Source organism: Trichogramma pretiosum, unplaced genomic scaffold (assembly GCF_000599845.2).
Source record: "Trichogramma pretiosum strain Unisexual culture from Peru unplaced genomic scaffold, Tpre_2.0 scaffold21, whole genome shotgun sequence".
Classification (NCBI taxonomy): Eukaryota; Metazoa; Arthropoda; class Insecta; order Hymenoptera; family Trichogrammatidae; genus Trichogramma; species Trichogramma pretiosum.
Window position 1 is genome coordinate 345,149 of NW_019640940.1, and position 250,946 is coordinate 596,094.

The following is a 250,946-nucleotide window of genomic DNA, read 5'->3' on the forward strand; positions in this document are numbered from 1 at the left end:
GTGTCCATCCTAGAGTATAAGAAGATAAAATATGAATTTGTTTGAGTGATTCCTCGCATCAGTGATCGCGATTATCGCATATTTTACAAGATGCGCCAGAAACGATCCACGACTGCAGAACAACTCAGTCTGATATGCTGTTTCAAGACCTCCCCGTTCAATTCAAAACTATTTCATTCTATACAATTATCGCAAGCGCGGCTTTTGTACAAACCAATTAAGAAAGTATTTTCATATTTCAATAATCTTTATGTATGAAATAATGTCACATTGATCGAACTCCATGGAAATAATAGTGAACTGCAGTACCGACTCGTTACCCTGTGCGTTTCTCGCACACTTAGCCGATTAATTGATGAATACGCAAAACTTGTACGTTGGGAAAATTATCTGATTTGTCCCAGCGACTTGCTTGAGAGCATAAAATGGCAAAAACGTTCAGTTTTTGACTAACCAAAAATGTATCAAAAGTATTCCGGAAAAATAAACTGATTCTTGGTTGTAGTAAATGTGAAATACTCGTAAAAAGGAACAGAGTAAATGTTTTTTACATTTCTCCGATAGAGAAAGCAGCTATTTGTGAGTAGTAGACAAAAGAAATCCTGGTTAACCCTTATACTAATATTTTGAAATTCGCTCATAGTTCATGAGTTATCGCTAGGTGGCGTATGGACGAATCCTCGAATCCAAAAGAGAAAAGGCAAAGGTCAAGCATTATGAATTATTTTTACCGCGTAGAGCCTGTGAGTAATTCATCTACTCCCTCTATTCTAGCCAAAAGTTCTTATTTGCGTTGCTGCTGTTGCCTAAGCAATAATAGTTGTTGCCCAATCGCTACTTTTGCCGGTAACGTATTGCCCGTGCAATTGAAAATTAGGCGTGCATCGCTTTGACGATTCAAATAATTCGAAAACGAGTGCTATAATTAATTACACATCCAGTAGTAGCGCCCACAAAACGCGTCGATGCCATGCATAATTTTATAAAAGCTCGGACGCGCGTTATGTTACGCATAAAGTACATCTCATCAATATAACTTTCGCTAATGCTCAGCGCTTGGTCATTCGTGCGATTATTCGCTGCGATTCGTTGCAATTACACATTTGCATTCGAAGGGCATGTGCAAGCAATAAAAAAATAAGAATTAAATGTAATCGCGAGTAGCTCGGATACATTTTTGTTTATACAAAATGTCGAATTGGCAGCATCGAACACGCGACCTTTTAAAATACGCATCGAACGGCAAACATTGGCAAGACAAACAGAGGCAGTCGTCCATCCTTCTCTCTCTCTCTCGCGATCTCCATCTCTTTTCTCTTTTAACGAAGAAAAAGGCCCGACTTGTTATATACGTATACAGATAAAAGGGAAAGAAACGCGAAGCAACGAGGACGATTAATAGAGTCAGCAACGGACGACGAAGAGTAATCCGGGCTTTGGTCGATAGAGCTTTTGGCTCGAGACTCGCTTCGCTGGATAGCACATAATATATCTATGTAGAAAAAGAGAGATAGATAGAGAGAGAGAGAGAGAGAAAAGCTATATACCACAGCTCAGAGAAAACGCCTGTCTGTCTGTGTGACGGGCGAATTGCGAGTGTTATCTTAGGTTTCTCTGGGGTAAAATTGAAAAGCACCGCAGAGCGCAGAAGAGAGAGAGAGAGAGAGAGAGAGAGAAAGAGAGAAATCCAGAGCTGCGGCAGAGCTGCATAGTAGTACATCAGCAGCAGCAGCAGAATTTCTCTCTCGCTCTCCTGCAGTGACAAGCGAAAGAGCGAGTCAGATGGTAATCCTATTGGTGGAAGGCTCGGGGTCGCGACATCTCGGCTCTATTGGTTGACTCTCGGAGGCCGGGGGCGTGGCCTAGCCCAACATCCCCCCGCTCGGCTCGACTTTTATCATATACGCGCGCTCGTGTGTTTGTGTAGGTGTACTGCACGAACCCCTATCCCTACCACACCACGGTTGCCTCTGCTGCTGCTGCTGTTGCGCTTACCCTCTACGCGAGCTTCAACCCCTTGGCGTGGAACTCGCTCGAGTGTGTATGTGTGTACGAGTATGCTGCTGCTGCACACTCTACACGTTCGATCTCGCTGTGCAGTGCAGCAACATGACTGCAAGAGGTATATCGGCCTTCGTTGTCATTGAAAACCGAGCTTTGGTCTCTGTGCAATATGGCGGAAATTTCGCTTCGACTTGAGAGGACATCGTGCATTCGGTGCATTTTTGTAAATAACAAAAGGCACGAAATTCAAAATTGAAAAAAGCTCCGTGAAAGCTCCAACAAGGCAAAAATCACGAAACAATTATTAGCTGATAAAAAAATCGTATTCTCCAATCGCTAAATAAAAACAAAAGTTTGATTTCGAACTTTTCGTAAGGAACGTTCAAGCGTAATCTCTCTCTATATATATTTTTCACTCCCTAAGTTAAAGAGAGGGTTAAATACGTTTAAGCTCCCCCCAGAGCTCGTCTGCTTTCTCCCCTTCAATCTTCGTTTATTTCCGCTCAACGTACCTACCTACAAATACACATTCCTGGGAATGAGAAAATAACTCTTTGACGCGCGCCCGCGCGCTCGCTCGACGTGCAGAATTTTACGCCTCCGAATCTCTCGACACCGAAAGCTAGAGAGAGAGAGAGGTGGCATATCGGGAGATCGTCGTCGCGCGGGCTCAGCCAAACGGGAGCAGCTTAACCGTTGCGGATTTTCGAGGGAGAGAAAGAGAAAGAGAGAGAGACAGCGAGACGCGCGTATATATATGAGTAGATTTTCGATTAATCTCTCGCTGGGATTGAAACGTGCTTAACCGCAAATTACCTAATGCGCGTGCCAACGAGTATTTTCGCTTTTCTCTCCTTCCCCGCGGCCCTTCGCCCTCGTCGCGCGATTGCATGCGAATATGCAATACAGCGCATATGTATAATATTTCACACGGAGGTATAAACCCGGGTTGTGACAGGTTTTACTCATTGCAGTGAGTATAGCGTCATTGAAACCGAAAAATTCAACCATTGACGAGGAAAAATTGTCCGTGATAAAAGCACATTTTTAATCCGAGCTTGCGGCGAAAGCTCGATCGAGCTTTTTAACTCGAGCGCGCTATCCATACATAGTGGTCCGTAAATTCTCATTCGCCGCGTCGAGAGGCAACGAACTTCAGAGCTCGAAGCTCCGCACGGCAATCTTAATTGGCCTCTTTATCTCGCTCTCTCTGCGGCTCTCTCTTCGGAGATAAGTGCGTGTATATAAACTGTTATATATACAGGCCTCCGCGCGCAGCCTACTTTACGAGCGTTGCATCCCTTATATATCTTATATTCGCAGCACACGATATACGGTGTACACTATAGTCGAGCCACGAAGGTGCTTGACTCGAGCTGGTGTTGCTGCTCGTCGAAAAGCTCTACGCGCGCATGCGTCCCCGGCCGTTATATACAGTATACTGCACTTCTCCTGCTGTGCTTTTGCTGCAAAAGCTGCATACACACACATACACAGCCAGCCAACCCCGGCTATATAGACACCGGGGTAGAAGCAGAGCGCGCAGCGTCAAACGTAGCGTAGCGCGCGTACATAAGCTATAGGTTAAATTCTCCGGCTATATACGCTGGTACTGCTGCTGGCTCGTTTTTTGCGGCCCCGTGCCTCCTGATCCCGCCTTCCAAAAGCTCCGAGCGACCAATCGGGTGCGCGAGCCCGCCAACCCCGCCGTGTCCCACCCTACTGCGCGACGAGAGCGAGCTTCTCTCCCTTTCCCCGATCTCTCGCTCTCTATCCGTCTCTCTCTCGCTCGAGCTCCTACCCATCTATCCGTCTCTGTCGCGAGCTTTACACACGCGAACTCGGCGGTACTCGACGTTGCCATCGTCGTCGTCGTCGTCGTCGTCGTCGTCGTTTCAGCCCGGGCCGATGTTCTTTGATTCGTCGAATATCATATATGCACACGCATACACACACAACCACGACGACGACGACGACGGAGAAGCGTGAATGGCACATCCGCGATTCGGGATGCTTCTGCCTTTGGCCTGCAATTTTACCGAGATACTTGCTGTCTGCCCTTCGTAGCGTTCGCGTTCGCGTTACCGAGCTAGAATATCGAGTGAGCGAGAGAGAGCGACGGAAGGCAAACACGGGGTGCGTGTTTCGTTTTTCCCGTTTTATCATTACCGAAACGAGTGATTTGTGCAAGACATATTCGAGTTGTATACAAGAGACATCAGTTTTGAAAAGTGACAGTTTGAGAAGAAGAAAATTAGTGCGATCGACGAAGCGAACATTATGGCCATCTACAGCACTTACGTGAAGAACATACTCCATAAGAGAGTTGGTTTGTTTGCATTATCATTAAATCGTCATTGAATTTTCTCATACTCGCGTGCATGAGTACGAATTTTTGTTTTTTTTTTTTTTCAATACGTGCGAGTGCTTTACAGATAATTCAGTGAAAGCAGCGTTTATCTAGCGTGTGACTGTTTGTTGTAAAATTTGCAGAACACCGTTAGCGAGAGCATGAATGGCGTCGCGACGATGGGCTCGTCGGAGGATCATCACGTGCAGCATCATCATCAGCCGCAAAACGAATCGAGCTCGGATCATCCGCGAAGTCCCTCGAGTCCTTTGAGCGTCAGACACGGTGAGCTTTCATCAATCATCGACGTATTATATTACAATTTGACGCGTACACACGAGCAATTTGATTGATTGCAATTATGCGCTACACCGATATCAAAATTTAACGATCTCGATCGTAAACGCAAACGAAAAAGCTGCCTGCACCCGCGTAACTACGACGCGCGTCGGCTTGCATAAACGCGGGAGAGAGAGAGCGTCGGCCGCGCGATAATGCACGAAATCTCTGCGAAATCTAAGTATACGTACACACGCACGCACCCATCACAGCTGCTATATACCAGTGTACCAGAGTGTGAGAGAGAGAGAAGGTGTTAACTCGGCAGTCAATTTTAAAATTACCTCGACTGGATATATTCTCGGCCCGAAGTTCCGTAGAGAGAGAGAGGCGGAGCGCGAGCGACAAACTACTACGTGATCGTAATGCCAAGTGCCGTCTTACGCGCGACTGCTGGTGCTATGCTGTAGTTGCCTCGGCACGCGCCCTCGAGAGCCTCGTGCGCGTATAGAGAGATGTAATAAAATCGAAGCGTTCCCTTTTAACGCTTAATCCAACTAGATACGCAAGTGTATGAGGTACGCACTCGTAAGCTCCCGTCGCTATTTTTTTTTCGTGCGTTTGTCGGTCTTTGTGTGTGAAGTGCGTGCGATGTGTGTGCACGTACAGACTCGATGCAAATTCGTAATAATTGAAAACGAGGTAGACTAGAACATTTTTTTCGTCTGTGAGGATGGCCGAGCTTGCGAACAAAATTGTAACTTCGCTACTGTAGTTGCTGAGAAGAGATCTTTATATTGCATTATTTAAAGTTATAAATTTGTATTTAAACATTGACCATAATTGCGTTATGATTTAGTAAGGGATAACTTTGTGACGTGACCAACCCCTCAAAACTTGCTCCGGTTCATTAGCACTTGCCTCTTTGACCGAATCGTATTCTAAGCTATTGGCGATCGAGAAAAAACTGTCATTTAATAATCAGTTCAACGTCTCTCTCTCCCTCGCTACATTCGTAAACTCATAAAATATTCATCGAATATCGTCCGATACAAGTCACTCCATGTGCACACACGTACACCACCGTAGAGCTATTAGCTTATTCGATGGCAACTAATCATAGGCGAGTACTCCTTAAATGTTTCCAGACCATTAAGTAAATGAAACCGCCGCTCTCTCTCTCTCTACACTCGCTGCTGGTCCCTCGGAATGCGCCTACTACTAACTGCTTACCGTATACGCTCGCACTATTATTACGTGTACGCAGCATCGAGGGCTGCTGCGAAGTTGTGTAAACAGTTTTTGCCGAATCGATCAGTCAGTCGTGTGTGCGTGTGTGCAAGTGGCAAGTGGCTGCGAATCCGGGGGGCGCGACGCGCTCCGAGTAAGTGCCAAAAACGGGACGCCGAGCAAACAAATTTCGGGAGATTCCGTCTCGTTGACTTTCGGATTTATGTATACAAATGTACACGCACTTACGTGGGCACGATCGCGTATGTAAAATTGTAGAACGAACATACGAGCGAACATCATTATTATATTATTTTTTTTTTTTTCAATCGATCGAAGCGCGTTCTAATATATCGTATATAAAATGCAAATGCATGTACGCATTCGCTCGCCTAAAAGTGCATTATCCGATAAAAAAAAATTTTCCCGATTCGTCGTCGTTCGGCGTCGATAACGCGCAAAGTTTAAAGCGTATACGTCACACTCGGGGTTGTAAATAACTACCTTAACACCGCTCTCTTTCTCTCGGGCTGCGCGGCAAGGGCGTCAAATTTCATTAGCATATCAATGCCGCGTGGCGTATGACGCAAACGCGCTCCAGAGCTATACGGTAAAGATATATATACAAGGCGAGATTTTCGGCCGAGTGCCACCTGCGCCCTTGGGCTGGCTGGCTGCATTACGCGGGATCATTTGCCGCGCGAGAGAACGTCTGGCTAAACACATGTACGCGGAGGCGGGCTTTAACGCGATATACCTTCGTGTATATATGTGTATAATATACTCAGCCTCTCTCGCTCGGTACATAACATTCTCATATTGCCTGGTCATGACGATTAATCGCCATCGTATTAGTGGCCATTTATAATACACCGTACATACGTAGTATATTTAGCCCGGGCTCGGTGCAATTGAAACGATCGAGACTCTAGGGGACGTAATGCATACATATATGTCGCGTTTATATACACCAGCAGCACCAGCGGCAGCATATAACGCGAAGGTGGTGTATCATGAAAGGGGTCGTGTGTACTACCACTACACGCTGCACATATAGTTATTTGTCATACGAGCGCGAGGCGCGCGGGGAGAGAGATATGATATACAAAGTCACTTTGAACTCTATAAATCTGATTTGCTCGATTAATTATCATCGTTCGACGATATAACTGCAGCTCGTTATAATATACGACGGCGTGCGGGGAGAGCTTTGCATATCCAGCGGCAGTAGCATAAGCTCCTTTGCTCGTTTGCGTTTTTATTATTTTTTTTTATTTTTTCTCGTTGCAAATAAGTGTTAAAAATGATCAATTAATTGGTTTTTCTAACAGACGGTTGATGATTCTTAACCAGTGTCGCGCGTTAATCGATATACGATCGACTATACTCGCTTTAGTCCTGATATACAGTGTCACAGAAAAGATAAAGTGGAGAAGAATACTTCATAGAAGCTCGATTTGCAACATCTGCCTGTACACACAATGCGGATCCTGACACATTGTGTCGCATTAGAGAGCGAGACGAAAATGAAATCTCGTGCGCGCCCCGAAACGAAGTAGCGCGTGCGGATGGATCTGTGCCGGTGTATTTGCGGGGGTTGCTGCCGCTGCTGCCGCGTGAGCCGTCACTTATTTCATTAGTCGATCCTCGCAGCTCGAGGCATTTCATTAACGACATTCGGCATTCATTGCCTGTATTTATATGTACACCCCCGAAACACGACGTAACGATAAATTAGTTTATGGTCCGATCTTCACACATCTCGTCTTTCGCTTCGTATATGTACAGATTCGGCGGAGAGCAGCGTGATCTCGCCGGGCCTGCCGGAGCGCTACAGTCCCGTGGGCGCGACGGGCGCCGGCTCGACTACCTCCAACACGCAGGGCAGCCATGACCCGTACGGCTCGCGCTCCACCGCCATGCAGGAGTGCCCGGTGCCGCTCTGCCGCGGCGTCGGCGCCGACTTTCCCGCCCTCTCGGCCTCGTCGCGCTCGCCCTACCTCACCGCCCTGGAGAACGGCCATCCGCACATGCTGGCGGCTGCGGCGGCCGCCGCGGCAGCCGCCGCGTCGCAGCACCACGCTGCTCATCACGGCCATCCGGGCGCGCTGTCGATGCCGGTGAGTCAGCCGCCGCCGCCACCGATGCCCAGCCATCAGCCCTCGCCGGCTCATCAGCAGCAACAGACCCAGCATCAACGGCAACAGCAGCAACAGCAGCAGCAACAACAGCAACAGCAACATCAGCAGCAGCAGCAACAGCAGCAGAGTCACTCGGGTAAAGCACCGAGGAGTCTCGGACTGATTTGCGTCGTCTGCGGGGACACGAGCAGCGGCAAGCACTACGGCATTCTGGCCTGCAACGGCTGCAGCGGATTCTTCAAGCGCAGCGTCAGGAGAAAACTCATTTACAGGCGAGTCACTATTACTATTAATTTGTTTTAAATGTACGTATTTTTACGCGTGTTTAGTGTTTGCACTCCTGTAGAGCTTTTATCCGCCACCATGCATCAATGTCACGGCTATATCCTTATTAAATAGAGCCCGAAAAAAAAGGATCGATCGATCATCGAAAAGCAGACAGCACGGATTCAACTGTCATTGATAGTCAAAAAGGAAAAAAAAACTTACAAGTAAAATATTGTTGTCAAGTAAATACACTTTTTCTCTCTTTCTCTCTCTCTCTCTCTTGATCCCCCCTTTCGCGCACCGTATGTGTTATAACACGCAGGTTGCTCGACAGGCTCTAGGTTAATCCTAGCTCATCCCGGGGCCGAATACAGAAACCATCTGCGTCGTCGTCGTCGAAGCCGGTTATACACCACCATAGCGCATATATGAGAGCTGCTCCCGCGCCACCACCGTGTCATCCCTTTACGCGCGCGGCTAAATGATCTCGCTCGTCGAGTTGAAAGATATATATATATGCGCGTGTGGAGCAGCAGCATGTGTGGCGTGGGCTCGAGTGGGCTTAACCCGGGGGCTATATAGGTGATATACGTAGACGCGAGCGATCGAATTTTTCGTAAGCGAGAGAATTCAGAGGATCCCGATCGAGACAGAGAGAGAGACGAAAAACTATTACACCCCTAGTGCGGAGGTCTCCAGAGACGCGCATCTATCTCCATCGAATCCCTTTTAACCGAAATCAACTGCTTCGCGTCGCTTTCTCCATCTCGTTCTGATTTTTCTACCCGGTTCTTTACTCGATTCTTTTTTTTCCCCGATCTTATATCCGCGACGAGGTGCATCGGGATATAATCGAGTTACTCTCGACCGACGGCGCACCGGACGAAACGTCATTTAATAATAACGAATGAATTGCCTGCGGTGCTTCACCTCTAAACAGCTACTTGTCGGCCTATTCAGCCGGTACACCTTGCTGCCGCCTATCGAGATTCCAAGTGTACATAAATAATAAGTATGTAAATTTGTGCTCTGGCCGGTCGGTTTATTGTGGTTACCAAAGAGAGCGTGAAACGACGACCGCACCGAAGGGCAATCACGACGATGATGGCTTATTCTCTCTTCGCCGAGTCAGATGGTGCGCCTAAACAAGACTGACAAAAAAAAAACTACTCGAGAATCTTCGCACAGATAATCAATTATCGAACTATGTACCGCAGATGCGCTCGATCGCGCGCCTCTTTGCTTCTTAATACATCGTGACAGATGCGATCTCGATCGTACCTTATACGATGCACTCGACGCGCGTATTGTTTTGATTTGTGGCAGCTCCTTGTGTGTATATGCGTGCGTGTGTTATAAAGCTCACGGAACAACCACCCCTTAGGTCCGAATGATGCGCTTATCTCTATGCACTTGTGGTCGATTTCGTTTGCATTATATCGCCTTATGGCCACAGCCTCGAGCAAAGGTCTTCAGAATTCGAACTTTGAAACTCTGTCGCGTGTCTCTCTGTCTCCGGTCGTTCGGACGAGAAAAACAACTGTCTTTTTTTTCGCTGCGTATGTATCAAGAGGTGCGGTAGCACCTAGCCGGCAAAGTATAAAAAAAAAAATTATAAAATCTATCTATACTTACGTAAATTTCGCATTCAAATTGCGTCGACCGTGTGCGCGCGGTGCGGACAACCAACCGTACACCTCCTTAACGCTTCGACGCTTAACTCTTCTCTGTGATGTTCGCAAGCAGCCGTTGTTGGGTCGTCGTCGTCCCTTTCGCACAAAGCGCGTCCATTAAAAATCCACAGCTCAATGAACGCGCGACACGAGCGTTCCAAAATAATGATAAGAGTCGGAGGATCTTCGAAATGTATGTATATTTGTGTGTAACCGCTCATTACTTTTGACTAATCGCCCGTTTTATTTCGTAAAAGTATATTCATTATGAAATGTATAGAGTGTAAATCAATATTGGAGCGTAGTGAAAGAACTATGAGACGAAGAACGATACAGCTCTCACAAAGAATAAAAATATTATATTTGAAACTCAAAAATCAGTTGTACAAATCAATAGTCACATACTCAAGTAACAAACTAAAGTAACAAACTCAAGTAACATACTAAAGAGTACAAGAGCTGGATAAGTGAAGCTTCGACAAGAACTAAATTCGTTTTCAATTGGCTCTTTGTACTCTTTAAATTTTATCATTAATTTGGGTGTTGATAATTTCAATTTTTTCAAGTCTATTGCTGATCGTTGAAGTAAAGAAAACTCACTTCTGATCGTTGTCCCATACGTGCTTGCTTCCTTAATTTATGACGAAATGAAAGGAGTAACGCATTCTAGGTCTTTAAACATATAAGAACCATCGTGGACGTAGCCTCCCGGGCACTGCGGCACCCGGTAAAGTCTCAACCATATCCTGATTTTGTCGAACGCAGTTACGAATTCCCAATTGCCTAAACTAGCCAATATGTCGCTCAAAGTTTCCCGGTAATTAGCTGCAACAATAATGAGAATCGCATTTATTTATTAATAACGAGCAAAATGATTCGTGGCTCGAATGGGTCGGTGGAAGCGCTCGCGATACTCACTATAAAGCCATAAATACGAGTAGTACACCCCAACGAAATAGAGAACTTTGCATATTATACGAAACATTGGCCATCCTCGCCGAGTCTCTTGAGTCTGGCTTCGATCATCTTGGGGACATTTGGGGACGTTTGGGAGGTAGATTTTGTTCCTTGTTTCCATCGTAAATGTATATTAATGTTAAATTTCGGGCGAGAGATTGGTAGAGATATGAAACACAAGAACTTGTTTCTCTGCAATAACAATAAAATTGTGTGAATTTTAAATCATATAATTTTTTCTAAATTATAACCAACATTGAAAGGATGAAACTTACCGCTTGACAATATATCTCTCGAGTTCGCTGTCTATTTTGATACTGCCTCGATCTCATTCGTGCCTTTCACTTAAATATCATTATTTACATATTTCGTTTAGCGCGCGAAGACTACTACACAAGTAACGGTACGTATATAACAGTACGTCTTTTCTTACGTGTAGATATATTACGTGTTACGATCTAAGTATTCACAAAAATTTTGACCGAAAAATCCAACTACGGCACGAAGTGTATCGGGCCATGCTTCGCACACGCTAACACGGCAAATATGTAATATCGGCTCATAAAGCTATCAATGTATGTAATACGGTAACTACGAGCAAACGTTATAATGCCATAACGCATATGCACAGCTTCGTAATACGCGCATATGCAGCGCGGGCTAAATAGGGAACGAGAGAGAGAGAGAAAAGAAAGATAGGTCGGGGTAAAAAAAAAACAGAGAGAACCACGGGCGTGAACGCAAATCAATTTGTCCGAGGGGTCTGCGTTGGTAAGTTGCAGCGCGAGCGGATCCCGACGGCTTCCAACACCCCCCGCATGCGATGCTGCTTTGGCTCTCTGTCGCTTCGTGCATGTGTGCGTATGCGTGTGCGTATAAATGCTCGCGCGAAGGGGATATCTCTGTAGCAGTTTCGAGTCGTTGTGTACATACTATGCATAATATACATACGCCAGGGTATATTTGTGTATCGGGGCTTACATTAGAGTCATCGTATGTATGTAGGAAAGTGAATGAAGCGAGTATTTTAATATTTGAACGGAGGCACGTGTGGTTATACGCGCGTAATCGCTCGATCGCCACTGATTTTATGTACCCGATGTATACGTATATCGTTACATAATATCTTTCGTTCGTGCGATCGATAAACAAAATCGGATTCGAGTACTTGACGTTTTACCCATTGCCATTTAGATCCCATCGTCAAAGTTTTCGTTTCAATTACTGCACTCGCGCGATTAACTTATCGGAGCAATCGTCGCGATGCACTGTAAACTCATTACTTCAATGAAAAAAAAAATGTAAAGTTCAAACTTTGGTTTACTTATACGCGCACGTAGTCGTGGCTTTTTTCCTCGTCGTTTGGCGTTAACGCGAATTTTTGCAGGCAAGCGTGTGTGCCTACCCTTAGCTCGAAACGTATTATATGTACGCACGCATGTTACGCAATCGCAGCGACGCGTGAAATATAATTTGCGCATTACGACTCTTTACCATACACATAGCGGGGGAAAGCAAAGATAGAAAAAAAAAGGAACGTAGAAAATATTCGCGCGTTTTCTTCGGGATATAATTCAATGTTGCGTTGAAAGCAACGAAGGAACCACCGAGCCTCGTCGAGATCTTCGCGCGTGTATGCACTTCGACACTTTGTGTCTCGACTTGTCGTCGACGCGCGTACACAAGCAAAAGCTTAACGCACAGACGCTTACCCATCACGGGGCCGACGAAAGGCGCGCGTCACATGGCAATGTGGACTAGTATGCCTCTCACACGAGTTAGATAAAGTGTATTCCGTCAATTAATTCTCGTATATATACGCACGATAGACTCTGTACTCGAGTCAGGCGCATGACGTTAATGCACGTACAACACCCAACCGTCGACCAACGCCGATACAAAGTTATGTCTCTGTATGTGTGTGTGTGTGTGTGTTTCAGTGTGTGTGTATCGGGGTGACGATGATATTGAAAGGAAATTTCGACGACTGCACTTGTCGATTCGCGTGGCCAAGAGCAGCATCAGCAACGAGTAGTAGTAGCGGTGGTGTATATGCGCCCAGCCGGAGGCCGTGAAATTCGATTACTTTCATTGTTGCGAGACTAACCCCGTTAGATATGTCCTCAACGCCGAAGCAGAGACAGACAGAAAGAGACACGACGATGAGCACTGCTGGAGTGACGACGACTCGACGTTATATGTGTGTACAATAATAAATACACAAGCAGCTCTACGCGCATACACAATCAAGCTGAGAAGTGTATTACCCTCGTCCGTTTCTCGTTGCTCCTAACTAATACGTAATCCCGGAGCAGCAGCAGCAACAGAAGAAGAAGAAGAAGAAAAAGCAAGGAGGAGAAGAAGCACAGAAGCGCTCGGCTGCGCTTTCCTCACTTTTCTTCGTTGCCTTTGTGACACAAAAGGGCAAACTCTCGGACTTCCATTGGATTATCGTATACTCTGCGCGCAAGCCGCCTTTTGAAGGAGGGAAAGTGTATATGGCTTTCTTTTTTCTGCCGGTCGATGGAAAATTTACTCTTCGTTCTTTGAGATCTCTTTCTTTTCGGTGATGTCTAATGAGTTTGTACGTTTTCTTCGACGTAATGGGAAAAATTAATCGAAATGTACAATACACTACAATTTAGTTGAAACATTTTTAATAATACAATGCAATTTTTTGAGTAGAAATACCTGCGTGACGCTCATCCCAGTAAATTAAAATAGCACCCGTAATTATGATATTTGTTATTCATGCCGTAGTATTACTACTACGTAAAAATGTCGAAAAAATATACGCAAAAGCTGCGCCAGCGAGTCTGCTTTTGTTCATATATAAACTTTACTGACAACGTCCGAATTTTTGCATTGTCACACAGATGCCAAGCGGGCAACGGACTCTGCGTCGTCGACAAGGCGCATCGCAATCAGTGCCAGGCCTGCCGACTGAGAAAATGCATAGAGATGGGCATGAACAAAGATGGTGAGTACAGCTCATAGCGCACGTACCGCGCATACACATCATCCGTACATACATAAACAAATTGCTTTACAAACCCGTGACGCACAATAGCGGTGCGTTACACTCGTCCACGCACGCATGCATGTGTACCTGCGAAATTCGTGTGTCGCGCGCCGCGAAAGCTTTCACGTATTCTGACGCGCGTCCGAGCTAATTCGATAACGCGCAATGCGTGGCTGCTATAGCGCTTGTATACGCATGGCATGTAAACGCAATCCGACGCGCGACCGACAGCGGTGATATAATTGTTATCGAGTGCACACCTCCGCCCGCTGATTGCATCGCGCGTTCGGCCTACGGATTACGAACGTGCGTATATGGTGTACTCGAATACACGTTTTGTACCCGTATCATTTCCCCCCTGAAAAATTGACATTTAATTTTTTTTTAAGATAGACTGTCATTCATTTGGCTTGTTTTTGGCGATTTTTACGTTATAATTATGTTGTAAATATTGACCATGATTTTAAAAGGCCTAAAAATGACAATTGAATTATTCAAAAAAAATGTTGACCAGTTTTTAATCGCTCATTATTACTTTAAGTCTTCGCCGCTAGATGGCGAGTACCTTCCAATTTATAAATTTGCAAGTGGCAAAGTCAATATAATTGTATAAGTCAAACCATGAAAATTAATATTTTCATACTTAATACTTTTTTCTTGATCAAAAACTAGCCATGAAATAATGGGCATTCCAAGGAAATCAGACGATGGCTAAAATTAAAATCGTGAAATCCGATTACAACGTCGTCGCGAAAAGATACACGAAAAAATTAACGCGCACGACGGCAGAAATTAATCGAATTTCAGCGCGAAAAATAAGTTCTCGTATCCTCCCGCAGCGAGAGATTCCCGTCGCAATACAATAACAATAAAAAAAAAGGAGAAAAATAGAAAGATGGAGAGAAAAAAAGTCTGCACGAAGAGAGCGAGGTATACAGAGTCGTGCTATATACGCGCGTGCAGTGCGCTTCTGCTGCCTCGATTCAACGCGCTATACTCCGTCTTAATGCCATCGCACACCTGCCATTACATTTCTGCCCGAGAGACTTGCCTCCCGTAGCGATAGCGCGCAGCAACTCGACTCGTATATCCACCCACCCATCCACCCTCGCACCCACACACACACACGCGCGCGCGTACATTTAAGCCTCTCCCGCGCGCCAGCGCCTCCCTCACTCTTTATATGTAAGACGCGGCAGCACATCACGAAGAAAAGAGGCTGCCGCGCGCTGCTTTTGCTGCTACTACTACAAAAAAAGGCGAACACAGCGAGCGACGATCTCCCCCAGCAGCTCCGCCGCCCGAGAGAAGAGAAAGAAACTTTCTTATTGCCGAACTTGATGTCGTAAAAAGGAATTGGATCGGATTTCGTTTTCTCTTTCTTTCTATTTCTCTCTCTCCAAGATTGAGCTTTTTTCTGCCGTCGGAGCTTTGACGCCACCGCCGCTGCGCGAGATAGTGGCAGCAGAAGCGGCATATTGGCGCGTGATTTCGCGACGGATCCTCCCGCCACTCGTGTCGGGGATATTGTGCTTTCTATCGCCTCGCGACTGCTAAAAGAGAACGAGAACGAGAGAGAGAGAGGAAGTTATTTAAGCAAATGGAATTTAGAATACACTTTCTTCTCGACCCTGGGCGTGATGGGCTTTACTTTTGTTAGGGTACTTTTATATTCTTATACTCTTATTCGTCTGAATCATTCCGACGCTTGTGTATGCCGAGAAGTGTGCCTCGAATGCTTTTGTATTATATTCCAACTTCTCCTTGCTGGTATGTATAATTGTGTGTATTATGCGAGACCGCACGCGATCGACCTTTATCCATCACCATTCCCCAAGGCATCTCGAAATTATAATGATAACTTTATGTACAAATCAAAACTCGGGTATTTAAATAATTTGTTTTGAACTTTTTTTACCTTTTCAATTTCATATTTTATTTATGTGCTGATGATTTAAATTTAATCAAGACTATTGCTGATCGTCGAAGTAAAGAAGATACACTTTTCATATAACTGTCACTGTACAATTGCTTTTAGTTTTTAAAATTTTATAATTTTTTTTTTTTTTCATTCTTTTGCCGTTAGCATCCACTTCCCGTCTATAAACTCATAAGAATAACCGTTGAGACCTCCTTCGCATTCCGGCCTCTGTACAAAGCCCATCCATGGTTCAAAAACTTTCTCGGCAAAATTACCGAGGTCAAACCAACTTGTGAAGTCGGTCTTGAGTATATTCAAAAACGTGTCTTCGATAATATCCGGGTAAGACACTGTAAGAACGATAAGAATAATTTTAATTCATTGATTATAAAAATTAAACGATTTGACGCTTGAATACGTCTGCGCTGCTTGTTACACTCACTATAAACCATGATACCCATCACCATCATAAAATAACCACTAAAAAAGTCAATTATGTGATCGAGGGGGATGGGCTTGAAATGGACCATCTTCCTCGTAGTCATCGTAAATGTATATTAATGTTAAATTTCCGGCGAGAGATTGGTAGAAATATGAAACACAAGAACTTGTTTCTCTGAAATAACAATAAAATTGTGTAAATTTTATATCATATAATTTTTTCTAAATTATAACCAACATTGAGAGGATGAAACTTACCGTTTGACAATATATCTCTCGAGTTCGCCGTCTATTTTGATACTGCCTCGATCTCATTCGTGCCTTTCACTTAAACACTAATATTTACATATTTCGTTCGGCGCTCGAAGACTACTATACAAATAAGTACCGTTACTTACATGAATACATTCAAGTTTTATTGATGCGCCCAAAAACACGTTGAAAAAAAAATCTAACTTTATCCACTCGTATGATCCACTGTAATCGAGTAATGAGACTTTTAGATTAGATTAGATTAATAGTTTATTGAAGCGAAATCCAAACGGGACAGTTTGTCTGGCAATATTATTTATACAATGTAAGACAAAAAATAATCTTAGCTGTCTCAAATAGCTTCGCGAAATTGCAAATGACGACAATAAAAAAAATGTCTATTAAAAAGTTCGGTAAGATTATGATGTCCTTTATCAGCCAACAGCGTCCCCCCGGACCATCGCGAAATGAAACGCGCTCGCAGAAATTATAACGCAGGATATATTTATGCGCGCGGCAGCGAGTCGGAGCACGCGTGGATGGCACAAGACGCGTGGAGCACGGCCGCGCGTTATTATTATACGCGCGTCGGATTAATCAAGCGAATGATGCAGAAGTGGCAAACACAGAAACGAGCTCCGGTCATCACGAACGCGAGGAAACACATTCACAACCAACGTGTGTACGATTTAACGAAACGCAATTAGGCCTCTGTGCTTCCTGCGGTGGCGACTATGTACACTACATACATTTCCATATTGCGTTCAAAGCCGCATTCGGCATTCGGTAAATGCAACAACGACGAGTTCGCCGCCGATGCTGCCGCTGGGTTGAGGTCGTTAGCGCAAACAGACGCGGCGAGTGGTAGTAGTCGCGCGACACGTGGCTGCGGCATCCACCACCGCCGCCGCCGCCGCCGCCCACGAGACGAACGCAAACACGCTGATAGACACACAGAACTCGAAGGGTTAATTGGAGGAAATAAACGTATGCATACACACATTGTTACACGCGAGAGAGCACGTATTTATGTAAGCTGAACAATAGTTGCGGCGGTCACTTTTCCTGACGTTGAACTTACGATATTGGCGTAGCGAGGAGATAACGAAAAAAAAATAATATTTTTACTAAATTTATTTCTGAATAGCAACGTGAATTTTTCAATTGAATTAACCTGAATATTTTTTACGTATACGTGCATCTTAATTAACGCGCCTTGACACTCGTTTCTCTCTCTCTGTGTCTCTCGATTTTCGCTATGCACAATCTCCTTCGCTGAATTTGCTCTCCGCACGTAAAACACAACCCAACCGCATTGTCCATGCGGCATCAGCATGGTTGGTACTGCTGTGTGCGCGCGCGGGCTCTTTAGCGCGGCGCGTGCGTCGCGCCCAGCAAGACAATGAGTAACACGCGCGTACCACCCGTTGCGACATGCAAATTAGAGAGAGAAAGACGGAGCAGCGACGCGTTTTTGCATTTAGAGGGCGACGTGCGCCGCGAAAAAGGCGAGGCGGGGAAAAAAGCACACGCCAAACGAGACGGACACACGCGAGCACACGTCGCGACGAGAAAGGGCTGAGAAAAGCTACACGCGGGGAAAAGATAGCGGCATAATATTGTGGCGAAACGATGCGGGAAGGTGTGCGCCCAAAGAGGCTCTCTCTCTCTATCCGTGCTCTGTAACATTTTTACGGTACGCGCGTTAATTGCTCGAAATAACTCGCTCGAGTTATACGAGCTGTGTTATGCGGACGTTTATCTCGTTGGTATTGTTTTACGAATTTACATCTTCAAAAGCAACAGCAAACGTTGCATGATCGATGTTCATCCCCGATTCTCAACATGAATAGTAGTGGCCTAATGACCAAAAAAATACTATTACACTATTTTGAAGTACATAAATATCAATTAACTTGTTGTTGGCTTGTTACAATTATATTACAAATGTTAAGCGTATTTTTAATGACCACAAAATAGCTATCGATTTATTAAAAAAAATTTAATCTAGTTTTTAAATATTTTACATATGATATTATAACTTCCATGCCTCTACCACTAGATGGCGAGTACCTTCAAATCTGTAAATCTGCAAGTGTAAAAGTCAATTTAACTGTATAAGTCATTGTATGAATCTAAATGGTTATCTGTTAATAAATTCAATTCGATGCTCATGAATTCTCTCAAGGCAATGATGGAATAATTTTTCAACTTTAACCGTGCTAATTGAAAGGGAATAATTTCTTATAAATCAAGTGGCATCGGTCGTAACAAGTCATTTTTCAGACAACGTTGAAATTTTAGCGACGTTGGTATTTTTTGAGGAATAAACTTCAGTCCCGACGAAAGTATCTAGTCACCCTCCTCCTTTCAACTTGTCAACGCAACCGAACACTCGCGTCGTCCTCGTCGTCGTCGTTTCATCCCAGAATGCGACGATAACACCGATATTGTATACTGAATATATGACCATACCGTGCAAGGGCTATATTCGATGTACAGCGCAATATTCAGCTCTGTATTTCTCTCTTTATTTGCTTACGTTATATACATTATATTATTTTCCAACTATGCCGCATAAATGTATATTATAAAAAGCACAGAGAGAGGCGGCGGTGGCGGCGTTCAACTGGCTTGCACGTGCCCCGCCACGTCTGCTACACGGCCCGAGCCGCAGATATACACAAGGCCGGAGTCGTCGTCCTGTCATTTTTCGTCGAGGCAAAAAGACTATGTACATCTATCTATGTGCGTGTATACTCGTCCGACAGTTGCGCGTTACCTAACTCTATCTCTCGGGGCGCCTGGCACACGGCGGTGCATCTGATTTCTTCCTCTGTATAATACACGCGCCGCTGCTGTCAGACGCAGACTCTTCGCCGCCGTAGCCGACGACGTCGACGTCGCCTCTCTGCGTGACGTAACGTGTATTACGTGCGGTCGAAACACTTGCAGGCGTATGTATATACAGCAGCCTAGGCGCACGTTTAGCATCATCGGGGGAAGAGATAGAGATAGATAAAGAGAGAGGTGGGCATGACCGTTTACCGAGGTTCGAGTCATAAATGATGTACTCGGCGCGCAAACATTGTGTTTTTGATTGATTACGCATTACGGCCGATGGATTGAGATTCACCAAACCGGAAATGTAAACCAGTTGCAGAGTGTTCCGAGCAGAACTCGAACGATTGTACGATAGAACGATAGTACATTTTCAACCCCTTCGCGCTCCGAATCGGAATTTATTCGTCAAACTTTTTTTTCGTTTAAAATTTTCACCCTCGATCACATATATATACCCAACCGATGTATATGTAAAGTCTGCGTAAGTTACGTAAAATTCATCACTGCAAGCGGTGCGCTTTTACGCAACAAGCATCATCGTTCCCGCGCTGTGTATTACTTAGTGACGCGCACCCGCGTGAAAATGTCCGGAGGCCATATAAAATCGTGGGCGTCGTGGACGACTGTGGAGAGCTGTACACAACGTCGATGCACGTACACATCTATATACAGGCAACTGCAACAACCCCTCGCCCGTGTCCGTGCACCGACATTATATTTAGAAGCACAGAAGCGCCCAGATTTCTCTCTCTTTCTCGCTGTCCCGATGCGAATCAGTTCGTCGAAGTTACGAAGCGCCCGGAGGCAAATTTGCGCCGTGCGCGAGGGTTATAGCACGAGTTTTATGTCGTAAATTGGATTGACTCGCTTTCTCTCTCTCTTATATTGTATTGAATTTTCGCCCTTTCGTTGTCTCGTCTCACGCCTCACGCTTTTTCATTATCCACCAGCGCGTCACACATCTCGATGCGGTATCAATGATGATCGTTTAATTTTTTTTTTTCGATACTCGAAATAATGTATAATTGAAATTGAAATTAACAAAAGCTGTGTCGATGCTTTGTTCTGTTCAAAGCTGTGCAAAACGAGCGCCAGCCGCGCAACACAGCGACGATCCGGCCGGAGGCTCTCGCCGAGATGGATCAAGAGAGGGCACTGCGCGAGGCCGCCGTAGCTGTCGGCGTCTTCGGGTAAGTAATTTTATATTTATACTGAATTTAATAATGTCCCGTAGCTTCCTCGTGCCTTGAATATTATACTTCCATCGCAAAATCTCGCGTGACCTGGAATCGAACTTTATTTTCCGTATACACGGGGTTTATATAAAATTAGAACTGCAGAACGAACGAAAAGACGTACAAGAATTGAAACAAAAATGATCTGGAGCAGCACCGGCGGACTCCCGAGCTTTTGTGGTGCAAGCTCGTTCGTGCGACGTACGGTAAGCTCGTTCGTCTCGCGCTCGGCTGCGCTCTCTGCCGCAAAAGTAGAACGCTTCAACCCAAAAATTAAAAAACCAAAGCGTCAGCGAGTCAACGAAGAGAGAAAAGCTCTCTCCTCGCTCCTCGGTTTAAAATGGGAAAAAAAATTACGGCTTCTATGTTAACCCTTAAAATAGCCCCAGCAGCAGCTGCAGGTGACACGATCATAAATGTGTGTGTATACGTGTGCGTGTTCCACAAAGGCAAAAGCGCAAGGTTCTATCGACAATTCTTGAGCCCTCTTCTCTCGCGCGCGAGTCTCGTACGAGCCAGAAATCGATCATCGGCTATTTATAATATTCTCTTTTGCTGTATTACTCGGCGTATGTACAGCGGCGTCGTACACGTTTGATCTTACGCGGTCGTCGGCTGAGAGCTTAGCTGCCACATTGAGCGTGATCTCTATGATGAAAAATTACCTTTGTGTTAGTACTATGTGTGTGTGTGCTGACGATATGTGTGTGGGTATTGTCATGCTCTCGACTTTATAACGCTCTGCTATCTACTGCCTCTCTATACTGCTGCTGATGAATCGAGCTGGAAGTAATGAAAAATCTATGTACCGTTTCGGATGGCTACTGCTCTTGAGTGGCCGTCTTACCAAGTGTCAAAGTGGCTTTTTTTCTCTATTCATTCTCTCTGCTCCCCCTCTTGCTCGATGAATTCGCTCGAAAAGGTTGAGCTTTTTTTCACATTATCTCTTATGTAAAAAAAAGAAAAAACTCGTAAATTAATGCATATATCGAAAACACAAATTGCTACAATGTCGTTCGAGCAGTAGTCGTTATAGTTTTATTCAATCGATGTAGCACGAGTCGAGTATAAGACATCATCGTAACCGCAGAGGTAATTAAACGAGAGAGCAGGACAAAGATTATATAAAATAAAATCGACGAAACACTATATAGAGGGGACTTAATAAGAAAGACTGGACACACAGACGACTTTAGGACAGTGGCGGCGGCGGCGGCGATCGATATAGACAAGCGGGTGGGGCAGATAAACGAACTCTACCGGACGGATTCGTTGAAACGTAACAGCGCGTCACCGTTGATTATACTGGCGAACAGAGTCCTTGCTCGGTCGCTCGGTACTTTGCGTTCACCGGTATTGTAATTCAGGCCGTCGCCGACGGCACCGACGTCACCGGCAGCGGCATCGGCGGCGGTCTGGTCGCAGTTCTGCATGTGAAAGTTGTGCGCCAGTCGCGGCAGCGAGCTGGACACCACGTCGGCGTTGTCACCGGTCGGCCGCTCGATTCGGAGCAGCGGCGCGTTCAGCGGCTCGATGGCGGCGCCGATATTGATGTTGCCCTCGGAACGGCCGTATCTCGCGGTCAGGTCCACGTTGTTGTTGTCGTCGTCCAGGTCGTCGTCGAAGTCGTCGAAGTTGTCGTCGCGTATGAAGCAGCCGCGCTTGAGATTCTCCGACTTGGTCTTGCGTATGATGAAGGCGAAGTGTCGCTTGATGTCCTCGCGCACGTCCTGCAGACTGGCGACGTCCTCGTCCTCGGCCTCGACGCCCGGCAACGCGATCTGATCCAGACGCGCGATACTGTTCTCGCTCGACTTGGCCGAGGCCGCCGTCGCGGTAGCATCGCCCAGCATATCGAGCAGTTTGGTGAACGACGCGCAGATCTCCTCCATGGACTTCTGACTGATGAGCAGGTAGCCGCGCGACTGCAGCTCGCGCTGGCGCAGCTCCTCCTCGAGCTCGGCCACGTTGCACTTGGCGGCGCGCAGCTTGCTCTCGGCGAACTCGCGGCGGGCGCGCTCCTCCGCCAGGGCCAGGCGATCGCGGCGCGAGTCCTCCTGCAGCTGGTCGCGCTGCTCCTCGGTCTCGAGCAGTCGGCGTATCACCTCCTGTATCCTCTGCGAGTCTTGGCTCGGCGATTTGGTCGATGAAGCGATTCGCGGCGACGATGACGACGTCGTCGACTCGTCCTCCTCCGACGACGAGCACGTTTGAACGGCGATCGAGCACGATTTCAGTGGCACCAGTTGCATGTTGTTGTTGTTTGGATCGTTGTCCCGCGCGGATTGCGACGATACCGTTTGTATTTGCGACTGGAGATCCAAGTGTAGAGACATTTTCGTCGGCTCTGCGGACTATACAGAACAAAATAAAGTACTCGATCCAACGATCCAACGGTACACTCACCTTAACCGGCACGAGCTGTCGATCCAGCGGCCTGACGGGCTGCCTCGGCCTCCTCTCCAGCATCGGCACTGCCGGCCTCGTCCTCAGTCTGCTCAGCATCTGTGGCACCGGCGCCAGCAGCGGCTTTCTGTAGACGATCGGCGGTGGCGGCCGCTTGGCCTGCCTCAGCATGGCGCTGCGCGGCCTCGTCAGATTGGGCTTGCTCGCCGAGCCCGCGGCAGCAGCGGGCCCTCCCGCGTCCCTCGTCATTCGCAGATTGCCCGCCGACAGGACCCGCTTGCTCGGATTGATCTGCGGCCCGGCGTTCTTCTGCTGGGGCAGCGGCAGCCATCTGAACTCGTTGGCCCCCTTGGCGCCGGCCTGGGCCTCGTTGCGTCCGACTCGTCGGGCGATCTCGTTCAGCGTCTCCTCGTGCCAGCCGGGATTCAGTCGGCAGTCGACGACGACGAGGCAGCGATTGTGCTCGAGCAGGTCGAAGATGTCGTGGCTCAGCGACTCGCTCAGGCCGCACTGCTGCAGATCCAGCGCTTTGAACCACAGACTGTCGCGGATGGCCTCGATCATGGCTGTGAGATTCACGACGACGGTTCTCGATCATTCGACGTGAAACAAAAATAATAATAACGCAACAGCTGGGGGCCCCTTACCGGTCACCGCCTCGTTGCCGAGCTTCGTGTTGCCGTTGAGAGTCAGCCGCCTCAGTCCGGGCATGCTGTCGAGCTTGGGCTCGCGATACCTGAGCGACTGCATCCAGGCGTCGTGATACAGGGCCAGCTTCTGCTTGCACAGCGCCGAGGCCAGATGGGGCCCCGAGGCCGAGGTCAGCTCGCAGTGCGCCAGGTTGAGGGTGCGCAGACTGTGCACGTCGGCGAGGCAGCGACAGAGCAGCTCGCAGCCCGCGTCGCCGATGTGGCAGCGCTCGAGCGACAGCGTCCTCAGGGACTTGGTGCTCGCGAGGCCGACGCACAGCACCGCGAGACAGTCCGCGGGTATGCTGATGCCCTCGAGCTCGAGACTGGTGAGGACCTGGGAGTTGCGCACGCACTGGGCCGTGCTGTGCATGAGCCACTCGACGACGTAGCGCGTCACGATCAAGGGCGCCTTGCCCACCGCGCGGGCCTTGGACTCGGTCGAGGCCGAGTCCAGGATCTTGCGATGCTGATACTTGCTGTGCACGCTTATCGTTCTGCAATTTTAACGATGAAAAAAACTTATGACGTTGTTGTCCTTCGTCGTGAGACGCACCGCGGCAAATCCATCACCTGAGAGTGCAGTCGAGCGACAGTGAATTTAGTATGGGCGTCCAGTCGTCCATTTTCACGCGGTCCGTGCTGAAGTCGAGCGCGTGAGGCAGCGTCACGCAGATCATCGGCAGAGGCCTGACCCGCTGCTGCCTGCACAGCTCCATGTAGCACGAGGCGAAGCTGTTTTTGACGCCTCCTCCGCCACCGCCGCCGCCGCCGCCGTGGTTGCCATTCGCTTTGCCGTTCGTCATCGTCGTCTTTCTGGGCACGCGGAATATTTAATAAAAAAAAAATAATTCAGACGACGTTGCGAGGTTAACGAGAGCTCTTTGTATACGACACAGTGATGATGATGATATACACAATAGCACGAGCACACGGCTTTTATAGGTTAAACATTTGTACGATGGAAAATCAACAATCAAACACTTACGAATTTTATCACACAAACGGGGGATGGAGAATGAAAATTTCGCGCGTCGCTTAACGATAACGGGGTGGCGTCGACGAGAGGATCTTGCACTCCTGTGCGCTACGAGGGGAAGCTTGGCAGACGACGAAACAAGCCTCGCCGTTGCTCTTCATCTGCGGGCAATTTTGCGCTTGTATACTATACTCTCTTGCGGACGAGGTCCCAGATCTCAATGCAGGCAGGAGGACCGATCGAACGAACTTAATCGAGTCATTTGCGTGGTCGCGCGTGTGTCGTCGTGTGCTTCTTAAAATTATTAACGGGGGCGGGAAAGGTCTTGATTACGTAAGACATTAAATAAAAAATAATAGACGTCGTTGGGAAAAAATTAGAAAAATAAAGTAGGTACAGAGCACGAGAAATGTCGTGAAGTTTGTTGCGCAAGTTTTCCACTTTCTGCAACGCGAGGAGGATATACATTCGCGCTCGCGAGAGATATATATATTATATCGACTTTTCTTTATCGTCGGTGATCAGTTCGGATCGTTTGCGATAAAACATTGCATACGCACGCGATGAATATAATTGACGAGGACGATTAAATTTGATATAGCTTTGTATTAAATCGTTACGAAACTCGCGCGTATTATATTATCCTTTACAACAATTATTTCGTTATTATTAACGAGTATAATGATATGCTCGTGTATGTAGCAGTAGTACCATCTTCGTTAACGCAAAACGACACGACGCATTTATGAATTATTTCTACTCGTTTTCTATATCGTGCAACGCGACAAAATCGAGCCTTGCCTTTGAAATTATATATTTCTGTAATAATGAGCGCAGAGCTTCATTACGAAATGTTTGTCTGTGCTCACACTCACTAAATTCCCATATATTACATAATTTTTAATTAGTCATTAGTGTATGAAAGAAATGAATTTAATATAAGTTCTCCCTTTCACGTTTTGTTTCTCGTATACCTTCAGTCCACCCGTGTCATTGGCCATGGCTAGATACGGAGCACCGATGCCCGTGCCGACCGTCGCGCCCTCGGTCAACTCCACCAATTCGGCGGCGACGGCCGCCTCGCCTCGACGAGACAACGACGATGGTGATTTTACACAATTGATTGATTTTTTTTTATTATATTAGCGACGAACCACGAAAATTACTAAATCAAACATTTTCTTTGCCTTCTCGATGACGATATAACAGATAACGCATCCGAGGACAGCATAGACGTGACGAACGAGGAGCCGCTCACGCCGCAGCCACAGCCACCACGCAGCAATCACCACCAGCTGCAGGTGGTACCTGCCATCTACTCGCCGCCCAGCGTCGAGACTGTCTACGAGACGTCTGCGCGGCTGCTCTTCATGGCCGTCAAGTGGGCCAAAAATTTGCCCTCTTTCGCGAGCCTACCATTTCGCGATCAGGTAAGTCGTTGTACATTTTCACGTCTATAATCTCGAATCTTTCTCACGGGGCCGATACGTGTGTCCATTCGACCGTGCGCGCAGGTCATACTGCTCGAGGAGGCCTGGTCGGAGCTGTTCCTTCTCAACGCCGTGCAGTGGTGCCTGCCCCTCGAGTCGTCGCCCCTGTTCAGCGCCGCCGAGCTCTCGGCCCTCACGATGCAGCAGCAACAGCAGCAACAGAATATGTCGCTCCATCATCCGCACTCGGGGCTGCAGCTCCACGGCGCGCCACACCCGCCACCACCTCCATCGAACAAATCGAATCATCAGGTGGCCTGCGACGTGCGCTACCTGCACGACATCCTCCATCGCTACAAGTCCGTGATGGTCGATCCGGCCGAGTTCGCCTGCATGAAGGCCATCATACTGTTCCGGCCGGAGACCCGAGGCCTGAAGGACTCCAGCCAGATCGAGAATCTGCAGGACCAGGCGCAGGTGATGCTCGGCCAGCACACGCGCAGCCAGCAGCCGAGCAATCCGGCCCGCTTCGGCCGACTGCTGCTGCTGCTGCCGCTGCTGAGGAACGTACCTGCGGCCCGTGTGGAGCACATCTACTTTCAGCGCACCATCGGCAACACACCCATGGAGAAGGTGCTCTGCGACATGTACAAAAATTAGCTGTAATTTGCCCCCTCGACGCAGCGCAGATTGTTTCTCGTATAGCTCGTAAGTTCTCACAATTCGAAGATAAAATTACGTAGTAAATAATCGTCATTGATATCGTCTTTGTAATTCGAATCTATCGTAAAATATCCATGGTGTCCGGTGTGAGTGAGAATTTTTACTTGAAAATAATAATGATGATAATTATTATATCTAAATTAATGGGATGAATGGGATGAATTTGTTTGACCGATACCTCGAGTATGCTATTTAAAAAAATTAGAATAATAATAAAGTACGTAGGTACGTGTAAATTTAGTTCTCGAGTATTATTTTTACGAATTTAATTATTTATAAATACATTGCGTATAATAGACGATATGCAGGCTGTGACCAAAGCGGAATTATAATAGAAGTAAAACATTGTAAAGACGAAGGGCAACGAAAAATATGACAAAAAATAAATGATCAATCATCATCCAGGCCTACACGAAAGAAAAAATCAATTACAATGAAGCTTGATTCCGTTATTTACCCGTGACTCGAGTTCAATAACTATATGGGGTATGTACGTGCCCGAATTTAACGATATAACTCGACTATATAAAAAAAAATTGTGTCTCAATTCTTCGTTTCGTCCATTTTTTTGTTCTGTCTAGTCGCGTGGACGAACGGGGATGGTATCGATAATTTTTCACGACCTTATACAGGCCGATTGAAAAAAAGCTCGTTCGATCGAATTGACATTCTTAACTGCGGTCATGATTGCCAAACGAAAAAGAAGAGGGTTCGAAATTTAAAAAGGAAAAAATTTGAAATGCACATTTATGCAATTTCGTGTGTACATGCGTGTACGTATCAAAGAACTTCAAAGGGTCACGATATTCTAGTCGTTAGAGAAAAAAAAAAGTCATTGTATAAGTAGTCAATTCTATCGAGTTCATTGTAAAGCTCCTAAAAGTATTCTCTCCACATGTGGCGCGTGTGTATGCAAATTTTCTCTCGTGCGCCTACTACGAATATTCACGCGTATAAATTATATTATGTATAATGAAATAAAGTATATGAAATAGATCGTATATTCCGTGTTGTTGTAAGGAAAAAAACAAGATTCATGTATAAAAAAAAAAAAAAATATTGTCAAACACTATTTGCGATCTCATGCATTTATGGAATATAAAACAATTAAAATAAAAAAAAACCAAACCAATTAAACTTAAACCATGGTCTCGTCTTTTGTCCTTTGAAAAATGCCTTATAATCTCTATTTTAATGTGTCCCGAAACCTGCACGACGAGCATAGCATTATGCGCAAATTTCAATTAGTATACACGTCGTGTACAAACAGAGCTTAAATACGCGCACACCACCTATATAGTGATACAGCACAGCGGCGGGCGTAAAAGGCAAAAAGTCGTCGTCGTATACGTTTTCTATATAGGTATTATGCAGGCGCCGCCGCGCCACCGTATACACTTATTTATCACCCGTTTAATCCCTGACTCTCGCGGGATTTTTCTCTTGCCACATGGCAGTTTGACGGTCTCGCGTGGCTGCTTATATAAATTACACATGCTGCTCGCTGCTGCTGCTGCTCCCTTCCATGGAAAAGCGAGATTTAAGGGTCTGCTTAAGTTGTCAAAGCCGGCCCACTCCTCTATACTAGCTGTGTAGCTCTCGCTCTCTCTCTCTTTCCATCATCTTCGTAAACTGTTTACTGCCGCGTCGAATCGAAAAAGGGAAGCAGCAGCTATACGCGTTACATGCTATATAGCGTAAATTACTCCGGACGATCTCGATGCGATATCCATTTTGCCGCTGGACTGGTGGTGCGCCAACCAACCACTGCGTTAACCAAAGTCCGACGATCGAATGGCTTGTGATTTACCGAATCGAGCGAGTGAGGGATATATTATACGACAGATTTTGATCGAATATTTATCCGAGTCGAGGGTAAAACATTCAACTCTGCCATTCCAGTGTAAATGTTTATATTGTTTTATATTATATGCTCCTATTAAAAATAAAAACAATAAAAGCTTGATTCCGCCCAGAAGGGCCGGGTGCACGATCATCAAGTGGATTAAGCGAATAAACAATCTCTCGCGCAGAGAGATACATCCCCCTTCCTGGAGCTTCGCCTATTTATACAATATAATCCGTGCGTCAAGAACAATCGAGACGATATCTCGTCCAACGCACACACACGATCACACAGCTCGACGTTGTAATTTCGAGAACGCGGCACAGAAGAGCCGTGGCAGATCGTCGTCGTCGTTGGAGGCGCATAATCCCGCAATGACCGAATAATCGCAGGCGCGCTTCGCTGTATAATTCGGTATATATAATGCCAAGGGATCGCTCTAAAGCACCAGTCGAAGCGATCATTCAAAACGATACACGCACACATACGTATAACATACATATACAAGGAGCATGAGGCCGCGCGCTCGTTGAGCCCGGCATCTGCCACTTTGGGATTTCGTTGCCGAAATACACTCGAAGCTCGGCTGCGCGCCCTTTCCACCCTGTACACTACACACGTACACAGGAGAGGCGCACACTTGTGCACCGGAGCCGCGTCTGGGCTAATGCCTTTTCAATTACGATCCCTGGCTATACTTGCCGCTGCTGCTTTATATACGTATTATATTGAATATACACGCCAGACCGCATCCGTCTCACTTGCTCCTCTCTCTCTCTCTGACATCGTTTGTCGAGAATTTGACTCATCTTCGTGCATAATACGGCTAGGCGTCGCGCGCGCTGATTTATTTTGGATTATGTTATGTACGTGTACGCGTGTATAAGCAACGCCGCTGCATATTTATGAGATGTATTTTTACGTCGAGCGGTGGGTGAGTTTTCCGTTTTGAGCTCGTGCGTTGTACGCGTTTACGGGTGTGACGCGTTACGTAAGACCGATCGCCGCTGGGATTTACGTTTTTATAATTCAAAACTGCAACGCGAGGCCTGCATTTATGTAATGCAGCTGATCCTCTCTTGAAAAAAGTGACGGCCCGATCGCGACATCGAAATGAACGCTTGGCGATGTTTATACGCACGAATTTTTTATATGGCTCAGGGATATTCTTGATTGTGCAAAATAATATCTTTCTACCATATTAAAGATACGCGATAAACTGGAGATAGGATGAGCTGAATTTTTCCTACTTGAAGAGCTTTTATATCGACCTGTAATGCTGTTGAATCTTCCACGTGTACAGGATCATCAGATGTGGGGATTGCCGGACGATGAAAATCCTGATTCCAAATTTTGATTTCTTACTCGTATATAACAATAGCGAGCAGATACATGGAAAAAGGTTAAACTGATAAATGGAGTACTGAAAGATCGATTCAATAGAAATACTTGAAAGAACAATTTAAACAAATTAGTAGAAGTTTGAAATATTTTTTTTCTTTTATTTTGTATTTATCTTTCTTTTATTATAAATTAAAGGATACTTAGGATGATTAGCTACGATTATGGTTTGTATTTATGTTGAGTTTAATGGAACTTTTGTATCCAAATGATTTGTGACAAATCTCGCACACGAAGGGTTTGCTTCAAACATGTACAATCTTTATGTGTTTAATGAGGTTACTTTTTTCACCAAATGATCTTTGACAAATCTCACATTCGAAGGGTTTGATACGATAATGTACTAAACGTATGTGCTTATTCAGATCACTTTTATATCCAAATGATTTGTGACAATTGTCACATTCAAAGGGTTTGCTCCGAATATGTACTGCGTTGACGTGACGTTTGAAATTACTTTTTTCTCCAAATGATTTGTGACAAATCTCACATTCGAAGGGTTTGCTACGATTATGTACTGCACTTATGTGACGCTTGAGGTCACTTTTTTGTCCAAATAATTTCTGACAATTGTCACATTCGAACATTTTGCATCGATCATGTACTCCAATTATGTGAGTATTCAGGTGCTGTTTTAGTCCAAATAATTTGTGACAAATAACACACATAAAGGGTTTATTCCGATTATGTACTCTACTTGTGTGAGTTTTAAGATGACCCTTTTGTCCAAATGATTTGTTACAAATCTCACACTCAAAAGGTTTGCTTCGATTATGTACTGCGTTTATGTGACGCATGAGGTCATTTTTTAATCCAAATAATTTTTGACAACTGACACATTCGAAGGGTTTACTACGATCATGTACTGCATTGACGTGACGTTTAAGGGCCCCTGATTGTCCGAATGATCTGTGACAAAAGTTGCACTCGAAGGGTTTGCTATGATAATGTACTACATTTATGTGGGTTTTGAGATCACATTTTCTTCCAAATGATTTTTGACAATTGTCACATTCAAAGGGTTTGCTCCGAATATGTACCGCGTTGACGTGACGTTTGAAATTACTTTTTTCTCCAAATGATTTGTGACAATTCTCACATTCGAAGGGTTTGCTACGATCATGTACTGTCTCTATATGTTTAGTTAGGTTACTTTTCTTTACAAATGATTTGTGGCAAATCTCACATTCAAAGGGTTTACTACAATCATGTACAATATTTATGTGTTTATTGAGGTGACCTTTATATCCAAATGATCTGTGACAAATCTCACATTCGTGTGGTCTATTGCTCTTATGTGTTAAATTGACATGTCTTTTTAGACTCATTTGTTCTCTATACGTTTTTCGACTCATTCTACACTGATACAATAATTCGATGTTAGATGTTTTACTCAACTTTCTGCTTGGCTCGTATTCTTTAAATTCAAATCGAGGATTTACTTGAAATTGGCGACAATTATCATAATCGAATTCTTTTTTTATCAAAACTATCAAACTTTTTTCATTGCAGTGATTTGTCTGAATTTGATTTTCTATTTTCATAATTGGTAGAAAAGTTTGATACTCGGATTTGCAGATGGTCGTCGATAGAGACGTCGGTTCAGGTTTAACATATTTGCACTCGACTTCTATGGATATTTTCTCATCCAACTTTTCTCGTAACGTCGTAACCTCATTCGCGCGATTTGCCTGAAATTAAAATCATATAATAGTTTTGTATCGTGATAAATAGAGTATGATTTATGTCATTCAACTCACTGATAATTTACTACAAGACGCGAATATTCCAAAGTTTTTGATTTCGCTAGAGTCGACTGCATCGAAATTATAATCGTCGCCTGCATCTGGCCAAGTATTGTACGACTCTTGCTTCACCCTGAACAATAACCAAGTTTGATGAAGCGATCGTTTGAATAAATATTATGTAATTAACAAAAAAAGTAATACCTAACTGTGTCTTCTCTGCTTTCCATCACTCGCTTAAAGGTATGCACTGTGAATTTTCATAAAACGTGCCAAAAAATAATCGAGGTTATGTATCCCGAGTGGCCATAACTGTACCTTGATATCGTCAATTTGTAAACACTTGCATACTGAGGAATTCCTCGACAACGACCAAACTCACTACTCGTAATAAGCGAGTTGACCTCGCGATTGTTATGATTCCATGACGATACTTTCCCCCTCTACTGTTAACATAGAGGCACTCGTATGCAGTGCCGAATGATGGAGCACGCTAATCATCACGCCATGTCGCGGGGCGGCAAATTTTGGAACGAATATCAAAATTGTTTCATTATAAATGCGTATAAGGATCTCCTTAATCGATGTTTTTTAAGTGAATTCGATAATGTGTCTGTCGACAGTTGATTTGGAAGAACTAAGTTTTAGAAGATCCAAAAATTCCTCGAAGGAATCGTCGCGACGTTAGAATTCTAAATTGTTTCAAATATTGTTAGATTGTTGTTAATATTGTTATTAATATTGTTAGGATTGGTAAATGTATAAACAGATCAGTCGATAGCTTAATTGTAAACAATATGATTATAAACGATTTCGACATTGTTCCTAGAGCACTCAACGTATTTCATAGTAAAAACGAATTAGTTTGAATGTTCTCTTTGCCGAGGAAATAAGCCATAACACCAAACAGATACGTTATTTTATTCAATTTCTGATAGAAATAGAAAGATTAGATAGAATAGAAAGATTATTGTTTAATTTAGGCACCAAAATGGATGAAAGCGAAAAGAAACCCGAGGAAGATATTTCGAAAAATAATTCAAGGGAACATGACGTTGTGATTTCGGACGAAAAACAACATGTCTGTGATATCTATCAGGAGGCCTTTACGGTAGAATCACACCGAGATAAAATTCAAAATGATCCGAAAGATTATGCTTGCGACAAGTGCGAAAAGAAATTTGAGTTCCGCAGTCATTTGAGTAGACACCAAATATCAGAACACAAAAACCGCAATGATTTTGCATGCGAAAGGTGTGGGAAAAAATTTTTGAAAAACTCGAGCTTGTTTACGCATCAAAAATTAGTACACAAACACGAAGATCACGAAAATTTTACATGCAACAAGTGCGAGAAAAAATTTGAAAATAAATCAACTTTACTCAAGCACAGAAAAATATTTCACGAAGTTTTCAAAGACTACTTGTGTGAAAAGTGCGCCAAGAGATTCAAAAATAAACGGAGTTTGCTCATGCACATAAAAACGGTTCACGATAGTCACAAAGATTTTGCAGTTAGAGTCCTGAAAGATTACTTATGTGGCGAGTGTGGAAAGAAATTTGTAAAAAAATCACATTTACTTTTACACCAAAAGATAGTCCACGAAGGCCGCAAAGATTACCCGTGCAACAATTGCGAAAAGAAATTCGGGGAACGACGTACTTTGATCAGGCACCAAAAAACGATACATGAACGTTGTAAAGATTTTGTACACGACAAATGCGAGAAAAAATGTAGACAAAAAATTCGAAAAAATTACGCATGTGACAAGTGCGAGAAACAATTCGGAAATAAATCAAATTTGTTAAGCCACCAAAAGACAATTCACGAAGGTAGGAAAGATTACGTTTGCGACGAGTGCGAGGAAAAATTCGTAGACAAGAGCATTTTGCGTTTTCACCAGCGAACTGTCCATAAAGGTCGGAAAGATTTTGCATGTCATAAGTGCGAGAAGAAATTTGGACAAAAATCAGATTTGTTGAAGCATCAAAAGACAGTCCATGAAGGTCGCAAAGATTACGCATGCGACAAGTGCGAGAAGAAATTTGGGCAATCAAGCAATTTGATCACACATCAAAACATAGTCCATGAAGGTCGGAGAGATTTTGCATGTGATAAGTGCGAAAAGAAATTTGGACGAAAATCAGATTTGTTGAAGCATCAAAGGACAGTCCATGAATGTCGCAAAAATTACGCATGCGACAAGTGCGAGAAGAAATTTGGGCAATCAAGCAATTTGATCAAACATCAAAACATAGTCCATGAAGGTCGGAAAGATTACGCATGTGACAAGTGCGAGAAACAATTCGGAAGTAAATCAAATTTGTTAAGCCACCAAAAGACAATCCATAAAGGTCGGAACGATTTCGCATGTGATAAGTGCGAGAAGAAATTTGGACAAATATCAGATTTGTTGAAGCATCAAAAGACAGTCCATGAAGGTTGCAAAGATCACCCATGTGACAAATGCGCTAAAAAATTTGGGGATCAAAGTACTTTAAACAGACACATAAAAACAGTCCATGAAGGTCGCAAAGATTACGCATGCGACAAATGTGAGAAGAAATTTACGCGAAAACCGGGTTTGATCACCCACTTAAAGACGGTTCATGAAGGTCACAAAGATTACACATGTGAAAAATGTGAGAAGAAATTTGGGGGACAAGGCAATTTGATACTGCATCAAAAAACAGTCCATGAAGGTCGCAAAGATTATGCATGTGACAAGTGCGAGAAGAAATTCGCACATAAACATAATTTTCTTTTGCACCAAAAAACAGTTTACGAAGGTCGCAAAAATTGAGTATGCCAGAATTGCGAGAAGAAATAATGATCGACAATTGTAAATAAGCATAGATATCTGTACATGCACTGATAGAAATAAAAATGTAATATAAATAATCATATTGATCTTGCTCCGAGAATCGAGCCGAAAATTTTTTATACGCCTTGTTTGGAGCTGAGAATGAATAAAACATTGAGTTGGCTACTCTACTGCATTTTGAATAAACCTCACGTAATAATATCGCGACTCTGAATCGATGAACCATGCGTTAGTGAAAGATTTTGATTAAATTACTGTCGAATTGATTATTCTGCTACGAGAGACGTGTTTTAGAGCTGTTGATGGTGGTAAAATGACAACGGCAGTCGCATCGATAATTTTAAAAAATATGCAGCGAACTGACAGGTACCTACATAGAAAAAAAACAATTGATATTCGAGGGCGGAACGGGTATTATATCGGATACGCGCTCGAGCCTGCGTTTGACTTTTGAAAAGTCCACAATTTGTCAGGTATTTATTTGCCTCTCTCTCTCTCTCCCCCCGATCCAATCCGATGGGATGATAGGGAGCAACGCACCGGCGCGCTCACGGATTTCTCGAAGGATTAAAGCTAAAGGGTAAACGGGATTGATTTCGAGATTAATCCCATTCAACTTTTCGTTTTCAAGCTATTCGCAATTCGACGAAGCGAGCGACGATCATTACCGCGCGCGCGCGATGCTTAAATATCGATCGTTGCTATTATATACATCCTGTACATAATTGTGGATAGGTAAATGACAGCTACCCCGGCGCTCGCAATTTTGCGAAAAAGTATATTCGATATTTATTACGATGCAGCACGCGCAGCATTGGTTCATAGACGATACAAAATTACAGAGTCGAATCGAGACCGAAATCCCTTTGACGTTGCGGCTCAGAAGCCCTCGATTCCACTTTTCCCGAGGACTAAATTTAATTTAGTTTTCCATTTCCATCTTTCGATGCTGTACGTGTACACCGCAGCACCAGCAGCGGCACACGAACGCGTATAATGGCAAAAGATGAAGGCTATCGGCGTCGAGTCAAAGGCAAAATACGTGAGTCTATATAGCTATATGTGTGTGTGTGTAGCCAACGAGCCGGGGCTCAGCTGGCTGGCTCCGAGTTTGCGAGGAAAAGTCGCTCGCTCGCTCCCCCCGCCACAACCGACGAATTTCGATAGCTTCGCTCGATTCCGTGCTGTGCCGCGCTGCGAGGGTATAACTTGTTAGCCTCTCGGCGGCGGTTATATAGGCAGCGGGATCCGAGCTCTCCCGATAGTAGAGAGACAGAGAAAATCAAAGGGAGTGGTAATAACGGAGAGAGCTTGCGGCAACGAGCCGCAAAGGCGGGGGTGTGAGGGGGTGTGGTACGTACGTATATACGTACGCGGCTTTCGCGCAACGCCGAACAAAGTCGGGCTCAACTCTCTCTCTCTCTCTCTCTCTCTCTAGCCTGGCAGCAGCAGCCAGAGTATCGAGCTGAAAGTGGCGAGCAGCAGCAGCGGCAGTGGCGCGGCGGAGTTGGGGCGGAGTTTATGCAAGCGCGCGCAAAAGCGACAAGGGGGCAACAAAACTCGCCCCGGCATGAGGCAGAAGGCCGTGCCAGCAATGGCGTCGGGACTTGTTGTATTTCGCTCTTTCCGTGTGCGCAGCAGCCCGCAATACGAGAGACGGAGTATACGGCAAAACTTCCCCTCTTGCGCGCGCGAGCGCTTCTGACGCTCTCCGTCTCTCTCTCTCTCTCTCTCTACTTCTGCTTGTGTACAGGTATGAGAGTGTGTGTAGAAGTATACGAGTACACGAGTAAAGTAAAAGTTATACGAAATAGTTGGCGACGAGAATTGGAAAAAAACGCGAGAGAACAATCGGAGTTTCTTCTCGAAACGAGAATGAAAAACAAGGAAGAAAAAGACAAATCCTAAGCCATCGATTTGAGCTCTGCACCCGGTAAAGAACGTACGTATACGTAACGGTAAGAAAAAAGACGAAGCAATGAAGTATGTATGCCGAGGGAGAGCCAAGTCGTATATAATAACGCTGCTCGCTTAAAGGGGGTGGTGGTGGCTGGTACAGCTCTCTCGAGCTAACTCTCTTTGGGCACGAGCGCGGCAAACAAGTTACATTCGCGACGGAGAGCAGAGCGCGTAGGAAAAAACATGTCCAGACGCACGCGGAGCGCAAGAGAAAGAGAGAGAGAAGCTCCACTTATTTTATTACATTATCATACCAACGAGGAACTTTGCGTGCGCGTGGGTGTGCGCGCGCGCGATTTACATGTACACAGACGAGACTCAAAGAGAGAAGAAGCAGCAGCTACGAGAGAGGGAAGAAGAAAAGACGCGGTGGAGCTTTTCCCCGGTCGCGCAGCGTCGCGTCGCGTGATAAGTGGGGCTTTAAAGCCCTATGGCAGCGACTTGGGAGAGTGAGCGGCAAAAGCGAGACGCACTTCGGCTGCTGCTCCTGTATACGAAATCTTTTACGTGTTCTTGCCTTTGATTACCGATTCTCGTTGTTTCGCTTCGCCTCTCGTAAAATTTAAAGCCTCAAGATTGCCTCGCTTTATGCGCCAGGCAAGAGAGCGAGCGATCTTCTTGCTATATAAGGTATATATATATAGTACAACGAAGCAGCTTCGTTTCCCTCGCACTTGCCGCGATCGTTTCCGCGTCACACCTCGAGAATCGAGTATACTTATTCCATCTATCGCGTTCGACGTACATAAAATTTATTGCCTCGTTCTCGTTTTTATTTTTATTTTTTTTTTTTTAACGCATTTAATATCGATTTTGCTCGCTCTCGGCGCAAATGAAAAACGACGTTGCGTTAAAGTTTAAATTGCGACGGATGTGTTATAGTCGATCGTCCGTGCCGTATATATGAGACAAAGAACGCAAGCATAAACAAAAATTGCGCTTACCGCGACAGTCTTTTCTTTTTAGCATCGACGCTGCGTGAAAATAAATGTATAAAAAGCAAAAATTCCGTATACAGCGCGTGACAATTCGCGAACGATATCACGAGCTGGTACAGGGAAGGGGGTACGCCTCGATATTACGCACACGCATTTCGCTTTTGCACCCGCGCCGAGCACCGTATCAAAGCCGCCACAACAGCAGCAGCAGCTTTGATCATAGCGCCGGGCGTTAATACGAGCTCGCAAAGCGCGCGTACGTATCCTACAACTGCGGGATACATTTCGAATTCAGTGCAAAACATTCCGCGGTATGATATCGTGGTACACGCACATATACTATACTGTACGCGCGTACACGTCGTTGCGTACCGCTGCTTCATTATCCAATAGGCTGCGGAATTATGTATGCCGCATATCGTTGCAAGCGCAGCAGTCGTCGTCGCGAACGCGAAGCACACTTCGTTATACGCCGCACACACGCGTTACGTTGGGATTCGTGTAATATTACGGCAATCTCTGTGTATGATAAGCGCGTGTTACATCGTCAAACGAGTTTATGATAATTAACGCTCGTGCGGCGACACTAAGTCGCAAACTATATGCGAATGTATAAATCCATCGGATCCAGATCGTTGGAATATCGATGCGCCTGGTTGCTTTAATTACACTCCTGTTTTATTGTATAGATAATTATCGGGAATTAAAATTTTACGCGGGCTTGCAGGCGATTACAAGATGAGCAGTAGTAGCGGTATTAAAAATAAAGAGCTCGGAAAATATAACTACATAATATGAAGCGCGCGCGCAAGCTAGTCGAGATTTTTCAAGCTCGTGCCGCGCGCGCTGACGTTTGAGAAATCACGTTCTCGACTCACGTATACGCAGACCAACCAACGAGCACAGAAGGAGATTTAGCCCTTGTGTATGTGTGTGTGTGTGTGTGTAGGACCGGCGAGGTGAATAATACATTTTCTCTCCCGCAAGCTCGCCCATTGCCGCGCCGCACACTTCATTCCTGTTAGCGCGCGCCACGTAGAGCTTTTTGTTTTTTCGCGTGCCAGCAGCAGTAGCAGCAGCTAGCTTAGCTTAGCAGCTCCGAGCTTCTTTGGTATTCACCCCGTACGTGTGGCGCGCACGCAAAGGCTCAAGTGGACAACAGTCCTCGCAATTCCTCTTGCTCTACGTGTCTGTGTATAAGTATGTTTATGTATGTATATGCCTAACTCGATAAATGCTAAGTAAGTCCAGAGATTTATGGACGCTACTTTTTTACATTAGTCTCTCTCTCTCTCTCTCGCACTCTTTCAACGTGCGTTTTTTTGCGTCGCTGCCGCTGATGCTACCACTGCTCTCTTGCTTTCTCGTTTTGCCTTTTTCGCCCGTAACGTATCTTTTTATCCGCCTGACTCCCAAGAGAGAGAGAGAAGAGAGAGGAGAGAATAGAGAGATACGTTTTCGGCATTTCGGGCTTTTACCTTGATTTGATTTTAAAAGAGCAGAATAGAGTTACGTGCGCGTAGTTTCCCTCCCTATTTTTCCTTGTTGCGTGATAAAGGAATGAAGAAAAAAACAACTGCGGGGAGTGCTTTTTTACGAGCTGACATTTTTTTACGTCATCGAGAGGGACGGGTTCGTAACGCATTTTTTTCCAAACGAATAGCCAATGATCTTCGCAAACGTAAATGTGTGTGTGTGTGTGTGACCATTAAGTACGAGAGAACAGATCTACGAATTTTTTACTTCGTTATCCTCTGTACGATCAGGATTCGAGACTCGACTATATTATACACACAGCGGCGATCCGGTTATCCGCTGGAAAGTATTATCCCGTTTGCGCTCGTATAGGTGGTTGTGGACGTGTTCGTCGGTGGCTCATCCCCTCATCTCTGTGTGCAGCAGCAGCAGCAGCAGCAGCAGTGTATTCTCCCCTTTCCAAAAATCAATAGGTTCAGCGTCACGTCGCGCGCGCAGAGCGCCAACGACACAGCGGCGGCACTCGAACTCGTTCACCTCTGCGCGCGCGAAGCAACGCGGCGGCAAGCAAACCACCGTCATCAGCTTTTCCACTTTGTGAGCGCGCGCGCCTGAACGTGGACTTTTGCTTGGATTAAGACGATATTTCATCGATTTATTTTCAGCTTTTGACGTTGAATCCTTTTCTTTTTCTTTTTTTTTTTTATTTCTATCGTACGGTTACGAAGAAAAACAATTTTTTTTAATCCTCGTTGAGTCAAATTTTTTGTGCAATATTCCTTTGTTGTTACTTTGTTCTACAGGCTTCTTATGTATCATTGGTAAGATATGGTCTTTGAATTGACCATTGTAGTGTGCATAAAAAGCGATGGCGTCAAAGGGGCTGTAACCTATTTTTCAGGAGCTGCAAGTCCAACGGTTTTTCTTCGGGGAGCTACATCGTTTTTCTCGAGCTGGTGTCAAAGTCTTGTGTAAGGGACGGGCGAGAAAACTTTTTATGCTCGAGTAAACAAGTACGAGAAAATAATGACTTGTAAATTATTTTTTTAACCCCTCAATATTTAACGCCGAGAATATTTTTCATAGTGTCGCCAAGAGACATCGAAATGAAAAGGATGAGCTGTTAACATCGAGGACCAAAAATTTTGCGTAAAAATATATTGAATAAAAGTTATGTTTATTATAATATATCGTGATATATAGACTAATGTCGCTTTAGCTAATATTCCACATGAACTTACGTTGACTTATACAATTATTTTTACTTTGTGATTTGCGGATTTACAGATAAAGGTGCTCGCCATCTAGCGGTGAATGCTTGAAATAGTATTACCGTATTCAAAGTAAAAGACGAGTGTAATTTTTTGAAACAACTCAATTGACATTTCCAGTTTATTTAAAATGCACTAAGTATTTTTAACATAATTGTAACGAAAAAATCGCAAAAAACAAGCTAATTAATAATAATATATCTTGGAAAATAGTAACGTGAACAGCACCTCTTCCCCAACATATACAAATACAAGAACTTGAAACATGTTTATAATTAAAATGAAAACCTTTACATTTTTTAATAGTACCGACGATAAGGGAAAATACTATTTTAAAATTATAATGTGTGATGATTGTTTTAAAAAAGTCTTGAAAACAAAAAGTAAATCGTTTATTTCATTTTTTTACCCCACCGCCTCAAGTGAGACGATAGGAGGGCGTAGTAAATTAAATAAACATTGGAAAAAAAGTGTCCATACCAATGTCTACAGCGGTTGACGAAGCTTGCAAAGCCGGGTTTTATTTTATATTTTAAAGTCATTGGATTATCACATCGTTTCCAACTAAAATGAATACTAGAACAGATCCTGATTATAAAAAAAACTTCCAAACGGCCATAAAGGTATGGGAACAGAATTATCCTTGGAGTCTGAGATTTATGAAGATGACTTTTCTATACCCTTTTCAAAACAAGATCGTGCAAATACTTGGTAACATAACGCTGTTTTCATGTTTGCTTCTTTCACTAATCTCCACGGTACGTATTTATGAGACCTAATAAACTACATAATCTGTAATAATCAGTTATAATCACTATTTATTTAGATACTGAAACTGATCAAAGAAATGGAAAAGGAAATTAAATTAAGCACTTTGGTCGAAATAATATTTCAGCTAGTAACTGCCACAATGATGATCTTCTCTTATATGTTCATGATAGGAACTACAAAAAAATGTAATTCTTTTTTTCAATATATATTTTTTAATCCGAGTAATAATGCATATTTTTATTTACTCATAAAAATAAGTTCTACTTGACGACAGTATTGATGGCTCGAATGTATTCAGCGTGCGCGGATGATGTTCAAAAAATGAAGGTAGCATATAGCAAAAAAGGATGTTTTTTATCTAATTTGCAAGCAGGTCAGCAATTAAAGTTTACCAATAAGTTGAATTAAATTTATTTATTAAAACATTTTTTTAGGATCTTTAGTTCTATTACTTATTAGTTTTAGAACGGCTTCAGTTGCTATTCCGTCCTTCTTAACTTGGGCACTTCCAGGCAATCGAACTTTCGAGAAGACGCTTCCTTTTCACACAGAATTTTTCATCGATGAAGATGAATACTTTTATCAGATATTTGCAGCTCAACTTGTTTTTCTATTTGTTTATGGTTTATCGATAGTTTGTCTGAATTATTGCCAATTCTCGGCTGTAATATTTATTATGGGTGAAATTAGGTGTTTTCAGTATGCAATATTATACGGAAAAACAGTTTTATGTACGAAACACATTTAATAAATATTGAACATTTAAATTTCAGATACAATTTTAAAAGAATGAAAGAAGCATACAACCGAAAAATGGCGATTAACGAAGAAAATGCCAACACGTGGTTGTGCGAACAACTAAAAGATTTAGTTCGTTGGCATCAACTGTGCATCGAGTAAGTGATACTAAAAATATATAAATGTATTAGTAATACTAATAATAATATGTAAATTAATAATATGTAAATAATGCAAATATAAAAATGTCTAACTAATAATATGTAAATTATAAAATTATGATTGGTTCGATGTTTAAAGACTTTATAAATTTTAGTTACTATAGTCTTGTACAAAAAAAGAGTGACCCGTTGATGTTTTGTCTATTAACTGGTTGTAGTTGTGTGGTAGTCTTGACTGGTACTTCGGTATGTTCTGAATCATTTGATTGGTTAAAATTGCTTAACCATACAAATATTTTTCTTTATATAGATGGTAATACTAAGTGAAACAGATTTTGCAGCAGCGGCAAAAATGTTGTTAGGATTTTGTGTAACTTTAAGTGCTATTATTTTTATTTGCATTCCTAGTCAATGTTTAAAAATCGCCAGTGAAGATTTTTACATTACATGGTACTTTTAAACGTAAGTCAATTAATTTGTAAAACACATTTTATGTTATTTTCTATTTCATTCAAGTTGCAGAATGAATGGTGAAATTTATTCACCAAAAATACGGAAAATATTATTTATAATGATGGAATCAATACAGCCTTTCGCATTTACTGCTGGACCAATCATAGAATTAAATTTGGAAACTTGTAGCACTGTAAGACTTTTTTTCTGTACACTATGAAATCGTCTTAAATGATGTAACTATTTTAATTTAAACTTTTGCTTTCAGATAATAAAAACTTCAGTATCGTATGTAGCAACATTCAGATCGATTTATACTTCTCTATAACTTTTTTCTCTATGATCTATACTTTTGCATGGCAATAGTATATTATGCAACAAGTGCACTAAGCAGATGAAAAAACCCAGGAGTCGTTTGCACCCAAACTGTTATGTGATAATTCTTCTTTAGTCTCTTATAAATAAGAGAAATAGTTGTTTATAAACACGAATGCACATGAAATTAACATGCTTTTTTTTATTATGCTTATTTTGCAATTACAATGCTGTTGTCCAGGCAACAACGTGATACATAACACCGTGAGTGTTGAAAAATATTAAATATACACTGGCAAAAAAGTGCCCATACAAATGTCTACCGCGGTAAACAAAGCTTGCAAAGCCATTGTTAATGCTTTATATCGATTAAAGAACTTTTACGTAAGCCTAAATTAGGTAAGGAAGGTTTTATTCGTTATTTTAATGTCATTGCGTTACCACATCGTTTCAAACTAAAATGGATACTAGAACAGATCCTGATTATGAAGAAAAATTTCAAACGGCCATAAAGGTATGGGAACAGAATTATCCTTGGAGTCTGAGATTTATGAAGATGACTTTTCTATACCCTTTCCAAAACAAGATCGTGCAAATACTTGGTAACATAACGCTGTTTTCATGTTTGCTTCTTTCACTAATCACCACGGTACCTATTTTTGAGACTTAATAAACTACATAATCTGTAATTATCAGTTATAATGACTATTTATTTAGATACTGAAACTGATCAAAGAAATAGAAAAGGAAATTAAATTAAGCACTTTGGTCGAAATAATATTTCAGCTAGTAACTTCCACAATGATGATCTTCTCTTATATGTTCATGATAGGAATTAAAAAAAATGTAAGTCTTTTTTTCAATATATATTTTTTAATCCGAGTAATAATGCATATTTTTATTTACTCATAAAAATAAGTTCTACTTGGCGACAGTATTGATGGCTCGAATGTATTCAGCGTGCGCGGATGATGTTCAAAAAATGAAGGTAGCATATTGTAAAAAAGGATGTTTTTTATCTAATTTGCAAGCAGGTCAGCAATTAAAGTTTACCAATAAGTTGAATTAAATTTATTTATTAAAACATTTTTTTAGGATCTTTAGTTCTATTACTTATTAGTTTTGGAACAGCTTCAGTTGCTATTCCGTCCTTCTTAACTTGGGCACTTCCAGGCAATCGGACTTTCGAGAAGACCCTTCCTTTGCACACAGAATTTTTCATCGATGAAGATGAATACTTTTATCAGATATTTGCAACACAACTTGTTATTCTATTTGTTTATGGTTTATTGATAGTTTCTCTGAATTATTGCCAATGCTCGGCTGTAATATTTATTATGGGTGAAATTAGGTGTTTTCAGTATGCAATATTATACGGAAAAACAGTTTCATGTACGAAACACATTTAATAAATATTGAACATTTAAATTTCAGATACAATTTTAAAAGAATGAAAGAAGCATACAACCGAAAAATGGCGATTAACGAAAAAAATGCCAACACGTGGTTGTGCGAACAACTAAAAGATTTAGTTCGTTGGCATCAAATGTATATCGAGTAAGTGATACTAAAAATATATAAATGTATTAGTAATACTAATAATATGTAAATTATAAAATTATGATTTGTTCGATGTTTAAAGACTTTATAAATTTTAGTTACTATAATCTTTTACAAGAAAATAGTGACCCACTGATGTTCGGTTTATTAACTGGTTGTAGTTGTGTGGTAGTCTTGACCGGTACTTCGGTATGTTCTGAATCATTTAATTAGTTAAAATTGCTTAACCATACGAATATTTTTCTTTATATAGATGGTAATACTAAGTGAAACAGATTTCACAGGAGCGGCAAAAATGTTGTTTGGATTTTGTACAACTTTGAGTGGTATTATTTTTATTTGCATTCCTAGTCAATGTTTAAAAATAGCTAGTGAAGATTTTTACATTACATGGTACTTTTAAACGTAAGTCAATTAATTTTTTAAAACACATTTTATGGTATATTCTATTTTATTCAAGTTGCGGAATGAATGGTGAAATTTATTCACCAAAAATACAGAAAATGCTATTATTTATATTGATGAAATCAATACAGCCTTTTGCATTGACTGCTGGATCACTCATAGAATTAAATTTGGAAACTTGTAGCACTGTAAGACTTTTTTTCTGTACACTATGAAATCGTCTTAAATGATGTAACTATTTTAATTTAAACTTTTGCTTTCAGATAATAAAAACTTCAGTATCGTATGTAGCAACATTCAGATCGATTTATACTTCTCTATAACTTTTTTCTCTATGATCTATACTTTTGCATGGCAATAGTATATTATGCAACAAGTGCACTAAGCAGATGAAAAAACCCTGGAGTCGTTTGCACCCAAACTGTTATGTGATAATTCTTCTTTAGTCTCTTATAAATAAGAGAAATAGTTGTTTATAAACACGAATGCACATGAAATTAACATGCTTTTTTTTATTATGCTTATTTTGCAATTACAATGCTGTTGTCCAGGCAACAACGTGATACATAACACCGTGAGTGTTGAAAAACTATTTTTAGCTCTACTTGTATTTGTTAAGTAATTTTAAACGATAAAATGAAAAAATTAAATAGAAAAATTAGTTTAGAGACTATTTAGTTAATTAATAAATTATGGTGATCATGAGTATTTTACTGCAGTTTAATTTTTAATAAAAAGGTCCGAGAGTTTTATTAACATTTTTTTTTATAGATAATGATATTAATATTTGCTTGTTTGATTATTTTTTTGGATACTACATCAATTGCAGTCACTTTCATTTTTGAAAATTAAAGAGTGTTTCGACGATTTATCATCTTTTAACGAAATGTACACATATTGCAAATACAAGAAGTTTTTTTACTCTAAGTGGGTGATTTTTCATCAAATCAAATTCAAAAATATCTATTTGAATCTGTGAACTATCAAATTTTCCAATGTTATAGGACTTAGAAATTGGGAAAATGTGATTAGGTAGTCAGAAAGAATAATCGATTGTATTTTAATAATATTATATGAAATGTTCCTTTTGTGTATTCGATCATAATCATATACATTATTTACAAAATGTATGATAAATAAGCACACCAAAGCGAGACGCAGGAAGCGCGCATCAGTTTCATCAGTACATACATCGTCGGGTGAAGCAATTCGTTCGAGTGATCATATTTGCCATTGTTTTATCTGTCTATTACATTATTTAAAGTTTCATGTACAAAATACGAGAAAAATAATAAAATAAAAAATTTGGAGCTCACACTTGGATCCTCGTGTTCATTTATTCTTCATATAATCATGCTGCCAAACATTTTTTACAATTCTTTCTTTCTCTCTTTTTCTCTCTCAATCTCGCGGAAATCAACGATGTGTAATATGCATTTTACCAAGCTGTATTGCTTGATCATTCTATACAATGGTATCTTATTTTGTAAATTAAGATTTCCATGTTATACAGTATATTATGTACAATTAACGGACAAATTCCACTGTAAATATATGCGTTTAGTACAAACTTTTTATTTATTTTTTATGATTTATTGCAAATAAGATTAATGATTTGCAGTCGAACGATTCTTTAAAAAAAAATGCAAGATTCAAATGCATTTACTTTAGAAAATAGAATGATTTTCAACGAAATCGAAGGAACTGTTTCTGCAATTTCTCTCCATGAAATTTACAAGTGTTTACCACGCTAACTCTTTTTAATCGGTAAGTAAAAAATGTTTTTAGTAAAATACATCGCTTGCGTACGCTCGAAAATGTGTTTATGGAAATATATTTGGAATCGAACGGGTCTGTTATTATCAAACGTTACTTCGTTGATTTATTCTTTTTTTTCTCTCATCAATTCAGGAATTTCATTTCATCGTTTCAAGTTAAAAAATTCTCATACATTGTGCTATGAACAGAGGAAATATTTATTTCCAGTACAGTCGAAGTACGTCGATATTTTAGAATTTTCTTCGTTTTTTCACTTTTTTTTTGTTTTCAACACTTCGATACATTACAGCTGCATGCTCTCTTAAAACAATTACCTTATCCTTTTTTTTTATTATGTCATATGTCAAGGAACTTATAGATTAGGATTTTTAAACGTAAATCGAACACATTTGTAGAAAACCATCTATTCGTAGTTTATAATCGAAGAGTTTTTTTCGATCGAAATACAATTTTTTTTTCATTCAAAAAGTAACAAAAAAATAACACGAATCATGGAGCTGCTAGTATATTGTATTATATTGTCCATCGAACACGCTCGTCGACTTGTCTCAAAAATCGCTTGGTTTCGCAAAAAGAGTTTTATTTAAACCCGAAATGGGGGAAGGAACAAAAAAAGGAACTAACTTTCTTTTATGTCGTCTTATTTGCACCAAAAGAAGCGAGAAGAAAATTATACGATTATAGGAATTAGGCCTTTTCTCGAACCACTGTGACTTAGTTAATTAAACGATTTTTTTACAATCTTGTTCAGTTTTATTGCTTAACTCGGGTTTTTCATTCTTTGTCAGCTTTATTACGAACACAGCTCGCGGTTTCTCACGTGTGTTTATTTTATGTATAAAAAAAGTGCTATCAAATACACGTAAACGTTAGATCGATTCTTTCAAATCATATTGTATAAATAAATAAATACGGCTTAAAATTTACATCAACATGGCCTTAATCTTTACGTTAGATATTGTTAATGATTTTTTGTGACTTAATCGTACGTATTATAATTATAATTATCATACAAGAATATTGAAGATATTTTTTTGTTGTAAACCATAGAGAGTAAATATATATATCATATGTATAGCTAAAATGACGTGTGTATTTATAAATGTCCGTGTAGGTCGTCCTATGTACATACTTTAATCTAAGTTATATATTAACACTGATATAGTTTTTAAAGCTCGACTCACGCTGACACCGACACAAGAGCTCTTTCGTCAGTGTACTTTTACGTATATGTAGTTGTAATTTTTTTTGTCTTATTCTTTAACTCCACATTCATATTCTTACCAGCTACATGCACTTACAACGTATGATAAGTCCTTATCGATACTTGAGAATACGAGCGAGGCTTGACACTATTTTATTTTATGTGTATAGTATGCGTCTAAATTCATGAAAACGCACTTGTTTATTTGTTTATAATACATTGGGTATACGCTTTGTTTGCTTATTATTTTGTTAACAGCTAAAAATCTACAATATTACAATCTAAGGTCGATAATTTTTGTATTATAGTTCATTTAATTTATACTCTTCTTTCATATGTATACGTGTCTTTTTCATGCATATATAAATTCGCTGAAACGGAAATGCTCGTGAAGCATTCTCTACTATCATCTCACGTACTTTTTTTTACAAACAAACATTTTTCCAAAATTATACATCAGGTTTAATCACGTGTTTTTGGAAATAGATGTGCAACGATTAAAAAAAAATACCAACCTATTATAGTTAACAAAACAATAATTTTCGGATCAGCTTATGTTGCTCATGTGTTTTAGACACACATTTATGTATTTTCTGTCAGTATTTGTGCTACTATAGTTGAAATACAATCAAAAATGTCGTTCACAATAAGTACATCTTGTGTTGAGATAATTTAATGGAAACATAATTCCAAATTCTGGCTATTTTTAGAAAAATTACGGCGAAGAAACAAACTGTTTGAAAAAATTGTAAGTACCATAGCTTGTTTTAATAAAAAATCTGTTCTTCATCAAATTTATTTTTGATTCTGAATATTATACCATATATAAAAAATAGAATTTGTGCCCAAATTCAGTTTTCATCGCAATGACTTTCTTTAGAGTGAAAAATAAGTGACAACAACTCATAAGGATAGTAAAAAACAATATTTACGTATTAGGTGTATTTATAAAGTGTCATATATTTCTATAGACAATTAGGTAATAGAAGCATAGTACAAAAAAATAATCTTTGAAAGCTTAATATCTAAAGTTTGTGTATTCAGGCATTTCAATAAATATGTAATCATTTGGTAACAACACGAACAATACATGAAAAAGATTGACTAATTCTCACACAAAAATTGTTAATATTTTTTCTTTTAAGAATAGACAACTAAAAATCAGACATAGAGAGTACATTTAAGCAATGCAATTTCAACTTCTAGGTTGAAATTACATTTCTTCAAAGTTCTATAATTTTCGATTTGCTTATCAAATACCCTGTGTGTTTTTTCGATTTCACGATTATTTTGCATCTTCAAAATTCAGATTAAAATATCAATCAGACAAATATTAATAAATACTGATTTGAGATGCAAAAAATCATTGAATAACACTATTCCATTTATAAAAACAATAAACAATCATTAAAATTCATTGTCAGTTTTTAGTTGTCTTTTCATGGAAACCCTGTCTGTTATACCGCATTTTTTCTATGAAACTGTAGCTGAGAATTGGTCATTTCTTTTTTCGAGAAACTCTATCAAAAATCTGATACATTATATATATAATCAAATTCATAATGATAATGACATGATAGTTTTAATAATTTATTCATATTTGATAAATATTAGCAATCATTCGTTATCATTATTCATTCAACGCTCATTCAGAATCACATTTATTCGCACACCTCTTTGTAATCTTAGCTAATTTAAAAACGTACATTTGTGTATATATAGCAATGTAAGTGACATGTAATACGAAAAATCTATGTATACCCATTATTTTTTTCCACTAATGTAAAGTTTACATACGTACAATTAAAATATTTCTATTAGGTCACTGGTACTTCGATTAATGTTATACAACTATTCAAATTAATCGTATTTGCTACAATATCGCTTACATTTTATATATTACATACTACAGTCGTATTCATTTTTTATATTTACATTTACAAGCGAGTATGAGCGAAGTGAATGTAAAAAAGGAATCTACGTTATTTCCCTTTATCTTCGGATGAGTAAAACGACTTGGAACTTTTTTGCTTTGTATCAGTTCTGGTTTTTTGCGCGCAGATGCAGATATCGCCTCTGTCCGCAAAAAGTGTGTATTCTCTATTTTTTTTAAATTAAAAATTATCTTTCATCCTTTTAAACTTTAACTTCGGACTATAGTAAGCTTAAAACTTATAGTTTGGAGATTACACGTTTATACAAGGAGTTTAGCTAATCAGTCTTGTATTTGAGGCTCAATGTGTCTAGTATTTATTTTCTCTCTATACTCTATATTGCATTGCTTGCGCAGCGTAACTGTTTAGTTTTTCTAATGCTTTGTATTTCTGTTCTTCCATTCTGTAACGATTCTTTCATAACTCACACACAACATTAAGTTCTCATGAACATTAAGTAATACTTTTTTTATGCATAATGGTTTTATCAACTGCGCGAAAGTGCGATATACTATTTTTTTCGATCTTTCATTGGAAAAAAGATTCGTTATACCGATCTCTAGAAGACGACGCGCGTTGAGTACTGCATAATTTTATGCCTATTTTGTCAACTCACTGGGCTAAAATAGATTCATTCACATAAAAATTCATTCTATCCTCGTACAGAAACAATTTTACTGCATTAACCGAGTGTAACGGATACATACATAGTTTTTAGGTTTTTTAGTCGTTTTTTATGCACATGACAGTTTTAGCACCAAGAAGCCTTTAAAAAACAGTCTTAAAATTAATTCGTTCGAAAAGATTTTTATACGATACATTTGAGATAGTTTGACAATAGAAATCATTTGAGCTAACTCGTTATGAGACTAATATCAGACTAACAAAATTATACCATTCTCGCACAATTCATCAGTAATTTTAAATCTTAGCCATAATCAAAGGTTGGCTTCAAATTTGATCGATTGTTGACAAACGAAAACTAAGCAAATATGTACATACGTTATCTGAAAATTTTATAGTAAAAATGTTACCAAAAATGAGAATGTATCTAAGTTATCATTGTTAACCGATCAGTTCAAATTTATCGTAAACGTTCGGTTCACATCGCAACGTAAAGGAATGCAGTATCTGCGTATAACAATTACAATAAAACATTCGATAGAGTTCAACATTATTTGCATGCACAATTATATCCTACGATATAAAGCCTACCAAAATATTAACTTTACAACGAAAAGATAGCTGAACTAAACTGACTAAGTAAAGAACACAGCGGGCAAGTTGACAAAACCATATTTTCATATTGCAGAGTTAGTGAATTTTTCTATTCAATTTCGAATACGTGTTGTACCTTAATATACCTTTTTAATACGAGTCTTTTTTCTAATGATGAGTGCATCTTAAGAGCAGGTACTTGCAAATATATTTCAGCTTACTTAAAAACCCAAAAACGCTGAAAACCGTTGATCCCATTTCATTCACATTATAGCCACACATCTAATAAAAAAAATACTGATATTTCAAGTTTAAACTGCAAAAAACTTTTCGTAGCACGAAAGAAAAAGTTACTGCACATATAAAAAATTCTGTGTAACTTTATGCACAATAAAATGTAGAAAAAAAATTGATTTGCACATTTAAAATCCGAAGTAAATTGTTGATAAAACGGCCGAAAAAAGTTCGTTTATTGATTATTTAAAAATAAATACAAATGAATCTGTGTATCAATAAAATTTTGAGTGATATTCCGTCATTGATACCAAAAGTTTCTAAAATTTATCGAATCTAAAACTAACATACGAAACTGCCCAATTTTTTGTTATAGATAAAAAAGGCTTTCAAGTAATTTACCTAAAATACTATAAGTTGATTATTTTAACGTAGCTACATAAAATATTTGGACTATTTTCCAAAAAATAAAGCAATCATAAACGTTTTCAACCCGAATTATATCGTAACTTATATTATTTGTCAATTTGTTCAAGCGCAAAACGTTCATTAAAACGGACAAAACAAGAGTTTATCTTACTTCTCTATCTATCTTTACTTCTTAACTGTCAATTACTCGATCGAAGTCTTAAATTCATTACGTTTAGTTAAAATTCATTGATACCGTAGCGAATTGATTCGTATAAGATATTTAAATGTTGTCTACTAAACACGCGCACACACTATCTCGCGAGATCACACTATTTTCAATTTTAAGCATTCATTAAATTTTCTTTAACAATATGTTACAGTATATTTAAAAGGATTTCACGTGAACACTTGGTGGAATTATTTACACAATTTTTACTATGATTTGCAAGCTATGAGATATTACTATAAAAAGTTTTACCCCTGTATGATAGAGTCGATTTTAATTATTATTACAGAAAGTATGAAAAATTTTATGTACAAGCCTTTGAGACGAGAAACTCGCGAGTTACACCCCCATACGTCTATTTATTTTCTATTTTGGAAACTTCAGTGATAATAAGGTAATTCATAAAATTTCATTATTAAGAAAAACCTTAAAAAGTAATAGTATCATTATACCGCGGTTTAGGTTCATTTTTCCTGTTTTTAACAGAAAATCATTGTCAATTCATTTATATCTTTAACTTAAAGATAAAAAAATAAAAGGAAATAAAGAGCATCGTATTTTATGTGCAATTTTGTAACTTATTTTGCTCGTTTTCTTTTTAAATTCTTTCCACTCATACCTCATTCTATTTATAAATGTATATTTAATTCAATAAGTATATATATAGATCACGATCAATCAGCATAATTTATATATATACTTTTATCTACGTATAAATAGTCTTATAGTTGCTAATTGTTTTCAAGTCTACTAGTTTTAAAAATTCTACGATTTATATCTACCTCTAAGTCTTATGTATTTATAAATTACTGTCGGAAGATGGTCTTATTCGATTTTTCAACAAAAAAGGAATAGAAAACTTGGATGACGCCTCGTCGAGCAATACTCTTGTTCTCGAACATATTTATGCTTACTTATATCTTATTGCTACGCCAGTCATTTTAGCATAAATTTTTGGAGCAATATCTTAATAGATCTGCTTGAGGCTGCCCCGGATTGTATCTCATATGAAGAAAATCAAGGCGCAATTATTCGACCAAAAGCTCAAAAAATATCCAGCGCGCTCTCTTTCAGGTATACACAGTATAAAATTTACCAATACTCCTTGGGTATTCCAGGAACACGATTGTATTAGGACACAGACACGTTCTCATGGGATACTCGTAAGTATATCGCGGCAATCGTTCGCTTAAGCGCTGACTGCCCTGCGTATGCCACCGAGACCAAGTTCGGCGGCCGCTTCACAAGGCTACGTGGTCGTCGGACCACCGGCGTAGCCGTTAAGCGACGCCTGTTGCTGCTGTTCCGATAATTCATTGGTCTTCGTCGAATTACTGCTGTTCAGGGGCTTTGCCGTTTCTTCCGCGTTTGCGTTTACCTCCTGCGTTAGTACCGGTGATTGTTGCTGCTGCTGACGCGCCGTTGGTGGTGGCGACGGTGGAGGTTCCACAGCGTCGGCTGCACTCAGGGAAGCAAACGAAACGCGAAGGTTGTTCATTTGTATCGTGTTGGGGTGCAGGCCGTCGTGTACTTCAGGACTGTGATTGACATAGTCCGCATCCGAACGTCCGCTACTGGCCAGAGATGGACTTGGACGATTACCTGCGAGATAATTAAAGACTTATTAAGAAACCGAGTAAAATAATTAAAGTATTTTATTCAAAAGAAATTATGAATATCAACGAAACGATGAGAAAAAAAATCACGTACCGGAGTTGGATGGTGCAGAGACAATACCAGGACTTTGAGGACTCAGCGATGACCTGCCTAACGAGCCCTGGCTTACATTACCCTTTGAGGAAGATTTCAATTGTGCTAATTGCACACTTCTATTGGATCTGACGCCGTCCTCGACGAACGGTAAGTTCAGCGTGTCTTTGCTAGATGCCAATGAACCGGCTGAAACTCCATCAAAATCGTCGAAGCCAGCTCGTAGTGGCGCCTTCGACGAGTCGAGATCTACGACCCCAATGGCCATCGCAGGATCTCTTTGGACTTCTTCCAATCCGTCAATGCCATATCTAGCATTGGATCCGTTCTTTACGTACATGGGTCGAAACACGGTGAAGTCGCCAAATGGTCGCAGTGGAGCCTGCTCATCGTCTTCTTCACCTTCACGAAGATCCTCCATTGTGACCAATTGGAACTCGGTGTAGGATACACTAAAATTTATTGTGAATAGTGAACGACGAATGCATGAATGACATTATATAAAATTTTTGCGAGTTACTTACTCATCGTTTCTTTGCGTTGTGTGTTGCGAATTTTGATTTTGAGCCTCAATACCTTCAGTCGTGTGATAAAAGCTCACTGTTTTGAAGTATTCCACCTCGTGCGGCTGAATCGCGTCGAGCAGGATGCTCACAATTTCCGTGAAAGTTGGCCGATTGGAGGCTTTGTGTCTCCAGCAGTGACGCATCAGCGCGTACACTCTGTCCGGTACATTATCCGGCTGTTCCATAACGCCTCCTTCTAGTACATAACGTACAACCTATAATGGGAGAAATAAAAGTATGATCCCTTCACATTTTTCAATTGAGTATCAAAAGTATAGATTTAAAAAAATACGTTACCTGCTCATTTGATAACCCCTGGTAAGGTTGAGACGCGAGGGTGCACATCTCCCAGACGACGACGCCATAACTCCACACGTCGGAGAAGCTGGAAAACACTCCATCTTGCAAACTTTCCGGTGCCATCCAACGTACAGGCAATAGTCCACGCGAGCCTTTTCTGTAGTAGTCAGTCTCATAAATATCTCGCGTCATACCAAAGTCTCCGATTTTAACCGTCAGGTCCGTGGCAACCATGCAGTTACGCGCGGCCAAATCTCGATGGACGAACTTCTTGGCCGACAGATACGCCATACCGTCGGCAATTTCGATAGCCATCTTGTAGACCATGCGACGGGTGACGGGCTGCACCGCCGCGTCTTGACACTTGTCCGGTCGATGGTTTCTCAGGAACGTCTTGAGATCGCCGTTCTCCATCAGTTCCATAATTACGAGGACCGGGTGACCTTGCGATACAACTCCGAGCAGCTTCACGACGTGATGAGTATCGAAACCCCTACGTTCAAAAAGAGAATTAATACAACGCTCGATGATTTGAGGTTTACTTCAACGGTATTATCCACACAACTTACTTCATGACCGATGCTTCGTTTAGAAAATCGACTCTTTCTCTGTCGGTAGCGCCTTCGTTCACCGTTTTGATGGCGCACCTGGTTTCCGTCTGACCTTTGAAATCCTTACAGATACCCTCATAAACCATACCAAACGAGCCATTGCCGAGCTCCTTTCCCATTTTAATTTTCTTACGAGGGACCTCCCACTCGTCGATCTTGTAGACAGCGCTGGTGTACTCGGGATTCACAGTTGCCAACAATCTCATGCTCGGGACAGACTGCATGAACTTCTTTCTGAATGTGAACGCGGCTGCTATCCCGATCACGATGATGCAGCAAAGAATCGAGAGTATGATCAAAAAGATCTGCCAGAATGGCGCTGACAGATTCGAGTCGGGTATGTCGATGTAGAGGGTTTCGCTGTAGGCACCCATGCCCGCGAAACTCGAGGCTCTGATTCTGACCGAATAGTTTCCGGCTGCCAAGCTAGGTAGAACGAATTGGTTTCCCTCGTCATGGAAATTGTCTTGGGTAATGCACGCGACAATGGCTTTATGCTGAGGAAGGAAAAACATGCTCATGAATTATTTTGTTTTCAAGAGTTCAAAGAAACACTTACATTAAGCACGTCCACGCGCTTGTACTCGATCTGATATGTGAGTATGACTCCGTTAGGTTGTGGTGGTTCGTCCCACATGAGTTTTACGGTCGTCGTGCTATCGTTGCTCGGCATTTTTTCGAGTCTAAAGCTGCCCTTTGGTATATCGTCAGCTTGCTCCTTGCGCAGCGTTTGCATGGATCTCAACGACACGGGCGAGCAGTGCTGTTCAGGATTTCGTTCATCTTTCTCGCGGCAAGCCATCACGTGTATGGTGTATTTTCCAAAGTGACGTAGCTCGCGCATGACAAAGGTCAACGAACTGGCCGGCACTTCTCGCACGAATTGTACGTACGAGTCGCCCTCCTTGATGTCTTTCGGTTCGGGCGGAACGGGTTTCTTCGACGGCTTGCTCAACGTTTTCTTGTTCTGTATCATATCCTTGTGATTTTCCTCCTGTAAAAAAGTGAAAAATAATTTGTTCAATAAAAGCTCTCGTTCATTATTAAGTGTAAAAAGTAAAAGAGCTAAATTTTTTTCGCTTACCTGATAAGAATTGTGCTCGCGCTTATCCCTGACGACGTAATCGAGAATGGCTCCGGCCGCCAATTGCTCTCTCTTCCATAGCTGCTTAGCATCGCCTGCTAGACCTGTTAATTCGTCCTCCAGGGATCGGCGTCTACGACTGTTGCCGCGCTTGATGTACACCTGATTGTGCAGCGCGTCCTCGAAGGCGATCGAGCTCGATACGTCTTGCTCCGAGATGGTGGGTTTGGACTCGCCGCAGGGGCACTGACACTCGCTCGTCTCGTTCATCTTCTGCGACGCCTCCAACTCCTTTTCTGCTTTGAGCTTTTCCTCGGCCACGATCTCGGCGAGCGACTTGCGTTCCATCGCTTGCATGGCTAAATAAAAAAAAAAGCATTGTAGCTCGTGGATACCGACAAAGCCCAAATAATCAAATATATAAGGAATACTCACGCTCGTCGCAGTAATTTCTCTGCTTCAGATAGTTGAGATCGTAGGGCTCGAGCTTGCCGATGATCCGGTAATGCGTGAGATTGCAGTTGGGATTGAGGGGCGGCAGCCAATTGATGACGAGGGTGTCGCTGGCGTTGCTGTAAATCGCCAGCGACCGCACGGCGGACGGCTGTCCGGGCAGCGTCGTGAAGTACTGCAGCTTGCTCTGGGCGCCCGACCTCTCCGTCAAAATCGTGTAGGTCTTGACGTAGTACGCGTACTGCGTGTAGGGCTTGAGCGACGCCAGGATGGTCGACTGATGATAATTGATCGGGTTGGAGTGGGGCACGTCGTACGGAAAGCCGCCGGCGCTGTCGTCGACGGCGGTCTCGAGGGGATTCTTCTTCTCCTCGTCTTGCGGTGCGACGTCCGTCACTTTCCAGCCGTCGCCGCCGCAGGCGTCCCTCGAGTCGTACATGCTGACGTTCTGGTTCGGGGCCTCCTTGGAGTAGACGACGTAGCTCAGCAGGGTGCGCATGTCGTGATGCTTGAACGACTCCCACTTGATGAGAGCCGCCTTGGAGGTGACCGAGTAGACGACGCTCTTCAGCTCGGTGATGTTGCAGGCGACCTTGTCGCCGTTGCTGGTCGATGAGACCTCGATCTCGGTGAACGATCCCAGACCGGTGCGCTCGCGTAGCTCCTCGATGTTCTGAAAATGACATACGAAAGAAATGAAATATTGTTATATCGTTCACCGAAGAATATCAGACGGGAGTACGCACCTGTAAACAGAGTCGCGGATTGTAATGGAAGGATATCTTGGCCAGTCCCTTGTGCGAGCCGATCTTCAGTGGCGGCCTCGACGTGAAGTTCCACAGCTCCTGGAGATTCTGATTGTCGAGCACCACCAGCGAGTACTCCTTCATCTCGAGCTTATCGCCCCTGATCTCCGTGAGATTCTTCAGGAAGTTGAGCGAGATGAGAGGAAAGTTGCGAAAGATCTTGAGGTAACCCGTGATCACCTGTATATTGCCCAAACTCTCCTCCAACTCGCGCACGATGTTCTGGCCGTCGCGTATCGCTATCTCCAGGCTGCCGTTGATGAACGAGCAGCCGCGCAGCTTCTGGGCCGTGGAGATGTTGTCGACGACGGTGCCCGGGCACTCCTTGAAGCAGGGCCCGTTGCAGCGCTTGCACGAGTACATGTCGTTCTCGCTGATCTCCTCGTAGCCGCGCGGGCACTCGAGCAGGCACTGATTGCCGAACGGCTTGTACGGGTACTGCTTGGCGTTGATCTCGCGCGGCCGGCGCATCATGCGGCACTCCTGCTGCGTGACGCAGCGACGATTGAAGAACTCGTAGGTGCCAGGGGGGCAGCTGTCGATGCACTGGGTCTGATTGACGACGACCTCGCGACAGAGCTGGCAGTCCGAGGCGAGGGGGCCCGAGCAGCCACCGACGCAGAACGGATGACAGCACTCGCCGCTGGGCGAGCAGGCGCGATCGCCGCAGGCCTTCGGGCAGACCTTCTGGCAGGTCTGCTTGTTCCAGCAGAGCTTCTCCTCGGGATTGGTGGGTCGGGGCGGGCAGTCCTTGTCGCAGACCGGACACTCGTTCATCGGCATGTTCATCTGTGTGTGGAATCGAAGCGTTAAAAATTATTATCATCTGCACGGAGTACATGGATACATATATTTAACGATCTCTTTCTCGTTGTTGCTTCATAATACTCGTTTCTCTCTTTCTTTAAGCGCGCACGAGGTGTTAATTCATTAGCCGCGCGCCGTTACAACACACAGCAGCTCGATGCCACCGCGCGTTACCGATGAGTTACGCCGTTGATTTATGTGCTATACACCGCTCTTTCATTCCTTAGCATGGAAGCAGAGACGGTAACGAGCGGACGCGGAGACGGTGTTTGCGTTTAGTTCGCTTTATAATACCACTCGCCTTCTTTTTAGCCATTACACGCGTGCTAACGAGAGAGACTCGTAATAGTTAAACGAGCTTCTTTACAGTTGTTAAAGAGGGTAGCTTATGGTCAGTATAAGAGAAAGAGAGAGACGCGCCGCTGCTGCTGCTAATACAATGCCTCGCGCGCGCCTAGGTATTAATGCGTACGCGCTCGCACAAACAAACACACACACACATATATATAAAACAAGCTGTATCATTACTAACTCCGCGCGGCGCGTATACGGCGCGTTACGTAACGCACCATTACGCGCAGAGAGAGGCAGGAGAGCGAGAAAGAGATTTAAAAGGAGTAAATTACAGGTTAAAATCGAGGAATCTTTTTCTTTCTCTTTAATTTTATTTTAGCGGCTCGATTTTTCACGCTCCGAGCTTCTGCCGCTACTGTATACTATACGTACGCGTCTCTCTCGCTCGGACTTCGCAGAGGTATATACTTTATGTAACGCGACGTGTCGCACTGCGTTTACTGCATTTGAAAAACAACAACAACGACGACAATCGATGTTATACCTGCCGTCGTCGGTACGCGGCTCTCTCGACGAATTTGTCATTATATCGCCGTGGCGGCAGTGCGTCGTTTCATAAATACCGTGTCATTATAAATACGTGTGTATTTCGTGTGTCCCGCTCTGCTCGCACAAAATAACCATACAAGAGGCCAGCTCGATGGTGTATATGGTATTTGTAAGTACAGCAGATAATAGAGCTTTAATATCTTCTTGACACGCAACGCAGAAGCGCGAGTGCGCGCATGGCCATATAACTAACTGCCCGCCGCGACTGCCGCGTGCTTCGAAAATTTTTCGCCTCACAATATCCGTATATATTTATAAATGTAGTACGCGACATTTTTTTTTGTATACCGTACAATCCGTACCTTCGCGGCTGCCGTTTGCTTTTTCACACTCCGGTCTTCGGATACATAAAAAATATAACGGAAGAAGAAAAAATGTCCTGTTCTCAAGGCGATAGGATTTTATCATTCATTTCGCGAAATTTATCGAAATGGATTTGGATGACATCCAAGCGCGCTCGACGACGACGACCGGCGAGGATGAAGAAAGGAGGCGAACGGCTTTTCGCACACGATACATAATATTTGCATGCAGCCTAGTGTGTGTGTTTGCAATCGCGCCTGCCGCACACCGTAGATATACAAAATGTTATTACATAAAGGCACGCGTGGGGCACTGTGTTGTGTTGCCAATATTTTTTTTAACTGCCTCCCCCGCCAGCGTACGTACGGTCGTAAAATCGGTATGGCAAACTCTTAGCATGTGCAAGCTGCTGCTGCCGTGTGGAGTAGCTATACTACTGCCGTTGCTGTAGATGCTCTCGGAAAGAGAGGACTTTAGCCGGAAAAACGCAGATATAATAACTCGTTAAAAGATTTTCGCTCGTATGATTTTTCACGTGCGCCTTTGGTAATGCGCGGGATTAACTCGCGCTCGCGCGCGTCATGCACATGTTCCTTATGTTGTTGTTTTTTTTTTCGATGTAAACAGTCGTGTGTTGCGCGCTCGATATAATACGATCCGCGTTAAAGGGATCATCCTGCGATTTATTACGCGTAATTATATTGTATTTCATCGATAAATCATCGTATATAGCCCGTGCTTTTTTTCTCCCCTATCGTTCCTTTTTTGCCCGCGCGTTAAGCACATTAAGAATCGAAAGCTTTGCTGCTGCAGGATATAATCCGAGATTTACTTTTCTTTTTCTGCGAGACATAAACGCGCTATACTCGTGGAAAACGGGTTCGTCGCGGCGGCGACGACGACGAGTATAATGAACAATTAAAATCGATCCTTGGCGCGTTAATAACGTATTACGTACGCGCGGAGGACCGAAAATTGCTTGGCAAAACTGCAAACCTCTCGGGTAAACACACAAGCGCGGCAGAGACTCATGCGCAGCACATATATATAACTATATATCATCCGTCTAACGTGAGAAGTTTCAAGGGTTTCTGCTGCATATCCGCTATCTTGCATCTTTATTATCTCGTAACTCAAACGAAACGAGCCAAGAGCGAGCGAGCGACTGGGAAGTGGGCTTATATACACACACACACGCGCGCGAGCATCCGAGAAATTTTTTGCCCGAGAATGGAAGAAGAAGAGCGAGAGAAACACTTTCACACAAATGACTGCGACGTTGCGTGCGATATGTGTTGTCTTGCCTGTGTGTGTGTGTGTGTGTGTGTGTGTGTGTGTGTGTGTGTGTGTGTGTGTGTGTGTGTGTGTGTGTGTGCATATGTATATAGAGAATAAAAGCAAAAATGTCTCGACGATGACTCGTCCGCTCTCGGGTAAGTATATAATAATACGCGCGCGCGCCTGGAGAGAGAGAGAGAGCAGCGTCTGGGATGCACCCGACACGTGCACCGCGCGCAGCACGAGAAATACTTTTTTTTTTATACTTGACGCACAGACTATACATACACACATATACACGAGGCAATAATAAATTTCTCGAATTCAGATTATAACGTATTCCCCCGAGCTTGCGAGCTGGTCACTAAGATTTTTAGATCTTTCCAGCACGCTCGAATATTTATGAGCTCGGATTTTTCCGCCCGGAAATATTATTTGACATTTGAATGTATGCATCATGCATAGTTTAACAGTGGCATATTTTCAAGCTAACGCGAGTGACCGTTTAATTTTTTTTTTCATTTATCGTCTAAATTTATTCGATCGAAAATAAAAACAAACAAACGTTGTTTTTGCTATAGCCGCGCGCGCGTTTTTCTCTATAACTCATAGCGCGAGTGCGGCGCTATCGATAATTGCGGGTCGATATAGGTCGCGGCGGTGCAGCACAGAATGCAAGCCAAGCTTTAACGCACGCTTGTGTACATTACTCGATTTAAAATCATGACCGACTCGGTGTACACAATGTGTACTACACACCTATATATCGCTATCGCCCGATAAGAGGATAGCTGCGGCTAGCCGCGCGACGAACGGCGCGCGCGCGCGCGTATATAATAATATTATTATACGCGAGCGAAAAATGCCGCTACGCACGCGAGTTGGTGCTCAAATTTTCCGAAAAATGCGCGAACGTACGATACAGGTACGCGTGCATGACGCAATCCGGCGTGCACGAATCATTTTATCATCGAAATATTTCGATCGCCCGAGTGGCAGCTAATAACGATCGCAATCGTGCGTCGAAATCGTTGCAAATGACGTACACGAATCTCGCGGCCAAATTATAAGAATCGCCCACACTTCGACACGTGCGACGAGAATCACTTAAATTTTTAGTTGAATTTACCGACCGCTGCGCAGCTTCAAAAATAAAACATAGACGCATGCGCGTCCTAATGATGCTGCTGCTGCGTACCTGCGTACACGAAGGAGCGTAAAATCGAGAAACTAACGAACGCGCGCAATTTTCGCTATAATTAGTAATGAGCGAATGGCAAATTTTTGTCATTAACGCAGTGCGCATATTTATTATTATATTATATGTACTCTCACCGCTACCGTCGCCGAGCTCATAAAGCCGCGCAGCAGCAGCAGCAGCGGCACGTGATTGGGCATCTCTCTTTCGCGCGGTCCGCACTGGCCGCACACCGTGTACCCGCGTACCGTTTCTCGCGCGGCAAGCAAAACCACTAGATATATATATGTATCGTATTTAATTATATAAATAATTCGCGCGCGCATATAACACATAAAGATAGCAACTTTGTATGCAGCTTTTATATTTGTATAGGAAGGAGAGCTGATGCAACGCTTGAAAAACATCTCGTCATAAAAGTGTACATAATACGGACACAAATATAAACTCTCAGTCGTCGGCCGTAGCGCGCGGCACTTTATATTTTATTCTTATATCAAAGAAATGTTTACGATTCATTCGTTTAATTAAATTTTTCTCTCTCTCTCTCTCTCTCTCTCGTTGCAACGTAAACAGCGAGACAAAGTACGATAAAAGCGCGCGTATTTATTATTATATACTTGCGCTGCCGCTGCTGCACGGCGCACGGCACGCACGCAAGCACGCGCCAACGATAATGAATCTGATATACAATGTGGATATTACAAAAATGAAAACGAAGAAGAAGCGGCAGCAACAACAATAACAACAACAACAATAACATAGCGCTTAGTCACGATTTACTCGGTCACGGGAACTCGCTCGGCGGCGCTCTTTTTATTCGATATTTTATATATTAAGTTAAAATCAAATTGTTCCGAGTACAAATACGGTCAAACTCGGTGGTGGTAGTAGTAGTAGTGTATACATTCGAAAGCCGAGAGAATGTGTATACGCGCGCGGCTCGCAGGCCTGACCGGAGCAAATAATAAACTTTATCGAGCGTAAAGAAGCGAGAAAGAGGAAGGAAGTGTGGATGCCTCGACGAGTACGTAATTGATGGTGGAATCGCTGCTGCTGCTTCTGCTGCACGCCGACGCCGACGCCGCTGCCGTCACCGCCGCCACCGCACTATTATACACTGCGTGCCCCTGCGCGCAGTCTCTTATAATATTATATAGCCAAACGTATAATACTCGAGACGTACCGGTGTACAGGATAGAGATAGGTATGTATGTAAGATCTCTGCAGCGGTGCAAGCTCGACGATCGCGAAGAGCAGCGAAAGAAACGAAGAAAAAAATTGATGCCTGTCGTACAGTATTCTACACATGAGCATAGATGAAGGTGCTGTCCAAGTGTAACGACTAGCGATAAGAATCCGTGCAGAGAAGAGACGCGCGAGCTGCAGAGCAACTTATATATCGACATAAGAATGAACTTGATAGCTCGTCTCTTCGATGCGTATAGGGCAGAGCTGTGATGTCTTTCGCCCTAGCTGAGTTGATACCCCAATATAACGTGTATCGCGTTTGTCGAGTTTGCGAACGAATAAAATACCTAATTGAATCGACGCGATATTTATTCACAATTATACAGGTGTGTATACAAGTAGTAATAGCATAGCAATATGGTAATGGTGCGGTGCGTGCGGGGGCCTCCTCCTCCTCGTGATCGCGTGCATCTCGCGCCTAGATACATCTACCTCGTACATAATGTATATACACTCGCTTTATATACAATATATAAAACGGAATTTGCTAAAGAGCAAAAATATGTAACGAATGAAAAATATGCCTCGATAATAGATCTCTCTCTCTCTCTCGCTCCATACTGCGTACTGTACTGTACTGTGGGGATCTCGCACGCGCGCGCGTGCTTATACCGCGACTGTGTGCGCACTGTTATGTATGTACAGAGCCGCATATATGGTATAAGGTGTTTCCATAAAACGCATTCCTATCGTGCACGCGCGCGGCCCGCGCGCACACACACGCACAAATGATTATAAATACTCTCTATCTCTCTCGCGCGAGCGGGGTACTGCCTCTCCGCTGCCACTGCTGCTGCTGCTGCTACTGTAGCTATGCACTTATCCACTTTGCAAATATCTCAATTAATGCATCATTAATGCGAGAGAGAGAGAGAGAATTGCCAAGCGCAGCGGATTCGTTTTATAATATATAAAGTCGCACGCGGGATATAGCAAGAGGCAGCGGAACACATTTGTATATATGTGTGTATCGAAAGAGCCCCATAGACATGACAATAAAAAAGTGCATAGCTGCTGCATGTGCATCCATATACTGGTCGTCGATTTATCAACAGAGAGAGAGCTGCTGCTGTCTATAATATGCGGCTGCGCGAAATGCACCTCAGACTGTATAGTATACGGACGCGACGATTATATTAGGATGACGAGAGAGAGCGATGGTGTATGGCTGTTTGTTTGGCATATCGTGATAAACTCGCGCCGCAACGGCAACGGCAGCAGCGTGTTAAAGCCTGCACTGCAGCAGCAGCAGCAGCGGCAGCGGCAGAAACAGTCACAGTCTGAGTACGTGCACATGCAGCAGAGTGTTCTCGTATGGCAATAGAAAGAGCAAGCGCCGCGTATGCAGAGTATGTAGTAATAGAAATCCCGGTTATCTTGTCGCGACATCTCTCTCCCTCCTCCCTCCTCTCTTACCTCTCTTCTCTCTCCGCGCGCGCGTGCTTACGTATATATGTACGCGTGCATATGCAGCCGCAGCAACTCAACGATAAGACTCTCCTCGCGAGCGCGCACATGACGAAGTTACTATGCTGTTATGCGTCTCGCACCACGACGACGAGCCTTGGTGTGTTGGTGCAGATGCAGAGAAATGCAAAACGTGTGCAACAGCAGCGATTTCGAAAACTGCGCATTGCTGCAGTGCAGCGGTAGGATCGCGTGCTGTGCTATATACTGTACACACACACACACGTATATAATGCCATATAGTATATAGCTTATTTCGCTGTGCGCTCGCGCGCGCGGCGGCTAATTAGATACCGATGCTACTTTAACTGGCTCTAGCCTGTTGATGTGTTTTTTTTCACCTCCTTCTCTCGTATTCTGCGTTCCTCTCTTCTTCTTCTTGTTTTTTCCTCCAATTTTTTATCGAGTCGCACGCAAAGACACACACACACACACAGAGGTAAGGGGAAATACTCGCGCTCGTTAAATACTAAATAAAGCATAATAAAAAGGCGATAAAGCTGTATTACAGTTTCTCTGCGCGAGCGAGCTCGCGCAGGTATGTGGCACGACGCGGGGCTTTGTTGCTTTTGTTTTTGTTATTGTTGTCGTTTCTGTTATTGTTGTTTTCGTAGCTGTATATAAGAGCTCTCATTATTTCGCGACGTCCTCCGCCGCTCCACACCCCCGAGCTAGCTAGCTAGCAATCCACGAGTAAATCTAATTATCTCGAGGGCGAAATGAAAGTACATCGTCGAGATTTTTTTCTTTATTTCAGCGTGAAATATTCTCGCGCGCTCGCAATTCTACGCGAGTGCGTACGCACTCGTCGTCGTCGTCGTCGTTGCCGTCATCGCCAATATCAATTCTCGCGTTCGAATTCTTTCTGCGCCTCGCTCTTCTTTCCCGGCTTCGTATTTCAAACTATATACATATAATATAAATAATAAACTCGGCGATATTTTCAATTCGTAAACGCGCATTTTTCTCGGAACTTTAACACGCGCGCGCGTCATGAATGAATTTGCACGTTCGCGCCTTTTATATATATTTTATTATTACATCCACATTTTCAATCGTCGCTTCGTCGGCGCGATCTCTTTCTTTCTCTCACTCTCGACGCGCGTTAAATAACGCGCCGCACGGCGAGGGCACGTGACCTATAACGTGCGGGGTAAGAATAAAAAAAATTAAAAAAAAATCGACAGGATGCATAATGGATAATTGACACAATATAATATAAACGCATACTCGTCGCGGTATATAACGTAATAAGAGATATCGTTTTACCGAAAGTTTTTCAATTTGAAAATTCTGCGCACGATTGTGTAATTGCGACGAGTGTATCGGTGGTCGGTCGCTCGCTCGCGAGGATTATCATTACATAAAATGAAACAATTTTGTGCCGAGCGCGGCGATAATACGTTACAATTCGATCTCGCGTTACAGAATTTCGATTTCAATTTGTTTGAAAGCACTGCTGCACTCGAGAGCGGCTGCAAAGCACTCGGTATATAACGGGCTACGGTGGTACGTGTGTGACGTTCGCGATGCACAATTACGCGTCCGAAAATCTGTTGAAGTATGCATTGCGGTATGGTATATACATATGCGAATATGTACGTGCATTCTATTAATAATATCGCGCCTCGACTTTCCTCCGATGAAAACACACGACGCGCCACGAATTTTCGCGTCTACGCGCGTCTCCGAGCCTATATACCTCGTCGTCGTCGTCCGGTGCCGAGGAGGAAAAGCCGGAGCAGCAGCAGCTATATGCCAAAGTGCAACACTCACATACACACATACACATACGCACAGCTGCACATCTCTGAGAAATGAACGGGCGGCATATATGCACGAGCGGCGGCTTCGTCCGGCGCAGCAGGCAGAGAAGTGTATGCTCGAGCCCGGCCAAAGAGCGGAGAAAGGTAAAAGACGGAGGGAGAGAGAGAAAGAGATACGCAGACAGTGGTGAATGAAGTAGCCGTATTTTCGGAATCTGGGTTAAGTCCGTGAATCACGACTCTCTTCTTGCCACTATACGCGGGACGCCGCGCGCATGCACATACATTTGTGGATGGCAAAAGACAGAGAGAGAGAGAGACGACGACGAAACCGAACGGTGCTACATACGCAGGGAGAGAAGGTAAAAGACGAAGACGAGGAGAAAAAAAAATGTCAAGATACTTTCGGAACTGGAAATCGACTCCGATCTGTTAACTTTTGAAACTACATAAATAATATATAAAACGAGCGATGCACCGCTATAGAGGAGCTGCTACATCTCGAGCGCTTGGATGCGAGCGTCGTCGTCGTCGTCGCCGTTTTCTCGGTAAACGTAAAAATCGCTACGATTTTCATAAGAACGCCTGCAGGCACGTGCAGGGATCCCGAATGGTTTTATAATAAGTCACGGACGACGGAGCACTGGCGCGCGGCGCGTTGTTAGGCAGCAAAAAATGTCCGCGCGCAGCTACAAAGCTCGAAATCGTCGTCATCATCATCATCATCATCATCATCATCGAAACCAACGCCGCGCAAATTCTCGTACATAATAAATGATGATCAATGCCCATTTAGCTGATCAAATGTCATTTGCGAATTCCGCCGCGCGCGCATAGCGCCGATCGAACGATTCGTATTATACTATCTATATACGCAGCAACGCGCCGCGCGATCCATCATATTATCCGCGTATTTCGTTCGCAATTATTATTAATTATTAAATGTACGTGCGCGAATCGTGATTTGATTTACACACACACAACGAGCTGCACGTAATATGCAACAAGAATGGGGAAAAATAAAAAAAGCAACTTACCGCAATGACGTTCTCTCCTTTGCCGGCTTTGGCGATGTTGTCCCAGTCGACGGTGTCGGCGTAGCAAAGCATCGGGTTCTTCTCGAAGCGCACCGAGCCGCGCATGATGTCGGTGAGCGAGCGCAGGCCGATCTCCTGCATGCTCATCATCTCGAACGCGACGAGAGCGTAATTCGTGAACAATTGATGGCCCCTTATCACCTTGAGATTGGGGAACAGTTGGCCGATGCTCTTCAGTCCTTGTACTCTGTAATAAAGATTGAAACAGAAAAAAAAATAAAATAAATGGTGTTGTTGTTGTTGTTGTTGCTGTTGTTGTTCTTGTTGTTGTTGTTTTTATGTATGCGCATTTGGCGGACACGGAGCACGGCCGATATAATGTATTTGGAAAGTTACGGGTCGTAAGTGATTGAAAACAATAGCCGTTTGATTGGCAGACGTGCGCTCGCTCGCGCGCGCGCGCCTCGAACGAGCGTAAAATTTTTTTTTCTCGGTTTTACTATCGGCAGTTTTTTCTCTTTCTCTCTCTCTCTCTCTCTCTCTCTCTTTCTCTCTCTCTCACTCGCTCTTGTGTTTTTTAAAAGGTCAAGGCAGCCTTAAAACTCGCCGTCTGGGGCTCGACGTTAGCTGTGTGCAGGAAAAGGCGCACAGAGAGAGAGAGAGAATGAAAAAAGTGTATCACAATGTAAACATCGGCCAGCGTTCATTTGAATTTACAACTAAAACTTCAAGGTCCCGCGCGCGCGCGCTCGCGAACGTCTATAAAGCCACGAAGCGTGAATTTTTCCAGTCTCGTAAGACTGCGCCGCGATTGCAGCGGAGCCAAAGAGCTGCAGAGCAGAGCAGAGCCAGAGAGAAAAAAATATGTTCGGAACGGCGCACACAAACACAAAAGAATCATCGAAGATATCCCGCTGCTGACATGCAGCATGCGCGGCGCTCGTGTGTCAAACTCACCTGTACAGCAATAGGTATCCGGTGATTTCTACGAGATCGGGAAACTCCAGGTTCTGGAAGGACGTGTCGTTGGCCTCGTCGATCAGCAGTATCTGGACGAAGCCCTCGACGACCTGGCAGTGTTGCAACTTGCTGAACTCCTTCACGCTGTTTCTTACGTCTACGCTTTGGCACACTGGAAGCAGAGAAGAAAAAAAACATGAAAAATTATGAAACGTTAATTATCTTTTATCGTTTTTTAGTTTTATTATACCGCGGGTTTTTTTGAATAATTGTTTTAAAATTAAGGAAACCTTAAGACTTTATTGCGATTTTAACGACCCAAAGGGTATGTACGGCGCTACGTTGTGAAAACAAAGAGATCGTTTATTAAGTAGCTTACGTTATAATCCCGCGTTTATGCGATTTGTGAATTTTAGCAAAGCTAATTGTTTTGTTTACAAAACTGAGCTTGGGCGCTGGATAACTATATTGAAGGAATTTATTTAATAATCGTAAAATATAGGAATTAGCCACTCGATCATTCTAATGGTTCGTACGTCAAGCTGGAACTGAGAGCTTTTTTCCTTTTATAATCACGTTTGCCTCGGTACGTAATGGGGATTCAATCAATACACACGTAATGAACAGCTGTAAAATTCAAGCTTTTATGAAAAACTATACAATGTGTACACGACAAACGACAATCGTGAAAATCGTCCGAGCGAATTTTCGAGAATCATAGCCTTACACGGGCTCGTGTTCCGCGATCTGCGTTTTTTTCTCTCCTTTTTTTTTGACGGGGGGAAGACGCATAAATTCTTAGCTGCGAGCAAGTGTCCCGATGGGAGCTGGCATTAACAACTGCCGTTGCTGCTGCTGCTGCTGCGCTCGTGTGCTGCAGCTGCATCCGAATCGTCGTACATATATATAACTTAATGAATGGAATAGACGGTTGCGTATTTTTATCTCTCCATTTCTCGCGTGCGTGCACGCATGCACGCACGCACATTATTATAAAAAGCCCATGGCGCTCTCTGCACCATAACACCTTGCGCGCTCTTGATGAAAAATTGCGCAATTTATTATTTTGTACAAATTTATCTTGTAAGGCGATTGAAAAAAAAGAGAATTCATTTAGAAAGTACCTTGTATACCATCTTCGATATGCTAAATTGACTCAAAAATGGGGTTCTAGATGCTAATTGCGGTACATCAACCGAGGGATGAATTTAAAAATCGTACACACAGTAATAACTATAAAACTCAATGTAGACTTTTAAGCTCGTCGTGTACGCTTCAACGTGCACCGAGCACAAATAGATTTGTGAATAGCGAAAGTCGCTTACCATTAACGAACGCTAATTATAAGCACCCGCAGATGCATTCGCAATTACTTATTCGAGAATCGTCGAAGGAAAATATGAGCATATGGCCGCATCGAGAGGAAAAAAATTAAGCACGAACCATCGATAATTTTAATTGCGTAATTAATTCGAATCGTTAATTTATCACGAAACGTCCCGCAGCAGCCGCACAATTTTAATCAATGCGCGCTATACCAACTCCCGATTTATCCGTTGCAGCAGCAGCAGCAACAGCAGCCCTGCGTTTATAAATCGGAAGTATCGCTTCAACTTTTTTTTACCGTATACAACGGCGCGCGTCTGGTGAAATTAGCTCGCTCTCTTTCTCTCTGGCACGTATATATAATGTACCACCGTATATATCTTCCTCTCTCTGCTCGAAGCATCCCCGCGCTTGCGAAGAAGTAGGTATAGTATACTAAAAGTCGAGCTTCTCATAGTCGGGCGCGCGTGGCTCTCATCTCGCTGTTTGGATCTTCTGTGTATATGTGTGTGTGCGTGTGTGTGCTCTGCGAGTATATACCTACTATGTACACTCAACCGACCGCGGAATTAATCGATAAATGAAAACTAATGGTGTGCAAATTCTCCGGCGGCTTTTGACCTTTGACCACCTGTGAATGTACAGTTGCCGCACGGGGCCGGGGGTACTACAAGCTCGCGTTCTCTCTCTCTCTCTCTCTTTCTTTCTCGCGCTCGTTCTCTCTAGCTCTTCTTTTGCGTCCAATTGCGCTGCTCTTATCGCGCGCGGCTCGGCTATATATAATTTTTGCCCTGTGCTGTATAGGTACATGCTTATGTGAACTGCATGTGCTGCTGCTGCTGCAGCATGTGCCGCGCACGCTACACACACGTGTGTGTGTGTTTGCGAGTATGTGTGCATATATATGTGCGATAAACGAGACTTGTAATACTACCTTAATACAACATACACATACACACACGCATACACGTCGAAGAAAACACAGCGCGCGCGCGAATAAGTTGAGTTACATGCCTAGTTCCCACGTACACACTGTTTAACGGTACCGTTTAATGATAGGGCTGATTTATTGGTGTATTTGCGCCGGCAAGAGGAGCTTTGCGAGCTCCAGTCGAGCTGCTGCTTATACAGACGGAGAGTCCGTATGATCGCGATTTTCGACCGCGTGCATTGCGTGATGTACGAAACCTATATATCTATATTATACATCCGAAAAAAAGGACTCCCTATAATAGAGCGTAAAGAAGGAGCTCTAAATCATCAAAGAATCAATTGAAAATAAATTGTGAAAATACATGTGCGATTATAATACGCACACGCACGTCGTTGGATGAAAAGTCACTTTACCGATCGCCATTCGGCTAATTCTAGACGCATAGGCTCTTTTTTCGCTGCTATTTATAACGGGCTCGGATTCTCTTGCTCTCTCTCTCTCTCTCTCTCTCTCTCTCTGTCTCTCTTGCTGCGTGCAGTCGCGACAAACAAAGGCCAACGACTGTGACGACGACGAAGACGACTACGACTACGGCGGCGTTACCTATATAAACTTGCGTGCATGCGTGTGCGCGACTATGCGCGCGTTTTACACTTATGCACATTTATATAGAGAGTAGAGGCGCGCATCGAGCAGCAGCCACCCGAGTGCATTACCAGCTCTCTTCGCAAAATTACAGCGCGCCGCACGCGCGCACATATTAAGCAGCGTAGCAGCGCGAGGCTAAACAAAGCAAACTTTGAGAAGCTACTCGTGGTTGTTCTATTGCTAGGCTAGCACGCAGCGCATCGCGAGCTGTGCTCCGAGTATAATAGTGCAAGTGCGTGGCGCCATCGTAAATATATACTTCGTGCCTATGCACGCACAAGCGCCGTCATCGTCTCTATCCTAGGCGCTTTTCACAGTCGACGACTTTGCGAATTGTGTATTGCGCGCAAATTGCAGCGCGCGCCTGCACACACACACCAGTCTAGGCTGCGTGTGCAAGTGCACATTTCTTAACGGTTATCGTTGTCGCGTCGCTGTCTTCGTCGCAACAATTGCGATGCACGCACGCAGCAGTGCTCTTACCGGCTTGAACTTTATAGTATGAATGAGGAAAGGATCGATGAACGTGCGGACTTGATCGAGGCTGTAAAAGCTCGAGACAGACAAATATAAATATTCGGAGATCCACGCGCGATCTGGAGGAAAAAAGCTCTCTCGCGCCTGCAGCTGTTTTACCACGAGAAAAAAAATAATAATGGTAGTAGTAGCTTCTCGAAAACGTAATCGTCGATATTCTTGAGCGCAACCTGTTCTTTTTTTTGTATTACATTATACGCAATCGCTTATACATATACCCTATATCCCCGCTAATTAACACTGATTAACAAGACGTAGCACTCGTGCGTGTGTGCTTTTGTCGAAAGATAATATAACGATCGTGTACTCTCTTAGCCCGCTGCTGTTTCTGCGGTAGCAGCAGGTGTTTATATACTAATGCTACCGATCGCTTGGCTCGAAGCTTACATTGTCAGTATACATACTGCGAATCGAAATGGAAATAAAGAAAGTAACAACTCATCAACGCCGCTAAACTGTGTCCTCGGAAAAAAAATCTGCTGTCTCTCATTCGCATATACATAGTGTATCGGATTATATAGCCACAGCCGTGCTGTGCTGCCTTGGTTCCCAGCGCAGGTGCTGTGCTAGCTGTGTGTCGGACGAATCGGCCCCGCGAACAAGCAAAAGGAAAGAAGAGAATCGCCCGTGTATATTTATAAGTGGTAATTAAAAATCAGAAGTTTGTGCGATTTGAATTTGGTGAAGTTGCGTCACGTCATCGTGCGTCTGCGGTTTGTTTTATTAGCTTATGAGCTTAGCGCGGGCAGCAGCCAGCCTAGCGCCCGGTGTTGACGAATAATTAACGCGTCTCGGACAACGTTTAACAGAATCCGCAGGAATCGAACTTCTTCTCAAAAACTTAGCCACCAAAATCGCATTTTTGCCTTTTTTACTTCTAGTTGGCGGAGAGCGTATAATATAAAATAATAATGCAGAGCATCGTAAAATTTTGATCAAGTCCAAAGACTCTCGGCGAAGAAAGAGAGTGACATCGATATCCTACTATACGCGTGTGCGGCATAGAACAAGAGACAGAAGAAGAAGTTCTCGCGTAGGTTTGAGCGAAGTAAGAAGAAAAAAAAGTGAAAGGAGGAAAAAGAAATGTCGAGTCTTTGCCTCGCGATATTATACATGACGTATCTATAAATCGTGTGCAAAAAAAAGGGCAGAAAAAATCGTTCGCCACGTAGTAGTAACACAGACACGTTGTATCAAAAAGCTGCCGAGGAGACAGGTGTTTGAGCATTACGCGCCGTACTAATGAATAGTTAAGAGATATAGGCATACACGCGGGGGAAGAAGAACATATATACGGTTGCAGCTTTACCGTGTATATTGTGGATATCTATATTATAATATTCGCGAGGAGGTGCCTTTATTCGCGCGCTTAAATGCGTGCTGCGATGGTAGTAGTGGATTGCAGTATATGGTACCATGGCATATAATACACATAAACGCGCACTCGCGCGCGCGGCACACGCCAAACTGTCACTCGCAGCGTGAAAGTGTCCTACGATATATAGCGATATATATATATACGTGCTGCACATATATGCCGCTCATATATATGCACGCGGTTATATGAGCGCGCGCGAGAGCTCACTTTTGTTGTATTTCATGCGGGGGAATATTTTATGAACTCCGCAGCAGCAGCGCGACACATACTTGTCGCTCGTCGCTGCTGCTCTCTCGTTTCTTTCCCTTCCTCTTTTTATTCTGTTTCTGCGGTAATAAAGACATTTGTCGCGTTTCGATGCCATATAGCAGCAGCAGAGACACTGTACTGCTTGCACACATACACACACACGCGCGCGAGACTTAATATATATAAAATATATATCGAGATTCAAGTTTGCCACAGAGTAGTCAATTTTTTTTTTGTACTTGGTTTTCTTTTTTTTTTTTTAAGTATGCGACACGCGTTATATTATACATGCACACGCGGCTTTCTTTTTGCCCTCGGTGATATACCTTATTTATAAGCTTGATTTTTTTGTTTTTTTTTTTAACGCGATCGGCGCTCTGTATACGCGCTTATTTATCGCGCGCGGTCATCGTGCCAAAGATCGGTACTGCACACTTATTATGTGGCAGCAGCGTGTGACACAGAACATTTCAACTTTTATACGAATCGCTCAATTTTATCGCAAAAGCTTTATAACAGTTGTATACGACGACGACGACTTCATTGCTTATTACAACTCTCATTTTTATACCTTTACACACGCAGCGTGTGTATGTGATTGTTTGTGTGTGCATTTAATACACGCGGTCGAATATAATGAAGCCCTCATCGCTCGCTGCAACGCGTGTATATATGTGTGTGCCCGAGTCCTTATCTGATCCTCGCGGCTCATGTAGCGCGCGCGTGATTTTCTCGTCTGTGTATGCGTGTGTGTGTGTGTACGTGTTTGTTGTATGCTCGCGAGATGCTAAATAAGAAGGCAATTTTTACGTTGGCGCGTTTCCGACCCATAAATAATCCTCTCTCTCTCTTTTCTCGCTCTTTCTCGCTCGTTCACTCACTCACTCACTCACCCGACTACCTCTATTACTATACTACCCGCCAATTCTCCATATTACCGTGCGGCATTAAATGCGTAAGCGATAGGCAACAATTATCTATATATACGAACGTGTGTACACTTCACCTTGTGTGCACGTATGTGTGTGCTTTGTACAGTTTGTGTGTGTGCGAGTATACATAATGTTCTCAGCTTTTTGGCCCCAGACGACGACGACGACGACTACGTCGTCGCTCGGCCGTGGCATTTGTTAATTGACGCGAATAAATTAAGCTCGTCGCTAGCTCTCAGCGCATTCGTCAAAAGTCGAGCCCGAGCAACGGACAACGCATCGCAAAAAAAAACAGTACACGATACGCGTATGTAATACGTGCCACAGCAGCAGCTTCGAGTCGCGTCGAGCGATCGTCGATGGCAGCACGAAAAGTAGCTCGCACTCGAATTATAGTTTAGCGTATGGACTCGTGAAAATTTTAAATGTCCGTCGCGCGGCTGCTTATAGCGCTTGAATGCAGATGTGTGCGCGATTTCGTGAATGAAAAACCGTCCATGTCAATGAAAAAGTAGGGAATGTCTGTGCGGTACCAATTTATATTGTATACCGATTTGAGAATATCATTCGAGTTCTGGGCGCGCGGCCATGCGGCGAGCGATCGAAGCTACTCAATCGTGTGTCGCAGCAGCGACACTTGCTGTTTGTTTTCGCAGAAAGCGTATATAGATATATTATATATAGGATCAAGAGTTCCATCGCCGAGATAGACTTTGGCGCGCGTCGTGTGTGCGTTTGTATTATATCGGGTACGTCGTCGTCGGCGCAATGGGTAATCGATTTCGTGAGCTCTTTCTTCTTCCTCTCTCTCAACTTTCGCGTTACATACGTGCTGTGCTGTGCTGTGCTGTGCTGTATTGCTGCGTGCACTCGACGTTGAAAATAGCGTCTTGCGGAGTACACGTATGTGTGTATATAGCGCGAAAAGCCCCCTATGAAGCTCGGCGCGCGGCTTCGATCGAAGACTCTCCGTGCGCGCCTGTTTATATATATGATGAGAATAATACGTGACCGTAGACACGCACTTCTCTCGTCGTCGTCGTCGTCGTCTCTCTCTCTAGGCTGCCTCCTTTTTTTTATCCTTATAGGACGTGTACCTAAATACACGTTTTTATATCCCCTCTTTAGCCGAAAAAATGTTGTGCGCATTACTTTGCTATATGTGGTTGTAGCAGTAAGTACGCGAGAAACCGTTTGATCGTCAAGTTGGGGCGAAAAAGGGAGTTAACCGGCTGTACAATGTAGTATATATTTGCGAGTATCGTATCCTCGAGACAGATCCTGCGTTCGTACGTACGTGTGTGGTAATATGTGTGTATGTGTGCGTGCGCGCGCACAACCTACAATGGATCCGTTTCCGAACGTTTAATAAAAGGACTGCATGCTCGCGAGCCGACGCGCAGCAGCAGCAGCAACAGCATTTATATACGTATATATGTTTCCGCCTTTGGACTCGTATAATTTTAGTTTCTGCGTCTGTTGCTGCTGCTACTACTACTTCTCTCGTGTGCGCACGGGCACGTACTTGTAATGCATAATATAATACGCACATATTATATATTTATAATATAGGCGTCGCCGATCGCTAGATCCTGCTCCTTACTACCTGTTTATATAATTTCTTCTTTTTTTTTCTTTACTACACGACGAATTTAAATCAGCTGCTGGTGCGTACTTATATATATACGGAGCTGCCTCGAGATCATAACAGAGCGTGGCGTTACCAAAATATGAGAATGTCCACGTGAGCTACTCTCGCAGCAGATGATGGTACCGAGACGTAGTATTAGTAGTAGTAGTAGTAGTAGTAGTACGAGCAAGTACCTATACATAATAAGTGCGTGACTTGTCTCTCTCTCTCTCTCTCTTCGACGGCAGCGCATCAGCATATAAGCTCCGAGGGCTCGCAGCCGTGTGTGTGTGCTCGGCTGTAGATCGAGTTACACTTGGCTCTCACTCCTGTGGGTACTACTATACTACCATATATATACACGGTACTAACATGCGTGTACATGCGTGTGTATGGTCATGTACCATATACTCGACTTGGCCACAAGTCCTAAGTACCCTGAAATTAGATGCGCAGCGGCGCGATTTTCAAGATACATAGACACACAATATCTCTCGCACTGTGTATTATTCGCATCGGTCCTCGTGTGTATGAATTTTTCGCCGCGCGTCTCGCAGTATCTTCGGGTTTCGCGGCTTCTATTCCTCTTCCTTTTTTTTCACTCTCTCTTTCTCTCTCTATTCTTATTTTTCGCCTCCGTCGTCGTCGTCTTATTCTTCTTTTTTTTCCTTCCTCTTCTTCGTTTCTCTTCACGCATCAGCAGCTCGTCGTTCGCAACCGTACATATACATATAATATAATATTGCCACACGCGCGTACATATAAAATCGGTAACTTCATGTTCTTCGCTGCCGCATCTGTTACACTCGACGACGCGTCTTCGTCGTCGTCGTCGTCTCTTTCTCTCTCTCTTTTGCGGTTCTTTCGACTTGTGCAATCTGTACATTGACGCGCGTCACTACTCGTCGTCAAGGTCTTGTTATTATTTACCTTTAAGAGGAATAAGAAGAAGAAGAAGAAGAGGATTCGACGGTAGCTCGGCCGCGCGTCCAGACCGAAGTAAGCGTATTATGAGATGTATTTCGAGATAAATATAATAATAATATAGTTGCACATTTCGCACAAGTTCGCGCGCGCGCAGAGCTTTTTCTCTCGTTCTATCAATTACAGTGCAAGCAGCAGCAGCAGCGGAGCAGTCAAAACAGAGCGTCGGGTTGCCCGCGCCGCGACGTGTTTTTGTATCATCGTATATAAGAGCTCTGTATTATAAGTATAATAAAGAAGGGTGGTAACAAGACCAGAGAGAAACCAGTAGCTCCGATTTTCAAGTGCGCACAATGACAATTATACACGTACAAACGAGACGCATATATATTATATTATAGTCTAGCGGCAGCCACTCTGCCCTGAGCGCGCGCGCGCGAGTGCGTATTATACGCGATATAAAGAATCAATAATGAAATTCATCCGTCTACGTACGGAGTAGCGGAACCAACAAAAAAAAGAAGAAGGAAAAGAGGTATAGCCGAAGACATTGTCGAATTACGAGCGACGAATGGTTATACATTGTAGCAGCATTAGGGTCTTAGGCACACCTCGGGCCTATATAAGTATCCAAGCTACTCTCTTATGAAAATAATCCCTCAGCTCGTGCAGGCGCGCATAAAAATCTCTCTCTCTCTACACACACACACACACAGGACGACGACGGAAGTAAAGGGGTTGGGGAGTAGTCGTTGTACGCGCCTGTCCCGAGGTAGTAGTGTAGACGCGCGGGGCCTGTTTCTTCACTTTCTCTCGTTCCTTTTTTTTTCTTCCCCTGTTACCTCCTTTTTTATTTTCGCTTTGGCCTCGGCATATGAACCTCGCGCGCGACGCGCCGAAAAACAAGCAAGACGTTACATATATTTTATATATAATATTAGGTTGTTCACCTTTGAACCTTGATGGGGCCCCGAACTCTCTCTCTCTCTTGAGAGTGAGTGAAGCGGGTAGCTGCAGCAGCATCATTGTCGTCGCTAGCCAGGTGTCCCGAAAAAAATAAAAATAAAAACAACATCGCGTTCTATCGCGTTTCGAGCCGTGTTCCCTCTCCGTTGCAGTAGTAGTAGTAGCATAAGCAGCAGCTCACCGGAAGTCACTGGTCTAGACGATTTTTTTTACATATCTTCATATTATTTGCTGCTACTGCTGCTCATACGTGTATACGCGTACACGCAGACTATGTATAAGAGGTGCCTTCACTTGTCTCTGTCTCCTTTTCTCGCTTTTGATTGCGGTACTACGTACAGACGCGCAATACACACATATCGCCCTAGGCAAATATAACAATATAATAATATACATTTGAGTCATATTCGGTGTCTCGAGCGGGCGAGCGCGCGCAAGCTTATGGTACTACACACTGCAGACAGTTAGGGGAGGAGAGAGAAGCGCGTAGAATCCCAATTGTCGCGTACTAGGGCCTTTTACGTCCGAAAACGGGCTTATTATAGCTTCTTCTTCTTCTTCTTCGGTCTTCTTTACCTTCTCTCGCGTACCACTCTCTTCCGTCTGTTACGCTCTTCCTCTCCTTGTATACTCTCTCGCTCTTTCTGCTTGTTGTTGTTGTCGTCGTTGCCGTTGTACCTCGAGCTTTCGCAAAAGGATCGCTGAGAGAAATAGAGAGAGAGAAAAAGATCGAGAGAAAGGAAGTTTGTCAGTGTACGGGTGTAAAGGATTCTTATGTGTATTATATTGTTCGCGCTCAGCGGCGCCGCCACCACTACCACTGCTAATACTACTATCGCTACCGCTGCTGCATCTAAGCTGCTAAGCACGCACAAGGACATAATAATGTAACCCTCGAAATCCGTCGAATTCTCGGAAAAAAGTCCTTTACAATCCTACACACGTGTTCGTACATAGGTGGGCGCTTCGTCGCTGGTTCGCGCCAACACACACGGCTCTAAAAAATTGGGCCGTTTTTCAATTTCTTCGCGCTGCATGCATGAGACGCGCACGTACACAACACCGCTGCACGCTAATTTGCGAGCGCCTTGTTTTGTCGCACCCGAGAGAGCTTCGAAAGAGAGAAAGATATGCCACACAATATTATTATATTATATGGTACCGCTTGGCGAGCTCTGCGCGCGAGCACTGTGCATGTTGTGCAGTGTGCACCGCAGGTTACGCTAATAGTACTTAAGCGAAGAATCGCGTGACTGGCATATAGTGTGTGCGGTGGTGGTAGTGGTGCATGTGCATGCTCAACCAGCCAAAGCCCATCGTCGTCGTCGTCGAGGCTTGGGCGCGCAAATTTGTGCGTTCGCGACTCTCTCTGCTTCTGTGCAGCGCGCGAGCATCTGCGCCGCCGCCGCCGCGGCTTATATATTATATTATGAGCTTGGTGGCTTCGGGGCAGCTTCGAGAGACTCGAGCGCGCACACTCGTCTTACACACGGGCCTATTGTACGGATCAAGAAACGGCGTATATTCGTGTGTGCGTGTGTGTGATGCAGTAGCAGCAACAACAAAAACATCAACAATAACACGACGCATTTGTCTGTCTCTGCTATCCACATGTATGCGTGTATCGCGTGCTCGAGCTTTTTCTCTCACTCTTTTTCTCTCTTTCTCTCTGACCTCTTCCGCCTCATTATACAACAATGAGACAACTCGCGGTCGTAATGTGTGTGCAACTTTCGTTCTTCGCGCGTGCACACATGTATCCTTTTTTTTTGCCAACTCCTTTCTTTCACTCGCTCGCCAGCAACAGCAGCAGCAGTAGCAGCTAATTTGTCAATTTCTGCTCCACGCCGCTGTTTCGAGGAATAAATTTATATTAATCGCGCGCCGTGTCGTGGTATAGCATCCAATTGCGTGCGCCAAGCGCGGCCGTGTTGGCAACGACAAAAAATAAACCGCGTCTAGCTCAAACCGTCGAATTCGAAGTATATGTGTGTGTATGCGAGCGATGTATATCTATGTATGTATAAGTCAATTGTCGTCGTCGGTGTCGTTGTCGCGCGTAATTCGTGACAAAAAAAGTGCGCTATAACGCGCGCAATAAATCAAGCTCCGTGGGCCACTGGCTTAGTTCGCGCTCTGCGCTATACAGCTCGCTCGCGCGCGCACTGCGAAGCAATAAATCTATCGGTTTCTACGCAGAAAATCCAGCCTCCACGCGATTAGATACACCTTGGTGTGTTATACTCCACACGTACACACACACACACACACACACATATATTTGGTACTGCTACACATGCGCACGTATTATATGGTGCGTCGACTCTTTTACACGCAGAGAACCGCAGAGGGTACATACAGACTTATACATTGTATGCGTATAATGCGAAATAAAAGTTCAGCTGTGTGTAGACTGCTCCGAAACCAGCAGCAGCCCAAAGCAGCCTTAATGCGCGTAACGTGAGCGCGGCAGATGGTACACAGTCAATATTTTTCAGGTGTAGCACACAAGTCTGCAGCGGTGGTGGTGGTGCTTGTATACAATCCTACTATATACAACTAAAGCAACATTTTATTTATATACAACGCGCAATAAAGCATCAAAAACTGGTCAACGGTCCACGAAAAGCCATCGACACTACTACTATTACTACGACAAGAGTCGAGAAACATAGACAGAGAGAGAGTGCCAGAGGTGCAACAATATGTATATAATTCGCATTTAGTTTTTGTTTCTTAGTTATATACACGTAGTATACGCGTGTATAGTTAGTATGTGTCAACGAGAAGGGACGTATTAATTTGCACGTAGCCGAATTGCGTTCGTATACATGCATATAGACGCACATTGTATACCACATACAGTATACATACGTATACGAACGAACGAAGAGGCAAAGAGAAACTTGACCGAGGGAGGATTGACCCCTATATAATAATGAGGCGAGAACCGAGAGAGAGACTCGAGGCATGTGCATACACGACGATATACACGCACACATACGCACATATTACGTGCCATGCCTGCGGATAACAGATGGAGCCATGGGTGCGTGGCGTAGTACGACGATGCGCCTCCACGGACGTTCTACGACGACGACGACGACGTGATGCTTTGGCCTAGATCGACCAATAATCTCGTTAGCGCGTGTATATATATCGTCGTGTGCTGCATTATACACAAACACGTACGAGCGTGTGAGGGTGCTGTTCGTGTTGCGGCGGTGGCTGATGCTGTCGCTGCAAGTTGCAAGGATCGATTCGCTCGATGGAGCTTTGCGGACTCGTGTGTAGTATACACAAACTGCAGCAACAGCAGCAGTGATTCTCTCTCCGTACAGCCATGCGTCTTTGCACGACTTTAATAATTCATCGGCAGTTCCTCGAGCTTTTTCTCTCTCTCTCTCTCTCTCTCTCTATACATTACTCGTATCGCGTGCGTTAGGTGCGAATTACCCCGAGTGTGTTTCGACGGACGGAACAGAACAAAAAGAAAGAAAAGAAAAGAAAAATCAATTAACAAGTTAATAAATAAAAAGAAATGAAGTAAAATAAAGAAGAGAGGAAAAGAAAAGAAAGAGACAATAAGCAGCAGCGGCACGACGACGACGAAGCGGTGGCGCGCGATATAGTATCCCCGACGGAAAAAAAATAATTCAAAAAAAAGTAAACCCATCATGTTAAATTGTAAAATTACTAGCGATATCGGACAGTCAATGCATTAAAAAAGGCAGCTTAACATCATATTTTTTACACTTTTACACTTTTTTACATTTTCTTCAATCTGCTATCCGCGTGTGATCGCATCGACCGCAGCAAGTGATTTTCGTGAAAAAATCTATTGATTTTTATGTATAGATTAAGACAAATTATGATGGATATGTATATAAACCAATTTCGTTAGTAATCGAAATCGTTAGTAATCTTACATTTTCTTACACTTTTTTACTTTTTATTACAGTTCGCAACATTATTATGTACTTTTGAAAAAAAAATTTCCGCTGGGGATTGAATATAAGAGAATTATTCATCGACAGCTCCGTTGAACGACGTCGTGCTTATAATAAAGCAGTATATTATGATTATACAGAGATACTACTATAAACGCGCGCGCGATTCGATTAATATTTCACGCGTATAAAACACGTATCTATACAGACGCACACACACACAACAGAGTATGCATACGCAGCGGCGGCGGCGGGCGCACGTCATAACACTGCATGCACGTGCGCAAATCGAGACACACGAAGACGACGACTGCAGTGCAGTGCTCTATGGGGGAGAGAGAGAGACGTTTTACGTCATTGCGCGATGCGCGCCTGGCTATATACGTGTACGTACAGTATAATAAGTGTGTGGCTCTTTTTGTACATTATTCAAAGTATATAAACGAATATCATCGTTTTCTGGCGGCGCGGCACACGATGATATAGGGGTATATTTACTGCTAACGCCAGCGAAATATATATCGAGCGTTAGTGTGCGCATGTCTCTCACGTGGCAGCAAAGTGACAATATACATATACGTGTATATGCACCAGCACCGCTGGACTGCGATCCGTGCTACGACAAACGCGATAGCTTATATGGTACACACACAGACACAATATGATAAATACGGCCGCTGCCGCGACTGCGAGGAACACGGGTATTCGTTTACTCTCTCTCTCGTGCGCTGCCGTATATTACACGATGGTGTGTTGTGGCTGTCTGCAGCTAAATGATATCGCGCGTCCGTACGTACGTACGTACGTACGTACGTTTATAATATAAAAAAAAAATTCATATTAAGTATCCGAGGAGGACGAGAAGGAGGATCGCTGCCGCACATCTTGTATGTGTGCCTCGCGCGCGCGACTCTCATTGCCCATTGACGTCATTGCACCGCGCGCGCGATCGTTCACGCGCCGCGTATTATAATACTGCAGCACACCCGGCCGCGTCGGCTTGTGGCAGCAGCAGCAGCAGCAGCAAATCGCTTGAAATTTTTCGCCGCCGTATTATGCTTGCACTCGCGCGTATACGAGCGAGCGAACGCCAAACTCCTTCGTCGTCGCCTCTTTCGATCCCGCTTGTACGTCTTAGGTATATAATACGTAAGGCAGACGTCGGTACACGTCGTTTCTTTTTTCTTCTTTTTTTTTTTCATCATATAAAAACCTCGAGACCGATCGAAGAGAGAAAGAGAGTCGATATATAAACACTCCGGAGTACAAAGACATTTAACCACGTTGATTCGTTGTTTGTGTTTTGTAGTACGCCTCTGTGTGTGCGCGCTGCACCGCTACGTCGCTCGCTATATATACGACGACAATAGCCACATGCATTGCGCGAAGGATGATAAGAAAAAGGAACGGGCCGCGCGCGCGAACACACATTTACACATACAGAGCGAGAGAGAGAGCGAGGAGAAAAAAGAACTTGTTTATGCGTTAGAGAAAGAGGCTTGTGCACTGCGCAGGTACGATTCGCTCGGGCAACGTTATATACTCACACACACTCGACTACAACAGAGCCTTAGCTGTGCTGCTCTGCGAGTAGAGGCCAGGCCCTCCTTCGTATATAAGCAGCGCGCAGAGAGGCTAGACGCTGCGGCAAAAGTGCGATATGGAAAATGCGAATTACGAGACACGATAGCGGCCCCAGACGAGAGCGAGACTTTATAAGCTCGAATTCTTTATACATATAAACACGCCTCTCGTATACGTAAATCCTATAGCACACATATTGCATTATATATAGAATGTATTCCGGTGTGACAGTACCGCCATGCGTGGACATGGAAAAATAAGGAGCACTCGAGACGACGGCGGCGGCGGATCGCCAATTTTCACGCCACGACAATTTTCATCTTCACGAGACTATATATGCCGTGATGCGCGTGGGTTCGTTGACCGCGCCTCGTTGTTTACTGTGTCCAAAATCGTTCGATATATAACTTTTTTCATTGCACGTGGCTCGAAGACACGGGTCAAGAGGTAAAAATCGAACTGCTTTGCGCGAAATCAAAAGAAAAAACTTGTCTCGTCCACGCAAACAACGCAGCTTGCAAGGAGCTTGCAAGCTCTCTGATCGAAGATTCGCATCTGGTTTATTGCATCCTTTTACGAAGTTTCTTTATTAATAATAATTATAACAATCGTAATAAAAATAATATTGCGCTCGAATACCGGATCTTACCAACGCGATGTCCCGTTATTATAAATTGTCGACTATATTACGCAAAACAGTCGCTCTGTGCTTTCTTGCTCGACTCGCAGGCACGTATATCTCTCGTACGCGTCTATTGTGTTTGGAGAGATTCTAAAGTTCTGTACGAGAGAACGAGGAAAGATACACAAGCGCGCGAGGAGCTATAGAATAAATCAACGACATATAATATAATGTGTCGAAAGAAATATTTTATAAAAAACGGAATAAGAACAACGACTATCCGATCTTCGAGTTCCAGAGGCCTGTATTTAACCCCGCGCAACAACATTAGATACCCATATTATAATATAAAACGCGTGTGTGCACGCGAGCGATACTATGTGTGCCTGTGTCTGTGCACTGAGATTCATGTGTTATACGCGCGCGCGCGCACGTTTTTCCCGCCATCCGCTCGCGCGTACGCTCGCTAATGCATTCATAGACGCCGCCGACGTTGCCGCGCATTCCTCGCCGCATATACCGATATACTATACACGTGTACACACGCTGTATTCTCTCTTTTTTTTTCCTTTCGACTCTTTTCTTCTTTTTTTCCTCCTCCTCCTCCTGCCCTGCGTTGCAACGCGCGACTCGCACGGACTGCATCATCTCTCTTATTCTCGTGCGCGGAGTATGGAGTGTGTGCGAGTCCAATTTTTCAGGATATTATATTATATGGAACGACGCGTATAAACAACGGCGGAGAGCGACCGTGCGAGCTTATTTATCAGACGCGCGCGCGAGGATAGCCATCGTTCGTTCGTACGTTCGTTCCGAGCAAAAGTTCATCGTATAATTATTACATTTTATGTGACAGCTCGATGATGATCATCATCATCATTTTTGCTCGAGAGAGAGCTCGAGACAGAGAGAGAGAGAGAAGGAAGAGTGAGTGAGAGACCATCGCGCGCGCGGAGAGCAGCCGATGCGCGCCCATATGCTGCATGCGCACAACACACGACGGGGCGAAACCAATAAGACATAAATTTGCCCAAAAAATCTACATCTCGGTTCTCTCTCTCTCTTATACTTGCGCGCGCTTATATGTATAAGCTTTTAATATGGATATACACGTCTCGGACGCGCATAGAGGCCTGCACTCACACACGAGTATAGAGGAATAATCGGGACTGCATTATTAAAAGGCTTTCTTAGTAAGATCATAAAAAAGTCAAGATGAAGTCAAAACATTAAATTTTACGATCTCTCGTGCGCCTTCCTTCTTTTTTTCTTCGTCTTTCCTTCTTTCATTTTTCCCGTTTCTTCTCTCGTTCTCGCGCAGCGAAACTTCATTCCTGGGTGCGTGTGCATCCAAAAACGGATTTACTTCATATCGCATTCAGGTCTTGTTCTTCTTCTTGTGCTTCTTGCTTCTTCTGTTTTTTTTTTGCTTTACTCGCTTCACGCGCCAGTCTTGTGTGCGTCGTCGTCGTTCTTGCGCGTATCTCTGGTGTTTACGTTCGGCATTTTTGATCCACGCACACACACACAGACAGCAGACAGCGCAGAGAGTCTCGAGTCCGATTAAACGTTGATAATGAATCTCGAAGACGAAGAACAAGAAGACGAAGAAGAAGTTGAAGCACGTGAGATCGAGTGAGACACGCGGAGCGGTGTCAGCTCCAGGTGAATTTGGGTGTGGCTTCTTCATCAGTGGGGTCACTGAATCCCAACAACCCTCGCCTATACACACACACACACACACGTACATAGATAAATGTCTGCGTAGATGTGTGTGTGTGTGTGTACACACGTAGTAGTAGAAGACAGGGTAAGTATAGAAAAGTTGCTGCGTGCGCGCTGCACCCACGTCAGACGCGCGCGCGCGACGCGGCGTGGCTCTGCGGAAGAGGCATCGGGTATATCTCTGCACCGGTGCTGCTGCCAACGCCCGGAGCGTCATCCGCTGAACGAGAGAGCGAGAGAGAGAGAAGAGGCGCGCGGTGAATTCCGATCGCTGCTCGCGCGTACACACTCACGTCTATCTATATCTATACACGCGACGGAATTCCAACGTAGTTATAGCCAGTAGTATCGAGGAATCGAGGTACTCTCTCTCTCTCACTCACTCTCTTTCTCTCTGTCTATGCTCTCTTGAGTATAGTCTGCTGCTGCTTGCAAGCCTTCCTGTCATCGACGAGTAGGAGGCAGGAGCGCGCGCGGGCTTTCGAAATGAAAATACTGCGGCTAAAGCTTGATAGTCCTGCTAGAGAGAGAGAGAGAGAGACGACGGCTTTCAGAAGCTCTCCCCCACTCTATATCTATATGCTAGGCTCTACGTATAATTAAATTGCCATCGATCTTTCTTTCTATATACATATAGAGAGCAACGAGAATAAAGTATATATAGAGAAGATAGCTTGCGAGCGCGAGGTAAGGAGGGATTTTTGTAAGGGCGCGCGCGGGGGTGCAGCGCGCAACTTGCTAGGCCTCCTCCGAGCATCATCTTGCATACACACTCTGCTGCACTCGTACCATGGAGGCTTTTCTTCTCCGTTTCTCTCTCTCTCTCTCGATTTGTCTTCGGCACACGAGCAGCAGCAGCAGCCGTATAATATAAGAGTCGCGCACGCGCTCGCACTCGGTCTTCGCGACTTTCGGGAAGTAAAACTTGAGCTTGAGCGCGCGCGCCGCGAGCACGGAATGAAAACAACGAGCGGAATGTCGATGCCACCGCCGCCGTCGCCGCCGTTTGAGTGAAAACCTGCTCAACCGGTGACATCGAGACGTTATACCGCTGCCGTATATACTCGCGTATGTACGCGCTGTCCCTCCTCCCCCTTCCCCCTGTTGCTGCTTCTTCTCGTTGCTTCTTCAAGAGCGAAATTAAACTTCCTTCTTTTACATCGCTTTCTTCTGCTGCTACTTCGCGAGCTTCTCTTCTGTCTGTCTCTCTCTCTCTCTCTTTCTCGTCCGCGCTGCATATAATATCATACTTCTTCGCGATTGCTTCTTTCTTACTATATACTTTTCGCTTCTCCCCACCTCCTTCCCTTTACTTCTTTTGCTCACGTCCATGCTAATACGCGGCCCTGCGCGACTAATTAACATAAAAATTTCTCTCTCTCTCTCTCTCTTTCGTGGTTTGAAGCTGTTACCATGAAGAAGAAGAAGAAGAAGTCTGGGTGCGCTTCATGCATATGCACATATACGAAGCCCGTGCACACACACTCTCTACTACTACTCTGCTGTGATCGGTTTGTGAAGTTGAAAAACAACTTCGCCGCGCGCGCACGCGGCTGCATATCTTCGCGCTCCTTATATATATACCTGCGCACCCATACACACACACACACACATACGTATAACATTATAACGTGTGTTATATACCGACGAGGTAGGCAATTTTCTGCGAATGATTATACACGACGATGCGCGCGCGGCGTGTATACATATATACCACATGGGCGCTCGGTCGCGGCGATTGACCACTTCGAGAAAATCACACGTTAAGAAGCTCCGAGATCCCAGTATGAGAATATACCACGCATTTTAAGTGTGTCTGTGTTTGCGCGTGTGTATGTGTCAAGCTACGCGAAGTAAAACGCCAGCTCTGATCCTTATATACCACGAATAATGAAGATGCGCGGCGCAGAGCGCCAACGACTTCAAATTGCTTTTTAATCCAGAGAGAGAGAGAGAAAAATATTTCGTAGCTCGACATAAGAGAGGGATCAGAGAGCCGAGACAAATAAAAAGAAAAAAAAAGTATTGTAAAGACTACAAGCAGGGGCAAAATCATGGAGAAACCACGCGCTGCTCGACAGCACAACTACGCGTTCTACTGTAATTCCAGTTTTTATATGTATATAATATAATATATAATTCCTTTTCATTATATAGATCGACGAGAGAGAGAACTGCATATAGCCGCGTGCGTCGTTGCTCCGTATACGTTGTTGTGGTTGTGGTTGGCCGCGTGGTCCCCCCCTGTTGCTGCAGCAGCAGCAGTTGTTGTTGTTGTTGTTGTTGTTGTTGTTATTGTTGTTGTTGTTGTTTACGTTCTGCTGCCCGTCATAACTTCGGTTTTGAAGTTATATGCGAAGTATGCGGCGAAGAGAGAGAAGAGAAGAGCGAAGAGAACAGAAAAGAGAAGAGAGAGAGTGGGAATTATGAATCGGGTAAGCCGTTAATGGGCTCACCTCGCGCGATCTCTCTCAAGCCCTTCATATTATATTTATAATATTGGAGAGGGAGAGAGAGAGAGACGAGAGAATGAAAAATGCGTTATTACACCAAGTCCATTCTCTTTCTCTCTCTTGCTCCTTTCATTCCCGTGCGCCAGTCAGGTCTGCCTCTTCTCGTGCTTCCTTTGCATCGCCACCGTTGATTAGCGCTTCGCCGCACGCCAATTTCCAAGATATAAACATCTTTTGGAATCTGATCTCGGCCTCTCTCTCTCTCTCTTTCTTTCTCTTTCTCGCGCATGAACATGGATGCGCCATTACACACATGCGCGCGTGCGCATGCATAAATACAATAAACAGAAAAACAGAAAAGAGGAGGAGGAGGAGGAGGATGAGTAGGGGAGAAGAAAAAAGAGCAGCATTTATGCTTCGGAGCGGCAATTGGCCCGCCTCGTTCGCCGCTTTCGCGCATCGCGTCTCGGGGACTTCTACTGTTCCATAGTTTCTGCCTGTATACTTCTCGCGAGCGAGCTGCATGCGCACACACGCGAAGTACGAGAGGGAAAAAGAAGCGGGAAAAGAAGAAGAAGATGGGTATGCGAAGTCGCGCGCTCGCGAGCTTCTTTGGGATTCAAGCAGTACGCGAGAGAGTGAGAGAGAGAGAAAGAGATACGAGAAAAAGCCATAAGCACAGCAGCAGTGGAAGGGGAGAGAGAAGTAAGAGAAGGCGAAGAGACGAAGAAGAAGGAGCCGGGCGCCCTCGAGCGCAAAGAAGGCTTCTTTTTCTTTGAAGTCAATAATTACATACATGCGGGCCCTGAACTGCGCCTCGATGAAGAATCAAAAAGAAGAACAAGAAAATGAAAAACAACAACAACAACAAAAAAAGAAAAGAAAAGAAAAAGAAGAGCCAAAATAAATAAATAAAAGGAAAGGGCAAAAATCGACGCCCAAGATTAATAGCGATTTATTTTGAGCCCGCGCGCGCGAGCGCGCTTGACTCTTTTTGCGCGGCAAGCGAGAGAGAGAGCCCCGGTGCTCCGAGTGCTCGGCGCGGCGACTGCAGTTATTACAACTACTATGTAGTATGTAGTATGTAGCAGTAATACTCTTACTACTACTACTACCAGCGTGAGAAGAGGGATGAAAAACGTCGATTATCGGCCGATGCAGCAACGGCAGCGGCGGCAGCAGCAGCAGCAGCAGCAGCCCGTTGTGGTATGCGCGCGGAGGTGAGCTCCGAGAGATCGCGAATCGAATCGCGAATGCAGCAGAAGCAGCAGCAGCAGTATACGTACACACACGCGCGGTATATAATAGCACGTAGTAGTACCACGCATATCGACGATTCGGATCTCCCGCGTGGACAGAGAAGCTGTATAAGGGAAAACCGCCGACGATTTTGTTATTTTTATAAAAATAATAATAATAAAGTAAATAAAAAAACATATACACTGTATTATATGGCTGTAAGGGCTTTTGTTGTCTGCCGTCTCTCTCTCTCTCTCTCTCTCTATTTCTCTATTTCTCTGTGAAAATCAGCGGACTAGAAGAAAACGTTCTCGCTCCTTTTGTTATATATTTTTCGGTATATATGTTGTGCTCCGAATCTCATATATATGTGCCGAAGGGTGGCTGCCGCTACGTTGCGTGCCGTTCTCGAACGCAGCTAGCCCAGCATAATCCACATCGAAGTATTCCGAAAATAAGTGAAACCAGTTGGCCTATATATTATATTCGCTCTCTGCGTTTATTGAGCCTCTCTTTTTCTCTCTGTCTCTCTCTCTCTATATATACTATAAATACTCGTGAGCGCGCAGCGGCTCTCACCGGGGCCCGATCTCCACGATCAGGCCCCGTATGCATGCATGTGTGTGTGCGTGTGTGTATCGAGTCGTTCCTGGAAGAGGATATACAAAGCGCGCGCCCGCGCTCTCGGCCGCCTTGGCAGCAACAGCAAGCAGCAGCAACTCGCACAACAAACATATATATGTACAAGGACCCAATTTGGTTGATGTTGCTTCGTGTTCTCTATGTATACATCACGTGTGTGTATTTGTGTGTTTGTGTACGTGCAGCCATGGTATATTATGGTATACTGCGCTGCGCGCGCGCGAAGTTGTGTGTGATGCACGATGACGAAAGCTGCGCTGCGCCGTGCTCTGCACGCGGCGGCGGCGGCCACTTGCGAGCCGATATATTTAAGAAGAAGAGAACGAGATAGAACGAGAGAGAGAGAGAGAAAGAGAGAGGAGTCGCACAGCGTTCACAGGCCGTGGGACCGATGTTGCTACTTCTCTGCGCTCACGTACACCAATATATATATATACACTACATGCATGTAGAGAGTAAGTTGCATGCGTGTGTGTATGCGAGCCAGCGAGCGAGCGAGCGAATGCGTGTGAGCGCGCGTGTTTGTTGACGTCCAAGTCGAACGACATTCCAGAACGTGAAATGCTTACCGACTACTCTCCATCTCTCTTCTCTCGTTTGCTGCTGCTGCCTTCGCGTGTGTGCATGCGTCTGTGTGTGTGAACGTGCGTGCGAGATATATAGTAGTAGTACACGGTGCATCGGACTTGTATACATACGTGCATACATATACACAGAGTCCCCCTCCTCTTGGGATACCCCTTACGGCGACATTCGATCGGCGGCGTGCATTTGCCAAATTTTCCAACCGGTTAGCTTCTAATTCGCCTTAGCTCTCTCTCTCTCAGCAGTCGAAAATCACTGCTGCTGCTGCTGCTGCTGCTGCTGCTGCTGCGCCTCGAGAAAGAGAGTGAGAGAGAGAGAGAGACTCGGAACGAGCAAAGGAGAGCTGCTGCTGCTGTAGCTGTTCTATCGGCGCGCGCGGTGGTGCCTCTACCTGCCTCCGCTTGCCTACCTTTTTTCGCCGGAATAAAGCGACGCGCACGTATTTCATAAACATCGAGATCAAGAGGGGAAAAATGAGCGCCTCGCGCTACCTATAAACGATCGACCTTCGATTGTGTATCGCAGCGCATCGCGAAAACATGAAAATATTTCAATAAACGAGAGACGACGCTTTTTTAATATTCGATTGATCCGTCGCTCGTTTAGGAGCATTACTTACACTACGGAGCGTTTTATTACATTTAAAATTTGATTGCGTTGGGAAGATGAAAGCTTACAGCATTTAAGATTTAATTGTAATTTAGTTGAGTCAGATGCCGATGGGTTTATGCAATAATAATTTTGACGTGAAACATTTGTATTTATATTCGCTGTTTTTATACTTAAAACTTTAACGGTATTATTAAGAATGTGAAGATCGAGAGTAGAACCCTCATTTTTGTAGTATCGAGAGTAAGGTTTCTACTCTGTACTGGGGGCTACCTTCAGGCCGATAGGCATGCGCCTCAAACGCAAATCGAGCGGATATCTTCATATAATGCCATTTTATTATATTTTTTATTTTATATATAAAGAGAGAGAAAGAGAGCAAGTCGCGAGAAGTTTATATAGGACTCGCAAAAGGGAGTGGCTGTGTAGTTGCGCTTATGTAGCCGACGCCGACGCCGCTGCCGCTGCTGTGCAACGTCGTGTATATACTTACAAATACACAGCTTAACGGACCATCCTATTGGAATTTAGAGCACAAATACCGATCGCGCGCGGCGAAGCTATTCAGCGGTAAACATACCTGCAGCGGCGCGACTCGCTGCTGCTGCTGCTGCTCTCTGCACACTGTACTGCAGTGTAGATGTGTGCTGCTGCTGCTGCATGTGTATGTGCAGAATACGTGTGTCTGCACACGCTGTGTATGTAGCGGCAGCAGCGAGTCGCGCGCGGACAAAATAACACTACATAAATACCCGAGACGACTCTCGGCAGACTCTCTCTTTCTCCTTCCCTCTTTTGCTCTTTCTCTCTCTTTGCACACACACAGACACACATACACACACGCACGCACAGCTTTGGGGCCGAAGTAAACTTCGCGCGGAGCTACAAAATGACGTCGTTAAAATCTTGTACTGCATTAAGAAAATCATTCATCGAAATCAATCAACCTTTAACGCTCTTCACTTTGCTTCTTCAGAGCTCTAGAGTTTCTTCTTTTTTTTTTGTTCCTTTCCTTTTTATTTTTTTTTTCTCGTCTTTCGACGAGACTATTTTTTTCTTTTTTATTCTCAAGCTTACTTCTTCTCTCTTCGCCTCGGCTTAGCTCCTACGTACGTACGCACGCTCATTCGTTGAAGTTCATAATGAAGCTCCGGCAAAACATGTCAGGTATATGACGCGCGAGGATGCGCCCAGAAAGAGAGAAACAGACGAAGTGGGCGTTTTGTTTTCATACTTCTTTTTCTTTGCTTTGTGTTTTTTTTTCTTCATTTTTTTTTTTTTTGCTTCTTTTTGAAGTAAAGCGGTGGCTCGAGCGCGTGCGAGTATTTCTCAAGCGAAGAACTAATCATCAATTTTAGGTGCACGTCCGACTCTAATCGTTCACTTCCGGGCTTGGCACCACCACCACTACCGCACCACGCAACAAGCGCCCCGACGACGGACCGGACTATTATCATTATTGTTATTATCATCATCATTATTATTAAAAGTTATTATACGAGTAACGCGCGCGCACCAGCTGAAAAGGGCTAAAACCCTATAATCATAAATTCAGAGCTTTCGCGAGAGAGTCTTGGCTTACATGTTGTGCGGTCGTTGTTCCTGTGTGTGTAGTTTTTATCTCTCTTACTTTCTTAATTCTTTTCTTTCTTTTTTTACTCCTTTTTCCGAAAGCCACATCGATCTTCAACAGATCGTGACGACGGCGAGGACGACGACGACCATCGCTGCACGCGCGCTTACTGCAAAGCACGAATGAAGTACACGGCTGCGCGCGCTCGACCATACATATATACACACATCCGCATGTGAAGTTAGTCTCGAGGCGGAGAGAGAGAGAGAGAGAAGAAAAAGCAGAAGTCCAGAGAAAACAAGTCTTTAAACAACTACCCAATGCGCATGAATTTCTATCTCTTTCTCTTTCTCTCTCTCACTCGAGGGCTTGGGTTACTTCGCCTGCGCTGCAGATTGTATAAATCATCCCGCCCTCGACTTTCGCTGTGTATTGCGCGCGCCGTGCTCTCCGCCAGCCGCCTCCTCCTCCTCCTCCTCCTCCTCGCTTCCTTTATAACGTCGCGGCGCGCGTACCAATTAAATTCCGTTTTCTTTTGGGCTTCGTTCTTTGGCGCGTTTTTCGTGATGTTGATAATCGGGTTTTGACATTCTTTTCTCCGCCACCGCCGCGCGTATAGCAGCCACTACTGCCACTACTACTGCCGCCCCCCGCGCGCGATAAAAAAAGAGAGGTAAAAAAATTTACGAAAAATGGCGCGCGGTATAGAGAGAGAGAGAGAGAGAGCCCGCGAGTGGAACCCTCCAAGTAAACGAAGTAAACCGTGTGCACACACAAGAGACCAAGTGCATAATATAATACGCGCGCGGTACCTACTCTCTTGTACATACACAGTTTAGTGAAGTTCGTATATATAGCGGCGTACGACGTGCCGTGCGTGTGCACTTCGTTTTCTATACATAGTAGACGCGTATAGTATATAGTATGCAGCTTTGTGGTATGCATGCATGCATGCTGTTCTCTCTCTCTCTCTCGTCGAAAAGTACATGCGCCTGCCAGCTTCGAAGTAAAGAAACCGGAATATCGGATTTCAACTTCAAAACCCATTAACGTCTCGCTTGGGGTTTTTTCAAGTATTTGCTTCAACACCTTGATTTAAGGACAAATAAGATGTTATAGATACGACCGATTCAATAATCGTTAAAAAGCCGGGACAGAGAGAAGACAGGAGTATTATAATATAATAAGGTCGACAAACGACTATTTTGCGTACGCGAGGCTTAACTTCTCTCTTATATACTCCTCTTATATGTGCGTCGCGTCCCGCCTGTCAACGTATTATATTGTGTAAAATGCGTGGCGAAGCACATGCAACATCAGCGGCGGCAAACGCGTATTTTACTTCACTGCACTTCAGCATGCGAAGCAAAAAGTAAACTTGGGCGGCCGGCCGCTGATCTCCAATTCGCAAAGCGCATTAAAGGGTAACGAAGTAAAAGAAGAACGATTCTTCGCCGTTGTTGTTGTTATTGCCGTGTCCGCGAGCAAGCAACCAAAGTCTTGGTCGTCGTTTTTGGCCGCATTTTACGCGCATTCGTTTTACATTGTTGCATGTATATTTCGTGCATTATTATGAAGCCCCCGGACTGCAACTTCGATGCAGCGGTAGCAGCGTGTAAAACGCCACGGCATCGTCGAAAAAGCACGCGTGAATTGAATAAAATGATAAATACGCGCGCGTGTAGAATTCGCTGAAGTATAAAAAACCGAGAGAGAGAGAGAGAATGTGTATAACCGGGAGTATTTATAGTCTCTCTCTCTCTCTCTTTGCCCACGGTCATAAACATATACCCAAACATGAAGCAGCACACGCAGTATACACTGCTGCAGCTGAAGCGACGAATAGAGAAAAGAAGAAGAACGAGAGAAGTAGAGAGAGAGAGAGATGAAGAAGAAGAAGGAAAAAAAATACATAAACGACGACCGACTTCATTCTATACTTCAAGTTACTTGGCGCGCGGAGAGTATCCGGTTTAGAGACGACGACGCTCTGTAGCTAGGCTATATAGCAGAGCTCCGAAGTTCTGTGTGTTTCGCGCGCTCGCGCGACCGACCGACTGGAGCGCTCCCACATCGATGTGTGCTGCAGCCATGCAGCAGCAGCGACTGTACACACATAAAATGCCGTATGGGATGCAGTTGGGAATGTGCTTGTACACAGACGCACACACACACACACACACACGTGAGCGGTATAGTGGCTGAGCGTCGCAGCGTAGGTATGGGTATTAAACAGGTTGGAGCGCGAGACAAAAGGAGAGAGAAAGAGAGAGAGAGAAGCAGCAGGACATCGCGAGAAAGGAGCAACGAGAAGAGAGAGAGACCAAGAGAGAACCACAAAAGGTGCCAGACGCGCGATACGGTGTCACGCCATTAACAACATTATTTGCACTTCATTGTACCTATTACGTTGTTGTTGCTGTTGCTGCTGCTGCTGCTGCTGCTGCTGTTTTCTACCCAAGCGAGAGAGCGACTCGAGAGCAAGATATCCCTCTCTTTTACGCACCTTTTTCTTTCTCATTTCACTTTTCGTCTTTCGTCTCGTCTCGTCTCGTCTCTCTCACTCTCTCTCTTCATGGGCTCGTCTCGTCTCGTCGCCGATCCCGCATTGTGTAAACGCATGTAGGTATACCTTTAAATCGTAAATTTTATGATCTTCGATACTTTATGTGTCACAGCAGCAGCAGCACTTATGCTATACGTGCCCGTGCATACGCGTGCCTCGTCTCGTCTCTCTTCTCTCGATCCTAAAGCATACAAGATGAAAGATTCTCCACGCGCCCCACGTATACATACATGCGCGCGCGTAGTGCCATGATCGTCTCTTGATGATGATGTTTATATCGCAATAAAAAAACGACACAATAAAAGTAGAGGCGAATATATAGGTTTTTACGGTCACGCGCACAGCAGCGATCGCTCTCTCTCTCTCTCTCTCTCTCTCTCTCTCTCTCTCTCTCTCTCGAATGGGCCAGAAGGGGCCCATAAACTACATACAGCACACATGCACACAGGGATGACAATCGATTTTTATGAGCCATCAGTGTCTAGCGCGCGCGCGCGTCATATTAAATATAACCGATAGCTCGCAGAGCTTTGTAAATCCATATAGCGGCAGCAGCAACAATCGAGCAGCTCACCAAGTATATATACGGTATATATACTAAAGTAATGTGTACGGCACACACAAGCACCATCGTATAAGCAACCTGCCGACGACGACGTGAATATAACTACGCGATAGAATGTACATTATGCACTATGCGCTGTGAAGCCGCTGCTGCTATATACAATGGTATATAGTGTATAAAGTACCTACTGCCGCGCGCACTATATATAAAACGCGAGTGTATGTGTGTGTGTGTATTATACATAATGGAACGACTACTACCACTACTGCGAATGAGCTGTGAAATTGAAAAAGTGCGGTAATGCAGCAGGGTCGCGCGCGCGCAACCGGTGCTGCAGCAGCAGCAGCAGCAGCAGCAGCACGCAAAGCTCGACGATGTTTTTTCATTTCTTATTTTTCTTCTTCACAATACACGTACTTCTATTTTATATACATTTTATATACAAAACACCTGTGTGCATAATTGGGGCGGCCACTATTTCTAGTAAAAAAAAAGCTCGATTTGCCTAGCGTTTTCTCGTCATACTCGCACGTGCTTTGGACTTTTGACTTTTGTTACGCATAAAATATAACCCCGTACATATAAATAAAAGTATTATTAAAGGGCGCCACTAAAAAAAAATAAATCTAAATTACGTTTATTGGGACAAGTACGAGAGATGGATTATAAACGATATCGCGCGCCGGCCGGCCGGTATATTATAACGCACCTCGCACGCTATATATTACAACAAACACCACACTTTGCGTCGTTGTTTTAACGCGCGTTGGTTAATGCGCTTGGCACTCTCGAAGACACAATTATTAATCGTTTCATACATATACTACTAGGTGTGTGTATGTGTGTGAGTATATGCATGGAGAATGAAGTAACACAGCGGCGTAAGCGCGGCGGACACGTTGCAACTGCTATACAGCAGCACTGCAGGCTCGTATTGTACACATATAGTAGATTCGCGCGCGCACAGTAGACTGCAGCTCGCACGTGGGCTTTCCAACGCCGGCAGCCAACTTTTATTATTAATGCGTCTAGTGACGCGCCGGGCGCATACACACTCATGCACGTATATAGACACGTATACAGCTCGCCGCCCGATCGCTTGTTGCATTATACACGCGTACACACACGGACGACGACGACGTATTATTAAACGCATACATAGCCTAACGCGCATTATTATACATAAATAACGCGTTCATTTTTTATTTAAAACCAATTTGCAGTCTAATGAGCGTTGTGACTCAGCGCATCGACGAAGCGGCTCTAGCTGCTGCTGTACGCTCCTCTGTGCTTTGGCTGCACACACGCGTACACACATACTACACGTATATACGCGAGGAAGCTGCACTTCATAAATATAATATATTATAAACACGGTCCGAGACGTCGTATTGTACGTGCACCAAATCGATCGATCATCGCTCCGCTGTGTGCCGACGACGAGAAATCCCTCCCCGCCGCCGCCCCAGACAGCAGCACGTCTTCTTTTTATTTATTTATTTTGTTTTCGCTCTATTTTCCTCGCCGCTATTATCGTCGTTTCAACTTTCATAAATCCTTTATAGACCAACCTAATTACCGGCAATTATAAATAGTAGCTGATAATGACATTGCGTATAATGCAATAATAATAATAACGAATTTATTATTCCCCGAGACGACCGAGCGCGCGAGCGAACGAACGAGAATGAGCAAGATCCGAGATAATAAATAAACAACAACGAAGAGCAATGTACATAATACGGTACAATACGCTTGTTTACGAGCCAACGCGCCGATAATGAATAACATACACTCGTATATTGCTGCGGTGGTGGTCTTTCGATCCTCGCCGCCGCCAAGCGCGGAGCGGTTGGCTCTTTCGTTGCGTTTCGTATACTTCATTTTCTGCTTATGCTGCTGCTGCTGCAGCTCGATGATGTGCAGTAAAGTTTCGACGTTAATTTCGTGCGTCGAAGTTATCTCGCGACGCCGCTCGTGCTCGGGCGAGTTTCGAGCGAGCTGCAGCGTGTGTGTACGCGTATATTATAACATATAATATCTATAAAACGAAGTGCGTTCGAGGGCCGTTAGCGCGAGCCCGATCGTTATTAAATATTAATGCACATTTGAAGTTCTTGCGCGCGCGCGCGTTCACTAACGCTCGTTTTACTCACATTTTTTTGGGGAGACTATACGCGCGCGCGCATCGATTTATCTACGATGAGAGCGCGAGATAATTTATGGCGCATTATACACTCGGCAAGGGCCGAGGCAGCGGCGCTCTGCCCAGCTCGCGGGTTCATTTGGATTTTTTGTCGCCTTCTTTCTCTCTTTCTCTCTCGCTGAAAACTTATCATAAAATACGTAGGCGTCCCGTATATATATATACGAGAGAGGATGGTCGTATATGGGACTGCGTAGAAAGACAGAGAGAACTCGGTAAGCCGCGGAGACGATTGTAAAATTGTCGATTATCGATTCTTTTTGCCGAGCTATATTAACGATCTATTGTAAAGCTCTCGCTGTGCATACGCGTGCGGACGAGTATGATTTTTTTTTTTTTTTGCAGCGCCACGAATAATCGATGATAATTATCGAGGCGCCTATACAAAAATTGAAATAAACGACCGAAGCGCGCGCGCGCGGGTATAAAACGTAAGGATAGATCGAGATAATTGCGAAAATGAAAATTCACCCAAAGAGATTCACCTATGCGTGTACGTATAAATCCCAACGCAGAACGTGCCCAGTCCCAGCTCGGCGATTCTCATTTGTAAAATCGCACGCTGCATTATAATAACGTACTACGTGTTGTCGATGATTCAAAATGTTATACAAATTGCGCACAGTCAGGCAGAGATATGTGAAAAAAATTATAATCACACGCAAACAAGAAACGAGACCGTGAACCGAGGTGTATAACTCTCGCGCGCGAGTTCGTGTGCGTAAACGCCGAGTAGGTATATGGACTTATTATACATTTTGTTGATACATTCTCTTATCGGCCAGCCGCACCGAATCTCTGTACGCGAGAAGCGCGCGTATGTGTGTGCGTGTGTACAATAATATATATACCATACCGATAAATCCCTCGGGTGCCGAGAATGTTTATACGCATGTATACCGTACGCTGTATAAGCACTCGGAAATAAGCTCAATAACAAACTATTTGTCAATCCTCAAGCTGAAGGCAATCGTACGTATGTGTATGTATATTTGCGTATGTTTACAAGTGATTTTCGGTGATTCATATTACATACGATACTCGACGCGATTAGAGAGGCGCGCGCAGCAAACGATTCTCTCGCTTTTGCCCGAGAGCGGCGAGCTTCGAGAGGGTCGAGCGAACGATTGATGTTGATTTTGGCGCGCACGCCTCCCGCGCTTTAACACGATTCAAAAACAATAATTGCGATAAGTTGCGAATTGAACGAGTGACACAATTATCAATTGCTTTATCGAGTCGAGGGGCAATTAATCACGCGATGGGGATACATATTGAGTGGAAAAATAATCAAAGGAGTCTCAATCCTACTGTTGATGATTGGATTCACTTGAGAGATTTATAAAGATTCTAATAGTATAAAATAAAAATAGTATAGTAAAACGAGTACTCACCATTAGTTTTTTTCTGTGACGATGACGACGACGAATCTTTCAATTGCGGCGGGATCGGAAACGACGTGTTTTGACCGTAGCACAGATGCAAACAGTTCAACATTAACAAGATCGCAAACAATCCCAGCAGCACGTTCAATGTCGAGGTGTGACTGTACGTTTTTTCTGCTCTCTTCTGCGGCGGCGGTCGATCGTCCTTGTAACCCTCGTCGTCTTCATTATCGTCGTTGATGTCTCGACGAAGCTCCTCGAGCGTCGTCGGCGGGCCCTGACGCAATCTCGCCAGCTGCTCGGGACTGAGTCGCTCGAAGCGCGGACACGTCGGACGATGCGGATACACGGGATAATTGTTCTGCTGCCTTCTCGACTTCTGGCACTCGCAGTAGTGATGATTGTCCGTGCTCGTCGTCTGCTGACTGAGACGCAGCCGAATCTCGCCCAGATCCTCCTCCAGCTCGGGCGACAGCTCCTCAGAGGAGCTTTCCTCGTCCTCGAACGCGTCAACGGGCCTGGGACCCTCGATTTTCGCGTCGGTCTCTCTGGATCTCGTTCTTCTGGCCGGCATCCTGCTACTGCTGCCATCGTGATAGAGTGAGCGAAGCATTTTCGTTTATTTTGCTGTTTTTTTTTTCAAATTTTATTTTTCGCCGTACGTCGACGATCACCGATTTTGCAACGGCGCGTCTCCGTGTTGTTATCGTGTCGATTCACAGCACTCGCAACAGCTCCTGCTCATATTTTTCGACTATTAGCGAGTCCTAATAGTCGATTTTCCGGGCGGCCTTCCTTGCTCCGGGGCGCCAAAATTATCGTCTCTCTCTCGATCGGGGTGGATAGAGCTTGCAGCGAAGTTTCTTCACTCTGTCTCTCACTCCCCCTTTCTTCGGTTAATTGCGATCGGTTAGCAGCAGGCAGAGGTCGATGATACCGTAGACAGGACGATTACAGTGATAAGAAAGTTTCTTTGGTGGTTTGGGTAGATGATTTCGTCGCATTCTGTAACAAGAAAGTGAAAGCTCAGTATAAAAGACATTCGTCGCACATTGAAATTATAATTTCATGTTGTTATGTTATTTCTTAAAACGTATATTTTCGTAATGAGAGTGATTTATTTATATTTTTCTGTTTTGCCAATAAACTCGCGATCAATTTGCTCTCGAGCGACGTTCGTTGTATATATATTTTATACATATACCGATATTTACGCCGCATTACACACCGACAACAAGCTTATCATATTTTTGTAATTCTCTCTTTCCCTTTTTTTCTTTTCTTTTTTTTTAAGCAATAATACCAGTTCACGCTAGTCGACGCGCGCGCGGACACAAGCGTATTTACTCTTTTTCTCGTATTCTCTTGTCCTTATCTTAGGCACCGGCGGAGAACCGATATAAATATATGTATACACGTGCACACACACGCGCACGCACGGAGCATTTCTCTTTGAAAGTATGAAGAAATCCATGCATCCGGTTCGATACGCCGCAGTTCGAATGCAACTCGTAGCTTTATACGTATATACGCGCACACACACAGGCGCAATCGACTTCCGTCGTCTTCCTAATGCGTATAAACGCCGAGTTGTTGCTGTTGCTGCTGCTGCAAGTGTGTATAGCTTTAATTATGAACTCGCAGCCTGCGTATACACATGTGAGTGTGTGTGCGCGAGTAAACAGATTTGCTAAATAGACGCGGACGCGAGAGAGAGAGCGAGAGAACGCGGTGAGGCAATAAATAGCAAGGTAATGTTGGTAATAGGATTGTATGAGGGAAAATTAGAACGTGTGTGCGTGTGGATATATACGACAGGCGATAATTTAGAGCTGCACAAGAGAGATAAAGAGAAAGAGAGAGAGAGAAAAGGGGAGGAAGAAAGAAAGAGAGTAAAAAAACAAGACTTGTATACAGTGCTAAAGCCACAAATGCCCAAGCGTATAATACGCGCGAACGGATTATGCACGTGGTACCAATAGCAGCAGCAGCATCAGTAGCAACAGTATTAGTCGTAGAAGTAGTAGTAGTAGTAGTAGCAACTGGGCAAAAAACAATAGAACGCATGAATGAGTTAATAAAGCTCGTGTTCTGCGCTACAGGTCGTGTGCGTACGTATAAATCGTATAATCTTTCGCGCGGGCGAGAAAGAGAGAGAGAGATATAGAAGTACACACAAACACGATCGCTGGATGGACGCGGAAAAAGGAGAGAGAAGAGCGAAGAAGAAGAAGACGCGATATGTGCGCGCCGATGAACTTGACGATGAAAACACAACGGAAGTAAGTAGTAGTAGTAGTGGCGGTAGTAGTACTAGTAGTAGTAGTAGTAGTAGTAGTAGTAGTAGTAGTAGGAGCACAACTGCAGCAACAACTTCGCGAGTATATAGCGCGCGCGCGATGACGCAGAGTAAAACAAATCGCGTATCTATAGGTGTGTGTGTGTGTATAACTCTCGGAAGACGCCGGCCGCGTATACTATACTCATTCAGCTTTAGTAGAAATTTCATTCATTAAAAAGTTTTTTTTCGTACGATTTTTTTTCTTCGTCGATGATAACGCTATGTGTATTCGAACACGCGCGGCAAGTTGTATAATCATGAATGAAATTACGATTTATTTTTTTTTTTTCGCGCTGACCGCAAAAGCACATCGTCGTCGTCGCCGTCGTCGTCATCGTTGTCGCATTTTTTTCCCCCCGAGCTGTTTGCGTGTGTAACACACAGTGCAGCTTATCAGATATAGGCACCGCGGGAATAAATATATAACGGCACTGACTTTGTTGCGAGAATAAAATGTATATTTATTCTGCAGGCGCATATTTGAAGAAACGTTGATTCAGAGAGTCTCGACGATCCGAGTGTGCGTTACGTACGACGCGCGAATGAAAATCTCCGTCGCGTACGCACCGAAAGGTGAACCGTCTCGTAGTCGCGCGAAGTTGAAAGTCGCGCAAGTATCCGAGAGAGCTACACGTGGAACCAGTTTAACGACTTTCAAAAAATCACTTCTCGAGCCACCACTACTGCTGCACTTTTTTTGCACCGAGATAAAAGTAGAGTAGTATACGTATTTTACGTACATACGAGAACACGCAGAAAACTACTTCGATACGTTTGAATCGCTTAGTCGGATTTCGATTCGCTTTTACATATCTCGCGTAAACACTGACAGCGATTGGAAATGTACCAAGTATATATATAATCTGTCGTAGCCCTCCTTGCCTTGATTCTATGGGGCAATTATATACACGCGTGTACACGAATGATGTTTATGCCGATGCGCTCGCGCGTCGACGTGTGTGTATAGTCTTTGATTCATCATCTTCCGGTTGTAACGCGCGAAATGTTTGTTTAACGAAGTTAACAGAACGACACACTCGCTTTACTTCAATTTTTTTTTGTTATCTTATCGTCACCAGCCAGTGTGTACAGCGTACTGAGAGTAATAGAGAGAGAAGGAAAAAGATCGTAGTTACGGTGCCAACGTAATAATCATTACATTTCCTTACGTAATAAAATTCGAGCTGACTACGGATCATACACCATGGATGTCGTGCGTGCGTGTGTTTTTGCTGGAAATTTCAATGTACGCGTCGCGTGTATAATTTCAATTGCAACACACGTATTTATGAAGAATGCGGCAAAAAGATTGACCGAAACTTATCGCGCGCGCGCGCGAGCTCTCTCGCGTGTCTTTCATTATTCATGCGTATAACGCGCGCGCGTATCAATGAAAGGCGGGCACGTAAGTGTATTCGTTATATCGTTGCAATTCTGCACATAATCGCGTGTGTATATTATTGTATACGCGAATGGAAAAATATCCGCTCGATGGATGCAGTCGCGTATTACATATATTTGGGTTCGCGCTGCTTATAATAATCGCGATGACATTTCGACGAACTTGAATCGTGCGTACGTGTACGTATACGTATGTATTGAGTTATAAAATCGCATGCGATATCTTTCGTTGCACATTGGGAAAAAAACAAAAAAAAAAACAAAGAGAGAAAACAAGAATAAAAGGGGGAAAAGTATATATACAAATCAATGAAAGCTTTCGTATATAAAAACGCAATCGAGAAAATGGAAAACGGTTTATTTTGTGAAAATACGTGTATACGCTTTATCGAAGACCACAGTTTATTACTCGACGCACGCGCGTGTGTGTGTACGTTGGTGCAATGTGTATTGCGCAGCAGCGAAAAAAGTACCTCTTCGATTTCGTTTCCTTACGACATTCGTTTGCGTTCGCCGCGTGCACGCGCGCAAAGGCAAAAGCTTGCGAACCACGGTCGAAAAAAATAAAGCACCAGAAGCAGCAGCAGCAGCAGCAGTGTATACGAGAGAGAGAGAGAGAGAAACGAACGAGAGAAGCACACACGGAGAACGCGCGACACGCGTAAATATACAGAATAGATTCAGTCAAAGGAAAGAGAGCGAGAGAGAGAGGAGTCAAGAGCCCGAGCAATAAAAACGTCAACGCTAAGTAAAATGGCTGGTGAAGAATCCAGCAGAGTATGAAATTGGTTTGCGGATTTTTCGACACCACCGCACGACGTGTGCGCGCTATATAAAATATATAACACGAAGCTCGCTGAGTACATATTTCTATATATGAGCAGCACACATACATATAAGCGATAGTTATAATATCTTTTGGTGTTAGTGTGCGTGCGTGTCCGTACAAGAGCGTGAGCTTTTACGAACATCGCACGTTCTCTTCTCTTTCTCTTTCTCTCTTTCTATGTTTATAGCTTTATGTATGTGTGCGCGCATGACGTACCCGTATACGTGTGTGTGTGTGTGTGAACATGTTTACGAGAGCTGCCTGGCGTGGGTGCATTCTGATACGGCCGCAGCGCAGCACCACAGGCTCTCTTTTGCTCGCTCGTTCGTTCGCGAGCTAGCTATATAGCGAGGCGCGCGCGCGCGCGAAGCAGAAAGAGAGACGAAGAGAGGAAGGAAGTAGTCATTAAAAAGCCAAGTCGGAAGTAAATTTCAAGGATGTGACCATTACGTTATGATGCACGTCCGTTCGTAAATTTATATAAATGTACGTGAAACGCTACGAATTTTCATGCTGCACACAAATGGTGTGAGACAGAAAGAGAGAGAGAGAGAGAGACAGACAGATTAAACGCCGCACGAGCGAGTCAGCGAGCTTAAAATGTGTGGCGCGGAGTAGATAAGAGCCCCGTGGCATAGGCTCGCGCGGCGCGGCCCGCAACGAGATCACCGCGAGATCGGGCGGCGTGGCACACGTTTTTCAGCCTGCGCGCAAGGTGTGTTTATGAATTATTGTTATCATTATCTTCGTTATTATTGTTGTTATTATTACGTATGTATATAGCCTACATAAAATTATTATGCGATACCATTACTCACACCGTCGCCCGCAAATGTATACAGCCGAGGATCGCGGAGAGCCGAGAGAAAGAGTGTTGTGCGGTTAATGCCTCGAAGCCGCACGCGCACGTGTCTCTCTTTCTCTCTCTTTTTCTCGTATAATAATGTATACACACACACACACAAAACCAAGCGAACGTATAAATAAAGCACAGAGAGTGGATCGTGCGAAGAGACACAACAGAAACAGGTTGAACGAAGAAAAAAAAACAACACATCAAAGTGTGTACAAAGTTTCATTCATTCATTTTCCTTTTTTTTTCACGCGGTTTGCAGCGATCTCGATGAAAACAACAGCAACAACAACAACGACAAAGAACCGATCACAGTAACTTTCTCTTGAAATTCCATTTTTATTAAAAAACTGGATAATTAATTACGATCGATCGTTTATGCGAAAGCATGATTATTTTATATACGACAAACTGGTAGCGAAGGTATATATAATAATGCATGCGCGACTCCGAAGATCGCGACGACGCGGCTACCTAATAACTGAGTGCAGCGACATCGACTGGCTTACACCCGACACTTGCAAGCTCTGTCCGCGCTGTGCTTTTAATTATTTTTGATGTACGCAGCAACGAGCACACAAACACATACATATGATGACGATGACGATGATGATGCCTCCCCCCGCGATGCACAACACGCGACTGACTCGATTGTGCGACACACGCCGCGTACATAAACACTGCAGCAGCGGCGACAGTAGCCGCGAGGCTGTGTGATACATATTGGAGCGGAGAGAAGGAGAATATGGATCCTCCACCACTGCGGCAGAAAACAACTACACCCATGCCCCGATCGAATGAGAGGAGAGAGAGAGAGAGAAAGCCGCTATGATCGATGTAGCTTCTGACTAATCACAATACTCACACACACACGCACACACTCGCGACACAATCTATATCTATAGTATACGAAAACGTAGTCATTGATTCACAGCGCGCAGTGCGCAAATAACAATATCATCGATCCTGTATTACGATAGTGCAGCAGCGGCGGCACGAGAATCGAATTATTATACATACAAGGTAGTAGTACGTGTAAATAGCTTTGAACCCTCGTACAACTGCCCTCTATGTTGTCTCTCTTTACGCATGCTCGATAATACCGAACGCTCATGAATATGGGTTTCTGATAAAGCTTTCGAATTTCGTAGGCACGAATGATACAAGTTAAACGACACGAGTTTATTCCACTCCATATTTATATATTATATAATATAATAACATAAATGTACGTGCGAGTTAAGATCGACCGAAGCGAGAGAAAATAATATACCTATTGGTCGCAAAAATACACCTTCCTTCTTCTTCTTATTTTTTTTTCTTTTTCGTGCATGATAAATATATACGCGTGCACACCACCGTCGTGGCGTCGTCGTCGTACCTGTACGTTCTCGTGTTTGTTACACACACACACACACACACACATATACCTATATGCCGTGCAGCAGCAGCAACCTTAACGTGCATCATACGTATCGTATAACCGAACAAACGAGCACGCGTTAACGCTTCCGCAGAGCTGCATATATGATGCGTGAGCGTGTGTGTGTGTTCGTGTCTTTGCGTATGTAAAAGAGGCGCAAAAAAAAAAATTAAAATGACTCGCGTGGTACATCTATCGTTTTCCACGATGGAGAGCGATGCTCAAAGTCAACGCGCGCAAACGTATACAAACGGATTGATCGAGATCATTTTTCGCATCTGTAAGCGTTTATTAATCAATTCTCGAATACCAACAAAAAAAAATGTGTTTCGCTTTATATTTATCAAACGATTTCCAAAACCGCTTCGATCGAAAATTCCATCAAAATTTTCAGCGCGACCCCCGAGGGGTGTACATTGCTGACTATGTGCGGTTAGCTCGTATAATAGAGAAACGAACCCGAGAGAAAATTCATAGACCAATAGACTCTTTATATCTATTCGCGTGCCACAGCGCGTGTGTGTGGGTGTGTTTGGGTGCTCCGGCGCTAAGGTTTCACAGTGGCAATTAGTGTCGAATTCAGCCAGTGTGCCGTACGTATAAATAATATACCAGACCAATATCTATACATACACGCGGGTGGTAGACATACGTGGCCAATCCATTGGCCCCCCTAGCTCCTCCAATTCCCGAAAATGGGAAACGCGCCAGAAGCGCGAAAATCATAACGACCCCCGGCATCGCCGCCACTGCTGCTGCTTATACTGCACTATGTGCAGGCTTTCGTATTATACAATACATATATCGCTGCTGTATTGTATGTAATATGCAAAAAAGGATGAGGTAGATATAAGCTAGCTGGTGGTAGCGCACGCCTCGCGATATATACGGCTAATAACGACGATATTTTCCCGTTCCACCGTTTCGACTCTGTCTCAACCCTCGTTGCTGCCGTTACTGCTACAACTACTACAGCTCACTGCTTATTTCCTTCCTAATTGTTTTTCGCTTCCCTTTCGGTGTGTGCGTATACGTGTGTATATAAGGCAGAGAAACACGAGAAACAAAAGAAAACGAAAAATGCACACGGCAGCGAGTTTCCGGGCTTCTGCTACGCGGCTGATATACTCGTGCTTATACACGCGTGAGTGGTATATAAACCCTATAGCTTGGAACGCGAGTTCGAGCTATTTCTTCTTGGTCAACCCTTTTTTGTACATCATGCCAGACGCGAATATAACGTCGACGACGACGACGGCGAGTTGTCCTCTGTGTGTGTGCGTGTTTTTTTCCACGTATTTGATAGTCGGTCGAGATAGGCGCGCGCGCGCGGCGCAACGAACATCGTCGCAGGAGGACATTCCGTAAATGCGTATATGGTATAATGAGGATTGTATAATTGACGCAAACGGAAAGTATAATACACGGCATTTCCTAAAAAGCAGCTACAGCTGTCGAATTATACAGCGAGCGAGCGAGCTGCTTCGTATTGTACGCGTATATTTAAGCACGCGTGTGCACACAAACTGAGGAAAGCTTCGTTATAACCACATACGCACCCGCAATTTATCGGCTAAGAAACTCCGTATCGTTATCTCGAGCTTTAAAGGCATGTGCCTGCTATATATCGTTTCAAGTCTATGTATATAAAAGTTGCACCACGACACGATCAAATTGCGCGCGAAAGTAACCGAGCTTTTCTTTTCTATCAAAGTTAATATTTTATCAGATTTGCAGCGGCATTTGGCGAGATTTCAGCCGCGCTCACGCCTGTCCGTCAAGTTTCCATCCTCTATCCTCGTAACACTTATATTATCAGCAACTTGACTAAAGTGAATTTTTAATGAGCGCAAAAACTCGAGCCTTCGCGACTCGCGATGCCTGACACTATAGTCGCCTCTACGCGATGCGATCCTATTCTCAGGCACCGCTTCTGGCTCTCTCGCTCGCTCTTTCTTTTACCTCGCGCTCATGCTGAATAACTGAGAGAGAAAAGAGCTAAGGATGCATTAAAAGATTAGCCTTGAATTTAACCTCTTTAATAAATCTGCGCGCGAGCGAGACGAGATTCGGTGCTTTGACGCGATTTATTTTCTTTCGTGCTTGTACATTTCCGAAAGGTGTCTGAGAGCCGACGGGCAATTAACATTGCCCCGACTCATCGAACTTGTACACGACCCACATACAATTACAAATATCATACTAATAATGTGAAAAGTTAGCTTTATCGTTTTATCTTTAATTGATATTTGATAGTTGATATTTTAGTTTATTAGCCCCATCTGGCACACATGAAAATACAATACCGTAAACTTTACTTTGCTCTATTAATGCGTTACTTTTTACCCTCAAAAGCACACGTTTCACATACACGTGAAATAAACAACGACAGAAAGCCGCAGGTTGGAGACTCGAGAGTGTATAAACAGAAAGAGAGACAATTCGAGATGAAGAGAAACTCACATACGCAGTTATCATATACTACTCATTAGCACGCGCGTCTGAGCGACTGAAGGCAAAAAAAGCTCATTGGTGCATCGCATGGTGTCAGCGGAATTCACTATAAACAAAAAAAAAGGACATCATAACAACTTTTCTGTATGTTACACGTGTACTTGTGAAGGAAGAGATACGCGTTCTAATAAGTGTCGCGTGATAATATTATGTACGTTTCACGATGTTTATATCGTGTAGTTTAGCCACCACGAAAGAGCACCCCACATTATACTACGTATTACGCACATCGATGTTTTTGTTTTGTCTTTTTGCTCGTCAAACTAACTACAACATACGTAAATATATAAGAGGCAAAACATAAAGTATCTATTCTATAATGATAATGTAACGTGCAATATAATATAATGTAGTATAATGGCCGAAGTAAGCCTAATTGGACGCGATGATCGTACGCAGTTGAAATTTTCCTCCTTACGGATCGCCAGCAGCAGCACCAGTGGAGCTTCTATATAATATTATATTATATATTACAGGATATAACGAGCTTCCTTGCGATATCGCAGGCCGGAGTCTATATTATATATATTTGTTTTACACATCATGACTCTCTGCGTTTGTGTATATTATGTATATAATGCAATACAGACTCGTTCCATTCATCAATGAAAACATTACCGCTGAATATATAATTATTGCGCATGTGCACGCGCGCGTGCGCGAGCGCCAATATAATAACGAAAAAAAAAGAAAAAAAGCCGTCGAGAGCTATGGAGCTTTGCTATGTGGAATCGACTGCTGCAACGCGTGTGCTCGATAATTGCGCTCATTAAGAGCTTGATTTTGCGCTCTCTCTCTCTTCTTCTCATTTCAAAGCATCGTAATATATCTCAAGGTGAATTTGCGAAGAGACAGAGAGAAAGAGAGAATGAAAATGCATAGTTCGATTTGAAAAAATCGAGAGAACTAAAGTGAATTCCGTGTCGGTGAGTGGCCAAAAATAAGAATGAAAATTGAGACTCGACCGACGAATGGGAGCGACCGAGCGTCTAGACCAGAAAATTTCGCTCCGTTTCTCTCTTTCACAAGCATAGATCATAACCTCGGACCATCTACCAGTCGGAATGCATATTATTATTACACGCACCTCGCGACGCATAAAAAAGAAAAAGCTCGAAGTCTCGTCGTCTCGCAATCGAGTACACACATTTCAAACAATATATTAATTAATAAACGAACATCATCGATCGGTCGATCGTCGCGTGTCGCGTGCGTAACATTATAACAATGGGTGATCGAATGATGAGTACATTAGCCCGGTGCGCATGGCAACGTCGTCGTCGTCGTCGTCGTGTGTCGCGTCTCTCATTAAATCCGCACGATACACGTCCAATTGGCGACAATTTTCGATTCGAGGAATGCCTCTCTCTCTCTATCTATATCTATCCATCTCGTGCGTGTGCAACTACCACGCTTATTATACACGGTATTGTGCGCCTCGCGCGCCGTACATACACACGCGTATTTAGAGGCGCCTCTGTCTCTATGCTATGCTGAGCTCATTTCACGTCGATCCTCGTCAAACGTCGACAGAGAGAGAGAGAGACGACGACAAAGATGATTCGATTAAGCATAAATTTTCGCTCGATCATGAGCCGTAATTGATTTATCATTGTCGTTGCTGCTGTTGCACGATGCAATGCCTATGGCCGAGGTAAAAGTTATATCACGTGTATGTGTATACGTGTTATCGTGCGTGCTGCACGAGCTGCTGCTGCTGCTGCTGCTCATTGTCACGCAGCTAAAAAGAACGTCGTCGATGCGCTCGGCGATTGAATCAGCTCGCGCGGGCGGCTTTATGCATACCTCTCGCATACGTTGTACGCGATAACAGCAACAACGACAACAACAACAACGACAACAGCAGCAGAATCGTGTGTGCGCGAGCTTCGTAGTGACGGCGAGCACGTCTGGCAACCCTGACCTGTCGCACGCCTCGTCGTTGCCGTTGATCGTTACTCCGAATACAATTTCCAACGACGACGACGATTGCGTGAGTCGAGTATAAGCGCGTTGCATGTCTCTCTCTTTTTTTTGCTCGCGCTTCTTTTCTTATATTTCTTATACTTGACTTCTTCGTTCGTCTTCTTTTTTTTTTTGGTTTTTTTTTTCGATTGTTGTGGCTGAGGCCATTGTCACCGCGCGTACTCGCGCGCATTAACATACTGTTTTTACGTTTTCGACTGCGGGCTGCGTAAAGCTGAATCAATCGAAATGTGTATAGTATACGATACGTGGACGAGCGCGCGTAAAATGCAAATAACGGTTGTCCAAGACTCGAGTCTCGAAAATGATGAAAACATTTACTTTTTCGGTGAGACGTTATTAAATTAAATTAAATTGTCCTGCAAAGGTGGGAAAATGACCGCCGAAACACGTCAAAGTTATACACGATATGATAAAATAAATTTTTACTTCTGTATAATTTTTGAGACTCAAGGAATGGCCCCTCGATGACCATTATTCGTATTTTATTATGAAACATGGAAGGTGAACTATCCTACAACTATTACACACGTATACGATTGCGATAACGCCTCGATATTTGCGAGGTCATTGAGGACTATATTATACTACTACTGCAGTGGTCGAGTGGCTGGCAGTGCTGCTGCTGCTGCTGCTATCGTACGTCGCGCGCGGCGGGGGTGGTGACGGCAGCGAGACGTTATAGTAGCAGCAGCAGTCGCACAAAATTTTCAAGCTGCACCACTTCGGCCGTGCTGCAGTAGCACCCCCTGCAACCCACCCACCCCTCGGTCGGTCGGTCGAAGTCGTGTCGCCGACGCGATTTTCGCAATACGCAAGCCTCGAAACACGAGTCGTAAAGCATCGAAATGGTATCCTTTATGGGCGCCACCGAGGCCGTTACACGGACTATTTCGAAAGGGGGTGAGTGAGTGAGTCGAGCGAGTGCGAGAGAGCAAGAGGCGAGTTGCGCAAGGAACTCGAGGCATAGGACGTCGCGCACACACACACAAACGTGTACTACTCTCTGCTGAACTTGTACACGGTGCACAAGCGCATGGCCCGAGTCAATTAACACTAAATCACATACACGATGTCTCGGGTCTTAGTAGCCCCGCGCGCGTGTGTACCAGACACCCGCACACACTCGCACACACATTTATATATCGTACATGACAAACATACACGAGAGATGTATGATACTTATTACAATGGTAATTTTTCTCTCTTACCCCGGTACGTAGTGGCGGGCGACAGGACGACGACGACGACGACGATCGATCGCGATATTATTGTTATATAATACCATGATAATATCGGGTATAGGGGGTTGCTGCCGCTACAAGTGTGTAGTTTAGACAAATAACAAGCGCGAATCTCTGCTTACATCACGGTAATAGTAAGTAGTAGTAGTAGTCGATGATTTTTGCGCGAGGTCGATCGAGACGTTTATAAGATAATGATTGATTACTCTATAAGCCGACGCACACACTGCAGCGCGAGTGAACTTCTTCTGTATTTTTTTTTCTTCTTTATTATTCTTTCTCTTCGGTAGAAACCAAAGTATACTAATATAGCTTTGCACTTTGATGCAAACGTTGTAATCGACTTACCAACTACTCTCTACACATGCATACGCTAACGGAGAGAGAGAGAGAGAGAGAGAGAAAAAGAGATAAGTGGCTATCAATAATTCAGTTAACGGCTCTCTCTCTGGCTAGCGCTGCATACATATAAAATGCACGCGAGTGAAAACAAATGCCGAGCTACGCTACAGAGAGTAGTGGTATATAGTACAGAGAGCTAGCCTAGCCATTGCTGGGGGAAAAAAATAAAGGCCGCGCGCGGCGAAATAACTACTGATAAATGAATTTACGTCAGAGCGCGAGAATGAAGAGAGACAGAGAGACATACAGTCCAGCTGCATGGGGCTACTAATACTCTATAACTCGGGAGAGCTGCTGCTACCGCTGCAGCGAGCTATTTCGCATTCGCTTTTTAGCGACTCTGCGTCTCTCTCTCTCCTCTCTCACTGTGTCTCTCTACGTGTGGCTATGGAATTCGTTGAAAATATCTCTCTACCTCTTTCACGCATACGCATTCGCACATACACACAGACACACTACGTCGCCACTGCCCCGTGAGTTTGAGGTCGAAAAACAACGCGGCAAGTTGAGCAATTGAATTTACAGGTGATGAAACGTAGAAAAAGCGTAATAAATCGAGTTTATAGACGGGGACCGGTATAGCTCTCTGTGTATAAATTATTTATAGTATTTAAGCTAGCGACGAATGCACGGTATTTTTTTGTGCACTTTTATCCTCTCTTTTCATACGTTATGGCAAAATTGTCACATCGCAATAAAAAAAAAATGACCAATTCGTGCGGCTATTATAAAAAACAGAGATATATCGACGAATCACCCTTCTACGATATCGTGCATGAAAATTACATCCCGTATTACGTATCGCTTATGCGAGACGATCGCGAAAGCTCGCTCGCGACGACGAAAAAAGCTCGCGTAAAAGCTCGCTCTACACTGTACGTATAAAGAGAGAGAAGAAACATATAAGTTTATTCGTACGGCTTTTGCATTGCACCGTCGTGGACAAGAAAAACTGTTATACTACGTCCTCGCTGTAATGTATTGTAATACAGAGGATGGGTGACACGGTGGTATATCGGTGCGATGCACGAAGCGAGTAAGCTCTACGGATCGTAATGCGCTTTTCATTTTTCCCGTACACATCGATATCGATAAGATTTCCTGATTCTATTTATGTGATATATGAATGATACAGTACCGATTTGGACACTCGGGGGGTTTTTTTTTTCTTTATTTTTTCGTTTATACAACCGAACGGGAGAAAACGACAGAAAATTTATCTAGCGCGTTTCGAACCAACATATATTTATACTGAGTGACGCGGCCACACGAATAAACGTCATTATGGATGAATTTTCGCTCTCGTTATTATTTTTCGCTCCTTTTGCGAGAAGCACTACAGCAAGCCACCAAATGCTTTCGGAACTCGTTTACGTATGCTCTTCTGCGCGCAGCGGCAGCAGCAGCAGCAGCAGCAGCACATCGATCGAACTTTTAGGAAAAAGTTGCTTACACACAGCTGTCGCATCGCACCCATCATCCCGCTAGTATGCACGTCCGCGTCCACACCGCCTATATATACCTAACGACAACCATAAGCTATATGTCGTTGCCGGAAAATGTTTACTCATTCGGCTCGGGTACTTTTCGTCGTCGTCGTCGTCGTGTTTCTTCGAGGGAGGGAGATGGCCGCGATGATCGATGCTGAATCCTATATATCGTAGGTAGTTTGGCAAGGAAAACACACCTGGACCGGCGGAAAGAGTGCGCGGCGGAATCGATGTTTTTCTTCTCTATACGAGCTTCACTATCGGTGTTATATTTATCGGGGGCCGGTGTACAGAGTGAGAAAGAGAGACGGCCGGCATATTATACGGGACTAAATCAATCACGCGTGCACAACCCTAATTCGATTTCCAACCGCATCAAAAGACGTCGTATATATACGGCTGTCTATACATAGGTGAAAAGGGAGACAGCGGCATGTCATTATAAGAGAGAATCAAATTTTGGGGCGCTTCGCGCGCGCGCACGACGGGGCCTCGCTTGTACATAATAAATGGTCATCATGGTATACTTTGCGCCTGCTGCCCCGTGTCAAAAAAAAAGGAGTGAGAGCCTCGTTAAATGAATAAATGAAATGAAATAAAAAAAATACCGATCACGACGACGACACGTTATGCGCGCGTATTTTTCATTCGGCTCGGACTACGTTCAATTTACAATGTTATTGATCGATATAGAGAACGCGGCAGGGCGCGGAGCGGAGAGTACGACAAATCGACCGTAATAACAGTGTCGATATGTGCTTTGACACCGGCACACGATACGTACGTACGTAGTACACACATTCCGCAGCCAGTTTATTTTCATTACTACTTATAAACGTGGCTGGAAAATTATTCATTACTCTACTTATGGCACTCGTTAGTTTTTTTTTCTCGATTCTCGCCACCCCTTCGCTCTATTCTAACTCGCCCTACTCTCATTGATTAATCATATGTTTGTTGTGAGGTAATGTATTACGTTTCGTTATTTTTACAAATTAATGATGATAACCGTGACGGAAAAGCCCCCTTGCTGGAGGATGGAATTATTTTTTATCCGTTTCTGTATTCGAGGGGGGTAAAATGAAATATTGTATTATTGATAGTTACGATACCGATTGTTATGTTTTTAATCATTGGGTTGTGTACATTATTTTTTTGTACAAACATACCATTGTAAAAAAATCAATTGATCAACTTTTGTTCCGCATAAGAAAATTTAATACGACTCTATAGTTAATCATAATGTTATACAATTATTAAAAATTACATCCCCCGGCGATCGATGTTCAATACTTGAATTACAGTTAGTTTCCTTAATTGAAATACACAAAAATTGCAAAAGATTCACGAGCAAAAAATTCCGCTCGAAAGATCCCCTCATCCGAGGGTGGGAGTGCCAAAAACATACGAAATATTTTGCCAAGAGTTTCATGGTCAGAATACAACATGAGACAAAAATGCGTGTGTGCGTATACGCGACCCAGTCGAGAACTCGCGTCGTGTCGTCCACGATGGATCGTTTAGATTTGATAAATCGTCTGTTAATCTCCAGTCCTCGGAATATAAGGCCGAAGCAAATGAAGACAGAAGTGAAGGAAAAAAAAGAGAAAGACAGAGAGAGAGAGAAAGGGACGCTCTCGTGTATGTATAAGCAGAGAGACAGAGAGAGAGAGGACACGACAAGAGTAGAAATACAAGCTGCCGTTGGTAGAGTACGAATAAGAAGAAAAAAAGGGAGCAGCAGTTGAATGAAAAAAATAAATAATTACGAATTAAGAACGAAGAAAGAATGTAAACGAATGAAGAGTCAAGCGGGAGGGAATGCGTAGATTGTGCACATGCATACAAGATTCCCTTGTCACCTCAAAAAAAAAAATTTCTCAACTCTATATCTTTTTCGAGGGGGATGAAAAAAAAAAGAATTGAAAAAAACTTACCGCGCGTCGCCTAGAGAGCTCGTTCCCGAGTTCAAGTGTACGTTCGCAACGATTGTATTCGATAATACAAAAAAATATCGGTCGCACGAGTACGAACTTTTGTTTTTTATTACAGATAATATATATAGCATAGGTGCTACACTGCTCGGTGCCGACAACACTCGCGATTTCGCGCGCGGACACTTATTATTTAATATCAGTCGCCAATGATGCAGAGAAAATATGTACATGCCTCGCCATAGGTGCACCGAGTATATATATTATAAAAACATACGTATACGTATGTAGGCTACGCTCGTATAGGTCGTCGTAAGATAAACGTGAGCTGCTCGCGAATATACACACACGCATACTGCTGCCTCGGCACACCACTATATAGGTGCCTAGACGAGCGCTCGCGCGATAAGATTGTAATATTCATTACGCATTTACGAGTTTGTAGCGGCAGCAGCGTGTACAACACACGTCGCGCGGCGGTATTAAAGCAGCACTACACACCGCCGCAAGACGTCAAAACTTTTTGACGTCAAGAGAAACGCGCAAAATCGACGTAAAGAGTAAAAAAAACAACAGTTTTTCAAGCGAGCTGTATAGAGCTATGTGCGAGCTGCTGCTGCTGCTGCTACTCTCTCTTGGCTCGTTATTATTAAAACATGAAGCGCACGTGAGCGAGGCAAGTGTGTATATCACCGAGCTATGCGTATGTATATACCTGCGCCGATGTAGGTGCAGCGCAACACACCACACACACTGCTATACGTACTACCGCTGTTATTGCTGATGGACGTGCGCGAGTTGTGTATGCGTGCGCGTATGCATTATTTAAGTCATATACGCGTATAAATGCATATTATATAGGCAAAGTACTTTGCAACCGGCTTATGAATGAACGAGTATTTTATATGTATATACGATATTGCCGTTGCTGCTGCTGCTGGCATCGAGAGACGCGCGTAAACAGAGTATATACACACCCGTGCAGTAGCAATAATGTATCGGGTATGCTGACCACGTCGTCGCTCTCCTGTTTAATGCGTATAATAATACCTGAATGGCCGCGTCCATTGTTGTCTAGCAGCCCGTGTGTATACGTATGCGTCACACGAAGATCACAGTTATAAGTCATAAAAAAAAAAATATAGGAGAGCTGCGCACACGGACACGCGCGTACGTATGGACGAAAGTGCCCATGATGTATACGTCGCAAGCCGCAAGAGAGTGAGAGACACGTTTCTCAATTTCGCGAAAGAAAGACGGATTCTTTTCGCAATTTTTCATTCTCGCCTTGTGTACGTGTATGTGTGTGTGCAGGTCGTGCGCGTCGCGTGAGCGTCGAGCTTTTTTCTCGCCTCGCGAAGCTTTCGTACTTCTTTATTCTTCACTCGTGCATGATACATCATATCGTCTCACGCGTATCCATAGATAGATCCTATATATAAAATATATAGCCTCGACCTACACAAGATAACTTAATTTTGATTTCGACGTTATTGGATATCGCACGCGATTGATCCTGCGGAGCTTCCAGGACGGAGCAGTAGCAGCGGGCCACGCAATTACTCGCGCTACTTCGGGGGAAAAGTCGAGCTTGTACCCATACAAACCGAGCTTGAATAAATAACGCGAAGTAAACTATAGCTTCTCTGCTGCTGCTGCTACTGTGCGTCTCAAGTGCGAGGAGTGATTTCGTTCCGTTGAATAGGTCGAAAATTAAAGCTCGTTAGTTCGCACCGCACCGTCGTCTGCAACGGGGGATGTGAATTTTGTCCCGTCCCGTGTACCTCAAGTTCTCTCCACGCAGTTAATCTCTCAAGTTTCGCGAGCGAGCGAGCCAAAGTCGTTTATTTAATGAAGACTTTGTATAAGTCGAAAAATGAGTTATTTGGAAACTCTTAAAATTAGACGTATAGTAGTGGTAGTAGCGGCAGTAGAGTGAATATCGCGTAGCCCCGTCCGCGTGCACGTGTTTATTTATTCATCGTCCCGTCGAGGTAAAAAGGGCTATACATAGGACGAAGCCGGCTGCGAAACGCACAGCACTGCACCATGCAACCCTCGTTATATTGCTGTTGCTCTCTCGCGAGGCTGACTCATTTATTGTCTTACTTGCGCGCGACTAATAAAGATCGTCGATTCGAGGGTAATTTATTTCGAAAACTCGCGGCAACGGCGGCGGCCGGTTGCGCGATAAATTTTTGCATTTGGCTTTTTATGAGTTTTTACACACGAAGCCAAGTGCCGAGCCAGAGAGAGAGAGAGAGAATGACGTTTTATTAGTTAAAGAACCGACGCAATGGATACGTGCATTTTTTATTAGAGAAAAATGCAAATCGCTCGGCGCGCGCGCGCGCGAGCACACGTTATTTTTCTTTCTTCGTTCGTGCTTCGAGTCGCCGTCGTCGTCGCGGGTTTTGCGAGAAAGCCGGTATATATTTCACGGAAAATGTGCTTGACGCCAGAGCCAAAAGTACGTCAGCGCTATAAACAATCGGGAACGAGCATAATAATTATAAACGATAACGAGTCTTCGTCACCAAAGGATTCTCAATTGTGTGCGTTGTTTCGAAAACACATCGACGCCGTTGCCCCCCGACTCATACTCTCGACGAATTATTCCGTTCGCGTATCGAAGCGATATGTTATAGCGTCGAGAGGAGAGAGAGAGAAAAAGTATATTAAAATACGACACTGCTCCGCGCGCGTATGCATATTGTAATACGAATACAACAGCAGCGGGGCCAAGAGAGAATCGCCATCATGCATCGCGCACTCGAGTTGTCGTCATCGTTGGTGGCCGCGTCGCCACACCGCCGTCGTCGTCGTCGTCGCCGTTGTCGCGTCGATTGATTTGTAATACGAACAATATACGAGCGCACACGCACGACATATACGAGGAAAGTCATTCTCTCTCTCTCTGACTGGCGTTCAGCGATTCGACCACGCCGTAACTATCGCCACCTCCACCATCAACACTGACGACTTCCCCGTGTATATATTTTTACATTATGCATTATGTGTGCTGTCCGGCGTATACGGCTTGTGACGACAACGATGCTGCTGCTGCGGCCGAGACCAAAAAGAAGACGAACGAGAGAGAAGAAGCCACAACGACAGCAGCAGCAGCAGCAACAACAACAACACGTGGGCGGTCGCGCCGTACGCTCATCTGCGACGCGAGCTAATGCGTACGGCAGAGATCTGCATGTATAATAATTGGAGCCAACGGCGGTGCGTGAGAAAGAAAAAGAGAGATAAACGAGCCGCTGCCGCCTCTGGCGATACAAAACAAAACCCAGATTTTTCGATAACCAGCTGAACTGATAACCGCGTGTGTAACTCGATCGAGCGTAATTACACATTTACGGTTAATGTGTATATTACAAATCCATGCAAAAAATCAAGTTAATACAATGATTGAGCGACGTTGTGCGTACATTGCGATAAATGGTGTAACGCGTATACTCGTGCTGTACGTACTATATCAACTGCGTAGCTACCACTGCTTCTGCGGTAATGGTACTCGCGGTCGCGATCGGTTAATATTCGTTATAATTGCACTGCCGAAGAGCATATATAGTGGCATTTCTGTGGGCACAAAAAAAAGAAGAAGAAGAGGAGGGAAAAAAAACCTCCGAGTCCCACTGCTATACATGTATAGAACGGATTCCAATGCTGATCGAGCAAAAAATCACTCGACGCGCCGACAATTAATCGCGCGAGCGCAGTTAAACTCCTTTTTTTTTGTGCGCGCGTCCATGTGAGTAAGTCACAATATATCTATATACGTATACAGCATTGCGTAGAGACAGCAGCTCTGTCTGTCTCTCCCTCTCTCATTCATGAATGAAAACGACAAACTCGATTCTTGCGCTCACCCGTTTAGCAACACAACATTAGCACACGCGTGACTTTTTGCTCGCTGATCGCTCGTGGATTCGTCCGCGCAAGCTCATCTCTTTCGTGCAGCAAAGTTAATTCAGTCTCTAATAAACGCGCCCCAATAGATAATAATGTGTACTGTACATGTCGATGTGTATTATATATCTTTGTGTGTGTGTGTGTGTTGTACGAACGATCGCGCGAGTTCATAATAAGCCGGAGCAGTAGACATCTCGTTACGTTCGACTGCTTATAATATATATACGTATGCCGCTGCTGCCGATGCTCTAGGCCTGTCAGCGGCAACGTGAAGCAATCTCTATCAGTTCCATTCTCGTTTTTCACGATACAATACATAAATAGTATAGTGTAGTTATATATCGAGACGCGATTGGCTCTTCTCCGCTGCGCCGATCGATCGTGCGTCGATTCTATTTTTAGCCGCGGTGCACACACACACACACCATTCTCATCATCATCATAATATATCTACATGTTCTTTTTTTAATGCAACAATAATAATAATAACAGTAATAATAATAATAATGATATTTTTGACCTCGTACATTGTTATTAAAATTTATTGATGTATTTTTCTTTATGTGTGTTCCACAATCCGCATAAATACACTATACTTATGTTGCTCGCTTTTCGCTCGGACACTATCTGGTCATGTACGTCCATGTCCCTTTATCTTTTCGTCAACTCTCTGTCTCTCTCCCGACAGCGTAGTTTTAAATTTTTCAGATCCGCTATAATGTACAATCAATGAGTTTCCCAGAAATGTCTCGCGTGCGCTGCGAGCGTGTGTAAATAAAGTCCATTCCGCCATTCAACTTTTTTTTGCGCAGTACATTATATGAGCTCTCGCGCGCGGCGCGATATGCACTGCTGTTCGATGCACGCGCGCGCGACTCTAGTAGCTAGTAGCTGTGCTGCATTATACTTATGTAATATTTGTATACATACAGCACGAGTCGATTGAAAAAAAAAATGAAAGATAAAAAAAAAAAAGAAAACTTTGCTCGCTGTGTGTGTCGTTGTTTTTGTGATTGCTGCTCCGTATTACGGGCTCAAGACCAATAAGTGTGTGTGTGCGAGAGCGAGCGCGGCTCACGCAAGCACGCGCGTCGTCGCGCACGCAACAAATTGCCAACGACTCGAGCAGCGTAATTCAGAAGCACACTGGAAAAAAATGAGCTTAAAATGAGTGTAAGTGTTTGTTTGTGTGCCGCTCGAACAAGAGAGTCGAGAGAGCGAGAGAGAATTTTTATTGTGTTACACTATATCGACTGACTGTTGTCGTTATTGTGCAGCTGTGATGCCTTTACAGCGTATATAGCGGCGCATACAGCCGCGCACAGCGATCATGAATGAAAAGTCGATGACCAACTTCATTAATGCTCTTAACGAAAGCCTGACAAATGGCATATAGACACGCACCGAGCGCGCGCTAATGTACTACTATATACATAGTACTATATAGCTCGGAGCTGCGCAGCGGCAGAGACTCTCGAGTATGTGTATACAAATGCGGAGTAGTGGAGTGAGCGAAAAACGACAATGTGTATGTCTGTGTGTATGAGCGTGCGCGCGTCATGAGTATATCGTTGGCTTTTTTTCACAGACACGTGAGTGCCATGCGCCTGTGCATATACACAGTTGTTGTTTTTTTTTTCTTTACTTATTTCTTAACCCGTGCATACGCGCAGCGAGCAAAACATCGAAGAAAACGAGAGAGAAGGAGAGAAAGAGTTTGCCACATGGCTGAAGCTTCGAGAGGCACATGAATTAAAGACGTGTTAGCTGATTTCTTTGTTGCAATACGTGCGTATTCTTGTTCCCTTTTTACCGATGCTGCTGCTATGCTTTTTAACCCCGCGTGTACACTCTATATAAAACTGCAACAAGCCGCTGCTGCTGCACGAGAGAGAGAGAGAATAAAAATCGAAAACTATTTAAAGCGTCGATCAGCGTCGTTATTTTGACGACTCTCTTTTCGCTCTCTCACTCTACTCTCGTCTGACTATGTATCGTGCGCGCGCGGAAAGAGAGGGACATTGCAATGAGGCAAAAGCTGCTGCTGCCGCTGCAGCGCGTGAACTTTGTACTTTGGCGCTGAGTGAAACGGCTGTGCTGCTCTGCTCTATAGCTAGCTAGCATAGCTAGCTGCTGCTGCTGCTCTCGCTCGATGGGTTGAACGCTCTCTCTCTGTACTACTACTAGTACTTTGTACCGTTGTGCCCATTGCGCGTCGGTTTATTTACACACACGCGCGACGACGACGACGATGCGCGTGGACGACAGATTTATAATGTCGCAAGTTCACTGATCGATTCGCGATTCGCTTTTCTATGTATGATTGTTGCTGCAAGCACGCGGGCGTTCGAGTCTGAGTGTTGTTTAAAAGGTATGAAAAAAATAGTATCGATGCTTTGCAAGCTTTATTGCACAAATTAACTGAACGATCGTTTTTTCGCCTGATTCACTTTCAGTCGCAGTAATTGTTTTTTTCTTCTTTTTTTCACGACTCGTCTACCTGAGATTCAATATATATCGCATACAGCGCGAGGAGAGATACGCGCGCATAAGATGTTAGTGTGTGTGGACTTTATAACTCTGTCCGCGCGGTGTATAACGCCGAAGAGTATAGGCAAATAAAGCTTTTCATGGTACACATGGCTGCTGCTGCTACCGCTGCATGGCTGCGTTTATATGCACTGCCTATATAACCCTACGGTCTAGAGCTATTATACCCATCGCACAATGGCTCTCTTGAACGGGATAAATCCTCTCCTCTCTTTTCTCTCTCTCTCTCAAGGCTCACTCTCTCGCTCTATCATATATGTAGCCACGTAATCGCGTACGCGAGCCTCAATTCGAAAAGGATTAGCGCGCACGAGAGCTGCTGCTGCTGCTACCGCCGCCGACGCTTCTACGTACTATCTATGGAAGGAGAGCTTGCGACGCGCCCTTCGACCCAGTCCCGGCGAAAAGCTCCGCAAGGGCCGCCGCCACCAAAGGCTATAGGGTGGAGGAGAAGGGTAGGGGAAATTCTCATATGAGAAAAGAGTCAAAGTTTGCCCGCTGCTTCTGGGATTTTCAACTATAAACGATTATTGCGACGAGCTGCTTCTGTCTCTGCCTCTCTCTTTGCGCGCGGCTGTCGCGTTATATTGAGGGCGAGTAGTCGCGCGTATTATAAGAGTCTGCGAGAGATAGAAAGCCGCCAAACTTAAATTCGCGTCCTTTTTCATCTCTCTCCTCTGTCTTTCCAGCAGCCAACGCACACACGCGAGCGCACACGCCCACGCACATTTATAAACGTTCATAAATGCACAGAGCGATCAGTGTGCGTGTGTATATGAGTGTACGTAAGGGCAGAGGCGCGCGTAAAGTCTCTCTCTCTCTCTCACTCTCCGCCTATATACGCACGATATAACGATCGAAGGACTGTGCGAATTTCACCCAAGTCAGCAGCAGCAGCAGCAGCGGCGCGGTGGTGGCAACGGCGGGAGCAGCACGAGCAGCAGCAGCAGCAGCAGCAGCAACAGCGCAGTAACAACATTGGGTTCAACGTACTCTGGGAGCAGCAGCAGCTACAAAGCCCGCCAGAGTGAGAAAGACAGAGGGAGAGAGAGAGAGAGAGATCGAAGCGTGTGGTGCTGTGCTCTGCAGGAGCAGCAGCCAGCCAGCCAGCCACGCAAGGGGAGGCGAGGAGCGAGCGCGCGAGGACGTAGCCGCTATATACTGCTATATGTATAGGGATATATAGCGCGCCAGACTGCGCAGACAAAATACAGCCACGTGAGAAACGCGAGGGAGCGAGTGAGACGGATAGAAAACATGGAAGCTGCGCACGCAGTTCACGGCGGAATATGCGCTGTATATATACACCACCACCCATCGTATACTATCTGCCTACTACTACTACTACTGCTACTACTACCAATACTACGGGGTTTTACTACCAGTACTACTACTACGCCTACGGATGCTGCTGCTGCTGCTGCTACTACTACTACTACTACGGAAATCGAGGGCGAAAATACGCGGGCTCGGTGCGCGCGTCCTTTCGCAGGGCCACTGCCCTGCGCGCCTCTGCTGCTCTGCCCTTTCTCTCTCTCTGGAAAGTGACGAAGCTCCACGGCTCTATACGGTGTTCTCTCGCGCATGGCAAAGTCTATCCGTCTCGCTCTGACTCTCTCTCTCTCGGCGCGAACGACGCCAACGCCGTATTTCTGCAGTCTGTCTATCTATGTGTGGGTGTGTGGGTGGATATACGTGCATGTGCTATGTACGTATATGCGATGCTCTTCGCGCGCGAGTCTGCTGCTGCTGCTGAATGGGAGTGGATATGGTCGATAGCGTGGCGCTGCCAACGTTAGCTCTCTCTCTCTCTCTCTCTCTTTCGGCGAGCTTGGGGAATCCCCCTTTTCCCCTCGCTCTCTTTCGCTCTGCAGTCTGCAGTATAGTAGTAGTGCACTCTTTCGCGCGCGCGCGCAAACTTCGTTTCCCGACGTTCACGGTCGGCGACCAATGAGCAGGCTCCTCTCGACTACGACGTAGTGTATATGCGCACGGCAGAGCGTAGCTTTCTACTATATGTGTGTACGACGACGTAGCTTAAGGTTGTTGCTGCTGCTGCCGCCGCCACTGCCGTCGTCTCCCGCGTACGCAGCCTCGCCTTGTGCACCTCGTCAGCCGCCCCCGCAGCCAGCAGCAGCAGCAGCGGCGAAGCTCAATCTGCCGAGCTTCTCTCTCTTTCTCGTATACGTAGCTTTTACGCTACGCTGTCTGTCTGTGTGTGTGTACGCGAAAAACTACGCAGAACGACGTAGCAGTAGCAGCCGCAGCAGTAGCGGCAGTGCACAGGGCGCAGTTTCTCCCCCCGATAAATTGTACCTATATATAAAGCGAGGAAGGAGATATATTATTGCGGAACAGAATGTGTAGCGGTGAGTGCAGTGCGCCTCGGCCGACTCTCCGATGCTGACGGTGCGCTGCCGCGGCACTTGATATAGGATGCCGACTTCGCTATCTGCTGCCGCTGCCGCCGCTGAAGTCATAACAGCAGCAGCAGCTGCAACGTCGTTGGAGAAGAAGAAGAAATGCCGCGCGCATGTTATCCTGCAGTAGTCGTCGTCGACTTCCCGACGATTCTTCTCGGCGATTCTTTTGGAGCATGTCTCGTTGGGTGTGCTAGCAGCAGGTTGCTGCACGGCGCGACAGCGAGACAGTCCCGGTGCGCTGCTCTGTATATCAGGATTTTATATTCAACTACGCTACTCCAAGAAAATTAATGATCTATGATATTTTTTTTTTCTAGAAAAAAAAATCTATTCTAACGCATGCTAAGTAACGGCAAAATAAGAAAAGACTATTTTAAAGCATGATTATACGGGCGGGGGGTGGTTTCGCAAAAAGCACACGATCTCGTGCTCATCTCAGTTCTTTTTTTTTTCATTTCCAATCTATGTAATGGTCGAGGATCGTTTAGTTTACGCTACTGTATAAACTATAAACTTCGTGCTGCGTTTTTTTTTATTTGTTCTTCATCTATATTATAATGCTTATACTTATATATCTATTATTATAAATGCAATTCAAAATGTTAATTCCAAATAAATATTCATCTTTTTAAGAATTGCCATTCATTCCTTACGTCAATAAATAATCTGACGTGCTGAATATCATGTAAGTGAGAAAGAAAAAACATCGAACGACGGTCATTTTATATTGACATCGTGATTCAAGTACGTGTGGAGTTGAGCATTAATCTGTTCATAAGTAATTTTACAGATTATTATTTCAAAATGGTTGTTTATTGATTGATTGACTATGCGATTGCGAGACTAGCTTTTTATATGCATACATCACCATGAATTTGGTTCAATTACAATGATAAAGTCAATTTAGTAGCTGGCACGTCTCAAGCATCAAATCGGTAATCAATTTTGGTTCTACGGGAAATGAAATTAATTAAATAAAAAAGGATTCGATGAGCTTACCTGATTTTATTAGTACCAATTGTCAGCCTTTAAGATCTGAAACAATGGCAAAGTAATATCTTTAATATTACTTCAATCTGAATGGTATATGAATATAGATGATAATATGATGAAATAATGATAAGAGTAGGGCAGTTTCAAGCGTAATCGAAGATAAAAAACGGTAAAACGAGAAATATCAGTTTCAGATATTCGTGAGAATTTTTCGTCATTTCCAAGCATTAATGGCACGCAGTTCAATCGGTTTCATCGATGAAACGATTTTCAAGCCAATTACAAGGTTTATTGTGCGCGTTTATCTCGTCACGCTTATCTGTGTAAAAACTTGACTGACTTATTACAGAAAACTCATAGTTAAAGGTCATTGTCGTCGGACTTGTCGATAACTCTCTGCTGCTTTCATGCCGTTGCCGTTGCTGCTTGCAGGGGGGGAGTGAAATATATAGATACGGTATAGTAGTTCGCTCGCAGTTTTAAGAAGTCGAGTAAGCGCGCGCGCGCGGGGGGGGGGGGGGNNNGGGGGGGGGGAAATCACATCGCGATTCGACGTAACTGATATACATCTCGTCGACGTCGACGACGAATTTCAGAATTGAAAGCGAAGTTTATACTCGCTTTTTCGATAAGCATTTGCAGCAGCAGCAGCAACAGCGGCGAATGCGCTTACTGCTTCCGGCTACACAAAAAAAATCTTTTGGAAGACGGAAGAGCGTGTCTGATTCGCAAAAAAAAAGGTATAAAACGAAATCGTACACGACCCTTTTTTTTGGGTAAGAAATAAAAGAAAAGCTCGAAAGCTGCTTCTTCGATATTTTCCATGAGAAAAAAAAGTGAAAAAATCGTATTTATTGTTATACGCACGTAAAGCGCGTATCTGTGACGATATAGACAAGACGCGAGGGCGCAGTGAATATAAGACGTGCGAATTCTGACAATTGTGTCTTACTTTATGGTCTTATTTGCAGACGCAGATATACCAATGCTGTGTGTGTGTGTGTGTGTATATATAATACATAAATGTGTTGCTGTATATATACCGAGAAACAGAGCCTTCACGCGAGCTCCTTTAATCAGAAGTCCTGAATCACGCGTTTATATACGAGAGCGCGAAACGGCGCGTTATCTCACTCCGGGGCGCGTATATAACACACGTATATACAATGCATAGACATAAGAGAGAGAGAAAAGCAGCGCATCTAAGCACATCCACGAGGCGCGAATATAAGCACGAGCAGAGTGGTGAGCACACGTGTCGTTTTATACGTATATAATGCACACATTCGCAGCTGCTGCCGTTGCAGCCATGATTATACACAACACATGTATATAGAGCCGAGCTGTTCTCAAAGGGAAGGTGGGAGGTAAGGTGGGAGTCAGCAGCAGCAGCAGCCTATGCGCGAGATAAGCGACCGATGACACTTGTCACAATCGCTTATACAGTACCGCCGAGCGCGAAAAGAGACGCATCGCCTTGAGGGACATCGTGTGTTGCTGTATATACTCGAGAGAAGCATATATAGAGAAGCCGAGGGAAGAGTAAGTAGTGAGCCCTGGCCCCGCGTGCACGTGCATAACGTACCACTATACGTATATGATGGTGTGTGATGTATGTTGCTTTTTGCTGCTGATGCTGCTGCATATCGCGTATGTATGTAGCTGCAAATGTTTTTTTTTTTCGTTTTCCATATACACACGTAGCGCAGTTGACGCATCCGATACGAGCGAGTATTGATTTTTCACTCGTTCGCTCTCTCTCTCTTCTTTTTTTCTTTCCTTTTTTTTTATGTATAAAGTATTATCGACTTGTTGTTTTGAAAGTTCTCTCTCACTCGTTCTCTCTCACTCACTCTCTCTCTCTCTGTATACAGTCGCGCGTGTGTGCGTCCACCGTACGGTGGACGAAAAATTCATTTGCGAAAGCTGCGCGCGCGAGTAGAGAGCTTAATCTGATTTGCATGCGAAGCGATCGATTATAAGCTCGTCATCGCTTATACCTGCGCGGTCGGCTGCTGCCCGTCTGCCTGTATATATATCTTTGTAGCCGCGCACTCGTGTGTATATTTTATACATATATCGACGGAGAGAGAGAGAGAGAGAGAGAGATACGTTTGCAAATTATTTTCTATATACATATAAAGTTTCGGATGGAAAATTATCGCTGAATTACTCATTGATATTGAGCCCCATCGCTGCTGCAACTGCTGCAGCAGTCAATGTCCTCTATATACACTCGCTCTCTTTCTCACGAGAGAGAAAGAGAGAGAGAGCTTTAATTTCGTATCGTCCGCAAACGAGCTTGTATAACTGCTCACAGAGACATTGGCGGATGTGGACATTAACGCAGACACACGCGCACGCACGCACGCACACGCACACACACACGGATGAAAGCTGCACTGCACACTGCTACATGGCTGGCTATACACCACCTACGCAAGCATTGCGTTACGCCGCAGCGCGCGAAATCACAGTTGGCAGAAATCCCGTAATGGTGCTTGGTGTGTGCCTCGAGTCGTACATATACAGCAAGAGAAAGAGAGAGAGAGAGAGAGCCTATATAGCGCCATACAATCCAAGAAAGTAACGAGTGCGTTCGGGCGCCAATAAACAGAGCGTTATAAGGGAGAGCAAGTTGAAAATTGTGGTGAATAACAGCCTAGAATTGAGCGAGCGATATATAGAGAGAAAGAGAGAGAGAACGACGGAAAAGGAGAAACGGTATATATTAGATACGATATATAGACGCATGCAAGATTGAAACGCCTCGTGAATGCTCATTGCAATTTTATTGGCCTTCCCACATAATTGATCCCCATTTTATTTTTCTCTTCTTTTTTTGTTGCGCCACCCGCGAGTGACTCTATATATTATAAAAAATACTCTATATATCTTTTTTGCGTATTAAAGTACATACTCCTCGTTTGCAGGGCAACAGCAGCAGCTCGACGAGGTAGAGCTGTTATTACACAATGCAAGTACCATCGTTATTTTATTCGTTCGTATTTAATGTATATCGATACGGTATGTGCCACTTATGAGTACTAGCCTCCGACGATATAGGCGTAATTTCTAATTGTCTCCCGTATGACTCTGCCATCGAACATTTTTTTGTTAAGCGGTGCAATTGCTACACGATCGGGGTTTTCAGCGCTCACGAGCTGTGCCGCAGTCACAGCTCGAGGAGCTTGAGCTTTAAAGTGCGCACGAATTGTGCATCAAGGCTATATTATAAAATGTCGAGTACGTTGCAGTAGTGTCACACACGTACACACACAAACATGGCCATATAATTGCTATAGGTACTACGAGCTAGCTAGTTCACTGCGGGCTTGCAAGGCGATGATTTTATAGCCACTGCAGTAGTATAAGCTACAGCCTCTGCGTATAAGCATCGCAGCAGCGAGCCCACAAGCCCCGTTACATAAGTGTGCGCGGCGCCGTTTATGTGCTGTATATACTACTAGAAGCCGATCAAGGCTTGGAATTCGGCAAAGCACATTGTATATAGTAGCTGAGAGAGAGAGAGAGAGAGACTTTAGAGAGTGGCGGCGACGTAGTCGACGCGCGGTGACCAAATGACCCGAACAAAAGATTTAGCCAGCAGCAAGAAGCGCTTGCCAAACGCCGAACTTGGAGCGTGTCTCTGTCTCTTTACTATAGTGAGTGTCTGTGTGTGTGTGTGTGTGTATACGAGAGCCGAACCGGAAGCGGCACTGTATTCCGCACCGACACAAGCTGCAAACTAACTCGTGTACAGTATACGTATACATTTTTTTATGCAGTGCATTATAACGTATACACACACGCAAGAAAGAAAGAGAGAGAGAAAATAAAATGCCAAGCAGTCGAAGACAATATCTCGCGCTGCCGCTGCTGCTGCTGCAGTACCGTCTCTGTCTCTGGATAAGTGCACAGTGTCCAAATCCGCATCGAGAAAAACCCAGGCGGGCTTATAAATATATTCGACGTCGCAGGGCAGAGTAGTATATGTAAGAGAGCACCGCAAGCACCGCAGCAGCAAGCAGCAGCAGAGTGCACAGACCAATCAAGAGCACCACTACTATCTCACTTGTATAGCGTACTCTATACGAGTAGAGAAAGAGAGAGAGAAAGAGAAAATGCAAAAGAAACGATCGCGAGCTCGGGCTAGACAACAAACGAATTGCTCGAGGGGCGCGCGAGCGATCGTCGTCGTGGCCCGGACAGTTGTACATCTCGTCGTCGTCGTCGTCGTCGTCTCTCGAAAGCTTATAAAGTTTGGCCCGTGTGCGTATAGAATAATAACAATAATAATACACACGCACAATAGCCGCGCGGCGCGAGTTCGAGACTCCGCTGTACTGTTATACCGCTGCCGCTGCACGTTTGTGTGTATCAATGTGCCTTAAATATATACATATAGGAGCTTTGATACTGTGTGCGCCGCGCGCGCACGCCGTATTATAAACGAAGGCGAAATAGTCCCAAGTGAGAAAGAGAGACGCACAGAGAGACGGAGTCGGAGACGGAGACGGAGCAGCAGCACAACTCGTGTGTGCACGTATACGCATGCGGCTTGATCGATAAAACGGCTTGGACACAGACAGACAGACGAACGAGAAACGCACTCGCACACACATATAGACACACACACACACACACACACACACACACACGTATAATACAGAGACGCAGCGACTACGTACATGAATGTACGGAGAACACGTAAGTGTAATATGTATGCAGGCAGTCGACTGGGTTTGTTTATAAATAGGCTTCGCCGAACGATAAGTCCGGCCCCGCGCGCTATACGTGTCTGTGTGTGTGTGTGTGTGTATGTGCGAGGCTCTCGCTCGGTCTCGCGCGCGTTATATACCCGAGTGGCGAATTTGCATAACTATAAAACTATGTGTGACTGTGTGTGTATGTGTGTGTATGCTGCGCTGTCTACTGCAGCCGCAGCATGGTAGTGCTGCAGCACAGCACAGACGACAACGATGACGACACTAGCAGCAGGCAGCTAGAGTACATATAAGACTGTTACTACTGGGCTCAAGAAACGTTTTGCTCCATGCATTCATAATGTATAGGCAGCGTGTGCAACGCTACTTTCGGTGGTGGTGGTGGTGGTGTTGGCTTACTTGGGCGCATCGTCGTCGAGGGGCACATACATAGGGCCTATACGTGTATATATGTATGCACGAAAGCCGAGCTGTGCACACGGGGATTGCTTGTGCTCCGGCTCTCTCTATTAGAAGCAAATAAGAAAAGAGAGATGTCATTCGCAATGTGTTAAGCCGTAATCTTACGTATACGGTATTATATTATCCGTTTATATTAGGTGGAGATACCATGTAAGGCTGCATCGGATGGAAAGGGGAGGAAGAGTGAGAGAGAAACATATCTATGCAAGAGAGAAAGAGAGAGATACAATACGGGCCGCCGCCGCCGCCAAGCGACTGCTATTTTATGATGTGTCTCTTGCTCGCAAGCGACGTATATAGTTATATTATACTGCAGGCTCCCAACGATTATATGCCTTTGAAGCATGGCAGTGTGCAGGGCTAACAGCTCTCCTCGCATTGCTTGCATATATATATACGTGTGTATGTATGTATGTACAATGCGGAGCACACAAGCAGAGAGAGAGAGAATAAAAGCGTAAAAAACGAATGATGTATACAATAATAAAATAATAATAATAATAACAAAGATAATAACAATAACAATGATAATAGTGGTAGAAATAAAATAATACTAAAATAAGGTAAGAACGCGTCGCGAGACGCGACTTACAACTCGACTCCTGCTGTTGTTATATTACATTATAATATAGGAACTCGTGTAGTACGCGCGGAGTCAGTGATGGAGCACGACAACAATGTGAAATTATGTATTCGCGCAGGTTCTGTATAGGAGAGAGAAAGAGAGACGTGTAATCGAGCTGTCACCGCTACTAGACGACGACGACGAGAACGACTATTTCGCCGGCTCGACGACGACGAAAAAAGAAAGTCGACGCTTGTTGCGCTGTTCAGCCAGTCCAATACACACATACACACACAAACACACGCGTTATGCACCTCTTAATACACCTATAGATATGCGCGCGTTGACGCATGCTGCACAGCTCGACGTATTCGACGATTCGTCGTAAAACTTATTCGCATCGTGCACGCGACATCATGTCAAGTAAATAATGCAAGCACGAGCTTGCGAGAGAGTACGAGAGAATTTGATCGGAAAAAGCTGCTCGAGGCGATATTGTTTATAATGCAGATAGAGGGATGATGCCCATCGTTCAAATCATCAATAGAGCTTGTACGCTTAAATGCTCATGAGGGTATTCGATATTTGGCATTCGATAAACGAAAAACCGATTAACGATCGTCGATGATCGTGCCCGCGTGCAGTCACACACGTAGTTATAAAAACTTTTTATTGATTAAATACACAAGGAACGTGAAAAAAATATTTCGTGAATGTTTCGTTCTCACTAACGCGTGATAATCAACGCGCGAGTCGTTGATCTGAGCACGAAACGCAAATTACGCAGGTAAGTGTTACCTCGACCCTCTGCCTATTCTTGTAACGGAGAGTCGAAGCTAACGGAAGCTCTGCAAGCTCAGCAAGGTGTACGAAACACGGATAGAGAATAACCGTTTTCAAAATTACTAACAAAAACAACCACCACCACCACCACCACCCAAGGAGTATTATAACATCAGTGGCGTGTAATACCTAGCTGGCCGTTACATTTGTGCAAATAGCGGAGCTTTTTTCTTGTCTTGAAAGCTTACACGCGCGTGCAGGAGTGCAGGGTCGCGTGCGAGCTTTTTTTTAAATCATAATTCGGCAGAGAATTACAAGAGACGTCGTGGTCACGAAGAAAGAGGAGGAGATAGCTGAACTTAAGACATTTTCGAAAGCAGCGAAATTCAGCTTACATGTATACTACAACGCGATTGCGTGCGACTTTTAGACTCGAATTTTTATTCAAAGTATCACAAGATTCGTAAATGAAAGCAACCATACAATTAAGAGCTCTAACGCGAGCATATTTCGCGTAGATTTCGTAAAGTGTGCTTACGAGCTTTTAGGTAAATTGTATAAGCAGCACAGTGCGCGCCCCCCGACACACAATATGCACGCTGACTGCTGTACACGCCTTTGAGCTTCAGGTGTGTAGTAGCATTTTACTCGTGTGTATTTGCGTGGGCAAGTGCGAGTGGGTACTTCTCGAAATAAATATATATACAACTACGCCGCGGCAGTAGCAGCAGCGCGCGCAAGAGAGAAAGATGGTGGCGTCGGCGGTGGCGGCAACAGCAGCAGCAGCAGCAACGGGGTCGGTGGCAGCGATGCAAGCAGCAGCAGCAGCAGCGCTAGCGGAAGTCAGGAGAGAGCAGCAGAGTACTCGATCGATGCCAGCCAAAACATTGCCACATGCCTCGGCTGGCGGTGCTGCTGCTCCACCGACGCCGCCACCACCACCACCACCGCCACACTACTACCACCATCACCATCGTCGTCGTCGTCTTCTTCTTCTTCTTCTTCTTCTTCCTCGCGCGCGCAGTTCTTGTATATATATATATTCTATATAACGCACTTGTATGCTGACAATGCTCTCTTTCGCTCGGCTGGGGCTCCCCTCCTTCTCGAAATAAGGCACAAATTGCGCGCGTGTGCGGCTCTGTATGTATCGGGCGTTGCGCGATTTTGATTTTTCGAATCAAGCGCGATGACAAACGCAGCAACGAAGAGAGAGAGAGAGAGAGAGAGTGGACGCGTGATAGAAGCGGAAAAATTCGCACACAAACGATTAGCTCGGTGAATGCGAAGCGAACGCAAAAGGAGAGCCTGCGAAAGAAATGTCTCTATTTTCTGCGCGCCTGCTTAACGCCACGGGCGCAAGCGTGTATTATACACACACAAGTACTTCGACCTTTTTACCATTGTGTGTCGCGTATGTACCGCGATACATATAATACTTTCGGACGCACATTTTAAACCTTTAAACTTTCTCTTTTTATCTATTCCGATTCGCACTTAGACTCGGTATTGTACACATATATCGTTGTATATATGTATAGACTTCTGATTGCAACGCGCCATGCCTTCTCTACTTTTGTATCTATCCCCTATTTATTTTTTTTTACTCTGGATCGACTAGTTATAGACTGTCGACATCGTACTGGCGGCGAAGACGTCGACGACGACGGCAACAACGCGTTCTCTCTCTCTCTCTCTCTCTCTCTTGTTCTTTGTCTCGCTCGTGCGACACACAAGAACAACGACACGAAGCCAATATACCAAACGTCGGCCATACGTTTGTTGTACGATCGAGAGAAAAACTGAGCACTGTGGCTTAGTTTTTAGCTGGGAAGGAGAGCACGAATTGGCCGAAGAGACGAGACAAAGCTCTGCGCTCGTTTGACGATTTGGCGATCGGATTGGCCCGGAGAATGAATTTCTTTTCTCATTCGACCCGACAATTTATTATTCATGCTTTTATCAATTTTTTATCTGTGTCAATGGTAACGATCTTACCTTGACGAATCAACGATAATAATATCGCTTGGACAAATTAAAATAGCACGACTTTTGTTGCGCTTACGTATCAAAGTTTTTCCTTATCGATGCAATAGCTCTATGCTAGCGCGAGTTTACAACTCTCGGTATTATACGTACATTCGCGGTGCGAAAATTATGTAAAACGTATACGAAGCGTTCGTGCGAAGTCTCGCGCGCGCGCATGCAGCTGTGCAAGAAGAAGAAGAAGAAAGTGCGAATGCACTGCTGCGCGTGTGGCGCTTTTGCAGCTCGCGCGAATACACGCACTCTTATAAAAGCAAGCGGAGCGAATTCTCACGACGGTCGTCGCGTACGTACATGCAGAAGTCATTTAAATGACCTAATAAACTACTTCTCTCTCTCACACTTATATGTATTTCTCTCACTGTCTCTCTCTTTCGCTGGGGCGCTTTGCACGTAGTACGCGTGTACGAAGTTGTACGTGTGCGTATGTACGTACTGGTAAGTGTGTATACGAAAGAAAAAAATAATATATTTTTTTCGTAAGAAAAATGTCTAAAAATAAATGAGGTTGCAGTGCACGCGCGCTCGCGCGAGATTTTATGCACTCTGTGCAGCTCAGCTGCTGCTGCTGCAAGTTGCGCATTGCTCATGTGCATATGTGCGTGTGTATGCGTGTGCCGCGCCGAGGCTGCGGCTCGGTCATTGTTCGAACGTTAATAATAATACTTTGACGCAACGCGCGCGCGCACGCAGCACAGACGCATAAACGCGCAGTGCATATATACGGTCGCCGCGGAGAAATTATTCGTAAACAATTACGTCGAGTTACAATTGTCAATTTTGTTCAATTAGAATCCAAGCTCAGGCATGAGTGAATTACATATACATACTCGCGTGGTATATGCTAGGCACGCTCGCACACACAGAGACTTGTGCATTCGGTGCACATGGCCCATGACCCAGTTAAGAAGACGACGAGACACACTGTGCTGTGTTGTGCAGCATAGAAGTGCAGCAGCAGCAACAGCAGCAGTGGCGCAGCCAATGCTTCGATTTAACGCTCAACGTCGCAGAGGCAACGGAAAAATTATATCGACAATAATTAGTTTCGCGATCGACGATTTTCACGAGTTTGACGCGCGAGCTCGACACGCGTATCGAGGTGAAAAATGAAAAATCCTACTATAGCGAAAACACGTGTGTGGGATCGCAGTATGATACGTGTCATTAATCATCAAAAGTTGTATATAAGCGAGCTTTTTTCTATGTTTCTCCTGGTTCTCTCTCTCGTTTTTAGGAGATCGCGTCGACACATGTAAAAGAGGATAAAATGACCAGAAAAAAAAGAAACGGGCGCGAGGAGAGGAGAATCGCGTACAACAAGCCCACGCGTTGCAGCAGCAGCACACCGCGCACATATGATAAAGCCCTGGCTGACTCTTTCTGCCTTTTGCGCTACAATGCTTGGGCGCGCTGCAGCACAGCACACACACGAGAACGTGCAGGCAGTCAGGCAGGCAGGCAAGCAACAGCAGCAGCGACGACGACGACGAATCGAGGCCAATTAAATTCCGATTCAGAAGACCATCGAAAGGGGAAAATCCGGCTGCACGGCGCCCGATGTGTGCGCTGTGTGTTCGCACACACTACATATACTACGTACATACATAGTCACACACAAAAGCAGCGGCGCGTAGTCTCTCTCGTTTTGCGCGTCTTTCTCTCTCTCTCTCTCTCTCTCTTTCTTACCCTTTTCGTCTATCGTAAATTGGTGTACGTATACGTATAACACTAACGCGTTTGCTCGCGCGTAGTTTTATATGCATATAAGCGCGAAATAGATACATAATTTTGCAAAATAGCACGTTGCTCGACAGCTACTTATACGCATATTTCAAGTGTGGTAGTGCTAGCGGTAGTAGTTGTATTAGTCGGTATACACGGTAGTTTCGAAAGGAAATCGCTGATTCTTAATGCAGCTACACAGCGCGAGCTATATCGCGATATATGCATATGAGCGGCCGCCGACGAAGTGACCATTCGAGAGCTTGTTAAAATCGATGTATAATACAAGCAGCAGTTTTAATCGCGAAAGATACAGGACGGCGATATATATATTTATAAAAATATGCAATGCGTTTTTAAGTACGCTGTATAGCATATTCAAGACGAGCGCACGTTATATTGCGTACATAGATATAATAATAATCACGACAATAATAATAATTCGTACTCGCGGTATTATAAAAGCTCGCGCGCGCGGCGCAGCCGAGTCTTTCTCACGCTCCGTCTAGACGCGACGACGACGACGACGACGACGACGACCTCGCGGGAGCTTTTAGCCTCCTGTGCGTTCGCTCATAAGCAGTCAGTCGCGCGATCGCGTAGCTGTCTCGCTCGGCTATAGCTTCTTTCTTTCTCTTCACTCGCAGCAGCAGCGGCGCACTGCACTATATATAGGTGTACCGAGCGAAAAATCGTACGGCATAGCTCGGAGTAGTACGGCTGGTGCGTATATATAATACACCGCTGCCGGCAATATGCTTATCAATGAGGAGTGTGTAACGCGCCTCGTCACTCCGCATTGTACGTTTTCTCTCTCTCTCTCTCTCTCTCTCTCTCTCTCTCGTTCTATCTCTCCTTCGTCTAGGCAGAGAGAGAGAGAGAGATGATCGTCAACGTCGACGTCGAGAATAGTGGTAGTAGTAAATCCTCTAACGCGACTGCACTATCTATAGGTATATTCTTTATATATATAGTGGTATATATAACTACAGTGGCAGCGCAGCAAGCATAAAATAATGCGCTCTTTTTAACGTCTACTAGCTGCTGCTGCTGCGTGCCGGAGGATGATTTATATCGCGCAGACCATGACTTTTCGCGATTGAGCTTTTCCTCGTGGATTTATATATATAACGTATCAGGCCGACATCACCGAAGCGGTAGTAGTAGTAGTAGTAGTAGTAGCAGCAGTAGTGGCCGGCACAAACGTGGATAAATTAAGTGCATGGAAACTTGGCTTTTATAAATATATAACCCGGGCAAATATTTGGGCTAAACAACAATTCTCGAGTGAACGCGCGGGGCTCATCTTAGTCGCATCTAATATGGAACTAGCGATGTCGGACGTCCGGACGACGACGATTTTCTTATACCATAGCGTACACGTACGTGTATAATATATAGCGTACACGCATATATTTTAGCTGCGAGCGCAACGCGCAACGTACCGGACTGCATAATCATCGCCCGTTCATCCGGTACTCATTTTTCTCTCTATCTCTCTCTCGCTCTTTCTGTCGTAGATTAAATCGCGCAAAAGAGTCTCGCGCGTGAAAAGTGCAGTGTGCGCAGCATACACACACACGCACACACACACACACACACACGCGCGCGCACGCATCCTTTTGACGTGCCCGGACTGGGAGGGATGACGAAACAATATGCTGCGGAGCGACTTTGTACCCGCTCGCGTGCGTGTCTCAAATTGGAAATGGAACTTTATAGAGAGAGAGAGCGAGAGATCAAAGTTTTGTAAATGACAACAAAGGCTCGGGCGCTCCAAGACATATTGTGTGCCTTGATTTCTACATATTATGTCGCGTATTCGTACACGTACCACACACACACACACATACACGTATCATTATTATTAAACGTGGCTTTTACTGTATAATATCTTCCTCGACGCGCGACGATGAGACAATGTGTGCGTACACTACATGATATTAATCGCGTGTGCGTGTGTCATTCTGTTGTGCTGCTGCGAGCAACAAAGTTGCCACTAGCGAGCATATTTTCGCATTTTTGGGAGACAGAGAGTACAGCGAAGCGGAGTCGAGTAAGCATATATAATAATACGAACGTTGATAGGACGCGCGCGGCTCACATTGTATGTGCCCGCAACAAACATGCTCGTATTATTATATACTCGTTAAAGAAGACGTCAACAAAGCCAAGCGCAACTGTCGCGACTGAGCTCCGCGATAATTGGCCCGTTCGTTACAATATGTATGCTATAATATAATACAATATGTAATACCCTGTCGTTCCATTAGAATGTCTGTGTACGCGCGATATGTAGTGTACCTATTTACGAAATACACTACTTCCCGGCCGTACTCGACGTTTATCGGTCCGACTATACATATAATATTATAACGTAAGAAATTTTTCGTCTTGCGACCAAATTTCACGTCAATTATTATAAATACATTACGTACAGGTACACACGCATACCCACATTTTTCCTCGTTCATTTGCCTCGCACACTACCGGAGCATTAAATTCGACTATACACACGCCGCGCTGTACATATGTTTTTAGATATATATGCTGCTGCTGCTGCTTCTGCTGCCGCACCACCGCCGCATATTATGTACGCCAGGTGAGTACATAATTGTTCGCTCGATAAAACGAGCTGTGCAGCCCGCATGTGTATACGCGCATTCGGATGCGATTATGAATAAATGCGCGCGGACGAGAGAGCTTTTCTGTAGTCATACGAGTGTGCGCGCGTATATAAACATGTTTATGGTACGTTTTAAAATATATACGCGCACAAGCACAGACGCATAAATATGGTTCGATTAACTGTATTACTCGCGTTTACAACGAGATATATATTATATACGCGAAAACGAAATATTGCGTGCAAAAGCGCGCGCGCGCCGAGTGGTTTACACCGCCGTATCGCAGCAACAACAGCAGCAGCAGCAGCCTCCGGAAATGCAAATTTCACACGCGAGAGGAAACGGGGGGTGAAGGGGGAGATTTTCTCTCGATTCACGCGTGAAATATTCGCGCGTGAAAATGAAACACGTGCGGCGGCGCTTCGCCATTTCGGGATTCGCATTTGTCCGAGGAAAATGAGAGACGGCGACGACGGCTCTGCTTCTGCTGCTACTGCGCCTATATACTAGAGTCGCTGCGCCACGAAGAATCCGAGCGCCAAAGTCTCGGAGTCGAGCTTTTTTTTCCTTCTTTCTTCTCTTCTTTTCGGAGACGACGACGACGACGCGGGCCCTTATCCCTTTTTCTTCGGAGTTAACGAACGTGCGGGGAATATCAATGTGCTACTTTATACACATATACACACACGCGCACGCACACGAAGAAGTTGAATTTATTGCCCGAGTAATGTTCGTCATTCCGTTCGCGAACATCAGCAGTAGCAGTGTAGGCAGTATAGTGGCACAGCTGCGTTGAAGCCGCCGGAGTACAGTACAGTATATAGTGTATATAGTACGCGCGCGCAAGAGTATGGAGCCGTAAATTATTTCGTATTTCAAGAGTAAATAAATCAACTTACCAATGTGTCCTCTATTGCAAAGTCTTGACAGGGGGCGAATTCTCGGGGCTCTCTCTCTCTCTCTGGCGACGCGATATCTCTCGCTGCAACAAAAGATAAAATATACCTATTTAAGTATTAATTTTTTGGAAGCATCTAGTAGTAGTCGTAGAAACGTATAACATAATCCAAGCGTATATTATATAGTACCCGCGAGTCTTAGTATGACAGTCGTGTGTCTCGTTAGCGCGATCAAGGGCATATCTGAGGCGAAATTTACCTGAGAGCGTAGCAATATATTTACACACAACCAGCCAGCCCGGCGAGCAAAGAGGACTATTATAACGAGATTTAGCGTGCCTGCTGCGCAACCAAGTCTTCGAAACACACACACAGTACAGAGAGCAATACACGCATCCTCGACTTCTCAGCCTTAATACCGAGTGTGTGTCGTACGTATACATACATACACACACGCAGGAGAACGTCGTGATTGTTGTTATTGTTGTTGTAGTTCGCAAGTGGCCTCGGCTTTCGCAAGTTTCGACCCGAGCGCCGAGAAGCACAGAAACGGCAGCAGCAGCAACGGTCTCCCCCCGGCCCAAAGGGATGTGTCGAGTACCTGCGATGCTCGTCGATGCTGCTGCTGTACGAATATACACACAACTATATAACAGGGGGTGCATACAGCGCACATACACAGCATCACAGAGATAGAGTACACCCACGGGCAAACAAGACAGGAATTAAAGCGTAAACCTTTGTCGGCGTCGTCGTCGTCTCCCTCGTATCGAATTGATTGATAATAGAAATAATTTTCGGAACGGTATACGGCGTTGCACGAGGCGCTCTCGTATTCAAACGTGCAGCAAAAAAAAAAAACGACACGGCGCTAAACTTTCGATTTTATCTATCTACTCGTGCTGCCAGCCGCACTCGCACACACACACAAACACACGCGCGCGTACACATACAAAGAGCTGAGATTATTCATTCGATTACTCACTCAACGCGCGGCGCAACGCAGAGAGCTTCTCTCTCTCTCTATATCCACTTTAAATTAGAATAGCTTTTTCGCATACAGCGCGTGTATATGTATATATGCGTGCATGAGCTAGGCTCTCTGTTTCGTGTATGTTTGTGTGCCTTGTGTACATTTGCGTGCGTACGTGCGTTCTACCGCTGCGTTAGAATATAATATAAGAGGTGACTCGGGGGGACGAAAAAGCCAACGAGGAAAAAGTGGCATATAATACTCATATGACGACCGAGTTCTCACCGCGGCGTGTCCGACGCCTACGCGAGTGCTCTGGAATTTTGTTTTGCTACGCGACGACGACGACGACGACGACGACGACTTAAAATATATAGATATTTGAGAGTCATTTGTGATTTCCTGTCAAAAGGTAAAAAGAGAGAGAGAGAGATTCTCGCTGTGTGAGTGTGACTGTTTTTACGAAAAAAAAAAGAAAGAAGAAATTCTTTTTTTTTCGGCAAATAAGAGAAAAGCAAAAAAGTCGTTAAGCTCGTTAATCGTCGAGGAATTCTAACGGAGAGTATTATATATACAGCTATTATCGTATATCCCATTGAGTGTGCCGGCGAGCTTGCAGAGGTTTAGTATACACTAAATGTTTTTTCGACCGTTGAAGATTGTTTTGAATTTAGTAGAGAGAGAGTGAGCGTAAGAAAAAAAAACGGAAGTCAACAAGCGAATAAAAAAGCAAGTCGAGAATGAAAATAAACGTCGAGCGATTTATCGAAATCGTGATGTAACATGATACGAAATAAGCGCGAGTTGCGATTGTTTTTTTTTTTTTTTTGTAACGTAACATAAAAGTGCTGTACAAAATGTTTTCAATTATTCCGTGTAGCTGCACTTTATTTCATGAAAAAATTCACGTACGAAATGATTTACGCAATTAATTAGAGAAAGAAGCCCTTTCAAAACGCCCATGGAGAAGATTAGCAGGAAAACAAAGTCCCAACTCATTTGTTAATTATTTTCCGTTTTCGCATCACGTACGGCACTTGTGTATAAAACACGCTCTCCTATTAAGGTAAAAAGGCGCACTACCACCACCACCACCAAGAGCCGCTCCGTCCATTCAATTATACATTTTATACGGTATGTGTGTAATATATTTTTCGCATTGCTCACTCTCGCGGCGGCGCGCAATGATCGCTCGATCAAGACGAGCTAAGCTAAAGCTAAGCGAGCCGTATACACGATTACAGTGATCGTTGCCGAGCGATAAGGTAGTCGCGCGCATTTTCATTTTACCTGGGCACACAGACACACAGACACACACACACTTTATAATACGGCGATAAACACGCGCAGATAGTAGCAACAGCTAGGCTCGTGTGGGCTGCTGCCGGTAATTTGGCAAAAGTGACGGACGGCCAAACGTAAGGCCGCAAATATACTCGAGCAGCAGCAGTAAGCCGAAGCGTCCAAAAAAGAGTTGCGGGGATCGCGAGCAAAAGCTGATAACGATAAGACCACGGGAATTCACTTGGGTGAAATTAGCAAACAACAGCAATATCAGACTCGCGGGTACTGACCAAATCATCGCAATTAGTTAAAAATATATATCTTTTCGATATTATAGAGTTTAATAAATGTATATAAAAAGGCATCAATGTCGGCTGCAAGAGTCGTGCTGCGGCGTATATATATAGTATACACCCCGGGAAAACCGGAATCGACTTGCATCAAAGTTCATCATTCGAATCTCGAATAACACAACGGTGCGCGTGGAGCAAACGAAAAAAAAAACGAAAGAGAGAGAGAGAGAGAGAGAGAGAGAGAAGAATGAAAGAAAGGAACGCGTCGCGCGTTGAAAAGAAGTCCGCAAAACAGCGCAAAAAAAACGAGAAAGAAAAAGAGGAAAGGAATAATGAAAAGCGAAAAAAGCGTGATTTCTCTTTCAACTGCAGTATATAAACACGTAGTAGCAGCAGCAGCAGCTTCAGAGTCAGGCAGGCAGTCAGCTATATAGAGCTAGTCACACACATGTTGGAAATTCCCGGGCTTTAGAATAATCAGTGCTCTCGAGGAAGAGAAGATGAACGAAGAGCTTTAGAGCGAGAGAGAGGCGGAACGAAAATAACGCTCGTTGGCGCTCTCTCTCTCTCTCTCTCTCCTCTGCACGCCGCAAAGCGATACTATACTACGGCTGCTGCTGCTGATGCACCGAGCGATGCCTCGCGTACTTCACTGCTGTTATACTACTACTACTACTACTACTACTCATCTCGTACTCGGAGCATATATAAGAGATTTCGCAATGTGTATACGCAAAAAAGGAGCCCAATTCGGTCGAGTACACGTGGACAAAAATCAAAAAGTCTCTCTCTCTCTCTCTCTCTCTCTCTCTCTCTCCGGAGCCCCGCAGACGTAGAGAGAGGCAAAGATGCCATTAACAGGGCGATGACCAAACTCGTGTGTATAATGCACGTATAATACAACGAGCGAGACGATCGCCTGTGCTCGGCGCAGTATATATATACGCTGTATATTAAGCTAAAGGCAAAGGCGCGCAAAAGCAAGTGGTGTGCAAGTGTGCATGACTTACACACGCTGCGCGCAGACAATTGGGCGCTTCTCTCTCGCTCTCTCTCTTTTTCGCTCTCGTCGACGAGTAGTGTAGCATGGAGGAGAGCTGCAGCAGCAGCAGTACACTCAGTGCAAGCTTATATATACTGTATACATATACGCTACACTGCAGCAGCAGCGGCAGCACACGAGCGAACGAGCTGCGCGAGGAATTGTATATCCTGGCAACTCCGCTGCTGCTGCTGCTCATGCCTCGTGTGCGCTGCGCGCCAGTTGGAATGCGATAGGCCCGAGATTGAGAATAAGAAAAGAGAGGAGAGAGAAGCAGAGAGAGAGAAAAAAACCGAACAAAAGGTGAATAATCGCTCGCTTGTGAATTCACTCGCGCTGCTCTGCTGTGCAGCACGCGCGCGCGGGTGAGCGCATGTGTCTGTGTGTGTGTGTATTATAAACATGCAGCATGTCGACAAGGTCTATCCGCGTGCGCGCGAGCGAGCAAGTACCGCTTATACGCAGAAATAAAAAGGAGGAGCACACACACACATACACACAGACACACGGACGAGAGGCCACCGAGCCGACGCGCCGCAGCTTGATGCACTCGCTCGTTCTCTCTATCTCTCTCTCTTTTACTCCGTATGTGTGTGAGTGTATGTACTTGACCTTAAAAATATTCTGCACTGTATGCTGCATCGAGAGTCTCTCTCTCTCTCACTTTCTGTCTTTCTTTCTCGTGTTCGCAACATGAAAGCGCGCAGCCGTACACACATATAACACACACACGCACACACTGCACACGCTGCACACACGAGCGGCTATATTTGCGAAATAATTGGCCAACGGAGGGATCGCGACGGATTTTTTTCTTTCTTTCTGTTTCTCTCTCTCACTCTCTTTCTCAAGCACGCATGTTTGCCTACATATACATTATTATATATACGTACTTTAGTGTCCGATGACCTTACGTATATATGGAATTAGCTCGAGTTGACTATTATATTTCTTTCAATTTTTCGATACTATTGCTGCAAATAAAATAAAAAAAAAGATTGCGACGACGATCTTGGAAAGTTTTTTGCTCGATCATATATATACGAATATTATAACCCGTGCAACGCGCGCACGCTTATACACAAAAGTATTATAACTGCCTCGAATTTCTTACAAAGTATTATAACAACAGCAGCAGAAGCAGAAGCAGCAGAAGCAGCATGCGGCGGATGCGTGGATCATAATCGACGTACAAACATATATATCAAACTTATTTTCGTTTCGCGATAACCATAATCGTAAAAAGCAAGTGCAATTTTTCGAGAGCGAGAGAGAAAGAGAGTCAAGCAGAGAGGTGAGGGGGGGAGGGATTAAAGAGAGAGAGAAAGAGAGTAGCGGCAAAATAAAAAGAACGAAAGAAAAAAAAATCAATTCTAGACCCATGGCGAGCGCGCGGCGAGCTTGTGTGCACTCTGCGAGATATCGAAGAAAACTCAAAGAGTTGAGAAAATATTATAAGAGTGCCGCGGCGTGCATCAGCGTCGAATTGCGGGACTTTGGCGGAAGAGGAGCAGGACGACTGTGCGATGACAACGACTTTATACCGCGCGCGCGCCGCACAAGGAAGCGAGGAGCGAGCGACGAAGCGCCACATGAAAGATCCACTTGAACGACGATGAGTACCTTCTTAAAGCGTCATAATGGAGATGGACGAAAATCTTTCTTTTGCTTTATTGCGATCGGGAAAACCTTTTTCTCGCTTATCGACGACGACGACGACGGCGAACCGCTATATATACGCGCCTCGCTTTTTTGATCGATAATTAATGGCTGATCGTTCGAACGGTTATAATGAATGTCACGTCGAAACAAAGAGCATTTTCGAGTTTATATTATATCGAATCGCGACGCGAGCACCTATACACCTCTCTCTGCGCTCGACGCTCTCGCGCATAATTTCCATTCGCGACTATAAATACATACCTACACACATACGCAAAAACTGGTTATTTAATTCCGCAAAACGAAGCTTTCTTGCATCTTGTTAAATAGGCAGTGAAAATTTCTAAAAATATATTCCCGAGGAATCTTGCGATCATTTGCGCGAACTTCGAGGTACGAGTAAATTTTGTGTGTGTGTGTGTTGTGTGTCGAGCCCCACGAGCGAGCGTACGTACGTTCGCGCGATAAAGAATCCGTATTGTATATGAACGATGGTGCAAATACACGGCAGATACATCAGATGGGAACGATCAGACGATTTCGTTTTTTATCGTCGCTTCGTAAAGCAAACAAATAATTTACCCCCACGAGAAAAAAAAATAAAAAAGAGAGAGAAAAGAAAGAAGTCGAGTCGCGCGGAGCGACAGCAGCAACCGCTCGCGACTCCGATCGAGTAAGAACGAGCGAGGAAAAGGTTTTTTTTCCTCTATAATATTTGCTCGGCACATTAACGCGTGTCGAGGGAAAGATAGAGACGAGTCCTCTGGCGCGCAGCTTCCTATTATGGGTCCGTGTGTGTGCGTGCGTATGTATCGTGTGCTTTGTGTCACTCTAAACGAGAGACAAAATTATCGCGCCGACTTAACTCAAACAAAGTGTATGAAACTTTGGTATGTACGCGTCGCGTCGCGTCGTCGGTCAAAAAGTTTCCGAGTAATTCCCACACCACCCCTAACGCGAACGCCTGCGCGCTTACGCCTCGATTAAAAATATGTTATTATATAATGTGTATATATATACGTACGCGTATGTGCACCATATTATATACGAACGACGCGTATAGCATCAGCGCATAATATCAAGCCGTCCCGGCGCATGCAATTATGTAATTATGCTTTTCATCAGTCACGCTGTGGGGGCTTATCAAAACTCCGAGACAATAATCTAGTAGTCGTAGTTCGCACGCGCAGCGTCGCGAGGCAGAGAAAGAGCCGCCGCCGCCGCCGCCGCTGCATAATAACGCACACTATGTAATAATAGAAGGTAAATGTGTATATAAAGTGTTTGTGTATGTGTGCTTGCACTTGTTGAACGCTTATACGTATATGCGCGCTCGTAATAATCTTTACACGGGCGCGCGATGGTGCGGCTGCTCGACGCAACGTACAATGTTGTGTGCCTTGGAGAAAAATCCGATTTTCTTCGCTAGATAACAATTGATCGCTCGAGATAAGATTATATCGAGCTTGTGTTCTATAGAGAGCCTTTCGCGGAAGCTTTTTTCTGTTATCTATCGCTCGTAAAAGCTCGTCGGCGGTTCTCTCTACGGCAAAGTCGGGCATACACGTGTACGATCGACGATCGTGAGAGGCGTTGACCGCAATTTCGATCGCTATGAGCAGCTGTGTGCTGTGTGTTGTGCGTGAGTGACGCATTTATTAATCGACCCAAAGCTCGTATATACATTTATGCAAATATTATACGTATACGAGTCCCCCGTGTATATCTATGTATATGTGCGCGCGCTTTAACGCGTCCGCGAATTAATATCGTGTTTACGTGAGTAGAAAGCGTCGAAGCATGGCGAAGCGAAGCTGTTTTTCTATAAAATTAAATACGTGTGTCTATGTGTGTGTGTTTTTGTATGTATACGTGTGGTATTCGGTAAGTGTTTTATTTATTTTTTTTATACGCGCCGCGCGTTTCGTAATTCGACGACTACGACGACGATACGGGATCCGAACTGCGTCATTCGGCACTCTAAACGATCGGAGTATTTGCTATGTGTATGATATATTTATAATGTAGTGTCAAAGAAGGAGAGAGACCGAGAGAGCGAAAGAAAGAAAGAAAGACAGGGCTTTGTTGTTTATGCAACTTCGGCATTGTCGATGCAATATATAGCTTGGTGCTGCGCGCGCGAACCGAGCCGAGGAACGAAGAGAGGGCGCCGAAGCAGCAGCAGCAACAGCGGCTTCGACGCAAATAACAGAGCTTCGAATTGCTCATCATGCTCGCAGCTCGGCCTTTTATTATTATACACTCACACAGAGATATAGACGCAGACACACGTATACACGTGGATGTGTATAATATATATGTAATATGTGCACCGAGCGGAGCAGCAGCTACTTTATCCGCGAGCGCAATCAAATATTTGCTCAAATGATCGACCCGAGAGAGAGTCGAGATTCGAAGAGGTGCTACTTTGAAAATTGGAGAAATGATTGGACGACGAGAATAGTAGAGTCTGATATAACAGCAGTGCCGATGCGGCACACGCGATCTCGTTGTTGATCGTCGCACATGCAACGGCAGCCGATTCAATCTCGTATCATACGAGAAGTGATTAATCCTTTTTTTTTGCCAGACTACTAATCGGTTACCCACAAAAAAAGCTCCCAAAGAAGTCTCTTATTCGAAAAGACACGCAGCTCCTCTGAAATAATATGCAGAAAATATAATGCACGTATGCGCATGAAAGCTCGCGATTTGTTTGCCGCAGCAACAGCAGCACATGCGTGAGCACGTGAGAGCGCAAGTGTCGCTGATTTACGACTGTTATTATTTTTCCCTGAATGTACGTACGAACAAATTTAGACGATCTTGCAATTTCGACGTCATTATCGATGTAAATTTTTATTACTCCGTGATTATTATTAACGTCGTTCAATAATTCGCGAACACGTATGTGACTGTATAGTGCGACGTGTGTAACGTCTTTGATTTTTGATATCAGTTATACGAGACCATGACACGACCAACCAATTCGTACTTCCGTTGTCCTTTTTGGTCGATTTGGATGCTTCATAATAACGACTGCCTGATATTTAGCACGTTCGCAGATACGCGATCGATAATTTCTCCGTTCGAAGCGCACGTAAGTATTTTTCACTCGACAAACTTTTCGCATTTAGATTGAAAGATTCGCGCGCACGGGCCGCGACGACGACGATTCATTATTCATTTCGCGACTAAATTCTCTCTCATTCTCTCTCTCTCTCTCTTTAAGCTCGGTTATAATCTGTTTTGATATTGGTGATAATAGCTTTCGGCTATTGATTTATGTATTAATGCGCGTGTTTGTATACATACCGATAAATCAACGAAGCAGCGAGATTAGTGCGCTCGAATACTCCGCTCGTAAGCAGATATTACGCGATCTTGTGAAGAATCAACGCTGGATCGGTATGTATAATTTACAAAAAAAAACAGACGAAGAAACCATTTTTCACGCTACAATGAATTATATGCTTTTCCATCTAGCATACGTATACGCGTATACGTATACATTGCCACGGAGAAAAATGTGAAAAATTAAGGCCTCGCGCGCGTTACATCGACGTTGAATTAAATTTAATGATTCAGTGTTGTCGGTCGGCTTGCTTACTTGCTGCTGCTGCTGCTGCTCGTGCTTGTGTATGTGTGTGAGTGTGTGTAAGGGAGGGATCGACCTCAAGGCGTGTATGTGTACTTTGCCGCTGCTGCTGCTGCTGCTGCTGCTGCTGCACTCGATTTAACGTCATACATCATATACCTTGACTCAAGGGGTGTGTAACGTATCATTAGCTTATGAACTCAAACAAACTCCGCTAATAGAATATCAATCAACGCGGCCGGTGAAGCTATTGACAGTGACTTCGAAGTAAAATCATTTTAGCTTACGCTTCGACGACGACCGACGACGACCGACGAGCTAACAACAACAATGAATGAAGAAAAAAAACAAAGCCCTCGATCTCGAGTAGATAGGTAAATTGAACGTTAATAATGAAGTTGCGCGATTAGCCTGCTTGCGCACATAATATAATAATATGTAGATGGTTGTCTCGGCTGTGCGATGTCGTGTACATTATATACAAAGTGTGTGTATGAGCTCCGATGCGAGAGATTAACGTCTATCCATACGTGTATGTGTGTCGCAAATTTTTGCTCTGAAAAATCATCGAGCCTCGTGCGCGTTGCTCTGCGCGAGGTGTGTGTGGCGGGGACTATATAATAGCGAAAAATATGCGTAAATTACACGATAATCATCATTAGTTTCCGAGCTGTATATTTTTTCTCTCTCTTACTCGCTCGTGCCGCGAACATACGCAGCGGCAGCAGCAGCAGCAGCACACGAGATGCCCTCGCGGTCGCTTATTACGAAAATAAACGAATGAAAGAGAGAGAGAGAGAAACCCACTCGTTCCTTCAATTTAACCGACGGATAAGTGGATTTTGACGCAAATAACTCTCGTGGGGTGCGGGCCAATGTCCGCTAATCACTCTCGAACTTTTTTTTTCATTTTAAAAATTTGCTTAAATAATAAAAAAAAAAAGAACCGAAACGTGCGTACACCACCGAGGCTTAACTCATTTTCGACAAGGCGTACACGTAGGTAAATTACTTTTACAAATCAATTAAAAAATAATAACGATAGTAATAATGAAAAAAAAAAGCAGCTAGACTCGTCGTCATCGTCGCGCGTGTACGTATATACGCACGTCTCGCGCGTATTCGCGAAATTACTTCATTAATTCAGAAGTTGTAAAATGTTATGGGCGCGCGCGTATACAAGTCGAGTTGTTCTCACTGCTGCTGCTGCTGCTGCACATGTATATATGAGTAGAGGCGCCCGCGCCGCCGTCGCCGCCGTTCTTCTGCGCCGCTATACGCGAGTACTACAAAACAGTGGGAAATATCCGCTTAACACCGGTTAGCATCGTAGTAGGAGAGAGAAAAGCGAATGCGAAATAAAAAAAAATAAAAAGAAACACTCGGGCGCAAGTGTGGAACTATACTATGCACCGCGCGCGATATTATACGACCGAAGCAGTCTCGAGACTCGGTCGTATATAATCCAGAGAGTGAGGAGAGAGAGAAAGAGAGAGTTCGAAGTGACTGAAATTTTTCGCAATTAAAATTCTGACGCGCAAACGGTTCAATTATATGTACAAAGCACGACGACGCTCGAGCGAGCCCGCGCGGCGGGCGCTAATAGATGAAATTTCACGAAAATTCCGGAAATTTACGCAAGCGCGCGCTCGCTGCGTATCAATTTCGGAGCGATATACGCATTCACGTGGTGTACGGCGAAACGACCGAGTTTTTAATGATTTTAAATTAATTCGAGTATATTCGTGGCGATATCGCGTGGTTGCGGGTGAAATGAATAAAAAAAAAATCAACAAAAACTTCATAATAATAATAAGCATGAGCACAATAGTAATAATAATGATAATTCGCTCGCAACTCGTGTATTATATCTCTCGAGAGCGGTGTGGTTAATAAATTTTGAGATTCTGAAATCTCACCTAAAAATACTGTACAAACAAGCCTATGGCGCGTCGTCGTCGTCGTCGTCGTCGGCAGGAAGAAGCATCATCCACCAACGTGTGTTATGCGCCGTGTGTCTGTTCCGTTAATTTCTCTGGTGGAATAAATCTCAACGGGCCGAATAAATCGCGGGCAAAGCGCACCCAAAGACCTAAGAACGAGAGAGAAGACGCAGAGAAAGAAGAACGAGAGAGAGAGAGAGACGAGCAAAGGAGGCGAAGAAGCGTGCCGGCCAAAATTTATACTGTTAGAGAGAGAGAGGCTCTACTAGCGCATATCGAGCACGCACAATTTTCACACGCATGAGCCTACATAATACCACGACGAATACCGCGCATTATATCGGCTTAAAAACGGAGAAATAATTAGGTGTTCTTAAACGCGGGGCCCTAGATTATACAAGACAATATTTTCGTCAAAGTAAAACCCCGCACGAGCTTTACTAAAAAACCGTGACATCGACGCATCGCGCAAAGGACCTTGAGAGGTTCTACGCTGTGTTGCAGCGGAGAGGAGACGAAGACAATCGGAGCATTCTATATAATATGTATTAAGTGAATAACGCCGCGTCATTGGCGGCAATTTATTATTCGCACCCGAGAGTGCATTGTAACCTCTTCGATCGAGTTTCAACGACGAGTGCTGCGCTCGTGTGTGTGTGTTTGTGTGCTGCACAACAGTTGTGCTCCGCATTGGGTGTTGATGTTTTTTTTTTCGAATCGCGAGTAGCGAGAGATGATAATTTATCCCGATGTGTACAATATCCATAACAATAGGATAATAAGCACATGTATAGGTCTCGACTGTATCATGACCACCAGCATGGCTGCACTAAAAATTAATGCGCATCTCGCATACACACGCACACAGGGAACGAAATTGGCCGGCGCGCGTTTAGAGGGTCTCCCTCCTCTTTTCGTGTGTGCAAGTCGGCTACCTCTTTCCTCATTCGGTGCTGTGTAGCAGATAGAGCGGCAAAAGCCAAGCGAATATAGATGCGCGCGCGTGCGAGAGCGAGACGACGACGACGACGACGACGACGACCTAACGTCATTCAAAGCAGATAAACATTTCTCTCCTCTTGGTTTGGCTTGGCCATGCATGCGAGGCAGAGAGTATAGAGAGATCGAGGCGCGCGCGAGAGAGGAGAAGAGCAAGAGAGAGAGAGAGAAGACAGCAAAAGGAAGTTGTTGAAAAAGAGAAGATTATGACCTGAATATGTATAGCTGCAGATATATATACGTACAATAACAAATGTCGTCTCAGGGCCGAAGCTCCGCGCAACTCGGTATATATATGCAGCATATAATACGTACAGCATATATGCCGCGCTGCACAGAGCACTGTGTGCACGAAAAAGAGACTTCATTCGTCGTTGCGGAATCGTCGTCGTCGTCGTCGTCGTCTTGCGTGTACATAAACAGTCAAAGTACATACATACATACGCAAAGTATTGAGAGAGAGAGAGGGACGCTTTGCATATATAGAGCTAACACGAGCTATACATGTGCATACGCAATGATGAGAAAGAGAGAAAGCAAAAAAAACTCAAAGTACGCCGTTGTGCGCGCATATATAAGCTTAATATTGCGAATTGAGAAGATCAGAAAGAGAGAGAAAGAGTGAACGCAGACGCGACAACCACCGCCACGACGACCCGATCGCACATATTACTCATGTTGCGTATTACGAACTTCAAGGGATCGAGTTTATGCTAATGAACGTGTACAGTGCGTTTTTATATATATAAGGCGAGCATATATAAACATCGTAATATAATTCCGAATGTGTATCAAAAAGACATGTAAATTTGTGACTCTTGCATGTCACGTGTTACACACGTCGACGATCAAAACACAAACGTACGAGCGTGTCCGAATTGCGAATTATCAAAGCACCGCGCGTCTTCTTATACTTCAGAGAGCTCTCGTGCACCATCCGAAAAAAAAACAATTCGTATCGAGAGCGATTCGAGGTGAATATTTATATAATTTTCAAAAAAACACGCAGAGAATTAGGGAAATTGCCTCGATATTATGTGTCGATGGAAAAAAAAGGAAAAAAAATGCTCGATTCGTACTGGAGCCGTTGATGCTTTAATCATCTTTCTCTCTCGTGTCTCGACACATGCTAACTCAATCTCGTTCTCGCGCAGCGTATTATTACGCATTAAATATTACATACGCACGCGGTACACCCAAAGCGAAATATGTGCGAGTGCGAGAGAAAGAAAGAAAGAAAGAAAGAGAGAGAGAGAAAAGAGAGAAGAGAGATGATGCTGCTTCGGATGTGTGTTGAAATCGAATGCAGCGGTTGCGTCAGCTCTCGTTTAATAATTTGTCAAATTCCTCGGCTCCGTTCTCAATGGATAGCTCCCATTTGAACGCACGATTGTAATATGCTGCCTGCCTGCTTTACTCGCTGCCAAACTGGCGTGCAGTGCGCCAAATTTATTTGTCGTGTTGTCGACGTTAAACGCTATATCATAACAGCGCGCCGCCGCCACACCCCCCTAGAGCTATGTGTGATGTTGCTGCTGTCAAGTATGAGAGAGGGCAGCTTCCATTATATAAATGTACGAAAACAAGATGATTACCAAAAATTGATCAGGTTCTCGTGGGTACGTGTGCGTGCGATCGGTAGAGAAGAAGACGCATCGCCGCTGCCGCTGCGCCGGTTAGTAGTAGGTATGTACCATAATACAAGATCGCCCCGAACAGGACACGACGCTCGAAACTCGAAACTCGAGCCAAAACGGTCAGTTCTTCGGAATTGCGAATAATTAAGTTAACAGCGCGCGCGCGAGCTGTTATTGCGACGAAGATGGCCTCTTTATTGCGGGCTCGTACGTGCGAGCTGCTGAGAGCGATCGTGTGGATATAATAACTCGCATTATATATAGGCTATTGTATGCACTTTGCGTGAAAAAAACATCATGCGATGAGCGGCAGCAGCGGCCTGCTCGAGATACGCGTGCTTGCAGGACGAAATTGGTAGATGTATATTATCCGTATCGTCGCAATAAAAGCAAATACTTGCGCTCGAGAGCGATCCCGCTCCTTGTTTTTTTTTTTCCTTTACGCCGACCAAAATTTTTCAAACTCGTTTATGTGTTTGTATGTGTAGGGGCCCTCTGCCGTACTCGGCCATGAGGCGGCAATCTCACGCCTTTGCGTTTAAAGCAGAAAAAAAAAAGATTAAACTCACGACGAGGAAGTCGTCGAGAGAGCGAGCTCACAAAGAGAGCGAGAGAGAGAGAGAGAGAGCTCCGCAGGAGCAAGCGGAAGAAAGGATAAATCCTTAACAACGGCGCAAATCACATAGCAGCAGCAGCAGCAACAGCAGCAGCAGTGGCAAAGAGCGATGTGCTGCTGCTGTATTGCAAGGGCGGCTTCGTATTAAATTTATATATAAATACATATACACAGAGCACTCTAGAAGCACAGCTCACAGAAGCTTAGTGATCATCGTCATCGCGTCGTCCCCACTTAACCATTATCTACTCTATTTCGCTCTTTTCCTCTCTCGCACTCTCTTTCCTCGTGTATATAGTAGTAGGTATATAGTGTATACAAACACACATACACACGAGAGCTCGCGAGCGCGCACGCGAATACCTGCCAGCGAGTTCTTTTGCGGCCACCTGCTGCGATTTCCATATAATATACCTGCGCGATCACACGAGTATGAGAGAGAGAGAAAGCCTATCTTACACGAACATTCTCCGATGCGCGGCAAAAGCATATGCACCTCAACGATCTTCTTATGTGTGTTTGTATGTGTGTGTGTGTGTATGCGCAGTGCTCACTCTGGAATGCAATAATTCAAGCTCAGTTCGGAGCAGCGCACTCGGAAGAGAGACAGAGAGCAATCGTAGCGTATACAATATATGTAGCATTTAATACTATATACATACACTCGCGCATAATGAATACGTACTTACGGTCTTACATACACAAACGATCTGCAGCGCGCGCAAGAGCCCTTTCTATATATGTATATTTATTTCGAGTGATTTTACTCTTCCGACTCCGTTTTTTTTTTCGTTCTTTTTTTACGTCCCCTCCACTGCAACTACTATTACGAGGCACGAGTGCACGCGGCTTTAACCGTGGCCTCGCGTACTACGACATCCTTGTTTACGTCGATGATACATTTTTCGACGTTTAGACGAAAAAAAAAGACCGAGATAACGTTATGAAATAATTTCGTGCACATCGCGCGCTCGACGCGCGTCCGAATTTCGCTCCGCGCGATATACATGTATAGCAGCGAGCAGTCCCGCGTACATATAATGTGTCTGTTTTGCTACGTTGCTCGAAGCTCGATCGACCTATAAGCTCGTGACGTGCCGCCGTAGTTGCTGCTCTCGACGCTGCTGCTGCTGTTGCTGCTCTTATAACGCGCAGACATGTAGGCACGCACATGTCGACTGTGCTCGGGCAAGTAGGCACGTTATCTCGCGTGCTGATGCCCCCCGTGCTATGACGTTTTGTGTACGTGTGCGCGCGCCAATTCGACGGGCCCCGCGATATCAAATTTTCGGGGGGTTCGAGCGGAGGAATATTATTATAATAAAATTAGCGTACACGGCGCAGGCACGTAGTACGACATATACAGAGAGGTAGGTCGGAGTTTACGTTTGAAGTAAATATTTATTCGATGTTTATGTAAAAAAAAACAACAAAATAAATAAATAAATTAGTAAATAAACGCACGCGGCCTACATTTTTTCCAACGGACACTTATGTATTTTTTTCTCTCTCTATTTCTGACTGGACTGGATTCGCGAGCGCTGCTTATAATATACGTGCGTGCATCAACCTTGGATTAATTTTACAAACAGCCTTCTTTGGAATGGAAACAGCAAAATTTTTACGACTATTCGGCGTGTATATTATAGGCGCATTACACCCGTATCGCGCGCGAGCACGCGACCTTCGCTGAAAGAGCTGATTTTCTGTCGCGCGCACTCTTTCTCTTACTTGCTATATACACAAACTCGTTGACTCATGATAAATTTTTTTGCAATTTTCGCATAACTCACGTCCAATTTTGGGTGTAACGTCACCGACCAAGATATCTTCATTAGCTCCGTGTGTGTGCGAGCGCGCGCGCGCTCTAAAAACTCGTTTTTATTGAGCCATAAAATCGATCGTCCCGTCGAATGTTATATTACGAATTAAGGAAACCGATTAAGATGGAATCAAAATATTTTTCTTACGATCGCGAGCGAGACATGCGTTCGCTAAATTCACTAAAATTATTTATTGTCAACCTGATTTTTCGACACTTATATCTGGTGTGATAGCTGGTGAAAAGTTTTTGAAAATTGATGCAGCCATAACTAAATCAATAACGAGTGAAACACGGATCCTCCCTCAATATTAAAATCGCTTTAACAGCTTTGAATTTCTTATATATTAAAATCGCTATCCACAATCAAATCGCGGCACTTAACTAAAAAATATAAATATTTTCCACGAGCAAACGACCTGCCGCGTCTCGTTTACTCAAATACTACGTGTTTAATACATTAAATGTATGTATAACGTCTCGAGGCATGTTGGTCATGAGTTGCGCGTAAAGTAATGTTATCGCGCAGCAGCAGCAGCAGCAGCAGCATTTAGATATTACTGCGTATGCCGCGGCGTTGTTGCACCGCCCCATCGGCATCGTCATAATTAGAGCAATAAATGAGCGTACATTTATAAATGCGCGCGCGAAACTGCTTGATACAGCTTCGAAGCGGTGCGTCTGCATGTGTGTGTGTGTGTGTGTGTGAGTGTGTGTGCATGTGCAACGGCACGTATTATGTGTGTATTCGCGTGTACATTTGGACGATGATCGATCGCTCGATTAGTCTGCTGCGGCTGCTCGTACGAAATTTCCATCGGCTGTTGTATTCGGTATTTTTGTTGAATTTATTTATTTTTTTGTTCTTTCTTATCGTCAAAACGCGAGACGGTCACGAAATGTGAATATAATCAATGGAATCGAGTGCTATAACGCAAGACTCGCGGGATTATATTGGCGCACACACACTCTCACACGCGCATGTGCGCAGAACGGATAATACGCGGATAGGGTAACTTTCTATAATCTATATACTATATATAGTGCAGGGCGCTTAATCGCATTATGAAACTAGCAGCTCTCATGTGTGTGTGCGTGACACCTGAATATATCGCATGCGAATATAATCAGGTATATAAACGAAACGTTACAACGGTTGTTGTTGTTTTTGTTGTTTAGCTCTACCACCACCACCACCACCACCACCACCACCAACATCATCGTCACCACCATCGGGGAGTATGCTCGTCGTCGTCGTTGTAATGTGTGTAAGGTGAGAAAATCGCGAGTTAAGCCCAGGTAGTAACTTTGTTGCGTGTGCAGTGGTGTGTTTGAAGAGTACAAAAAGCGAACTGCTGCTGCTCTCACTCTCCTATACTGACAGTGACGCACGTACTTAATGTAAAAGAAGCCCCCGTGGTTTTATAAGAAGCAAAATGCCTCGTTTGTTTTTTCGTGCGTAAACTTTTTTTTCTTCTTTCTCCGCATCGAGGGGTTAGAGGGAGAGAAAGAAAGAGAGAGAGGGAGAGTCGAGAGAGAGAGAGAGAGAGCTGAGTGCTTCACGCAACCCCGTGCGATAGAGGTTGCTCTTGCTTGTCCTGCTTGGCGTATCACCATCTCTCGACGACGAAAACTTGTTAGTTTAATCAATCGTGAAAATAATTACAAATTCGCCGCACCACCGTCGTCGTCGTCTTCGTTGTTGTTTGAGCGAGAGAGCTTTTGTTTCGTCGCAGCTCCGAGAGAAAAAAGGCACGCGCGCGCCCCGTGTGACAGTATCGTCACGCGGGAGCCAACACCTCGCACAGCTCGCAACGACATTTAATAATAAAAAAAAAATCTGCCTCAAAAAGCTCGGGCGAGCGCAGGCACACAAAGCAGCTTTCATATATATTATGTATACACGATACTAATTTCGCTCGGCGCGCTCTCTCACTTTTTAGCGATCTCCGCAAACAAAAGCCCTCAATTTTACCCATCAGAGAGAGGGAGAGGGAGGGAAAGTGGAAAAAGCGTTGCAGAAGCGTCGTACACACGGTAGAAGTAGTAGTCTCCTTTCTCTCTCATTTTCTATTTATTTTTTTATACGAGCGGTCGTATAAGGGTAGAGAGAGAGAGAGAGAGAGAGAGAGTCTCAGCGAAAATTAAAGGAGTTGGCGCATGACGCGCTTCTAGACTCTCTGCTCTGTGCTGGTCTGGTCTGGTCTCTCTGCTGTCATGCGACGCAAGCACACACACACAGGATACACCAACACACAATGTATATAACACACACACAGCATCCGAGAAAGGCAATTTGTCACGTAAAGCGCGCACACTGCAGGGCTTATATACACACAGTAGCATCTATAAAAGGCTATAAGTTTATAGCTATGCGCGCTTATATGCGTGTTATACGTGTGGGTAATACATCCACTGTGTGTGTGTGTGTGTGGATGTTGCAACTTGATTTTCTCAATTTCTCCGGCCTTGTGCGCTCATAAACAGGCGCACACGGCCTACGGTACACAGAGCCTCGTGATGTTTAGCAGCTGCCGTTGACATCGGCAACATTGTATCGCATGTACGCGTCGTCGTGTATGTACGCGCGCCCTTTTACCCTATACACACATACACACACGTACACACGCTTGTCTAGCCTCGATAATTGTCAGATATAGAGGAGCTATGCACGCGATTTGCGACGAGGCGGCCAATCTGTATATACGCTTCTCGGTATATTATAATGGAGTTTGATGATTGTGTCGTTACGTACTAATTGATATATGCCCGTGGAAATTTTCCTACATTCGCGCTTCAAAATATATAATATGCGAAAAGCTTATTACACGTATTACACGCTTCGATGGGAGGTCAATTTGTCGAGCTTGCGGAAAATTTGTCGGGATATATTATACGGTGCGGTGATGCGCGCGCGCAGGAGAGGCAGCACACACATCCATTACAAGCTCGTTACAAATTTTGACCAGCTTTTAGAGAGGAGCTTTATTTTCTTATCGCGATTCGATTATCGTTGCGTGCGTGCGCCCCTCCCGTTTATACGCATAGTCTAATTATTCATGCTGGCTTTGGTACATTCAATTTAATAATTCGGTATACAATAGCGCGGAATAAATTGATCCTCTTCAAAAGAAATATACAATGGAATCCTTGCGAGATCGTAAAAAATATGAAAACACCCGATAAATTCTCGGGCCAAGAGTAATAAAACACGAACGATGTTTCAAACGGATAGTAGGCGCGTATACTTTGATTCTTTTTAACGTACTATATATCCACATCAACGCCTTGGGGGCTCTGCCTCTCTCTCTCTTTATACATATATATTTTTCCTCTTTCAAATCACTCAAGTAATAATTAATTAAAACGAGGCATCGGTGGCGGCGGCAGCGGCACTCAAGGAAAGTTCCAATAAGGAAAATCTGTCTCCCTCAATTATTCTCTTTCGCTCGCTCCTTCTTGCTCTCTCTCTCTCTCTCTCTCTCTCTCTCTTTCTCTGACGCCTCTGGGAGCTCGTTCGCGCGCAAGACACATTTTATTCTTCTCATTACTTTGCTCCTCTCCTTCTCTCCGCGCTCTATGTACGCATGCACACGACTAAGCTGTACACGCAATTTCCCACACACAAATTCTTCAACTTAATTTTAGCCGTATTCTCTCGTGTCTATTTTCTCTCTCTCTCTCTCTCTCTCTCTCTCTCTCTCTCTTTCGCATTTACACACACACAAACACGCACACACAGCACAAATACCTCTCCTCTTACGGACGCTCGCGATCCTTTCCCTCTTTTCCTCTTTAATCTTATACGCGTGCACGTACGAGTTGTATTATATACGGGAGAGACTGTGTACAAACACACATAGACACGCGCACACACAGACAGAGAGGCACGACTCTAGCGTTGATGTAAATATCATATAAACGCACTACTAGGATGAAGCGATTTACGGAGTCGTAAAAGTCTTTGTAATTTCCGAAATAGGTGTGCACACCGTAGCGCGCACGCGGGCGCAAACATTGTCCGCTGCGTGTCGCTCGTCTCTCTACTGGTACTACTACTCTTCTTGTCGTAGTATATAACTACTATATGCTATATATTTATTCACACTGGCGAATATACACCGAGGCATGAAATATCCGCAGCGATCTCTGCGCGTAGAGTTTTGGAGTCGAGCGAGCGAGGCAAGTACACGCACAGACACGGACACAAACACACGCACACAGGGCAATTTCATCGAATTACCCGCGCGCGCGTATACATGCTATATAGTACGACGGAAAGCCGAGGGTCAGGATTTTTCCCCATCCGTAATTCGACTCTGTCTGTCTGTCTATCTGTCCGTCTCTGTCTCTCTCCCTACCTCGTCTCTATATTAATCGAGCGCCTAGCGTCGATGAAACGCGGTATTAATTATATCGTCCTCTCTTTTATATATACATGTACGCAAGCTCTCCTTCTAATGCGCAGACTAGAGGCAGACAGCATCCTGATGGGCGCGTGCGATATTTATTTCACCTGCAGCACAGCGCGCCTGCCTCTTCTCGCATTACTCGCCGCCGCTGCCGTCGTTGTCGTCGTCGTCGTCGTATAAACGGCGGCGCGTCGCGTACTACTACTATACGTAGAGGTATATTCCTCTCGCTGGTGAAGCTCGCAGACAAATTATTCACTCTCTGCAGCAGCATCAGCGAGCTTAGAGCGCAGCAAAGAGTCCCGCGCGCCGCGTCGGCGTTATAGCTGCCCTCGTATATAGCTCACACACATACACACATTCGTACAATTAGTTATTTCCTGCGCGCGCTCGCGAGTCGAACACGCTCTCGCACGCGCGGCGCAAGCTCAAGCTCGACTTACATGTACATATATAGGATATATATGTATGAACGCACGACGATGTGTATTGCTTGGCGGGCGCATAGTACGCGGCACATACGCTCTATTTTCGTTGACACGCGTAGGTGATAACGGAAATTACCTTCGTTCGCGAAATACGCGAACTGGAGCAACTGCGCGCGCGAGATGTTTTTCTTATTATATATATTGCAATATACGCAGTACGTCGTATAGATAGTGCAAATTTGTCCGACTCGGTCAGTTCCGCTGCCTTGGAGTCCCGATGCATTAAAATTTGGTGCAGCAGCAGCGTTTATTATAACTCGTGTGCGTGGGCGGTGCGCAGCTTCCAAGCGCGCAAATTAACTGTATTATTATATCCTCGCGCTCCCGAGGTCAATGACTACTAAAGACAAACATTCAGGAATGCGCACACCGACTGCGTGTTGCTACTGTTGCCGCTGCTACTGCTTCTAGTACTGCTACCGCTGCCATATAGCGGATATATACTCCCTTTCTCTCTCTCTCTCTCTCTTTTAATAAATTTTTTATCAATCAATCTGTCGCTTTATGCCGCTTTAGCGCAAATTGCCTCGTGGCTATTCTCTTGAGAGGGCGAAAGAGAGAGAGCACAGTCAGAGAAAAGAAGATTTCCACGGCGACGTTTTTTCTATTCTTTTTTTTTCGCGGTAACGAGTATTAAAAGCTTATTGGTGTAATGTTTGTCGAATTTCGTAAGAAACTTTTTTTGACTCCTCGAGCTTTCGACACTCGTGTCTCAACGCCACGACTGTATACTATCTTACTACTGTTGCTGCTCCACCAACTAAAGCTTTCGTCTTCCTTAATTTTTTTCTTCTATATCGGATAAGCCAGTCGCGGTTTTCTCGTTCGCGAGCACCACTCTGTGTGGCCCATTGCGGGGCACGTGTCAAATCGCGCGACTACGACCTCCACGCGCGTTTCGTTGAAAAAAAGCTCGAGCTACATTGAAATATGTTTATATTTTATAGGGTCAATGAGTCGTCGTCGTCGCCAGATCGTCATCGCACGGAATAACGATTCGATGCTGTGTTAAGTGCGGCTCTATATACGTGCGCGAGCGATGATTCACAGGGAAAAAATCCCAGTGAAAAACAAATTACTCATATATAGGCGCGTAGACGACGGCGACGACGACGACGACGACGATATCTGCATATGAATACGAGACCGATGATGCGTGCGCGCACGAATCACGAGTGTATATAGTGTATAGTATTGAAAATCGAGCAGTTAGCCAGCCGACGCGTCGTATAATAGTCAATTGCTGTAGCATTAGGCCCGAGATAGAGGCGCAGGGACGCGACATTTTCTCTATGTATGTATTATCGAGAGACTCGGTTGCTGCTGCACGTAGCAGCAGCTTATATACTGTAACGTGTGTCTCGCTCACGCAAATGTGTGCGTGTGCATGCTGTACATGTGCATCGGTTCGTATCGTAGTGGCACGAAAATAAAGTGTGCAATGATTCGCACAGACGACTACTGCTGCTGCTGCGATTGCAGGCGATATATCGTTTCTCGGGATCTCTCTTGGGACGAGCCGAGTCGAGTGAGCGAGAGCAGCGCAAAAGGCGATACACTGCGGCACAAACGCCAGTTGTAGTAATCGTCAATTGGGGACGACTCTTTGGGGAAAGTCCCATCTCCTCGATGTATAGTAAACGTGAGAGAGAGAGAGAGAGAGAGAGAGAGAGAGAGAGAGAGAGAAGGAGAGCGTAACAAAACAAAACAACAACAACGCAAAAAAACTAACAAAGAATAATGCGACCGTGTGTTAGTGTATAAGTGAGTGTGTATCGAAGACCGACGCGGCGAACGCTGCTGCTCGCTTAACGAAGCCGCTTCAGAATCTTTTTAAATCGACTTCATTCATTTTACACATTCGGAATTTGCACGCCCATAGCGTACGGAGCCGCCGCCAGTCGGGGCTGCTGCTATTGTGCATTGGGGCCACGTTTCTGTTATATACGACGCGCGCGCGAGCGCGTCCTTATCATTTCGATCGAGAGAGTGTATGATTGAGCGATGAATTTTTTTCTTGCTCTTTAAACGTTCGCGTTTCGGAAATACTCGAGAGCACGAGCGCACCGCCGCAGTGATTTTCCCATGATTTCTGCGGTACAAATACATTCGAGGCAGACGCGCAGCGTTTTTTTTTTATCGAATAAAAAGGACGCGTAGGCGTTTCAGTTGAAATCTTCGTAAACGATTAAAAAAAAAAAAAAAGTCGCGCGTCGCGTTAACCTCGTAACTATAACGATAATTCATAAAAAAAATCATCTCAGAGCTTTGAGCTTTGAAAGTAAGTGAGAAATTCCTCGGTCTATGAAGACGCCAACGTTTTGCCGACGCACGCTAATCTCGTTAATACAATTAAAATTGCTAAAGTTCTTGTACCAGTGTGCAAAACCATAAGCACATCCTAATGCCCACCGCGCCGATGTTTACTCGCATATATAGTAGTAAACTGCGTCGAAGCCGCGAGTCGAGAGTGAGTATGCAATTTTTCGAAGCACAGAGAGCAACGGCGGCGACGGCGACGGCGGTGGCGTCGTCGGTCGGCGGCTTATATGCACCGAGCTCTTCGCACAACTCCGAGGTCAATGGCACAAGATGCCCGATAAAAATGCGCTTAAAACATCGTTGCGCGTGGCAGCGGCGGCGAGTATATACCGACCGACGACGACGACAACGACGATGCCGCGGTGCACAGGCAGGCAGGCAGGCACACGCATATCGTACACCGAGAATGTAACGTACATATAATACACGTCTGCCAATACGTCTGTGTCTGAGTCGCGGTCGATTATCGGTGCGTTCGTCGTCGTCGTCGTGGTCGTAGCTCGGCAGCAGCTTGCGCGAGCCTCGCATAATATAATACACACGTAATCGTGGAACTTTATATTCTCGCCGGCTGCGGAAAACTTTGAGCGCGTGTACGCGGGGCAAGAACCATAGATACTACTATACTATATACGTACGCGAGCGCCCGTGATTAATTCAAAGGAAAAGTCCCAGTGCAGTATACGTTCGTTGCTGCTGCTGCAGCGGCGCATACTGAGGAGAGCAAAGAAGATAAGAAATAGAAAAACAAGCTAAAAATAGAACGGAGAGTAAGAGAGTAGTGAGCAAGAGAGAGAGAGATCAGTTAGACAATGCCGCGCGCGCGCGCGAGCACACTAATAAAAGCGTATGCTACTTCTGATCTTTTTCAATGAGAGTAGCAGCGGAGGGATCCATTAGCGGAGGCATCGATGACAAGCGCGCCAAGCCAAGTATATAAGAGGAAGGACCAGCAGAGAGTCCGACGACGACGACGACGTATAGCTCGTGACGAGTAAATGATGGACTTGTGCAAAAAAAAACAGACGCTTTTATTTGCTGTTTCTTTCTCTCTACTCGCTTCTTCTTACTTTTTTTACTTTTTTCGTTATTTCGCACACGAGAGTGAGAGAGAGAGAGATACCGAGGTTTTTGTTTTATGTCGCGCGAGCGGTGGCACTAAGCTCGACACGGGCGATTACGTAATTCAGCGCAGCGCGCGTGTATATTATCGAGAGTGAGCCTCCGTGAGCTCGCTCGCTCGCGATTGACAAACAAATTTATGCCAACTTTTATCTTTTCCGATCGAAATTGCAAGATTTTTCGTGCATTTTTAATTCGACGACAACGTCGTGCGTACATTAAGATATTTTTCGCGCGCTCGCTTCGTGAGAGACGAATTGGATAAAAAAAAAGAAGGAGTCGAACTTAGCGGGGAAAACCACATGGCCATAGACTTGTACGAATCACGCACACATACACACACCGATTGTACGAGAGTTAGTAATGATTTAGGAGTCGATCCATGTGTATAAACTATATGAGTCATCGACGTGTGAATATATAACACAGATGATGTTTTTTTTTACAGAATATATCTCCTTCGCGAAGGGGATCATCAATTGGGCCAGTGTCTAACGACAGCGACGGTTCAATCCTGTCCAAACGAGAAAAACATATGATACTCTTGTATTTGCTTCGCACGCGCGACAGAAATCTTTTGATTCGCGCATACGAGTGAATATAACAGCGGACTTTCGACGGTTTATGAAGCCTCGACGCGCTGCACGACGATCGTTCGGCGCGATATCCAAACGAATAATATTATCGTAAGGCAAATTTTCCAATGTCGAGTGAGTAACGATTTTACCACACAGACGGAAAACGATTTTCAAGTATGTATATCATATATACACGAGTGCACGCGATCTGTATCATAAACAACAGTAGTTTATGTAGACTAATGTGCAGCAAAAGTCGAACACAGAGGCATAGAGCAGCGCGTGTGTTTATATATTGCAGCGACGGACAAGCGTGAATGATAAAAGCCGAGAGAGAAAGAGAATGAAAAATGGAGCGTAAATAAGCCTTTTACCGTTGAGAGCTTGCAAAATATTTTTATATATATCTTATAAACACAACCGTTCGTTCGTTCGCGCGCCACCACTATACCACCGCACAGCAAGATAGGTTATTAGGACGCGCTAGAAAATTCATTTGCCCGCCTCCCCAAAAAAACACCGTGTCTTCCTCCGCGCGCCTTACTTATTTAATTTGGGGCGATATTATACGCTATATACATTTCGTCTCTATCTCTCGCTTGCGGCCGACTAGTAGTCTGTGTATAAGACTCCGAACTGTGTGGCGTGGCGCGATGAATTAAGAGTCGAGACCGAGTTGAGAGAGAAAAGCTCCTCGGGGAGGATAAGTAGCGGGAAAATCTTCTAGAAAGGATTTCGCGCGCGCGCGTGAGGCACGAAAAATTCATCGACTCCGCGCGTTGATATAGTCGGGGCTTCTCTTTCCTTCTCTCTTTTCGACTGAAAGGCAAAAACGAGGTGTATATTAACGCGTGTCTTTACTCCAAGCATGGAATCAGGCTCTTTTTCTTTCCACTTTATACTCTTTTATACTTATATACCACGAGTCGAGTTCTCGCTATGGTCTCCCTCTCTCTCACGCTATTCGCGCTTTTTTTCCTCTCTCTCTTATTCTCTTTGGACTCATTTTTTTATTTTATTTTTTTTTTATTTCGTTTCGACTCGAAACTCATTTCGCACTCTCGAAAGAGCAAAACTCGCGGAATCCACTCTTGGCCGTTAACACATTGTTAAGGAGAGCAACAAACTTTTCTTCCCGAGAACGTAGATATATACCAACGCACGAGTAGCGAGTCTTGCGGCGGCGCTCCTCGACTAACGACGACTCTTGTGCGCGCCTCGTGCGTGCGTGCGTGAATGCGTGTGCGAATTGAGGAAAAAATTGATATATTTTTTTAACTCGCTCTCGCGCGTTAAGAGCGTCGTGTATGTGCGAGAGAGAGAAAAAAAAAGTGTAAGAGGAAGGGGAGAGAGAATTCTTCATCGAATGTTTACGAGGCACACATCGCGAAGCGCGAGTTGCGTGAATTATTACAGCGTTTCGCAAAAGTTCGAAGTCGCGCTCGATTATCGCATTATCGCTCGTGTTCTCTTTTGCTTCATTCTCTGTCTCTCTCGAAAATTGAAATAATAAATAAAATATATGTAAAAAAGTAAAAAAACAAAACAACTCGAGAGTTATTTAGATTACGTTCGAGTATTATTTTGCGTGTATAATACTTCTTTAGCATTCCTTCTATGTGTGACGCGCAATTTTTCAATTGCCTCTACGAGAGAGAGTGATTGGAAAGTAATTTTTCAACACTCGCATTCGTGCAATCATCGATTCACCTCCTACTCCTCTTCTCTACTCGAAATTTTCCGATTCTCCAAACATACGTAATGATACGACATTATGCGTTCACGCAGCCTGTGCGTGTGCTGCTGCAGTGCTTCGCGCGCCTCAACGCGCGCACTCGATTCGTAAAGAAGCGTCTATACGTCGGCTGCCGCGACATCGCGCACGAGAGCTATACTCGGCTCGTCGTGCGGCACGTTGCGCGGAAAGGAAAAAAAAGCCAAGAAAAAAAGAAGCGTCGAGCGGGAAAAGAGTACGAGAGCGAATGAAAAAAAAAACAGCGACGCGAACGACGACGCACATTTACACGTACGAGTAGTATTAAAGTAGTACCCGAGCGCGATATGTATATATCCGTTTTATGACTATCTCACGCGCGAGCGCACGAATGCAGTTCAAGGACCCGCTGCTGCTTGTGTGTGCGCGCGCTGCGGCGGCGATGCACGCGTTACAGTATATAGCGGAGGCATATATATTATATGTGTTGTTGGCAGCGGCGGCGGCAGCGGCGGTGTCGGCGACAACGGCATAATTAACAAAAGACAATCTCGCTCTAGCGCCACACGCGCGCGCCTCACCGCTTCTGGTAGTAAGCGTATAAGTCGTCTTCGTATTGGACTACTACATAGAAGCTCGTTTCTTCGGGACGCTTTATTATTTTTTTTTTAACGTGTCGTAGCGACGGCGGCAATCTAACTTTATAAATAGCTACTTGTGTTGTGTATTATTATGCGTTTGTGCCTAAGCGCTACATATACAATGCAACCGCACAGCAAACTACCGGAGACTGTTATATCATATTTTTTGAAATTCAACAACTCGGAATATTTTCGGGTTGTACTACTGTACTACCGGTTTTACCGCGCGCCGCGCTCGCGCTTGCTTACAATATACATGCATAATGCGTTACGTATTGTATAGCACGTGTGTGTATGTGCTTGCGGCGGCACGAAGCGCAACGAGACGTACAGAGTATAATACGAAGAGAGAGAGAGAGAGAGAGAGAGAGACGAGAAGAGAAAAAAAATAAGAGAGAGAGAGAGAGACGAGAAGAGAAAAAAAATAAGAGAGAGAGAGAGAGAGAGAGAGAAAATTACTTCCGCATTATCACTATTTTTAAGCGCGTCTCGAAGCCCGATCTTTGAGGCGGTTTATTTACTTTTATATTACACGCTCGACGCTCACCCCGCAGCTACGGCAGTAGTAGTAGTAACAGCCATTTATTTATATACATAATATAAGCACATCGAAAAAAGAAGCGCGTCGTAATTGCACCGACGCGTAACTCTGCAACATCATCATCATCATTTTTTTTTTTTTTTTTTTTAATTAAAACAAAAGATGCCGCGGTGTATTGAAGAAAAAGAGATAGACAGGAGAAGGAGGAGGAGGAGGTAAGGAGCAATAAAAGCTCTCCCCCACCCCAGTGTCTATGTATACATGATTTCGATTGAATGCGAGTTGCGTCTTCGTCGGAGCGCGCCAGCAGCAACACACAACACACAACAACAACAACGACGCCGCCGCCGGTATGCCGCTGCCTGCAGTGTGCTAAGTGCAATGTGCAAGTGTTGCTTTCCTCCTCCTCCTCCTTCTTTTCTTTTCTCTCTGTACGTCTAGATATGTGCATTCCCCTTGTGTGAGCGCGCGAGCGAGACGAAAGGGTTTCTCTATTATACACTCGCTAGCTCACTCTCTCTCTCTCTTTTCTGCCCGCGTGTATGTGTGCGAGTGCATCGGGTTGAGTTAGAGCAGCAGCAGCAGCAACGCGCCAGACGATGGTGTATACGTATTTACGTCCCGTATCTTTTCCCTGAGCTATGCGGTACCTTCGCTTCCTTCTTCATTATTTCTTCTCTCGCGCCTGTTACTGACACTTTTTTTTCACCCTCCCCTCCGTATAGCTTCAGCTCGCAGAGCTTTTATTATATATACGTACTCGTCTCTTGAAGTCTGTTTATAAGCCCGACGCTGCGACTACTAGTACTACTACTACAACTACCACTACCACTACTACTACTGCGACAGAGCCGCTTTGCCACGGCGCTGTCTTTCTTCTTTTGCTTTCTTCGGCAGAAATCCTAATTGCTAATCGTGTTAACGAAGTGCCACTCTCGCTTTCAGCTGTAGGCCTTTTTGAGATAGACGTGGTACAACACGTGTATATATGCGTGCAGATCGTGCGAGTGGTGGTGCGCTGCGCACACGATAAAAAATAAAAAAAAGCACCTAGAGAGAGCTCGAAACTTTTATGTATTTTTCTTGAATACACATTGACAATTCTACAAGCAAATATTTATTTCTCTCTTTCTCTCTCGGCTCTTTTATATAACACAAAAAGCAAGTTTACCCGGCTACGAAGTACGTGCTAATTAATTATCAAAAGAATTTCGTCGTGAACTCGCGGGCTTTTTTTATTTTGCGAGGGAGGACCGGAGCAGCGCAGTGTGAATCAATGTTAAATATTTCACATCTGCGCCTCCCTTATAGTGTCTAATACACAGGACTGCGTTAATAATCGAGTACTTAAAAGCACTGGATAATAATATAGAAAGCGTTTTTGATGCGCATGCAATTCGTTCACGACGTTCTCAACGCAAGGTAAACAATGATAACTGAATTACTGCAATACAGTGTGTTGGCCGTAATGTATAACATTGTATTTTACTTTTTTCGTGTTGTATTTATCGCCGATACGTCGTGCTTGTTCAAACTTCATATTTTGTAAACGACGGTATATTTTATTACGTCGGGGAAACATTTTTCATGCTATGCGAACCGCAAAATAAAAAACAATTCGAAGTTCAAAGTATTTTTTTCGCCATATTATGCAAAAAAACAAAAAGGCTAATCGAATTATCGTTTCGGTGATCTAGAGATGGAATAACAGGAATTATAGAGCTCTAAACCGTGCGTTTTTTTGACTCATTGAAAGTCTCGAGGTGTTCATTCGAGCAATTTTGAGATTGATCGCTGCAAATATATATAAATTCAAAATTGTTAACTTCAGAGTCAACAAACGACTGCAAAGATAAGTGACACTCAACCCACTGATTAATGTAATCCGAATGTCAACAATATAATTACAGTCGATCTACATGCAATGCGATTTCTTACTAACAGCTAGAGAGGTTTGTACTCGTACGACGGAGGGTGAAAAGTATACGACTTTTTTTTCAATCAACTTAGATGTTTGCGTGTTTTCAAAGTCTATAATTTGATTTGTGTATCGGGTACAAATATACACACATATACACCGACAAGTATTGCACGCGTTTCATTTTATTGTCCGTGAAACCAAAACAAATTGAGTACAACGAGCGAAGACATTTTTCTAACAAAAAAAAAAGCCAATCGTTACGATTGTTAACACAGTATTACACGGGAAAATGCGATTATCGCACGCACGAGTGTGCGCGAATATCGATGTCTTTTCTCTCTCTTTCTTTCTTTCATTCTTTCCCAGCGAGATACCGACTCCTCGAGACGCTGCGAGCTGTGTGTTGCGTCGTTTCCATTTTTCGAGATAACTCGACTGATAGAAGGAAGAAAAAAAGCTCGTTATTTTCTGCGGAGTGACATGTGTTGTGTTTGTGTTAGCGACTAATACTATGTGTACAGTATGTTTTTTCCTTTCGCCGAAGGAGAAGCTACATGCAGTTTCTGAGAAAACTTCGCGCGCAACTGCGCAATAAACCCGCAGCGGCGTTCAGTGCGCGGCTAATTGAATTATTACGTCGATATCAAAGGTAAAATGCGAAGAATAACAATTTTCAACATCGTGCGCGCTCGCGCTCGTGCGCTTTATTTCCCCATGTTTTTTCTTCTTCGTTTAATCGTTCATAAATCATCGGTAACTTCAGAAAACAACAAACTCTTTTTTTTTGTTTTTCTTTTTTTTATTATAAAAATTACCGAGAACTAATACTACTTGCGAGACACACAAAAAAAATTGCGCCAAGTCGCTCAAGCATACTCATCATACCGGTGTAATCGAGCCGCACGCTTGTTTCGGGGGGGAATCGCCGAATTAATACCAGATGAACGGGCACAAAGGTCAAAGGAGAGCTGCCGTGTATATTTGGCTTGCGATAATTTTTGTTGACGAACCACAACGAAGACTGCGTGTGCCACCTGCATTTTTTGTACACGTGTAACTTCGAACGAAACGAAATGAATAATTGATTTTTCATTTGCTTTTCGTCGAACGGAAACAATATCTCTTTTCTCGATTGTTGAGAAAACAAACGTAAAAAAAAAAACAGAAGAATGATATCGAAGTTGAGCTTTACGTCTGCGTGCCATGAAATTTTATCGGACGAATTATGCAACGACGAAAATCGACTTTTCATTCTACGAAATCGTAATTCAAAAATAAAGAAGCGGGGGAGAAAATAAGGTAAATAAAACTTATTGGGTTTCGCCTCCTTTTTACCCCCTGTGTACGCGACAAAATCGATCAATTGCGATCGTCTCTCATTACAATCTAGATGCAGAGAGCACTAAAACATTAAACCGAATGTGCGAATCGGCTTCGTACGTAGAAAAACCGAGTAATATTGTGCAAGTACACGATAGTATAGTAACATCGAGCGTAGTATGCAGGCGCCGACGACGACGGATAGAGTAGTGGTATAGCAACTAGCAATAGTAGTAGTATACGGTATTATTAAGCGTCGAACTGCACCAGTGTAGTGTAGGCCACGTGTTTTGACGCATGCAATTCTCGCGAGTCGCGCGCTATCATGTGCACACGATGCGTCTGTGTACGTGTGTGCGCGCGCGCGTGTAGAACGTAAACAACAGAGACTCGCTGCTGCTGCTCCGTATTACATACAATAATGCGCTCTATACCTATATATACTGCACCCGAAGCAGTGGCGGCGGTACGGCGATGGCTGCGCGCGCACTCGCAAACACTGCGCTCACACACGCTCACTTGCCACTCATGCACGCTCACACTCACACCATGATGTAGTTGCGTGTCAGTAAAGAAACGACGCAGTTCGTCGCGCGGCGGGCATAGCACACAATGTGTAATATAGGTGTACAGCATGTTTTTTCGTTTCACTGCAGCAAGTTCGTGGATGTCATGCATTTGGATGAACGAAGGTAGAAGTATGAAGTAGAAGAAGAAGAAGAAGAGGCAAAAAAACAATCGAGAACGCAAAGTCACGAATTATTAGGCTGCGCTACTACTCGCGCGCGTGGTATGGAGCGGATGACATTTCGTGTCTGACAGTTTGCGTCAAATCGTTAAATGGCGGTGTGTCCGTCGCACACGCGGGAAAAGACAAGCTATATAATAATAATGAATACATTCAGTCGAAAGCTCTGCCTGATCATCTGCGAGGTCGTATTTATACAGAAAGTCCTCGCGAGGAATTGCATAAAAACTGGCAATTTTTAATAATAAAAATTAAATCGTCATCGTGAATAAAACGTCATTGCTCGTGTCGTTGACGGCTGCACAAACACGCTCGTGTGCGTATATAAACATACACACACATGCATGATATATCTGCGTAGTAGAAGTAGTAGTAGAAATAGTAGTAGGAGCAGTGCAGCGGTGTGGCGGTGGCGGCAGCGGCGCGACGTGGTGTACGAATGCGCGCGCATTTGTTTACATCGTCGTATTGTAGCACGCGTTGAGGTCGACAACCTCCCGGCAGCAGCAGCGGCAGTGTACAGTCTGTAGTAGTGGCGGCGCTCGCTGCTGCTGCTGCTGCTGCTGCGACGTATCTTGCGCGCGCGCTCTCTCTTTTGCAAAAGGGGCATTCCGCGCATTCCACGCCGCTGCTACAGTGGCAGCGGCAACGGCAACGGCAGCAGCAGCTTCTTTCACTCTTCAAATGCGGTATATAGAATTGCAGAAACGAGAAAACAGATATGGGAGGGGGGAAAAGCGAGAAAAACTCCAAAGACTCCGATTATGCGTATGAAAATACGAAAATTCAGAGATATTATTGTGCCTTTTAATGGTTTTGTTTATGTCGTTGCTCCAAAATTTATTCGAATAAATAAAGCCGATGCACGTCATACAAAATCGCCAATGTCGCAAACTCACGCGACGACGAAAAATAGAGAGAGAGAGAGAGAGAGAGAGAGAGAGAGAGGAGGCCAGAGAGCTCGAGTTGTGCTGCGCACATTCGTGGAAGAGCGCTCCGACCGCCGAGTTAAGACGCAAAAAAAGTCCACACGTATACGTTTCATAACAAAACGCGCGCGCGCACAAAGGATGTCTATACTTTTATATGTATACGCGCGTATTTATATAGGACTACTATGTATATACTACGACGAGAAGTGGTGTGTATAATGATTCATCTCCCTAAAGGTCCCTCGAATGTATACTCGGCCGATTCGAGGCAAGGCGCATTTTATGTAAGGAGGCAGCAACAGCGACAGATCCGCGTGGTGTATGTAGGGTATATACTATGCATGTTTGTGTGTGCATGTAAGTGTCTCTTTTTCACGAGACGACGATATACTCTGTTGCTGCTGTACTGCCGCTGCTGCTATGTATATATAATTTTAGTCCGAAGTCTCGTGAAAAAAAAGCGCGCGCGGGGCCAGCAGCAGCAGCACAAGCTATAAGGCATGGCAGCAACAGCAGCAGCATCAACCAGCAAAAACAACAACAGCAGCAGCAGCAGCGACGAGTTACAGGCAGAGCGTCGAAAATGGTGGGAGCGACGTCCTTGTCGCCGCCGCCGTTTACCACCACCATCTCAGCGTGGCTCTCGGCTCGGCACTCGTGCACACACACACACACACACACACTCGCACTGCAGCAGCGGCTGGCGTATACGTGTGTATATAAACACAGACACACGCGCGCGGCGCAAAAGGGAAGAGCAAGACGGAGAGCGAGAAGAAACGCGGGAGAAAGACAGAAGAGAGAGAGACTCCTAAAAGGATGTGTATATTATGTGTGTGTGTGTGTGTTTGTGCATTTCGGAGACGCGATACTCGCCGGCGAGAGTATTATAACATGAAATACATATAATAACACACAACAAAACAGAAAATCGGACGTACACCGTAGGTGGCATAAAAACCACGCTTTTATATTATGACAAGCGAGAGAGTTTCGATTTCGGCGCGTAGTACACACGTAAAGCGAATGATAGTGCGCATGGAGCAGCGGTGTGTCTGCCTTGCCTTGCTGCATCTATATAGCTATATATTTTAGCAGTGCTGTGCGCTGCGCGGAAAGAGCCATGCAGCAGCAGCAGCAGCAGCAGCAGCAGCAACAGCGGCTGCGGCGGCGTCGGCAGCAGACAGCCATGACAGAGAAAGAGAGAGAGAAAGCAAGAGCAAGAGAGAGACAGAGAGCAAACGCAAACACGCACACGCCCTTGCGAGCCCAGGCTAAATAGTAGTACTACGTATCGCGCGCAAACGTACGCTTTTATGTATAGTATAGTATAGTAATAGTACTATACTACCCGTAATGTGCCTCGAGCTTTTTTTCCGTAATACGTCTCTATATAATACGTTTGTATGTCTGTCTGCCTGTGTGTGCATGTATGTATATGAAAGCATCAGCAGCAGAGAGACAGGCAGGCTGTGTTTATATTCGCGTGTTATATATAGGTATAGTACTTATGCACATACAGACAACACACTCACACAGACAACTGACTCTCCTCGCCACGGATCGACGACTCAGAAAATTTGTTTTTGTTTTTGTTATGATACGTCGCGTCGGCGATTTCGCGTGCGTGTGCGGTGCGGTGCGGTGTGCTGCTGACTGCTTCCACGCTGCCGCTCGCGCGCTTACCCGCGACATCGATCATACACATCTCTTATACGTATAATATACATATAAACGTGTGTAATCTACCAACTATTATACGATTCCGCGAAACGTTTGCGCCTCGTGTGCGTACGGAAAAAGCCCCTTTTATTTTTTTTATTTATAATGCAATGTTACGTCGAGTCGCGCCGTATTAAAGAAGGAGCTCGTGCACTACTCGCATCCTCGGCTGAGGACGAACGAGGCAGGGAAGTTCTCGACGGTGGTGCCCCGAGTATAGTTTACTTACACACACGTACACATATATAACGTATTGAATATATCGTAGTACTACACATAACAGAGCCACGCGCTGCTCTCCGCGGCCGTCGCTCGCTCTTTCTCGCTCGCTGCTCGACCTTCGCGTGCTTCGCGAGGTGGTTTATATACAGGTATAATATAGGAGCTATATCGCGTACACACAAGCTGGACGATTGTTGTTGCCTACTCTACTCTTGGGTGCACACACACACGCACGAGGAACGACTCGAGCGAAACAATAACAACGCAAATTTTAATATGCTATATCTTTAATAACGCTTAATAAAGCTGCTCATCTCTTTAATAACGACGAAATTTTAATTTTACAGATTGAACACTTGCACTGAATATTAGAATTTCACTGTAAGTACGAGAGCACTCGTGCAGACGAAGATGTTTTTTCTGTCACTCGGGGCGTGTGTTGCAAAGACGTAATATCGCGGGGACCACCACGAACTAGACACGACGATCGCTGCTTTCGCGTTATCGCAAGTAAATATATGCTTTTACATTACATGCAAACTTTTTTTTACACTTACTGCTCGACGACTTTCGTGTATTTTAATATTATCTGGTATTAATTGTGTATTGTGTGTGCGTCTGACCGCCTCGTGACTCGTTCTGCCTGTATACATCAACATTTGCCGTTCGGTGGATTAGGCCTAGCCGTATTATATACCGCGCGCGCGCTCTTGGCTCTCTGCTAAAATGTGTGCTGTGCCTGTGTCTGCTACATACATACACATATTCGCGATTACGAACACACATACACACACACACACACACACACACACACACACATGCATTCAATGAGAAGCACGAAAGGGAGAGAAAGACAGCCCGCGCGCCGTTCAAGAGAGGGAAAAGCCGAGCGCGGCAGCGGCAGTAGCAGCAGCAGCAACAGCAGCAGCAGCACGGAGAGCACAATAACAAACACACGGGGAACGCGCGCACAGCAACGAAAGCGGCGCGCGGCAGAGAGCACAGCCCAAGCAGCACACAGCACGGCACAGACAGACACACACACGTATATATATAGGTACACACTTACAGACACACAGACAGACCTCGACGTCTCGAAACAACACGGCTCCGAAACTATATCTGTATGTTTTTTTTCTTCTACGTATATATATTTTATGCACTTATACTGGATGCTACTACTGCAATTCACGCGCATCGCAGTTGATTGCAATTACTACTACTACTACCAATACTACTGATAGTACTATTACTACTACTACTATTATTACTACTACGGTCGGCAGCGTGAGCTTGTTATTACAATCTTATATAGCACACACTTGCCAATGGACACTTGCTGCTTGCGCCTCATCGTTACGCTTATACTCAATTATGATTTATTTTTTTCATCACTCACCTTTTCGTATAAATACGTGCTCCGCACGTATATCGATAAACTCTCGAAGAAGACGACCGTGGAGCGCACCACGTCGCGTCGTAGTCGTCGTGTTTTTACGCCGCAAAGCAACCAAAAACACACACACGCGCACTTGTTATGACAGCTTATATAGTAGCCGCTGCTGTTGCTGCACACGCACACACGTAAACGGTGTTTGTTGCGCGTTTTATTGTACAGAGACGAGGCGAGAGAGAAGGAAACGTCGAACGCGTTCCGGAGTTTGTTGCGAAATATCTTTGCGCTCGTGCTCCGAGCTTGTTTACTACTGGCTGACACCACAAACTAGCCCCAACTATTATGCACTAGTGCGTGTATGTACTGCGCGTCGTCGAAAATAATGCGCGGCACAAAGTTCAGTAGCATCGCACACACTGTGTTGTGTATATAAAAAGTCGCACTTGCACACTTGGGCACGAGGAGGAGATAGGAGGCTGCACACCGCTCTAATCACAGCTGCACACGACGACACAATTGATGTGAGACATCTTCTTCGCGGCACGACGGACACGGATGATGACGATACAACACAATCGTCGTGTATACGATCACTTTTTTATTATTAATATCGTAACACACTTTAGCGGTGGCGACTGTAGGCCTTCAGTTTCGACACAAGCGCGACATATTTTTTTACGTATTATTTTTATGTATTATTACAACTTTCACACACACACACACTGTTGCTGCTTTCTGAACACTACCACACACTGCACTGGAGAACTGCACTGAGCTGCGGCGGCAAATGTCGTCGCCGATTTACACTGTTGTCGAGAGTCGCGGAGCGAGCGAGATTATATATACGTGTGTGTGTATGTGTGTGTGAGTGTTGGGATAAAGTTAAACTGCGCAAAAGGCAGACACACACAGCACGAAAACGAGGGAGTATAGAGAGAGTGAGAGAGTTGAGATATATAGAGAGAGAAAAAGCCGGAGAGACAGCGAGAGAGAATGCGAAAAAATATATATTACACCACGCACACAACACTATAACGCACTGAAAAACACACGACGAGGCTCTGATTTACACGATGCGATGACTCGAAGCAAAGCGAGCGAGTATACTTTATATGAGAGAGAAAAATGTTTCAGTACTTTTTCTTTTCTTTCTGTTGCTGTTGTTGTTGTTGTTGTGATTGTTGTTATTACATATATATTACGTTATATATGTGTTTTGTATATATTTGCGATTGAATTGTGTATAGGGACGCCGTGAGCATTGACACGGTGCAGCGTCACGCGCGAGACTGACGACTGCGCCCCCGGTGTACGGCGTTTAATCCGCGCTTCTCGGTGTATTCGCACTCACACAGGCGCATTCGCGCGTTCACAGACGCTGCTGCTGCTGCGGCGTATACGGCGGCGCGGCGGCGGCGGTGGTGGCGGCGGCAGCGGCGCGCACAGACACAAGCCTGACATTGCAAATGTGTTTTGTGTATATACTACGTATGTATGTGTGAGTGTGTGTATATGTATTGCGAGCGCCGCCGCCGTACGCCGCGTCGCGCTGCTGCTGCTATTGCCGCCGCTGTATACACATACGATTCTCTTGTGTTTGTGTATATACGTGTATGCACAGAATCTCCGACTCTGTCTCTTTCTATTATATATAGTGTATATATAACGTCGCTGCGCGTCTTTCGCTGATTCGCGAGGCTGCCACTTACTATCAGCGCTATTGAGGTATATACTACTACTACTATACGCCGCTGCCATATATATTATACACCGCACTATAACTGCAGTCTACCACGACGTAGACGACGTTGCAGCTGCCGCCTAATTCTTGGAAAATTCTACCCGCGCCCGAGCGTCGTTTGTTGATGTTGTTGTTGTTGCTGCTCCTCTCTTTTCTTCCCCTGTCTTTCTCTCTCTCTCTCTCTCTCTCATTCTTCGCACGCAAACTCATATATACAGTATGGTATACGATTTACGCTCCACCGCCGCGTAGTAGTACATAGTACCGACATCTCGCGGACTGCTGCGCGCAGCGCTTCGTGTGTATACATCGCGCGTCGTGCATTATATTCATTCGCGGCTCGATCGAAAATAATTATAAATGAGAAAAAAAAGGGCGCGATAACGACGCCGCGGCTCGATCGTTCATCGTCGTAACGTATATTAAAAAACTGCGTGCGAAATTTTCGCGCTATAAATATAATCCATCGAGTTTCCGTGTGTGAGTAAAATATGCCGTCTCGGCTGCGTACGCTACTACACACCATATATACTACCATCATACTACAATTACTACAGATACTACTACTACGAGTCTCTCTCTCACTCGTCTCACGAGGGTGGGGAGGCCGATAACGTAGATCGCGACCCTCCGCGTGGTAAAAATATATTGATCCGCGCGTACAGTAGTAGCGGCGGGGCGGCCAGCAGCAAGAGCCGTTCTCGCGCGCGAACGAGAACACCGCATGCCCCTCGTGTGCGCGCGTCTGGCTTGCCTGCCTCGCTATAATGCAGCGCACAGCACACTGTACACACGCCGGCGTGGGTTTGTTTACGATTTCACAAGCGCGCCCGGCTCTGCGTGTGTACTGTATATATGTGTACCGAAGCAGCGACGGCGGCGGCGGCGACCATGATCCCGTATATCGCGTCGAGCGAGCTGTATCTGTGTGTGTGTGGGTGCGAAAGAGCGTGGCGTGGCGGTGGCGGCAGCGAAACGTACAATACCGAGTTAGCGTATACTGCGCACAGTATATAGGTGTATTGTTATTGTATCGCGCTCTCTCTCTCTCGCTCTCGTCAATTTTCAATGAAACATCGGTAAACTTCTGTTTATTCCGGAGTAGCTGCATAATACTACGTTTTATACGTTACGAGCGGCTATTTTTAGCTGCACACACACACACAGAGCATTATATATCCTTGTATGTGTGGCGTCAATGGATTTTCCGTATATAATAAACCATATCGCGCATCGATCGATGCCTGCGCCTGCCCGCCTGCTGTTGATGCTCGCTCGTTTTATTTTCACTCGCGCGAATCGGAGGGCAGTTTTAATATAATTGACTTTGCGGTGTATGTTTGTGCGTAGGTCGCGGCGATGACGTTGACGATGATGAACTTTTTTGACGAACGTCGTCGTAGGCTGTGTGCATCGGGGCTAAGTAAATAGAGTATCGAGTACTTTTCCTAACTGCACGTTGTGTTATATATACGTTCGTTTCTTCTCTCGCTCGCTCGCTTCGATTTGCTCCATTAACATTGACATTATTTCCATTCGAGTACTTTTCCAAGAGCGCACGCGCTCTGCTTCTCCTTTCCTTTTTTTGTAATTTAAAAATAATTAATTAACTTCTTTCTATTTCGTTTAATTAGCGATTGATTTTGAATTTAACTTTGTAGTTCTTCTATGTAGTGCTGAAGTTTCACAGACTGTCTGTGTTACTGCGAGAGACGTAAACGCAGTATTATCGGGATGCTCGGCTGTGCTCCGTCCGAATGAACTTGACTGCAACTGTACAAATGCATGTTTTGGAAGAGTTAAGTTGATATCGTCGCTTTTATTTGAGTCTTTATGAATTAAAAATTACATTTACATAAAACCATTAGAATGATACATATGTAATAAATATACAGTAAAACTTCTATAATTGGAAGTCCACTATATTTTAATATATATAAAATCTAACAACGTAACTTATCACATTATCGTATAAAATTTGCTGCTATACCTTTTAGTCGATGCTGAGTCGTGCTGGCGGTAGCATACAAAATTGCAGCAAGTTTTTGTATCCGTTCATGTATTGTTCATTATGCTCTGTTAAAATAATAAAAAAAATTGCCTTAATTAAAAAAAAAAAAAGAAAGGAAAAATTGCCATTTATTTCTTGCATCTCGGTGTCGAAGTTAATTCACGTGCGGAATTTCGTTGATACACACGAACGGTCGAAAGCTTAATAATTATATATTATACTTCAAGAATCGAAGAAAAATATACGGGAGCTGCTGCAGCGATTCAATTGGACTTGCATCGCGCCACCAGCAAGAGAGTGACGAGGCCCAGAGCCATGGACGCCGCGCACACAGCTGCGAGCGTGTCTCGATTGTAATGAGGGCAGAGCAGTTTGTCGAAGCATCTCCTGCAAAAGTCGAGCGTGAATCATGCGTTTCATTTTCCGTTATTAAATGTGTTATTTAAAAAGCACAGAAAGCATTAGTAACTCACAACTTCTCGATGAGTATGACGACGAGTCCGGTGATGACCTTGTCGAGGAACGTCACCACGGAGTAGACCATGGCGCTGCTCTCGGTCCTCGGGCCGATCAGCTCGGCCGTGATGGACAGCGCGGTGACCATCGTGATGGAGCTCGCCGCGCCGATGAGGATGGCGACGACGTACAGTATCGCCACGTGGCTGCCGGCGATCTCGACCACCAGCGCTGCCACGACGCCGATCACCGCGCCCAGCAGGTAGCACAGCTGCAATCAATCACGCGAGAGACAAGACGAGAGGGATAAGTGCCACTGAAGTCGGTCGATCTACTTTATAATGTAGGAATAATGTATAAGGTATATATGCATATGGGATGTGCGTGACGAGAAGTCGATGCTCGGCTCGCTCGCACGAAGATCGAAGTTTTTGCTTATTTTATTGTAAGGTAACGGATTTCGTGGCCGCAGGGCTGTTACTTCTGCATATAATCAGCGGCCAATACATCCGTATGGTGTTTATGCGTCGAAACTTCATTTCATTCGGGACTCGAGGCTGTTTTCGTATCCAGCCTCGTCACACGATAGACAAATGCGACTACATAAATATAGCCTGTTGATTCTGTATGCAGGTGCATTATATAAAACTACATCTAACTCAAGGGAGAGAATGAAGTAAACAACTATTAGCACCCATGGGTCGTTATTTAGAACGCACACAAACAAACACGTGCGCGTGCGTGGCGTTGGCGAGTTGTTTGATTCTTTTGTATACATACGTACAAAACAGGACTTCCATTTTGGGTACCGATCAAAGGAGATAAAAGGCGCGCGCGGAGAAGAATAAAAGGATTATTTGGCCGTCTCGGGTCTGCGCGAGAGCGAAGTTGTTTTTCACCAGCAGTAGCGGGGAGTGCATTGACACCAAAAGATCGGTATTTTATTTTTGAAGTTGCGTTGTTGACGTTGGCGAACTTCAAGGTCGGTCGACGCCTGCGCGCACGATTCTCTCAATCTCTATATCTCTCGCATGCATATAGTATATGGTACTTTTATTTTAGTGACTTCGAATGCGCGGCGGCGGCAGTGGCGGCTGCCTGCAGCTTTCGCGTGTGCCACACCATAAGTCACTTTATCGAAGTTCTCGGTAAATAACTTCAGGTATGCGCGCTCGCTCTTGACTTCGATATGTATTAAAGCGTGTGCAGGAACACAACAACAACAACAACAACAACCGGATGAGGGAGAAATCGGCACAAGCCGTCTCGTCGTCTCTTTCTCCCTCTTATTTACTTCATATAAGATCGCGAGAAAAGCCTATACGGAGCTCATTTCGAGACGAAGATATACACTTAATTCTTCAAAGAAAACAAAAAAGAAGAATAAAGAAAAAGAAACGAAGAGAACGAACGAAGTTGTGGCATCTTCTCTCTGTCTCTCTGTCTCGTGCCGTGAGCGTTTGTGTGCAAATTATCCCCCAAAATGTGCAAATGAACGAGCAATCATCGCCATCGGTTTCCGTGCCTCGTAGCCCTTTTTTTTTTTTTTTGCTTACTTACCACCAACTTCCTCGCTTTTTAGCCTGCCGCGCGCGCGTCACGTCACGAAAACATGTTTGCGTGCCGAAAGGGCACAATAACAACGTCAGCAGTCACAACAACAACAACAACAACAACAATAATAATAACAACAACAACGTGGAGCAAAAAGCGCGGGAAGGGACTTCTCTGAAGCTCATATTTAATATATACCGCCCCGAGGCACAAACACACGCACGCATACTACGTGTATACGGATCTCGTGCGAAATAATCGTGCGAGCTGTATTTATAAGTAAAACGAATGTCGGACGAAGTCAAAAAGTGAAGTTCAGCCCATGAGCTATACACGCACGTTTATGTGTACGGTGGCGTCACGAGACAAATAATCTCACTCACTCTCGCCCGGGTGGTTTCTGCGCTGCACTGTATGCAGCGGCGGACAACCACAAAATGAATAATTACGACTAATTAGCGTCTCAATCCACGCGTACGTGTCTCTCTACAACTGCATGTATAACTTCGGGTTTCCTCCTCTCCTTTAGTGCACATCGCCGTCCCGCCATGGGAAGATCAATTGCAGCACTGTGTTGTACGTATATCTGTCTGGCTCACGCTCTCTATGGCATTATATGTGTTGTTCTTCAAAATGAAAATAAAAAAGGCGGGTAAAAGGGCCGCGCGCTCCAAGAATAATATGCGATTATCAATTGTTTCTGTTGCTGCGCGTCACCCCCACTCGCCGCCGACATACGAAGCTCACGACTGAAGATCGCGTGACTTCGCACCGACGCTCCGAAGTGTATACAGCATATACAACGACGAAAAATGAACCTATACGCACGCAATTTCGTTATATAAAGTCACACGAAGCTCTGTACTCGCGCGCGTCAAGTCTACATGCTTGGATAATACATTTCGAAGAAGAAGAAGAAGAAGAAGAAGCTCGCCGCGTCGCTTGTTGCGCCTTGTTTTTCAAAGCCGCTTTAATGTGAGAGCAGAAGCTATATAGCGAGCGAGCGACTTCTGCGCGGCGCTTCGCTGCTCGCAAAATAATAAAGGAGGAAAAAAGAGAGAGAGAGAGTGAAGTTCTCTATGCAGAACTTCGCGTTTATAAGCGCGCGTTATTTATAAATTCCGCCCCAAAACTGCCTTTATATAGTATGGTCTCGCGCGATGCGAGTGCTTGTGCGCGGCGTGTATTCGCTGTATCAGATATTATAACTTTTGTGACTTCAACCGTGAACTTTAATGCTATGCTATGTATGCGTCGGGAGCCTCGTATATGAATACGTATATACGAATAAATACGCATGCATGGCCGAGTGCGCGCGCCCGTTTGTGTTTATAAACGGCGAATCGCCCTGCCGCCGCCGACGAGCTTGGCACTTTCGATTTTAATCATTCAGAGGATATATTTGGGTCCATTTCGGGAGGGAGAGGGCGACGAGGAGGAGGTTTGAAGTTAAAAGGAAGCTCGCGGCGTACGGGCGCGCGCGAGAAAGAAGGAGGGAGGGTACGTATACAAGCTCGAAAAAAAAAAAAACGACGACGACGAAGTTGACGCGCGAAAACGAGAGACGATTTCGCGCGCGCGCGAGAGAGCGAAGTTTTGGATATATTTGCTATTTTTGAAGGGAGACGGAGGGAAAGAGAGAGAGAAAGAGAGGAGGAAGTTGACAGCACTTCACACTCGCTTATTATATGAGAGCTGACTCGTGAACGAAGTCTAAGGAGGCGTTTCTCGAGTGCATCTTTCGCCCGCTGTGTTCAGCGCGATACGTGCATGTTTTTGTTTTACGCACTTCGCGCGCGCGCGTCTGCTGCCAGTCAATCCATCTGTTAAGTTTACTTCGTTATTTTATTTTTTTTATTTTTTTTATTTTTTTTTTGTTTCAATCGCAAAAATCTGTAGCAGGATTTTCTTCGCTGTAAAAAGCGCGCGAAACACAAGCGCAGTACGTTGGTATAAACACACGGCTCGCGTGTATGTTTAATAATAAAGTCATAAATTCAACTCGAACGTGTAAGCGCGCGAGCGACTCCGTATGGTAGTTTTAATACATATCGATTTATTTATCCCTCATCGGTTGTTGTTTTTGTTATTCTTTTTTTCCTTCTTTTTTTTTCCTTCATCGAGATCCAAAAACCGATACCAGTGTACGAATAATTTTTTCAACTCGCTCGCCTTTCATACACACAGACACATGCATGCGCAGCGCACGCGAATTATCTGATCGTCCGAACAAATTCAAACGAATTTATTGGTTTTCGTAAACTACTAAAAGCTGCGCGCACACCTCGTTTTCTCCCGCGCGCATCCGGTTTTGAGTAAAACCAATTTTTTTGTTTTCGTTATTTTTTTTCCTTCATCGAGTAGTCTCACCGCGACGACCTTAATTACGTTCGCATGATTTTTATTATTTATTACTTCATATTCTCCTTTTTTTTGTTGCAACATTTTCCAGACGTGCAAAACGAAACAAAAAAAAAATAACGAAGCAAGAAGTTGAAATTCCTCGTTGCGTTAAGTGTATAAATAAAAAAGCTTCCGATTATACGCACTTGCAGCTATAAATCATCAGCTCCGAGGTATAAAAAAGTCCATTTACGCGATATATATATAATATACAAAACTACATCTAGCTCTCCTTCGCCTATACTCGCGCATATTATACGGAGTGATCGTGCGGCGTGGGTATACACAACGCGAGCTATTTCGCCGCAAAACTACTCTCCTACGTATACATACTACAGCATTATATATACATCGTCGCGTGCGCAGCTCGCAGCTACAAAGTTAACGCGCGCGCGCGAGCCCGCGTGAGTGTTGAAGCCACCCCAATAGCATATACTTCATTTATACTTCACCCTTTTCTTCGTTTGGTATATAAATATATTATTATTATACGGTTGCTCGCTGTGCTGTATGTGCAATATGTGCTTCGCGCGTGCAGCGCACGTGTTCCGGGAATCCTGGAGCGCGCGAGTCGATTAATTGCCATAGACAGAGTAGTAGTAGCGCCGAGAGAAGTTTAAAAATATAACACGCGCGCCTCGCACTGCGAGCGGGCCCCGCTTATATATACAGTATGGGGCTGTACATTTACACTGCAGCGGTGCAATACACAACGCAACGTCCGCGTGCGCGCGTTGTTAGGATTTAATTGGTCGAGTACGCGCGCGGCATTATCAGGGAATAATTTGCACTTGGCCATATATACATAATATATATAAAAGAGCTTTGCACGCTGCGAGCGCCGAATGATAGAATGGACTGTGCGTGTGCGAGAGTCTCGAATATACGTACGATTTATGCAACGCGTTTTCTACTCTACTTACCGCTGCTCCAGTGCAGATCGCGCGCAGGTGTGTGTGAGTGTATACGCGCAAGTTTAATACGGCCCTCTTCATTTTTTTTTATCTCTCTCACGTATACTCTTGTTTAGTCTTGGTTTGTTAGTTTTAAGCTCCCTTATTATGTAGACTTAATTCGATTGTATGTGTGTATACGATCGTGCGCGCGCGCGCTTTCGTTTGAAATTTATTTTCAATTTGTATTATGGCCGACATTTTAATGAATAGTAGAGGATAATTAGCGGCCATCCGAAAGTTGTAATCGTAAATTATTCAATATCTCGTGTGCTGTTCGCGAGGGCTTTACACAGCAGATTTCGTGTCTGTCTGATATACGAATGTATAATATTAGGGACGTAGCTATACGCGTGTGTATATCGAAGCTACGCATACGTATCTGATATAATACAAACTGGAAACGAGCAAAAAAAGGGACTATTCGAGAAATACTCAATTTAATTACTCGTTAGGTAGTAAGTATACCAAAAATACAAGAAAAAAAAACGGTATGCATAGGGAGGTAATGTTTGCCTACGTGAAATTCCACTCTTCAGTTGATCGGGGTATATGTGTGTTTATCATGCCGCTTGGCAGCGTGCTTATTAATACTGCCATTGAATAATGAAACTACAAAGTGAGCTACGATTAATATCGCGCGAAATGCCAACCATCGCTGAAACGCGCCGGGTAATACGCGTTGAGCCGTCGACTTTGCAGCTCTTTGCAGCATGAACGTCTGTGTCTGCGTGTGTGTGTGCTTGTGTATAATATATTGCGATATATAGTGGTGGTGGCGCGTTTTGTGGCGTGAGTACTTCACATATAGAGCTACAAACGAGCTACCTCTCTTTTCGCTTCCTTATGTGTGTATAATACCTGCACAACAGATTACACACACGCGCGAGCTCATTTAATACGCGCATACAAATATATATACGTATCGCGAACGGCCTATAACACACACACACACGTAATTAAGGATATTAATTGACTCGAAAAAAACTATCACATGTACATTTATCAGCTGGAAGATTATGGCCGCGTGATTATATACAATGAGTAGTCCATAGGGCGTATTATATGTATGTACCCGCGTATACATCTATTTTCCGTTTAAACGAAGTCGAAGCTTTATGTATATGAGTGATTCTGTGAAAATGTCCTTATGATTCGAGGCTAAAATTACGATTGAAATTGTTTTCAGTTGACGCATATATAATGGACATTGATTCGATTGTTCATTGAGGTTCTAGAAACATTGATACACTGAATAGGGCAACAATTTTTTAAGCGACTCAATTAATAATTTGCTTCATTTTACTTAAAAAATGTATTCATTTTTCAAATTTGAACATCGATTTTACGTGGATAAAATTTTCAATTATCATCTGAAAGTCTCATACATAAAATTATATACATTTTATACATTGATTAAATTGACATTTGTGAGCGATGCACTGTATCGATGTGTTTTTTTTTAGAATACTTTTTGTAGAGTATTTCTTTCCGTTAGTATCCTACGAATGTGTGATATCACTTATTTTGTTTTACATGTTCCAAATCTAATAATAAGCAAGATTTGGAAGCTCTTTATGCATATTTAACACAAAACTGTTACTAATTTTTCCATGATGCATTATGATGCTTTATACATCAGAACCATACTTTTTAAATTTTTATCTTTACCAAACATTGCACAAATACTACTTTACAGTGAATTCGCTACTAAGTCGAGCAGTAGTCGACAACGAGTATTTGCTACTCGCTTCATAATTTCTTGGAATGTCGTTGAATAAGTTATTGAAATAACTTACTAATTTTTTCATTAAACCTAATAATCATCGGTCCTCAATTTTCTTTGGTAAAAATAATCACGCGTGTAAGTTACATTATAACTCTTACATTACGTCCAGCTCGTGCCTCATTTTTCGCTACCATAATGATTTTAAAGGTTTCACGCGGATCTCCTCTTCACTAGTATCTTTAATTTTACTTATTGTTCTATTCAAAAGATGATTCTTCATCTGCTCCTTGCTGTGGAGCGTTTTGCACTTCACTACCATTGGTTTTTCGCAACAATTGTGCTAGATCATCTTCGTTTACACGCTTGAACAAATCGAATAAATCGTCGTCACTCATAACTCCCGCCAATCTGCGGCAAACTGTGTAAGGCAAATGCAATTTATAATAATCGGTTTCGAGAAGATCGGCTGCGATCAAAGTCAAATGTGGCTTTATCAAAATGTTTGCAATGTGTCTTTTTGCAAAAATGTTGAGGAACGCACTAGCGCACTCTAAACGGTCCATCGCTGGGGTAAGCCAATATTCGATACTTTTTACTATCGAGTAACCTTTATTGTAGTTCATTTGACAAAGTTGATAAAGGGAGACGTCTTTGGTTATTTTGATGCCTTTCAATTTATCAACTTCTTCCATCCACTCATCAATCTGTTCTATATCGGGTCGAAAGTCATGATGGTGAGATGGCACTCTCGGTCTTAAATTGTGGCATCGTTGTAGCAAATAATCCATAGCTTCTTCTTTAATACAAAACCCAAATTCCAAAAAAAAATATATTTTTTTGATAATTTCAAAGTAGAGTAGTACATTTAGTTCTTCATCCGCTAAAAATAAATAAATAAATAAATACATAAAAATAATTCAACTATATGTGAGTTAAAGTTACTCTATTGGAAAAATTCAATGCCATACCGGTCTCTTCGCCGATCAGGTAGTCCATATCATTTCCTCGGACCATCATCCAACATTTCATCATTCTGTATCTGGTGAGCAAGTCCAATTCGTATTCTTCCGACCGCAACAATTCCACAATCTCGATAATGTTCAGAGTAAAAGGATAGCACTTCATCTCGAGCGACGAGAAATTCCCACCGAACATTCGATCCTGGTCCAGATTGTCCAGACTCGCGCTCCTTTTCAGCAAATTCTTCGCGAGACTCGCGTCCAAACGAGCGATCGCCACCTGTAACGGAGTGTCACCATGACGGTCGAGCGCCTCGAGGTAGGCTCCTCTTTCGACGAGCAGCTTGACCACCTCGTCCACCGGTTCTCTGTAGTCGCAGTAGCTCAAGCCTGAGGCGCAGTCGCACCTACACGGCCGAGCGAGCGCGTGCAGAGGCGTCGACCCGTCCAGCCGATCCCGCCCGTTTGGATCGGCACCGTGATCCAGCAAAATTTCCACGATTTTCGTCCGTGCGTGCTGCGCGGCGACGTGCAGCGGCGAACACGGGTACGTGTCGATGTTGACGTCCGCAGGCTGCGCTTCCACGAGCAGATTCACCGAGGCTGAGAGACCCGCCATGCAGGCCCCGTGCAAGTACGTGTAGCCGTGATTGTCTCGGTAGTTTCTGATGCTTCTGAGACGTAGCTCCGTTCCCGAGGGAGTTTGAAGCTCGACCCCTCGTTCCGTATCCAAGAGATACACAATGACGTCGAAGACGTCCTCTTTCGTATGGAAGGACTCGGTTGATTCCAATTTTTCAACCAAATAATGCAGAGCGGACTTGCCGTCTTCGAACATAAACTCGTGTATGTTGAAACTGCTCTGTCCGATCAATTGCATCCTCTCGAGCTGTTTTATTATTTGCAAGTAGTTTTCTTCGAGGGAAAATTTGAGAAAAAATATTTTGTCTTCGTCACTCGGAAACAGGACTGTGGAAGTCATTAAATCTCTCAAAATTTTACCCTCTAATCGATTGTTAGCACGCACACGTTTTTTGTATAATTGACAAAAAACCTTTCGTCTGGCATCCATTTCGCTGTTGCTTTCCAAACGATGCACAAGGCGTGCAAGTGCTAAAGTCTTGCGTGCCCAAATATTTGCCGCATCGGCATCCATTTTGGATTGAATTGTCAATAAACTCGACGAATTTACACGAAACAATTTCAATCACTGATTATCGAGCACGTCTATCTATAGAAAGTTTTGAGTTACTGGCTCTATTGACAAACATCGAAAAACTGAGATGTGATGACAGCGCGGCGAGAGCCCAGAGGCGAGGGCGCTGCCAGACTCTACCCGATGCCGAATTAGAATAGGAGGTGGAGTTATACACTTTCTATTAGATATATTTCACAAGTTCACAAACCACTGATGTGCTGGGATTATTCTTTAAAGCTCTATCGACGCTCGTGCCACCATAGCATTTACGTACCACGGCAAAATATCGCGGGCCAGTCAGACATGGAAACGTCACATTTGACACAAGACGCCCAAACAACGAAAAACGAGCACAGCTTTATGTGGTCTTCGCCTGTTTTTCTGTGTAGCTTAAATTTAATTCAATAACATTCTCAAAACATGCTATCAAATTTTTAAGTTATAAATTTTAACAGAACGAAACTAATTTATTATTATTATATCAATGAAGAAATGATTTGATCAAAGATAAATGATATTTGAGATAAGTAAGATGACTTGTGACATCTCATATCTAATGAGTAGGGCAGTGTGGTGGCGCTATTGCTCGAGACGTCGGTATCGTTTTAATCCCAACTGTCGAGGTCGAACTTAAGGAGGTACCTCCGTCGAAGAATTACAAAACGGAATCAAACCAAATTATGCGAACATGCTCATTTTTATAATAGGAATGCACTGTTAAAATTTGGTGTAATTTCACTACTTAGTTTAATAGGTATGAGTAAAACATTTTAACATTGTTTCTGATGCAAATGGCGATAATTTTGGCATATCTCATAATTTACAAAACGGATTTGCGTGAAACTTTTTGAGCCCTTCAATGAACTATCACAGTACCTCGTGTTAAAGTTTTGTAAACTTTCACTACACGAGTACTGAGCAATTAATTGAAAACTATATATGAATGCCCATTCTAGTGATATTCAGTGTAAATCTCGGGCGTCAGTAAACGAGCGACATAACCTGCATACAAAAGCTAATCAATGTAGTATGCGAAATTGCTAACAACGAGCAGACGCGCCTGCCTAGGGACTTTTTTAGTTAGGTTAGTTCTAGTTATTTCTATCATACGAGCGACTACGAAAACTTGACTAGAGTAGTAGTCGGAGGTACCTCCTTAACCCACGTCCACTGCCCGAACAATAAATTGACTAGCGTGTTATCCGTAGAAACCTATCAAATTTTGCACAAATTTTGTTTTAATTTTGTTACGAATTATAATTACGGACAAATGAGACATTAAAATTTGATTCAAAAATAAGAGTTGCTATGAGTATTTTTCAGTATATCTCTCGGTTTTTATGAACATGGTTGTTTTTTAAGTATTCTTATCAGTGTAACAATGAGCAAATTCAATTATTTTTTATCCGAATAAAAAGGTGTTCGAAGTCAATGTCGAATCAAAAGTGTTTAAAATCGTTCAAAAACTACTCGTGAATTTTCAATTAATTTTTTCGTTAAAACGTTTAGGGTTATTCAAAATCGAATGCAGTATTTGATTTACTTAAATGTCCTGAAAAATATTGAAAAATTTCACTAATATTCAGTTATTTAAAATGTATCCAGGACCTCAATGAACAATAATTAACGTTGATGACTCTCAAATTTTTAGAATTTTTTTTTACAGAATCGCTCATATATTGTACTGTGAGCGATCGCAAAAGGGGAATCCTACTGTGCGCGCAGGACACGTGGATTATACATATACACGTATATACAGACATATATTTCGCCCTTTTTCCACGCTGCAGTTGTACAGTAGCTGCAACAGATATTAGTGCGGCTCACAGTGGGTAGTTTCCTTTCTGTCTCTCTCTCGTAGCTTCAGCAGCAGTCGCTCGTATCCAATTGCGTGCCCAGTCAAGTTCTCATCGCCGCTTAATTTTTTTCCTTTTTTTTTTCGTCGTTGTTGCTCGCTCGTCGTGATAAAAACTTCAATTATACACTGTTCGAGCTCTTCGCGTGTGCGCGTACATCACGCTAAATTTATATATACAATATATATGCGATATATATAAAATGCATTATAGGTGCTATGTACGCGCCGCGCGCGAACTTCACACTGTGCGCGTACTTATACGGCTCGGCGATGTTCATATATTATCGTCGTTATTGTTGTTGTTATTCGCGGCGCCTCGTGGCGCACATATTACGTACAGGTGTGGATTATAATGCGAAATTGCATATAATCTGTATTATAAAGCTTCCGATGCGCACGCTGCAACGTAGATATATATGCGTTTAATGCCGAACCTTTCGTAGCATCGTTGAAAATTGTAAAATGTTCATAATGTTACGTGTAAGTACGCGCGGCCGTGTAATTAAGCTCATCACATAATCTCAATGTGCTGCACACACGCGGGCCATTCGTGCGATAATGAATTTCTTTCTCTCTCTCTCTTTTTCTTTTCCTCGTGTGCATTATATAGACACTCGAATCGAGGATGCGAAGGAAAGAGAGAGAGAGAGAACGATAAGCTCTTCGGAACGAGAGGAAAAAAATATAACGTACTCGACGGCTATAGGGAAGAAAAAAAAAGAGAAGAAACTACAACATTCGCGACTCGATTAAATTAATTGCATCGCTCGGCTTAACGCAATTGTAGCGCAGGCCATGCCGCGCGTTAATTGCAGCACATCGAAAATGATCGTTCCCTATATACCGCGCCATGCTGCGCTGCGCGCTGCATTATCATCCTCATTATCATCGTCATCATCATCATCATTATTATTGTACCTTAGCGCCGCACGAGCGATTGATGTACTTGATGAGCATGGCCGTGGCGAAGGAGGCGCAGTACGAGACCAGTGGCACCGTGGCGAGGGCCTGACGGCCGCCCTCGTCCACCTCCTCGATGTAGAGCGGCAGATAGACCGTGGCCAGGGTGATGAACAGCCGACTGGCCACGTAGAGCATCGCGACGGTGGCCAGGACGTTGGTCTGGATGGAGGATTTGCGTCGCTGCTGGGGCGGTCCGATGGAGGTCTGCGCGGCGCTGGTGAAGAGACCGGCGCCCTCGACCGGCGATATGGCCGCGGCCTCGACGCTCGACGGCGTCGTGGCTTTGCTGGACGAGCCGCCGTTGCGGCCCGTGTAAGCTTCCAGGAGGCGAGCGTTGAGGAACGCGTGGAACAGGATGGAAGCCACGACACCGAGTAGGGTGATCACCACGGCGATGTTCTGCGAGAAAATAAAAAAGAGGGTTAATTATAATATAAAAAGAAATACTTTTTTATCGATACTCACGCGGAACCGAAATCGATCGATCGGCCCGAGCCTGACGCCGTCGATGAAGCTGCTCGGCAGCACGATCCAGGTCACGACGAAGACGATGACCGCAGCGCCGACCTGAGCCGAGTACCTGTTGATCACGCATTTGTTATATAATATCACATTATTATACATATTAAAAATTAAATACCGGCGCGTCTCGCAATCATTATCATTATGTACAGCTTTGTACATAGCAGGTGAGAGAGAGCTGATATTCGTGTCATAATGCAATAATATTCGCTGCGGTGTAAAGCCGCCGCGTATCGCACGAGCGTAAACATAGAAACAAATAGCTCGATTTTCGCCGCGCGCTCTGTTATTACTACACACACACAAACTCGTGCACACACAAACGGCTTTCAATTAAAAGGAAAAAAATCCTATCATCGCTTTATGATTCAATTTGTATATTAAACCGTAATAACAGGTTGTTTCTCGCGCGCTGTATTACACGGCGTGTGTGTGTGTATGATACTGCTATACGGTAACGCTATGTAATTTGACTGGGTATTATACGGACCTCATAATACATTTATATACAAAACACATAGTCCGCCGCGGTTCCTTATCAGCCGGCTACGATCTCGCTCTTATTACGCCGCGTATGTAATACCCATCTTTTTTGATATTATAAATCGACGTTGATCGCGTCCGCGTCTTTATTATCGTCATTACACGTGGTTTAATTTGATAGAAAAAAAAACAAGCGAGAAAACAACGATCCGGTAGCGAGCATTATATATGTATATAGCAAACCTAAGAGCGGTGAGCTCGGCCCTGAGGGCCGACGAGCTCGTCAGCGCGGGTATCATGGACAGGTGCGATATCTGCACCGCTGCCCAGCCCGTCTGAAAGAGGATGATGCTGAGCACGTAGACGAACATGGTGAGGCCGCTGTTGGGATTGCGCACGAAGCTGCCGAATATCAGCGGGAACGACAGGGTGACCATGACGCTGCCCACCACGTGCCAGGCCTTCTTCTTGGCGTACTTGTCGACGAGTATACCGAACACGGGCGTCATCAGGGCGTCCACCACTTGGCCTGCATTCGTTCCGAAGGGTCAAGCGTCACATCGTCATTGAGATTTTTCATATAATTTATTATGCGGGTGATTTATGCGGGGGTAGGAAGGAGGGGATACATGCCCAGTAGCAGAAGCGAGCCGGCCGTGATGGGTCTGAACAGGGCCACCCGCTGCAGAAAGATGAGCGTGTAGGAGAACCACATGGCGGCGACGAGATCGTTGAACACGTGGCCGAGGGCGTAAGCCGTGCGGGTCGTCAGGCTCATCGACTTTTCGACCAGCGGCTGTCGCTCGTTGGCCGTGGCATCGCCGCCACCGCCGCCGCTACTTTTCGCCAGTGCTTTCGGCATGATGCTGCTGCTGCTGCTGCTGAAGATCTCTCCTGCTTCCACGGTATTTCGACGATGATTCCCAGTGAGCCTTCTTCTGATTATCCAGCCTCTACATCGGAATCTATATCGAAGGCAAGAAGAAGAGAAATAAATCGTGAAATTTTGTTTTTTTCGCGTCAAGCCGTAAGTCAATTCGGACGACATTGTATATAATATATAAATGGGCTTATACAGTTATAATGAGATGCCTGCGCGGACCCGCTGATTCTCGAGAAACATAGTTGCGAAACGCGTATATCGTATATAACTTGTTTCTTGTATTTTGCTACTTCTTCGAGGCCAAAAGCGTGAATTATGGTTTCGAGATTCTACGCGCGATCTACTTCCGTTGCGCGCAGTTGTACGAGCCATAGCTCTATAGCTTTATTGGGAGGAAAAAAAATGCGTCGCGTCTAGCGCGTTTAATCTCATTTATTTATTTACTTACATTAAAATGCGATTATTTAATTTTCCTATCGGGCTAACGATTATGCGCGAATCGATTCGATCGCTGAAAGAAAGAAGAAACGATTGTTTAGCGACTTTTCTGTAAATTGTATATACATCGGAGCTCCACTTCCGCTGCAGCAGCGGCAGTGGCTAACGTGCGTTAATAAGTATAAGAATCTCATTTGAGCAACACAATTGCGCACCGCCCGTAAGCAATGTATGCGCCCGCGCGTGTGTGTGTGTGTGCGTAAGTATGCGCAAAGTATCGTTTAGCCGAAGATACAACGTACTTTACACGCGCGAAACACAGCAGCGCGTTTGTACGTATTATGCGAGCAGAGAGGATGAAAAAGAAGCAAAGAAGAAGCAGAAAAAGGAAAAAAAAAAAAAGAAACATACAGCACACACACATAGAGTAACAGACAGCGAGGTAACAAGACCAGCTGCGCAAAATATTATATGTGGGTCTCATTACGCAAGTTTACTCTTAAAGCACTTCCTCGTTGCTTCCTCCTTTTATATGTATCCTACTATGTATACACACCTATCGTATGGGCGGCAGGGTGTATGTATGTGCCGCTTATATACATACTTTGCTTTTCACCTGCCTCGTGCGCGGCGCATTGCAGTTCGGATCATTTGTGTGTGTCTGTGTTGCTTTGCATTACAGGACGAGTAAATAAAATATAAAAAAACATGGATTAATCGTTAATGGCGACCGATGTTTCGGGTACTGTATTACAATGTGTGTGTTTGTCGTTCTCCTTACTTACGCGAGGGATAATTTGGACGTTCGATCGAATAGATACGCGCGATAAATACCGCTCTCGAGAATGGCAATTTACACATTTTAAATTAACTCGCCGAAAGACTTGACCCGATCGTATACACCGCGATGAAGAAAAAAAAATTCGGGCGAGAATCGCTCGTGTGTACATAATATCTATACTGCTACTATGCAGCAGCAGCGAGACTGGCGTAATCCGTGAGCAGATGCCTCCGCTTTATATCGTCATTCAATCGAATCTCGTTTTGAGAAAGAGACAGAGAGAGAGAAAGGATATACACGTTTACCCTTGTAAACGTCGCTTCTTTTTTCTCCTTTATATTTCGTATTATATATACGTCGTCTCTGCGGTTCGACAGGAAATTAATGCTAATTTTGTCTAGTCTCGACGCGTCTCATGTGTACCCTGTAGGTATTGAACAAGAATAAAATTTTTTTGCTTTCGAGGGGTACGTAAGATGCGAGCGACCCGATAAACGTGAAAATTCAGAAGTTACAAAAAAAAAAAAAAAATACATGAAAAATATACCGTCGATGCACGATCGGCCGAGTAGTATACTCACAGGAATATTTTCAACAGTCTGAACGCCATATTGATGGCGAAAAGGTGTCGCACACCTACGAGCTGATAACTCGTGCACGCGGAAAAGTTCCGGACCGGCCGGAATCAGTCACCACGGCCAGCCGTGGCTGCGACGCACCTCGACTCGTACTTATTACTTTTCAAAACTCGAATCATGTCAAATACACTTTATAACTCAACACCATCCGAGATCGGTAAGAGAAATAAAAAACAACTACGACGAAAATCCAGAACGATCGGAAGAATATCAACACACACACACAGCTCGTCGATCGCATATACCGATCGTCGCGTTCGCGAGCGCTCGACTGGAAAAATCATCGCGAGTTGAGATCTGTCCCGCGGCGTGCAATCCATAAAAAGCTCGAACAGCAGCTGTGGGTGTTGCAGCAATGACTCTCCGCGAGCGCACAGCCTCTTTTTCTCTCTCTCTCTCTCTCTCTCTGTCTCGCTTCTATATACTGCCGATCTCTGTGTGTATATTTATTTATGTGTGTGTATTATATAGCTCTGTGTATTACGATGTGTATAGCGAACAGCGCTGCGACGATTGTGTATAATGCGATATGTCCTTTCACCAACCGCATCGCGGCGGCGGCGGCTACATTGCAGAGATATATGAAATTGCGCCGATCACGCAATCAGGCAGGTACGTTGTCGTCTCGGGCTGTGTACTACATCGGCGACGACGTCGATGAGAATCAAAGTATCTCGTATCTCTACATTCTAAACTATTATTGTCTATTTGTTTAGAAAAAAATAGTATATTACTGCCCTAGGCCGCGAAAAACAGAAAAGTCCCAGGGCACGTGTAATTAGTGGCCGAGGCGAAGCCGAGTTCCCGTTTTGCGCAGCGGCCGGGAAGTAGGCCCTTTCGGGCCGCTGGTATGAAAAATTTTTTTTTGTATTCTTTCCCCTACGACTTTGTTTCGGACGTTCTCCACAGTGTCTCTTTGTCAAGTTCATCGTCGATTTCTAAATATCGTGTTATGTGCACGCACGCATAGCTTAACGTCGTGCGCGCCCGCATGCCGGAGTCGTGTGTGCCCCGAAGGTCGTTGCTACCAAGCCGCGTCTTCGTCGACGTCGGTCGCCGCGGAAGTTTAAATCTGCGAAATCGTACAAGTGACGTCGCGCGAGCTTACTAAATATATAGATATAACGTTAAAGCACTGTTACATGTTTATGGGGATTTTAGAAACAGCTTTTACAACTCCCCAGTACACAGTCGAGTCTGTATAGAGTATGCATAAAGGTCGGATCGGTAACAACGGTCGCGCGTCGTTTATGCGTGATATGCGCGCGAGTCAATATTTTTATATCGAATATTCTAATAAAAATCAACCTATATGGTCAAGTGGTATTCTAATCGCGTGTATCGATTTTGAACAAACTATCATTTTGCTGTCAAAGTTTTTACATTATATGCCTCGAGGAAAGTTTGCGATTAAAACCATAATGCAAAAAACTGGTTGTAATGGATCTCTGAAATCATTTCACTCGATCTCGGTCAATCATTTTCTATCTATAAAGTATGCAACGAACTGATTTGTGGTCGCCCAGTTACGACGACGTGATTTTCCCGACATTTTCCAATGGACGAACAAAGCTCGATATTAATATTGATGGCAAACCAAATATCAGTGGGCCAAAAACTGAAAGTACTGAATCGCGTAAACTCGATTATATGACGAAAAAAATAGCAGTGCACCAGCGCGTGTTCATTCGTCGATACGATAATTGTACAAAAGCCCAAGTGTTACGAAAAGCGCGTAAAGGGATACGAGCGAGCGCGCGGCCAACCTCGACTCGAGGCTAGGTATATTTTTTCACGCGGCTCCGCCTGCATAACGCCATAGCGATCGCGTTAATAACGCCTGACTCGAGCCTGCCTGTATCGCGTAATGAGACCGATATTTTCTTCGCTAATAATGTTTTTGTACTATTGGTTCTATGAACGATGGTCGCTGCTGTTCACCGAAAAAAATCTGCCCCACGAAACGAAATGACCATCCCCAAAGGTTCGAAATTCATGATGAATACTTTTTTTCCTCTAAAATTATCTATCACGGATACGCGATTATCGATTTGGGATCAGTGGAAAAAAGAATTAGTCACGGTTTCGATTCTTCCGTATACCTGTAGCAAAACCGAAAGCTTCGAAAAAATTGCTCCGCTTCAACTATATCTACATCTATAATGTCCGAATCCAATACAAAAATGAATTACTAGAAAATCCTGAATCTTATAATTAACAAAACTCACCACATGATTTCTTGGACTATCACAAAATTAATTGCACTGGTTGTCGTCGATAACAATTGGACAAAGTCGAACTTTTTTTCGATGAAAAGTATCCGATCGTCGAGTCCAACGGGGCGGCAAATACAGCAACAACAGGAGTTTTACGTTCGACGCGACTATTCTTCGTGCACTGCTGCGTCTAAAGTCGTCGCCGTCGGTGGGTGCACACAGTGAAAATCCACGGCCGAAGGTGCAGTGCGGTGGTCGACTACGACGACGACGACTATGATATGACAACGTAGGTATAACGGCGTCGGCGGCGGCCAGCCGCGCGCACACCGTCGTCCGCACGTAATATATAACACACTCACACAAGAGATCGGTAATTCGAGCCCTCCGCGAGAAATGCGAGCGCGTGTCAATGCGTGTACGTGTATAACTGCTATGAATACAAGTACACACGCACACACGCAGGTACACACATTTAGTGTACGGTCAAACACCATCCGCAGTTGTGTGTGTGCGTGTGTGTATTACTTATATACCTATGTGCATGGATGAATCGATACTCACCGGTGCGTTCCGTTCTTATACGGACTCTCCGATTTTTTACTTCTCTTCTCTATTTACTCTAGACGCTGTGTGTGCGTACTGTGCATGCATGTGTAGTAGTATATGCTTCTCTTGTCCGATGGCCTCGTATACGAGAATATGAGTCGCGTTGATTATATCGAGGAATTGAGTGGAATAATCCATGGTAGATTTGGCTGTAAAAAATGTTTCACATTTTGCATTTCTATAAAAATAAATCATTGTTGTTTCAAAAAACAATTTGATAATTTTGAAGTATATGTCGTTGATCTTACTCTAAATTGTACACTGTGAAGATGATAATAATTTTCATAGTTCTTACATAAATGCCTTATTTCATATATGCCCATTGATCTGAAATGTTTATATTACTTGTTAATGGATTTAATAGATTAAAGTTAATTATTACAATTCAGACGATTTACATGGCGAAATTTTATTAAAAAATGTATCAACAAAAAATAGATTTGTTTGCTTAGAATTGAATTCAAGCATATTTATAAAAATAATATCGATTTTGACTTTTGGTAATTTATGTCTACCTTATACTTATACTTAAGAATTTAAAAAACAATGCATTAACCGACAATTAAGCTAAATTAAGTTTGTTAATGACTTTTAATGTAACTCATGGTAACCTTTTTGTTCTGATCACCAGATGGGCTACTCCTAAACTAATTAAAACGAAAACTCTTTTCTCTAAGTAAAAAAAATCTTTTCTATCCTATTTTTAGCTCACATTAAATTGTGCCCTCACGCATACAGCTTTTTTTGATGGTACAAAAGTTTTTTACATTCATATTCTAAAAAACATTAAAATTTATCTGTTTACTATCTATTAATAATCAATGCAGTAACATAAAAATAGTAGCAAGTAAATTAATAATTTAGTTTTTTTAATACTAATAAACCATTAAGTAACAATTTAATATCATTGATAAGTAATTTCTGGAATGCCTAATGAAGTATTTTTCATTGAAATGATAGCTTTGCTATATAATATTTAAAAGAATTGAATGACTAATATGCACTTTGTCTTATCAGACTTTCTTAAAAAATATATACAAAACTTTACATACTCTACTCTCGAAGTATATAAAATATTCTTTTCTTTTAGTATTAAATCATGACGATTGAAGTAGAGTACAGTTCTTTTTTGGTTATCACATTGAGTTCTTGATAGTTATTTTTCATGATGATTCCTTCTCAATAAATTGTTCTCTGAAAGATGCAGCAAACTCGCCTCCATCAAATTGTCTCAAGTGAATCTAACACAAAATAATAAACTAATATTAATATTTTGAGTATGGATGAAATGAATGATTCTTAGATATTGATGATGATACCTGCAAATGTAAATTTACTTCTGCTGGTCTACTCAAGTAAGGAAAATTACCACCATTTTTTAAATGTGCTAGTTTAGCATTTGGGTAAGATTTGTACATATCTTCTCTGACATCATTGGATAGGGCATATTCATCAAAAACGTCGATTATTGTAATGGGTAGATGGCGTATTTTTTCAGTTTGAACGGACGAATTTATACAATTGATGGTCAACCTTGATGCTAAATCTTGTTGAGAGAGGCTGTCCAGCTGTAATTTTATTATTAAGTTATTCATACAAGAACATTCAAAAATCTAAGTTTTTGAGTGAATTAGTTATGTTTTACCCTTTCAACCATGAAGTCAATAGCATCAACAATTTCATTATCTACTTTATCAGTTCTAAAATTACCCATAACCATTTTTTTAAGAACCAATGATGGCAAGATCCAAAACCTGTAAAAACATTCATAAATTATCGTTTACAAATAAATAAAGTTAAGAGGTACTTTGAAAAATATTTTCAATTTACTTACATGCCAGCAGAGTCATGGTAACTGAAAATTGATGTATCCAAAAAAGTATTACACAAAATTAGCGAAGCTACTCTTGAACTTTGAGTATCATATTCAGCAAATTTCTGAGCAAGAAAGCCACCTGTCACAGAGTGAAAACTATTAATAAAATATATTTTGACTTGAAATATCTCCTTAGCAAAAGTTTGAACAAATGAAATTATATTTTCTCTTACAGCTTTTAAAAAATCAGACTTATTTTGAAAAAAGTTACCCACCTAATGAAGCACCAAACAGATGAACTTTTTTTAATTGCAAATAATCCAAAAGTCTTCTGAAACCATTGCACCATTCTTTAACATCCCAATAAACAGGAGGTTCAACCTAAATGAAAAGAAAATTAATGAATGAATTGAAAATTAAAAAGATAATGAATAAGAATTTTGAATAATTAATATTTAATAAGAAGAGTTATATAAACTTACAGCAATAACTCTGTATCCTTTAGCAGACAGCCCTAAGATTTGCTTGAAGTAAATATCAGCTGTTCCGCTTACTGGAGGAAGGCACACTAGAGGACATTTGATTGACTTTGGACTTGAATCATAGACTTTCCACCCCTAAAAAAATTTCAATATTTTTAAATTTTATTTTTATTTAAATTATCTTAACTGTATAGTTTTTAAACTTATAATTATAAAAATAGAATAATAAAAATAAAATCATTAAGCAATTTAATCTAAACATGTATACCTACACAAAACTTGTTTCCAAGATTTACTCATTTACTTATTTCAATTAAGCGTGTACTATCAATTCATATTGATTACATAACTAACACCAAGAAAAAAAACATTGAACTCTTTGCAGAATTAATTAAAGAAGATACATATTCATGCTGCTAAATACAGTGTTAATCCAATTATAATGCTGGATTTTAAAAATAAGCATATTGACGTACAAAGTACCTTAAAAAAGATTTTAAATTGGCAAAATACTAATTACAAATATAAGTTAAATATTTGCAATGAGTTTACAACGTAGCAGTATGTAACTCTTTGCTAATTGTTGTTCATTTCAACGCCTCAAAGAATATTCTGATATTCTTATGTAAGAAAATGCTACATGAGTGTATAATAAAACTACTTTACCAATATGAAAGAATATGAACTTTAATATTCTCATACATTCAGTCATCATTGTGTGATCAATTATAAATTATCAAAAAATTGTAATACCAAATTTTTGTTAAAAAATGATGAATTAATCTTTAAAACATTACTGATTACAATCAAACTACATACTAGAGAACACAACAAGCTGCTAACCTTCAAACCATCGGAGTCAACGACTATCTTTCTCAGCGGTATGGAACTGCGAAAACTCTGATACTCTCTGGATTTGGATAACTCGCTCGTAGTGATGGGCAACATTTTCATACTTTTCTCCTGAGTTTTCTTCCAATCTTGCGATGGCTGTGTGTGCTGTCCGTAACCCTCCTCGCTGCACTGAACAAACTATCGAGAATATTAAACTCTTTTACCGTTAGAAAAAATGAGTTATAATGTCGCTCGTCGTCGAAGCGATGACTCGTTTTTGCAAGTACGATTACCACATCCTTTCGCGAGGCGATAAGAAGCACACAACACAACGGTGTCGTCGATCGTGTGCTTTGCTCGAGCTAGGGAGCGAAGAAAAAAAGACGAGAGACACGCGATGCCTTTTTGCACGACGCGAGCCGTGTTTGTTTACACCAAGTGCCAGAAGCCGACAGCAGCAGTGTTATTGTTCTCCGCGCGAGGCATCGGAGTAGTATCATTGGCTAGCAGCACTCACGGACGCACAACACAAACACCAAAGCCGGCAACACACACATACACGCATCGTCTTCGCGCTCTTATCGAGAGGCTTTCCGGGAAGGCAAACCTTTATAAATAATAACCACTCGATTTTTCAACAATCGAACAAACAATGCACGATTTGTATAACGAAACTCCGTTTATCTGCACGTTCGACGTGCGAATGCGAGCTTGCCATAATGTATAACGATCTTGGGAGTCGGCGGCAGGTGCAGGACGGGTTGCATCGGTCGCAGGGATAAAAGTCGCGCCGCCGCCGCGAAGGAGGAACGACGACAGGTTGTTGCATTTATGCGCGAGGCTAAACGGATTCGAATGTCAATTTAAACGATCGCGAATCCCACCGAGGAATTATGTAAGTTAACTGCGTGTGTGTGTGTGTGCACTGTATCGTACGTACTAAAAAAATAATAATAAAAACCAGCCAAGATTTTATGTAATCGCGACGACGACGACGACTCCAATAGGCGTTTGTAATGTAACGGCTACTTCGCCTTGATTCGAATCGATTCGCGACCGTGTTCTCGTGCGTGTGTGCGTTGGAAAAAATTATGTCGCAAATGCGTGTTTAATTAATCGCGCCGATTGCACTCCGCGAGCAGTGTGATGTATTGCGTTTCGCACATTTGTTTCAGATTAGTACATAAGAGAATGACCATATTCGACCTTTTTCCGAGCAAAAAAATCCCGATTCTACAATTCGAACGTAAAAAACGACCACTCGTGGAATCCAATTCAAAACCGATACAGAACTCGAGCCAATCGATCGTTTTCGAATCTCGATGTATAGAAGGCGAAAATTCAAAACTTCTTTACGAATTTCTGGTCAACGTAACCCACATAACGATAGTAATCTGTCCGTCATCGTTCATCTAGTGGGACGTTAGCCTATACAACAAATTTCTCGCGGAGCCGGAAAAAGCCGCTTTCGGAGTTCAGTATACGATTCTCGCTCGTGCCCCGCGCAGTTAGTCGCTTTCAAATAACAGTCCCCAAAAGACAGCTCCGAGTGGCGGTTGGCGTGTTTAGTGTATAAGTGCGTACGCGAGTGTCAAGCTGTATCTTGTATTGTAACGGAGAGAATCGCTGCGCGGAGGTGAGATATATAAATACACTTGTTTAATTCAGCGATTCGAACGCATATTTCGATTCAATTTTGCAACCTTACATCGACGAAATCTGCTGGCAACTGCTGTGAAAAATAGGTCGAAGAATTTCTGATGAAATGAAAATTCTGCTCGTATGACCCAATTCAATCGATGTGTACGCGACACCTGTAGCATCCAGCATATAACATATACACACACGAAAATCCAGCGCGCGCGAATCGCGACACGTCGTCGTCGTTGCCACCCGTGTGGCACTGTATAAACTGCGCGAATACGAACATAAAACGTAAAAACGGTCAAAACACTCGAGAAAGGCATGAACTGGCAGCGGCACGAGCTGTTTTGTCAGGGTCAATGGCATCGTGTCTCTCGTTCGTTCGAGCGAGCAGCGGATCAATGAAACACATCATCGATATAATTTTTGCCGAGGCCACTACGCAGATCTTCGCGCGAGAGAGAAAGAGAGAGTTCGTTAAGAGTTATAAAGAGTGATTGATAAAATTAAGGAATTTTTTTCGCGTTCGATCGGAGTGAAAATCTGTGCTGTTTTTTTTTGGACTTTGGATTCTAACGGTGTGTGTATCTTTCATCGTGTTTTTTGAAATTCAAACGTCGCAATTCTTATCATTAGAATACTTTTGACTCACGCGTAGGGAATCAACGATCAAAAGAGTCGATTAACTCACTCGAATCTCGCCTATTAATAGATTTATCGAAAAACCTTCTCCAGAATCATACACGACGAAATTCCGATCGATCAGCTGTTTTTTGTTTATAGATGTGCCAATCGCCCCGAGGAGTTCTACATTATCGACCAGCAGCGTCCAGTATAAGCAGTCGTTGCAGTTAGACGCAGCTCGATCGTGATTCGTGCCGGACAGCAGCAGCACCAGCAGTAGGCACATCCTACCACGTGTGTAGACTGTGTACCGTGTAGTGTACCCGCTCTCTGCTTCTGTGTCGCGCACCAGCGATCTCCTCGTGTGTGTGTGTGTGTTTACAATACGACGATAAACCTGATCGGTTCGTATATCGTACACACGGCGCTCTGTACATCCCAGAACAATAACAGACCCGCGCGGATGAGAATCTTTCGTCGTTGATTTTTACTTTTCGACGTATATATTCAGGCAGACTCGGGAGATTAAGATTAGAGAGAGACAGCGGATCAACATTGACTTTTTTCTCAGGTAAGAGCAACGAAATTAAAAGTAATAACGGTGCCGATATGTAATTCGATTGATTCGTGTGATTCGATGTTATGTAGTTGTTTACGCAAGATGATCGCCACGAAGCTGCCAGAGGTCCAACACCGAGAGTGCTGTCAAACTCACGTCAAAGTAAACGACTGCAAGTTCAATTGGACGATATACAATTTCAGCTTCTTCAAGGAAAAGCCCGGAGAGCCGCTGGAATCGACGGTAAGCGCGTATTATTTACACGCCGCGAAAAATCAATCGTAATAAATCGAAAATCTCTCATCTGCGTATAGATTTTCTCGCCGACGAACGATCCGGGCCTGCAGTGGCGCATCGTGCTCTATCCATCGGGCAATCATCACGAGTACAAGGACTACCTGTCGCTGTTTCTGCACCTGGTGAGCTGCGACAAGCCCTCGGTCGTGGTGGACTTTCGCTTCTGCGTCGTCGACAAGCACGGCCGGGACATCAACGAGCACAAGCCATCGCGCAAGTGGGTCTTCTATCAGAATCGCATGTCGGGCCATCCGAAATTTTTGCGTCGCGACTACGTGCTGAATCCGGCCAACAATCTGCTGGTCGCGGATCGGCTCAGGCTCAAGTGCTTCATCAGGTCGGCCGACGGCACGTTCGAGCACACGAATTACGACTGCAACGTGCCCCAGGTGCCGGATCTCACCAAGCAGCTGGCCGAGGACTACGGCAAACTGCTGGAGAGCGAGCGCTGCAGCGACGTGGTGCTAGTGGCGCGCGACGGCGCCAAGCTCCAGGCGCACAAGGTCGTGCTCGCAGCGCGCAGCCCCGTGTTCGCCGCCATGTTCGAGCACGAGATGCGCGAGTCGCGCGAGAACGAGGTGCAGCTGCGCGACTGGGACGCGGAGCTGATCAAGCAGCTGCTCGAGTACATCTACACGGGCCGAACGCCCTGCTTCAAGGGCAAGACGGTACCGCTGCTGATGGCTGCGGAGCAGTACGCCCTGGACGGCCTGAAGACCGCCTGCGAGTACGAGCTGTGCGTCAACATGAGCGTCGAGGACGCGGTGGAGCTGCTGCTCATGGCCGACATGCACAACGCCCAGAATCTGAAGCAGGCGGCGCTGAACTACGTCAAGACCAATATCCGCGAGATCATCGACACGCCGAGCTTTCGACAGTTAACCGATGTCAAGCCGTATCTCATGGCCGATATACTCAAGGCGCTCGTTTAGCAGGAGGCAGGCGCGCCCGCCTACCAACCTCTTCTCGTATTTTATGGTTAAATGATCCGTCAAAAGATCTCCTTCCTAAATTAATTATTAATCTTTACTTATAGTGACCCTATCAATTATGTCTTGATTTAGGATTAATATACTGTGATTTTAACATACAGTACGCGATTCTACACATGCGCAACGATTTGTGTAAAATGCTACTTTATGACTACTCATATAATTGTAAAATTTAAATGTCAATGTACATATACAACGCGGGCGAGAACAACCGTGAACGGTTTTTTTTGATCTTGAAAAATTCGTGCCGCCCCTCCAGCATAATTTGTAAAATTACGCGCCAATCGAGGGGGGCTTGGCAGGCCAATTTTTCGAGATGCATGAGAGTCTCTCGTTCGCGTCGTCGCGCGCGCCCGCAATGAAAGATCGATAATGTTATGCATAATATATACGTCATTCGCGCGCGCGCGCGCGCGGACGCGCACACGAGAGCCCGATCGCGCTACCGTATGCGTACCTGAAAAATATCAAATATTTTTTAATCATGTTTATATATAGCTTTAATAGTTTATTGATCGAGTTGATTTTATATATTGTTTAATGTATAAATGCTTAGCAGAAATAATAACATTTTATATAAAATTCACCGATTTTCATCGTGACAGTTGTCTTGTTTATCTATCCGAATTCACAAGGTGATAGGTTGTTAAATGAATTGAAATATTGACTTTTCATTCTAAATGAGCTAATTTATATTAATGACAGATTTCTTCATGTTCATAATATTATATTTCTATTACAATTGTCATGTCTAAAGATTAACTTGTTCTTTCAGCGATAAATTTTTATTACACAACAAAATTAAACATTTCATAGGTGATTTCTCAAACACTGCTATAAATTGAATCAATTGTAATAAGTGAAACAATTTCAGCCTCAACCAGGATTCAAACCAGAAACTTTTGATAGCAGACGAGAGTACCGAATTCTTATAGTAATTTGAATATACTAAGAGAAAAAGAAAGAAATAAAAAGTTACCAATTACACATATTTTAGATTATTGTTCAATGAAATTTCGAATGATGCATCGTCTCATGAATACCTTTGGTAAATTTAATTCATATAATCACTTCAATTTAATTTAAAAAAAATCATAAAAATAAGAAATATGAAACAAAATGATATTTCAATTACCGCAATGAATTTACGAATACATTTTTATAATTGATTTTTTTTCAATAAACTAAATAATTATTCTGATGAACCAATGTTGACTTTAATCTTATAGTTGATAGAATGAAGACATTATCTCCACTCGTTACTGTGTCGATTCAGACTTCGATGAGACAGACACAACGAAGCACACGTGTATAAAGTGAGAAAGGTGTGCAGGGCTGCCTTCGCTCGTCACCGCTGTACAATCATAATTATTGAGTAAGACTCAATTTTATAGTCAATTTTATAATACGATATTGGATAAAATTCAAACAAGAAAATAGGAAAATAGTAAGTAATAACTCGGACATCTATTAAACTCGGTAATAAATGCAATCATTCGCACTCTTTTAAAAAGGCATGTTTTACGTTTCTTCTCGACTGGTACATAATTTAGTAAAAAAAATTTCCTTCGATGAATTGGATCGTCAATTTTATCTTTGTTGATAATCGCATCACAAATCAATGACAAAATTTTAGTTTTTGAAATTGACAAACAGGCACAATAAAAATCAAGACGACCATATATCTTTTAAGAGCCGATCAAGCATCTGGCTTAAATGCTATTCACTATTAAACGATACCACCACGATCCCTAGTGGTCAATTTGAATTCTAGTGGTTCTCTTACGTGAAACTAGATTAACAAAATAGTAAAAGTTGACTTATACAATTAGTTTGCCTTTGCCATTTTCAGATTTATGGATATAAAGGTTTTTTAAGGAACAAGATTATTTTTGCTGAAATGTTTTAAAATACATTTTCTGTGATTGGCTGGCTTTTGTTAAATTTTTTAATAGAATAATGAGGCAAAAATTACGTGCAGTTTAAATGACTTGAAAACGATAATTTTATTGTTTCGAAAAGTGCATACCAATTCTCAAGTGCTTTAAATATAATAAAACCACTTCAAGCATACACCACGAGATGGCGAGTACTATTATCTATAAATCTGCAAGTGATAAAACCAATATAATTGTATAAATCAAAAGAGCAAAAATAGTGTCTCGTATATATTTGACATATATGGTATAGAATATAAAAAAATTTAGAATAATTATTAGAAGTAGGTAAAGTGGTTCTTTGAAAGAATTTTATATAGTCAAAAAATTGGACAATAAATAGTAAAATAAACAGGGAGTACTATGGCCATACAATTTTGAAAAGAGAGCAACACTCTTGATCAATAAAAGCTAGGCGTACAATTTTGAACTGTTCTACCAAGGAAAGAATAGATTTTTGAAAGTTTGTTTGTATGAATATCATTGTAATAAGAATAGTCTTAGCTTGTATTTAAGCAAAGTCTTGCAAGCAATAATATCTTTTATAAAATCAGCTAAAAATTTCTTAAAAAAAATCTTTTTAGAAAAAAATTCTAAATAAAATTCCATCCATCGACACCTTGTACAAATGTGTTGAACCATCCGTCATAGGTTTGTGTCAATATTTATCTTGGAGAGCGTAGCAAGCTTCTTTGTCTTGTCAGCTTGGCTGTCTTTTGATTTTTATCTTTGCACCTTTTTGTGCCACATCTGCAAGGAGCTGCTTTATACGCTCTTTTAACCAGAAATAAATATTTTGGACTAGTTACATATTCATTTCAAAGATATAGAGAGTTCGTAACATTTGATAACATCCGATACGATTATCATCTCTGCAAAAATTAATTCCAGAGATTTTTTTGAAAATACAATTGCCGCGCGCACGTGATTACTCACGCTCACACTTTTTATCGTATCGTAGCGGTGTGCTCAGTTCTGTATTAAAAAGTCATAGCTAGCAAGATATCCAAGTAAAGTAATTTCGTGTCGTGTATCTACGAGAACGTTGCTTCTCTATTGCGATGCTCAGTTAACCTTAGAACGTCGCCGCGTGAACACCTCGTGCATCTTCAAATTCTTATCAGTTACTTTGTGCGTTGTGTCGCGAGTGCCCAAAACGATCATGTCCACGAATAACGACGAGCTCGACCGACAAAGAATCGAGCTTTTGAAGACTTTTCGCAAAAACGTCGATTGGGCGATCGAAGAGGAGCGACGCGAATTTCTCCGTCGATTTTACCACTTGATCAGAAGTTGGAAGAGTCAATTTCCCGATCTCCGAGACATTTTCCGAGGAGAAGAAATCGATTGGCTCCTCGCGAAGGATATAAAAAATTATTTCAGCTCCGATCCCATTTTCAGAGGAGCTCCACTCGTAAAATACGTGATCAGGAGCGGCTACAAAGACGAGCCCGAGCTGGATAAAGACGGCCGGCCGTTGCTGCGTCGCACCACTGCACTGCATCATTTCGCTGGCGCTAAGCGCGACGACTGGATTACCGTAGTCAGTGACCTCTTCAAAATATACGACAGCTTCGAAGCGAACGACATCGGCGCGAACGGATTCACGCACTTCCACGTGGCTTGCGAATTCGACATCATGGACGTCGTCGTGAAATTTCTTCGCCACGGCGTGAATCCCAATTGCTGCTGGCCAAAAACCAGCCTGAGGCTGCTGCACTGGGCCCTGGTCAACGATCGCGCGGGTCTTGCCCGCGCCCTGCTGGAACGAGGCGCCGAGCCGAGCGTGGCCAACGCCGACGGATCGACGGCTCTGCACCTGATCGTCACCCACGCGTCTCGTAGCGAGGAATGGCCGCGGCTGTTCGAGGGTCGAACTCGGCGATCGACGATCGACGCCCGGGACAAGAACGGCGACTCGGCGCTGCACTTGGCCGTGAAGCACGGCGAGAAGGAGTTGGCCGAGTGGCTGCTGAGGATAGGCGCCGATCTGAATTTAGTCGACGCCGCGGGCGACACGCCGCTGCACATCGTCGTCCGCCGGGCTCGTTGCGATGGATGGATCAAGTTATTCTGCAGACATCGAAGTACTCGGGTCGACGCCCGGGACGCCAACGGCAACACACCGCTGCACTTGGCTCTGTCCCAAAGTGGCTGGGGCAAAAACTTGGCCGAGCCGCTGCTGAGACGAGGCCGCGCCGATCCGAGCCAGGCCGACGCGCAGGGATCGACCGCTCTGCACATCGTGTGCGGCAATTTGCAACGCAACAACAGCAGCAAGTTGCCGAAATGGTTCTTCGAGGCCAACGACGCCACACGGCGGACGTTGCGAGTCGATGCTCGGGACAAAAAGGGCGACACGCCGTTGCATCTCGCTCTGTGCCGCGGGTCCAGAAGGATGGTCGAGTTCCTGCTGAGACGAGGCGCGGATCCGGGCGTGGCCAACGAGGCGGGATCGACCACTCTGCACGTCGTTTGCGAGAGAAACGACGACGACGACGTCGGCTTGGCGAGGATGTTGTTCGGAAATCGGCGGCGGCTATTGCGGGTCGACGCCCGGGACAGCGAGGGACGGACGCCGCTTCAATTGGCCGTTGCGAATCTCATGCCGAGTACCGTCGATACTCTGTTGAGCAACGGGGCCGACCTCGCCAACTTCGTTTTTCCCCACGAGAATTGCTTCGGCAAATTTTTCGACTCGAAGGGTATGAGCTGTCGTTACAGGAGTCGTTTGAGAATGGAGCTGGTGTCGAGCGCTCTGGCGATCGTCGAGAGCCTCGAGGCGAAAGGATACGACGCGCAGCGAAGCGACGCCCTGACGATCATGAAATTTTACGCCGGATGCGGACTGTTCGACGCGAACGTCGAAGAAAATTGGTACGACGACGACGACGCGACGTTCGCGAACGAAGCCAAAAAGACGATGATGAATCCGAGCCTGTCGCTCTACGACTGGATTCGGTTGCGACCCGAAGAGCTGGCGGCGAAACGGGTCACGGCCAAGGACTGCTTCGAGTTCGCGCGCGGAAACGATCTGTGGCACTTGGATCGAGGGCTTAAAAATCGCTGCTTTTTGCACATGTGCGAGAAGCTGTCGAGAGGATTTTTCCGGGCCTGGGCGATCGAGTGCTTCGTGGAGCTGACGCGCTCTCGACTGCCGCTCGAGTGCTATGGCCTGATCATCGATGAATCCTTCACGAACGAGGATTTATATCATATTTGCTTGGCGACTACGATCCAAAGTTAATACAATTTACGTTAAAATACAACAATATGCATGGTTTTTTTTACAAAGATAAAAAAAATCAATTCTGTACTTATGTTCTATACTTATATAAGAAATTGTACGAAAAGTCAATCATTTTTAAAGCCAGTATTGACCGCTAGATGTCGACTACCTTCAAATATGTAAATCTGCAAGTGGCAAATGCAAACTAATTGTATAAGTAAAGAAATATTCATGATAATTAATATTATGAACTTTTCCATTTCGCGATTATAAATTTTAACGTAAAATTGCAGAAAGCTCGTATGAGCGACAAAGATAATTTGTGCCGTCCCCGTAGCCACACGTGTGGATTCGAAGAGAGCTGGGTAGCGAGAGAGATTTTCTCTGATCTTTTCCAGGGTTTTAACGGTCCGTCGCCGCTCGAACCGTCGCAGCGCTCCCTTTTCTACCTCTCATTCAGGTGAGGGTAGGCGCTCGATGTCACGAGGTCAGCGGTGGCGGTCGTCCGTCGGGAGGCTCTGCGGATGTCGCGACCGTCGTGTGACCGGGGGTGAAACTCCAGGCGCCACATATTATTGAATTCAAATTTACAAATTGATTATATAAATGTTTATACACGAAGAGATAATTTTTGTTAACAATTTTTAAGCATATTTTAATCGCATTTGAAGTTATTATTTATTATAATAAATGAGATGCTAAAGTGTTTTTTTATTAAAAGTTTAAAATTTTTATATTTCAACATTCTTCCGTAAAGTCTAACTAGTGATTTTGTTAAAAAATGAGTGTCATTGATATCCAGGTTTATAATAATTCAATATATTTATAGTATTTTAGGGCCAAATCAATGATTTATTGATATAAATGCACTATACAAGGCTAAATGAAATTTTTTTAAATAAAAATTTTATAAATGTCTGTCAATTGGCACATTGAAAGTTTTGAGCTTAGATAAGCTAGACTCTAAATTTAAAGCATTGGCCATCTACATTTTAAGCACATATTCAAATTAAAGTTCATTCATTGTCATTATCGTGTGTTCTTTCATATGGCACACGGTTCAGTAAACATAAATTTCTATCATATGCTTGTTTTACACCCTCCGTATGTTTTGCAGCGATCAAACACGATGTGCCTTCTTCCACTGACGCCATAAATTCAATTTGTCAATTATTTCTTGGCGGTGCTGCGCCGTAAAATTTTCGACACGCAGGTTTTTATTTAAGAACTATACTTCAACGCTCATCGTCGAAAAATCTTGTGATAATTATTTCGCATAGGTATTTTATAAACGCCTAATGCGATCGATCGCATAGAACCTCAAGATATTTATCATTCCGAAATGTGAACATGGCTCGGTCATGGTACAGAATATATACTCGACAATTACGGGTGGCTTAATGACGCATTGGTAAAGTACAAACACAAATGGATTCGTTTCCGTTTTATTGAAAAAATTATTTATACCCTTCGATTCCCATCACAATGGAAAGTGTACAATTCCACAGAATTACGTGCTGAATTAGGATACTGTGAATCCCGACCTTTCTCGTGTCCATGAGCATGGTTATTTTTATTGTTAGGAGAAGTTTAAATCGCGACACACTTTTCAATCGTAAAATATAGCTCGCACAAATTATTCATTTTTGAGGCCTTCAAGAGAGAGAATCACATATGAAAAAAACAAATTATATATGCTGATCGTCATCACGAGTTTTGACCTGCAGCCGACAAGGCAATAATACATAAATCTTTATTCTCCAGCCTTTCGAGTATAAATTCACGGATCCGTTCCGGCAGCGCGTAGCGACGCGTCATCCGCGCGAAAGGTTCTCGGGTCCAGGTCAGCAAAAACGTTCTCGATAGCTTCTCGCACAGATGCATGGTGCAACGCCGAATCGTGGCCTCGTCGCGGCAACTCACGTTCCACCAATCGCCCTTCGCGAATTTCCAGTAGTCCGTGTACCTGACTAGATTATACGCCTTACTGGCCGATGTAAAGCGTATCAGATTGTAGAGCCACAGGCGCCCTACATACACCTTTGGGGCTTCGAGGAAGAACTCCTCTGTGTCGATCCAAGATCTGTCCGGATTCTCGAACAAGTCGTTCTTGACGAAAAATTTCATGATGCGCTGGGCGTCGCTTTCGCTCATCTCGTATCCTCTTTCCACGAGACTTTGGACGGCACCCAAAACGCCGGACGCCTGCACCAATTTGTGCTGGATCTTGGCGTTATCCATCATTACGGTGCTCCTGTCGAAGAGATCAGGTGGGAAGACAAATCTGGACAGATCGGCGCCATTATCCAACAGTGCCTCGACGACATCCGGCAATTGCCTCGCCAAGGCCCACTGCAGCGGTGTCCAGCCAGACTCGTCCCGGGCATCGACCCGAATCACCTGATTTCTTTCTCGATTGATCCGGAAGAAAAGCTGCAGCGAGTTGCTATCGTACTTGGTTTGACAAATGGCGTGCAGCGGCGTCGATCCAGCCTTGTTGGCCAGATTCGGGTCGGCGCCTCGTAGCAGCAGCAACCTGAGCGCCTCCTCGGTCGAGTGGCACGCGGCCAAGATCAGCGGCGTGTTGCCGTTCTTGTCCCGGGCGTCGATCTGCACCTTGGTGATTGCGTTCGGCACCCTGAGTTGCATCGCGTCGCAAACCTCGAAGAATTCCTTCGTCAAGTTGTGGGCGCGGCTCGCCGTGCAAATCACGTGCAGCACCGTCCATCCCTCCGCGTTGGTCGTGTTCGGATTCGCGCCTCGCCTCAGCAGAAATCGGACGAGATTTCTGTAGCCATTGTTCGCAGCCATGTGCAACGGCGTGTTGCCGTTAACGTCCTGTGCGTCGATTTGCACCTCGCGACCCGGCAGTTCGTCGAGGGTCCTGAAAAATAGCTCAATCAGTCCGAAGGCTTCGCCCTTGACGCATGAGATAAAGTGCAGAGGTGTGAATCCAGCCTGGTTGCTCCGATCGGGATTGGCGCCGGCTCTCAGCAGCTTCTCGACGATCCTGCCACGACGATAGATCAGGGCCAAGTGTAGCGACGAATCGAGCGTATTCTGTGCGAGGAGATCGGGATTCGTCCGGCGGGATGCGATGAATCTTTCGACGACGTCGTCGATGCCAAACATGCAGGCCGCGTGAAAATGCGAGAATCCGATCTTGTCGATGTAATTCACGTTGACGGAGTCGTATATCGTAAAAAGCTTGCCGACGAGATCGTCGGCGTGCTTGTGTCGAGCCGCGTGATGTATCGGTGTGGTGCGCCGAGGCTGCAGCGACGGTGCTCTGTCGTCGGCCTCTCGATGCACATCGTCATGAGGCTGGTCCCTGTAGCCGGTCTTGATCACGAAGTCGATGAATTGTTCCGCTTGAAAATAGCTTCTGCCCTCGTATCTATACATTACGGCATTCAGGAGGAGATGATCGATCTGGTGCCAGAAAAATACGTCTCGGAGATCGGGAAGATCATTGTCCGGCCATTTGTTGACTGCGGACAAAATTTCGGCGACAAGATCCTGCCAATTATTGACGTTTTCCTTAATCATCCACAGTTCTTCTGCTCGTCCGCGGCGTTCGATTTTAGGTGAGATCGAGAGATAGGTGAGATCGAGACTTTCAGCCATTTTGAGTGCAGATCTTCTTTGTCGTTCACGCCGCGGCGTCGTCACGAGTACTGCCTAGTATACGCGTGAAACTTGAGTCGGTTAAATAAAATCTAGTGTAATCAACAGAAAAATCGTATAGTTACTGTTAGTATTACTTCTCATACCCATTGTTCATAATTTTTAGTGTAATGTAGAAAGCGTAAACATAGCGAGTTGTGTGGCCCCTACTTCGCTGTATTTACTCCGAATTATTCTTACCTAAGTTTACGGTACCTTCACAGTAATCGACGAAAAGAGTAAATACAGCGAAGTATGGGCGAAGGCCTATACATCGCCTGTGTACTATTTATATTATTACTACCGTGTATCGTTGTACACACTTTCCAACTGTCATCGAGTGCTTAGCTCGTCCTATACTCGTTGCGTCTCTCGCCAAGTCCACGTCTTTTTTTTACTTTCAACATAGCTCGTTGAGAAAATTTTGGTAAATTTAACTCATAATCACTTCAATTTATTTAAAAAAAAAAAAAGTCATAAAAATAAGAAATAAGAAAACGAAATGATATTTTAATTACCTCAATGAGTTTATGAATACATTTTTATAATTAATTTTTTTTCAATAAACTAAATAATTATTTTGATGAACCAATGTTGACTTCAATGTTATAGTCCATAGAATGAAGACATTATCTCCACTCATTACTGCGTCGATTCAGACTTATAGAAGCACACGTGTATAAAGTGAGACAGGTGTGCAGGACTGCCTTCGCTCGTCACCGCTGTATACCTGTGCCGGCACTGGGCGAGCGATGGACATGGGACATCGATTCAATCCTCACGATCCATCATATGGGTCATGGAACGGAATGTATACTCGACAATTACAGATGGCTTAACGACGCATTGGATGCTGGTAAAGTAGAAACACAAAAGGATTCGTTTCCGTTTTATTGCAAAAATTATTTATACCCTTCGATTCCCATCACGATGGAAAGTGTACAAATCCGCGGAATTACGTGTTGAATTAGGATACCGTGATTCTCGAACTTTCTCGCGTTCATTAGCACGAATACTGCACTTTCTCTCCGTTTTTGATATATATGTCAACGATGGTGTCATAAAACGTGTAAAAAAACACTAGAGAGACTACCGGAGGGTATATTATCAGGGTATCGTCTTCAAAGCATTGCTTTGGATCGATCTCTCAACTTTTCATTTAAAAGTGAAATCTTGCCCCAAGTATCTATTCTCTCCTTGCCTTGAAGTAAGAATTTAATTTCTCATACAGCTTCGCACGCTGTCCCCTTTAACTGACATTTGTACATGCGGTATGCGATTAATCGAGTAAATGTAATCAACAATTACACGACAAGTAATTTCCTCGTAAAAATCCAATCCATGTTTTGTATCTAAGTACGTACGAAGTACTAAACAATTACTTTTTCACACACTATACGAGTACCAGAAGTAATAATGGTATAATTGTCGATATTGTTATAGGAGACGTTTAAATCGCGATACTCGGTTCGTTTGGAAAATATAGCTCGCGCAAACAAAATTTGGGTGTTACAGACCTTCAAGAGAGATTTCTTAGAGAGAGAGAGAGAGAGAGAGAGAGAGAGAGAGAGAGAGAGAGAGAGAATCACGAATGTAAAAAAATTAAATCCCAAAATGATTAATAAATAAAAATATATTTATTCTATTGAATGGCATGAACAACTGGCAAAATGAATACCAGAAATGATGAATTTCTGCAAATATGCCAATCATAATCACTAGTTTTGATCTAAACTCAAGATCAAATCCCACAAAACTACATTTTTCATATACGTAAACAAATGATCATCCATCTCTGGCGGAAACCGATAATTGCTTGCGCGCCTCCAAACTATCCCGGACCAGTACAGAAGAAATCTTCGCGATAGCTTCTCGCACAGATGCAAAGTACAAGCCCGAACTACGGACTCCTCGCAATTCATGTTCCACCAAACTTCTGATCTCGCGAAATCCCAGTAGTCTTCATCTTGAATTCGATTCTGGGGCACTCTTCCGATCGGAAAGTCTATCAATTGGGAGAGCGACAGGTCCGGTCTTACCTGTATCTGGCTGGCTTCGCGCGCGAAATCCTCGTTGGCGCGCCAAGATCCATCCTGATTCGCTCCCGACTCGAACAATCGGTGCTTGATGAAAAATTTCGCGATCGACGCAATGGCCTCGAGATCGATCATCCATCCTGCTCTCGAGAGAATTACGGTGGAACGCATAAGGCCGGACGCTAGCATCAATTTGCATTTGATATTGGAACTCTCAAAGAAACACTTGTCGAATTGTTGTTGGGTGGGGAAAACAAAGTTCGCCAGATCGGCGCCATTGTTCAGGAGTACTTCGACGACATCCGGCGAGGCGATCGCCACGGCCCACTGCAGCGGCGTCCAGAACAACTCGTCCAGGGCGTCGACCCGAATCACCTGATTTATTTCTCGGCTCACCCGAAAGAAAAGCCCAATCAAGTTGCCATCGTATTTGGTTCGAGAAATGGCGTGCAGCGGCGTCGATCCAGTCTTGTCGGCCAGATTGGGGTCGGCACCTCGTCGCAGCAGCAGCTCGACCCTCCTGTCGTCGTCCTCGAGGCGCACGGCCCAGAACAACGGCGTCTCGCCCGTACGGTAGTCCAGCGTATCCAGCAGCGGCTGCAGCCGCAGCTCGTCGCAGATCTCGAAGAACAGCCGCGTCAGATCGTGATCGACGCCCTCCTGGCACATGGTGTGCAGAGGAGTGTGTCCGTGGCGGTCGACGGCGTTCGGGTCGGCGCCGCGTTCCAGCAGCAATCGGAGCATCTGCTCGGTCGGGTGGCCAGCTACCAAGAGCAGCGGCGTGTTGCCGAACGGATCCCGCGCGTCGATCGCCACCGGTCGATCCATCTGCTCGCAAACGGCGAAGAATATCGCCGGCACTCGGTCGAAGCAGTCGCTGCGTCGGCTCGCGTGGCAAACGAGGTGCAGCGCCGTGCATCCCATGTTATTGGTTAAATTAGGATCCGCGCCTCGGCTCAGCAGCAATCTCACCGGATATCCGTAGTCGCCGAGCACGGCCAAGTGCAACGGTGTGTTGCCTTCCTCGTCCGGGATGTCTATCGACACCTCTTGACCGAGCAGGTCGCACTCCTCGAAGATTATATTCAGTAATCGGTTGTCGCAGCGTGGCCCCACGCTGCAAACGACGTGCAGCGGCGTCGATCCGTCCCCGTTGGCCAAGTTCGGATCCGCGCCTCGACGCAGCAGCATACGGACCAGCCTTTTGTGGCCACGAGGCACAGCCAAGTGCAACGGTGTGTAACCGTACAGGTCCAGGGCGTCGATCAACACCTCTCGATGGACTCGGTCGCATTCCTCGAAGAATATCCCCAGCAGTCTGTCGTCGTCGTCTTTCCTCAGGCAGATCATGTGCAGCGCCGTCGTTCCCCTCCCATTGACCGTGTTCGGATTCGCGCCTTGCCGCAGCAGAAGTCGGACGAGATTTCTGTAGCCATTGGTCGCGGCCATGTGCAACGGCGTGTTGCCGTTAACGTCCTGTGCGTCGATTTGTACCTCGTGACCCGGCATTTCCTCGAGGGTCCTGAAAAATAGCTCCCCCAAACCGAAGGCATCGTCTTTGATACAGATTTGGTGTAGAGGCGTCAATCCAGCCTCGTTGGCCAATTGGGGATCGGCGCCATTTTTCAGCAGCAGTTCGGCGACGCCGCCGCGACGATGAACCAGAGCCAGGTGCAGCGGGGGATCGACCCTGCCATCGGCAGCTGGACAGTTCGGATCTTGTCCGTGATCGAGGAATCGCTTGACGGCGTCGACGCAGCCCAACTTGCAGGCCGCGTGAAAATGCGAGAATCCTTGGCCGTTGGTGTAGTTCACGTTAAATGCGTCGTAGATCGTAAAAAGCTTGCCGACGAGATCGTCGGCGTACTCGTGCTGAGCCGCGTCATGTATCGGTGTGGTGCGGCGCACATCGTTCACATCGTCATGAGGCCGGTCCCTGTAGCCGGTCTTGATCACGAAGTCGATGAATTGTTCCGCTTGAAGAGAGCTTCTGCCCTCGTATCTATACTCTACGGCATGAAAGAGGAGACGTTCGATCTCGAACCACCAAAATACGTTTAGGAGACCGTGAACATTATCGTCCGGCCATTCGTTGACTAGAGACGAAATTTCGGCGACAAGATCCCACGTCTCTTGCCGTTCCTGCCAATCATTGACGTTTGCCCTTATCCTCCTCAGTTGTTCTGCTCGTCTGTCGTGTTCTCTTCTAGCATAGGTGAGATCGAGACTTTCAGCCATTTTGAGTGCAGATCTTCTTCTTTGTCGTTCACGCCGCGGCGTCATCGCGAGTACTGCCTGTACGCGTGGAACTTGAGTCGGTCAAATAAAATCTAGTTTAATCAACAGAAAAATCGTATACTTACTGTTAGTATTACTTCTCATACCCATTGTTCATAATTTTTAGTGTAATGTAGAAAGCGTAAACATAGCGAGTTGTGTGGCCCCTACTTCGCTGTATTTACTCCGAATTATTCTTACCCAAGTTTATGGTACCTTTGCGGTAATCGATGAAAAGAGTAAATACAGCGAAGTATGTGCGAAGGCTTATACCTCGCCCGTGTACTATTTATAATATCATTACCGCGTATCGTTGTACACACTTTCCAACTGTCACCGAGTACGCAGCTCGCCCTGTACTCGTTGCGTCTCTCACCAAGTCCACTTCCTTTTTGTTACTTTCGACACAGATCGTTGAGAAAATTTAAATATAATAAAATATTCAGTGCCGTGTGTAGCGAGTAAGCAAAATGGCGCAATTAACCAGTATAGATAGACTCGGCGAAATCATGAATCAGTTCAAGAAAAACATAATTGTAGAAGTTATCAGGACCTTGCGAGAGCACGTCAACTGGCAGGTCGAAACACAGCGATACGCGCTTCTCGATCGCATCTTTCCCTTCGTCAGCGATTGGCAGGGCCCGCCTCCGAATCTCCGAGACATCTTTCGACCCGAAGAGATCGACCGTCTCCTCCTGGACGCCGTGGATTACTGGGGTCTGAATCCGAGCGACGAGAAAGCCGTGACCTTCGTCGGCTTCGTGTTCAACAGCGGCTACAGGGACGAGCTCGACGGCCAGCTCGACGAGGCGGGCAGACCCACGCTGAGACGCACCACGGCGCTGCATCGGGCCGCCCGACGCCGACTGATCCGCAAAGTGAGCCGCGAGGACTCGCTGATCAAGTGGCTGTTCGGCATCTACAACAGATTCGACCTGAATTACGTGGACGAGTCGGGCCTGAGTCACTTTCACGTGGCCTGCCTCACCGACAGCACCCTCGTCGTGAACACGTTCCTGGAGCACGACCACGATCCGAATGTCTGCTGGCCGGAAAACGACGACTCGCCGCTTCACCTCGCCCTCGGCACCTGGGACGACAGGAGCATCAACAGGGAGATGGTCGAGCTGCTGCTGATAACGGGCGCGGATCCGAACGCGGCCAACAAGCAGGGGATCAGACCTCTGCTGCTCTGCGTGGGTCATCGCACTCGCGGCCCGGATTTCTTGCAGTCGATGTTCCGCTTCAGCCAACGGACGGTGGAGATCGACGCGCCGGACGAGTCCGGCGACACGGCGTTGCACTGGGCTCTGCGCTGCGGCCACGGGACGGTGGCGAAATTTCTGCTGCGCAAGGGCGCGAATCCGAACGTCAGCAACAAGCGGGGCTTGACTCCGCTGCACGTCATCAGCGAGGTGGACGACACCGGCCATTTGACGGAGACGTTCTTCGTGACTTGCGATCAACTCGGTCGAGAGGTGGATATCGACGCCCACGACAAATTTTCTAGGTCGCCTCTAAATTTAGCCGTGGCGAACATCAGGCCCGACGTGGTCGAGCGTCTCTTGTGTCGTGGCGCTGAATTGAAGAATTTCGTTTTCCCCAAATCGGGTAACTTTGGTTACTCGCAAGGTAAGATATTGGAACAAGAGAAAAGCGAGACGCAGCATGATTTTCGATTGAGAATAACCGCCGGCGTTATGGCCATCGTCGAGCATCTCAAAGCAGAAGGATTCCAATTGGAGAAGGCGCATGTGGAAACAATAAAGACATTGGTGGACAAGTACCAATTGTACGACAGTAGCGCGAGGCGCGACAGACTCTGGTACAGACAGGAAAGCTTCGCGAAAGTTGCGAAAAAAATAAGCTTGCATCGGGATACGACGCTTTACGGTCTGCTCAAATTAGATTCCAAACGGGCGGCCGAACGACTCCGATTTGCCCACTTGTACAAGCTCGCGTGCTTGAAAACGTTCTGTAAACTTCTCGACGAGCACAAAGAGGCTTTTATCGCACATCTGTGGAAGAAGATTTTCCCGAAGATGTGGGAAAGCGAGAGCAAAGATCAATAACGATGATTTTATGTAATATTTGCTCGACGATTGCAGTCGAAATTCGTGATGCCGATCAGCATGTTTGCGGTATTTTTTTTTATCCCCTTGTATCAAATTTTTCCGTTTCTTCGCGACAATCAAAAAAATAAATATATTTTTATAATATATAATAAATGTATGATAATGTATCAAAGATATTTAATAAATAAATATAATTTTATATTTGTCCACTGGAAAATGAAGTACTCAGTACCAGAGCAAATTAATTGAATTTACATTGTTATAATACCAAAGACTTTCGACACAGAGCATTTGATTTATTTTAGCAGCCTGTCATAAGATACTGACCCATCGTACGAATCAATTTATTTGATACATCCAAATAAGACTTGCTTTTGAATGGCGTAATACTAATAATTTAGCCTTAGGAAACAAGTCTCACAGCAATTTAAATGCCAAGTCTGCCCGTGTAATTTTATTGATATTTGCGTTATTTACGCATGTATTATAGCCCTAACTTCCTATAATAAAATTAATACTACTCAAGTGAATATTATCTGCTGTACGAGAATTTTTATACTTTCTTGGTCGCGCTTAGTCTTATCAGCTATAGTAATGACTTACACAGATAAGTCCAACTGACTGAAAAGTATTTGTACTTTAATATTTTTATGTTTTACAATTTGAATCATTTTTTTAAATTAAGACCATTTTATGAAAAAATTAAAATTATTTAACGAAATTTAAAATAGGTTCCATTTTTCATTGGTTCAAGATGACAAAAATATAGTTATTTGTTTAAATTTTCACCGTTCAGTCGGTTGACGTCTTTCGTTTGATTTTAATCCAGCAATTGAAATAGGTGCTAACTCGCTACACTTCGAGCCAGATTCAACAATTTTTCGGTGGTTAAATTACTTAAAATAACAGAGGTATGGCGACGTCCTTTGCTCGTTTTTCAGTGATTAACTCATAGCAAAGAAGTTTCACTTCCAAAAAGAATCTCAACCGGTTGTTCTTTCGAGTATAGCCGCTTCGTTCGTGTCCATTGTTCTTTCGAATGCCGACTGGTGAACAACAATGACACCGTTTGCGAGGGAGAGAGCCAAGTGATGCAGCATTAAGCTCGGCCATTCGAAGGAGAGAAACGACCGAATATAAGAAAGAGAGAGAAAAAGAGGCAGGGGAGAGAGAGAGAGAGCAGGTATTATATTTACGTTGGTCGTATACGATAAAGCCGCAAATTCAGAGTAAGACGAAGGCCGATCGTCGATGATCAGTAACCAGATTGGGTACATATACACTCACTTCTTGTGTACGAATACAAAATTTTTAAATTTTCACCAGTGGCTTGCAGTTGAGCCGATTTTAGCGGCTATTATTATTCGCATCATTGTCTCCGAATCAAAGAGAACCTAAGGAAAGATTAAATTAAATTAAATTTTAATGATGCTCGTGAGATAGTAATGCACTTCAACGAGGGCGTGATAATTAGCTTCCAATTGTGCCTTGAGCGATACGCGTCGAGATGCTCAATTGAAACTTAAAACCCATCCCATTGCTGAATATCCTCGGGCGCAGCATTAAAATGATCGATTTATATAGGTGTACGTAGGAGCAAAATCAATTTACCGTACTAAAACTAAATATCACTTTGCACTCCGTATATATAATTATACCGGCGATAAGATATATTAGTTATTTTCATTAGCGGATATAAGTACACCGCGAGAAAGCGACCGCGACGGATTCTATCCGCTAAATGATGGTTTCTAGGAAAAGGGAAAACCAGAAAAAATTAAAAGATTCGTGAAAATAGAAGCGTGCGATGATTGGAGGGTACTTTCTAACGACATGTAGCCTCACACTTGCGCAAATTGTAATGATATTCAAACGTTCATTAACTGTCTGTGTAGCCGGGCAAATTTTCCATATCAAGTTGCAGAGCTCGTTCATTTATTTACTTTTTTTTTCACCTCAAAGACTAATGTTGGCTCGTGATAATTTTCTCATCGTTGAGCTTGCGTTTCGATGTGCTTTATACGAATTTTCGAAAATTTTAAGACACTAATATAATACAAGTTACCAACATGTTTTGGCGCGTTGCTCGCTGATATGTATCGTATCCGTACTCGATTGTAATATGTTATCAGTAATTAAATTAATTAATTACCCATCTATTCGGAGAACACAAAAAAACCATCACGCTTTTAAAAGTAAAAGAACAAAAGCAGAAATATTTTTTGTTAAATTATCGACGGGGCTGCCACAGTTATTTCATTACCACCTGACGCTCGCAAAGACTACTTTAACTTACTTACTTACTTTAACTCCCTTTCTAACATCACGTGAATTATGTCATTACGCATCATACAGATGAATTTATCTTTTGTGTGAATTATTATCCGCACATATCGCATATATGGATAAGCCAATTATATTATGCGCCTGAATGAATGCCCTATTCATTACAAATTTAGGTGTAATTTTGCTGATGTAAGAGGACCTCTATGTGTATTGCATAGAGTGAGACATTACCTGCTTATGGACAGGTTATAACCTACGTATAGTGGAGGAAATTATAGCCAAGGAGCTATCACAATCGCGGAGTCGACTCGCTAATATACGACCAGGGCCTACAGTCGCTGACGAGGAATTCCGGCAGTGAACAAGTGTCGTGAACAAATACGTGTTATCGATGTTCGGTGTTGGCTACTCGAGGCACATAACCTCGAATATTTTCTCAGTGTATATCGTGAAAACTGATAGTGAATAAACCTATAAAATCTCGGGAGTAATGGAAAGCGGAGAAGATACTGTCAGGTATAACTATTTTTAGGCATGACATGATATTTTTTGAAGCAATAGCTTTATGAAACTTAATCATTTTTCAGGGTGAAAGAGGAGCCAAACGATACTTGGCGCGATGAAGGGAACGATCATAATTTGTATTCGGTGAATCAAAAGCTGTCGTATGATGAATTATATGTAAGTTTAAATATTTGGATTATGTTCAGTTCTTCATTATCAAAAATTGTCACACGGTTTTTATTTTAGGCAAAGCGCATGAATGAAGCTATAGTGCTACACGAAAAGTTAGATGAAAAAATATTCATAGATTGTGAGTGCAAAGATTTTAAAACCGAACTCAATTCTTTATCGACAACTATTTGTAAAAATGAGTATCAGAGTTATCCGCCTAGTGTGAAAGTAGAAAACGAACTTCGGAATAAGTATTTGAATGATAAGGAACTGATAGTTTTGATTAAAAAAAATTTTGATTATCAAAATAATTGCCAATATCAAATAAATCCGCGATTGAAAATTATCGACTCCAAATTATCTTACGAGTGTAAGACGTGTCAAAAAAAATATAAAGGAGCTGTGAGTCTACAAAGATCATATGAGTGTGAGATTTGTCACACATCATTCGAACGAAAAAGTATCCTTAAAAATCACGTTAAAACAGTAAATATTCAGAGCAAACCTTTCGAGTGTGACATTTGTCAAAAAACATTTGGACAAAAAATTACCCTTAAGCATCACGTACGTGTAGTACATGATCGCAGTAAATCCTTTGAATGTGAAATTTGTCACAAATCATTTGGAGAAAACGGTACCCTCAAAAGTCATGTCAACGCAGTACATAATCGGAGCAAACCCTTCGAATGTGATATTTGTCAAAAATCATTTTCATACAAGGGTAATCTCATTAGACACAAAAAAATAGTACATGATCAGCGCAAATCCTTTGAATGTGACAATTGTCAGAAATCATTTGGACTAAAACAAAATCTCAATAGACACATAGAGACAGTACATAATCGGAGCAAACCCTTCGAATGTGAGATTTGTCACAAATTATTTGGGCGAAAAAGTATCCTCAATTCTCACATAAATGCAGTACACGATCGCAGCAAACCCTTCGAGTGTGACATTTGTCACAAATCATTTGGACGAAAAAGTACCCTGAAACATCATGTCAACGCAGCACATGATCGCAATAAATCCTTTGAATGTGAAATTTGTCACAAATCATTTGGAGAAAACGGTACCCTCAAACGTCATGTCAACGCAGTACATCTTTTAAGCAAACCCTTTTTATGTAAGATTTGTCATAAAGCATTTGGACAGAAGAATAACCTCAATAGACACATAGATAAAGTACATGTACAGAGTAAAACTATTCGAATGTGATTTATGTCAAAAATCATTTGGTTACAAAATTCTCTAAAACCTCTCATAAATGGTAGGTAATCTTTTTAAGACTTTTGAGTGCAAGATTTCACGAAGCATGGCACATTATCGAAACAACCCTTAAGAGCACACGATGCAATAAAGACTCATGTAATTACATGATTACGCTATGTAATTTTGAAAATTTTTTTACTCAAATATTCTTTCGTTTTGTAAAAAGCAATAAAACTTTTCAAACTGTCATTTATTTTGTCGTTATTGTTTTATTTATACTCAAATATTAACACGATTTCGTCTTCAAAGTATTGCCTTTGAAAATTCAACATTTAAAAACTTATGATTGAACATTCCACTAATAAAATGAACCTCTCTCTGAGTTTTAGTGAAATCTTTTTCTTAAAGAAAAAATAATGCATTAACATCACCCAACAATATCCCCAATATTGAACGATTGCAAATCTCTGCAAGTACAGCGACAATTCTGCTTACCCGATGCAAATTTCATCAATTACGTACCGTAAGTATTCATCTATATGGGTGATAAAAACATATTTCACGAATGCGTAATTCTACAAAAGTCGCGCTTCATTTACTTATATACGAGCCCCCGACTGACTCCATACTCACAAAATATTGAACTTGCTTGTAGTTCCAAAAATCGTAGCAACTTTACTAATGACGGTTTGATACCATAACCACCGTGAAATGCGCTTCGCACGCACAATTTATACTCCCACCCCCCTTGCTTCGCAATACCTATACATTCGATTTAAGGCCTCGTGTTAAGAGCATCGAATTTCTCATCTTGGTGGCTCGCTCGATTTTTAACACCTATTTCGAGCAAAATCATCGTTCTCTTTCTCTCTCTTAGCCAAAAAACCAACAATCAAGGCGTCTCGCACTATGATTTCAAATCCTCGTATAAGTTCATATACATTCGAAAAAAAAAAAACAAAATCAAATCGCCGATTCAACGCAATCATTCTCTCCGCGCAACAGGTGTAATTCGAACAACACCGTTGTTTTTTTTTAATCCTCCGTTTTCGAAATGCGCGTGGCTGCGTTTTATTCCCCTCTCCCTCTCTCTCTTTTTCTGAAGTAGTATATAATCAGCAGGCGCGAAGAAACAACAGAGCGCAGAACCAACACACAAAAAAGAAGAAAAAGAAAAAGAAACGAGGCAAAAGTTCAGAATCTCGAATAGATTATTTTCACACCTCATCAACGATATTATTATGTATACATATACGTGTGTGTGTGCGCGCGCAGTAAGTTGCAGGAGCAGCTTTACTTATGCGCGAGTCGAGTGCATGCACGGGCGCGATTTCCGATCCCACGCCATCAGCCACCCGCCGCCGCCACCGCCTCTTATACATATTACCTCGACCATCGTGTATAAACTCGCAGGACTCGTATACGTCTTTACGCACCACACAATGTTGCTGCACACACGCATTCATACAGACAGGCACACGTACTATTATAATATAATACACGAGAGATGTGATGCACGAGGTGTATAGCGCACAATCATCGCCATCATAATCATCATCATCAACATAACCATCGTCATAACAATAATAAACAACGAGTCGTCCGCGGCAGGGTTGCTCGCGCGAGCAGTACAGCATCGGAGAGTACGCGAGATATATATAATACATAAGTAGCAGCAGCTGCAGTAGTGTGGTAGCGCGATGGATGTATATACATGTGCAGGTAGTAGTGGTGGTGGGGGTTCGCGCAGGAGAGAATCAAGCGAAAGAGAGTAAAAGCCGCGAGGAAAGAAAAGAGCTGAGGCCCCGCGCGGCGCAGTCCGCAGCGCACGAGAGTGCGTCACGATCTCCTGCGCTCTCCGCACGCGGCGCGCGCGAAACGAAGCGAACGACGAGAGAGTGCATATACATACAAGATACACACCGCGAAGTATACTCGTACACACACACACACACACACGCATACTCCTCGACGATTTCTGTCTGTATACAGTATATGTCTGTGTCTGTGCTGTGCAGTGTGCACACTATATATATACCTTTACCTCTTCTGCAACACACGGAACGCGCGGAGTCGAGCGGCCCCGGACTCTCTGCACAGCACATATACACACAAGAGAGTGAGAGAGAGAGAGAGACTGTAAGTCTCTCTCTCTATATACAGTGTATAATGCGCGCCGATACATAAGCAGATCAGTCCGGCAGCGCGCGTTCAACCGCCAACATCGAACACCGCACCACACGTACAATAACACATAATACACAAAATACAAAAGAGTCGCTGCAGCGACCGTTTCGCACGTGAATCGAACGCCGGAGTCGTGTTTCGTCGTTATCGTTTCAAAAATTCGTTCGTGTTTTCTATATATCAAATACATAGTTCGCGAGGCTCGCTCGATCCAATTAGCAGCAGTCGCAACGTTTGTAACGTTTGTCAAGTGCCTGTGCGGCGACGGCCGAGATTCGAATCGAGATTTTTCGGAGCAAGTGTCGCGCGAGCGACAGCAGCCTCTGCCTCAGCAGAGTCCTCCTGACTGCCAGGTTGTATACATGTACCGTACGAGTAATCGGTGAATGTCAAGAGAGAGAGAGGAGAGCCTCGAAGAAGTCCTGCTGCAGTGTGCCAAGTTCCACGAGTTGTATACATGTATTCTGCACGCACACAATTGCGTGTACGTATTTACTGCAATGCATAACTGAGATCGGCCGTATTTAAAATATAAAATAAGATGTGTGTATATTAGTGTGTGTGCGCGTATATCCTTATACCTACGAGTTAGCTTCTGTCAAGCTGAACTGTCCGCTGTTGTGTTGTTGTGTATACCGTCTGTATCTTTCGATATACGTTAAGAAGAAAAACGACGAGGACGACAACGAGTGCAGCAGCAGCAGCAGTAGTCCCAGATATCAATGCGGTAGGTCACTGTGCAACTTTTTTTTTTACGATTCGCCGCCTTTTTTCTTCGAACTTCGTTCTACACATTAGCTTACCCTGTACTCGATTATGTACATACTTTTACTTCATCATATATTACATGGCACTCGGCGAGTGAGGATTAAGGGTGCGATATCGTGCGCGACCCGATCATGCACAACAAATCGCTGCTGCCTACTCGACATTGACACGAATCGCATCTTTGCCCTAGTGCGTGTCGCTGTATCGGTCACTTAGACCTGTTAGCGCGTTTGCATCTTCTTATATAGGTACATAAGTTTATAAACTCGACCGTATCTCAACCGCTGATCGTTTCGCAAAAATGCAGACAAACTCGCCTATATCAACCGTTAAGAGAGGCGACGAGGAAAGTCGAGCGAGTCCATCGGGAAATATGAAGATGGAGCGAACGAGAGAGAGAGAGATAAAAACGCGCTCGTTGGACGACTATCGCTCGCAAAACTTCGCGTTCACGCTTGTGTATGTGTGTGTGTGTGCGTTCATTCGTTCGTTGTGATCTTTTTTTAAAAGCGCGCGCGCGCGGTTCCAGATCGAACGCTTTTCTCGGACATTGGCGGGCTGTGGAGCGAGTTTATCCTCGTTCTTCTTCTTCTTTTTTCCCAGAAACGCGATCGAACTGTTTTTCGGAGCTTGTCTCGTTCGTTTGTTTAAATAATAAAATATAAAACTATGTAAGCTTAAAATACGGGCGAAAATAAATATGGAAGAATGTATACATGCAAAGCATCCAACGAGTTCAGCGCGATTAATCTCCACCTTGGCTGTATACATACGTTTGGAACGTAAACAATATAGACCGCGTGTTGAACGTGAATGGCTCTCTGCTGTTATATATATAACATTGCTGCATTCATTTACATAGGTACATACATTTATCCGTGTTCCGAACGCTTTTATGTAATTATTTACGCGTCCGCGTGTCTAATACACAACATTCGTACAATACATCGCCACTATATTATATTATGCATTTGTAAGTAAAGCGCACCGCGAAGCTCTCTCGCTATTTCCCTCGCGGGTCCATCCTTGGAGCAGCAGCAGCAGCATCATATGTGTCTACTGCATGCGTGTGAGTGTGTGTGTGTGCATATATACGGAAATATAACTGTATACGCGTGCACACTGTTACGGCGTTGGTTCGCCTCCGAGTCTCAGCCATGCAGCTCTGCACCGGAGAGGTCTGCTGCGGCAAAAGGCAGGAGGCCGAAGACACATCTCTTCGCGTACGCTCGTACACATATATATACGTACACACTTCACTTACACGTATACAGCAGGTATAAAGCAGCATCTCTAACTGGGCATACCTATGCGTTTTCCTCGGCTCGGTATAACGGGCGCGCATACGGGCAACAGTAGCAGCAGCAGCAACAGCCGTGGCCGCGTCGTCGTCGTCGTCGCGATGCACCGGCACGAGCTACAGCAGCAGCAGCTGTATCGAGGAAATATGCGAAAGATTCGCGTTGTATATTACCTACCTTCTTTCTCTCCGTACAAAACTCAGTCGCGAATCGAGTTCACGTGTCTCTCTCTCGCCGAGGACGAGCTGCGCTGTTATAAGAAAATAATGCCGCGATGCGCGCGAAATTATGCAAGCGCTGCTGAATCCAATCGGCAATTGGACAGCGGGTTAATGCTCGCACGGATGCTACAGACCCATAGAGGCGACGTCGACAACAACTATCGCGCATTTTTATTTATTTCGCAAGTCCACGCGCGAGAGAAAAAACCAAAACCATGATACACGTTTTATAATGGCGTTGATAATGAGCGGTTTGACGTATACATGCCTCGCGCGCGCGCGACCCCCGGGATAACGCGAGCGCTCGGGGATTTATAATTCAATGTTGCATTGTGTGCATGTATTCGTTTGTATGTGTGTGTGTCTGTATCTGTATACGTGTATACGCGCCGCGCGCGGCCTATATTTTTTTATCCTGCGCGTTAAATTAGCTCAGGCTCTCTCTCTCTTGGTAATCTCGAGGCATGTGCTCCCATATGCCATTATGTATCCCGGGCTCTGCGCAGAGTGAGGCCGCTTACCGGAGAACGCGAGACGACGACGACGACGAGTAAAGACCTCTTGCGAATTATAATTATACCTGCGCCTCTGTACGTGTGTGCGCATGTGTATATAATGTGTATCGCAAGGTTGGAGTTGCGAGCTGCGAGTAAAATAAAATAATAGTCGAGGAAAACGAGGCATTTTTGTCTGTGTGTATGTGTGTATGTGTATGTCTGAAAATTAAAGCTTCGCACAGTGTGTGTATGTGTGCTTAAAGAGAAACTCCCTTCTTCTTCTTCTTCTTTTTTTCTTTTTTTGTATTAATCTCTTGGCCGAGCTTGACTATTTACTAATGATAATAAACGTCAGTGGGGCAAATCAATAGAGGAATGCTGCCGCTGCTGCTGCTCCCTCGTGCGCGCGCAAGATACAAGGCACGAGCGCTCAAGGGACTATCACATGGAGCACAGGAACCTTGGTAAAAGCTATAATTATTACCTTTACCATTGAGCGGTCCCTGAAGATAAATAATACAAAAAAAGGACTAGTCGAACGTCGTGTACTACCTCCTCCTCCTCCTCCTCCTCCTCCTTCTCGCGTACGTATATACACACAGGGCATGTTGCGTGCGTAAACGCAGACTTGGATGTATGCAGTTCGTGTATGTTATATGCTACTCTCTGTACATTCATCGGGCGCGCGCAAAATATCTGTATCGTTTCGATTACAACCGATACGTACGTAGCTTTTACCAACTCGTGTGTGTCTGTGTCTGTGTAGCATAATATAAACCCGAGTCGCAATTAGCGATCCAAGTGTGTGTTTTAAATTTGTCCCGGTTAGACTAATACATCGATCGCGGGGATATCGTAAATTTTTTATTTTACGAACTATCGACATTGTTTTGCGCAAGTTCGAGTGAAATTTTCCCATGTTTATTTATAAAAACATGGATTAATTTGCCATTTATTTCGGTGGTCGTCACACACGTGTTTATATAGAGAATCGAGCAGAAAACGTTTTTCCTGCTAACTGCGCTCGATCGCGACGAGAAATATGTCGCGTTAGGCTTAATGGCGTATAGGATAGTTTGTTATTTGTGTATATTTTTTATTTTCAAAAAGAAACGTTTAGTGTGTAAAATACACGAATGGTCGAGCTTTCTTCAAACGAGCGGTAATTCCTGGATTAAACGTGGTGTAAAAAAAGCCGCGGCGTAATGGAAGAAAGTTTTGAAAGTTTGTTTAATTGTAAACGATTATTCTAATTTCGATATAGGAGGCGTGTTATGGTAGTATAAACATTTACGAGTCGTTTGATACAAAACGTGACGATGTAACTATCAACGCGGGATTCGAATTTCGAGGCTTTAAATGCGATAATACTTATCTCGTTTCGTAGCAAGCGGGATAAAGCAAACAGTTTTACGGGCACGATTATTTCAAGATCATCGACGCCAACAAACAATGTAAAAATACGCGACGAGAGAGAGAGAGAGAGACGTGCCGCGCCGCGTGTGTCGTCGTTTTAGCTGTCGCGACTCGTATCTCTCTTCCATTCAAATTCTGTACACAATGAACGATGTATATATAAAACGATACCGTTCCAAGTCTGTGCGCACTATACCGCGCGAGCACGTCGATCACGAGCACGGCACATAACTGGGTGTCAATCGACGACTACCCGTTTCATTAACTAATGCGCGTGAGTGTGTGTACTTACATATCCGCGCTAAGAAAAAGCAAAGAATACACGCCAAGGTATATATGTACGGAAATGAGCATCATTTACCCGGAGGAATTGCAAGGATGAAACTCTATGAGCCGTGTGCCGTGTACCACTCTGTATATGTAGGTACGGTGTTGCACGCATACACGTTTTATATTATACTCAATTACTCAATGGCTTCGAAATTGCTAATGTGCGTTCGCTCGTTGCCGAGTGACGAGTCGCGTCCATTGAATTATGACACTTTTACGGAATCCTGCCTGCAATGCACACGTGCAATGCGAGTGGATAGCTGCTCCGCCAGCCAGCGAGCGAGCTGTTATTTACGGTAATAATTTTTTTGCGCGTCTGGCACAAATACGTCGCTTGATAAATGACAAAAAAAAATCAGTCGGAGAAAGAGATGGAATAGTCTTTGCTTGTCGTAGTTTCGGTGTATTCCTAGAACCTTCACGAACCATCATTTTCTTGATAAATGATAGGCAATAGTTTTTGTTTATAATTTAATCAGTTCCATTCTTTCGTGCAAGCTTAAAAACAATGCATATTTTGAAAAGACATAACTGGAATGTTTGACCTTCGTGAAACCTGTTTTATAATTATGACTATTTTTCGAATTTTTGTGATTGGACGTTAAACAAAACTATTTCTAATTTTCGTATCCGAATTTACTTTGACGAGCAAAACTTTTTCTGCGAATGAAATTTTCGCAAAAAACATGCGATGGCCGGGAATCGAACCCGGATCAACTGCTTGGAAGGCAACTATGCTGACCATTACACCACCATCGCACTATATTTTATGCCCGCTTAGTAGTACTTTTATACAACTCAACCGCGGGCCAAAATTATTTGCTCTGATAGATATTTAGTTTTGATTTCCTTTTATTAAAAAAGGTATTTGCCTTTTTTAGATTGATTTACATGTTTTATACTCATGGTGAAAATTGTTCTCTTACAATGAGTAACAAATAACAACCCAAAATTTAATTCATAAATTAATAACTATACCCATTTTATTGTATATTATGATGTTTCGTACAGTAATTATTTGAAGACCAAGAGTGAACATTATATCAATCGGTAACATCGCGTAATAACGGGAACCCACCGGGACGCGCACTTTTAAAGCACCTGAAGCAACGAGTGACAAAATAAAAAAAGTAACCAAAAAGCGAATTCGGATGAAAAGCCGACGCACCGAGCAACTTACATACAGCAGATACACCGGGGCGGCTGCTGCAGTCTCCCACCGGTTATCAAATTTCGACGTTCCTTTTTTCTTCTTCGACGTTACACTGCACGCTCACATTCTTCCTCTCATCTCCTTCCTCGCGAGATATATATATAATGTGCTTCTGCACAACCAGAAAACGAGTACCGTACGCTGCTCTCTGGCTCTCTTTTCTGCACTGTATATTTTAATGGCGATGCTCGCGGGATTGACCGCGATTCTATCCTCTCGATACACTTGCTTTAATGCGCACACGGTGAGGTTGTTGCTGTTGCAGTATACAAAGAAAACACCGGGGTTGATCGAATTGAAATTTTCGCTCGGATATCATAATTTTAAAATAGAACGATCTTCGAAAAAATATTACTCTATTTTATGGCACATATCAAGATTCGCATAGATAAATACGAAATGTACCCACGATAAAACCCACGATTAGACAATTAAATTAAAAATCCTCGCGCGCCATAAAGATGCATTTACGACATAAACTCGCTCGTTTTCACCATGATTTCCCATCAAATTGAAAGTGGTCATATCGAAATCAATCTAATCGCTCCGTAGTGCAACGATAAAAAAAATTAACACAGAATCTGAACAAACCTGATTTATTGAGCACTTGGCAGTTTCACTTGGCCTGGTCCAGTTTGCGTAATCGTATCGCGCGCGACAACACACTGCGACGAGTTTAGCCGATGGCCTCGTTGTTCCCATGCAACTGTTAAGATTCAATGTATTTTTTTCAACGAAAAAATATGTATAATTCTGCAAAATTTTACAATAAATCGTTTTAAAAATCAAATATTCAAAAATTGGGAAAGTAATGGGCGTCGTAATTGAACTAGTCGGTAATGTTAAGTGATATTAGCAATAGTAAGTACCAATTCTAATCTATCTAATAAGTACGTAGATTCGAATGAAGTGTCAAAAGATATGATATTACAAGTACCCGCAGGGGAAAGTTTTTTATATCCATCGACATTGCAAATAAGTATATTTCGCGCTGGAAGTTGTTTCTATTCAAAGGAAACCGTTTCCACCTGTAATAGTCAATCGTTATGGCGATACGTCTCAGTGATCCCCGCGTCTCGCGGCATTACGAGAATTTAGCGCTGGAAAAAAAATTTCACTTGTTCAAATAAATATCGTTGAGCCTCTTTATTTTTTTTTCTTCATTCAATCGGCGGTCATTACAATGGGTTAAAACAATAGGCCGAGTCATAACTATGCGCGTGCAATGACATCTTAGTGCGAAAAAGAGAAATTTTAACGAGCTTCGTTTTCCTCCTTGTTTTTCCTCTCTCTCTTTTATTTTCATTTTTACACGCATCTGTATACGTAAGAATACAAGTGCCGTCGTGTATACAACGCATAAGACATCATATGTAACGTGTCTGTCGGTGTAATTGCATTTGAGAGCGCGATAAACTTGAGGCGAGAGGGATTATTATGTATATCACGAGTTTGAAGGCAGGTAGTCTTCCGCAAGCTCGATAATACGAGGCATACCTCTTAAGGGCACGTCGATATTGCAATAAGATTTCATTAATCCGTCTGGATTACATCGATTATTAGCGAAGGCTCGCACTATACTAGGCTAAAGTAAAATGTGCTTTTCAATATTGCAGAGTGTTTAGTATAAGTATTTGCTCTTGGCTACACTGATGCAAGTCGATATACTGCTCCAAGTCGATCAGAGAAAAATAAAAATTCCGTCACTTCTACAAAAGGCTTATATATTTAAAAGTCGAACTTTGAAATGTTGCTGTGCAATGCCGTTTGCACTTATAGCGGCTATAGGTCGCGCGAACGACTCTCGTAGCTATGTACAGTAAGTACTTGTGTGACGCGATAGGTATAATACGGAATCGCCGCAGCCGCAGCCGCCGTCTCGCGTAGTTTCTCATAGTCCGCACGATGCCTGTATATATATAAGCTGACTTATAATACCGTGTTCTCTCTCTCTCTCTTGGCTACGCTGTATATATACCGGATTATATTGTGCAATTCGCGCGCCGCGCGACGTGCTTGCGCGGAGAGCAGCTCGTTACGCTCGGTTGTGCATGGTGCAGCGCGAGTTTCATTCATCGATCCTATCTGTGCCGCGTTAGGTCTCGGGCGCTATATAAGATGTGTTCTCGGTTCAGGTGCGATACGGGCATTCCATTATAATACGCACACGCACACGTGCTTTTTATTAGGTCGAGTTTAAAATTCCCGCCGATGGGTTATAAGCTCTATTACAATGGTTTAAGAATCTAATTTTCGCCCGCGGGATGGCTAACAGATGTATTGTATGGCGAATCAAATTATACGCGGATGTGCAATTGACGGGTAATTGAGTTCGAGGCAGTTGTAAAATTTCGTAATAAGTAATTGACTCGTTACAAAGAGTGAAACGTGGAAGTGTGAGAGAGAGAAGACACGCGTCGATGCGTCATTGTTGTTGATCGATGCGCCCCGTTGAGCCGCTTCAACGACACACGCGCTCCTTCGTTCTTCTTTTTTTTCTTCTTCTTCTGTGCCGAGCACACCCGCGCGTGAAATTATAATTCGCTGAAAAATCGACCAAACCTGCGAGTCCACTTTCTATATATATCAGCTGCGCGTTACACCTTAGGCTCGAACGCGATCTTCGTTTAACGTGCAATTAAAGTAGCTCACGAGATGCGAGAAAAAAGTCATTATCCGTGCCGCCTTCGCCGTACGGTTATGTACCTGCACACGGTATATGGCGTCTCAGGTTGATACATTATACACACACACACGTACGCACGCGATATCGTAGTAGGCGAGAATTCGCGTTGGTATATAGATGGGTGCACTTTCTCTCTTTATCGTTATACTCGCGGTTATAATTACGACTATCTCGCGGCACAAAAAGTTTGTGTATTTTAGAAAACTTGTGTCACTGCAGCTCGTGTACATTATACACACTTGTAAGCGCCGCGTCGAAGATAAAATATTTTCCCGATGCTCTCGAGAGTCGGGCTTGTACATTTTTATTTATACTTTTTTTTCGACTCATCCGTTATTCAAAAAAGACCATGTTTTTTTTCTCGAATCTGCATCGATATTGCAGTCGTACTATATACACACACTTAAAGCTTTCACCTCCCGCGTGCATATCGGCATTATATTATGTATAGGAGCTGCGAAGAAACAGCTGGCGAATGGATGTTTACCTGCCCCAGCGAGTATGTATGTTTTATCTCGTGGACCAAAAACACGATGCGATGCCCATGTGTGCCAGCGCGCGTGTGACGTTGACAAGTGTTTTGCTGTATCTCCCGACCATATCTCGTGAGTGTTGGTCGAAAACGGATCTTTGGCATCGGTCAAAAGCTGCGCGATTTTCGTCTATATCATCATCGTTACGCGCGGTATACATACCTCGTTTTTCCAGACGTACGTACATCGCCGATTAATCATCGAAACGTCATCGTCGTCAACTAAAGGAAGAAAATTCAGTTGCCCGCTATAGCGAGTTTTCTAATGGTTATTTATTATCATTGCGCGCAATCGCGAGCGAGCCATACTGCATTCGACGACGTGTATGGATTAGCTCATTAGTTACGATACACACTGCTGATGCGGTGATTGCCGATTGTCGCGTTGATTCGCGACATCGTTTGCAGCTTATACGAGACAATTATAACGCAGCGCGAGAGGAGGTGCTTTCTCGCGGTGGGTCGTAAAATCAAATGATATCTAAATTCTTCGACGCCGCAGCCGTTTCAATTACTCCAACGTGTATAAAGCGACTTTTCCTGCTGTTGCTGCTGCTGCTGCACGAAAGGAAATCGAGCGCGTGCAGATATAGTATTGCGTTTGATATAGAAAACTGCCGCTCGCTGCATGCGCCGGATAAGCTCAGCTAGCTCTCTATTAAGAGCACCGCGCGGCTAAATTTCGCAAATTTCAAACGCGCTGCAATTCGTAAGTTGAGATATATCCGCGAGCGGCATACACGTGTATACATAAAGAGCCTCTAAACGATGACGAAAACGTCGCTTCGTACATATAATACCGCCTTGGCTCTCTCTCTCTCTCTCTCTCGACTTTTGTTCGCGAAAAGAAGTCTATTGCGTGTCGCTGTAGTTCGTACAGCGCCCCAAAAATAAACCGCGAATATCTCGCGTGCGGTGTATCGATATAGCAAAGTACCGCGAGAGGGAACAATGGGCCTGTCTGATGTGTGCTTGTACTGCTCAGCTGATGCTGCTGCAGATCCCCTATGACAAAAGGATCCGCGATGCAATTTTAATGGAGTATGTAATTTGATGCAACTCAGCTGCGATTCTCGTATAAGTATACGTACCATCCCGGCCTCGCACACGTATGATACTTTCTCGAAGTTTTATAGACGTGTCGCGCTCGCCGTCATCTCTCTCTCTCTCTCTCTCTCTCTCTCTCTCTCGACGAAGGTGCAAGTATGCAATTACCGATTTTTCACGACTGCGCACCACGCACAAACGTACGTTACGTATACGCGGTTGAAATTGTTTTTGGGGTCGAAACGTGTGCGCGAAGCGTCGTCGCGTATACCAACTCTATCTCGCCGTAACATCGTTCGGAAATTAAAAAAAAAAAAAAAAGAAGAAGCAAATTGAAGTATCGATGAGCCGCAATTATTCGCTTCGACTCGGTTCACTTTCTAAACTCTGCGATATTACTCCTCTCCTCCACCGCGCGGGAAACATCAAAATAAATGCACACGTAAAACACTTACACACGGACATATATAATAATGTAACAGCTTCGGTCGTCGTCGTCGAGCTTCTCGTGTATTATATACCTACCTGCGCTTTTTACACGGCATCGTTCGAAGAGCCTCGCTTACTTGTTTTATGCCCTGGGTTTACGGTTGTTTCGCGAGCGACCGCGCGCTCGATCTCTGGCTGCGGGGACTTGAAAAAAAATGTTTTCATCCAATCAAAATTGTAAAAATACCGATAGTTAATTCCGCGGTGTGTGATGCAAGGCAAGGTCGACGACCCAGTTTTGGGTACAGTATATCACGTGAATGCTGCTGCTCTGTATACCTCGGTAATATTTGTTCAAACGGTTATGGCAACAACAGAAAAAAAGGCGCTCGTGCTTTACCTCGCGGTGTGACTTGAATTTTTTTTTGCGGATTCGGTATGAATTCTACAAATTATGAAAGAAACGAATTGAATCGCAAGCGTGTTTTTTTTTGCTTAGTTGTGTAACCGCGCGTTAGCCCTCGCGGCGGTCACTATTTTTTTTTTTCTTTCCTACCATATACAGTTCATTTTTTTTTTTCATCATTTTTGAGTCAATATCGTATAATACACCTCAGCCGTATACGTTAAGAAACAATCAAGGATTCGCAACTCTCAGGCCGGGCTCGCAATGGCCTAATAAATAGCGTATAATGGAACGAGACGGGGCTCGAATTCTTACCCACGCACATTATCAGCTCGGATGAATGCTGCACGTATTGCGGCTGCGGCTGCGGCGCGTGTAGCTTCGTGAATAATTCTTTGAACGGCCGGAGCTGCTGCTGCTGCTGCTGCTGTGCCGGTATCTCCCGACAATCGTATGGGGCTCTTTATCAGCCTACTCCGATCCGATGGCTCTAAACATAAAACAACAGCAGTGGGAGAGAGACAGAGGAGGAAGTTTTCGAATAGCAAATGGCGCGCGGGAGAGTAAAGGCGCATGCACACACAAGACGAGAGGAGAGAAGAGAGAAGAAAAAAAAATTCACAATATAAGGGATGGTGTTCTAGAAACACAATGCGCGCGCGATCGCCTTCGTATACGTATAATATAAAGAAATGCACATCGCGCGCATGCGGTGCTTGCTGCACTGCGGAGAGATGCCATGTCTGATCGAGGCTCTCATGGCTTCCTATAATATAAAGCGAGCTTGTGTACGTGTGTGTGTGTGTGTGTGCTGCAACTTTTCTTTCTCTTTCTTCTCTCTAGGCTAGTTTTCCATGCCACATTATACTAAACCTCGTATATGCCGTAGCTCGTATGTAACGAGCATGCGACGATTGATAAGCGTTCGTAGCTGCTGCTGCTCTGCTTGCTATATCGAGTCAAAGGAGTCGCGAAAGAGACCGCGGCTCTCTGCTATATAGCTGCGCAGAGAGGCGCTCCCTGCAGCTACCAATTCCGTTACGTTGTCCTGGCGGCAGCGGCCGCGCTTAGCATCCGTCCGACTGTCTTTCCTCGTCTTCACGAGCTTTTTTTCCTTTTTTTTTTTGGAAAAAAAAAAATGTTTTTCTACTGTACGTGCTTTAACGCGATCCTTTGTCCGCAGCTTCTCTCTTTCCTTTTATTTTCGATGAAATCCTTTTGCAACAGCGAACTGTAAAATCGTCTAATCGAATTCAAATATCGCACTTGAATAATTGCAAAAGAAAATGTATAAACGCGACCTAAAAAGTTTCATTTGCTTGCTTTTTGCATGTTTCAGGTAAGTGGCATACGGATCGCTGAATTATCAGTTGAAGTGCAACGATGTCTTTCCCTTCTTTTACACGTGAGTGTTCATAGATAACAAATCATTTCTCACATGCCGCGCGCGCGCCGCTCAACGAGTACAAAAGAAAGAGAGAGACAGAGAGAAGTCTTGGCAGTAACACACACACACACACACACACACAACACGACTCGCGAGCTGTATAAACTCAAAGTGGAGAATTATTTAGATTTTTCTCACACTGCAGTAAAAATAATGTAAACACAAGCTCGTGTAGAATATAGAAGGAGTCGCGCGCGAAACAACACACTTATAGCTCTCTCTCTTTCTCGCGGGCGCTCGCGACCGTTGAAAATCATATTGTGTACACGTATGTACCGTTCCTTCTGTTTAACAATATTATACTTCTGCAGGTAGCGTAAAAAAAATTTTTTTCACGTCTCGTGCTTTAACTTACTCTCCGCTCAGCGGGAGAAAGAATATACGCCGTCGCGCTCGATGCAAGCAAGCAAGTTTCAATAATCATAAATGGATATATTTTTCAAAGTCACGCTACTATACTCGGGTGGCGAACACTGGACGCGCAGACGCGAAATTAAATCCACCATACTCGATCCTTAAATCTGTTAACCGTACGAGAGTACTTTGGGTAAATCAACTCGATTGCCATGAAGAGCGAATTTACGAGCTACACGCGTACATATCGCTTCGGGCTCGCGAGGGGGGGGGGGGGGGNGGGGAGGGGGGGGGGGGGGGGGGGGGGGGGCACAAGGAGGTACGCTAACAACACCGAACGGATATCGATCTGGAAAAACGCGCCACCCACGGGCCGACAGGTGCGAAAGATATATACACACTCTCCGCAGTGTATAGCGCTGTGCACGTCCACCCGAGAGATAGCACATCATTTGGAGCAACTCAAGGTTGCGTTATTGTGGAGCAGCCAACAGCAGCAGCAGCAGCAGTGCGATTGTTTACCCGCCTCGATAGCATACATCAATACCTACGATGCATAACGCGCCGCGGCCAACCTTGAACTTGTAATTCTTCTTACACTTGATCTTCGAAAGTTCGTATATAAATATAATACGCGTGCAGATACATCGCATCTATATACATGCAGCACTGGTGTGCAAGTGCGCGAGCGGCAGAAAGAGCGCGAAAAACTGGATTTATCGGGTCGCGGAATGCGCACGACATTCTTCGACGCGAGCCGTGCCAGCCCGCGAGATGCACATTTATAATGTGTCGCGCGGGGCGCATACTTTGTGTGTAGGTATATATACCTACGTACGTACGCGCGGGGGCTCTCTTATTTGCGCGCACGTGCTGTAGCTGTTACACACATAGAAACCCGAGAGAAAGGCGGGTTTACGCGCGTGTCCGTGTGTTCTCGCACAAGGACGCGAATCGAATTGAATCGTTGAATTTATGGCAAGGATCGGAGCGCGAGGCTTCGAGGAACAATCCTTTTGCATTACGTATAATCACGCGACGATGATGCACTTGTTTCGAAGCAGCTGCTGCGGCTGAAGAGAGAAAGAGAATTTCGAAAGAAAAATATCTTCGTAGCATCGGGGCGTTTACGTAAACTAATCATACATTACTTTCGTTTTACGCGCAAGATTTTTCGCCGCCGTGGCATATAAATGTCAGTGTGCACGGGCTTTAGCTATATGGCTTACCGTTAGAGTACGTAAATTTTAGTTCTGTACGTAGAAATGCAAGTCCCACTATGTTTTTCCATCGAATATATAGAACTCGTACGTATAGAAACAAATGTACATACAAATCTACGTGTTTCGCGATTTTTTTCAGATCGGCGTAGCAAGTAATAATTTATGAATAAAATGCCGGTACATTCGAAGCGTCGTGCTGCGATATACATGCGATATAATCCGAAGACAAGATATTAGTTTTCGATACTCGCGTTCATCAATATTGTTTCGTAACTTTGAATGGTTTATGATAACTTCTTGATGCAAAGGATTTTTTTGTAACCTATATAGGAATTGTATTGACGAGCATCAAAATCATTTCCACAAAGTTGACACGGATAAAAATGCATAGACGAGGCGCCTAATGAATTTTATGTGCGTATCTCGGTTGCGCTCGTCCGAAGACCAGATAACTGTTTCCCGCGATTTCCGATGCCATTTCGAATCGTCTATTTTCAATAAAATACTTGTCGTGCTACTCGGTAATTTGCGCTTAAACAGGAATCGAGTTAAAACGGTTATTTGAACAAAAATTTTGTTGAAAGCTGCATAAAAATAGCGTCACGATGATGAAGCTTTTTAGTGATTTTTGGTAAATAAAACTGAAATAAAATTAAAATCCAAACAATTTGATGAATTAAACTTCGAAAAGAAAATGTATTCATTGGAAAATCGATTACATTTACAAACACCGGACAATGAAAAATACGCTTATCGATCAAGAGATTAGTCTGTAGCTGCCGAGCATACTATGCGATATAAATCCATGTTCATTAGCTGCTTGATGACCATTTTGGAGGAGAGAATCGACAGTCGATAGCGCGTCAGCTCCATGAATGGTTCCAAGACCCATTTCTGCATAAATTTTCTCGGTAGTAACTGGTACAAGTGCGTGCGGATGATTGTGTCAAACGGGTCCACTGGACGGATGATCTGGCGGATCCACCAATCACCGCCATTCTTGCACTTAATTCTTGAAGTAATTCGACTCCGTGAGTACTTTTTTCGCCTCTACCGGTGATAACCGAACCAAGTCGTAGAGCGACGCGTTCTGACTTATCTTCGTACCTTTCGTCAGTTCAGCAAGCTTTTTTTCGCCGTACCAGAGTCGTCCCGTTGGTGTATCGAAAAATTCGCGCCTTTCCAAAAATTTCATGATCGTCATGGCGTCGCTTCGTGTCAGTTCGTATCCTCTTTCCTCGAGACTTTGGACGATGCTCAGAACGTCAAGTATTGTACCTACAGTTTATTACCTTTCCATAGGCAACTTAAATTGTCATTGAATTGACTCAAGGGAGGAAAAACGAAGCCAGTCACATCGGCCCCATGAGCCAAAAGTGCACCGACTACGTGCGACTGAAGACTCATCGCGGCCCATATAATATAATTCTACTTATCTATACGATGGTCGCACTCGCTTGCTCGTTTTTTCTTGAATCCATTGAGCACAAAGAAGTTGTACTTCAAAATACACGCGTGTATACTTACTTTCAAGCGATTCCACATCTGTACAGATCGTTTACAAACGCCATTGCATTGCGGGATCGCGCATTATGTATACACAAATTTCGTTCGCGCAGTTATTCAAAATGAGCAAATACCACCGATCATTTTTTCTCTTTTAACCTTTTTTTTCTTTTCATTTAAAAATTACACGCGCGCAATTCCGCCCGTACAAGCAACAGATCCGCTGCTGCATATATGTATAGCGGCACGACCAAGCACACGAGCAAAGCCCGACTTTTGAGACTCTCGATGTGTCGGTGCGCCTCCGCTGCTGCAAAATGTATATATACGTGTATATGGGGAGAGAACTTTTTTACTCGTTTCGCACTGGCACAGCTTTTTTTGCCGTTTCGTGTAAGTGCCCCGCCAAGCTTCGCCGCAATATATATACACCACCACACGTGTATGCGTACTCTAATTTCCTGGTTTTTATACGTACGATACGTACGAATGATCGGTCCGCCGCGCGTGTACGCGTATCATAACGCGCCGTATATATTCCTCGATATCGGTCGAGAAACGAGAGAGAGAGATTTACAGTTACAACCACGCGCGATCGGTACACATATTGCGCCTGGAGTGCGCGCGCGCCTATATTATACCGAATTATTTCGAACAGTACACCGCACGTTTTGCGCGCCGAAAATGCGTTGATACACGCGATCGCGCATACCTGTACGTATAGTCTCGCGGGGCAGATGCGCATATCGTATATGGCGGCTCTCGAGTGAAAAAGAAAAATTCTGCGAACGATGATCGTTTTGCGCAATATATAAACTCTCGTCTCTGCGATCGGTGTACACGCGGCTCTTTTGTGTCAAGCGTTTTTAAGCGATGCGTTTTTCAGCGTCACGACGAGAGTAAAAGCTCGTATGGATATCGGAGGTGTAAACACACACGCGCGGGAGAGAAAACGTTTCATAGATACAAGCATTATCGATAAGAAAAGCATTAACGGCCGCGCCGAACAAAAGCCCGAGAGATCCATTGAATTTTCGCTTCAACGCCGGCGCATATTAATGCGCGCGTCGTGGAATTTTTAATTAATATAATAACTCTCCTCCAGCTAACTCTCGCTCGATGTGCACGAGCTCCGGGGATTAGCATGAAAATGCAAAAATTTCAAAGTCGAGAGAAGCTCTGCGCGGCACGCGGGAGGAGCGTAACCTACTGCGAGGAATCTGCATCGCTCTCTGTGATGTGTGTGTGTGTGTGCATGACGGCAAGAAAGCTACCTATGACAGAGAGAATGGTCGTATACGTGTGGATGCGTGGGAGAGCAGAAAACGATCGGTTACATATGTGTGCACCGCAGCAGCTGACCCCTCGGTGATTTTTCGCGCGAGAGACTTTCTATATACGTTGGGTACTTATACATTTAGCTTGCATCTTCGAAGTCTCTCTCTCGTCTCGAGCGTACGCCACGCAGCCGTATAATCACGCAGTGACAATCTGGTGAATGACGAAGCTCGGCGACAGCCACGGCTTTGTCACTCTTTTACTTTCTAACCTGTGATTTATAGGCGCGTTTATTATTATTGTCTTCTTTAAAGAGGCTGCCCCGCCGAGATAAGGACGAGAGAGATATATATCAGTGCATTGTCGCGCGGTTGATAATTAACTTTTGCATCGCGTGGAATGACCGAAATATAAAAAATTTTTAACGTAAGCTTCGAACGCTCTCGAAGGCTCGCATATAGCAGTGCACACTTGATAAGTGAAACCTTACACGAGCTGCGAGAGATTTTTTCGAAAAAAAAAAAATACCGCTGCCGAGTTAGGAATTTCGCTCGGCTGAAAACTGCGATATAATTCTTAAGTCTTCTTCTTTAGCACATACACACACACTCGGAGGCGCAATATGTGCCAAGCGTATATATATAACACACAGCGCGCGTGAGTGTGTGCAGTACACTCGGATTCATGCGATGCACCTCTCGTGCCGAGCTCATCGCGCTACTACTCATCGTGTACTTTGATACGCGCAACTTGATGATTTCAGCAGTTTCTTCTTAATATGCGCGTTAGAGCATTTAATTCAATTTTCTCTCGGCGGCGATGCACAGAGCTATAGCCTCTGTCTTATTTCACTTCGTTCCTCTCTATCCTCTCTCTCTCTCTCTCGCGGATATAATTAGAAAGCACCACTGCGTTTAATTTCAAACGCCAATAAAGCGCGATTTCATAATTATTATAATTGTGCGCAGTTGAGCTGCCTCTTGTACATTATAGTTGTCCGTAATTTCCAATTTTCAGGCATGAAATTCGTTGCGATTCGAAATTGTAAAAAATCTCGTGTAACACGTGTAGCAGTAGTAGTACTTTCGCGCGCGCAGAGATTCGACTTTTTTCAGTCGCTCGCGAAAAATCGGTAAGCATCGCGCGCGCGCGCGCGCGCATTTAACGTAGTTTCATTTTATATAAATCACGATAATGCAGCAGTAGCGGCGGCGGCTGCACGAAGAAATTTTCTCGACCATCACTTGCTGCAGATCGTCGTCGTCTTCGTCGCCTATTTCTTCTTCAGCGTCGTCGTCGTCGTCGTCGTCGTCGAGCGTGGGGCCCCGCAACCAGTTTTGCAAGGTGCACATAACGATCGCTTATAAATTGCCACTTATTTCTTTTTTTCCGTCCTTTTTTTTTCGCGCAGCGATTTTTCGATTCGTGGACGCCTCGCAGCTGTGCCGTGCACTGCACATCGAAGCTGCAGCAGCATACTTTCACACGAATCATCCTGAATTTAAATATGACGATAGAGGGTCGGCTCGCGCGCGCGCACGAGAGAGAGAGAGGTATTATATAGATAGTGAAAACTCGTTGCTCGGTGATATATACTCCTTGTATTTATTGCCAAGCAGCGGAGTCGAGGAGATTCGAGAGAGATGAGTTCTGCCCCCCCCCCCCCCCCCCCCNNNCCCCCCCCCCCCCCCCCGTTCTGCGCCGCGCGATGCAGCGTGAATTCAGATTCAGTATCCACCTATTTCTCGCGTGAAAGTTCAAAAACATTACGCTGTAATACGCACATCATCCGCGCGACGGCATTTACTTAGATACCGGCAATTATTATACGTTGATGCGTTTGCTACAGGTTTTAATCAAAAGGTAAAGTTTAACGGACAAATTGCCCATCGTTTTCCGAACACGATCGCGCGCGCTGCTGCCGCAGCTGCGGTGAAAATCGTTTGGAAAAATCCGCTCGAGGAAAGTCCGAATTGTTTATACGCGCGTGCACGCGTGCGCGGGTGAATGAAATAAGCTCGGACATGGGCATTCGAACGTCGATCGAAGATAGTCAAATTGCGCGCGAGTTATTGGCGCGTCAGGGAGATATTTATACGATGATTCGAAATCGATCGAATACTTGAGCTTTACAATCGATCGGTAAACGCAAGAGTCTCCAGTACGGCTGTATCGTCTTTTAAGCGATCGGCATATTCGAGGTAAAATTGCTTGGTGCGCGTGTCTGTGTGTGTGTGTTTATACACGTCATTTATAACTATATACTATACGATATATGTACATATACACACACACACATACGCTGCACTCGCGGATTTTTAGAACATAATATGTAGAGAGAGAGACGAAGCGTAGTGTAGCGAGCGAATAGGAGGATAGAAAGTCACGACCCAAATCAAGCTTATATGTACTACACGCACGACGTATTAGCGATCCTGTGAAAATACCAGGGTACACACAGACGTAGGTATACATAAACAGTCGTACTACACTCGACGCGCAGCGCCACAATAACACAACCAGCAGTCACAATCACAATTACCATCGCATCGATTAATAATGCAAAATGAGCTTGTAGGGAGATAAAAATGTCATGAGAAAAGGAAGTCGAATTATGCCGCACGCGCGTGGCATGTGCAATACGTACACACATTTTATACATCTGTACACCAGCAGCGGCAGCAGCAGAGATGTCAAGAGATAATTCCGCGCTCGAGCCGTGTATCATCCGCTTGTAGATATGTATGTTCGCGTATAGCATGCCAGCATGCCCGAGCGATCCGCTGACACAGTTTCGCCGCGCTTTATACTCTCTTATATATTATATATATGTTGTGTGTGTGTATACACGCTCTGCTCTGCGCTTTGAGGCGCGCACGGAAGGCGCAACGAACGAGAGCCTCTCTTCCGTTTTCCTATTCTGCCGCCGCCGCGTATTATACGCACGCAATTGCAGATTTACATTCTTACGAGTATATAATATTACGGCTGTATACGCGTACGCAAATATGAATGCTAATGCATACGACACGCTTGTGCAGTTAACGCATCTACATATTATGTACACGAACTACCGGTAATAGGGATGATCTGCCGTGCGTTGAATCCTGTGTGCGAGCACGAGTTACGCGACATCTGTTTAATTTCATTTATCCGCTGTAAGAATTTTGCGCGGCTCACGAATAGACACATAACATGCCTCGTTGAAGTTGAAAGTTTGTGAATGTTTTTTCAGTCGAGTGACCGTTTGACCTTTTTTCAACTGCACTCGTTGGGAAATTCTGCGTATAAAATTGAACCTCGCGGCCTTTTTTCGTAATTCGACGTGTGGGTGTTTGCACTATAAAACGATATTGCTAAGAATCGTTCGATTACTGTTTCTTTGGTGCACATTTATATTTCTCACCTGTTCCCTGTGGTAGTGGAGAAATGAAAGTACAAAATTGTGCTATTCCATCGATCCAAAGACAAGACTACTTTTTTTTTCTTATAATCATTATGTTGAGTCGATGAGTTATTATGTATGATATTAGAATTTTATTTACTTTTTTTTTTTTTTTTGAAAACAAAAGAATGTCTATATCGCACGTTTTTTTGTGTACAAAAGCAAAAAAAAATGTAGACGGTTTGTCGCGTGCGATCACGCATAACCTTCAATTCTTGGAACTTCAAAATTAAGCATAGAACAATTTCGGCCCCAAAATTTAATTTTTTTAATCAAGTCAAATAAAAAAAAAAAAAAAAAAAGGAAAAAAATAGCGAAATCCCACCATGAAACCCATCCCCGGAGAAACCGTGATGTCTATAATCTACGGTCCGGTGAACACGGACCACCTCGTCGAGACGAGCAAGTTTCTGGGACGCGAGATCGACGTGTGGACCGAGGACCGATTGATCGTCATCAATGGCGGCTGTGGACATCGTAATTGGAGAAACAGACCGTCGGTTTTGGGCGTCGCGCACAAGAAAATCGGCGGCAGCAAAGGTACAGGCGGACATTTCACGCTGACCGACGGTACCGAGCCCCGCAACCCGGACGCCGGCCGCCAGCCCAACAATTGCGCCTACGACGTCGTCTCGGACCAGACCGGCTATTCGGCCACGGCGCTCAGGCGTCTCGTCGCCCAGCGGATGCTGATCAGGCTGTACCGTAGCCGTCTGCGCGGACGCGGCCATCCTCTCCTGTGCTCTCGCTGTACGAGTATATATGAACGCGGCGCGCCGCCCTCTCTTTGCTCTGTTCCGCGTCCCCGAAGACCGATTTTCATCAATATTGACCATTTAAAATTTTTCCGAATGCAGGTAGCATTTCCGGAGGCGACGAATGGAACCCAGAGTCAGCGCGAGAGCTGTATCGAAACTCCAGAGATAGATATGGGGGACATCCTCATCGCCACTTGTTGCACGAGCCCGCCTCCTGCGATTGCATTCCTCATAGGAGAGAGCATTGCGTTCGGGTACTTTACGTACATAATAAGCCTGAAGTATCATGCTTTATATCAGAGAACGATTTAGTAAAGTGTTTAGTTTTTATATTGAATACTTCGAAAGGACAAGATATACTAAATAGATTGCGTGATACTGAAGAGATGGAATCCTGGGTCAATTGTTATGCGTTGAACTTACCTTATGTTGTATACGATATCAATAATAGAAGTACCTCCGAGTGGTTCCATGTCAAGTTGGTACACATAAGGTTACGCATGATTTGGATCCGCAGTAGAGGAGACAATGAGCTGGTCCTCATGACGATGTATCCTAAAAACCAAGCGGGTTTTTATAATAATAAACGTTTCGTTCCTCAATAATGGTGAGTTGATCATCTGACTAACTGTGAGTTGAGTTCTGAATTATTAAAAAAATTTTCGATCCCTTGTCTTCCCACTTACACTGAGTTTGTCCATGGAAAGTTCGTGCCAATGCCGCGGTTTAAGTTTAAATTTTTTATTATTTTAGCATGTTATCGAAATTTTTTTCCGGAAATCTGAAAAAGATAATCTGATGAGATTGAAAGCTATTTCTAAAAATTTGATGTGAACTTGAAGTCAAAGACAAAATTGGGAAAAAATAAAAAAGTAAGTTTTTTTTCATCTGGGGGCAGGTGGCTGCATCTTTCGTAATTTGATTTCAAGTTGGCGATAAGTTACAAGTCGATTGCTTTTCAAAATCTTCGATTCCATGGCTGGAGCCTAGGGATTATTTGGGGTGCATTATCGAACGTATGGATTAAGCAAAAATGTCATTTTGCGATACGCTCCGTAGTATAAAGCGTCTTTATTTTTTTGCCACATTTGTAGAGACAGCTTGATTGCGCGAGTTTTCTTCGAAATGTGTATACGCGTGAAAGTTATAGAACAACCTCACACACACACATCTCGAACGGCCACTAGACCGTAACGAGGCGTCTAATTATTTTTTACCTTCATGGCATAAACATCGTTCGACGCGCGTGTGATGTTTTATACGATGCGTATAATTTTTCATTGGACCATTACAGCAGGCCCGAGAGTGTGAAAAATTCTGCCTTTAATTTTTTTTTTTTATATAAATATAACCCGTGCACTCGAGCTTTGATTTTGTTGCAGAATTTAATTTTCTATAGATGGACTTGAGCGCGTGCGTGCAATTCGTTAATTTTGCCCAAACACGAAGTCAATAGTTTCGCGGCACGTATACGATCGCAATTATGCTACAGGCTTTTTTTTGGGGGAGAGAGAGAACGAATTATAAATGAAAGCAACGAGCGCATACAAGTCGAGTGAAAATCCATCGCACGAGGTAGACTCGAACACCTCGTGGATATACAGTTAAAAGAAAAAGTAAATAAACAATAACGATTCTCGGCTGCTTCGCGCGTGTCTCAATACGCAGTGGATGCACTTGTATTACAGTATTGAAAAATTACAGGATATCGCGTGATTGGTTATCATTTCACGCGCACAATGGAATGCGATATTGCACAAAAAAACATGCACCCAGCTATATATCCCGGGCAATTCACCGATTGCGATCGATCGCGACTCGCGCGGCCCCGCGAAAGAATCGTTTTTCCATGCTTATTTTCCCTATTACACACGTGCATAAATGTGTAGGTCTCTTTAGAGAAGTTAATTCTTATTTTGATTTTTTTTCTCTCTCCTTCGTGTTATCCTGCGCTCGTGGCTGTACAGGTGCTCAGCATCTCGACATCGCTCGCGCGATCATGTGCACTTAATACATAGATATATATATATATTGTATACCGCCACATGCGTTTCAATCCTGCAAATAGCAGCAGCAGCAAAATTCTCATATATATGTGTACGTATGTATAAAGACAGGATAGAAAGTCACGACCTAAATTGTCGGCGGTGTCAGCGGCGCACTGTGTGCAGTGTGCGCACCAGCGCCGCAGCAACGGCGCGCGCAGTTATAAGACATAATTGCCCATACCCAAGTCCGCATCTTATTCATCAAAATTTTCGTGAAAAATTGCTCCGACATAGATTGTATACATGCACACGTGCATCTGAGTAATTCCACATACACACACACACACACATACACCCATACAACGTTCGTATCGATAAGAGCATAAGAAGAGTGTCATTCATTTTATAGTGCGTGGAGCACTACTGCCGTACCTACTACAACGTAACATATAACACACATATTTTGCGCGCCCTGACTTATGGAAGCGCGCGCAATTTCTCACGCTGTTTACGGCGCGCGCGCGCGTGTTCAGTTATTTCTCTTCCTTTTCCTCGAGGCGCGCGCGCGCGAATAGCACACGTGCCTTAGATGTGCGATTTTCGCACTTGTGTGTTTGTGTGTATATATATTTTAATCCGTGCATTCGTACATGAGCAGGCTACATTCAGTGAGTCTGCGCGCTTCAACACACAAAGGCCCATTTTCATTCCCATCTCGTCGTTTTTCTCGTCTGCTTTCGTTGGGCTGCGCTTCGCTCGAGGTGTCGCTCGAAAAATCGCGACAAAACGTCGTCGTCGCGTCGTCTCGCTTATCCGCGACTCAAATTGTATGATAATGTTTTCGTCGCATCATAAAGATACACGCGAGCGCGCACGCATATATAGGTCGGAGCTACACACACACACACACATTTTATATGTAAATCGGAACACTTGTTGCAGTCGAAAAATCGTATCGTATCGTATGCAATTTATATGCAGGTATACGCGTTCATCGCGGTGCCCGCGTGCGAAACAGCCTTCGCGTATAAACGTAAACCGACAATTTTCTCTCTTTCTCTTTTCCTATATATATACACGTGCGTATAGTTGCATCTTGTTATATGCCCTCATATACGGGCATAAATCGCCGGTGCGACGACGACGACGACGACCGCGAAATCCGCGCGATTCACTTGTCGCCGCGAACGTTGTTAACGGTGGAGAGCGAGCGAGAGAAGAGGAAAAAAAGGAAGAGACATCTTTTACTCGAGGGGTGGTCGCCGTGATTATTCGCGGATTTTCTCGATAAATTTGCAGCTCGTCGTCGTCGTTGTAGTCTTTGCACCGCTCGGTGCACCGAGAACGCGACGTTA

General features: G+C 44.1%; 14 protein-coding genes and 1 non-coding gene across 21 annotated transcripts; 6 read left to right on the forward strand and 9 right to left on the reverse strand.

Moving 5' to 3' along the window:
- The first annotated feature begins 4,067 nt into the window (after positions 1 to 4,067).
- On the forward strand, positions 4,068 to 26,780 carry LOC106653709 (photoreceptor-specific nuclear receptor-like). Its single transcript, XM_023457890.1, has 8 exons — positions 4,068 to 4,329; positions 4,498 to 4,639; positions 7,652 to 8,276; positions 13,778 to 13,881; positions 20,457 to 20,571; positions 25,671 to 25,795; positions 25,900 to 26,120; positions 26,205 to 26,780. Exons 1-8 carry the CDS (start codon positions 4,285 to 4,287, stop codon positions 26,778 to 26,780), a joined length of 1,953 nt encoding a protein of 650 aa, XP_023313658.1. The 5' UTR covers positions 4,068 to 4,284.
- LOC106653710 lies at positions 10,276 to 11,288 on the reverse strand. Its single transcript, XM_014373243.2, has 3 exons — positions 11,177 to 11,288; positions 10,863 to 11,093; positions 10,276 to 10,769 (listed from the first exon to the last, which is right to left on the reverse strand). The coding sequence occupies exons 2-3, from the start codon at positions 11,020 to 11,022 to the stop codon at positions 10,582 to 10,584; spliced, it is 348 nt and encodes a 115-aa protein (XP_014228729.1). The 5' UTR covers positions 11,023 to 11,093; positions 11,177 to 11,288; the 3' UTR covers positions 10,276 to 10,581.
- LOC106653711 lies at positions 15,833 to 16,618 on the reverse strand. The gene is made up of 3 exons (XM_014373245.2): positions 16,544 to 16,618; positions 16,287 to 16,460; positions 15,833 to 16,194 (listed from the first exon to the last, which is right to left on the reverse strand). The coding sequence occupies exons 2-3, from the start codon at positions 16,387 to 16,389 to the stop codon at positions 15,992 to 15,994; spliced, it is 306 nt and encodes a 101-aa protein (XP_014228731.1). The 5' UTR covers positions 16,390 to 16,460; positions 16,544 to 16,618; the 3' UTR covers positions 15,833 to 15,991.
- Positions 26,781 to 30,451: 3,671 nt separating the features above from the next.
- Positions 30,452 to 32,174, reverse strand: LOC106653690 (zinc finger protein OZF-like). The gene is made up of 5 exons (XM_023457840.1): positions 32,040 to 32,174; positions 31,851 to 31,968; positions 31,364 to 31,781; positions 30,599 to 31,270; positions 30,452 to 30,459 (listed from the first exon to the last, which is right to left on the reverse strand). The coding sequence occupies exons 1-5, from the start codon at positions 32,063 to 32,065 to the stop codon at positions 30,452 to 30,454; spliced, it is 1,242 nt and encodes a 413-aa protein (XP_023313608.1). The 5' UTR covers positions 32,066 to 32,174.
- Positions 32,175 to 33,306: 1,132 nt separating this feature from the next.
- On the forward strand, positions 33,307 to 41,263 carry LOC111693360 (zinc finger protein 271-like). Its single transcript, XM_023457841.1, has 3 exons — positions 33,307 to 33,376; positions 33,449 to 33,973; positions 41,199 to 41,263. The coding sequence occupies exons 1-3, from the start codon at positions 33,307 to 33,309 to the stop codon at positions 41,261 to 41,263; spliced, it is 660 nt and encodes a 219-aa protein (XP_023313609.1).
- A 2,643-nt stretch (positions 41,264 to 43,906) lies between these two features.
- LOC111693377 lies at positions 43,907 to 44,844 on the forward strand. Its single transcript, XM_023457906.1, has 3 exons — positions 43,907 to 44,298; positions 44,400 to 44,490; positions 44,555 to 44,844. The coding sequence occupies exons 1-3, from the start codon at positions 44,132 to 44,134 to the stop codon at positions 44,702 to 44,704; spliced, it is 408 nt and encodes a 135-aa protein (XP_023313674.1). The 5' UTR covers positions 43,907 to 44,131; the 3' UTR covers positions 44,705 to 44,844.
- A 3,772-nt stretch (positions 44,845 to 48,616) lies between these two features.
- On the reverse strand, positions 48,617 to 176,800 carry LOC106653735 (insulin-like receptor). 4 transcript variants are annotated; one of them, XM_014373272.2, is made up of 15 exons: positions 139,838 to 139,952; positions 139,579 to 139,661; positions 125,751 to 125,786; positions 99,450 to 100,445; positions 68,210 to 68,384; positions 67,253 to 67,499; positions 57,183 to 58,031; positions 56,419 to 57,109; positions 55,984 to 56,342; positions 55,459 to 55,893; positions 54,858 to 55,396; positions 54,286 to 54,781; positions 53,947 to 54,203; positions 53,423 to 53,874; positions 48,617 to 53,314 (listed from the first exon to the last, which is right to left on the reverse strand). In XM_014373272.2, exons 4-15 carry the CDS (start codon positions 100,051 to 100,053, stop codon positions 52,962 to 52,964), a joined length of 5,457 nt encoding a protein of 1,818 aa, XP_014228758.1. In that variant the 5' UTR covers positions 100,054 to 100,445; positions 125,751 to 125,786; positions 139,579 to 139,661; positions 139,838 to 139,952; the 3' UTR covers positions 48,617 to 52,961. The 4 variants fall into 4 exon arrangements, with proteins under 4 accessions (XP_014228758.1, XP_023313634.1, XP_014228760.1 ...); XM_023457866.1 differs by lacking the exons at positions 125,751 to 125,786; positions 139,838 to 139,952 and adding an exon at positions 175,530 to 176,800; XM_014373274.2 differs by lacking the exon at positions 125,751 to 125,786.
- Positions 176,801 to 179,236: 2,436 nt separating this feature from the next.
- On the reverse strand, positions 179,237 to 199,058 carry LOC106653700 (major facilitator superfamily domain-containing protein 12-like). The gene is made up of 9 exons (XM_023457838.1): positions 198,974 to 199,058; positions 198,170 to 198,248; positions 197,877 to 198,070; positions 192,990 to 193,321; positions 192,600 to 192,885; positions 191,817 to 191,931; positions 191,307 to 191,750; positions 179,752 to 180,005; positions 179,237 to 179,665 (listed from the first exon to the last, which is right to left on the reverse strand). Exons 4-9 carry the CDS (start codon positions 193,216 to 193,218, stop codon positions 179,542 to 179,544), a joined length of 1,452 nt encoding a protein of 483 aa, XP_023313606.1. The 5' UTR covers positions 193,219 to 193,321; positions 197,877 to 198,070; positions 198,170 to 198,248; positions 198,974 to 199,058; the 3' UTR covers positions 179,237 to 179,541.
- On the reverse strand, positions 186,032 to 188,553 carry LOC111693358. The gene is made up of 2 exons (XM_023457834.1): positions 187,342 to 188,553; positions 186,032 to 187,253 (listed from the first exon to the last, which is right to left on the reverse strand). The coding sequence occupies exons 1-2, from the start codon at positions 188,486 to 188,488 to the stop codon at positions 186,631 to 186,633; spliced, it is 1,770 nt and encodes a 589-aa protein (XP_023313602.1). The 5' UTR covers positions 188,489 to 188,553; the 3' UTR covers positions 186,032 to 186,630.
- On the reverse strand, positions 198,310 to 201,755 carry LOC106653701 (maspardin-like). Of its 2 annotated transcripts, XM_014373234.2 has the most exons (8): positions 201,347 to 201,755; positions 201,063 to 201,251; positions 200,220 to 200,354; positions 200,013 to 200,118; positions 199,756 to 199,876; positions 199,567 to 199,675; positions 199,241 to 199,489; positions 198,310 to 199,162 (listed from the first exon to the last, which is right to left on the reverse strand). In XM_014373234.2, exons 2-8 carry the CDS (start codon positions 201,171 to 201,173, stop codon positions 199,085 to 199,087), a joined length of 909 nt encoding a protein of 302 aa, XP_014228720.1. In that variant the 5' UTR covers positions 201,174 to 201,251; positions 201,347 to 201,755; the 3' UTR covers positions 198,310 to 199,084. The 2 variants fall into 2 exon arrangements, with proteins under 2 accessions (XP_014228720.1, XP_023313605.1); XM_023457837.1 differs by having other exon boundaries at positions 201,063 to 201,755.
- An 807-nt stretch (positions 201,756 to 202,562) lies between these two features.
- Positions 202,563 to 206,160, forward strand: LOC106653712 (speckle-type POZ protein-like). The gene is made up of 4 exons (XM_014373246.2): positions 202,563 to 202,689; positions 203,481 to 203,892; positions 203,970 to 204,123; positions 204,195 to 206,160. The coding sequence occupies exons 3-4, from the start codon at positions 203,983 to 203,985 to the stop codon at positions 205,107 to 205,109; spliced, it is 1,056 nt and encodes a 351-aa protein (XP_014228732.1). The 5' UTR covers positions 202,563 to 202,689; positions 203,481 to 203,892; positions 203,970 to 203,982; the 3' UTR covers positions 205,110 to 206,160.
- A 5,078-nt stretch (positions 206,161 to 211,238) lies between these two features.
- Positions 211,239 to 218,340, reverse strand: LOC106653764 (ankyrin-1-like). Of its 3 annotated transcripts, none has more exons than XM_023457832.1 (2): positions 217,331 to 218,340; positions 211,239 to 212,993 (listed from the first exon to the last, which is right to left on the reverse strand). In XM_023457832.1, exons 1-2 carry the CDS (start codon positions 218,318 to 218,320, stop codon positions 212,043 to 212,045), a joined length of 1,941 nt encoding a protein of 646 aa, XP_023313600.1. In that variant the 5' UTR covers positions 218,321 to 218,340; the 3' UTR covers positions 211,239 to 212,042. The 3 variants fall into 3 exon arrangements, with proteins under 3 accessions (XP_023313600.1, XP_023313599.1, XP_014228808.1); XM_023457831.1 differs by having other exon boundaries at positions 211,239 to 212,987; positions 217,325 to 218,340; XM_014373322.2 differs by lacking the exon at positions 217,331 to 218,340 and adding an exon at positions 214,520 to 214,933 and having other exon boundaries at positions 211,243 to 214,054.
- Positions 218,341 to 218,784: 444 nt separating this feature from the next.
- LOC106653689 (ankyrin-3-like) lies at positions 218,785 to 220,386 on the forward strand. The gene has a single exon (XM_014373220.1). The coding sequence runs from the start codon at positions 218,785 to 218,787 to the stop codon at positions 220,384 to 220,386; it is 1,602 nt and encodes a 533-aa protein (XP_014228706.1).
- A 2,563-nt stretch (positions 220,387 to 222,949) lies between these two features.
- LOC106653688 (zinc finger protein OZF-like) lies at positions 222,950 to 224,689 on the forward strand. Its single transcript, XM_023457836.1, has 3 exons — positions 222,950 to 223,191; positions 223,263 to 223,356; positions 223,426 to 224,689. Exons 1-3 carry the CDS (start codon positions 223,166 to 223,168, stop codon positions 224,563 to 224,565), a joined length of 1,260 nt encoding a protein of 419 aa, XP_023313604.1. The 5' UTR covers positions 222,950 to 223,165; the 3' UTR covers positions 224,566 to 224,689.
- Positions 224,690 to 231,966: 7,277 nt separating this feature from the next.
- Trnag-ucc lies at positions 231,967 to 232,038 on the reverse strand. Its single transcript has one exon. It is a non-coding gene; the product is annotated as a tRNA-Gly (tRNA).
- Positions 232,039 to 250,946: the final 18,908 nt, after the last annotated feature.

Coding starts and splice junctions, on each gene's coding strand:
- LOC106653712 (XM_014373246.2), top strand. CDS start 203,983: ATGATCGCCACGAAGCTGCCAGAGGTCCAACACCGAGAGTGCTGTCAA. Junction 204,124..204,194: donor GAGAGCCGCTGGAATCGACG/GTAAGCGCGTAT, acceptor ATCTGCGTATAG/ATTTTCTCGCCGACGAACGA.
- LOC106653688 (XM_023457836.1), top strand. CDS start 223,166: ATGGAAAGCGGAGAAGATACTGTCAG. Junction 223,192..223,262: donor AGCGGAGAAGATACTGTCAG/GTATAACTATTT, acceptor ATCATTTTTCAG/GGTGAAAGAGGAGCCAAACG. Junction 223,357..223,425: donor TGTCGTATGATGAATTATAT/GTAAGTTTAAAT, acceptor TTTTTATTTTAG/GCAAAGCGCATGAATGAAGC.
- LOC106653711 (XM_014373245.2), bottom strand. CDS start 16,389: ATGACTACGAGGAAGATGGTCCATTTCAAGCCCATCCCCCTCGATCAC. Junction 16,195..16,286: donor GATGGGTATCATGGTTTATA/GTGAGTGTAACA, acceptor TCGTTCTTACAG/TGTCTTACCCGGATATTATC.
- LOC106653764 (XM_023457832.1), bottom strand. CDS start 218,320: ATGACGCCGCGGCGTGAACGACAAAGAAGAAGATCTGCACTCAAAATG. Junction 212,994..217,330: donor TGGGGATATTCTTCGAGGAA/TGCGACCGAGTC, acceptor TTCTTCGAGGTT/TGCGACGCGATGCAACTCAG.
- LOC111693360 (XM_023457841.1), top strand. CDS start 33,307: ATGCACATAAAAACGGTTCACGATAGTCACAAAGATTTTGCAGTTAGA. Junction 33,377..33,448: donor CCTGAAAGATTACTTATGTG/GCGAGTGTGGAA, acceptor ACGAAGGCCGCA/AAGATTACCCGTGCAACAAT. Junction 33,974..41,198: donor GTGCGAAAAGAAATTTGGAC/GAAAATCAGATT, acceptor ATAATATTTCAG/CTAGTAACTGCCACAATGAT.
- LOC111693358 (XM_023457834.1), bottom strand. CDS start 188,488: ATGGATGCCGATGCGGCAAATATTTGGGCACGCAAGACTTTAGCACTT. Junction 187,254..187,341: donor CCTGATCGGCGAAGAGACCG/GTATGGCATTGA, acceptor ATTTATTTTTAG/CGGATGAAGAACTAAATGTA.
- LOC106653689 (XM_014373220.1), top strand. CDS start 218,785: ATGGCGCAATTAACCAGTATAGATAGACTCGGCGAAATCATGAATCAG.
- LOC106653700 (XM_023457838.1), bottom strand. CDS start 193,218: ATGCCGAAAGCACTGGCGAAAAGTAGCGGCGGCGGTGGCGGCGATGCC. Junction 191,751..191,816: donor TCGATCGATTTCGGTTCCGC/GTGAGTATCGAT, acceptor ATTTTCTCGCAG/AACATCGCCGTGGTGATCAC. Junction 179,666..179,751: donor GTCATACTCATCGAGAAGTT/GTGAGTTACTAA, acceptor CGACTTTTGCAG/GAGATGCTTCGACAAACTGC.
- LOC106653735 (XM_023457866.1), bottom strand. CDS start 100,053: ATGCTTCGCTCACTCTATCACGATGGCAGCAGTAGCAGGATGCCGGCC. Junction 55,894..55,983: donor GCGAGCACAATTCTTATCAG/GTAAGCGAAAAA, acceptor ACTTTTTTACAG/GAGGAAAATCACAAGGATAT. Junction 55,397..55,458: donor AGCGCGTGGACGTGCTTAAT/GTAAGTGTTTCT, acceptor TTCCTTCCTCAG/CATAAAGCCATTGTCGCGTG.
- LOC106653710 (XM_014373243.2), bottom strand. CDS start 11,022: ATGGAAACAAGGAACAAAATCTACCTCCCAAACGTCCCCAAATGTCCC. Junction 10,770..10,862: donor CTCGTATTTATGGCTTTATA/GTGAGTATCGCG, acceptor TTATTGTTGCAG/CTAATTACCGGGAAACTTTG.
- LOC111693377 (XM_023457906.1), top strand. CDS start 44,132: ATGTACGAAACACATTTAATAAATATTGAACATTTAAATTTCAGATAC. Junction 44,299..44,399: donor TGGCATCAAATGTATATCGA/GTAAGTGATACT, acceptor TATAAATTTTAG/TTACTATAATCTTTTACAAG. Junction 44,491..44,554: donor TAGTCTTGACCGGTACTTCG/GTATGTTCTGAA, acceptor TTCTTTATATAG/ATGGTAATACTAAGTGAAAC.
- LOC106653701 (XM_014373234.2), bottom strand. CDS start 201,173: ATGAAAATGTTGCCCATCACTACGAGCGAGTTATCCAAATCCAGAGAG. Junction 199,877..200,012: donor TCTGTTTGGTGCTTCATTAG/GTGGGTAACTTT, acceptor ACTCTGTGACAG/GTGGCTTTCTTGCTCAGAAA. Junction 199,163..199,240: donor AAGTAAATTTACATTTGCAG/GTATCATCATCA, acceptor ATTTTGTGTTAG/ATTCACTTGAGACAATTTGA.
- LOC106653709 (XM_023457890.1), top strand. CDS start 4,285: ATGGCCATCTACAGCACTTACGTGAAGAACATACTCCATAAGAGA. Junction 4,640..7,651: donor TCCTTTGAGCGTCAGACACG/GTGAGCTTTCAT, acceptor GTATATGTACAG/ATTCGGCGGAGAGCAGCGTG. Junction 20,572..25,670: donor GTAGCTGTCGGCGTCTTCGG/GTAAGTAATTTT, acceptor GTATACCTTCAG/TCCACCCGTGTCATTGGCCA.
- LOC106653690 (XM_023457840.1), bottom strand. CDS start 32,065: ATGGAAAGCAGAGAAGACACAGTTAG. Junction 31,969..32,039: donor AGCAGAGAAGACACAGTTAG/GTATTACTTTTT, acceptor GTTATTGTTCAG/GGTGAAGCAAGAGTCGTACA. Junction 31,782..31,850: donor CGTCTTGTAGTAAATTATCA/GTGAGTTGAATG, acceptor TTTTAATTTCAG/GCAAATCGCGCGAATGAGGT.